Source organism: Phyllobates terribilis, unplaced genomic scaffold (assembly GCF_046119375.1).
Source record: "Phyllobates terribilis strain yellow unplaced genomic scaffold, ASM4611937v1 Scaffold_9__5_contigs__length_417890890, whole genome shotgun sequence".
Classification (NCBI taxonomy): Eukaryota; Metazoa; Chordata; class Amphibia; order Anura; family Dendrobatidae; genus Phyllobates; species Phyllobates terribilis.
The window spans coordinates 115923259-116211616 of NW_027362769.1; the positions used below are offsets into that span (position 1 = coordinate 115923259).

At 46.4% G+C, this 288358-nt stretch overlaps 1 protein-coding gene across 1 annotated transcript; it reads right to left on the reverse strand.

Moving 5' to 3' along the window:
* Positions 1-10172: 10172 nt before the first annotated feature.
* Positions 10173-141344, reverse strand: LOC141161304 (dynein axonemal heavy chain 11-like). Its single transcript, XM_073646118.1, has 15 exons — positions 141253-141344; positions 140138-140348; positions 137426-137584; positions 101509-101649; positions 91509-91679; positions 88597-88719; positions 61106-61299; positions 60069-60217; positions 50129-50256; positions 44039-44266; positions 40817-41008; positions 40028-40147; positions 10654-10896; positions 10540-10559; positions 10173-10287 (listed from the first exon to the last, which is right to left on the reverse strand). The coding sequence occupies exons 1-15, from the start codon at positions 141342-141344 to the stop codon at positions 10173-10175; spliced, it is 2286 nt and encodes a 761-aa protein (XP_073502219.1).
* Between the last annotated feature and the right edge of the window lie 147014 nt (positions 141345-288358).

The following is a 288358-nucleotide window of genomic DNA, read 5'->3' on the forward strand; positions in this document are numbered from 1 at the left end:
ACGGACATCTTCATGGTTTTGTGCATACAGATTATTTTTCCTAATATTAAAAAAATATATACTGTATAGAATTATAGGTTTCTTTAAGATATTTTTCCATAATGGCTAATGTCCTGACTGATTTTTGGAAACTACTATTCACTGATTCTTTGTGGTACAGTGAGATACATGTAAACCATCCTCTCTGCAGCTCGTATAGACTAAGAGGTGCCTCGGGCAGCCTTCTTATGTACTTCATTTAACACCAACTACTGAACGCATGCTTTTATCACAGCGTGAATGGATTGAATTCACCACTAGTGATGAGCGAGTATGTTCTGTTAACCCTTTCGTCGAGCATGCTTGGGTGCTCGCCGAGTATCTTCAGCGTGCTCAAGTGTTATGTTTTAGTCACTCGTGCGCATGATTTGCGACTGTTTGACAGCTTTATTACATGTGAGGAATGCCTAAGAAACAGGTATTCCTCACATGTATTAAAGCTGTCAAACAGTTGCAAATCATGAGCACGGAATGACTAAAACATAACAATCGAGCACGCTGAAGATACTCGGCGAGCACCTGAGCATGCTTGTAAATCTTGAGTAACGAGCATGCTCGCTCATCACTACTCACCACAGATTCTGCATGGCTTTATTAAAAATATACATTTTTTTAATGACCTCAGATATCCTGATAATGCCTGAATATCACAATAGATCCATCAGTGGTCATACAATGCAGATATTGTTATACTATTTCCACTCCTCCACCCCCCAAAAAAATTGCATCCATTCTTATAAATGGGCAATATCCACAGTTAAGAGATTTCAATAAACATATTAAGAGTATTTTGGGGGTTGTAGCGATCATTTAACCTGTTACTTCCAGATAAATAATTGTTTCCTAAGCAACAGGTGTAAGGGTAAAATACTAGTTAGGCTAAAAATGTTTTAGTTATGATGGCTGCTACTTTTGTTAAGGGGTTTTTAGCTTGGTTTTTCTAATACTGAGCTCCTGCTTTGACATTGATTTAAAAGATAGCATCCTGCAGCCACCACTAGAGGGAGCATGAGAGTTTACTGCATTATAGTCAATAACAAAGCATGCCATAAGTGCCATCTAGTGGTGGCTGCAGGAAGTCAGAATGTTAGCAGCTTATGGGAAATTCGGGCTCTGTGTAACTATATATATATATACTGAACATGCTATGAAGTGATGTGATAAATGTGATTCAGGTAACTAGACACTTTAGCTCATAACTGTTATACTTACTCTAATGAGCTATACTGCAGAGGGGGGACCAACTCCATATTAATACCAATGGATTTAGAATGGGAGGTCAGAAAACTTCCTGTAGGTGTTCTATTCCCATACTTTCATCCATATTGTGAATATAGAGTACACACTCCGCAGAATTAATGATGAAAATTAAAAATATCTCATAAATGCATCACAATATTATCTAACATAATTTTCCCATGTAGTGAAAAAATATAAAAAAAAAATCAGATCAATCCTAATGTTGATTGAGGCAGACAATGAAATGATTATTCCTGATAGCACTCGCTGCACCTGTTGTGTTTTGTGCAATTTTTCAAAAAATTTTTTTTTTTTTTAGAAATGTTTTTCCTTTTCTTATTTATCACATGAATGAATAAGCAATATACAGACAAGACTGGACCTTTTCGCAGGTTTTGTTGAGGCGCAAGCTGAGCTGATCAAGGGTGACATTTATTGGGATATTATCACTCTGTAATGTTCTGCCAAGAGAAGGATCTCAGGAAGTTTTTACAAGAGAACTATAAATTAATTGGCTGACCTGCCAGGCTGCTGGTACTGATGTGTGACCCCTGTTTCAGCTTCTAGATCATTGAAAGAAGACGAGTCACATTGTGTTCCTTGCTTGAGGGAATAAATAGGGTTGTACTTACAAGAAGCATGAACGCATCACAGGATGAAACTGTCCAGTGTTCAAAAAAAAAAAAATGGACTAGATTCCAATTAAGCCGCGTAAACCCTTTTTGGGCATATAATGACCCTGTAGGGGATATGGACTACAACATAACTGCTTTATAACTTAAAAACCCCGAGCGTCTTATGATGTTACACAGCAGACGTAAGACTATGGCTCGATAAATGTAATGCCGGACCGCTCAAAACAAGATAGTACAAATGGCGATATCCACTCACGACCAGCGTCAGGTGTTCTTCTCATCCATCCAAGACTCTCTCATAAGATAGATGTCAGATGTTTATTGTGGCTGCCACAACCTTCGATTTTTTTTTTTTTTTGTAATCACAATTATAAGGAGTGAATTTGAGGCCAATAGGTTCACTTTTTTGTTTAATCCTTTTTAGTAATTCATTGTATTTTATTGTTACCTTGTTGTACGGTGAGGTGGGTTTTCTAAACACACTTGATTAAGTTACTATCTAGTTAGTCACTGGATACTAAGTTACGTATATTTATTAGGGCAGAGTCAGATGGCCATATAGATCGGAAAGCAGTGCACGGCCCAACTTTGTTCCGATCTCGCTCCGATTTATACGTCTGTCTGACTTTGACCTTACTGTGATATATTTGATTGGAAAACCCCTTTAAGGGGTTAATTATAAGTCGCAATCAAATATATCACAGTAAGGGCAGAGTCAGACGGCCGTATAAATCGGAGAGTGATCAGAATGAAGTGCACCGACTGGTCGGCGGTTCTCCCAAGCGGAGTGTGACGGCTTAATGTATTCCTATGCAGCTGTCGCGCTCGGGTCAGCAGAGCCACTGGCCAGTCCGTGCACTTCATTCCGATCTCGCTTCGATTCATATGGTCGTCTGACTCTGCCTATATTGTAATATATTTGATTGCAACTTATAATTAACCCCTTAAAGGGGATTTCCAGTTTCAGAAAACCCCTCTTCATTGCCTACAGTTTGTTTTAAATAAAAAAATCAGCAAACCACACATTACTTACCCTCTCGCGTTCTATCACTATAGTATTTTGGGATTCTATTTTTTTACATTTTTGCACATTTACTTTACTCTACAAGGTCAGATGCACAAAGGTTGTTTTGCAATGTTTTTCACACGTGCTGCAAAAATAGACTGTGCCCAGACATGATATGTTGGAAGAAATGGAAGAGAATGAACTGACTGCACTATTGTTATATTTCAGATATACTTATACAGTGCTGGCCAAAAGTATTGGCACCCCTGCAATTCTGTCAGATAATACTCAGTTTCTTCCTGAAAATGATGGCAATCACAAATTCTTTGGTATTATTCTCTTCATTTAATTTGCTTGCAAGGAAAAAACACAAAAGAGAATGAAACAAAAATCAAATCATTGATCATTTCACACAAAACTCCAAAAAAGGGCCGGACAAAAGTATTGGCACCCTCAGCCTAATACTTGGTTGCACAATCTTTAGCCAAAATAACTGCGAACAACCGCTTCCGGTAACCATCAATGAGTTTCTTACAATGCTCTGCTGGAATTGTAGACCATTCTTCTTTGGCAAACTGCTCCAGGTCCCTGATATTTGAAGGGTGCCTTCTCCAAACTGCCATTTTGAGATCTCTCCACAGGTGTTCTATGGGATTCAGGTCTGGACTCATTGCTGGCCACCTTAGAAGTCTCCAGTGCTTTCTCTCAAACCATTTTATAGTGCTTTTGGAAGTGTGTTTTGGGTCATTGTCCTGCTGGACGACCCATGACCTCTGAGGGAGACCCAGCTTTCTCACACTGGGCCCTACATTATCCTGCAAAATTTGTTGGTAGTCTTCAGACTTCATAATGCCATGCACACGGTCAAGCAGTCCAGTGCCAGAGGCAGCAAAGCAACCCCAAAACATCAGGGAACCTCCGCCATGTTTGACTGTAGGGACCGTGTTCTTTTCCTTGAATACCTCTTTTTTTTCCTGTACACTCTATGTTGATGCTTTTTCCCAAAAAGCTCTACTTTTGTCTCATCTGACCAGAGAACATTCTTCCAAAACGTTTTAGGCTTTCTCAGGTACATTCTGAAAACTACAGCCTGGCTTTTTTATGTCTCGGGGTAAGAAGTGGGGTCTTCCTGGGTATCCTACCATACAGTCCCTTTTCATTCAGACGCCGACGGATAGTACGGGTTGACACTGTTGTACCCTCGGACTGCAGGGCACCTTGAACTTGTTTGGATGTTAGTTGAGGTTCTTTATCCACCATCCGCACAATCTTGCGTTGAAATCTCTCGTCAATTTTTCTTTTCCGTCCACATCTAGGGAGGTTAGCCACAGTGCCATGGGCTTTAAACTTCTTGATGACACTGCGCACGGAAGACACAGGAACATTCAGGTCTTTGGAGATGGACTTGTAGCCTTGAGATTGCTCATGCTTCCTCACAATTTGGTTTCTCAAGTCCTCAGACAGTTCTTTGGTCTTCTTTCTTTTCTCCATGCTCAATGTGGTACACACAAGGACACAGGACAGAGGTTGAGTCAACTTTAATCCATGTTAACTGGCTGCAAGTGTGATTTAGTAATTGCCAACACCTGTTAGGTGCCACAGGTAAGTTACAGGTGCTGCTAATTACACGAATTAGAGAAGCATCACATGATTTTTCAAAGGGTGCCAATACTTTTGTCCACCCCCTTTTTTAGGTTTGGTGTGGAATTATATCCAATTTGGCTTTAGGACAATTCTTTTTGTGTTTTTTTCATTGAAGACAAATTAAATGAAGATAATAATACCAAAGAATTTGTGATTGCAATCATTTTCAGGAAGAAACTGAGTATTATCTTACAGAATTGCAGGGGTGCCAATACTTTTGGCCTGCACTGTATATATACAGGGTGGTCCAAAAGTAGGTGGACAGAAAGTGTAATAAGGTTATAAAGGGGGAGATTTATCAAACATGGTATAAAGTGAAACTGGCTCAGTTGCCCTTAGCAACCAATCAGATTCCACTTTTCATTCCTCACAAAGTTTATAGTCGAAAACCAAAAAGTGTCAGTGATTTGAAAAATTACATAAGAGATGCATTTCAAGAAATTAATACCCAAAGAGACTTGTGCAAAAAAGTTTGTCGAAGTGTAAGAGGCGACTTCAAAGCTGCGCAAATTGTAATGGAAAACAGTTTGAGAACCTGCGTTGATAAAATGTAAGGCCTTTTGTATTATTGTTCAGAATAAAATTTAATTGTCAATGTTATGCTTGTGTTAGTAAATATAATTTTATATATACAGTACAGACCAAAAGTTTGGACACACCTTCTCATTTAAAGATTTTTCTGTATTTTCATGACTTTGAAAATTGTACATTCACACTGAAGGCATCAAAACTATGAATTAACACATGTGGAATTATATACTTAACAAAAAAGTGTGAAACAACTGAAAATATGTCTTATATTCTAGGTTCTTCAAAGTAGCCACCTTTTGCTTTGATGACTGCTTTGCACACTCTTGGCATTCTCTTGATGAGCTTCAAGAGGTAGTCACCGGAAATGGTCTTCCAACAATCTTGAAGGAGTTCCCAGAGATGCTTAGCACTTGTTGGTCCTTTTGCCTTCACTCTGCGGTCCAGCTCACCCCAAACCATCTCGATTGGGTTCAGGTCTGGTGACTGTGGAGGCCAGGTCATCTGGCGTAGCACCCCATCACTCTCCATCTTGGTCAAATAGCCCTTACACAGCCTGGAGGTGTGTTTGGGGTCATTGTCCTGTTGAAAAATAAATGATGGTCCAACTAAACGCAAACCGGATGGAATAGCATGCCGCTGCAAGATGCTGTGGTAGCCTTGCTGGTTCAGTATGCCTTCAATTTTGAATAACTCCCCAACAGTGTCACCACCAAAGCACCCCCACACCATCACACCTCCTCCTCCATGCTTCACGGTGGGAACCAGGCATGTAGAGTCCATCCGTTCACCTTTTCTGCGTAGCACAAAGACACGGTGGTTGGAACCAAAGATCTCAAGAGAATGCCAAGAGCGTGCAAAGTAGTCATCAAAGCAAAAGGTGGCTACTTTGAAGAACCTAGAATATAAGACATATTTTCAGATGTTTCACACTTTTTTGTTAAGTATATAATTCCACATGTGTTAATTCATAGTTTTGATGCTTTCAGTGTGAATGTCCAATTTTCATAGTCATGAGAAGGTGTGTCCAAACTTGGTCTGTACTGTATATATGATTATAAATATACTGTATATTATACCTATGAATTACATCATAAATATATGTACATATATATATAAATATATGTATATAAATAGATATATATAATATACAGTATATTTATAGATATATTTTACTTTTCTTTTATTGTTTTAGCTTATTTACATTAATGGAAAGAAAACCCATTAAACTCTGGATTAGATTTCTTTTCATGTTGTTAGAATAATTAATACATCAGTGTTTAATACATCAGTCTTTAAAAAATCTTAGCAGACGGCCCTTTGCATAAAAGTATACATGGTGATGGAACAATAACGTCACAATGTTCCATGTAGGATTTTATGGAAGATCTACAATAATAACTAATGAAGACACAATGGTGTGAACATAGGTGGATTATAATGAGGGCAATCCGGGCGACCGCCCGGGGCCCCGAGCCTGCAGGGGGCCCGCGGCTCCGGGCGGGGTGTCTAATGCCGGATTGCCCTCATTATATGTCTGGGCCGCCGCGGCACATACCGGTAGCAGTGGCGGGAGGGGGGACCCCGGACCGCTCCCCCATCAGCGGCTGCCGCTACTACTTCATCGGCCGGGCCAGCACTGCAGCAGTTAACTTCCCTGTGCTGGCCCGGCCGCGTCACTGCTAGGAGACACGGCCCTGTGCGCGGCCGTGTCTCCTAGCTCTGACGTCACGCAGTGCGCCCCGGCCTGCACTGCTGCAATGGAGAAGAGAGAGAGCAGGCAGGAGGAATGGAGCCGGTGAGTGTGTATGTATGTGTGTGTGTGTGTGTGTGTGTGTGGGCAGGTGTGTGTGTGTCTGAGTGGGCAGGTGTGTGTGTGTGTCTGTGTGGGCAGGTGTGTGTGTGTGGGCAGGTGTGTGTGTGGGCAGGTGTGTGTGTGGGCAGGTGTGTGTGTGTGTGTGTGGGCAGGTGTGTGTGTGTGTGTGTGTGTGGGCAGGTGTGTGTGTGTGTGTGTGGGCAGGTGTGTGTGTGGGCAGATGTGTGTGTGTGTGTGTGTGTGTGTGTGTGTGTGGGCAGGTTAGAAAGTCTTGCCCTGTTGAACACTACACCTGACTTGAGGCCACCACTTCTTGGTTGTCCAATGTTCTGGCTTCTCTAGGGCTCTTCTCAGATATTCATTATACCAGCTCCCCAGAATACCAAGGCTAGGGTGGCTGACCGCGAGCCCTCGTGGTGGTCATAACTGCGGCCACCCAGGGGCAATACTCCATAACAACAATCCCTTGAGGTGGTGTAGGATGTAAGGACCTATTCACACTACATTCAGCGCTGCATTCAGGTCTTTACACAAGGCTTACAACTGAATCCCTGAAATTCAGGATTGTGCTGTCTGAAATGAGACATCTGAAAGCAGAGCAAATGGAGCCTAAAGATTCAGACTTTAGCCTCGGTTTGCCTTTGTTCAAATCAATGGCTATTTCAAGGCACATCTGAATGCCATTTTTCAGGGATTTAGATAGAAGCCTGGAAAGAGGAGATGAATGCATTGCAAAATTCAGTGTGAATAGGCCCTTATATCTGGAGTCTTGATATTGATGCCACATGTATTTTACTTGTTTTTAACTTAAAAAAAAATACACACACACACACATTATACACACACACACACACACACACACACTATACATACACACACACACTATACATACACACACATTATACACACACACACTATACATACACACACACACAGATGTGTGTGTGGGCATGTGTGTGTGGGCATGTGTGTGTGTGTGTGGGCAGGTGTGTATGTGTGTGCGCATGTGTGTGTGTGGGCAGGTGTGTGTGTGTGGGCAGGTGTGTTTGTGTGTTGTCTGTCTGTTTGTGTGTGTGTGTGTGTGTGTGTGTGGGCAGATGTCATTGTGTGATGTCTGTTTGTATGTATTTTTGTGTTTCAAATGTGTTTATGCGTGTCTGTATATGTTTGTGTGTGTGCATGACTGCATGCGGCCTCCTGCTGAGTATAGTTGGCGCCGTGCGGCCTCCTGATGTCTCTGGGGGGGCGCCGTGCGGCCCCCCGCTGTGTATAGATGGCTACGTGCGGCCCCCCGCTGTGTATAGATGGCTACGTGCGGCCCCCTGCTGTGTATAGACGGTGCCGTGCGGCCCCCCGCTGTGTATAGATGGCTACGTGCGCCCCCCGTTGTGTATAGATGGCTACGTGCGGCCCCCCGCTGTGTATAGATGGCTACGTGTGGCCCCCCGCTGTGTATAGATGGCTACGTGCGGCCCCCTGCTGTGTATAGACGGTGCCGTGCAGCCCCCCGCTGTGTATAGATGGCTACGTGCGCCCCCCGTTGTGTATAGATGGCTACGTGCGGCCCTCCGCTGAGTATAGATGTCGCCGTGCGGCCTCCTGCTGTGTATAGATGGCTACGTGCGGCCTCCCGCTGAGTATAGATGGCGCTGTGCGGCCTCCTGCTGTCTCTGGGGGGAGCGCCCTGCGGCATCTATACTCAGCAGGAGGCCGCACGTAGCCATCTATACACGTATACTCAGCAGGAGGCCGCACGTAGCCATCTATACACGTATACTCAGCAGGAGGCCACACGTAGCCATCTATACACGTATACTCAGCAGGAGGCCGCACGTAGCCATCTATACGGTGCCATCTATACACAGAGGAGGCCGCATGGCGCCATCTATACACAGCGGGAGGCCGCACGGCGCCATCTATACACAGCGGGAGTCTCAGTGCTTTGCAAGAGCAGTCAATAAATTCTGCTTGACTAATTCTGAACACCATAAAGTCTGGTTCGCTTCTAACCTGCTGTCTTCATTTTCAGCTTGCTGAATTCTAACTCATTTACTGTCATTCGAGACGATGCCTTTGCTAGTCTCTTTCACCTTGAATACCTGTAAGTGCTCCACTTAATGTCATATTTTTGATTCTGTTCTTCATCTTTTGGCATGTGCAATTGTATGAGCAAGTATTCATATGAATTTATGACCTACTTAAACCTTCGAGGACCTTAAATTTTATTCAATCAAATTTTTTTCCAGTTTAAAACTATGGGACATATATGTGCCTTGGTCCTCAAAGGGTTTTTAAAGGGGCTGCAAACATAAATACGAAAAAAATAATTCAATTAGTCCTTTTTGTGTTCATTTAATTTTTATTTGAAGTCCATTTTTTTATATATCTTGAAATTAAGCCCTACCCCATGGAATGAAGCCCTACCTACATGACATCTGAGAGCTACATGGATCCCGCTTGTGAGGTGCCTGTCCGTCACTACTATTCAGTTTTAGGGTCCACTCACTAAGCCATATATTCTCTCATGCAAGAGAATAGGGACAATTATGCTAATGACACTCGGCTCAAACTCTGTCCGAGCTTCAACTGAGTGTGATCCGATTCTCTCGCAGCACAGATATGGAGAAGATGGAGAACTTACTCCATCAGCAATGTGTCACTTACTGGGCTGCTTGCTGCAGTTTTGATAAAATCACTGTTTTATCTATCAGTTCTCAGAATGTTGAACTCTAGATAACCCGCGTACACCCCTGATTGGTAGCTTTCTGTGTACACTGTGCATAGGCAGTGGTGGGGATGATAGGGAGCTCATGAATATGGAGGACTACATGGTAACAAGGTTACTAGTCCTCTAGTGATAATCTCCTGCTGATAAAACAGTGATTTGATTAAAACTACAGCAAACAGCTCAATAATTGATACATCACTGGAATCAGGGTCTCTACTCCTATATGATGCTGCTCTCAGATTAGATGGCAAAAATCTGGTGACAGATTCCCTTTAAAAGCTTCCTGGCTACATTGGCAAAGCCACTGAGCTCTGTGATTGGCTGAAGCGGTCACATGCTCTGTAGTTGTAATGTCCGCACTGCAGCCTGTCCACAAAAAACGTGCAGTAACAAAGAGCCAGCGCTGGACCTGAAAAGGGTGAGAAACATCTAAGTTTATTATTTTAACCTAAGAAAGACGATGGGGAGGAAAAAGTTGCAGGTAAATTGTTTCTACATATTGATGTGGGTTTTTTTCCGCATAGAGTGCCATGGGAGTTAATATTCCACATGTGCAAATGTTGCATTTCTGATGCGTTTTACTTGCATTTCCGCACCAAAAGAAGCAGGGGTGACTTTCAATAGGAAGGTGATCTCACAGGAATAGAAAGGGCTGTCCAAAAATGTACCAAAACACATATTCACAGCAGTAAAAATGTATCAAAATCCATGATAGCGGATGTGGGAATTAATCACGCATTTTCTAATTATATATGGATAACAAAAAGCATTAAAAACGCATTGTGTGCATTGAGCCTTAAACTTTGGGAGCGGACGGACTTCCTTAAAATCATTTTCGTGAATCAGATATATGAAGTTCTTATACAAGGACCTGTCTGTAGCATGTGTTGCATTAAAAACATACCAAAAAAGTGCAAAAGATTCCTGCCCAATAAATAAACAGAAAGATATGATGATGTGACGATCACACACCAAGTCTCAGTCTTATCCAGTACATGCTCAGAATAATGACACTAACCTTCTCCTCCTCGGTCTGAGGTGCTCCTTCCCCGTTTATAGAATCTCGTGACTGTAATTCTAACAATGTACGGAAGAGATTGTCTGAAGTCACAGTTAAGAATTCAATTTCTGCGTTAGGGTGGAGGCCATAATGGACGGGGCTCTCAGGTGGCAACATCTCATCAATGTATCTATGATAGCCTTGATAGTCAAGGTTAGAGGGTATCACAAATCCAGGAGCTAAGGCGAGTTTCCTATCAAACTGGAGAAAAAAGAGAACATTGGATGTAATCATCATAACAGAAAATACTTCACACTGAATCTCCCGGGGATATTGGTAGGGACTCAGGGAAAATTACCATCAGTGACATTATTTCAAGAAAAGTGTCCAGACTGTGTTGGCAGATATCATGGGCTGCCATCGTTTCTATAGAGTTTTTATTTTCCATGTTTGTTTTTATTCTCCTCCTTCAGACCACTGGAGACCCTCAGATTTGTGATATAACAGAGTTTCATTGAATATGACAGAAAACAGAAATAATCCTTCTTAGCAGGGTGGCGACAGATCCAAGTTTCCTGTGCTTTGACCAGCGGGATCTCTGTCCTTAATTCTCTTGTCCCTGCAATTCTTTTCAGTCATTGTTACAAGAGATCAAGAGAACGTCTGGCTTGGTGCACGCTGCTTCTATTGCTCTGTGCAGCAAGTTTGACTAACTTACAGCATGAATAATATTAAGGGTCAAGTATTTTAAGGCTTAAAATATGAGGCAGGAAACATATGATGGAACATAAAGCTACAGTCTATGCGGTGCTGTAAATCTCATCAAAGGAGAAAATAGTTCTGTAGGATGATCTTCTGTCTCCGGCATGATGGCTTGGAATTGGCAGGGGGAGGGGGTGTCTGATTGCTTACACTTTTTTTTCCTCAGATCCTTAAAATAAGACTATTTTGGAAAGATGCAAGTGTAGATGAAATGAACCAAAAAGGAAAACACATGAGACTGTAGTGTATAAAATATACAAGATTCAGCTTCTTTTCAAAGGCACTAGAGGATACTCTGGTGGGTCCCATAACCATGTGAAACCCTTTACAATATAGAGATTAAATTTCTTTATCGTTGCTACATATTTCTATGTAATTTAATTATTTATCACTTATGTAACAGACTTTTAATCTGATATGACTAGTATTAAGTGTTTGTGTTGGAATCATCATGCCTTCAATAACAATGATGGTTTAGATTTATCTCCCATGCCCCATGGCCTGAGAACTGGAAAATAGAAAGTGACATCTCCATGGGTGTCACAAAATAGCACCTAGAACATACGAGTTTATGGGTGCGCAGAACATTGACAATGCCAATGTCTTGTCTGGCTGGGTTGTATTCATGCAGTACAATAACTCAGACAGCAGTCAGAAGCCTCTCATACATCCAAATCAGATTTCTTGCTTTGCACTGAGAAGGGGCAAGACCCCAAACACATGTCAGCTAGTAGAGTATCTGGTTTGGCTTTTATCCTAAGTCATTAAGGAGTCAATATTGACTTTTAGGATTGCTACTTCCAGTAGTTGGCGCTAGAATTCTAATCCTCTTCCTCTCTATAGAGGCAATTTGTATAAATAACATTTTGGGCATTTTTTAGAATCGACCTTAAAACTGCATATTTGAAAGACTGGAAAATAATTGTCAATTAAACAATTTTGCCTTATGAATTTTGCTGGGGATCAAACAGAGGATCTTGTGGCTCATTCAGATGAGCATGTTTTTGATTTGTGTATTGTCCACATTGACTAATGGTCCCCAAAAAAATTCAGGATGTATTAATCTTTTTCTATATTACATTTTATGGAACAGATTAGTGCTTGTAAATGTAGGCAGCTCCTGCACCCCCTCTGCTATAATTCCACTGACTGATACAGAATTCAAATATAGTCTAGGACAGTCTGTGATCTCAGCTGTAGGGAACACTTGTTATGACTGAGTCCTGATCAAACCAGGGGAGATGTTCAACCTGCACATCACAGGTTCCTATAAAGACTAGGCAAATCCCTAACTTGACCCTGATTTGTTCCCGCCTGACCGCGGAGGTTGGCAACCTAAAATTACGCAATGACACCTCCTCTCAATATCAGCTGACTCCGAGTGTCATTAACTGCACCCTCAACTATTCACAGAGTGTAACCCAAAATCACAACAACAGAATGTAGTGCACACAGACAGAGGGTGAGACACAGAGCTAAGGATTAGTGTTGATCGAGCACTAAAATGCTCGGGTGCTCGAAGCTCGGGCCGAGCTCACTGTGATACTCGGGTGCTCGACCCGAGCAACAAGCCCAATGTTAGTCTATGGGAGACCCGAACATTTTTGCGGCGGCACCCCCGGCAGTCTGTAGAAAGCCTAAAAAGTGCCCAAAACGATAGTGACAGTACTCAAATGACATGGGGACAGCATGGGGATCGCCCCTGGAAGCATTTCTGACCCCCAGGTCACTGCTGTCAACAACGTGGTCACAGGTATTAAGCCACTTTTACAGGCTCACAATAAAACGTTCAAAAACGAAAGTGAAAGTGCTTTCCTGTGAAATATGTTAACCCCTTAACGACCATGGGTCTTTCTGTTTTTGTGTTTTCCTTTTTTGCTCCCCTTCTTCCCAGAGCCAGAACTTTTTTTAATTTTCGTTCAATATGGCCATGTGAGGGCTTATTTTTTGCGGGACGAGTTGTACTTTTAAACACCATCACTGGTTTTACCATATCGTGTGCTGGAAAATGGGAAAAAAATTCCAAGTGCAGTGAAACTGCAAAAAAATGCAATTCCACAGTTGTTTTTTGGGTCCTTTTTTTACCACGTTCACAGATTGCTAAAACTGACCTGCCATCATTATTTTCCAGGTCGTTACGAGTTCATAGACACCAAACATGTATAGGTTCTTTTTTATTTAAGTGGTGAAAAAAAAATCCAAAGCTTGCTAAAAAAACCAAAAAAAATGACACCATTTTCCGAGACCCTTAGCTTCTCCATTTTTCGGGATCTGGGGCCAGGTGAGGGCTTATTTTTTGCGTGCCGGGCTGACGTTTTTATTGATACCATTTTGGGGTAGATCCGATGTTTTGATCGCCCGTTATTGCATTTTATTGCAAAGTTGTAGCGACCAAAAAAACTTAATTCTGGCGTTTAAAATTTTTTTCTCGTTACGCCGTTTACTGATTGTATTAATTCTTCTTTTATATTGATAGATCGGGCGATTCTGAACGCGGCGATACCAAATATGTGTATGTGTTTTTTTTTTATATATATATATATATTTTATTTTAAATGGGGCGAAAGGGGGGTGACTTAAACTTTTATATATTTTTTATTTTTTTAATTTTTTTAAAAACTTTTTTTTTACACTTTCTGCTTGCTTCTATAGTCTCCAGAGGAGACTAGAAGCAGCAGTTGTCTGATTGCTTCTACTGCATACAAGCGATGAGCAGATCGCTTGTATGCAGGAGAAATGCTCACTTGCTATGAGCGCTGACCACTAGGTGGCGCTCATAGCAATTGAGACATGACAACCACAGGCGTCTGCTGCAGACCCTGAGTTGTCATGCCCACCCATTGGTGACCCGCGATCACGTGACGGGGTCACTGATGGGCGGGGCTTAGGACTCCCGGAAGCGCGAGTTAAATGCCACTGTCAGAGATTTAACATGTTAACAGCCGCGGGTGGATTACGATTTCAATAATCAGCTGACATGTGCTCGCTTCAGTGCGGGCTCACCGCCGGAGCCCCCGCTGAACCGGCCTTCCCGACCTGGTGCGTACTATTACTGACCAGGTCGGAAAGGGGTTAAGGAACATCCTTTCCAGGGTAAAGACTTGTGTATAAGGTAAAATAAATAACCAAAAACAAAAATACTCCTCCACACCTTGGGCTATGTTCACAAGTAGCATTTTTTATGCATTTTTGCACGTTTGTATTGCTTTCAACCGTGACAAATGCATTCACCGTGAAATGGCATTTTAACATTTTACAACCTTATCTGGCCATGTGCTGTGTGACACATGCATACAGTGCTAAAAAGACATGGGAACAGCATGGGGAAGACCCCTGGAAGCATCTCTGACACCCAGGTCACTGTCTAAAAGTGTGCCCATCAGAAGTGATCCTTGCCGCATCAGAAGATGCAGACTTGCAACTATCCCCGTGCAAGTCCTTGTCCCAGGGCAGTGTTCAATTGTACCTCCCCCATAACTTGCAATACAAGCGCAAGTATGCAGCCTGCTACCCACCCACCCCCAGGCTGCAATACCATACTGCTAGCTTGCTTGCACTTGAAATTGGGCCTTTTAGGCATGTGGAGGTGGAATCTGGCCACCACGTCATGGCTGCGTCGGTAGCCTGGTATTCATACTCAGTCCCCAGCCGCGTGGGGGTGGCCGGGTGTCCATAAACGGTCCTCAGCCGCCCCTATTTGTCCCGGTGCGCCTTATACACAAGCGCGCATACCAAAACATTACCTGTGCCCTCCCCAGTGCATTTAGTGGGAAGGACAGCCTAACCACAAATACGTGGACAAGTGAATGTGGCCAGGAATGGTCCATCTCACTGACGCCTTCACACTGGGTTAATATTGTGGAAGCCGGGACACAGTTGGACACTGGGATGCAACACGTCCTCCAGACATAGAGGATTGCGGGTCCTGGGTCAATCAGGCTTCAACACAAAGTTCAGAAGGTAGACAGCAGCAGTGGTCGGCCTCCTACACAACGAGTAAATTATTCATGATCATCAGGCCATCCACCTCCTTAGCTTTCTGTTCCTTGGAATGCAAGCGCATGCATGTAGTAGCAGCTAGGCCTGAGGTGGTCAGCGTTTTGGCGCATATTCTACCTCCTTCGAGGATTGCTGGATGTTTTCCTGCTACTATCCCAGTTCTATGACTCCCGTTAAAACAAAGCTTCAGGTGATGAATGATGGATGAGGTAGTGGCAAAGGAGAAAGAGCAGGAGGAACAGGGACCATTCACATCAATATCAGGCCAGCCAACCACACATGTCTTGTAGGATATGTTTCTGTACCAAAAGGAGGGGTTCAGCTACACAGTTAAAAGGCATACAGTGAATGCAATGCCTACCAAAAATTTCGAGGCACTCCAGTGCCCCTTGGAAGTAACATGGAGGTCAGAGGGCCTTAACTAAACCGTTTTTTCCATTTATATCAACTGGGTCTCCTGTACACTGTTGGCCTAAGCAGGGAATGGATGGCTTTCCAAAAATTATTAGGCACTGCAATGCCCCTTGAAACAGACGTGGATTACAGCATATTAAAAACCTTCTACCCATTATTGGGGAGTGGGTCTCCCTTAGTGTTCGCCTATGCATTGAAAAGCAAAAGCTGACTGTAACATACCTGGCGGCGTCCTTGCATAGTGGTCCATCTCCCACTGTGCAAGAGCGCGCACTTGATCTCCAGTCCAGGGTGTCTCTCTGGCTTCCCTCCATGCTGTCTGTTTGCTTCTGTGTCTGCTGCTTAAGGGCGGCGCCCGATCACTTCCTGCTTTTTGTACCTGCTGCAGGCACACCCTTTGTGCGTCCTCAGCCTATTGCTGTCTGTCACCTGGTATTTAAACCAGCTGCCCCATTAACCCATGCCTGAGCATCTTGCCCTGTCAGTTGGCTTTTGTCTCTGACATGCCAGGTCCTGTCTATGTTACCTGTCTTGCAGTATCTGTTCCCATGTCTGTACTGTGTCCTATCTGTGTACCGTAACCTGCAGTCTGTACTCGTTCCTTGCCTGTTCGTTCCGCCTTCCTGGAGGCTGTATTTCCAGGCCAGTCTGAACACACTCCTTGCCTGTTCGTCCCGCCTCTCTGGGGGCCGTATTCCCAGACCCGCTCCTGTATCCCGCTGCAGTGTCGGTCTCCTCCGTACACTCAGTTCCAGTCTGAACTCTCTCCTATCTTTTACCTGTTTTTTCTCTATGTCCGTTCCTTTCCTTTTTCTGCAGAGTCTGAACTCGTACCTACTCCTGCTCGTTGTCACTGTACTTCCGTTTGTGAGTTTGTGGTCCACTCGCTACTTCTCTGCAAGTACCCTGTGGGTATCTGGTTCTGCCTTTCCCTTCTAGTCTGTTCCGTGTGAACAGAGCCCTGTTCCTTCCGCGTCTACGGTTTTCGCTTTGCTCAGCTCTGTCCGCCGCGTCTGCGGTTTTCGCTTTGCTCAGCTCTGTCCGCCGCGTCTGCGGTTTTCGCTTTGCTCAGCTCTGTCCGCCGCGTCTGCGGTTTTCGCCTTGCTCAGCTCTGTCCGCCGCGTCTGCGGTTTTCGCTTTGCTCAGCTCTGTCCGCCGCGTCTGCGGTTTTCGCTTTGCTCAGCTCTGTCCGCCGCGTCTGCGGTTTTCGCTTTGCTCAGCTCTGTCCGCCGCGTCTGCGGTTTTTGCTTTGCTCAGCTCTGTCCACCGCGTTGCGGTTTTCGCTTTGCTCAGCTCTGTCCACCGCGTCTGCGGTTTTCGCTTTGCTCAGCTCTGTCCACCGCGTCTGCGGTTTTCGCTTTGCTCAGCTCTGTCCACCGCGTCTGCGGTTTTCGCTTTGCTCAGCTCTGTCCACCGCGTCTTCGGTTTTCGCTTTGCTCAGCTCTGTCCACCGCGTCTGCGGTTTTCGCTTTGCTCATCTCTGTCCACCGCGTCTGCGGTTTCGAATTTGTCTCCCAGTCTGTACTGGACCCTACCCAGCCTGTGCTCTAGTCTGCCTGTTCCTGTATTCCCCGGTGTGGGTCAACAGCCATGTCCGGAGTCTGACCTGGAGTAGACCCTGGTTCCTCTGCTCGGTTCCTCCCTGGTGCACTGGCGTCGTATGCCGTCGTGCGACCTTGGTCGGATCGGGCAGATACTTAGTTACGCCCCTCCAGGCACTCTCCGGTTCATGGCACAGTGGAATCACTACATAAACACGCACACGCCAGTCAGTCCGGGCGTGTACATTACACTGACAAAAATTAGGAGGAAATGCAATGCCCGTTGCAAGAGTCGTGGAGGTTAGAGGTAATTAAAAACAACATGTCAATGCCCCTTGGAAGAGCTGTGGAGTTCAGAGTGGTTTAACAAGACGGTTTTAATGCCCCTTAGAAGAGACGTGGAGTTCAGAGTGGTTTAGCAAAACAGTTTTAATGCCCCTTGGAAGAGATGTGGAGGTCACAGTAGCTTAACAAGATGGTTTTAATGCCCCTTGGAAGAGACGTGGAGTTCAGAGTGGTTTAACAAGACAGTTTTAATGCCCCTTGGAAGAGTGGTGGAGGTTACAGTGGAATAAAAAGACAATATCAATGCCCCGTGGAAGAGACGTGGAGGTCACAGTAGCTTAACAAGACGGTTTTAATGCCCCTTGGAAGAGTGGTGGAGGTCGCAGTGGAAAAAAAAGACAATATCAATGCCCCTTGGAAGAGTGGTGGAGGTTACAGTGGAATAAAAAGACAATATCAACGCCCTGTGGAAGAGACGTGGAAGTCACAGTAGCTTAACAAGATGCTTTTAATGCCCCTTGGAAGAGTGGTGGAGGTCGCAGTGGAATAAAAACACAATATTAACGACCCTTGGAAGAGACGTGGAGGTCACAGTAGCTTAACAAGACGGTTTTAATGCCCCTTACAAGAGCCATGCAGTACAGCATATTAAAAACATTATTCCCATTATTGGGGAGTGGGTCTCCCATAGTCTTTGCCTATGCCTTCCAAGCAAAAGCTGCCAAAAATTAGGAAGTGGGAACTTGCAATGTCCCTTACAAGAGCCATGCAGTACAGCATATTAAAAACATTATTTCCATTATTGGGGAGTGGGTCTCCCATAGTCTTTGCCTATGCCTTCCAAGCAAAAGCTGCCAAAAATTAGGACAGAGGAACTTGCAATGCTGGCAACATGGACCACGGTCAGCCTGGTGGTATAGTGGTCGTGGAGGCTGAGGATAAGGAGAAGAGCAAAAAACAGCCGAAATGAGGAAGCGTATACCCATGTGTGGGTGTGAAGCGATGCATGGGAATACACCTCCCGAAATAACACAGTGGATTTGACTTTATGTTACTCTGCTGTCATTTGGTGGTGATGAGAAGTCTGGCCCAATTCAGCCCTTGTTCATTTTGATAAGGGTCATCTTGTCAGCATTGTCAGTTGACAGGCGAGTGCGCTTATCAGTTATAATTCCCCCAGCGGCACTAAAAACACGCTCCGATAACCCGCTAGCGGCAGGGCAGGCCAGGACCTCCAAGGCATACAGAGTGAGTTCATTCCAAGTGTCCAGCTTGGATACCCAATAATTAAAAGGCACAGAGGAATCACGGAGGACGCTGGTACTCCCTCACCATCTTTTGAAACTTTCCACTCCTTGTGAGAGTACGCTGCGCCTCAGGGCCTGTAAGCTGGGCAGGTCTCAGAAAACTGTCCTAGAACATTGACAGTGTTCCCCTGCCTCTGCTGGATTGGAGTTGCGTATCTCTCGCCTGTATGCCTTAGTTGGGCAGCGAACTGTGACCTCTGCCGCTACCGTGTTCAGATGGGAATTTTTTCAATAGTTCTGCAGCAAGGTCCTTCTGGTACTGCCCCATTTTTGTAGACCTCTCCAACTCTGGAATAAGAGAGTGAAAGTTCTCCTTGTAGAGGGGGTCTAAAAGTGTCATCAACCAGTAATGACTGTCACCCAACATTTTGACAATGCGAGGGTCATGGTTAAGGCAGCGTAACATAAAGTCAGCCATGGGTGCCAGACTGGTAACGGGCAAGACTTCCGTGTCCTCACCAAGATGACGACTGATAGTGTTGAGCGATCACTAAAATGCTCGGGTGCTCGAAGCTCGGGCCGAGCTTACCGTGATACTCGGGTACTCGACCCGAGCAACGAGCCCAATGTTAGTCCATGAGAGACCCGAGCATTTTTGCGGCAGCACCCCCGGCAGTCTGTAGAAAGCCTAAAAAGTGCCCAAAACGATAGTGACAGTGCTCAAAAGACATGGGGGCAGCATGGGGATCGCCCCTGGAACCATTTCTGACCCCCAGGTCACTGCTGTCAACAACGTGGTCAGAGGTATTAAGCCACTTTTGCGGGCTCACAATAAAACGTTCAAAAACGAAACTGAAACGGTTTTCCTGTATTGCTTTCAACCGTGACAAATGCGTTCACCGGGAAATGTCATTTTAACATTTTACAACCTTATCTGGCCATGTGCTGTGTGACACATGCATACAGTGCTGAAAAGACAAGGGATCAGCATGGGGAAGACCCCTGGAAGCATCTCTGACCCCCAGGTCACTGTCTAAAAGTGTGCCCATCAGAAGTGATCCTTGCCGCATCAGAAGATGCAGACTTGCAACTATCCCCGTGCAAGTCCTTGTCCCAGGGCAGTGTTCAATTGTACCTCCCCCATTCCTTGCAATGCAAGCGAAAATATGCAGCCAACCACCCACCCACCCGCAGGCTGCAATACCATACTGCTAGCTTTCACTTGAAATAGGGCCTTTTAGTTTGGAGGAGGCCGAAGCTGGCCACTACCTCATGGCCGCTTCGGCAGCGAGGTATCCATACTCTGTCCCCAGCCGCCCGGCGGCCGGGTGTCCACGCTCGGTCCCCAGCCGCCAGGTGGCGGCCAGGTGTGCATACTCGGTCCCCAGCCACCCTGATTTCTCCTGTCACCTTCCCCCACACTTTTCTTAGCCTGGCCTGCTTTAGGGCAGCATTGGACGAGCCCATCAGAGAACCAGACTCCTCCGGTGGGCCCTGGCTTCTCCATCAGGGGAGTTGAGAGTGCCTAGGTGAGGAGCATGATGATGATGATAGAAGTTAGCATCTGCTTTGTTTTCTTGGAATGCAAGTGCATGTATGTAGTAGCGGCTAGGCCTGAGGTGGTCCACGTTTTGGCGCATATCCTACCTCCTCCGAGGATTGCTGGATGTTTTCCTGCTACTATCCCAGTTCTATGACTCCCGTTAAAACAAAGCTTCAGGTGATAAATGATGGATGAGGTGGTGGCAAAGGAGAAAGAGCAGGAGGAACAGGGACCATTCACATCAATATCAGGCCAGTCAACCAGATATGTCTTGTAGGATATGTTTCTGTAACAAAAGGAGCGGTTCGGCTACACAGTTATAGGGCATACAGTGAGTGCAATGCCTACCAAAAATTTCGAGCCACTCCAATGCCCCTTGGAAATGACATGGAGGTCAGAGGGCGTTAACTAAACCTTTTTTTCGATTTATAGCAACTGGGTCTCCCGTGCACTGTTGGCCTAAGCAGTGAATGGAAGGCTTTCCAAAAATTATGAGGAACTGCAATGCCCCTTACAAGAGCCATGTGTGGCACCCCAGGGGTCTGGTCACCACAGTAATAGAGATATTACGTCGGAGAGCAAGTGGGAGGTTTCCTGGTCAGGATCCCTTAAACATGCAACATCCTCCTGCCCAAGTCCTGGGAGGGGAGAATTCTGCCCTTATAAACTGGATCTCGGGCGGGGTTGAGTGAGTCAGAGAACAGTCAGAGTCAGAGTGAGAGCAAGGGAAAGTAACAGCAAGGAGCTCTGTAGGAGCTAGGAGCTGAAGACCAGGGGCTGGAAGCTGAGCAGAGCTCGCCCTGGCAGAAGACAATAGGAACCGGACACAGGAGTCCGAAGCTGTGAGGACTTATATATCCAGCAGCAGAAACCAGCCGGCAGGGGATTTCAGGTCCTCTGGCCATAGAAGCCCGGAGGCTCAGTCACAAGCAAGGGACCAGCACCGCCGTCGTGGAGCGGAGGCTAACAGAAGGCCCCAAGTCACCAGCCATACGGGTGAGCACTACACGGTACACTCAGGGACGTGGGCTACTTCTACCCGCTTACAGCAAGGTAGCCAGGAAGAGTGCAGACAGACGGGGAGGCCTACAACTCCACCTGGCCAGGGGAACTCCTGCTTGCTCACAGACTGACCAGGCCTCTTATGCTAGCCAGTACTCCCGGGAGGGTCTACCTTATAATCATCAGTAAAGACGCTGAACTGCACTGCAAAGACTCTGAGTCATTCCTGCTGCGCTCGTGCACTATCACCCTCATCATCCACACTCACTGCCCTGAGGCTATACTCCTCCCGAGGGGAGTTATCCCATTCTATGCTGCGCACACAACACCAGCCTCAGCGGTCTGCCTCGCAGCGGTGGTACTCCCTGACCGCAATCCACGGGTGGCGCAGTCGGACAATTAACCTCAAAACCTAAGAAAGACTGCCACTGGTTTGACCAGCCTGAGCCACGGGACCGGGTCACTGCCACGGAGACTACAGACCCCAGAGACCCGGCACCGGGTATCCCACACACGTGTACACACGGCCCAGGGGGCGCGTCACATGCAGTACAGCATATTACAAACATAAGTCCCATTATTGGGGAGTGGGTGTCCCATAGTATTTGCTTATGCCTTGCAAGCAAAAGCTGCCAAAAATTAGGACGGAGCAACTTGCAATGCCCCTTACAAGAGCCATGTGTCACGGGTGTGTCACCACGAAGATCGTCACGATTACACAGCCTGACTTCTCGCAGCTGACTTTTTGGTGCTTTGTGTTTTTCGGCAGTGAGGGAGTTAATTCTCTCTCTCTCTGTGCTAGACGAGGTCCAGCCTCGCCCAGCTGCAATCAATGCTGCTGTAATGAGACTCCTTCAAATGCCTGCTGGTCTGTTAGGGAAGTGTCGGTGAAAGCATTTCATGCAGACTAACAGAGCGGATCGTGGTGTTTGGAGTTTCAGAGATAAGTGTATTTGGAGCGTTTTTTCCCTTCCTCGCTTTATCATTTATCTCCTTTCCCGTTGGTGTTCCCTCTGTTGTAGTTGTGTAGTTTTTGTATGCAAGGTGGTTTTGGTTTTTCCCTTGTACTGTCTCGTTCGTCTAAGTACTGTGTGTGGGCATATTATTACTTGTCCCCTTTTGTTGTGATCGGGGTCCTTCTCAGGACTAGATTACTCAGGTGCAGGGATCCTCAGGAGGTAGGGGTTACGCTGGCGGCCTGGACCTCTGTACCTTTAACAGTACCTCCAGGTTGAGGGATTAGTCAGGGCCCCAGCTTAGGGTCAGCTTAGGCCCCCTACCTCCAGTATACAGAGACAGCGTGACATTTTCACCGACCACTTAGTTTTTCTCCAGCTACCATGGATCCAGTAGCCGGTATAGCTCGGCAGTTGCAGAGTTTGTCCATGGAGCTGGCGGACGTTAGGTCCAAGGTTTTGTATCCTCAGGAGCAAGCCGGACCAGAACCTAAAGTAGCTCTCCCTGACAGGTTCACTGGGGGGCGGGACAAGTTTTTTGTTTTCCGGGAGGCATGCAAGTTGTACTTTCGGCTGCGGCCTCGGTCATCGGGGAGTGAAGAACAAAGGGTGGGAATTGTCATCTCGCTCCTACAAGGGGACCCACAATCTTGGGCGTTCTCTCTTCCCCCGGGCTCCCCGGCTCTCCAGTCAGTGGATAGGTTTTTCGCTGCTCTGGGACTCGTATATGATGACCCAGATCGGATCTCCCTTGCTGAGTCTAAGTTACGTAGGATCCAGCAGGGAGATCGTCCGGCGGAGGAATTCTGTTCGGAGTTCCGTAGGTGGGCCACGGACACCCAGTGGAATGACTCGGCTCTTAGGAGCCAGTTTTGTCAAGGTTTATCCGACAAATTACAGGATGTGTTGGCACAGTATGACTCTCCCGCGTCACTGGAAGCCGCTATGGCCCTTGCTATTCGCGTTGACAGACGGCTTCGGGAGAGGTGCGGGATAACTCTACCCCCTGTGATGACTCCACCTCCTACAAGGTCCCCTCATATGGTGGTTCCCCTGGTCAGTCCAGAGGAGCCTATGCAATTAGGAGGGACATCATTTCGGGGGAGGGGACCGGTGGTGCGCCATAAGACAGGAAGGTGTTTCTTCTGCGGGAGAAAGGGACATTTTATTGGAGGGTGTCCATCCCGTCCCTTGCAGAGTGAAGAGTCGTCGGAAAACTGTTGATCCCAGGTTGTGTGGTGGACGGCAATCTGGGAGTAGGTATTTCGTCCCTAGGTTCGTCTCAGTTTCTCGTACCGGCGGAGGTGGTGGTGGGTACGAGAACTGAGAGGATATCTGTTCTTCTGGATAGTGGGGCCGGGGCTAATCTGGTTGATGCTCGGTTTGCCCGGGTTCAAGGTATGCGATTGAGTGAGTTGGCTAAACCCATCCCCATATTCTCGATCGATGCCAGGCCTCTCGGTCAGGGAAGTTTTTTGCAAGCTGTGCATGACGTAAAACTTCAAGTGGGGGCGATACATAAAGAACTGTTGTCTTGCTACGTGTTGGAGGGTCTTCCCACTCCTATAGTGTTGGGCCTTCCTTGGTTAACTAAGCATAACCCGGTTATTAATTGGCAAACCAGAGAGATAAGCCAATGGAGTAAATTCTGTAATAAAAACTGCATGAACACGGTCATCGGTGCGGTTACTCCTTGGGTCTTACCTCCATTTCTGGCGGACTTTGAGGATGTATTCTTGGAGAAAGGGTGTCAGGAACTACCTCCTCATCGCGAGTATGACTGTTCTGTAAAACTGCTCCCTGAGGCCAAGTTACCTAAAGCTAGGTTGTATAACCTTTCTGGTCCTGAGAGGCAGGCCATGAAGGATTATATTTCAGAAAGTCTGGCTAAGGGGCATATTAGACCTTCATCTTCACCGGTGGCTGCAGGGTTCTTCTTTGTTAAGAAGAAAGATGGAGGCCTACGCCCTTGCCTGGATTTCCGTGAACTTAATCGGATTACAGTCCGAGATCTGTATCCGCTCCCACTTATTCCCGATCTCTTTAATCAGATCGTGGGCGCCAAATGGTTCTCTAAGTTGGATCTCAGGGGGGCGTACAATCTGATTAGGATGAAGGAGGGGGATGAGTGGAAGACGGCGTTTAACACTCCGGAGGGGCATTATGAGAACCTTGTCATGCCATTCGGTCTGACTAATGCCCGGCGGTGTTCCAACACTTTGTTAATGACATTTTTCGCCGCCTGGTGGGACAGTTTGTTGTCATATATCTGGATGATATCTTAATTTACTCGCCGGATCTGGTGTCTCATCAGGAGCACGTTAGGCAGGTGTTACAGATCTTGCGGGATAATAAACTGTATGCCAAATGGGAAAAGTGTGTGTTCGCCGTACAGGAACTCCAGTTTTTAGGCTTCCTGGTTTCAGCGTCCGGTTTTCGTATGGACCCTGGGAAAGTGCGGGCAGTTCTTGAGTGGGATCGGCCAGAGAATCTTAAGGCACTACAACGTTTCCTGGGGTTTGCTAATTATTACCGGAAGTTCATTCGGAATTTCTCGTCCATGGTTAAGCCTCTCACGGACATGACTAAAAAGGGGACGGATTTTTCTAGGTGGTCTGACAAGGCTTGTCAAGCATTCTCCTCCTTGAAAAAATGTTTTGCCTCGGCACCCATACTCATTCAACCGGATGCGTCACAGCCATTCATTGTAGAGGTAGACGCTTCCGAGGTAGGGGTGGGAGCAGTATTGTCACAAGGTTCGTCCCCTGGTAAGTGGCATCCGTGCGCCTTTTTCTCTAAAAATTGTCGTCCGCTGAGAGGAATTATGATGTCGGCAATAGGGAACTCTTGGCCATTAAGTTAACTTTTGAGGAGTGGCGCCATTTTTTGGAGGGGGCAGTCCATCCGGTCACCGTCATCACCGATCACAAGAACCTGCTATATCTGGAGTCCGCGAAACGTCTGAATCCCAGACAAGCTAGGTGGTCATTGTTTTTTACCAGGTTTAATTTTGTCGTTACATATCGTCCTGGGTCAAAAAATGTAAAGGCGGATGCCTTATCTCGTAGTTTCCCTGGGGCCGGGAATACGGACGACCCGATTCCTATCCTTCAGGAGGGGGTGGTGGTTTCGGCAGTATGCTCTGAGCTGGAGGAGGAGGTATTGGAGGCTCAGGGGGACGCCCCTGTTGGACCTCCGGGGAGACTGTTCGTTCCAGATCAGTTGCGACAAAAGGTGATCGAGGCACACCATAACTCAGTTTTTGCAGGACACCCGGGGAGTAGAGCAACTGTGGATCTCCTCTCGCGTCGGTTTTGGTGGCCTAACTTACATAAGGAGGTGGTAACTTTTGTCGCGTCCTGTGGGGTTTGTGCGCGCTCTAAGACCTCACATACCCGTCCGTCTGGGGCCCTCTTACCTTTGAAGATCCCGGAGCGTCCTTGGACTCATCTGTCTGTGGACTTTATTACGGACCTCCCTCCGTCTTCGGGTAAAACGGTCATACTCGTTGTAGTGGACAGGTTCAGCAAGATGGCACATTTTATCGCTCTTCCGTCTCTCCCTAATGCTAAAACTCTTGCGCAGGTGTTCATTGGGGAGATTGTGAGGCTTCACGGGGTACCCTCCGAGGTGGTGTCTGATCGGGGGTCTCAGTTTGTGTCCAAGTTCTGGAAGGCGTTTTGTGCACGGCCAGGTATGCATTTGTCGTTCTCATCGGCTTTTCATCCTCAGACCAATGGTCAGACGGAACGTATGAACCAGAGCTTGGAGACATATCTCCGGTGTTTTGTGTCAGAGAACCAGGAGGACTGGGCTTCTTTCTTACCTCTGGCAGAGTTTGCTCTTAATAATAGGCGGAGCGAGTCCACTGGTAAGTCCCCGTTTTTTGGGGCATATGGTTTTCACCCCCAGTTTTGTACTTTCAGTAGGGGGGGCTCTTCGGGGGTTCCTGAGGAGGAACGATTTTCCTCATCACTCGCTTCAGTATGGAGAGGGGTGCTGAAGAATCTGAATACTATGGGGAACCGATACAAACGTATGGCTGATAGGAGGAGAGTGTCTGGTCCGGACCTAAGTGTGAACGATCGGGTATGGTTGTCTACCAGGAATATAAAACTTAAGGTTCCCTCCTGGAAACTGGGTCCCAGGTTCATCGGGCCGTACAGAATCAGTTCTATTATTAATCCGGTGGCATTCCGTCTTGACCTCCCCCCTACGTTTAAAATTCACAACGTGTTCCACAGATCGTTGCTTAAGAGGTATGTGGCGCCGGTGGTACCGTCACCTTTACCTCCCCCTCCAGTGGTGGTCAATGGTAACTTGGAGTTCCAGGTATCGAGGGTCATCGATTCACGCTTTAATCGCCGGTCCCTTCAGTACCTGGTTCATTGGAAGGGGTATGGTCCTGAGGAGAGGATGTGGGTTCCTGCGTCGGATATTAACGCAGACCGATTAGTTCGGGCCTTCCACACGACTCACCCGGATAAACCTGGCCCTGAGGGTCCGGAGGCCCCTCGTAGAAGGGGGGGTACTGTCACGGGTGTGTCGCCACGAAGATCGTCACGATTACACAGCCTGACTTCTCGCAGCTGACTTTTTGGTGCTTTGTGTTTTTCGGCAGTGAGGGAGTTAATTCTCTCTCTCTCTGTGCTAGACGAGGTCCAGCCTCGCCCAGCTGCAATCAATGCTGCTGTAGTGAGACTCCTTCAAATGCCTGCTGGTCTGTTAGGGAAGTGTCGGTGAAAGCATTTCATGCAGACTAACAGAGCGGATCGTGGTGTTTGGAGTTTCAGAGATAAGTGTATTTGGAGCGTTTTTTCCCTTCCTCGCTTTATCATTTATCTCCTTTCCTGTTGGTGTTCCCTCTGTTGTAGTTGTGTAGTTTTTGTATGCAAGGTGGTTTTGGTTTTTCCCTTGTACTGTCTCGTTCGTCTAAGTACTGTGTGTAGGCATATTATTACTTGTCCCCTTTTGTTGTGATCGGGGTCCTTCTCAGGACTAGATTACTCAGGTGCAGGGATCCTCAGGAGGTAGGGGTTACGCTGGCGGCCTGGACCTCTGTACCTTTAACAGTACCTCCAGGTTGAGGGATTAGTCAGGGCCCCAGCTTAGGGTCAGCTTAGGCCCCCTACCTCCAGTATACAGAGACAGCGTGACACCATGCAGTACAGCATATTACAAACATAAGTCCCATTAGTGGGGAGTGGGTCTCCCATAGTATTTGCTTATGCTTTCCCAGCAAAAGCTGCCAAAAATTAGGATGGAGCAACTTTGCAATGCCCCTTACAAGAGCCATGCAGTACAGCATATTACAAACATAAGTCCCATTATTGGGGAATGGGTCTCCCATAGTATTTGCTTATGCTTTCCCAACAAAAGCTGCCAAAAATTAGGACGGAGCAACTTGCAATGCCCCTTACAAGAGCCATGCAGTACAGCATATTACAAACATAAGTCCCATTATTGGGGAGTGGGTGTCCCATGGTATTTGCTAATGCTTTCCCAGCAAAAGCTGCCAAAAATTAGGACGGAGCAACTTGCAATTCCCCTTACAAGAGCCATGCAGTACAGCATATTACAAACATAAGCCCCATTATTGGGGAGTGGGTGTCCCATAGTATTTGCTTATGCCTTGCAAGCAAAAGCTGCCAAAAATTAGGACGGAGCAACTTGCAATGCCCCTTACAAGAGCCATGCAGTACAGCATATTACAAACATAAGTCCCATTATTGGGGAGTGGGTGTCCCATAGTATTTGCTTATGCCTTGCAAGCAAAAGCTGCCAAAAATTAGGACGGAGCAACTTGCAATGCCCCTTACAAGAGCCATGCAGTACAGCATATTACAAACATAAGTCCCATTATTGGGGAGTGGGTCTCCCATAGTATTTGCTTATGCTTTCCCAGCAAAAGCTGCCAAAAATTAGGACGGAGCAACTTGCAATGCCCCTTACAAGAGCCATGCAGTACAGCATATTACAAACATAAGTCCCATTATTGGGGAGTGGGTGTCCCATGGTATTTGCTTATGCTTTCCCAGCAAAAGCTGCCAAAAATTAGGACGGAGGAACTTGCAATGCTGGCACCCTGGTGGTATAGTGGTGGTGGAGGCTGAGAATAAGGAGTCCTCACCAAGATGACGACTGACCATGCTCTCCTCCTCTTCCTCCTCCCCCCTGTCCTCAGGCCACCCACGCTGAACCGACGGTATGACACTTGTACAGGTACTACTGTCTACAACGCATGATAGCAGCTCCTGTTCTTCCTCCTCCTCCTCCTCCTCTCCCTCATTGTCCCCCAATGCACGTTGGGATGAGATGAGGCTGGGCTGTGTGTAATCGCCCGCTACGGCTTCTTGATCCATCTCATCATATTCTGGCTGCAATGCCTCCTCTTTAATTCTCTGCAGAGAGCGTTGCAAAAGACAGACAAGTGGGATGCTGACACTAATGATGGCGTCATCGCCACTCACCATCTTGGTGGCCTCCTCAAAGTTTGTCAGGATGGTACATATGTCAGACATCCAGGTCCACTCCTGAGGTCTTATGTGTGGAGTCTGACCTGAATATCGACGGCCTTGTTGCAGCTGGTACTCCACAACTGCTCTCTTCTGCTCACAAATCCTTTGCATCATGTGGAGGGTAGAGTTCCAACGTGTGAGGACATCACACACCAGTCGGTGTGCCGGAAGCTGCAAACGCTGCTGCAACACAGCAAGGGCGGCGGAAGCTGTAGCCGATTTGCGAAAATGAGCTGACAGGCGGCGTACTTTCACGAGCAGATCTGGCAACTCAGGGTACGATTTAAGAAACTGCTGAACCACGAGGTTAAGCACATGAGCCAGGCATGGTACGTGTGTGATCTCACCTCGCCTCAGAGCCGCCACCAGGTTACGGCCATTGTCACACACGACCATGCCGGGATGTAGGTTCAGCGGTCTCAGCCACAGATCTGCCTGCTCTTTCACAGCTGTCTACAACTCACAAGCAGTGTGAGATTTATCACCTAAGCTTATGAGTTTCAGCACAACCTGTTGCCGCTTGGCGGAGGCAGTACTGCAATGCTTCCAGCTTGTAACTGATGTGGTGATATCTGAGATGGAGGCTGAACATGAGGAGGAGGAGGAGGAGGAGGAGGAGGATGCGCAGGAGCTGTACACTGTGGGGGCAACTCTGACTGACATAGGGCCCGCAATCCTCGGTGTGGGGAAGATGTGTTCCGTCCCAAGGTCCGACTGGGTCCCGGCTTCCACTATGTTTACCCAGTGTGCCGTCAGAGAGATGTACCGTCCCTGGCCACAAGCACTTGTCCACGTGTCCGTTGTCAGGTGGACTCTCCCAGTAACTGCGTTGTTGAGGGCACGGCAGATGCTTTGGGACACGTGCTTGTGTAGTGCGGGGATGGCACACCGGGCAAAATAGTGTCGGCTGGGGACCGAGTACCGAGGGACGGCCACCGCCATAAGATTGCGGAAGGATTCCGTCTCCACCAGCCTAAAAGGCAGCATTTCCAATGCAAGCAGTCGTGAAATGTGCAAATTTAGGACTGTGGCCTGTGGGGCGTTAGCTGCGAATTTCCGCTTTCGTTCAAAGGTCTGGGATATGGACAATTGAACGCTGCGGTGGGACGTGGACGTGGACGTTGATGCTGTTTCTTGAGAAACTGCCATAACAATTGAAGACTGAGAGGAGGGGGCATCTTTACATGCAGTATGGACAGGGGATTGCCTTGCACACACAACAGGGGGTTCTATTGCACGCACAACAGTGGAAGAAGCAGTGGTGACACCCGCTGACACTGGTCGTGGACCCTGGGTTTCGCCCCACAAAGTCGGGTGCTTTGCTGCCATGTGCCTGATCATGCTGGTGGTGGTCAGGCTGGTAGTTTTGTCACCCCTGCTGATGCTGGCATGGCAGGTGGAACATATGGCCTTTTTGGGGTTATCAGCAGAGTCTTTAAAAAAATTCCAGACTCTGGAAGACCTACCGCTTGTACTGGCAACGTCCCTCGTGTTGGTGTTACGGGGAACAGTTGCCTGCCTTCTGTCTGCGGCCACCACACTGCTTCTTCCTGCCTGTTGGGGTACTCTGCCTCCCTCCCCCTGTGTGCTGCTGGCCTCACTATGCATGTCCTCCTTCCACGTTGGGTCAATTACTAGATCATCCACCACCTCCTCCTCTTCCACTTGCGCACCACGATCCTCCTCCTCACTTCCTGGCAATTGTGTCTCGTCATCGTCCACCTCTTGTGACAGATTGCCAACATCGACTTCCTGTGGCCGTGGCTGTTCAAATATTTGGGCATCGCAACATGGGATCTCCTCTTCCACCACTTCAAGCGTATCAGGCGAGGGGCCCAAATATGGAAATGGACCAGTGAACAGCTCTTCAGAGTGTCCAAGTGTGGGATCACTTGCTGTCTGACGACACTCGGCATGGTGGGAGGAAGGAGCATCAGGGTGAGGAGGAGTATGCGGTCGATACTCACGGCTACTAAGAGTTGACCGTGTGGAAGACAGACTGGAGGTGGTGGTGCCCAGGTAGCTGGAAGTATTGTCTGCTATCCAATTAATAACCTGTTCACACTGATCAGTTCTCAATACTGGTGTTGTTCTGTGCTTCCCTAGTAATTCGGTCAAGAAGTGGGAGCGAGAAGATGTGGCTGTTGGTTGTGGCACATTTTCACCTTGGCCACGGCCCCGTCCTCTGCACGAACCATCACCAGAACGTCCACTTCCACGTCCCTTGCCACGCGCCTTGCCCATTGTAAATGAAGTAAAATAGATTACACTTGCACTATCAATGGAAAAAGGGTAATAAAGAGTAGATTAGAACCATGGAAGAGGAAAACCACAGTTATTGTTTACTGGGGTATACCACACTTTTTTAAATAGAGATATATGCAGCTGAACAGTGAGCGACACACTCAAACTGCTTTTTTTTTTATACCAAAGGCCCAAAACTGGATAGTACAGCGATTTGACCCGTGGAACTGCGAAACCACACTGGGATGTCGGGCCTACACAAGACTATTTTCAACAGATATATTTTTGTGTCACAACAGTCAGGAGACACTACTGTTTTTCTTTACGGAAAAAACTACCAAAAGCTGAATAATAGAGATTTTTTACCGTGGGATGGCAAAACCACAGTTATTGTTTACTGGGGTATACCACACTTTTTTAAATAGAGATATTTGCGGCTGAACAGTGAGCGACACACTCAAACTGCTTTTTTTTTAGATACCAAAGGCCCAAAACTGGATAGTACAGCGATTTGACCCGTGGAACTGCGAAACCACACTGGGATGTCGGGCCTACACAAGACTATTTTCAACAAATATATTTTTGTGTCACAACAGTCAGGAGACACTACTGTTTTTCTTTATGGAAAAAACTACCAAAAGCTGAATAATAGAGATTTTTTACCGTGGGATGGCAAAACCACAGTTATTGTTTACTGGGGTATACCACACTTTTTTAAATAGAGATATTTGCGGCTGAACAGTGAGCGACACACTCAAACTGCTTTTTTTTCAGATACCAAAGGCCCAAAACTGGATAGTACAGCGATTTGACCCGTGGAACTGCGAAACCACACTGGGATGTCGGGCCTACACAAGACTATTTTCAACAGATATATTTTTGTGTCACAACAGTCAGGAGACACTACTGTTTTTCTTTACGGAAAAAACTACCAAAAGCTGAATAATAGAGATTTTTTACTGTGGGATGGCAAAACCACAGTTATTGTTTACTGGGGTATACCACACTTTTTTAAATAGAGATATTTGCGGCTGAACAGTGAGCGACACACTCAAACTGCTTTTTTTTTAGATACCAAAGGCCCAAAACTGGATAGTACAGCGATTTGACCCGTGGAACTGCGAAACCACACTGGGATGTCGGGCCTACACAAGACTATTTTCAACAGATATATTTTTGTGTCTCAACAGTCAGGAGACACTACTGTTTTTCTTTACGGAAAAAACTACCAAAAGCTGAATAATAGAGATTTTTTACCGTTGGGTGGCAAAACCACAGTTATTGTTTACTGGGGTATACCACACTTTTTTAAATAGAGATATTTGCGGCTGAACAGTGAGCGACACACTCAAACTGTTTTTTTTTTTAGATACAAATGGCCCAAATGGATAATACCGAGGTTTGAACCGTGGAAGTGCAAAACAACACTTCTGTTTCTCTAGCCTACACCAGACTATTTTCAACAGTTATATTTGTGTCTGAAAAATCAGAGACACGCTTTTTTTTGGGGGGGGGAGGGGGGACACACCAAAAGGTTAATAAGACGGGTATTTGTACAGTGTGAAGGAGGAAAAAAAAAGGAGGATTTAGATGGAAAAAAAAGGATTTTCCTGGCCCCCGACACCTGGTACTAAGTCCAGCAATTTGAGCAACAGGAGCACACAGGACTGTAATGCAGCATTTGCTGGTATAACCACTGTGTCTCCTATACAGCCTGCCTGCCTGGTATCTGGGATGGATATTAGTCCTGAAAATGACTGTTTGTTTGTTCTGGCAGCCTTTACAGACCCTACACTAACTATTTCGCAGTTTATATCTCTCCCTAAATCAGCAGCGCTGTCCCTACACTGTCTAATCCGGAGCGACTGTGTCCAAGATGGCGGCGCCCGGTTTTAAATACTCGAGGTGACGCTGTGCGGCCAGCCAATCACTGTAATGCCCACAACCAACATGGCTGCAGCATTACAGTGACTGGCTGGCAATCCCTGCATGTTCATTGGCTCTGTAAAGAGCACCAAACATGCAGGGCGGAGACCCGAGCTCCTGCCCGAATAACCCGGAAATGCTCGGTGCTCGCCGAACATCCCGAGTAGCGTGATGCTCGGGCGAGTACCGAGCAGTGTCGAGCATGTTCGCTCAACACTACTAAGGATGTGTTCACATAGTCATACATGAAAAACAGGAGAAAAAGAAAGGAACTCAAAAAGACCTTTGGTATATGTGGAAACTCCCAGACTCTAAATGTAACAAAATGGGAAGAGTGCTGAGAAGGGGAACATGCGAACAAACCATAGGAGAAACAATAAGGAAAACCTCAGCAAGATAATCCTTAACTGGGGAGCTGGGACTCCAAACATCCATCTGACTTGGAATATAGTCAGCAAAGACTGTACGTGCCAGGAGAGCATAAATAGCCCCTCCCAAGATGTGATAGGACAAACCACACAAGGGAGTGAAAACACCTACACAGAAGCAAAACAGGAAAGCTAAGCAAAAGAAAGACAAGAGCATTATCTACAGTTGGCCAGAGACAACACAGGCTGTGGTCCAAAAGGGAGGGAAACTGACCACATAGCCAGAAGTCACCGGATTGATCCCCAGAGTCAAGCCATGACACACTTCTGGAAATAATTGGTGCACTCATTACAAGGCCTCATTCACACGTCCATGTTTAAATACATATGTGAAAAAATGTTACTGGTGTCATCAGTGTGGCATCAGTGTACGATCTGTGTGTCCGTTTTTACCATCAGTGTTTTTCACAGATGGATAAATAAATTACAAAGCTTTTCCTAGCATTTTAAATGTTAAATACGGACAGCCATCCGTGTGCTGTACGTGTTTTTCACAGACCCATAGACTTGTATTGGCACTTTTCATCCATGATACCGGAGCAAAACTAACATGTCTTCGAGAGTTTTGCATGGACATACAGACATGAAAAAAACATTAACATGTGAATAGCCCCATAGACTACAATGGGTACGTGTTCTATCCTAGAAAAAATGGCTAGAACACGTATGTGCCACATGGACATCTGAATGAGGCTTAAGCTGTAGGTTTATTCCCGTGGTTTCTATTAGAATTAATAAAGGGGTGAAGGAAGGTCTATTTGAACTTCGCAATGTGCATCGTTAAGCCGCCACTGACTGGCAACATGTTTGTCTGTCGACGGTCATTTAATACACAGGCAAACCACGCTTCAAATGTGTACTGAACTATCAGTAATAGATTGTTCGGTGGCAATAGGCTGCCATTGTTATAGGCAGCATAAGTCCTTCAAAAATGAACGATGCGCTGCCGAGCATGCTAAAAAAATCAAAAGATCATTTTAGACTGAACGAGTGGAGCATTTTGCCTACTCATTGGTTGATCGGCTGCCTGTTTACACTGCACGATTGTCAGTAGAATTCTTAAGTATTCTCATTTCTGATAATCGTGCAGTGTAAATGCACCTTTGCTCCACATCAACATTTATCACCTATCCACCGCACAGTTGATACATGTATGATCGGAGGGGCTATGATCACTTGGATCCCAAACCAATCACAAGAAAGGAGATCCTGTATTCCCTGTGTAAATAGAGCAGTAGTGCACATGTGTGACCACCGCTTCTAAAGAAAGTGAATGGAGTAAGGGTCATTTATGCGCACGATTGGTCTATTCACATGGGAACCCCATTCTCATGATCAGTGGGGGTCTCAGTGGTCGTACCCCTGGAATTATAAACTTCTCACCTTCTCCTGTGGATAGGTGATGAATGTTGTTGTTGGGATAACTCCTTTAATTATTGTCTTGTATTATTGTTCGTTTATTCATCATATTCCAGTAGAATGCACCAGGATCTTGTTGCATCTGGGAAATATCTCTCACAAGCATTATCCCAATGAAAATCTCCACTTCCACAATGCCTGCTTGTGTACAGTGTGATTATCCCTCCGTTATGCAGGAAGTGGCGATAATGAGGAAGGTTAACACGACATGGCGTTTCTGTCGCATCATGGACATGTTTGCCTTACAATTAAACATGCCACATAGAGCTTTGATTGTCCCAGCAATATGATTGTCATTTACTTTAATTGCTTTACATGCAGGTCTGCAAGATCTCAGCTGAAATAGTTATTTACACCGTTCAGTTTTCCAACATCTCAGCATTCACAATAAAACAATTTTTTTTTTGTTTGTTGTTTGTCTGTTTTTTTTTTCTCTTTATCTTTCTTTTATACGGAAATACTAGAACATTTGGTAAAAGTTAGGGAGAATTTTCATAAAAAAAATAATAATTTAATTTGCAAATGGGCACATATGTATTTAATGAAAAACGAGTGCAGTTGTTGAACTAGTATGAACCAATCTAGTTCTACTAGTATTACATCAAGATGTAAGTCGTATTGATCTTTGTAAACAATCTTAACCCTTTGATGACTGGGCCCGTTTTGGGTCTACACGTTCAGAAGACAAGTCCACCTTATAGGATCCTGCAGCTTTAGCTGCATCATCTGCACATGGGTGATAGTGATCCAGGCGCAAACATTTCTTTGCAAATTGTTGATAAAGAAAGTAAAAGACAGATACATATTTGTAGCTGAAATTAATTACTGTATGTTTTGGGTAATGTATATTTCTTTTGATGTGAATGTATTAACGCTCAAAAAATGTATTTGTGTTTGATTGTGAGTTAGTAGAGATATGCAGGGATTTTTTCCTTTTTTTTTTTCATATTTTTTTTTATCATTGTTATTATTTGCTTTTTTATGTATTTATTTTGCAAATTACTAGTTTTATTTATTAATAATTTTTGCACCACTGGAGACCAGGTAACCAGGAAATACATGATCTGTGTCTTCCCCACATCTCAGGAAGCTACTAAAATGCATCATAGGTAACTAATAAAAGTGATATAGTGGTAATAACACATTACTGATCTTCCAATTAAATTCTGCTACCTTCATAGAAATCTGCTATAATCACAGAAATGTGCTACCTTCATAGAAATCTGCTATAATCACAGAAATGTGCTACCTTCATAGAAATCTGCTATAATCACAGAAATGTGCTACCTTCATAGAAATCTGCTATAATCACAGAAATCTGCTATTATCACAAAAATCTGCTACCTTCACAGAAATCTGCTATAATCACAGAAATCTGCTACCTTCACAGAAATCTGCTACCATCACAGAAATCTGCAGTAATCACAGAAATCTGCTACCTTCACAGAAATCTGCTATAATCACAGAAATCTGCAGTAATCACAGAAATTTGATATAATCACAGAAATCTGTTATAATCACAGAAAACTGCTATGATCACAGAAATCTGCTACCTTCACAGAAATCTGCTATAATCACAGAAATGTGCTACCTTCACAGAAATGTGCTATAATCACAGAAATCTGCTATAATCACAGAAATCTGCTACCATCACAGTAATCTGCTATAATCACAGAAATCTGTTACCTTCACAGAAATCTGCTATAATCACAGAAATCTGCTCCCTTCACAGAAATTTGATATAATCGCAGAAATCTGCTATAATCACAGAAATCTGCTACTTTCTCATACATTTGCTATAATCAAAGAAATCTGCTACCTTCACAGAAATCTGCTATGTTCATAGAAATCTGCTATAATCACAGAAATCTGCTACCATCACAGAAATTTGATATAATCACAGAAATCTGCTACCTTCACAGAAATCTGCTACCTTCACAGAAATTTTCTATAATTAAAGAAATCTGCAACCTTCATAGAAATCTGCTATAATCATAGAAATCTGCAGTAATCACAGAAATCTCCTACATTCACTCAGTGTATGTTTAGTGCAGTTTTGACTTCATATTGCATTGCTTATTTCTTCTTTGTGGGTAGTGTACTAGTAATGCTGGCCACAAGGGGTTAAAAGTGGACCAGTCACCAGATTTCATATTGCAAACTGTATGCATTGCAATATAGATCTTTTAGACCGGATGATGCTGATGTACTTGAAAACTTCATGTCAGAATGGCTGGATAATTCTGATATTAAAAAGAGAATTGTGTGAGTCCGGCTCTCAAGAGGAAAAACCTTCATAAAAGATTCTGACAGCCATTCTCACATGGATTTTCAAAGTAATTACACCAGTATCATAAGGTCTAAGAGATCAGTTTAATAGTGTATGCAGTTTTTATTGTGAAATCTGGCCCCAGATCCATTGTAATAAAAAGTGGCCGGCCACCATTAGTAGGCAGGTCAGAGCTGCAACCATATTATCCTGTAATTCAGTGCAATGACAATGGGTTGGTGGTTAGATGCTTTAAATACCCTCTTTATGGAAATCAATGTGAACATCAGCTTTATTTTCAGTGTGAGCTGTGGTATGTAATACACACCTTTCCTAGAATAATTGACCACATGTTTCCTTATGTTTAATTCTAACTTTAAAAAGATTTTAAAAAACATCTCTGTCTTTGGGGATTTTTTTTTTCATGCAATATAAAATGAAATATAGAAACTCACAATAACACTTGTAAATTCTTGTAATTAACATCATCACAGTTAATTTCATTGAATAAAAACATCTCTAATTACATGCGTAGTGCGGAGAAAAATTGGTTTTATGTAATTACCATATGTATTGCCAGTGTTCCTATGTTTTATAGCACGCAATATATCTACATTATATGTGCAGGACTAGAATTGAGATACATAGTAAAGGTTAACAGACAAGACATTACAATTCTGAATACCAATTTGCTAATATACTGTAATAATGAAGCATATGTACTACTATATATACATATATACTGTATGTAGTTTTATATATATATACACACTATATATATTCACATATATATGTGTGTGCATATATGTATACATATATTATGTATATGTATATAAATAATTTAAAAAAGTATACATTTACACAAACACACACATATATGTAGATATATTTATATATATATATATATATATATATATAAACACATACATGTACACACGGCATATACACACATACATATATATGTATATACAGTATAATATGATATATATACACATTTATACAGAGAAATATGCATGTATATATATATAACACACCCATATATTTGTGTGTATATACCATGTGTATATACATACATGTGTGTGTATATATATAACACATAATTTTATTATACATATATATGCACAAATATATATGTTTGGAGATATATATACATATATATATATAGTATATATATATATATACATTGTGTTTGTGTATATAATAAAATTGAAAGTAGTATATATCTATATCTATCAATCTATATATACCTATATATAGATATAAATATATATACTATTTTCAATTGTATGTACATATACATGTATATATAGATAGATAGATATATCTATATGTATATAGATATATCTATCTATATATGCATCTATATCTCTCTCTCTCTATATATATATAAATATATATATATACATATATATATATATATATATATATATATATATACATACATGCACGCACTTTAATCCCATTGTTTCTACTTTAATGACCATTCAGATGTACCAGAATTATATATCTAAAAACACAGACATTAGTTATTGCATGGGAATTTTTTTTTTTTTAAAAATCTATGTAATTTTACAAAAGTTAATGTATACACAGGCATACATATTGTCTATTAACTTGGGTCAAACTTTTGTATTTTCTATACACATGGCTCATAGTCTTCGACTCTGCATTACACAGTGTGAAGTCATTTAGTGTTACAGTGTGGACTGCACCTATAGGAGAAGTAATCTTTTCTTATTATTGTATATAATGTTTGTATACAATTCTCACATTCTTAAAGAGTTTTGCTTGCTGTCACTAGATACAAACTTTCCTTGTTTACTCCAAGGGGAATAATAATCTGTCGTAGTCGTACGATGGTCACACAGGTCCTCGGCTCACTACAATATTGGTTGTCCCACTTATGATACATAAAGCTCAAGTTCTTAATGAAGTTAGAAGAAAGTGCTGAAGATTTTATTCCCATCTTTCATGCAATGTTTAAAATCTGCCAGAACACACACAAGCACAGATTAGAGTTACATTACAGTAAGACAATATTTTACACGTCTGAATACGCCTTATATAAACTGTGACTTGTAATGAGCAAGATTTTAAGAACAGATTTTTATTTGCATGAATGGATTGAAACAGAGATCTGGAAAATCTCGAGAAATTTATAAAGAAAAATTTAAAAATATTTATTGGTGGAAACAATAATACCCTTAGACGTGGTGTGAATTTGCAATATACTATATCTTAAATTCTGTCCCTAGCATTATATCTCAGGGATTACTGCTGCAGACTGTGATACACACATATAATATACAGTCTATCGTGTAGGCTCTTTTCACATCTGCACTGGTCAGTTCTGCTGTGCTACCTACCCCGTCATGGGAGCAGAAAAACAAAATTAATGGGGGCGATCATTTTACAGGAAAAAATAATGCAGCAATCTACGATACTCTTTCACCTATGGCGGAATCTACATTAGAGGCTCCGACGAAGATGTGAACATAGTCTCAATATGAGACATATTTTATAATAATGCAGCGGGGTCTCTTTCATGGATAATGAGAATTTTGGGGAAAAAAAAATCTTTTCACCAGTCTATAAAACTCAATGGATGCTTTATGTTTCATTCTGCTTTGAATGCAATAAAATCAATGAAGATCAGACATACAAGTCATCACGTTAAGTTTTTAATTTCCACAGATATCAGCAGTATGAATCTAAATAGAGCACGAAGAACGTGTTGGTAATAGTGCTTGTTTCATAAATAAGAAAAACATCAACCTGAGTGATCCAGATCCCAGAAGAGGGAGCTCTGACTCTGTATTTTAATGGGACTCGCGGTTACCTGATTGGGCTGCATGTACTCCTCCAAGTACGTTCGGCAGAGTCTTCTGTCCCAGTCATCAGTGATGTGACCGCCGTACATTATCTCTCCAAACAGGTATCGGAGATCTTCCCACGGAACCTGATATTAAAACCCAACAACATTTATTAAATATTTACACTTGTTTGTTTCTTACCAGCATTCTATGTGAACACATTGTCAATGGAGATTCCTATATTAAAGATCAATGTGCAGCACACATACATATATGATTTATCAGAACATCCGGCTGACGTGACGATCAAAACACATTCTAGAATCCTATTAAAGCTTCTCAGCGCAGGTATTTATCAGCCAGAGAAAGGGGCAGATAAAACCATCAGCCTGCAAATGTGTAAGATTTCTATCATTTCTACATCTTAATTGAACATAAATTGTTTTTATAATATACAGAGATGTAGAAGAGCTGGATATGTCATTTAACTCTTTGGTGGCAGCATCTTCTGTACATCGTCATAACTCAAAGATCATATAATATAAGCTACCTGTAGCCCAACAAAAGTGCACAATATCACACTGAGCGGTGCCAGATAGCAAACACAGCTCTGCTGCTTCTTTCTAAGGAAATCTAAGAAAAGATATTGGAGAAATGAAGTGTTATCTTATAATTTATCTATCTATCTCTACAGTAAAAAACAACAACAAAGTAATATATATATATGTAGCAAATGCATAAAGGATTTTCCATCAGCTTTATACTACAGCATAAAAGCCCTACACAATAGACTTCATCTATATGAGGCACCATACCTGTGAGTTCGCTTCCAGATAGTTGTATAGAACATTCACTGATATTTTGAGGTCTCCAATGTTAAACGCATACTTTCTATTCCACCCCTGGGGGCCAAATTTACGCCGCTCAGCAACACAAGCATGAAAATAGCACAAAGAAAAGAAAATGCTCTTAAACTCTTGTTCACGGGTGCACTGGTCAAGGATGTTCTGCAAGAGATCAGTCAGTGTTGATTTCTTAATTAATCTGTCAATGACATATCAATTTCCCCCCCGGCATTATAATACTGTGGGCATTTAAGATAACATTGTATTGTATGGTTAATGGCTGTATAATTTTTCTAAGTGGTCATATTGTTCTGTCAATTAGGCAAATCGATAATCTGTCTGTGCTTCTCCCCTCTTACCAAGTGAAAATCAATTGTCAGCTACAATCATAGATATTAATTTTGATGATTCTTCATTATGGGATAATACATGTAAATTTCAATTTCAGTAGCATTTTACTTGCAGTTTCCAAATATGTTATCATGTACATTATCTATCTATCTATCTATCTATCTATCTATCTATCTATCTATCTATCTATCTATCTATCTATCTATCTATCTATCTATCTATCAATCTATCCAATATCTATCTCTCCATCTATCTAACTAATATCTATCAAGCTAATATCTATCTAATATTTATCTATCTAATATCTATCTATCTATCTATCTATCTATCTAATATCTATCTATCTATCCAATATCTCTCTATCTATCTGTCTACCTCTGAAAATAATGTGACAAAAGGGACATGTTAAATCAAGTTCTGTCCGCTAATTAGCATCATAGGTGTCTACAATCTTGTAATCAGTCAGTGGACCTGTATATAGGGCTGCAGATACTCACTGTGCTGTTTGGTGACATGGTGTGTATCACACTCAACATGGACCAGAGGAAGCAAAGGAAAGAGTTATCTCACTCATGAGATTAGAAAGAAAATTATAGACAAGCATGTTAAAGGTAAAAGTTATAAGACCATCTCCAAGCAGCTTGATATTCCTGTGACTACAGTTGCACATATTATTCAGAAATGTAAGATCCATGGGACTGTAGCCAACCTCCCTGAATGTGGCCGCCGGAGGAAAATTGATGACAAATCAAAGAGACGGATAATACGAATGGTAACAAAAGAGAACAGGATAACTTCTAAAGAGATTAAAGGTGAACTTCAAGCTCAAGGAACATCAGTGTCAGATCGCACCATCCACCGTTGTTTGATCCAAAGTGGACGACCAAGGAGAACACCATTGTTGGAAAAAAATCATAAAAAAGCCAAATTCGAATTTGCCAAACTACATGTTGACAAGCCACAAAGCTTCTGGGAGAATATCCTATGGACAGATGAGACAAAAATTGACGTTTTTGGCAAGGCACATCAGCTCTATGTTCACAGACGGAAAAATTAAGCATATCAAGAAAAGAACACTGTCCCTACTGTGAAACATGGAGGAGGCTCTGTTATGTTCTGGGGCTCCTTTGCTGCATCTGGCATAGGGTGTCTTGAATCTGTGCAGGGTACAATGAAATCTCAAGACTATCAAGGGATTCTAGAGAGAAATGTGCTGCCCAGTGTCAGAAATCTTGGTCACAATCGGTCATGGGTCTTGCAACAGGATAATGACCCAAAACACACAACTAAAAACACCCAAGAATGGCTAAGAGGAAAACATTGAACTAGTCTGAAGTGGCCTTCTATGAGCCCTGACCTACATCCTATTGAGCATCTTTGGAAAGAGCTAAAACATGCCGTCTGGAAAAGGCAACCTTCAAACACGAGACAACTGGAGCAGTTTGCTCATGAGGAGTGGGCCAAAATACCTGTCGAGAGGCGCAGAAGTCTCATTGACAGTTACAGGAATCGTTTGATTGCAGTGATTGCCTCAAAAGGTTGTTCAACAAAATATTAAGTTAAGAGAACCATCATTTCTGTCCAGGCCTATTTCATGAGTTTCATTTTTTTTTTAATTCTGTGGAAGCAGGGTGGAAAAGCAATGTCTGACTTTCATTTGTTCATTTTCATAGATTTTTAATTTATGATTACTTTTGTCAGATTCAAGTTATTTCTGTGACCATTGTGGGTTTTTCTTCCATTAAACGAGGGGTACCAACAATTTTGACTGCGTGTGTAAGTGTGAATATTGTAGAAAAATGTCATAGGTTATATTTGAAAAGAGAATCAGAAATAATTTGGAAAAAAAAAAAAATGAGATCTTCAAAAAAAAATTCAGGTATACAATTTTACTTTTCTTTCTCCAGAATCGCTATTACCCTATATCTTACTATACTCTCCGATCCTGTTATTAGAAACTGAGGTCGATAGTTAGGGACACCAATCAAGAGATATGAAACAACTCTATTAGATAATATTTTGGAGAGAGTGACAAAAATGAAAATGCTATTGGACAAAAACAACATTTCTTGGGATTTTGGAAACAAAATAGAGTAAGTCTGGCATTGAACATTACTAAAAAATATACTATACTGTATATCGCCACAACAGTATCTCGGAGCTGCCTGGTGTGTTCCTTGGTCTTCATGATGCTCTCTGCACTTGAAACAGAACCCTGAGACTATCACAGAGCAGGTGCATTTATACGGAGACTTGATTACACACAGGTGGATTCTACTTATCATTACCAGTCATTTAGGGCAACATTGGATCATTCAGAGATCCTAACTGAACTTCTGGAGTGAGTTTGCTGCACTGAAAGTTTTTAATTTGTTAAAAAAGTTTAAAATATCCAATAAATTTGGTTCCACTTCACGATTGTGTCCCACTTGTTGTTGATTCTTCCCCAAAAATTAGAATTTTATATCTTTATGTTTGAAGCCAGAAATGTGGCAAAAGGTAGAAAAGTTCAAGGGGGCCAAATACTTTCATAATGCACTGTAATTTAACATGTCCCTTTTGTCACATTATTTTCAGGGGTACCATCATTTCTGTCCAGGCCTATTTGATGAGTTTAATTTTTTTAAAAATTCTGTGGAAGCAGAAAAGCAATGTCTGACTTTCATTCGTTCATTTTCACAGATTTTTAGTTTATTATTACTTTTGTCAGATTCAAGTTATTTCTGTGACCATTGTGGGTTTTTCTTTCATTAAATGAGGGGTACCAGCAATTTTGACCACATGTGTATATAGGGAATCTAATCTTTCAGACCTGTCTACATTATGTGAGGTTTTGCTGACCTGATCAAAGTTATCCAGAGCAGCGTGCAGATTTGCCAGCATCCCAGTTGGAGGTTCGTTGGTAATTTTGATGGCATTTTCCAAGATCCCTTGAGGGATGATGTGTTCCTTAAGTGTTGGGGCTGGCTCAGCACTCATAAACACGCGGTAATCAGGGTGACTTCCATCGCTGTACTTTTCTAATAGTTTTTCTAAAGTGCTTAGCCATTTGGCTACTAGGTGAATATTCTGTGAACAGACACAAGATCATTTGGATTTTTGCATTCATGGTTCAATCCCTTCTGTTTTATATTGCCATGATACATATATATGAAACTAATATCCCAAGACTAAACTGCCCACATTTTTTAGTGTTCATTTATTTGCAAGGTGTGATATGTGACATGTGAAGAAGAACGTATGTCACAGCTGAACAATTTAAAAACTAAAAGGGATTTAGAGATCATGAATAGTTTGAACAATGGAAGGTAATGTCATAAAATAAGTTTATTACCTATACTACTCACCTGTTCTATCTCTCCAGCACTGCCGATCCCAATGCTACCCCCAGGCTGCAGTCTTCACATGACTGTTTATATATTTCACCGCTGCCGTCAATCCCTGGCTTCAGCGGTCTTGTGCCATATAAGCTTAGGGCAGTGATTGGCTGCAGCCAAGTAAAGAAGGACCAGAGGGTAGTACTCAAGAGGCAGCACTGGGTCTTTGGGTATATAATGGGTGAGTATGTAGCACCCTGAGGATTCGGCTGCTACAGGGGTATTGCACCTCAACCCAGAGGTGTGGTATTCCACTCCCGGGTAAGGATGGAGTGTGGAACTGAGCTCAGTAGGCTGCATGCACTACATACATCCCATTTCCGGGGGACAGACCAATGGTACTCCCACTAGAGAAATGTGCAGGTACGACAGTGTCTGTTCCTGGCTGGAGTGGGAGGGGGGTGGAACATCCCAGTAGTGTAGGGGCAGATAGGGGGAGCAGTCTGGGTAATGCTAGGAGCTCATTGGGTGCTGGTCACCTGAGCTCACACATAGAGGGAGTATATAAGGTGGGAACCATCTTAGATCAGGGTCAGTCAGTCAGTCTGTGAGACGTCAGTCTTTTGTAGAGGTTTGGTCAGTCTGAGAGAGCCTGAGAAGCAGAGAGAGAGGAGAAAGAAGGACCCAGAGGGGGAGAAGAGAGAACTCCAAGAACCCAAAATTAGATCAGAGGGTGAAGAGTTGGCAACAGGGTACCGGATCCCAAGCTGGTGGAGGCTACAGCACACCTTAGCCAGAGACCGGAGGTCGTGGGCAGGATCTGCCACGACCACCCACTAAATCCACCCGGAAGGCAAACCTAGAATAGGGTCAGGGAACCCAGAGACAAGGGTTTACCAACAAGAGGCCCGAGGGAGCCGGACTTAGGTGGATCCCTGGTGGGGAAGGCCAGAGAGAAGGACAAGTCAGAAAGGGAGCTCAGGACCACGCTCCAGAATCACCTGGGGGTTGGCCGAGTCCAAGACCTGGTGGACGCAGCACGGCTCGGGCGGTCACTTAAGGCCAGAGTGACCACAAGAACAGCAGTAAGTAAAAACCCTGAACTGCACAGCCCGGCTCGGAGTCTTCTTAACATCCACACTGCACCACCACTACCACCATCCTCTACACCTGACCCCCTGAGGCTATACCCCTCCCGTTGGGGGTTATACTACCCGAAGCTGCACACATACCACCAGCTTCAGCGGACCCTGCTGCAGCGGCGGCCGTATTGACCGCAAATCAACGGGTGGCGTAGTCGACACAAAGAACACTAATAACATCTGTAAGGACTGCCACACACTGAGCTTGACACCCTGGGCACGGACCGGGTCACCGCCACTCGGAGACTACAACCCCCATCTGATCCGGCTCCGGGTATCCCCCAAACAACACTGGCCCAGGGGGCGCGTCAACTTTGGCGTAGTCGGCAGGATAACGTGCCCGCAACAACCGGGTACTGCGTGCCTGAAGAAAAGTTCACCGTTACCTCAAAAAGAAGTCTCCCGCCGGTTCCGGAGGGTCCCCGCCAACGGACCCCATCACAGGTCGTTTCCCGCCGGTTGTCCGCCATTTGCAGCTTTTTCCCGCCATCCATGGAGTTTCCCGCCACTGGGAGACGATTCCCGCCATTTCCAAGGATTTCCCGCCTTGGAAGAGCGGACGCCATTATGGGCGTGCCAGAGGGTGGCAAGAGGCCACCTCCCATCGTGGGCCAGGTCGAAGAATGGCGCCAAAAGCGGAAACCGCGCCCACCAACAGAGACTGTGATGCTGGAAGTGTCCATCAGCGTGAGAGAACTGCCCCTGGAACTGACAATCACAAAGTTGCCCCGGGACCACCCTCAATGTGGGCGGAGACAGAACAAGAGAACGAAGATGGGTGCAGCCTGGAGGAGTCTGGAGAGAGCGCACCCGGAGACAAGAAGTCTGGAGGGGAGTCCAGAGAAAGCCTACCCGGAGTTGGAGGGAGAGTCAGGCAGCACCGACCCAGTGGTCAGGAGCCTGCTGCAAGCAACGACCCCACTAGGCTTAGTGGAGGTCCTGGCACAGCTCCCCCGAGACCGGGAGTGTGCACAGACTGCGCTGGAGAGCCTCGCACGGAGGATGGCCCGGGTGCAGCGAGAGACGTTGGCGGAGTGGAGCCGAGAGATGGCCCAGCGGACCGAAACCCGTCAGCGGAGCACGCCACCCGAGACGAGGAGACAGACCGCCTCTGAGGATGGTGCAGGAGGACTCAAGGCCGGAGACGGCGCCGAGAAGGGAGCTGAACGAATGGAGGCAGGTAAAGGGGACGTCTCTACCCCGAGCCGGGAAACCGCGTGCCTGCCCCAGCTCCCCGTCGCAGAGCCCGAAATTCCCCCTGCCGTGCCCGTCGCTGCATCGTCACCGCCGCAGACTAGGCCTCAACCGGAAACCGCGGCCGCGACCCCTGTGACGTCACGCGCTTCGACCCTGAGCGCGGCAAAGCAGGAAATACCATCGGCCTGGTCGCAAGGCCTAGTACACCCGGGCGCCGCCATTCCAACAGCGCCCCCTACCTCCGCGGAGCCACCAGCCTGGTCGCAGGGCCGAGTAACCACGGGCGCCGCCGTTCTTACGGTGCCCTTTTCCTTTAGCGTGCCCCAAGCCTGGTCGCAAGGCCTGGTCAACCCGGGCGCCGCTACCACCACAGCGCCCATAACACCTAAAGTACCGCACCTGGGTGAGGACCTGTTCGCTCAGCATACGTGCCCGGATGGGCAGCCCTTCATATGGCCCCAGGAGTACTACCAACTGGAACTCCAAAGGGCGAGGCCCCTGTGTGAGCCCCTGATTCCGGCTCCGAAGCCCGTCAGGAGGACCCAGCCCCCGCTAGAGGAGGCACAGTTTGAGTGGGACCCCACCGGAGGAGACCTCATGGGGTTCACTCAGGAGACTCGGGCGGCCGCAGCGGAGCGTGCAGAGTGCTGCCGCCAGCAGCTCGAGGTCTTCGAGAAAGAGCGGAGAGAGAGGCGGGTCCGGGAACAGCAAGCACAGATAAGGAGCGCGGAGCAGAAGAGCCGGACCAGGAGAGATCCCCGTGCAGCTCATGGTCCCCGTACCACCGGGACTGTGATTAAATTCAACCTGCAGCATGGGTGGGGCTTCATAAGAGACCATCATACCCCCGGCGACGTCTTTGTCACCCGCAGAGACGTAGAAAGCCATATGCCGGAGGGACACAGAGGTCGTGACCTGTATGTAGGGGACGAGGTCACCTTCACCCGGCACAAGTGTGCCAAAGGACCCTACGCCCTTCATGTACATCGTCTGACGGAGGAGGAGCTGCGGTGTGAGGAGGAGCAAGAGGGCCCGGACGGGTCTGAAGAATCTAAAGAAGGAGCAGGAGGACGCCGTCGTTGAAGTACGGTAGAGAGAGACTGTACATAGTTACCCGTCAGGGTATAAGAACTGTTCTAGTTAAAATATAGTCCCCGTTGGGACCAGCCAATTGAACTGAATCCCGTGTGTCCCTATTCCCACTGACCGAGGACTGAGAGCGGTCAATCCTCCCTAATACCTGGCCGAGGACTGAGAGCGGCCATATTCCCCTTGTATATAGTTGCGCTTTTTAAGGCGCCCCCTACCGGTTTTATAGGAAACTGTTTTCTTCCAAGAGAGACTGTCGCACCTTACCCGGTCACAAGTTGCACCGTGGCCGGAGGAACAAGAATGTTATTTATGAAAAGTTTTATATGAAAAGTTTATTGCTGATGATATCTATATGATGTTTTCTATGTTTATGTTTTATGAAAAAAAATTGTATGTTTATGATGTTTATTCTCTTACAGCCCGAGGACGTGCTGTGATTTACCAGGGGGGAATGTAGCACCCTGAGGATTCGGCTGCTACAGGGGTATTGCACCTCAACCCAGAGGTGTGGTATTCCACTCCCGGGTAAGGATGGAGTGTGGAACTGAGCTCAGTAGGCTGCATGCACTACATACATCCCATTTCCGGGGGACAGACCAATGGTACTCCCACTAGAGAAATGTGCAGGTACGACAGTGTCTGTTCCTGGCTGGAGTGGGAGGGGGGTGGAACATCCCAGTAGTGTAGGGGCAGATAGGGGGAGCAGTCTGGGTAATGCTAGGAGCTCATTGGGTGCTGGTCACCTGAGCTCACACATAGAGGGAGTATATAAGGTGGGAACCATCTTAGATCAGGGTCAGTCAGTCAGTCTGTGAGACGTCAGTCTTTTGTAGAGGTTTGGTCAGCCTGAGAGAGCCTGAGAAGCAGAGAGAGAGGAGAAAGAAGGACCCAGAGGGGGAGAAGAGAGAACTCCAAGAACCCAAAATTAGATCAGAGGGTGAAGAGTTGGCAACAGGGTACCGGATCCCAAGCTGGTGGAGGCTACAGCACACCTTAGCCAGAGACCGGAGGTCGTGGGCAGGATCTGCCACGACCACCCACTAAATCCACCCGGAAGGCAAACCAAGAATAGGGTCAGGGAACCCAGAGACAAGGGTTTACCAACAAGAGGCCCGAGGGAGCCGGACTTAGGTGGATCCCTGGTGGGGAAGGCCAGAGAGAAGGACAAGTCAGAAAGGGAGCTCAGGACCACGCTCCAGAATCACCTGGGGGTTGGCCGAGTCCAAGACCTGGTGGACGCAGCACGGCTCGGGCGGTCACTTAAGGCCAGAGTGACCACAAGAACAGCAGTAAGTAAAAACCCTGAACTGCACAGCCCGGCTCGGAGTCTTCTTAACATCCACACTGCACCACCACTACCACCATCCTCTACACCTGACCCCCTGAGGCTATACCCCTCCCGTTGGGGGTTATACTACCCGAAGCTGCACACATACCACCAGCCTCAGCGGACCCTGCTGCAGCGGCGGCCGTATTGACCGCAAATCAACGGGTGGCGTAGTCGACACAAAGAACACTAATAACATCTGTAAGGACTGCCACACACTGAGCTTGACACCCTGGGCACGGACCGGGTCACCGCCACTCGGAGACTACAACCCCCATCTGATCCGGCTCCGGGTATCCCCCAAACAACACTGGCCCAGGGGGCGCGTCAAGTATAGGTTTTTTATTTTATGACATCTCTGAAATTACTGTTTGCAACGTAAAGCAGCAACTCAAGACATGATGAGGACAATAACTCAATAATCGCGTAAAAAAATATAATAATAAAAATATAGGTTTAAAAAAGTAGGTAGACATAAGTACGGTAATACATTGTACGATATGTCTGTTGAGATGCATTTAATGCATTTTGTTTATTGTATCCACAATGTTAATTAAAATGTGATATTATACTGGCTGCTAAAAGAAAGAAATTGTTCTTAACCTAAATTGATCTTGTCTGCGACACCAGAGCGCAATCTAGGCCCATTATCACTAGCAAAAAAAATAAATAAAAAAAATTCCTCTTTTCAATCAGAAGAAAATAACCAGAGAATGTCATTCAAGAAAACATATTTGGACATACACCCAATTTCACTCCACAAAAGCATCTCATAGAGGCACAGATTATTTTTCGTAAAAGTGCAGTTTCATAGCTTGGCAATGAAGCACTTCTATAACACACTGAATCGGCTTACTAGAAGTATAACCCAATGGCCTTCTTTTGATGACTTTTCCATTGCTATTTCTGCTATAACTTTCTGCCCTTGACCCAGTGAGATATTGTGAAGTTTTCCTGCGTCAATGGTAAATCCAAGTCTGCCACCTATACAGAGTAGGCAACAAGGTCCGCCACGTCAAGTGACACGCAAGATTGGGAAAGAAATGGGACAACACATTTACCAGAATTATTGATTGCAGAATTCTAAACAAAAGCAACTATAATATACAGTATATGTACAATGTATATCCATCTTTTAATAGCGTATTTTTTAAGTCCAAAAACTTTATTTTCTCAATAATTTTTAATAGTTGTTGGAGCTTTGTTTTCATTATACAGAGCCCCAAATTCTCTGCATAGATATAAGACAATGTGTTGGCTGACTGTACCCACAATTAAAAGTGGCTTACTGTAAACTTTATACATTGAGCTCAATGATAACACAGTATGCAGGAAGCTTCTGAGCTCCCACTACAGGTGTCTGCATGAAGCCAGGATTTTATCTATAAATCAGCGAGAAGAAAAAAGAGCTCATCTTAAATTGGGTTATTATTAATATAACTTGTTGAGTGCACTGGTCTATAAATCCCGTGTATCTACAGCTGTATGTACTCCGGACTTCCTTTCCTCAATGATTTGCATTTTTTATTTATCTATCTATCTATCTATCTATCTATCTATCTATCTATCTATCTATCTATCTATCTATCTATCTATCTGTCTGTCTGTCTCTCTGTCAATGAACATATGAGCATCTTCCTATATGTATGTACAGTGGAGAAAATAAGTATTTGATATACTGCCAATTTTGCATGTTTTCCCACCTACAAAGAATGGAGAGGTCTGTAATTTTTATCGTAGGTACACTTCACCTGTGAGAGACCGAATCGTAAAAAAAAATCCATAAAATCACATTCTATGATTTTTACATAATTAATTTGCATTTTATTGTATGAAATAAGTATTTGATACAATAGAAAAACTGAACTTAATATTTGGTACAGAAACCTTTGTTTGCAATTACAGAGGTCTGACGTTTCCTCTAGTTCTTGACCAACTTTGCACACACTGCAGCAGGGATTTTGGCCCTCCTCCTCCAACATTGAGTTTCAGCTCCCTCCAAAGATTTTCTATTGGGTTCAGGGCTGGAGCCTGGCTAGGTCACTTCAGGACCTTGAAATGCTTCTTATGGAGCCACTCCTTAGTTGCCCTGGCTGTGTGTTTCTGGTCATTGTCATGCTGGAAGACCCAGCCATGACCCATCTTCAATGCTGTTACTGAGGGAAGGAGGTTGTAGGCCAAAATCTTACGATACATCCATCTTCCCTTGAATACGGTGCAGTCGTCCTCTCCCCTTTGCAGAAAAGCACCCCCAAAGTATGATGCTTTTTCCAGCATGCTTCATGGTTGGGACGGTGTTCTTGGGGTTGTACTCATCCTTCTTCTTCCTCCAAACCAAGGCGAGTGGAGTTGATACCAAAAAGTTCTATTTTGGTCTCATCTGACCACATGACCATCTTCCATGCCTCCTCTGAATCATAAAGATGATCATTGGTGAACTTCAAACATGCCTGGACATGTGCTGGCGTTAGCAGGGGGACTTTGCGTGCCCTGCAGGATTTTACTCCATGACGGTGCAGTGTGTTACTAACAGTAATGTTTGAGACTGTGGTCCCAGCTCTCTTCAGGACATTGACAAGGTCCTCCCGTGTAGTTCTGGGCTGATTCCAGACCTTTCTCAAAATCATCCTTACCTCACGAGGCGAGATCTTGCATTGAGCCCCAGACCTATGAAGATTGATAGTCATCATGTGTTTTTTCCATTTTCTAATAATTGTGCGAACAGTTGTTGCCTTTTCACCAAGATGCTTGTCTATTGCCATGTAGTCCATCCCAGCCTTGTGCAGGTCTACAATTTTGTCCCTGGTGTCTTTAGACAGCTCTTTGATTGGTCATTGTGGAGCGGTTGGTGTGTGATTGATTGAGTGTGTGGACAGGTGTCTTTTATACAGGTAATGAGTTCAAACAAGTGCAATTAATACAGGTAATGAGTGCAGAGTAGGAGGGCTTCTTAAAGAAAAACTAACAGGTCTGTGAGAGCCAGAATACTTGCTGGTTGGTAGGTGATCACATACTTTATTTCATGCAATAAAATGCAATTCAATTATGTAAAAATCATACAATGTGATTTTTTGTTTTTTATTTTTAGATTCTGTCTTTCACAGGTGAAGTGTACCTACGATAAAAATTACAGACCTCTCCATTCTCTGTAGGTGGGAAAACTTCCAAAATTGGCAGTGTACCAAATACTTATTTTCTCCATTGTATGTATGTATGTATCTATGACTATCATGTATATGTAACACCCTGAGGATTCGGCTGCTACAGGGGTATTGCACCTCAACCCAGAGGTGTGATATTCCACTCCCGGGTAAGGATGGAGTGTGGATCTGAGCTCGGTAGGCTGCATGCACTACATACATCCCATTTCCGAGGAGCAGACCGACGGTACTCCCACTTAGAAATGTGCAGGTACGACCGAGTCTGTTCCTGGCTGGAGTGGGAGGGGGGTGGTACATCCCAAGTAGTGTAGGGGCAGATAGGGGGAGCAGCCTGGGTAAAGATAGGAGCTCATTGGGTGCTGGTCACCTGAGCTCACACATAGAGGGTGTATATAAGGTGGGCACCATCAAAGAACAGGGTCAGTCTGTCAGAGCAGAGCAGAGGAAGAGGAGCAGAGCAGCCCCAGAGAGAGAGAGAGGAGAAAGCAAGAGAGACCCAGAGGGGGAAACAGAAGAGAGGACTCTGAGACCCCAAATCCAATCCACGGGTGAAGAGTCGGCATCAGGGTACCGGAACCCAAGCTGGTGGGGGCAAAAACACACCCCAGCCAGAGACCGGAGGCCGTGGGCAGCGTCTGCCACGGCCACCCACCATATCCACCACGAAGGCATACCACGTGGAGGGTCAGGGAACCCAAGGCCAAGGGTCTCCCAACAGAAGGCCCGAGGGAGCTGGACCTGGGTGGATCAATAGTGGGGACGGCCAGAGAAAGGACAGAAGGAGAGCTCAGGGTCACGCTCCGGACTCGCTTGGGGGTTGGCTGGATCCAGGACCTGGTGGATGCAGCACGGCTCGGGAGGTCACTTGAAGCTGGAGTGACCGGAACATCAGCAGTGAGTAAATACCCTAAACTGCATAACCCGACTCTGTCTTCCTTTAACATCTACGCTGCACCACCACAACCCCCATCCTCTGCACCTGACCCCCTGAGGCTATACCCCACCCGTTGGGGGTTATACCATCACAAGCTGCACCTACACCATCAGCCTCAGCGGACCCTGCTGCAGCGGCGGCCATAGTGACCGCAATACAACGGGTGGCGTAGTCGACAATAAAGAACTTAATAACATCTGTAGGACTGCCACATACAACTGAGTTTGACACCCTGGGCACGGACCGGGTCACAGCCACTCGGAAGACTACAACTCCCATCTGATCCGGCTCCGGATATTCCCCCTAAAAGAATATGGCCCAGGGGGCGCGTCAACTTTGGCGTAGTCGGCAGGATTACGTGCCCACAACAACCGGGTACTGCGTGCCTGAAGAAAAGTGCAAGTTTACCTCAAAAAGAAGTCTCCTGCCGGTTCCGGAGGGTCCCCGCCATCGGACTCCATCACAGGTCGATTCCCGCCGGTTGTCCGCCATTAACAGCTTTTTCCCGCCATCTGCAGAGTTTCCCGCCACTGGGAGACGATTCCCGCCATTTCCAAAGGTTTCCCGCCTTGGAAGAGCGGACGCCATTATGGGCGTGCTAGAGGGTGGCAAGAGGCCGCCTCCCATCGTGGGCCAGGACCGAAAATGGCGCCAAAAGTGGAAACCGCCCCCACCAACAGAGACTGTGATGCTAGAGGTGTCTGTCAGCGTGAAAGAACTGCCCCTGGAGCTGACAATCACCAAGTGGCCCCGGGACCGCCCTCGAAGGGGGAGGAGACGAAAGGAGAGAACAAAGATGGGTGCCGCCTGGAGCAGTCTAGAGCGAGCGCACCCGGAGGCAAGAAGCCTGGAGAAGAATATCGGAGGAGCTTACCCGGAGATGGCGAGAAAGCAGAGCAGCACCGGCCCGTTGGCCAGGAGCCTGCTAGAAACCGAGGAGGGAGAGCAGAGCAGCACCGGCCCGTTGGCCAGGAGCCTGCTGGAGACAACAGTAGGAGAGCAGAGCAGCACCGACCCGTTGGTCAGGAGCCTGCTGGAAACAACGACCCCACTAGGACTAGTGGAGGTCCTAGCACAGCTCCCCCGAGACCGGGAGTGTGCACAGACCGCTCTGGAGGGCCTCGCAAGGAGGATGGCCCGGGTGCAGCGAGAGACGTTGGCGGAGTGGAGCCGTGAGATGGCCCAGCAGACCGAGACCTGTCAGCGGAGCACGCCACCCGAGACGAGGAAACAGACCGCCTCTGAGGATGGCGCGGGAGGACTGAAGGCCGGAGACGGCGCCGAGAAGGGAGCCGAACGAGTGGAGGCAGGTAAAGGGGACGTCTATACCCCAAACCGGGAAACCGCGTACCTGCCCCAGCTCCCCGTCGCAGAGCCCGAAGTCTATCCTGCCGTGCCCGTCGCTGCAACGTCACCGCCGCAGACTAGGCCTCAAACGGGAGCCGCGACCCCTGTGACGTCACACGCCTCGACCCCGAGCGTGACCAAGCAGGAAGTACCACCAGCCTGGTCGCAAGGCCTAGTACCCCCGGGCGCCGCAATACCAACAGCGCCCCCTACCTCCGCGGAGCCCCCGGCCTGGTCGCAGGGCCAAGTAGCCCAGGGCGCCGCCGTCCTTACGGTGCCCTTTACCTTCCAGATACCCCAGGCCTGGCCGCAAGGCCAGGGCAACCCGGGCGCTAACACCACCGCGCCCATAAGACCAAAAGTGCCGCATCTGGGAGAGGACCTGTACGCCCAGCACACGTGCCCGGATGGGCAGCCATTTATATGGCCACCGGAGTTCCACCATCCCCGACTCCGGAGAGAGAGACCCCTGGATGAACCCCTGATCCCGGCTCCAAAGCCCGTAAAGAGGATCTCGCCCCCGCTAGCGGAAGCGCAGTTTGAGTGGGACCCCACCGGAGAAGATCTTATGGGGTTCACTCAAGAGACTCGGGCAGCTGCAGCGGAGCGTGCTGAGTGCTGCCGCCAACAGCTCGAGGACTTCGAGAGGGAGCGGAGGGAGAGGCGGGTCCGGGAACAGCAAGCTCAAATAAGGAGCGCGGAGCAGAAAAGCCGGGCCAGGAGAGACCCCCGTGCAGCGCATAGTCCCCGCACCACTGTGATAAAGTTTAACTTGCAGCATGGGTGGGGCTTCATCCGAGACCACCACACCGTAGGCGACGTCTTCGTAACCAGGAGAGACGTTGAGTCCCACCTACCGGAGGGACACAGAGGTCGTGACCTTTACATCGGGGACGAGGTCACCTTCACCCGGCACAAGTGTGCCAAAGGTCCCTACGCCCTCCATGTGCATCGCCTGACGGAGGAAGAGCTGCGGTGTGAGGAGGAAGAACAAGAGGACCCGGACGGGTCTGAAACTAGAGCCAAAGGTAACCAAAAAGCAAGAGCAGGAGGACGCCGTCGCTAAGGACAGCGAAGCAGAAGCTGTATATAGTTGCCCGTCGGGGCACCGTAAACTGAAACTGAAACTGAAACCGTAAACTGAAACTGAAACTGTTACTGTTGATAAAATAGTCCCCGTTGGGACCAGCAAGTGTGAACTGTTACCCGTTTTTCCCTTAATCCCACTGACCGAGGACTGAGAGCGGTCATTCCTCCCTAATACCTGGCCGAGGACTGAGAGCGGCCATATCCCCTGTATATAGTTGCGCGTCCTAAAGCGCCCCCTACCGGTTTTATAGGAAAACCAGTTTTCCAGAGAGACTGTCGCACTTTACCCGGTCACACGTTGCACAGTGACCGGAGGAGGAGCCAGAGGCGACGAGAATGTTTTATATGAAAAGTTTTATGCTAATATATGTTGTTTTATATGTTTTATATGTTTATGAAAAAAATTTGTATGTTTTGGTGTTGTTTTATGTCTTACAGCCCGAGGACGTGCTGTGATTTACCAGGGGGGAATGTAGCACCCTGAGGATTCGGCTGCTACAGGGGTATTGCACCTCAACCCAGAGGTGTGATATTCCACTCCCGGGTAAGGATGGAGTGTGGATCTGAGCTCGGTAGGCTGCATGCACTACATACATCCCATTTCCGAGGAGCAGACCGACGGTACTCCCACTTAGAAATGTGCAGGTACGACCGAGTCTGTTCCTGGCTGGAGTGGGAGGGGGGTGGTACATCCCAAGTAGTGTAGGGGCAGATAGGGGGAGCAGCCTGGGTAAAGATAGGGGCTCATTGGGTGCTGGTCACCTGAGCTCACACATAGAGGGTGTATATAAGGTGGGCACCATCAAAGAACAGGGTCAGTCTGTCAGAGCAGAGCAGAGGAAGAGGAGCAGAGCAGCCCCAGAGAGAGAGAGAGGAGAAAGCAAGAGAGACCCAGAGGGGGAAACAGAAGAGAGGACTCTGAGACCCCAAATCCAATCCACGGGTGAAGAGTCGGCATCAGGGTACCGGAACCCAAGCTGGTGGGGGCAAAAACACACCCCAGCCAGAGACCGGAGGCCGTGGGCAGCGTCTGCCACGGCCACCCACCATATCCACCACGAAGGCATACCACGTGGAGGGTCAGGGAACCCAAGGCCAAGGGTCTCCCAACAGAAGGCCCGAGGGAGCTGGACCTGGGTGGATCAATAGTGGGGACGGCCAGAGAAAGGACAGAAGGAGAGCTCAGGGTCACGCTCCGGACTCGCTTGGGGGTTGGCTGGATCCAGGACCTGGTGGATGCAGCACGGCTCGGGAGGTCACTTGAAGCTGGAGTGACCGGAACATCAGCAGTGAGTAAATACCCTAAACTGCATAACCCGACTCTGTCTTCCTTTAACATCTACGCTGCACCACCACAACCCCCATCCTCTGCACCTGACCCCCTGAGGCTATACCCCACCCGTTGGGGGTTATACCATCACAAGCTGCACCTACACCATCAGCCTCAGCGGACCCTGCTGCAGCGGCGGCCATAGTGACCGCAATACAACGGGTGGCGTAGTCGACAATAAAGAACTTAATAACATCTGTAGGACTGCCACATACAACTGAGTTTGACACCCTGGGCACGGACCGGGTCACAGCCACTCGGAAGACTACAACTCCCATCTGATCCGGCTCCGGATATTCCCCCTAAAAGAATATGGCCCAGGGGGCGCGTCATATACAGACACCATATACACATGATAACTTGAATGCAAATCAGTGGGAAAGCCGGATTACAATGGCTGTCGAGGAGTAAGCTTAGCTGTGACTCAGTTTTATTTTTTTGTAATAAAAAAATTCACCACTCGGACAATGCCTGGGATCAGCACCTTTAATTAAACATAACTATTATCTAGAAAATACACATCAACATGTATTATGGAGACAAGCTAGCCACAGATCTACAAATAATGATTAGCAGTTCACATGGGTGATTTGGGAAACAGTAAGCCATTGTTTGTTTCAAAGACTTTTTGCTGAAAAGAGCAAAGTACAATATTCTATTCACAGTATTCCGCCCACTAATAATAATGTACTCATGGTATCATTAAAGAAGCACTCTTCCCATCAAAGTTTTTATCCTCTTAATATATTGCAGCCATCATACTATACAGTTATATGAAAAAGTTTGGGCACCCCTATTAATCTTAAGCTTAATGTTTTATAAAAATTGGTGTTTTTGCAACAGCTATTTCAGTTTGATATATGTAATAACTGTTGGACACAGTAATGTTTCTGCCTTGAAATGAGGCTTATTGTACTAACAGAAAATGTGCAATCTGCATTCAAACAAAATTTGACAGGTGCATAAGTATGGCCACCCTTATCATTTTCTTGTTTTAAATACTCCTACCTACTTTTTACTGACTTACTAGAGCACTTTTTTTGGTTTTGTAACCTCATTGAGCTTTGAACTTCATAGCCAGGTGTATGCAATCATGAGAAAAGCTACTTAAAGTGGCCACTTGCAAGTTGTTCTCCTGTTTGAATCTCCTCTGAAGAGTGGCATCATGGGCCCCTCCAAACAACTGTCAAATGATCTGAAAACAAAGATTATTCAACATAGTTGTTCAGGGGAAGGATACAAAAAGCTGTCTCAGAGATTTAACCTGTCAGTTTCCACTGTGAGGAACATAGTAAGGAAATGGAAGAACACAGGGACAGTTCTTGTTAAGGCCAGAAGTGGCAGGCCAAGAAAAACATCAGAAAGGCAGAGAAGAAGAATGGTGAGATCAGTCAAGGACAATCCTCAGACCACCTCCAGAGAGCTGCAGCATCAACTTGCAGCAGATGGTGTCACTGTGCATCGGTCAACTATACAACGCACTTTGCACAAGGAGAAGCTGTATGGGAGAGTGATGCGAAAGAAGCCGTTTCTGCAAGCACGCCACAAACAGAGTCGGCTGAGGTATGCAAAAGCACATTTGGAGAAGCCAATTTATTTTTGAAAGAAGGTCCTGTGGACTGATGAAACCAAGATTGAGTTGTTTGGTCATACAAAAAGGCGTTATGCATGGTGGCAAAAAAACACAGCATTCCAAGAAAAACACTTGCTACCCACAGTAATATTTGGTGGAGGTTCCATCATGCTTTGGGGCTGTGTGGCCAATGCCGGCACCGGGAATCTTGTTAAAGTTGAGGGACGCATGGATTCCACTCAGTATCAGCAGATTCTTGACAATAATGTTCAAGAATCAGTGATAAAGTTGAAGTTACGCAGGGGATGGATCTTTCAGCAAGACAATGATCCAAAACACCGCTCCAAATCTACTCAGGCATTCATGCAGAGGAACAATTACAATGTTCTGGAATGGCCATCCCAGTCCCCAGACCTGAATATCATTGAACATCTGTGGGATCATTTGAAGAGGGCTGTCCATGCTCGGCGACCATCAAACTTAACTGAACTGGAATTGTTTTGTAAGGAGGAATGGTCAAAAATACCTTCATCCAGGATCCAGGAACTCATTAAAAGCTACAGGAAGCGACTAGAGGCTGTTATTTTTGCAAAATGAGGATCTACTAAATATTAATGTCACTTTTCTGGTGAGGTGCCCATACTTATGCACCTGTCAAATTTTGTTTGAATGCAGATTGCACATTTTCTGTTAGTACAATAAACCTCATTTCAAGGCAGAAACATTACTGTGTCCAACAGTTATTACATATATCAAACTGAAATAGCTGTTGCAAAAACACCAATTTTTATAAAACATTAAGCTTAAGATTAATAGGGGTGCCCAAACTTTTTCATATAACTGTATAGCACTGTGTACTTACAATTGCTCATTTTGCCTTTTTACCCAGCTAATTCTTCTCTTTTCCATTAGGTCTATGACATCACATGATTAAAAACTGACTAGCTGAAAATTTCTCAGCTCTATGTAGAACTGCATGAGTCATCCCCTTCTTCAATTCCTGACCCAGCTGCTCCCTCTTCCCCCTGCCAGGGACTTTTAAGGTGACTTATGACTTATGCAGGGAAAATTGACCTCCAGTTTCTATATAGAGCTGAGAAGGATTCAGCTAGTCAGTTTTTAATCACGTGATGTCATAGACCTAATGGAAAGAGAAGAATTAACTGGGTAGAAAGGCAAAGTGAGCAATTGTAAGTGCACAGGGCTATATAATATGATGACTGCAGTATATTAAGAGGATAACAATTTTTATGGGAGGAGGAGTGCTTTTTTAACATATAGACATGCACAATATAACTTGTGCGTCATAGCTATTTAAAACAATAGCGATGTCTATTATAATAACACATTGTTTTGTCCTACCTAGTGTCTCTACATCTTTCAGTGGATCGACTCCTGGAGACAAGATGAAGACTATCGCAGTAGATGGTCCACTCTCCTGGAAGGATTTAGCAAAGTCTGTTTTACGTCGTTCCACATACATGGATCCAAGCTTCTCTTCAACAAAGTTTCTGTATCGTTAAAAATGAATTATATATTGTATTATGATAGTTGTCCCGATTACTAGGACAAGAAGTCTTAACAGTAAGCATCAGTCTTAAATCATAAGAGTGTGTTGATGAGGATGGTCATTATATAAAACAAATAAAGAAGACATTTTTAGAGAAACCAACAATAGACTCATAGTATTTATTAACATTTTACTTAACATTTATCAAAAATGTATAAGCGCTTAAATAGTAGCTAAATAAAAAGGAGAGGGAAAGATTAACTCACATCTAGCATAATATCATTGCACATGGTCAAAATAAAAAGGTGAAGTTATTGAGATGCTGCTATCACATTTTTGTTTCATGTGGTTAAGGGCAAATCATGAAAAGAGAATATCAAAAAGAAAGTAAAGAATTCGGGATATTGGAGTTTAAAAATGAGAATTATCTGTTCAAAATTTAGATGTTTAGCTAACCTGTCCTGAACTGCTAGTTTTTCTAACTTGTCACCCAATAGCCAAGTGATCAAACAGCACTTTACTTCTCTACTGATTCCTCCCTATTTTCCAGGTACAGTGGTCCATTATATTTTTTAAGTAACGCCAAAACCATGTAAACTACATAGCAAAGAACATAAAATAGACAAATTTGAATATCAAGGACCTGTGTACACAAAAAAACACATGACTATGGCTAGGAGACACCCTGAGGGCCCAGAAAGGTTCATGTTGATTTCTGGATGGCTTTTTGAAGATTTCTTCTTACCCATTTAAATCCACTAACTCTCATTTATTTTTTTCCCAAAATACAGGGCAGAAAAGTTTTAAGTAAAAAAATCTGAACTGGTGAAAATTTGCAACAATTTTTATTATGTACGACGAGAATCCAAGGATGATTGTGTTATTATACCTGACAGCATATGTCATCCGGTCAGGTCTCAGCGCTCGCATCACTATCATTTTCTGGAGGGAGCTCTTGTTTTTCCATTCTTGTGGTAAACGTTCTCTTTCTGGGCATTCAGATTCAATCACTCTTTTCCACCGTTTTGGAGATCCTTCAATGTCTCGGTCCAGTCCACGAAATTCATCCATGAAGCTCATTGTCTGTATAGCACAGTATAAACATGGGCTAGGTCTTTTTGTATCCTCCATACCTAAATTCCAGTTACAAAGAAAGCAGATACAAAGTATTTGTTGTAGACTCTAAGGGGCACTTAAGATAACGGGTGGTCGGCCAAGCATTTATTTGTCTGACAGATCTCTACAGACTTCCCTAGACATATGCAAAGTTGGCTTATCTCCCGAAAGAACAAAATGATGGGGCAAGTAAATTCAATCTGGCTGATCCTACATCCCCTGATATCATCTGGAAGGTACCACCGAAATCAGTGGGTCTATCTGACTCCGACTTTAAGCTAGTGTATGGTGGCCTTTATGTTATACGCCTGTCTAAAGAAAAACTGTTACTTATTCTTCGACTGTTCATAAACTTTTGGTGGCTATCTTCTTCAGCAAACTTGGGTTATAATAATATGTGAACTAGATAACTACAAAGGGGTTGTAGATAGACATAAGGCAAGTTGAATATTTTTAGGTGACTTCAGTAGCTTTCCTTGAGGTAAACTGGTGTTAGATCCTTCAATTTGTGTTTTTCTTTTTCCCTTTAAAGTTCTGAGAGTTTATATATAAAATTAATCCGCATCTTTTAAAACTATTTTAAGTGCAACAATCTGTACTAATTTATTTCTTAAAGGGGTGCTCCCATATGGGATATTAATGGCGCTCAAACTTTAAACAATTTTTGGAACTCCCATAGAAATTAATGAAGACTCTCCATTGCTCACAGCTTGTGCTGAGGTTGCATTCTTGAGATGGATGTGGATCCCAGTGGTGGTACTGCATCTATCGGACATTTATAGTATACCCCAGATGGGAACACCTCTTTCATATATCTTTATAAATATTGGAGCTCCAAACCTTGGCATAACAATAGGGGTAAATAATGCAATCCTGGTTACCTGCAACCACCACTAAAAAGGGCTCAAGAGTTTATTGCATTCTGCTTTATTATTGAGTTGAGTTGTACAACTTTTTAATATGCGCCTAAATTCCCTCTCTAATTGTGGCTTCATCCTTAAGATGTATTATAAAAATGTTTATTTCCCTGAAGTCAATAATAGAATATCTTGATACATGGTTGATGAAAAGACCTCCTGAAACCCACTTGGGTATGCGCACACGTTGCAGTTTTTCTGCACAATTTTGCCACAAAACCTGAAGGATTTCTTAATACCAGCAAACTGAATGAGATCCCTGAAGTCTCATGCACACGTTGCTTATTATTTCCTTGCAGGTTTTCAGTAGATTTAAATCTGCAGCATGTCAATTTAGCATTTTTGCTGCAGATTCTACCCATACTAATGAGTGGAGAAAAATCTGCAACAAAAACGCATGTAAAAAAATGAGAGCAAAATGCAACAAAAATGCACGTATTTTACACAGCAATTTTCCTGGATTTGCAGCAGAATTTTCTGCTGCAAATCCTGAATGTGTGTGTGACACCCCAGGGGTCTGGTTGCTACAGTAATAGAGATATTATGTCTGAGAGCAAGTGGGAGGTTTCTCTGGTCAGGATTCCTAAACATGCAACACGGCCCACCCAGACCTGGGAGGGGAGGAATCTGCCCTTATAAACTGGGTCTGGGGCGGGATTAGTGAGTGAAGCTGCAGACAGAGTCAGAGTCTGGAGAGGGAAAGTGAGATCAGGAGCTCTGGAGGAGCAGTAGCTGAAGTCCAGGGGCTGGAGCTGAGCAGAGCTCGCCCTGGACGAAGACACTAAAACCGGACACAGGAGTCCGAGGCTGTGGGGACTGATATACACCCAGCAGCAGAAACCAGCCGGCAGGGGATTCCAGGTCCTCTGGCCATAGAAGCCCGGAGGCTCAGTCACAAAGAAGGGACCAGCGCCGCCATCCAGGAGCGGAGGCTAACAGAAGGCCCCAAGTCACCAGCCATACGGGTGAGCACCACACGGTATACTCAGGAACGTGGGCTACTTGTAACCGCTGACAGCAAGGTAGCCAGGAAGAGTGCAGATAAACGGGGAGGCCTACAACTCCACCTGGCCAGGGGAACTCCTGCTTGCTCGCAGACTGACCAGGCCCCTTATACTAGCCAGTACTCCCGGGAGGGTCTGCCTTGTACCATCAGTAAAGACCCTGAACTGCACCACACGTCTCTGTGATTCCTTGCCGCTCCTGCACCATTAGCACTGGGACCCTCACACCATCACTCCCATCATCTTCCACATTAGCTGCCCTGAGGCAATACTTCTCCCGTGGGGAGTCATCCCATACTCGGCTGCGCGAACAACATCAGCCTCAGCGGTCTGCAGCGCAGCGGCGGTCCCCACTGACCGCAATCCATGGGTGGCGTAGTCGGACACTTATTCCAATACAAATAGACTGCCACTGGTTTGACCACCCTGGGCATGGACCGGGTCACCGCCACACGGAGACTACAACCCCCAGCATTCTACAACAGGTCCGGTTCCGGGTTCCCCTGCACAACACAGGCCCAGGGGGCGCGTCAACTTTGGCGTAGTCGGCAGGATTTCGTGCCCGCAACCACCGGGTACTGCGTGCCTGAAAAAGACTGTTAAACTTACCTGTGGTGAAGATTCCCGCCATCCGACGCCATCTTTTGCCTTCTTCCCGCCATCCGTGGAGTTTTCCCGCCATCCGACGCCATCTTCTGCCTTCTTCCCGCCATCCGTGGAGTTTTCCCGCCATTGGACGCCATCTCGAGGACACCGCGCGGGAAGAAGAGGGGCGTGGACTCCGAAAGCGCGCGAGAACTGAAGCCCCGCCTCACGTCCAGACGTTGCATAAGGTCCTGGAAGGAGCCCAGCAGACGCCGACGTCACAGGAGCGCGACGGAAGGCCCTCAACCCTGACGATCCACTGCGGACCCGCGGCCTACGGAAGAGGATCATCGCAAGGTAGGCCACGGTCCACTAGGGGGGAGGAGGATGTCGGATACGGAGGAGAGCTTCACTGCTGCAGCCACCGCCAGCACCACCGCTGCTGCGGTCATGCCTTTCACCATGCCCTACATCCCGGGGGCAGCCTGGCTACCCCGGTACTCAGGGGAGTCCCATACCCTAAATGACTTCAGAGAAAGGCTGGATAGCCTCTTCCAGGTGTACCCCCTCACAGAAGAGCAAAAAAGTGAGCATCCTGGTGGCTCAATTAACAGGGGCAGCCCAAAGGGAGGTAAAGTCCTGGCCACTTGGGAGGAGGAGGACTGTCGCAGAGATACTAGCCCGGCTGAAGGACACCTTTGATACCCGTACCTCAGCCGAGATCAAGCTTAGATTCTACGGGTGCAAGCAGCGAGCACATGAGAATATAAGGGACTATGCACTAAACCTACAAGAGGCCCTGAGAGCCATTAAGCAGGCCGACCCTGACGGCGTGGGAAACGAAGACAAGCTGTTGACTGAACAATTTATAGAGGGTCTACATTGCAATGCCCACCGAACCCAGTTGCGGGCAATGGCCTTACAGGACCCTCATCTGGACTTTGCACAGTTCAAGGACAGAGCCATCCGGGTGCTCCGAGAACCGGCACCAGGTGGCGCTGTGACCCACAAACGCCCTGCTACCACTTACCACCAGGAGGCGGCGCCCTTGTCGGCAGGGCCTGTGGGAGCTGATGCGCAGGCTTTAAACAATGACCCGGCTACAGACCTGCACCATCAGGTCCAAGAGCTGACTAAGAGCGTGGCTGCGCTAACCAGAACTGTGCAGTCTTTACAGGTCTCTTCTCCAGGAAAGATCCAGCTGGCATCCGGACCGGAGGACGTCCCGTGGCGCCGACTGAGGAGGACCCCACCGGCCAGAGGAAGACCCAGCGACAGATACAACGAGGACGGACGACCCATCTGCCGCCGCTGCAATCAACCCGGACATGTGGCAAGGTACTGTCATTTAAACGGGCACAACCTGGGGTAGAGGGCCAACCCCCAGGCATAAGACCATCAGGCCCATCAAACTGGCGTGATAAATACGTAGGGGGACGTCCAATCTTGCCTGTGGTACTGGATGGCATTCCTATGAGTGCCCTACTAGACACTGGGTCACAGGTGACCACCATCCCGTACGTGCTTTTTAAACAGTACTGGAATGACTCGGACATAACCCGCTACCCAGGTGATGACCTGAGTATCATCGCCAGCAGTGGTCAGCCCGTGCCGCAGGTGGGATTCAAAGAGGTGACCATTAAGATCGGTAAAGTCGAACTGGCGGCACAAGGACTGATTATAGTGGACATAGACCGTCATGAGAGTCACCCTAGAATAACCTTGGGAACTAATGTGATTGAAAATTGTCTTGCAGAGGTGATTCTCATTTTACAGCAGGTTGCCAAGAACGCCAGTTCCGGCCAGCAGCGTGTGCTCCAAAAAGAGATCCGGGCACTGATGAAGCGGCAACAGGTGGAACTATCTGGTGGTGAGATAGGTAGCGTGAGAATGTGTGACCCGTTCCCTATTGCCATGCCCCCAAAAAGTGAGATGATGATTTGGTGCCGGGCAGCTATTGGTCTAAGAGGTAGAGACTACCAAGCAATGGTAGAACCCGTCTACTCAGACAGTAGGCCCACCATTTTGACAGCACGGGGGGTGGTCGATGTACGCCATGGGAGGGTGCCCGTTCGCATCATAAATATCGGGGAGAGAGAAGTATACCTGCCCCGGTATGCCACGCTAGCCAAATTGTTCACCATAAACCAGAATTCTGTACAGGCCGTGGAACCCTTGCCTCCATCTCAACCAGAGGAAGGTAACGGCTCTAAGAAACCAATGGAGGACTGGTGTCAGCAACTGCATTTGGGTACTGACTCCACTCCCTCACACCAGAAACAGGGAGTCTATCGGGTGGTTCGAGAGTACGAGAGAGTGTTTAGTAAACACCCGCTAGACTTCGGGCGAGTAAAGGGGGTAGAACACCACATCCCCACGGGAGACCATCCTCCCATAAAGGAGAGATACCGACCCGTACCCCCGGCACACTACCAACACGCCAAGGGGATGCTTAGAGACATGAAGGAGGCTGGGGTAATCGGGGGCAGCTGTAGCCCCTGGGCAGCTCCACTAGTCTTAGTGAAAAAGAAAGACAACACCATGAGAATGTGTGTAGACTACAGGAAGGTCAACCGTATCACACACAAAGATGCGTACCCGTTACCAAGGATAGAAGAGTCCTTAGCTGCATTAAAATCTGCTAACTTCTTCTCTACTTTGGATCTCACTAGCGGGTACTGGCAGGTTCCTGTAGCAGAGGCGGACCGGGAGAAGACCGCATTCACCACCCCGATGGGTCTCAGTGAATTTAACTGCATGCCGTTCGGGCTCTGCAACGCACCAGGAACCTTCCAACGGTTGATGGAATGCTGTCTGGGACACCGGAACTTCGAGACGGTCCTGTTATACCTGGACGATGTCATCGTCTATTCCAAGACCTACGAGGACCACCTGAAACACCTGGCAGAAGTGTTTGAAGCTCTGGCAAACTACGGCCTAAAGGTGAAACCCTCCAAGTGTCACCTCCTGAAACCAAAGGTGCAATAACTGGGACACGTGGTGAGTGCTGACGGAGTGGCTCCTGACCCTGATAAGATCACCGTGATTAAGGACTGGCCAAGACCCTCCAGCATAAAGGAAGTGTGGCAGTTCCTCGGGTTGGTAGGCTACTACCGAAGATTCATTCCCGGTTTCACCAAAATGGCAGCCCCTATGCAGGACCTCCTGATAGGTCAATCTCGGAAAGCCAAAAACCAGAAGCCACCCTTCAGGTGGGAAAAGCTGGAAGAGCAGTCCTTCTGCCAGCTGAAGATGGCCCTCACGGGGGATGAAATCCTGGCATATCCAGACTACAGCCAGCCCTTTATCCTCCACACGGACACAAGCAACATCGGGCTAGGAGCCGTACTGTCCCAGATCCAGCAAGGGAAAGAACGGGTAATCGCTTACGCCAGCCGAAAGCTACAGCCCACGGAGAGGAACCCTGAGAATTATAGCTCATTCAAGCTGGAGTTCCTGGCAGTAGTGTGGGCAGTGACCGAACGTTTCAAGCATTACCTTGCCTCCTCCAAATTCACCGTGTACACGGATAACAACCCGTTGACACACCTGGACACTGCAAGGCTCGGTGCCCTGGAACAGAGATGGATGGCCCCCCTGTCCAACTTTGAATTCACCATCAAATACCGGGCAGGACGATCAAATGCCAACGCGGATACCCTGTCTAGAATGCCGAACTTACCGGACGTAGGGGAAGATCCAGAAGATCTGGAAGAAGTTGAGCTCCCTGCGTTCCACCGTCATGGGATTACCCTGTATTCCCACCGTGTGAAGGACAGGCGCTCCGTGACGTTCAATCCCTTGCCCCACTACAACTGGGCGGAGACGCAAGACAGTGATCCCGCAGTCCATTTGGTGAAGGAAATGCTGACCCAGGCCGATGCCCGTCTTGACCCAGATGCTCCGGAGGAGACCAAGCAACTGTGGAAGGAGAAAAGTAAGCTGTTACTCTACAGGGAGAAGCTGTGCCGGAGAATGGTTAACTCTCGAACGCATGAGTTGACCTGGCAGGTAGTGGTCCCAAGACGAGACGCGGCTATGGTTCTGGAGGCATACCACAACGGAGCAGGGCATTTCGGATGGAAGAAGCTGGAGTTCTTGTTGCGTGAACGGTTCTACTGGGTAGGCATGAGAGGAGCCATCGAGAGGTGGTGCAGAGACTGTGGCCCATGCCACCTGAGAAGAAAAGACCGTGCCAGCCAGAAGACTCCCCTGCAGCCCATCATCACCAGACAGCCACTGGAACTGGTAGCCCTGGACCATGTGAAACTGGCTCCAAGCAGATCTGGGTATGTCTACGCCCTCACAATCGTAGATCATTACTCCCGGTTCCTGGTGGTGGTCCCGGTCAAGGACTTAACGGCTCAAACAGCAGCTAGAGCCTTCCAGCAGCACTTCTGCCGTCCACACGGGTACCCGGACCAAGTGTTGACAGACCAAGGACCAGCCTTCGAAGCGGAGGTCTTCCAGGAGTTCTGCAACCTGTATGGCTGCAAGAAGATAAGAACAACGCCCTATCACCCTCAAACCAATGGACTCTGCGAGAAGATGAACCAGGTGGTTATAGATCTGCTAAAAACACTGCCCCTGGAAGAACGCAGTCTGTGGCCTGAGAAACTGCCCGATCTGGTGGACCTGTATAACCACATCCCTGTAGGTTCCACCAACTGTACCCCGGCTTACCTAATGAGAGCAAGACCTGGTAAGCTGCCTATTGACCTGGATATGGGAATCCTGACGCCTGAGGACACCTCGCCAGAGGCAGACTGGGATACAGAATGGCAGCAGCAGTATCGGAAAGTACAGGAGAGCGTCGAGCGAAGTCTGTCTCAAGCTAGAGAAAGGCAAGAGAAGGCTTATAACCAGTATGCTCCCGCTGTTCCCCTGGTACCTGGAGAGCAGGTCTTGAAGAGGAAGAGGCGGCTCCACAAGTTGGACGACCAGTGGGAGAAGGACCCGTACACCGTACTGCCATCATGCCATGAGAACCCAAAAATCTGCGTAATCAGTAAGGATGGAGGAGAAACCACAGCCATTGTCTCCAGAGACCACCTGAAGAAGTGTCCCGAGCAGCTGCAAAGCCCTGAAGAAGATCAAGAAAACCCTCAACCCGCAGAGGAAAGGGAAGAAATGATCAGTACCATACTCAGAGACTTCCCCCGGTCTTGGACACAAGTAAACGGCGCTGTCGTGGTACCCGTCCTCACCTTTCTCCAGCCAGCCCCGCAAGTGCCTACAGAGGAACCGGTAGAGCTGGAAGAGCAGCCGGCCCAAGAGGCAGAAGAGTCCACACCAGCAGTACAGGAGGATCAACCCTCTGCTAGTAGTGAGCCTGCTGTGCCCCTAGTGAGCCAAAGAGTGCGCAGAAAGCTGCCCAGCTTGCCCATAACACCTCCTACACCCTGTAGTGCAGAACCAGTTAGTGAGCTCCGTAGGTCCACTAGAATCACTAAAGGTCAGATGCCCGCTCGCTGGAGAATCTAAACCAATGCACTGTAAAGTTGACTGTTTATTGAAAAATGTTTATGGTTTATGTTTGTTGCCTGTTACTAATTATGTTTTTCAGTTACCCTGCAGATTTATTTGGACTAACAGGTTATGGACACTGGATAACCGGAACAGTATTGTAGATAGTTGCACCTTGGTGCCTCTTGCGAAGACGGCCGCGGAAGAGAAAACCTGTCTGGCGTGGCCTCCTTGCGGCCCAAAGTAGTTAGTCTACCCTTGCAGCCACGCCCAAGGACAACGCAAGGGGTTTGCTTTGGACAGGTCCCCTATTCTGTGCCAAGACTTCGCCTTGTTGGGTGACATGGACACCCCCTTTGTTTCATAAACTGCACCTTGGGTGATATGGACACCCGGTCACGGAAACGCCGTGACCTCTACAGACTAAAGTTTCTTGTGAATATGTTATTGTATTATTGTTATACCTTGTATTTATGTTTCTTTAAAAAAAAATGTGTTTAGTCCCGGAGTACTAAAATTTACTAGGGGGGAATGTGACACCCCAGGGGTCTGGTTGCCACAGTAATAGAGATATTATGTCTGAGAGCAAGTGGGAGGTTTCTCTGGTCAGGATTCCTAAACATGCAACACGGCCCACCCAGACCTGGGAGGGGAGGAATCTGCCCTTATAAACTGGGTCTGGGGCGGGATTAGTGAGTGAAGCTGCAGACAGAGTCAGAGTCTGGAGAGGGAAAGTGAGATCAGGAGCTCTGGAGGAGCAGTAGCTGAAGTCCAGGGGCTGGAGCTGAGCAGAGCTCGCCCTGGATGAAGACACTAAAACCGGACACAGGAGTCCGAGGCTGTGGGGACTGATATACACCCAGCAGCAGAAACCAGCCTGCAGGGGATTCCAGGTCCTCTGGCCATAGAAGCCCGGAGGCTCAGTCACAAAGAAGGGACCAGCGCCGCCATCCAGGAGCGGAGGCTAACAGAAGGCCCCAAGTCACCAGCCATACGGGTGAGCACCACACGGTATACTCAGGAACGTGGGCTACTTGTAACCGCTGACAGCAAGGTAGCCAGGAAGAGTGCAGATAAACGGGGAGGCCTACAACTCCACCTGGCCAGGGGAACTCCTGCTTGCTCGCAGACTGACCAGGCCCCTTATACTAGCCAGTACTCCCGGGAGGGTCTGCCTTGTACCATCAGTAAAGACCCTGAACTGCACCACACGTCTCTGTGATTCCTTGCCGCTCCTGCACCATTAGCACTGGGACCCTCACACCATCACTCCCATCATCTTCCACATTAGCTGCCCTGAGGCAATACTTCTCCCGTGGGGAGTCATCCCATACTCGGCTGCGCGAACAACATCAGCCTCAGCGGTCTGCAGCGCAGCGGCGGTCCCCACTGACCGCAATCCACGGGTGGCGTAGTCGGACACTTATTCCAATACAAATAGACTGCCACTGGTTTGACCACCCTGGGCACGGACCGGGTCACCGCCACACGGAGACTACAACCCCCAGCATTCTACAACAGGTCCGGTTCCGGGTTCCCCTGCACAACACAGGCCCAGGGGGCGCGTCATGTGCACATACCCTAATGCAGGTTAAAAAATGTTTGCAAAATGTTAGGAATATGTCAAAAAAGATTTCTGAAATTTTTCAGTATTCATTTGATTTTTGCTCCAGCTGCAAAACTGACAATGTTGTAGTTCTTCTTCCTCAACACAGAGGAAAACAGCTTTAACTTATTGTGTCGAGTTGTCACTGGAAGATGTTGACAATCCTTCTCAAAGTATGACCTTTTGTTGTTGCCCCCTCAGTAGGGGAACAATTAAAAGGGGGCAGCACAAACTGCCTTTGGTGATAAGGAATGGGTTCTCGTCTATGTGTCTAGAATGCTGTGGTCATGTGGTTGCGTGAAGCAGCAGAAAGGGCAGCACTAGAATAATGTGGGGTCTATTGCCTTTCCACGATCATTAGAACTGTATGGGTGGGGGTGATAAGAACTTGGCAGCCTGTGGAAAAGTTGATCTTGCTAAGGAGGCCGAACTGAAGGAGTGCAGCTTTAAGTAAGTCACTAGAATGCCACGCCCCTTAAATCAAATCCTCCAATGAGATGCTTCTTTGTGTTGTAGTGAGCTGGCAAGCTCTGGCTGTTCTGTGATCATTGAAATAGAGTCTGTTACAGAAATGATTACGCAGGATGATGTTGCCACCTTGTGGCCAGAGGTTGCACCTGCGCAGGGTGTGATGACAGAGAAAAAGACTGAGCCTCCTGTGTCCGGCCCTAGAGAGTCACGTGACCAAAAGTGGGAAGCAGAAAAAAGCGCGAAGAGAGTTTGCTGTGGTCTGTGAAAAGAGCCAGGACGGTGTGCAGGCCCTCGTGCGTGGCGCAGGAGAGACTCTCAACGGGATTTCTTTTACCTGACACCATATCCTCGGGGCCTTCCCCAGCTTCTTCACTGCTGAGGGATACAGCTATTACACTCCCTGCTACTGGAGTGTGGACTACATAAGGGATCCACCAAAGCTGCTGTCCGGATCAGACAGACTGTAAGCGGGTCCTCTGGTGAGAGGCCGAAGTATTCCCTCCTTTCAGCGTAATTTGTTGTTCCTGTTTTTTTCTCCGGCTGGGACCCCTTCCTGCAAAGACAGACAGGCCTGCGACGGGGGACACATCCTTCTGGAGTAAAGGACTGGTAACGTGTGAGTAGGGACAGTGAGGGTCAGCTTATCAGTACACGTTATTACTGTGCATATTTACTGTTGTCATTTATTGTTTTTCTTTGCTGTTAAAAATGTATATGAGTAAAGATACGGTTATCAAGATGGAGTCTGTGTGTGGGGATCTTGCTGGGCCAGATCATAGATACCAATGCGCGGCCTTGCCCGCGGTCACTTCATCTGGCGTAGTCGGCAGGATCTGTGACCAACAAGATTCCCACCCAGGCCATGTGTACAGTCAGAAACCCCCGCCGGTGTCTATTGTGAATCAGGTCAGGAAATTTGGCGGACGAAACTACCCTGTACCAGAGTGGGCGGAACAAGTCCGGATACTGGGGGAAATGTATAATATTGACCCTAAGACCTTGGCAGAAATGGCGGTACTGACGCTAGAGGGGGAGGCATGGACGACAGTCAAACTGGAGACGGTCAGGGGCCTGCGTACAGTAGATGATTTGGTGCGGGTGCTGGAGAACACTTATGGGCCGACCACATACCAGGGAACACTGCGACACATGTTCTTTAGACGGACGCAGCTTGAATGGGAGGATATTCCCCAATATGCGAACGCCCTTCAGGTACTCCTTGAACAAACCTGTGGAAAAGGGGAGCAACTAGCTGGTATGGCTCCTCGTGACCTGGTACTGAGAGACCAATTTGTAATAGGACTGAGAGACTAGTATCTTAACTGCACGTTACAGGACTTGATCCGGATGATGCCGGCTCTTACTTTTGCTGAAGTCAAACAGGAAGCCATAGAACGTTCAAGGGGACCCGTCATGGATGTGGGGATTCAAGGTGCTGCGTGCAGATCCATATCTGACATTAAAAATCCGAACAGTGACACGGAAGACCTGAAACAGATGGTAGCAGACTTACAGAGACAGATATTACAGTTAACATTAGACCGACAGGGAGACCAGCGAAGACAGCCTAGTCGTCCCATGGGACAGTGTTGGTCATGCGGTGATCCTCGCCATAGGGTAAATCGTTGTCCTCAACACTTCCCTCCGCAACAACCTCCGTCGCACCAACGAACAAACCCTCAGTCACCCCAGCGAAGGGAATTTCGATCAGACCAGCGAATTGAACCCCAGCCATATCCACAAGCAGAGCTACCACGCCGGGCCTCACCACAATGGCCGCCGTTAAACTAGACACCCCTGCAGCTGAGGCTCGCGCAGCAGGGGAGGCCAAGGAGAGGGGTGTGGAAAAACAGAGCCGATGGCGGAGTGCTCTTGCCGCGAATAGCCCGACACTTGAAGTTATCCTGGAAGGAATTGCCGTGCAGGGACTGATGGACACCGGGTCACAAGTGACCACGATCTCTGAACAGTTTTACGAAAATTACCTCAAACCAAGAACTGCTCGTGACCCAGACACCACCATTAAGATTATTGCGGCTAATAATCTACCCATTCCAGTGACCGGAGTTGCTTGGATGGACACAAAGGCCTGCGGACAGGACTTAGGGAAACGAGGGATCGTCATCGTCAAGGAAGGTATCGGCTCCGAGACCCCAGTGATAGTTGGAATGAACATCTTGAAAGACCTGGACCTTATGCTGTTGACAAGAAAAGGACCCAAATACTGGCAGAAAGTCACCAAACATAAGCCGACTCGTCTGGCGTTCCAGCGCGTAATCCGGACCGTTGGACTTCAACAGATGGCAGAGGAACAACTACCCCTAGCCGCCATTACGGTGCCACGCCGTACCCGGATTACTTTGCCCGCTGAAAAAGAGACAGTCATTTCCTTACCCCTTAACACCCACCGACAACTTGAGGGGGTTGAAGTGTTGATCGAGCCGAGGACCCCAAGTGGGGGTAAGCTAAACCCACTAGTTGCTCGCACTCTAGCTGTCGTGAGGAACGGGAGAGTCCCTGTCAGGCTAAACAACACCGCAGACGTAGGCCTAGCCCTTGAAGCCGGCACTCAACTTGCCCGGGTATATGCTCTACCCACGGAAGTGAATCCCATTGGACCCCTAGAATTCACCCCGTCTACAGAAGGCGACTGGACGGTAACCGTCTCAGCCATAAATGCTCAAGTAGACGATGAAGACATTGGGCGAAAACTACGGGAAAAAGTGCAGCTAGACACGTCTCAGTACACCAAACAAGAAGTGTTTCAAGTGGAGGAACTCCTGCGGGAACACCAAGACTCCTTTGCAAAGCATGACACAGACTTTGGGTGTACCACCAGTATCCAGCACGAGATACCCACGGGCGATACCCCCCCTATCCGCGAGAGGTACCGGCAGATACCACCTCAGCAATACCAGGAGGTGAAAAGCCTGTTAGAATCCATGCTACACGCCGGTGTGGTACGTGAAAGCCAGAGCCCGTGGGCTGCCCCCGTGGTGATAGTGAAAAAGAAAGATGGTTCCCTAAGGTTTTGCGTGGACTACCGTAGGCTGAACGCTTGCACTATCCGGGACTCATATCCACTTCCCCGGATCGAAAAGTCACTGACCGCCCTGAAGAAGGCCAAATATTTTTCGTCCCTAGACCTGGCCAGTGGATATTGGCAGGTTCCAATGAGCGAGAAGGACAGGGAAAAGACCGCCTTCATCCTTCCCATGGGCCTGTATGAGTTCGACCGGATGCCGTTCGGCTTGAATAACGCACCGGGGACCTTTCAGAGACTAATGGAACGCTGTCTGGGAGACTTTAACTTTGAGTTTACGCTGATATACCTTGACGACATCGTGGTATACTCTGCCACCTTTGCAGATCATCTTCACAAGCTTGGCCAAGTGTTCCAGCGCTTGAGTCGACACGGCTTGAAGTTGAAGCCCAGCAAGTGCCGTCTGTTCCAACAGGAAATCGACTACTTGGGTCACCGGATCTCGGCCGAAGGCGTCCAGCCCTCTCCGGAGAAGATAGCAGCCGTTCAAGAGTGGCCGCAGCCAACTACCGTCAAGGAAGTCCGGGCTTTTCTGGGGCTAGCAGGCTACTACCGTCGGTTTGTCAAGGACTTTGCTCGACTTGCTGAACCATTGCATGAGGTTCTCCGAGGGACCGCGAACAGCCCCAGAGGACGACGCATCAGTTGGGGGCCTGACCGAGAAAAATCCTTTCAGGCACTTAAGGCTGCTCTAACATCACCCCCTGTTCTGGCGTATGCAGACTACACATTACCGTTTCAGTTGCACACCGACGCCAGCCTTCAAGGTCTAGGGGCGGTCCTCTCTCAAGTTCAAGATAATAAAGAACGCGTGATAGCCTATGCCAGTAGGTCTCTCCGTGACACCGAAAAGAATCCCGTCAACTACAGCTCCTTCCGCTTGGAACTCCTGGCTCTGACTTGGGCTATGACGGAGAAATTTGCTGGCTATCTGACAGGAGCGGAAGTGCTGGTCATGACGGACAACAATCCTCTTGCCCACCTAGAGAATGCCAAACTAGGGGCAGTGGAACAGCGCTGGATGGCCAGGCTCTCTAGATTCCAGTAAAAGATTAAATACAGAGCGGGGAATGAGAATCAGAATGCTGACAGCCTGTCTAGAGTGACATCATCCCCGCCAGTGGGGGACCGGGATGAAGAGTTGGAGGAAGATGAGATGCCTGACTTTGCCCGGCTCGCAAAGCAAATAGAAGATAGCCGCCAGTATGCGGTAGGAGGGATTGAAGCCGTAGTGGGATCTCCCCTGTCCCAGCAAGAATGGGCCAAGCTTCAAGATCGAGATCCCGAGCACGTCTTACTGAAACAGTATGTGAATAAACAAGAGAAACCGCCCTCCGAAGTGAGAGCCCGACTATCGACCGGAGCCTTGGCTCTGCTTGCCCAGTGGGATCGGCTGATCGTGAAAGATGGAGTCCTGTGTCGCAGGGCCCTTTTATCCCATATGCTGGAGGAGTGTTTGCAGATTGTCGTCCCGGTGCAGTTGGCCCATGAGATGGTGGGCGAAGCTCACAAGAGGAACGGCCACTTCGGCATAGACAAGACCCTCCGGTGGACCCAGCAGTTCATTTTTTGTCCGGGGCTCCGTAAGTTGGTTGAAAACATCTGTCAAGCATGCCGTACCTGTGAATTCCACAAGTCCGCGGAGCAGCGTGCCCCCGTCCAGACTATTAAGACGTCGAGGCCCCTCGAGCTGTTGATGGTGGACTATCTGTTGATCGGAACGGCGAATAGTGGCTACCAATACTGTCTGGTGATGGTGGACCACTTCACGAAATTCGCCGTCGCTGTTGCTACCAAGGATCAGACTGCTGAATCAGCTGCACAGGCCATCTGTCAGCAATTCGTTCGGGTCTACGGGTGTCCGGAGCGGCTACACTCTGATCAGGGGGCTTGTTTCGAAGGGCGAGTCATTGAAGAACTCCAACGGATGTATGGAATCAAGAAGTCCAGGACCACCCCTTACCATCCACAAGGGAATGGCGCGTGTGAACGCTTTAACCGGACCCTCTTACAACTGATCCGGACTTTGGCTGAAGACAAAAAGCCCGACTGGCCTTGATTCCTCCCGGAACTGCTGTGGGCCTATAATAATCAGGTCCATTCTGTCACCGGATACACCCCATACACCCTTCTCTTTGGCCGTCCAGGCAAAGACATCCATGAGTTGCAACTGTCTAGCTCCGAAGAAGATACCTGTGGTACCTATCCTTCCTGGCTACAAACACACCGCCAGAGAATGGAGACTGTCTACCGGCTAGTAGGCCGACAAATTCAGGATCAAGTGCATGCTGACCCACTTCCGGTATAAGAAGACCCACTGAATGTAGGTCAACTGGTCCTAGTCAGAATAAAGAAGCCGCAAGGGAAACTCCGGCCCAAGTGGGAGACCGAAGTCTATCGAGTAATTGGACAGCCGTACCCCGGTGGCCCCGTCTATCGAGTGCAGGGCGAAGACAGCGGCAGCATCCGAACTTTGCACCGTAATATGTTGCGCCCCTGCCGTTCCCAGCCTGACTCCCCTACTGTGATACCTAGAGAGATGGATATCACTAATACTGTCGGAGACACTGACCCCGGGGATGTAGAGACTGAATGCATGCCTCCCCCTGTCCGTCCGACTGACGCACTTGAACCAACTACCTCCTCTACTGACATGTTGACTGGGAAAGAGAGTGGGGTGACTGATAGGAGAGAGGGGATCCAACCCGTTAGGCGGACAACGAGGACCACTGCAGGGGTACCTCCAGGACAGTCCTACAGAGACCAATATGTGTGGCCCTCTTCCCAGCCACCCCCTGTCACATCCACAGCCATCGCCGCCCTGGAGCCGGTCGTTGACAGGGACTGCCAACCTTTGAGTGGGGGGGCGTGTAGTGAGCTGGCAGGCTCTGGCTGTTCTGTGATCATTGAAATAGAGTCTGTTACAGAAATGATTACGCAGGATGATGTTGCCACCTTGTGGCCAGAGGTTGCACCTGCGCAGGGTGTGATGACAGAGAAAAAGACTGAGCCTCCTGTGTCCGGCCCTAGAGAGTCACGTGACCAAAAGTGGGAAGCAGAAAAAAGCGCGAAGAGAGTTTGCTGTGGTCTGTGAAAAGAGCCAGGACGGTGTGCAGGCCCTCGTGCGTGGCGCAGGAGAGACTCTCAACGGGATTTCTTTTACCTGACACCATATCCTCGGGGCCTTCCCCAGCTTCTTCACTGCTGAGGGATACAGCTATTACACTCCCTGCTACTGGAGTGTGGACTACATAAGGGATCCACCAAAGCTGCTATCCGGATCAGAGAGACTGTAAGCGGGTCCTCTGGTGAGAGGCCGAAGTATTCCCTCCTTTCAGCGTAATTTGTTGTTCCTGTTTTTTTCTCCGGTTGGGACGCCCTCCTGCAAAGACAGACAGGCCTGCGACGGGGGACACATCCTTCTGGAGTAAAGGACTGGTAACGTGTGAGTAGGGACAGTGAGGGTCAGCTTATCAGCACACGTTATTACTGTGCATATTTACGGTTGTCATTTATTGTTTTTCTTTGCTGTGTTAAAAATGTATATGAGTAAAGATACGGTTATCAAGATGGAGTCTGTGTGTGGGGATCTTGCTGGGCCAGATCATAGATACCAATGCGCGGCCTTGCCCGCGGTCACTTCATCTGGCGTAGTCGGCAGGATCTGTGACCAACAAGATTCCCACCCAGGCCATGTGTACAGTCAGAAACCCCCGCCGGTGTCTATTGTGAATCAGGTCAGGAAATTTGGCGGACGAAACTACCCTGTACCAGAGTGGGCGGAACAAGTCCGGATACTGAGGGAAATGTATAATATTGACCCTAAGACCTTGGCAGAAATGGCGGTACTGACGCTAGAGGGGGAGGCATGGACGACAGTCAGACTGGAGACGGTCAGGGGCCTGCGTACAGTAGATGATTTGGTGCGGGTGCTGGAGAACACTTATGGGCCGACCACATACCAGGGAACACTGCGACACATGTTCTTTAGACGGACGCAGCTTGAATGGGAGGATATTCCCCAATATGCGAACGCCCTTCAGGTACTCCTTGAACAAACCTGTGGAAAAGGGGAGCAACTAGCTGGTATGGCTCCTCGTGACCTGGTACTGAGAGACCAATTTGTAATAGGACTGAGAGACTAGTATCTTAACCGCACGTTACAGGACTTGATCCGGATGATGCCGGCTCTTACTTTTGCTGAAGTCAAACAGGAAGCCATAGAACGTTCAAGGGGACCCGTCATGGATGTGGGGATTCAAGGTGCTGCGTGCAGATCCATATCTGACATTAAAAATCCGAACAGTGACACGGAAGACCTGAAACAGATGGTAGCAGACTTACAGAGACAAATATTACAGTTAACATTAGACCGACAGGGAGACTAGCGAAGACAGCCTAGTCGTCCCGTGGGACAGTGTTGGTCATGCGGTGATCCTCGCCATAGGGCAAATCGTTGTCCTCAACACTTCCCTCCGCAACAACCTCCGTCGCACCAACGAACAAACCCTCAGTCACCCCAGCGAAGGGAATTTCGATCAGACCAGCGAATTGAACCTCAGCCATATCCACAAGCAGAGCTACCACGCCGGGCCTCACCACAATGGCCGCCGTTAAACTAGACACCCCTGCAGCTGAGGCTCGCGCAGCAGGGGAGGCCAAGGAGAGGGGTGTGGAAAAACAGAGCCGATGGCGGAGTGCTCTTGCCGCGAATAGCCCGACACTTGAAGTTATCCTGGAAGGAATTGCCGTGCAGGGACTGATGGACACCGGGTCACAAGTGACCACGATCTCTGAACAGTTTTACGAAAATTACCTCAAACCAAGAACTGCTCGTGACCCAGACACCACCATTAAGATTATTGCGGCTAATTATCTACCCATTCCAGTGACCGGAGTTGCTTGGATGGACACAAAGGCCTGCGGACAGGACTTAGGGAAACGAGGGATCGTCATCGTCAAGGAAGGTTTCGGCTCCGAGACCCCAGTGATAGTTGGAATGAACATCTTGAAAGACCTGGACCTTATGCTGTTGACAAGAAAAGGACCCAAATACTGGCAGAAAGTCACCAAACATAAGCCGACTCGTCTGGCGTTCCAGCGCGTAATCCGGACCGTTGGACTTCAACAGATGGCAGAGGAACAACTACCCCTAGCCGCCATTACGGTGCCACGCCGTACCCGGATTACTTTGCCCGCTGAAAAAGAGACAGTCATTTCCTTACCCCTTAACACCCACCGACAACTTGAGGGGGTTGAAGTGTTGATCGAGCCGAGGACCCCAAGTGGGGGTAAGCTAAACCCACTAGTTGCTTGCACTCTAGCTGTCGTGAGGAACGGGAGAGTCCCTGTCAGGCTAAACAACACCGCAGACGTAGGCCTAGCCCTTGAAGCCGGCACTCAACTTGCCCGGGTATATGCTCTACCCACGGAAGTGAATCCCATTGGACCCCTAGAATTCACCCCGTCTACAGAAGGCGACTGGACGGTAACCGTCTCAGCCATAAATGCTCAAGTAGACGATGAAGACATTGGGCGAAAACTACGGGAAAAAGTGCAGCTAGACACGTCTCAGTACACCAAACAAGAAGTGTTTCAAGTGGAGGAACTCCTGCGGGAACACCAAGACTCCTTTGCAAAGCATGACACAGACTTTGGGTGTACCACCAGTATCCAGCACGAGATACCCACGGGCGATACCCCCCCTATCCGCGAGAGGTACCGGCAGATACCACCTCAGCAATACCAGGAGGTGAAAAGCCTGTTAGAATCCATGCTACACGCCGGTGTGGTACGTGAAAGCCAGAGCCCGTGGGCTGCCCCCGTGGTGATAGTGAAAAAGAAAGATGGTTCCCTAAGGTTTTGCGTGGACTACCGTAGGCTGAACGCTTGCACTATCCGGGACTCATATCCACTTCCCCGGATCGAAGAGTCACTGACCGCCCTGAAGAAGGCCAAATATTTTTCGTCCCTAGACCTGGCCAGTGGATATTGGCAGGTTCCAATGAGCGAGAAGGACAGGGAAAAGACCGCCTTCATCCTTCCCATGGGCCTGTATGAGTTCGACCGGATGCCGTTCGGCTTGAATAACGCACCGGGGACCTTTCAGAGACTAATGGAACGCTGTCTGGGAGACTTTAACTTTGAGTTTACGCTGATATACCTTGACGACATCGTGGTATACTCCGCCACCTTTGCAGATCATCTTCACAAGCTTGGCCAAGTGTTCCAGCGCTTGAGGCGACACGGCTTGAAGTTGAAGCCCAGCAAGTGCCGTCTGTTCCAACAGGAAATCGACTACTTGGGTCACCGGATCTCGGCCGAAGGCGTCCAGCCCTCTCCGGAGAAGATAGCAGCCGTTCAAGAGTGGCCGCAGCCAACTACCGTCAAGGAAGTCCTGGCTTTTCTGGGGCTAGCAGGCTACTACCGTCGGTTTGTCAAGGACTTTGCTCGACTTGCTGAACCATTGCATGAGGTTCTCCGAGGGACCTCGAACAGCCCCAGAGGACGACGCATCAGTTGGGGGCCTGACCGAGAAAAATCCTTTCAGGCACTTAAGGCTGCTCTAACATCACCCCCTGTTCTGGCGTATGCAGACTACACATTACCGTTTCAGTTGCACACCGACGCCAGCCTTCAAGGTCTAGGGGCGGTCCTCTCTCAAGTTCAAGATAATAAAGAACGCGTGATAGCCTATGCCAGTAGGTCTCTCCGTGACACCGAAAAGAATCCCGTCAACTACAGCTCCTTCTGCTTGGAACTCCTGGCTCTGACTTGGGCTATGACGGAGAAATTTGCTGGCTATCTGACAGGAGCGGAAGTGCTGGTCATGACGGACAACAATCCTCTTGCCCACCTAGAGAATGCCAAACTAGGGGCAGTGGAACAGCGCTGGATGGCCAGGCTCTCTAGATTCCAGTAAAAGATTAAATACAGAGCGGGGAATGAGAATCAGAATGCTGACAGCCTGTCTAGAGTGACATCATCCCCGCCAGTGGGGGACCGGGATGAAGAGTTGGAGGAAGATGAGATGCCTGACTTTGCCCGGCTCGCAAAGCAAATAGAAGATAGCCGCCAGTATGCGGTAGGAGGGATTGAAGCCGTAGTGGGATCTCCCCTGTCCCAGCAAGAATGGGCCAAGCTTCAAGATCGAGATCCCGAGCACGTCTTACTGAAACAGTATGTGAATAAACAAGAGAAACCGCCCTCCGAAGTGAGAGCCCGACTATCGACTGGAGCCTTGGCTCTGCTTGCCCAGTGGGATCGGCTGATCGTGAAAGATGGAGTCCTGTGTCGCAGGGCCCTTTTATCCCATATGCTGGAGGAGTGTTTGCAGATTGTCGTCCCGGTGCAGTTGGCCCATGAGATGGTGGGCGAAGCTCACAAGAGGAACGGCCACTTCGGCATAGACAAGACCCTCCGGTGGACCCAGCAGTTCATTTTTTGTCCGGGGCTCCGTAAGTTGGTGGAAAACGTCTGTCAAGCATGCCGTACCTGTGAATTCCACAAGTCCGCGGAGCAGCGTGCCCCCGTCCAGACTATTAAGACGTCGAGGCCCCTCGAGCTGTTGATGGTGGACTATCTGTTGATCGGAACGGCGAATAGTGGCTACCAATACTGTCTGGTGATGGTGGACCACTTCACGAAATTCGCCGTCGCTGTTGCTACCAAGGATCAGACTGCTGAATCAGCTGCACAGGCCATCTGTCAGCAATTCGTTCGGGTCTACGGGTGTCCGGAGCGGCTACACTCTGATCAGGGGGCTTGTTTCGAAGGGCGAGTCATTGAAGAACTCCAACGGATGTATGGAATCAAGAAGTCCAGGACCACCCCTTACCATCCACAAGGGAATGGCGCGTGTGAACGCTTTAACCGGACCCTCTTACAACTGATCCGGACTTTTGCTGAAGACAAAAAGCCCGACTGGCCTCGATTCCTCCCGGAACTGCTGTGGGCCTATAATAATCAGGTCCATTCTGTCACCGGATACACCCCATACACCCTTCTCTTTGGCCGTCCAGGCAAAGACATCCATGAGTTGCAACTGTCTAGCTCCGAAGAAGATACCTGTGGTACCTATCCTTCCTGGCTACAAACACACCGCCAGAGAATGGAGACTGTCTACCGGCTAGTAGGCCGACAAATTCAGGATCAAGTGCACGCTGACCCACTTCCGGTACAAGAAGACCCACTGAATGTAGGTCAACTGGTCCTAGTCAGAATAAAGAAGCCGCAAGGGAAACTCCGGCCCAAGTGGGAGACCGAAGTCTATCGAGTAATTGGACAGCCGTACCCCGGTGGCCCCGTCTATCGAGTGCAGGGCGAAGACAGCGGCAGCATCCGAACTTTGCACCGTAATATGTTGCGCCCCTGCCGTTCCCAGCCTGACTCCCCTACTGTGATACCTAGAGAGATGGATATCACTAATACTGTCGGAGACACTGACCCCGGGGATGTAGAGACTGAATGCATGCCTCCCCCTGTCCGTCCGACTGACGCACTTGAACCAACTACCTCCTCTACTGACATGTTGACTGGGAAAGAGAGTGGGGTGACTGATAGGAGAGAGGGGATCCTACCCGTTAGGCGGACAACGAGGACCACTGCAGGGGTACCTCCAGGACAGTCCTACAGAGACCAATATGTGTGGCCCTCTTCCCAGCCACCCCCTGTCACATCCACAGCCATCGCCGCCCTGGAGCTGGTCGTTGACAGGGACTGCCAACCTTTGAGTGGGGGGGCGTGTAGTGAGCTGGCAGGCTCTGGCTGTTCTGTGATCATTGAAATAGAGTCTGTTACAGAAATGATTACGCAGGATGATGTTGCCACCTTGTGGCCAGAGGTTGCAACTGCGCAGGGTGTGATGACAGAGAAAAAGACTGAGCCTCCTGTGTCCGGCCCTAGAGAGTCACGTGACCAAAAGTGGGAAGCAGAAAAAAGCGCGAAGAGAGTTTGCTGTGGTCTGTGAAAAGAGCCAGGACGGTGTGCAGGCCCTCGTGCGTGGCGCAGGAGAGACTCTCAACGGGATTTCTTTTACCTGACACCATATCCTCGGGGCCTTCCCCAGCTTCTTCACTGCTGAGGGATACAGCTATTACACTCCCTGCTACTGGAGTGTGGACTACATAAGGGATCCACCAAAGCTGCTGTCCGGATCAGACAGACTGTAAGCGGGTCCTCTGGTGAGAGGCCGAAGTATTCCCTCCTTTCAGCGTAATTTGTTGTTCCTGTTTTTTTCTCCGGCTGGGACGCCCTCCTGCAAAGACAGACAGGCCTGCGACGGGGGACACATCCTTCTGGAGTAAAGGACTGGTAACGTGTGAGTAGGGTCAGCTTATCAGTACACGTTATTACTGTGCATATTTACGGTTGTCATTTATTGTTTTTCTTTGCTGTGTTAAAAATGTATATGAGTAAAGATACGGTTATCAAGATGGAGTCTGTGTGTGGGGATCTTGCTGGGCCAGATCATAGATACCAATGCGCGGCCTTGCCCGCGGTCACTTCATCGTCACAACAGAATAACTACAATATAGGGTCAAAAGTTATAAAAGCCATGACTTTTTACAAAAGAATTTTTTTCCACTCATTGTTAACATTTTAAAACAATTTAAATTCAAATTTAAAAACAATTTTATTAGCTGGAAAACCTCTTTAAAGAAAAACCTGTCATCAGGATTATCCATGTTAAACTAAAAGTATGGGCATAATGGCGCTGTCATACTGGTTTAATAGATATCTTCAGAGTAGAAATCTGCAGCCTGGTTTTTGTTAAATCATCATTAGAAGGTTCGGATTCCTAAATTCTTTGTGCATCGGGGCTGGACTGTAGGTAGGGTCTTTGGCTCAGCCACGGCCCCTCCGCTGCCTCTGATGTCTTTATCTTAACATGGATAATCCTGATGACAGGTTCTCTTTAACTCGCTCATGCATCTACTGTGTCAATTTTACCGCTTGATCTTTTTAATTCGTAACTTGAACTTTAAAACAAATAAATAAAATTGTTTTTCAAGATCTTTCCTAAAATTTAATATGGATAAAACTGAATTCATCATGTTTCCACCATCTCGCTCAACCCCCAAGCTTGACCTATCTATCAAAGTCAATGGCTGTCCACGTTCCTCAGTCCCGCAAGCTCGCTGCCTCGGGGTAACACTTGACTCTGATCTCTCCTTCAAACCTCATATCCAAGCCCTTTCCTCTTCCTGCCGACTCCAACTCAAAAATATTTCCCGGATCTGCCCATTCCTCAACCATGAATCTGCAAAAACACTAGTGCACTCCCTCATCATCTCTGACCTGGACTACTGCAACCTCCTGCTCTGTGGCCTCTCCTCTAACACTCTCGCACCCCTGCAATCTATCCTAAACTCTGCTGCCCGACTAATCCACCTGTGCCCCCGCTATTCCCCAGCTTCTCTCTGTCAATCCCTTCACTGGCTCCCCATTGCCCAGAGATTCCAGTTCAAAACCCTAACCATGGCATATAAAACCATCCACAATCTGTCTCCTCCATTCATCTGTTAACTAGTCTCCTGGTACTTACCTGCACGCAACCTCCAATCCTCACAAGATCTCCTGCTCTACTCCCCTCTTCCCACAATCACATAAAATATTTCTCCCATGCATCCCCCCTACTATGGAACACTCTACCCCAACACATCAGACTCTCGCCTATCGTGGAAACCTTCAAAAGGAACCTGAAGACCCACCTCTTCCAACAAGCCTACAGCCTGCAGTAACCCTCGCTTAACCACACAGCAGCACAAACAGCTCTACCCTCACCTACTGTATCCTCACCCATCCCGCGTAGATTGTGAGCCCTCGCGGGCAGGGTCCTCTCTCCTCCTGTACCAGTCAGTGACTCGTTTTTGTTCAAATTATTGTACTTGTTGTTTGCTATGTATACCCCTTTTAAACATGTAAAGAGCCATGGAATTAATGGCGCTATAATAATAAATAATAATAATAATCTTTCAGAGAGAAGACATTCTGGCAATTGGAATATTCGACCACAGGTTTACGTTCATAGTCAGCTTTACCCTCCTATAGTCAACCACCAGTCTTTTTGCAGGCCTGTATCCAGATCCCTTCTCACAGTAGGCAATTTGCAGAATAAGATGTTCTTAGTTATTCAACAAATCACTATGTATTACAGTTGTGGGCTGGAAACAAAATGTTGAAAAGGACCTGTCACTAGGTCAAAAGTGGCCAGCGTTGGCACTTAATTTATTCCAGCTATTCCCTTGAGTATTCAACTTTTTTCTTTTTTTCAATCCGCCATATAATTCCAGTGATATAGGCCTTTTTGTTTAGAGCTTTTCTTTCTGATCTTTTTCACGGGGGCGGTGCTCACAGGGCAATAATACAGAGCAGCCTAAAGACATGCCCCCGATAATTTGTGAGCCACGCCCCTTTGATAAAGACCATAAAGATTAGCACTAAATAAAAAGGCTCATATCTCTGAAATTGTATGGTGGATTGAAAAACAGAGAAAAGTGAAATACTCAAGGGAGCAGCGAGAATAAAAGAAGGTAAAAAACTGGACACTTTTGATTTGGTGAGAGTTCTCCTTTAAGCATTTCCCTTAGGAACATAAAGACTGGATGCAACTTGACCGCAATCATTGGAAAAACTAATCTGAATAGTTATATATTTTTCCATAAATACTAAACATAACAAAATGCTTGATTAGCTTTTGATTTGTGTTGTACATCAGTCTCCTTGATATGTGGAACCATTGTCAAGGGGGTAGACGGCTATATGAGTGTGGCAATGTTATTGTTTTGATTAAGGTTGGTTCAGGTCACTGGGCAAAAAAAATTAAGGGGTACCACCATTCAACTTCTAGGACATCCTATTGGAATCAAATATAGGAAAGGGGCTGGAGCTGACATACTATTGGTGCAACATGTGCAGGCGCACAGGTTCCCAAAAGAAAAGAGGGCTACTTCCACATCTAAAGAAGGTGGAATTGTGCATTATGATGAGCTATTGGACTGCAAAGGATCCATATGTTGCTATTGCACAGGAGCCCTCTTCTGTCTTTGTCCGCTCTTGGAAAGATGCATGCATGTAGCTATTCCTTCCCAATGGAGTCTATGGGATTTGCATAGACTGGTGAGCCAACAAGTGCATTGGATACCATTGGAGAGAGTCACTTACATGCACCACTCCTAGATGACCAGTATATATTAAAAATATATAAAAAGCTTGCACCCGGTTCTCCAATGCCTGTAGTGTTTTTAGTAAATGTACTGTATCTAAATGAAGACGGCTATATGAGTGTGGCAATGTTATTGTCTTGATTAAGGTTGGTTCAGGTCACTGGGCAAAAAAAATTAAGTGGTACCACCATTCAACTTCTAGGACCCCGTGACATTCTATTAAAATCAAATATAGGAAAGGTGCAGGAGCTGACATACTATTGGTGCAACATGTGCAGGTGCAAAGGCACCTTGGCATGTCTGGCTTGACATGTCACTCTCTGCAAATGTGGTGCCCCTGAGGGTTCGACCGCCACAGGAATGCTGAACTTCTTTAATGGAGTGTGGTGTTCCTCCTCTGAGGTAAGGCCAGTGTGATGGTAGTGACCTAGCCTTTTGCATCCAACACCACATTCCACCAGAGGGAGCTAGTATGCACTAGTGCTGCTCCCCTGGTTACAGGGAGACTGGGGAACACAAAGTGGTAGGAACCAGTTAGTGGGTGTGGGTGGAGGAACAGTTAGTTAGTGACACTTCTAATTTCATATTTAATAAAATGCCATCTTTGATCTTGGGTCTTCTGCTGGTCCTTCGTTGGTTTTTCGGTCTGTTCTCTGGTCTCTGACAGTGTGTCTGTCAGGTGGTCGTACTGTGCTGTCAAAATACTGTGTGTAATGTGACTTCCCTCCGGGAGCGCAGATCCTGTGTGGGCCTGCACCGGCATGGGACACAACCCTCGTACCCCGATCTATGGGATGAGAGGAAGGTTGCAGACAAGGAATGTCTCAACCCGGCCAAGGACCAGGATCAAGAAGGCCCGGGAGCTTTAGAGTGTGGCTCCCTAGCAAATGGGTACCGGGGAGGATGCAGACAGAGCGGAGCACGCCACCTGTCCTCGCCTACCTGATCTATTCAGAGGGATTCCGGCTGCGAGAGGGGTACCGGCCCCCAACACCCGACCTCGTACTTTATGTCCAGGACGGGAAAGCCCGGTTAGGCCCTGAGGATCCCGCCGGGCCTCGGATGGAGAGGAATTGCCACCAGAGCCCTACACCTGAGAGGAGCTCAGAGGGAGACCCAGCCTATCTACACACGCACAGACGGGAAAGGGTAAAGTCTGTAGTGCAGGAACACTCTGGTGTAGGGATGCTACCGCACACTGGACTTCCTCGGAGGTAGTCGGACCCCTGTCCCTGGTGGCCGCAGAACTCCGCGAGGAGCAGGGAGAAGCCTTGCGCTGCTTATGAGAACTGTGAGTAAAGCCTTGGAAATTCATCCCTATGGCATCCGGACTGTTCATTACGCTCCATACCATGCGACGCGGTGCCCGCACTCCCCGCGCTACTGCTACGGCCCCCCTTCATCCTGCCTTGCCTGCCCTGAGGCCGCGCTCCGCCTGTGGGGAGCAGCGAGAACTTTAGCCGCCATGACATCGGGCCTCAGCGGACTGTAGCGGCGCTGATGGCGCATCACCAGACACCACAGGTGGCGTAGTCGACAATTACCACTCAACCCGGAAAGCCCTAACATTATTTTTAATGTGACGGCCCTGGGCACGGAACGGGTCGAGGCCACGACTGCATCCCCGTTCTCAACATCTGACCCGGCTCCGAGTACCCCCATCTTCCCAGGGCAGGGCTTGAGAGCGTCACACAAGGAGAAATGTTACCCCTTGGATCCTAGTAAATGTATCAGAAGATCTGGTAGGGATTCCCTAGGTGCCCACAGTGATGGATCACCCAAGGCACATGCCTTTTTTATCCTTCCTATTATCTGGCCCACAGTTTATGATAGAGAGGTATTGGTGCGATTTCCCATTTTTAAAAGGTAGTTTTATAAAAGTATGCCAATATTTAAACTCTGCAATATTGCCATAACTTTTTTCTTCTTTAGACGAGCTTGTAAAGGAAGCTTAGATTTTTTGAACTATGAATAAGTGTACTGCTCCCAAACTAAGAAAACTTACCTTAATAGCGCTCCATGCTGAATTTGAAAGAAAGTCCAATGGACTATTATAGATATGGTCAATGTTAAAGCGAAGTAAGAAGTCAAGTTCTTGAATAGAAATTTCTTTAATCATTATCAAAAGCTGAAAAAAAGGTAAAAAAAAAAAGTAAAGAAAAACCCAGTTCAGTAACCAGAATGCAAAGTGTAAAGACTGTCACAAGTTCATGTCAGAAATGACGCACTTATAGACATTAAAGCCAACCTCTTTTCTATTTTATTGGATCAGCTAATGCATCAGCTGAAGGGCAAGGAAAGAGTTCACGATGTCTGAGCTGAGGAGCTGTCAGCAATGATGAAACATGAGGATGTGATGTCTACTCTTTGGAAAAAGTACTGATTTTCAGTGTCACAACTAGATATTGGATAATAGAGTTTACATAGGAACAGATTTAAATCACTGATATCTAACAAGGAGGAATATATTTTTTCATAGGTAGCACTGTATAGCATGTTCTATCTACCCCAAAATATATCATAATGAACAGAAGGGGACCATTTGTTAAGCCGTGTAAACTGTGTGCACATAGGCAATTTGTATTTTTAATGATTAATTTTATTACTGAAAAACTACAGTACTGCTGGTCAATACAAAAGGTTAATAAACCTGAATATTTAAGAAAGTAAAAGCGAGGTTTTGTCTTAGAAGAATATCTCTGTGTGCAGAATTATTGGGCGACTATTATTGTGCAGAATTAATGGGCAATTAAATGAAAAACATAAATTTTCTATCTCAATCGTCTATTTTCATCTGGTAAAGTGAGAATAATAACCAAACAACTCGAAATGTACAAAAATACATTTTTGACATAAAAAAAAATATCAGTGACCAATATAGCCGCCCTTCTTTTCAATAGCAGCCAAAAGCTCCATTCATGGAGTATGTCAGTTTCTTAAGCTGTTGATGTTCAACTTTTTGGGCAGCACCAACCACAGCTTCCCAGACACTGATCAGAGAGGTGACTGTTTTCCTTCACCGTTAATCTCCATAAGTTCTCAATAGGGTTTGGGTCAGGTGAGGAAGAGGCCGTGCCATTATCCATTTATCTGTAAGGCCCTTACTGGCACCGAGCAGAGGAGACTTCGATGCTGCGATGGAGCAATGTCCTGCATAACAATCATGGTTTTCTTGAAAGATGCAGACTTTTTCCTGTACTACTGCTGGAAGAAAGTAACTTCTAAACTGGCAGTAGGTTTGGGAGCTGATTTTGAATCAATCTTCAACTTGAAAAGATCCAACAAGCTCCTCTTTAATAATCCCAGCCCATAGCAGTACCCCACCTAAACCACGCTGGTGTCTGAGTGGAAGTGGAGGTCTGCGCCCATTACTGATCCAACCACGGACCCATCCATCTGGTCCATTAGGAGTCGCTCTCATCTCATCAGTCCATGAGTCTCATCAGCCTCATTTTCCATAAAACGTTTGAAAAATCTGACTCAGATAATTCTTGGCCCAGTCTTGACGTTTGTGTGTCTTGTTCAGTGGTGGTCGGGTTTCAGCCTGCCTTATCTCGGCCATGTCTCTGAGCATTGAACACCCTGTACTTCTGTGTCTTGCTCAGTGGTGGTCGGGTTCAGGGTCCCTTACCTCGGCCATGTCTCTGCGCTCTGAACACCTTGTACCTCTGGGCCTCCAGGGAGGCTGCATTTCTGGAATATGACAGCACTGGAGGATAATGGCTTCCTGGTTGCTTCACATTTGATTCTTCTCACATCTTTGGCACTAAATGGGCATCTTTTTATCTCAACACTCTTTTATGACCCTGTTGACTATTTGCATCAAAACTTATGATGGTTCTGTGATTGCCCCAATATCCAATCCATTTCAAGAGTGCTGCCTCCTTCTATAAGACTTGTAACAATTTTTGACTTTTCAGAGTCAGTTAAATCTTTTTTTTTTGCCCATTTTGCCTGAGGAAAACAAGCTTTCTAATAATTCTGCATACCTAGATAAAGGGTGCTGTACCTTTATCCTCCCTCATTAGACAAATACACATCACCTGATCTGCCTTATCCAATAAGCATCCACATTTATACAGCTCAGATGCATAAAAGTTGTGATAAGGTAAAAATACTCTCTTGCCTAATATTATAGGCATACACTGTGTGCAAAATTAAATCCCATCTACGATAATGCATTCTACAAGCACGGAAAAAACGTGCAGCCTGTCTGTGATGTAGGAGCCAGTACCTAATACTATACAAGAGATAGTGTTTGTGTAATATGATTATTACATTTTGTTGTTCCTGTAATGTGTTATTCAGTTAAGGCCCCATACACATTAGATAATAGTTGACTGAACCCAATCTTTTCGGAGGGATCAGCTTATCATTTACTGTGTATGGGGGCCTCCAGACTGTCCCGGGTGTCCCCCAACAGATTAAGTTGGGGACATAAAAATTGGGAGGTTGGAATCCAATTGCCTAATCCTTGTAGTTAGTGGAAAGACAAGCTTTTGTCAGATTATGTTGACAATGGCTCTCTCATGGAGAACACACGAACACACTGTGCATGGTTGAGTTGGGAGAAACTCTAATGGCACTTTCTGTACAGGTCATATATTGTAGTGCCACTTTGCGCTATGAAAATAATAAAGTAAAAAGCCAGCTTTTTTTTGTAGCTTCCTTAATACCATATAAAAGTATCAATATAGAAAAATGTCTGCAAGTAATGCAGGAAAAAAGTTAAAAATAGTTTTAGCAATAATAGAAACCACCTGTATAAAGCATGGACACCTACTAGCAGTAATACTATACTTGCATTTGCGTCTTTAATTTTTTCAGTCTTACCTATATTACTAACCCAAAACAAACCCGATAGTCCCTATTGCTGGAAGGCACATGATGTAGAATTAAAAGTACCACACTCCATACCTGGAAAGCTAACTGGGCCGTGAAGGTTATTTTATCTCTTTCAAACAGTCCTCTGCTGATGTATATAAATGTGGAGAATGTCACACAGTCAATGAGGTTATTCACTCTCAATCGGACATCATCAGATGGTTCTGCTTGCTGCACAGCCTTGTGAAACACGATATTAAAAGCCTGCACATGAGAAATTAATTCAGATTATGTCAATTAACAGTGAAGACCGGAGCAAGGCAACTCTTAATGGCTCTACAATTAACTCTCCAGTGACAACACAAGGCTCTGCTGATGAACAATTGACGCGCCCCCTGGGCCTGTGTTGTGCAGGGGAACCCGGAACCGGGCCTGTTGTAGAATGCTGGGGGTTGTAGTCTCCGTGTGGCGGTGACCCGGTCCGTGCCCAGGGTGGTCAAATCAGTGGCAGTCTTAATGTATAGCAAATGTCCGACTACGCCACCCGTGGATTGCGGTCAGTGGGGACCGCCGCTGCGCTGCCGACCGCTGAGACTGATGTTGTTTGCGCAGCTGAGTATGGGATAACTCCCCACGGGAGAAGTATTTATTGCCTCAGGGCAGCTAATCTGAGAGATGATGGGAGTGATGGTGTGAGGGTCCCAGTGCTAATGGTGCTGGTGCGGCAAGGAATCACAGAGACGTGAGGTGCAGTTCAGGGTCTTTACTGATGGTACAAGGCAGACTCTCCCGGGAGTACTGGCTAGTATAAGGGGCCTGGTCAGTCTGCGAGCAAGCAGGAGTTCCCCTGGCCAGGTGGAGTTGTAGGCCTCCCCGTTTATCTGCACTCTTCCTGGCTACCTTGCTGTCAGCGGTTACAAGTATCCCACGTCCCTGAGTATACCGTGTGGTGCTCACCCGTATGGCTGGTGACTTGGGGCCTTCTGTTAGCCTCCGCTCCTGGATGGCGGCGCTGGTCCCTTCTTTGTGACTGAGCCTCTGGGCTTCTATGGCCAGAGGACCTGGAATCCCCTGCCGGTTGGTTTCTGCTGCTGGGTATATATCAGTCCCCACAGCCTCGGACTCCTGTGTCCGGTTTTAGTAACTTCAGCCAGGGCGAGCTATATCTCTGCTCACAGCCCCTGGCCTTCAGCTGCTGCTCCTACAGAGCTCCTGTTCTCACTTTCCCTCTCCAGGCTCTGACTGCTCTGCTTGTTCTGCAGGCTCTGTCTCCAGCTTCACTCACTAATCCCGCCCCAGACCCAGTTTATAAGGGCAGATTCCTCCCCTCCCAGGTCTGGGCGGACCGTGTTGCATGCTTAGGGCTCCTGACCAGAGAAACCTCCCACTTGCTCTCAGACATAATATCTCTATTACTGTGGCAACCAGACCCCTGGGGTGTCACATTCCCCCCTAGTAAATTTTAGTACTCCGGGACTAAACACATTTTTAAAACATAGTAACAGGGTATAAACAATAATACGATAACATATTTACAAGAAGCTTTAGTTCTTTAAAGGTCACGGCGTGTCCGCAACCGGGTGTCCATATCACCCAAGGTGAAGCTTTAAGCGGAGTAGGGGACCTGTCCAAAGCAAACCCCTTGCGTTGTCCTTGGGCGTGGCTGCAAGGGTAGACTAACTACTTTGGGCCGCAAGGAGGCCACGCCAGACAGGTTTTCTCTTCCGCGGCCGTCTTCGCAAGAGGCACCAAGGTGCAACTATCTACAAAACTGTTCCGGTTATCCAGTGTCCATAACCTGTTAGTCCAAATAAATCTGCAGGGTAACTGAGAAACATAATTAATAACAGGCAACAAACATAAACCATAAACAGTTAACAGATAAATTCACAGTGCATTAGTTTAGATTCTCCAGCGAGCGGGCATCTGACCTCTAGTGACTCTAGTGGACCTACGGAGCTCACTAACTGGTTCTGCACTACAGGGTGTAGGGGAGGTTGTAGGTAAACTGGGCAGCTGTCTGGGCACTCTTTGGCTCACTAGGGGCATGGCAGGCTCACTACTAGCAGAGGGTTGATCCTCCTGTACTGCTGGTGTGGACTCTTCTGCCTCTTGGGCCGGCTGCTCTTCCAGCTCTACCGGTTCCTCTGTAGGCACTTGCGGGGCTGGCTGGAGAAAGGTGAGGACGGGTACCACGACAGCGCCGTTTACTTGTGTCCAAGACCGGGGGAAGTCTCCGAGTACGGTATTGATCATTTCTTCCCTTTCCTCTGCGGGTTGAGGGTTTCCTTGATCTTCTTCAGGGCTTTGCAGCTGCTCGGGACACTTCTTCAGGTGGTCTCTGGAGACAATGGCTGTGGTTTCTCCTCCATCCTTACTGATTACGCAGATTTTTGGGTTCTCATGGCTTGATGGCAGTACGGTGTACGGGTCCTTCTCCCACTGGTCGTCCAACTTGTGGAGCCGCCTCTTCCTCTTCAAGACCTGCTCTCCAGGTACCAGGGGAACAGCGGGAGCATACTGGTTATAAGCCTTCTCTTGCCTTTCTCAAGCTTGAGACAGACTTCGCTCGACGCTCTCCTGTACTTTCCGATACTGCTGCTGCCGTTCTGTATCCCAGTCTGCCTCTGGCGAGGTGTCCTCAGGCGTCAGGACTCCCATATCCAGGTCAATAGGCAGCTTACCAGGTCTTGCTCTCATTAGGTAAGCCTGGGTACAGTTGGTGGAACCTACAGGGATGTGGTTATACAGGTCCACCAGATCGGGCAGTTTCTCAGGCCACAGACTGCGTTCTTCCAGGGGCAATGTTTTTAGCAGATCTATCACCACCTGGTTCATCTTCTCGCAGAGTCCATTGGTTTGAGGGTGATAGGGCGTTGTTCTTATCTTCTTGCAGCCATACAGGTTGCAGAACTCCTGGAAGACCTCCGCTTCGAAGGCTGGTCCTTGGTCTGTCAACATTTGGTCCGGGTACCCGTGTGGACGGCAGAAGTGCTGCTGGAAGGCTCTAGCTGCTGTTTGAGCCGTTAAGTCCTTGACCGGGACCACCACCAGGAACCGGGAGTAATGATCTACGATTGTGAGGGCGTAGACATACCCAGATCTGCTTGGAGCCAGTTTCACATGGTCCAGGGCTACCAGTTCCAGTGGCTGTCTGGTGATGATGGGCTGCAGGGGAGTCTTCTGGCTGGCTCGGTCTTTTCTTCTCAGGTGGCACGGGCCACAGTCTCTGCACCACCTCTCGATGGCTCCTCTCATGCTTACCCAGTAGAACCGTTCACGCAACAAGAACTCCAGCTTCTTCCATCCGAAATGCCCTGCTCCGTTGTGGTATGCCTCCAGAACCATAGCCGCGTCTCGTCTTGGGACCACTACCTGCCAGGTCAACTCATGTGTTCGAGAGTTAACCATTCTCCGGCACAGCTTCTCCCTGTAGAGGAACAGCTTACTTTTCTCCTTCCACAGTTGCTTGGTCTCCTCCGGAGCATCTGGGTCAAGACGGGCATCGGCCTGGGTCAGCATTTCCTTCACCAAATGGACTGCGGGATCACTGTCTTGCGTCTCTGCCCAGTTGTAGTGGGGCAAGGGATTGAACGTCACGGAGCGCCTGTCCTTCACACGGTGGGAATACAGGGTAATCCCATGACGGTGGAACGCAGGGAGCTCAACTTCTTCCAGATCTTCTGGATCTTCCCCTACGTCCGGTAAGTTCGGCATTCTAGACAGGGCATCCGCGTTGGCATTTGAGGGTCCTGCCCGGTATTTGATGGTGAATTCAAAGTTGGACAGGCGGGCCATCCATCTCTGTTCCAGGGCACCGAGCCTTGCAGTGTCTAGGTGTGTCAACGGGTTGTTATCCGTGTACACGGTGAATTTGGAGGAGGCAAGGTAATGCTTGAAACGTTCGGTCACTGCCCACACTACTGCCAGGAACTCCAGCTTGAATGAGCTATAATTCTCAGGGCTCCTCTCCGTGGGCCGTAGCTTTCGGCTGGCGTAAGCGATCACCCGTTCTTTCCCTTTCTGGATCTGGGACAGTACGGCTCCTAGCCCGATGTTGCTTGCGTCCGTGTGGAGGATAAAGGGCTGGCTGTAGTCTGGATATGCCAGGATTTCATCCCCCGTGAGGACCATCTTCAGCTGGCAGAAGGACTCCTCTTCCAGCTTTTCCCACCTAAAGGGCGGCTTCTGGTTTTTGGCTTTCCGAGATTGACCTATCAGGAGGTCCTGCATAGGGGCTGCCATTTTGGTGAAACCGTGAATGAATCTTCGGTAGTAGCCTACCAACCCGAGGAACTGCCGCACTTCCTTTATGCTGGAGGGTCTTGGCCAGTCCTTAATCACGGTGATCTTATCAGGGTCGGGAGCCACTCCGTCAGCACTCACCACGTGTCCCAGGTACTGCACCTTTGGTTTCAGGAGGTGACACTTGGAGGGTTTCACCTTTAGGCCGTAGTTTGCCAGAGCTTCAAACACTTCTGCCAGGTGTTTCAGGTGGTCCTCGTAGGTCTTGGAATAGACGATGACATCGTCCAGGTATAACAGGACCGTCTCGAAGTTCCGGTGTCCCAGACAGCATTCCATCAACCGTTGGAAGGTTCCTGGTGCGTTGCAGAGCCCGAACGGCATGCAGTTAAATTCGCTGAGACCCATCGGGGTGGTGAATGCGGTCTTCTCCCGGTCCGCCTCTGCTACAGGAACCTGCCAGTACCCGCTAGTGAGATCCAAAGTAGAGAAGAAGTTAGCAGATTTTAATGCAGCTAAGGACTCTTCTATCCTTGGTAACGGGTACGCATCTTTGTGTGTGATACGGTTGACCTTCCTGTAGTCTACACACATTCTCATGGTGTTGTCTTTCTTTTTCACTAAGACTAGTGGAGCTGCCCAGGGGCTACAGCTGTCCCTGATTGCCCCAGCCTCCTTCATGTCTCTAAGCATCCCCTTGTCGTGTTGGTAGTGTGCCGGGGGTACGGGTCGGTATCTCTCCTTTATGGGAGGATGGTCTCCCGTGGGGATGTGGTGTTCTACCCCCTTTACTCGCCCGAAGTCTAGCGGGTGTTTACTAAACACTCTCTCGTACTCTCGAACCACCCGATAGACTCCCTGTTTCTGGTGTGAGGGAGTGGAGTCAGTACCCAAATGCAGTTGCTGACACCAGTCCTCCATTGGTTTCTTAGAGCCGTTACCTTCCTCTGGTTGAGATGGAGGCAAGGGTTCCACGGCCTGTACAGAGTTCTGGTTGATGGTGAACAATTTGGCTAGCGTGGCATACCGGGGCAGGTGCACTTCTCTCTCCCCGATATTTATGATGCGAACGGGCACCCTCCCATGGCGTACATCGACCACCCCCCGTGCTGTCAAAATGGTGGGCCTACTGTCTGAGTAGACGGGTTCTACCATTGCTTGGTAGTCTCTACCTCTTAGACCAATAGCTGCCCGGCACCAAATCATCATCTCACTTTTTGGGGGCATGGCAATAGGGAACGGGTCACACATTCTCACGCTACCTATCTCACCACCAGATAGTTCCACCTGTTGCCGCTTCATCAGTGCCCGGATCTCTTTTTGGAGCACACGCTGCTGGCCGGAACTGGCGTTCTTGGCAACCTGCTGTAAAATGAGAATCACCTCTGCAAGACAATTTTCAATCACATTAGTTCCCAAGGTTATTCTAGGGTGACTCTCATGACGGTCTATGTCCACTATAATCAGTCCTTGTGCTGCCAGTTCGACTTTACCGATCTTAATGGTCACCTCTTTGAATCCCACCTGCGGCACGGGCTGACCATTGCTGGCGATGATACTCAGGTCGTCATCTGGGTAGCGGGTTATGTCCGAGTAATTCCAGTACTGTTTAAAGAGCACGTACGGGATGGTGGTCACCTGTGACCCAGTGTCTAGTAGGGCACTCATAGGAATGCCATCCAGTACCACAGGCAAGATTGGACGTCCCCCTACATATTTATCACGCCAGTTTGATGGACCTGATGGTCTTATGCCTGGGGGTTGGCCCTCTACCCCACGTTGTGCCCGTTTAAATGACAGTACCTTGCCATGCAGCGGCGGCAGATGGGTCTTCCGTCCTCGTTGTATCTGTCGCTGGGTCTTCCTCTGGCCGGTGGGGTCCTCCTCAGTCGGCGCCACGGGACGTCCTCTGGTCCGGATGCCAGCTGGATCTTTTCTGGAGAAGAGACCTGTAAAGACTGCACAGTTCTGGTTAGCGCGGCAACGCTCTTAGTCAGCTCTTGGACCTGATGGTGCAGGTCTGTAGCCGGGTCACTGTTTAAAGCCTGCGCATCAGCTCCCACAGGCCCTGCAGACAAGGGCGCCGTCTCCTGGTGGTAAGTGATAGCAGGGCACCTGTGGGTCACAGCGCCACCTGGTGCCGGTTCTCGGAGCACTCGGATGGCTCTGTCCTTGAACTGTGCAAAGTCCAGGTCAGGGTCCTGTAAGGCCATTGCCCGCAACTGGGTTCGGTGGGCATTGCACAGTAGACCCTCAATAAATTGTTCAGTCAACAGCTTATCTTCATTTCCCACGCTGTCAGGGTCTGCCTGCTTAATGGCTCTCAGGGCCTCTTGTAGGTTTAGAGCATAGTCTCTTATACTCTCATGTGCCCGCTGTTTACACCCGTAAAATCTGAGCTTCATTTCGGCTGAGGTGCGGGTATCAAATGTGTCTTTCAGCCGGGCTAGTATTTCTCTGACAGTCCTCTTCCTCCCAGGTGGCCAGGACTTTACCTCCCTTTGGGCTGCCCCGATTAATTGGGCCACCAGGATGCTCACTTTTTGCTCTTCTGTGAGGGGGTACACCTGGAAGAGGCTATCCAGTCTTTCTCTAAAGTCATTTAGAGTATGTGACTCCCCTGAGTACTGGGGTAGCCAGGGTGTCCCCGGGATATAGGGCATGGTGAATGGCATGACTGCTGCAGTGGTTGCGCTGGCGGTGGCTGTGGCAGTTGAGCTCCCCTCGGTATCCGGCATCCTCCTCCCCCCTAGTGGACCGTGGCCTACCTTGCGATGCTCTTCTTCTGTAGGCCGCGGCTCCGCAGTCGATCGTCGGGGTAGAGGACCTGGCGTCGCGCTCCGATGACGTCAGCATCGCTCTTCCTCCCTTCCAGGACCTTGCGCAGCGTCAGAGCGTGGGGCGGAGCGTGGGGCGGAGCTTCTGATCTCGCGCGCTTTCGGCGTCCACGCCCCTCTTCTTCTCGTGCGGCGTCCCGAAGATGGCGTCCGAAGGCGGGAAGCAACTGCGGATGGCGGGAAGAAGGCAGAAGACGACGGGAAATGGTCCAAGATGTCGTCTGATGGCGGGAATCGGCTCCGGATGGCGGGAAACGACTCCGGACGGCGGGAAACTTCACCACAGGTAAGCATAAAAGTCTCTTTTTCAGGCACGCAGTACCCGGTGGTTGCGGGCACGAAATCCTGCCGACTACGCCAAAGTTGATGCGCCCCCTGGGCCTGTGTTGTGCAGGGGAACCCGGAACCGGGCCTGTTGTAGAATGCTGGGGGTTGTAGTCTCCGTGTGGCGGTGACCCGGTCCGTGCCCAGGGTGGTCAAACCAGTTGCAGTCTTAATGTATAGCAAATGTCCGACTACGCCACCCGTGGATTGCGGTCAGTGGGGACCGCCGCTGCGCTACCGACCGCTGAGGCTGATGTTGTTTGCGCAGCCGAGTATGGGATAACTCCCCACGGGAGAAGTATTGCCTCAGGGCAGCTAATCTGAGAGATGATGGGAGTGATGGTGTGAGGGTCCCAGTGCTAATGGTGCTGGTGCGGCAAGGAATCACAGAGACATGAGGTGCAGTTCAGGGTCTTTACTGATGGTACAAGGCAGACCCTCCTGGGAGTACTGGCTAGTATAAGGGGCCTGGTCAGTCTGCGAGCAAGCAGGAGTTCCCCTGGCCAGGTGGAGTTGTAGGCCTCCCCGTTTATCTGCACTCTTCCTGGCTACCTTGCTGTCAGCGGTTACAAGTAGCCCACGTCCCTGAGTATACCGTGTGGTGCTCACCCGTATGGCTGGTGACTTGGGGCCTTCTGTTAGCCTCCGCTCCTGGATGGCGGCGCTGGTCCCTTCTTTGTGACTGAGCCTCCGGGCTTCTATGGCCAGAGGACCTGGAATCCCCTGCCGGTTGGTTTATGCTGCTGGGTATATATCAGTCCCCACAGCCTCGGACTCCTGTGTCCGGTTTTAGTAACTTCAGCCAGGGCGAGCTATATCTCTGCTCACAGCCCCTGGCCTTCAGCTGCTGCTCCTACAGAGCTCCTGTTCTCACTTTCCCTCTCCAGGCTCTGACTGCTCTGCTTGTTCTGCAGGCTCTGTCTCCAGCTTCACTCACTAATCCCGCCCCAGACCCAGTTTATAAGGGCAGATTCCTCCCCTCCCAGGTCTGGGCGGACCGTGTTACATGCTTAGGGCTCCTGACCAGAGAAACCTCCCACTTGCTCTCAGACATAATATCTCTATTACTGTGGCAACCAGACCCCTGGGGTGTCACACAATGAAAGCCACAAACTAAAACCACTGTGAAATTCTGTCAAATTAGGAGACTGCCAAAGCTAAAAATAATGCCATATTATCAAATAATAAAAATATTTGCAGTTGACGCCATATTTTAGCAAATATTTCTGGTAAAATATCTGAGGAACCATTAGTAGTCCTTGCAAAACATGTATAACGTGACTACATGTATTCATTTTGTGCCATATTCAACACTGTCAGTGCATAAATACAATGCTGGATATGAGTAATTTCTTGTCAAATGTAGGAGGTTCTAAGGAACCACAATATCCTCCACAGACATGATTATCCTCACTCGATATTTATCAATGCTGATATTTCACTGCATACACATTTTTTTATGGTGTCTATTCCATACTTGACAACTTTTGAAGGCAAGCAGCCGGATGGAATATCCATTTACTGGGCACTATGTTTCAGCTGTTGACGTGCTCCTTTTATAACACCACGTCCTTCACATCCAACTCTTACCTATCTTTCCATGTCTACATCCCTGTCTCCATAAATGAAGAAACCTCATGAATAGTTAGTTTTCAGGAGGTTTCTGGTGGGTTCAGCTAAGCCTGGGAGTTAGCTGACTTTTCATGGAGCCTGGGAGTTCTCTTTTTCTAGGAGCCTACCGGACATTCCAAGATAGTTGGCAAGAAGGCTTTATTCCTCAACCTTCTCCAACATCTTAGTATTTGCACAAAGTCTCTAATATACTCTTATTACACAAGTCACTCCCTTAGGAACAGAATTAGGTAAAAGAGAAGGAATAAATTGGTTGTCACTCGTTGAATGCCACCAAAGGCAGAGAGGTGTCATGTGTGGCTCTTGTATTCTGCCATTAGAAAAAGGCAAAAGTTTACTGTACTGACCTGGCACAACTCTCTTTTCTCCGAATAGCACATAGTACCATGATGGTACATACCATGGAGAAAAACCATATGCAATATTTTTTTTGCAATTACTCATTATCACTTAAGGTACCAGTAAAAAGTAAAACTTTCTGAAACCTTAATACTTGTGTACTGTAATTATAATTCCAGTTCGGAGCCTAAATGAAAGCAACAGCTACCTTAAAGGGATAGCATAGGTGATAATTTTCTAACCGGTAGGTGTCTCATTGCTGTGACCCACACAGATCAGCAGATCTGGGAACTTTTATCTCTGTTACAAGATGGCATGTCACATCAGATACGCAACATAGGAAAGGAATGAAGCAAAGGTCGCACAGTCTAACCGAGATAAATGTTCCATGTTCTGCCGATCGGTGTGGGTCAAAGTGGTTGAACCCCAACCAATAAACAAGTTATCACCTATCCTGCAGATAAAAAATAACTTGTTTTAACTGGACAGTCCCTTTAACATTCTTTAAGGGTAAATAAATGCCCAAGTGTACAAGAACTGCTCCAATTTGCACCCAGAAATCTGGCACATAAATCAATTTTCAATTAGCATTTTACCCTTTAAGTGGGTTTCTTGGCAGCAAGTCCGCCTACCCTTAGAAAAAGAGAACTCATCATTTTTAAAAATAATATTACATATATATTTTAAAAATAAATATTAAATTTACTGGCTACTACCTTAAGAGAGAACTGATACATTGGGCTGATTTTCTTCAGATCATTTATGATGAAGTACAGGAGGGAGGCTCTTGATGCCACAGGACGATAGTGTTCCCGAGCTTCGTTGATCTTCACCTCATTGACTTTGGCTTCTAATACCTGCGTGCACAAGGCAAACATATTCCTAAAGTGTATTACTGGAGCATGGGGTTCATAGATACAATAACTCGTGATCTCATGCTGTGCTGGGTAATCCGATAATGTTATACATGGATGTTTTCAACTCTTTGTCTATCCTCCGCTATGTCAGTGCATTGCCTTCCATTTATCCATGTCCTTCTCTCTCTATTTTTTTTTTTATTAACAAATAATTTTTAATTGTTTTGATAATGGAGAAATATAAAATTTTGTAATAAATTTTGTTGGCAATTTTAAGGTGAAGAGTTTACAGTTTATGTTGGATTGCATTCTACATTTCTACTGTAATGCACTAGAACCAGAGGAAAAATTACAGCACTTTTTTTTTACATATGGAAATAGTTGTATAGAGATCTGATATGATGAGAAATATAACATACATGTAAGTTGCCCCAGAGAGGTAGTCATGGGCGAGCTGTGGCCCCTGCTCGCTCTGGCACCCTACAGACAATGTGTGTCCTCCCTCTGATGTGCTGCGGTGTATGTGGTGCTCTCCACTTACTTCGGACCATCCGGTCGCGGCTGTCTCCAGGCATTTCTCTTCTGGGACTAGGGCAGCAATAAATTCAGAGGACACGAGGTTCTTAACCATAACTGGGACTTTACTTGGGGAAGAGGAATATGTACAATATTTACAGGCAGATATAATGGATAAAGCCTAACGGGTTGTCATCTTTCCCACAGGTACTGGGAAAAACTTCAGCCCTGGTTCCCTCTTTAAGTGAAGCATCTCTGTTGCTCTATTCTCTAGCCTTAGAGAATCTTCCTCACCAGTGACAGTATATCCGGATCCTAGTTATCCCCACGTCCCAGCCTTGAGTCCTAGCTTCCTCTGCAGCCTGCAGACAGAATGTGCCCCCAGGTCCTCAATACCTCTGTTGAGTTTCTCCGGCCGGCTAAGAGGACTCTTGTGGAGGAAATCTTAACTCTGCTGTCTGGGGTATGGGGCCCATGTCTGCCCTAGCAGCCAGTTATACGAAGCCTGTCTGGCCTGTCCCAGGCACTACGCAACACTGACTGTTCACTTCCTGCTTCTGGAAACTAAGCAGATATTTTCCTAATGTGCCCACCCTCTATGGGCTGTCCTCACACACAATTAACCCCTTCACTGTCTGCAATACTACTGGCAGACTTAACCTGACATCTGCACCCGGGACAGTGGCATCTTGTGGCTGGTTACCAATACTACAGCCCACAAGGAAATATATCAGAAACAAAGCTTTATTCACATTCTATGCTCAATCATGGCACTAGGTTCCCCCTCTATTCTACTGGCTAGATTATCACAGCTAACCCCTTAACTGGACCTAACTGCAGTCCAGAGAGCTTTAACTACCGGGAACATTCTCTTTTAACTCTTTCAATGCCATAGGGAAGCTACGTCCTTCCCCACTACTACTTACAAGTTGATAGGCCGGTACACAGGAGAAGGGTTTTCTTGCGGCACCTGGCCGGGCTCTCTCCTGCTGGTCAGTAATTGTCTGAATTTAGGTTCTGTTCTAGGGATTCCAAGTGTGGTTTCTGCTCATATGCCGCTAAGCAACGCCAACTTGCGCTCATGTGCCGCTAAGCCACGCCCCCTGCTGTTTGGTAGAGCGTGGTTGGTTGTCTTGGGGGGGCTGGGGCCATCTCTAGTGTATTTCAGGGCTCCGTGGGCTCCGCCCCGGTGCCTAGTCTATCTCTTGCTAACCTGGGGTGAGGTCTCTGGCAGTAAATGCAGTGTGTGAGAGTCGTTGTCAAGGGTTCCTGCTGTGTGCTCCCTAGTCATCCTAGTCATCAATTAGGGCTAGGGGAATGCTGTGAGCAGCACGCTCTACCGTGTCGGTTCACCGGTTGGTGTCCACGCCACGGAGGCGTCCTTGCCACCGATCCAGCATTCCAGGGTCCGCCATTGTATGTGTGGTCACACTGCTGCTTTTACACTTATGTGTTGGGTGCTGCAGAGATTCTCCTCCTCTTTAGGAACTTAGGTTCCAGGCCTTTCCTGGCCTGCAGCTATCTGCAGCTCTATACGCCGCTATCTAGTGCTCAGGCGTTTCATGCTGCCAAATCCTTCCTGCTCTGCACAGCGGTGTCTGGCAGTGCAGAAGTTTATTAGTTTCGTTTCTGGAGTGTTGTTAACTCCCAGCATTGAACCTTGTTTAGTTACTACTAGTGTGTGCACTTAATACACTAGTTCATTTCTTTCTCTGTGCTTAGCTGAACATTCCTCTGGGACTCAGCTGCTGCAGCTCCTCTGCAGTCCGGTGGACCCCGACGTGTCCTTTAAGTTTTATTTTATTTTATTAAAGGACACGCCAGCATAACACAAGTCATATGCAAATCAGGCTGGAACTGCACTGGGGGAGTGTCAAAGCACATGGCCTGTTTATAAATTGTATTGGCACATCCCCAGTGCACATCCAGCATGATTTGCATTTGATTTCTCAAGATTGCCATATTGGATTACTATAAAAATAATTTATATTGGGGGACAAGCGCTTATGACGCGCCCCTGGGCCTGTGTCGCGCTGCGTTGCGCACGCGGGAGCTTACCCGGAGCCGGATCTCTTGAGGGTTGTAGTCTCGTGGCGGCGACCCGGTCCGTGCCCAGGGAGTCAAACTGAGCGGCGATGTACTAGCAGTAGATGGTTGGTGACTACGCCACCCGTTGAATGCAGCTATGGAGCTGCCGCTGCGGGGCAGACCGCTGAGGCCGGTGGAAGGGTGGTGCAGCGTGGATGGTATAACCCCCAACGGGAGGGGTATGGCCTCAGGGCAGCCGACGTGGATGATGGGGGTAGCAGGAACCACTCAGAGACGGTGCGGTGTAGTTCAGGGTCTTTACTGGTGACAAAGATAGACCCTCCCGGAGTACTTGCTAGTGATAGGGGCCTGGTCAGTCCTTGAGCAGATGGGATTTCCCCTGGCCAGGCGGAGTTGTAGGCCTTCCCAACTAACTGTACTCTTCTGGCTACCTTGCTAGAGGCGGGAATAAGTAGCCCACGTCCCTGAGTGTACCGTGTGGTGCTCACCCGTATGGCCGGTGATTCGGGGCCTTCTAATGGCTTTCGCTCCACGATGGCGGTGCTGGTCCCACGCGTGTGACCGTGCCTTCGGGCTTCTGGGCCAGAGGACCTGAAATCCTCTGCCGGATGGTTTCTGCTGCTGGGTAGGAGTTAGTCCCCACAGCCTCGGACTCCGGGTCCGGTTAGAAATCTTCTCAGTCAGGGCGAGCTCTGTAGCTGCCAGCCCCTGACTCGTTGTAACACTGCTCCCCACAGAGCTCCTGATGTTTCTTGCTATGCTGCTTCTCTTCTCTACTCTTGTTCTGTCTTCTTTCTCACTCCTTGACTCCAGGCTCAGGCCCCTGGACAGGGCCTGCCTGTGGAGCAGAGCCCATAGAGCAGCTCTGCTCCCTGTCTTCTCCTCACAGAACTCCCTACCCTGCCTCAGCCCCAGGTTTATATAGGGGAAGTCCTTCCCCTCCAAGACTGGGCAGGAGGTGTGGCATGCACAGGATCCCTGACCAAAGGACCTCCCACCTGCTCTCAGACGTAATATCTCTATCACTGTGGCAACCAGACCCCTGGGGTGTCACATTCCCCCCTAGTGAAATTTAGTACTCCGGGACTAAACATATTTTTTTTTTAGAAAAACATAACAAGGTATAACAATAACAATACAATAAGAAAAACACATAAGATGGTTACGGCGTGTCCGCAACCGGGTGCAGTTTTGAAAAGCAAGGTGTCCATTTCACCAAAACAGGGAGACGTAACCAGGTAGGGGTCTGTCCTACCCCGAGTCCTTAACAGTCTTTTAGTCCATCCTGGGTTACGCTCCACTAACTGTACAAAGGATTCCCGGTAAATCCACCAAGGACTCCTATAAATAACTGGAAACACATAATATTTACAAGATATGGCCGCTCTCAGTCCTCGGCCAGTGGGGATAATGATTGGCTGCTCACAGTCCTCAGCCTGTGGGGAGATGGGATGGCTGCTCACAGTCCTCAGCCTGGTTAAGGATAGGGGACACACGGGAACAGTTCACACTTGTCCCAACGGGGACCATATTTTAATTAGCAACACAAGTACCCCTACGGGTAACTATGTACAGTTCCACTTTACCGTACTTCAGTAACGGCATCCTCCTGCTCCTTCTTGTGTGTAGGCTTCAGACCCGTCCGGGTCCTCTTGGCTTTCCTCGTATTGGTAGTACTGCAGCTCCTCCTTGGTTAACGTGGAGGGCGTACAGTCCTTTTGCACCTGGGGAGTTCAGGCCTTGCGACCAGGCATGGAGAGGGTCGCCGTTGATGACGCCCGGGGTCAGAGGGTGCAACTTTGGGCCTGGGCGCGGGCTGGTGGTGGTAGTGCCCAGGGCTGGAGAGCTTGGCCGCAGGGCTTGTTGCGGGGGCTGGAGCAGGTCGGTGTCTGCAGCGCCCGGAATCGGCGGCTCCACCAGGGGGCCCGGGAGCAGGCTGACGCTGGCAGCGTCCGGGACAGGGAAACTCCTCTTACCTGCTCCCGCGACCGCTCCTGCGTCACGCGTCTTCTCCCGGCGCTGGTCGGGGCCGGCGACGACTGGGGCACTGCCGATGCTGGGCAGCTTAGTCTGCTGCCGGTCCGCCATCTTGCTGTCCGTTCCTGGTGTCCTCCTCCCCCCTAGTGGACCGTGGCCTACCTTGCGATGATCCTGTTCCGTAGGCCGCGGCTCCGCAGTGGATCGTCAGGGTTGAGGACCTTCCGTCGCGCTCCGGTGACGTCGGCGTCTGCTGGGCTCCTTCCAGGACCTTACGCAACGTCCGGACGTGAGGCGGGGCTTCAGTTCTCGCGCGCTTTCGGAGTCCACGCCCCTCTTCTTCCCGCGCGGCGTCCTCAAGATGGCGTCCAATGGCGGGAAAACTCCACGGATGGCGGGAAGAAGGTCGAAGATGGCGCCGGATGGCGGGAAAACTTCGCGGATGGCGGGAAGAAGGTAGAAGATGGCGCCGGATGGCGGGAAACCTCCACGGATAGCGGGAATCTTCACCACTGGTAAGTTTGAACAGTCTTTGCTTTTCAGGCACGCAGTACCCGGTGGTTGCGGGCACGAGATCCTGCCGACTACGCCAAAGTTGACGCGCCCCTGGGCCTGTGTCGCGCTGCGTTGCGCACGCGGGAGCTTACCCGGAGCCGGATCTCTTGAGGGTTGTAGTCTCGTGGCGGCGACCCGGTCCGTGCCCAGGGAGTCAAACTGAGCGGCGATGTACTAGCAGTAGATGGTTGGTGACTACGCCACCCGTTGAATGCAGCTATGGAGCTGCCGCTGCGGGGCAGACCGCTGAGGCCGGTGGAAGGGTGGTGCAGCGTGGATGGTATAACCCCCAACGGGAGGGGTATGGCCTCAGGGCAGCCGACGTGGATGATGGGGGTAGCAGGAACCACTCAGAGACGGTGCGGTGTAGTTCAGGGTCTTTACTGGTGACAAAGATAGACCCTCCCGGAGTACTTGCTAGTGATAGGGGCCTGGTCAGTCCTTGAGCAGATGAGATTTCCCCTGGCCAGGCGGAGTTGTAGGCCTTCCCAACTAACTGTACTCTTCTGGCTACCTTGCTAGAGGCGGGAATAAGTAGCCCACGTCCCTGAGTGTACCGTGTGGTGCTCACCCGTATGGCCGGTGATTCGGGGCCTTCTAATGGCTTTCGCTCCACGATGGCGGTGCTGGTCCCACGCGTGTGACCGTGCCTTCGGGCTTCTGGGCCAGAGGACCTGAAATCCTCTGCCGGACGGTTTCTGCTGCTGGGTAGGAGTTAGTCCCCACAGCCTCGGACTCCGGGTCCGGTTAGAAATCTTCTCAGTCAGGGCGAGCTCTGTAGCTGCCAGCCCCTGACTCGTTGTAACACTGCTCCCCACAGAGCTCCTGATGTTTCTTGCTATGCTGCTTCTCTTCTCTACTCTTGTTCTGTCTTCTTTCTCACTCCTTGACTCCAGGCTCAGGCCCCTGGACAGGGCCTGCCTGTGGAGCAGAGCCCATAGAGCAGCTCTGCTCCCTGTCTTCTCCTCACAGAACTCCCTACCCTGCCTCAGCCCCAGGTTTATATAGGGGAAGTCCTTCCCCTCCAAGACTGGGCAGGAGGTGTGGCATGCACAGGATCCCTGACCAAAGGACCTCCCACCTGCTCTCAGATGTAATATCTCTATCACTGTGGCAACCAGACCCCTGGGGTGTCACACTTATACAGCCATACCACTACTTCCATATGTAAACATTTACTGACAGGTTCCCTTTAAGTATCAATATATTATATCTTAACAGTTTCTTCTTTGTATGCATTTAAAGGCAACCCTTGAATTCATTTGAGAAAACCCTTTCAGAGTAGATCCGACAAGATGATCAGTTGCCCACTACACATCAGTTGGGCGTCTGGCACCTCCAGCAAACAGCTGATTTTTCCAGGGGAATTCAGCTATTTCATATAATTAGCCATCCGTGTAATACATGAACAGCTGGAGCCTACCAAAGCACAAATTACTTGTACAGAGTAAATCTCATTTTGGATAATAGGGAAGGTGCCAAGCAGGAGATCCCTCTATGATGTCCATATTCTCTCAGCTGAATATGGACAGGGGTTGTCTTCAATGCACAACTCCTTTAAGGTTTCTAAAAAAAGGAATTGGATCTCAAGGTGGTAGACTATGCAATCTTGTAGTAGCACAACTATTACACTATTAAAACTTACCTGCAATGGCAAAGGACAGGGTAGTATAAAAAGGAAAGAAAACAAAACATACCACGCATAAGAATGTTGGAGCCACTAGCAGCAGCCAAATCACTACCACCACCACCATTGGCACCAGCCATATAGGAAGTAGTACTACAAAACAATTGGCCTCATTTGCTTCCTGCAAGCTTATTAATGGGCTGGAAACAGAGGGCATTATGGAATATAAGGAACTTCACTTGTCTCAGTCGCAGCAGAATAATGTTACCTCTGACAGCGACCCCATCAGATTGAGTCAGTGTTTCACACAGAACTCTGATCACAAATGATTAAAAGGGATAATTTTTGGACTATTATTTATTTTTAGAGCACCATTAATTCCATGGTGCTGTACATGAGAGAGGGTTACATACAAAGTACAAATATAAATTACAGTGAAGAAAATAACAATGACAAACTGGTATAGAGGGGCAAGGGCCCTGCCTTTGTGGGCCTACAGTCTACAGGATAATGGGGAAGGAGAGATAAAGGGGGTTATTGCAGGCTGTGGTGAGGTGGCAGGGGTTATTGCAGGTTGTAGTGACGTGGCAGTGGGGTCAGTGCAGGCTCTAAGCTTGATTGAAGAGATGTGTTTTCAAGTTCCGTCTGAAAGTTCTGAAACTGGCGGATAATCGGACGTGTTGGGGCACAGAATTCCAGAGTATGGGGAATGCTCAGGAGAAGTCTTGGAGGCGATTGTGTGAGGAACGTATAAATGTAGAGGAGAGAAGAAGGTCTTGAGAGGACTGGAAATTACATGTTGGAAGGTAATAGGAGATTAGTTCGGAGATATATGGAGGAGACAGATTATGGACGACTTTGTAGGTCAATGTTAATAGTTTGAACTGGATACGTTGGGGAATTAGGAGCCAATGAAGGGATTTTTAGAGGGGAGAAGTGGAGTAATAGCGAGGCGAGAGATGGATTAGTCATGCAGCTGAGTTAAGGACAGACTGGAGAGGTGCGAGAGTGTTTGCAGGGAGACCACAGAGGAGGATATTGCAGTAGTCGGGTCAGGAGATGATGAGAGCATGCACTAACATTTTAGTAGATTATTATTATTATTATTATTATTAATTTATATAGCGCCATTGATTCCATGGCGCTGTACATAAGGGGTTACATACAAAATGAGAATATCACTACAGTAGACAAACTAACAAAGATAGACTGGTACGGGGGGGAAGAGGACCCTGCCCTTGCGGGCTTACATTCTACGGGGATAGGGAGGAGACAGTAGGTTGTTGGGTTGCATTAGTAGAAGCTTCGGCGTTGTTGAGGAGGCAGCGGGGTCATTGCAGGCTGTAAGCTTTCTTGAAGAGATGGGTTTTCAGGTTCCGTCTGAAGGATCCGGATGTGGTGGATAATCGGATGTATTGAGGCACAGAGTTCCATAGGATGGGGGATATTCGGGAGAAATCTTGGAGGCGATTGCGTGAAGAACGGATAAGTGTGGAGGAGAGAAGGAGGTCTTGGGAGGACCGGAGGTTACGTGAGGGAATATATGGGGAGATTAGTTCAGAGATGTACAGAGGAGAGAGGTTATGGATGGCTTTGTAGGTCAGTGTTAGTAGTTTGAACTGGATGCGCTGGGCAATTGGGAGCCAGTGAAGCGATTTGCAAAGGGGGGTAGCAGAGGAGTAGCGAGGTGAGAGATGAACGAGTCGTGCTGCAGAGTTGAGGATGGACTGGAGGGGTGCAAGAGTGTTAGCAGGGAGGTCACAGAGGAGGATGTTGCAATAGTCGAGGCGGGAGATGATGAGGGCATGCACAAGCAGTTTAGTAGAGTTAGGGTTGAGGAAAGGGCGGATTCTGGAAATGTTTTTGAGCTGAAGGCGACAGGAGGTGGCGAGAGCTTGGATGTGGGGTTTGAAGGACAGGGCAGAGTCAGGGGTTACTCCGAGGCAGCGGATTGTCAGTACAGCAGAAAGAGTGATGTTGTTTATTGTGATAGATAGATCAGGTGGGGAAGATATGTGAGATGGGGGAAAGATAATGAGTTCAGTTTTGTCCACATTGAGCTTGAGGTAGCGGGAGGAGAAGAAGGAGGATATGGCTGCTAGACATGCTGGGATTCTGGACAGCAGAGAGGTGACATCTGGGCCAGAGAGGTAGATCTGGGTGTCATCAGCGTACAGATGGTACTGGAAGCCATGGGATTTTATGAGCTGTCCCAGGCCAAGGGTGTAGATTGAGAAGAGTAGGGGTCCTAGGACAGAGCCTTGAGGGACTCCAACAGAGAGGGGGATGGGTGAGGAGGTGATGTGGGAGTGGGAGACGCTAAATGTGCGGTTAGAAAGGTATGAGGAAATCCAGGATAGAGCAAGGTCTTTGACGCCAAAGGAAGAGAGGATCTGCAGTAAGAGGCAGTGGTCAACTGTATCGAAAGCAGAAGACAGGTCGAGTAGGAGGAGTACAGAGAATTGTCTGTTAGCTTTGGCTGTAAGTAGGTCGTTGGTGATTTTGGTAAGGGCAGTTTCGGTGGAATGGTGGGGGCGGAAGCCGGATTGTCGGTTGTCGAAGAGAAAGTTAGATGAAAAGTGGGAGGAAAGTTCAGCGTGAACGTGTTGCTCAAGGAGTTTGGAGGCAAATGGGAGCAGCGATATGGGGCGATAGCTGGACAGGGCGGTTTGGTCGAGGGATGGCTTTTTGAGGATGGGTGTGATTGTGGCATGTTTGAAGGCAGCAGGGAAGGTACCAGAGGATAGTGATAGGTTGAAGAGATGGGTTAGGGATGGGACGAGTGTGGGGGTGATGTTAGGGAGGAGGTGGGATGGGATGGGGTCGAGTGCACATGTGGTGAGGTGTGATTTGGAGAGGAGACGAGTAAGTTCTCTTTCCGTGATGTTGGGAAGGGAGGTTATAGGGGTGGGGAAGTAGTGTTGAAGACAGAGGGGTTGTGGTGGTCGGACGGTAAAGACTTGCCGTGTTTGGTCAATCTTGTTTTTGAAGTGTGTTGCAAACTCCTCAGCGGAGATGATGGAGGTTGGAGGGGGCAGTGGAGGGCGGAGGAGAGAGTTGAAAGTGTTGAATAGTTGTTTGGGGTTATAGGATAGGGAAGATATGAGGGTTGTGAAGTAGGCCTATTTAGCAGAGATGAGTGCTGATTTGAATGCGAGCGTTGCTTGTTTGAATGCAGTGAAGTCATCTTGAGTATGTGTTTTCTTCCAACGCCGCTCCGCAACCCTGGACGCTTGTCGAAGCTGTTTAGTGATGTTGTTGTGCCAGGGTTGCCTGTTGACTCGTCGTGCTCTGCCATGCAGAAGAGGGGCGACCGAGTCGATAGCTGATGCGAGAGTGGCATTGTAGAAAGTAGTGGCGCGGTCTGTGTCATGGAGTGAGGATATGGATGTCAGTGGTAGAACAGAGTCAGAGAGTGTGTGAGTGTCTAGCTGTGCAAGGTTTCTGCGGGGGTGTGCTAGTTGCTGGACATGGGTGACAGAAGAGGAGGACAGGGATGAGAATGTGAGTAGGTGGTGGTCAGATAGGGGTAGGGGGGAGGTTGTGAGGTGAGATAGGGAGCAGAGTCGGGTGAAGATGAGGTCTAGTGTGTGTCCGTCTATGTGGGTGGCTGAGGAGGACCACTGAGTAAGTCCAAAGGATGAAGTAAGCGACAAGAGTTTTGCTGCTGCCGACTGGCGAGTGTCAGTGGGGATGTTGAAATCGCCCATGATGATTGTGGGAATGTCAGCCGAGAGAAAGTAAAGAAGCCAGGTGGAGAATTGGTCAATAAAGGCAGTGATTGGGCCCGGGGGTCGGTATATGACAGCCACTTGGAGGTTGAAGGGAGAGTAAATGCGGACAGAGTGGACTTCAAAAGAAGGGAGAATAAGGGAGGGAAGAGGAGGAGTAGGGTTAAAGATGCAGTTGTTAGAGAGGAGAAGACCCACTCCTCCACCATGTCTGTTTCCAGGGCGAGGAGTGTGGGTGAAGTGGAGGCCACCGTAACACAGCGCAGCAGGGGAGGCAGTGTCAGAGGGTGTTAGTCATGTCTCTGTGATGGCCAGGAAGGAGAGATGACGAGAGGTAAAGAGGTCGTGGACAAAATGGAGCTTGTTGCAGACAGAGCGTGCATTCCAGAGTGCTCCAGAGAGAGGGAGCAGCAGGGTGGGCGTCAGGGGGACAGGTTTTGAGCAAGAGAGGTTGTGGTAGTTTGCAGTTGGTTTGGTGCGACAGGTGGGAGAATTGGTGGGAGGTGCAATCTGTGGGGGTCCAGGATTGGGAGATATGTCGCCAGCAGTGAGGAGAAGCAGAGAGAGGGACAGCAGGTGGGAGAAAGAGAGTGAACGGCTTGTTTTATGCTTTGGGAGGATTGATCTGAGGTTGAGTAGCAGGTCTGTAGATGAGGTTAGGTGGGGAGGAAGGAGGGAAGGAGAGATGATGATTTGGTTAGAGAGTGCTGGGGTGTGGGGATAGCGAAGGAGAGTGAGGATTAGTGGGGCAAAAACAGTAAGGGCATATGTGAGCATGATGAAAGGGTAAGGGATGATGAGAAAGAGAATCTAAGAACAAGTAGTAAATAGTTCTTTGTACCTTCTGGTCACTTCTGGCCCATTTCTGGCATATTTGATTCTAGCCCCTTAAAAGCGACCCTTTAAAGCCAGACCGTCTGTAGATTCAGGTTTGAGGAAAGGATGGATTCTGGAAATATTTTTGCGTTGGACTGTTTTAAACTTACAAAAACACATAAAAAATTTGTTGGTGCAGTGTGTTATTAAATGGGCTGTTAACTACCATGGTTGGGTCACTGTTCATTTCTATGATGAGGTCACTTTGACAGTACTAAGGCTGTGTTTGTGTTAAACAGCTTGATAGGGGATGGATACAGTCCTAGGAGACCACAGAGTGTTACAGTTGTTACACCTGCCTTTTCAGGACAAATTCATGCTTTGCAGTATTGTGATTTGCTGCAAATCGATATGCTGCTGATCAATTTTTTTGGGGGAAATATTTGTTGAACATGGCAAATTCGAATTTCAAAAGAGTTGATCATCTCTTGTCACTGCTATTAAGAAATACCACTGAGATAAGGTTGGGTGTACTTGTCTGTAACAAAGTTTAGGTAGGTGGTACATATCAGAGTAACATCCACGTGAATAACATTAGCCAGAGCATCACACATACATTTGCCATCATGCCTTCCATCCTGGTGTCATCCTTTCTCTAGATAGCGCACAACCAATACATGCACATGATGTAAAAAAATAGGATTAATCAGATCAGGCCATCTTGTTTCATTAATCCATCTTTCAGTTTTGATGCTCATGTGCCTATTTGTTGGAAGCCAACCTGGGCGATATCAAGCAATGAACCTCTGCTCTTCTCTGAACTCGCTCCAGTTTCTTCATGTCTGTTTTAAGATGTGGTACCCACAACTGGACACAATATTGCAGATAAGGCCTGACCAAGGAGAAGTAGAGGGGGATAATTACTTCACGTGATCTAGACTCTATGCTTCTCTTAATACATCCCAGAACTGCTTGCCTTTTTTTGCTGCTGCATCACACTGTTGACTCATGTTCAGTCTGTGATCTATTAGTATACCCAAGTCTTTTTCACATGTGCTGTTGCTTAGCCCTATTCCTCCCATTCTGTATATGCTTTTTTCATTTTTCTCGCCCAGATGTAGGACTTTGCATTTCTCCTTGTTAAAAATGATTTTGTTAGTTGTTGCCCACAGTTTTAGTTTGTTTAGATCTTTTTGAATCCCCTCACTCTGTTCTCTAGTATTAGCTATCCCTCCTAGCTTTGTGTCATCAGCAGTTTCGTGTTTGGATGTTACAGGGATGGGCAATGCATGGGCTATGCTTGATTGTGTGGCTGATATAAAGGTAGGACACAGAGCTAGTTAGGCACTTCCCATCTTTCGCCACCCTCTCCTATTACCTTTTCCCTTTCATTGTACCCTTGTGTTTTAGTTAGGTTTCCCTTATGTATGTCATTGTAAATATCCTATTTGTAATAAATCCCCCTTTGAAGGGAATCTGCCACCAATTTTTTGCTACCTAACCTGCGCATGACCTAGGCAAAGAGACCCTGAATCCAACGATGTATCACTTAGATTACTGGGTGCAGCAGCTCTGACACTATCAGAGATTTTAGATTTAGGAATGCAGCAGAGCAGAGAAAGCTGCCCCCCACCTACACCAGGCTCTATATGTACTATTATCACAGGAGGGGGCATAGATGGACTATCATGCAAGCTTGCAGTTGTAGCTGTTGTAGTCTGGGCAATGATAATCACCAGGTGGTAAAACCTTCATTGTAAGTAAACAACAGCACACAGTCTAACATGTGACACATTGTTAAAATCTGTGTTTTAACCCCTACCTCATGCTGTCCTCGGGTTTTATAGCAAAAACATGCTGACAGATTCCTTTTAAAGATCCAGTAGCTCTTGTTATTTATTCTTAACTCAGTAAATTATACACTACTAGCTATTGAGCCTGTTCTACGCCCGGGTGGCGAGCATTTGTATTGGTATATGGTCTCCCATGCTGGTATGTTCTGCCCCTATCCTGGTATTTGTGCTGCCCCCATCCTGGTATTTGTGCTCCCCAATCCTGTTCCCCCATCCTGTTATGTGCTGCCCTCATCCCTATCCTGGTATGCATGGTACGCCTCATCCCTATCCTGGTATGCATGGCATCCCTCACCCCAAATCCTGGTATGCATGGCACCCCTCACCCTCAATCCTTGTACGCATGACACCCCTCACCCTCAATCCTGGTACGCATGGCACCCCTCACCCTCAATCCTGGTACACATGACACCCCTCACCCCAACCCTGGTGTGTATGGTACCCCTCATCCCTATCCTGATATACATGGTACCCCTCATCCCTATCCTGGTATACATGGTACCACTCATCCCCCAATCCTGGTATGCATGGTACCCCTCACCCCTCAATCCTGGTATTCATGGCATCCCTCTTCCCCCAATCCTGGTATGCATTGTACCCCTCATCCCCAATCCTAGTATGCATGGCACCCCACCATCCCCAATCCAGTTATGCATGGCACCCCCCATCCCCAATCCTGGTATGCATGGCACCCCTCATTTCAAATCTGGTATACATGGCACCCCCATCCCCCAATCCTGGTATGTATGGTACCCAATCCCTCATCCTGGTATGCATGGCTTTCTCATCCCCAATCCTGTATGTATGGCCCCCTCATCCCTATCTTGGTATGCATGGCACTCCTCATCCCCTAATCCTGGTATGCATAGTACCCCTCCTCCCCAATCCTAGTATGCATGGTACCCCTCATCCCCCAATCCTGGTATGCATGGTACCCCTCATTCCTCAATCCTGGTATGCGTGGTACCCCTCATCCCCCAATCCTGGTATGTATGGTACTCTCACCCCCAATCCTGGTATGCATGGTCCCCTCACCCCCAATCCTGGTATACATGGTCCCCTCAACCCCAATACTGGTATGCATGGTCCCCTCATCCCCAATCCTGGTATGTATGGTACCCCTCATCCCCCAATCCTGGTATGTATGGTACCCCTCATCCCCCAATTATGGTATGCATGGTCCCCTCATCCCCCAATCCTGGTATGCATGGTCCCCTCATCCCCCCAATCCTGGTATGTGTGGCCCCCTCATCCCTTAATTCTGGTATGTATGGTACCCCTCATCCCCCAATCCTGGTATGTGTAGCCCCGTCATCCCCCAATCCTGGTATGTGTGGCCCCTTGATCCCCCAATCCTGGTATGTATGGCCCTCTCATCCCCCAATCCTGGTATGTGTGGCCCCCTCATTCCTTTCACGCTGCACACATACAAAAAAAATAAACACTTATACTCACCTTTCTTCCCTGTGCTCCAGCGCTGCTGTGTCCTGTTCTGCCGGAGGCCGGGGGAGGTGTGCGGCGCCAGAGCACTGCGCTGACCGGCGCCATTTTGCTGAAGACACACCGCAAATGTGTCTTCAGTAAAATGGCGCCGGATAGCGCCATGCGCATGCACCGATTCCGACGCCTTCACTCCGCCCCCGGTCTCCGGCCAGAAAAGAGGCGCCGTGGCAACGCTCCTCCTGGTCAGGTAAGTATGTAAGTATGCTGCCAGAGATCACGGTATGCGTTCAGTGTCTATGTATACAGCGATCTCCGGCGCCATACACTCCTCTTACCTGTAACGGCTCCATGCGTTCTTCTGTCTGGAGGCTTCAGACAGAGACACGCATCCCCGGTTATATTATAGATTGTAGGCACTTTCTGCAATGGACCAAGATCAGCACAGTCCTCTTAAGTGGTCATTGGCTACATTATCCCATGTTCAGCAATCTGCAATGCATTACCTATCATAGACAGTGCTACATTTTTCAGCAATGTTTTGTACTATTGTCCTTTCTTTGGGATCAGCCAAGGTGGGCCAGCTTTCACACCCTACAGCCAACAGTGGGCCTTAGGCATCTATGGCCTACATGCCAATTCACTGGTTGTCCATTTGTAGGGATGTGGACTGTGTTACACTGCCCCTGAAGACAAGTCATGTGAATATTGTTGCGTGGTTTTATATGTAAAAGTAATGTGCTTCCTATGTAATGTATTATGGTGTTGTACAGTATGTAAAATGGTAGTGCATAATGTAAGTACAGCATATGATAAGCTTAGGATAGCATTAAATATAGAATAAGGATAATAGGCTTAGGGAATGGTAAGGATAGAACTAGCCCAGTGGGTGGGAACTAATGTCAATAAAAGGGGGGCACTTCCTGGTTAGACAGTTCAGTGTCAGTTAGTGAAGTGCTCAATGAAGCCAAGTTCATGCAGTGGGAGGCCGAATAGAGTTCCCTGATGGATATTCCAACAACGTCTGGAGCCTAGGGCTTGGGCCAGGTACCAAGGAATGGGCCTGGTCTTCTGACATCATGAGGTCGGTAGATGTGAAATTACGTGGGGGACCAGTGGCCCGTTCTGAGTGCACTGCCGGAGTGGACCATGAATTCCTGATGCTGAGGGATTCAGTGGGCTTGGGGGTAGTCCAGGACAAATGGGTAGCTGGACTGAAGAGGAGTTCTACTAAAGAGGAAGGAAGTGTGAATTGCTGTGCCCTGTCCCACTTGTACCCACCTGATGAACTTGGACTGTATAGTAAATGTTTAACTGTTACAAGGAACTTGGTGTTCCATGCACTGTGTGCAGCGGCTCCAGAGAATGGAAGCCTGGAGGCAGCGGAGGCCTGCGGCCTACAAGTGAGTATGATGCACCCCAAACCCTACAGCACACTGGGACTGGGACACCCCTTGTCTGTAAAGTGCCAGAGCGAAACTGGACAGTACCCCGGTCGTGACTACTGCTCTGCCCAACTTTACACATACAATATTCAAACCTTTTTTGGTAGACATTAACCATTGCACACCGGGAACATCCCAGAAGAGCCGCTGTTTTGGAGATACTCTAACCCTGTCATCATCTAGCTATTACAGTTTGACCTTTGTTAAAGTCACTCAGATTCTTACACTTGCTAATTTTTCTTGGTTCAAATAAATCAAACTTCCAGAACCAACTGTGCACTTACTGTCCAATATATCCCATGTCTTTACAGGTGAAAAGTGGTGAGATAATCAATGATAGTCACTTAATCTATAAATGGTGCTAGTGTTACTGCTGATCTGAGTATAAGAGCTCACTCGTAGTGGTCGCCATGCGCCAAGAAAATTAGTGTAAAACAAATGCTAATTGTATTTGATTTTTTGCACAATTGCACAGCCATCAACAATATGGAATACATTTAAACTTATTTTCTTATAATCCATTTGACTCGGCAGCACACTGGGCGCATGGTGACCATTATGAGTATTCCTATCCTACTAAGTATAAAAATGTGCATTCATTTTATTTTTGGAACATGATACCAGCCTGTACAGAGTTAAAAATAATAAAAAAGATAATCATAATTTTTAATCGCTCCTCATCCCATTTGGAAATGGGTGTGTTTGTGGGAAGCGATAATAATTTTCTTTGATGAGCACGGATTTGAATTTAGTTCCGTTCTGTACAAAACGCTAACTTGTGTTCAGAAAGCCAGATAAAAATATTCATTGCGATGTTATGAATATTAGAAACCATATTTCACGCTCATAAGTCTATAGGAATGTGCATAATTGACTCCAAAAATATCCTGAAACAGTATAAATGGTGTTAATTTACCTCCTTCATCGCTCGGCAACCTCTGCAAATAAATGTACTGCGACTATTAACAGTCTATGGAAGTGAAGGTCAAGCAGAAAACACTGACTCTCTACATAATAAACAGCAGGTAACTTTCTGTTCTACTAAATGTTAAAATGAAAATTAAAGAAAGGTCGGAGTCACTAACATTTCTATACTATTTTTAGAGAGTTACTTGACATCAGATATTAGTGCCTAAATATATATTTTCTTGAATTTCCAAGAAAGGGCTGCTAACTAAGCACTGGTTGGTTTGGGGCCCTTGTTCAGAAACCCAGTGTGTGAGTCTCTTTTTACCATTATAGCGATCCTTATATTCTCATATTTAAAAAAAAAAAAAAAACACTATAAAAATAGTTTAACTATTATCAATCTGGTAAGATAGCCTTTATTTCCTGCATACTTGGGAACATTACTGCTCCTAGAGCAGTGAAGGAATGAAAAATTATGTCCGTGGTGGGCTAGAGCAGTAAAGAAATAAGGATAACAAAAGTGGATTCCAGCAGGGAAGTAATTCACAATCACATTCCTGGTGACCTATAGGAGTGAAGGAATGAAAAATAACATCCATGTAGGCCCAGAGAAGTGGAGGGAATCAATGATGGAATACGACACTGAAGTGATTAATGATAAAATTCCTGGTGGGCTAGAGCAGTGTAGGAAAGGAAAAATAACATCTTTGATGGGCTACAGCTGTATAGGGATAAAGAATGACACCACTGGTGGGTTATGACAGTGAAGTGATTAATGATACCGTTCCTGGAAGTCTAGAGTAGTGGAGGAATGAAAAATAATGTCCATGGTGGGCAAGAGCAGTAAAGAAATAAGGATGGTGTAATGCAGCGACTTGCTGGCATTACGATAATGGTCCAGGATGTGTTTTACCTGACCATGTACCTTCCCCCTCAGGTGACTGGTCACATGACTGTGACATAGCACAGGTCCTGCGCGCACAGAATGTCTGTCTGATCACATGACTGTGACATCAGCAAGGTCCTGTCTGTGTGTGTGTGTGTGTGTGTGTGTGTGTGTGCACGGGATGGATATATAAACCCTGCTTGATGGGAGACAGGTGTGTTCGGTGTGTTGGGCGTGAGGCCTGTTCCTGTGTGTGTGGGACACCGTGATACAGTGAAGCCTGGCAGCCTGAAAGGTCGAGGCTGGATCTTGTGTAGATGCCAGTGGCCTTGGAAGGCAGCGGCTTTGGAGGATAAGCGTCCTGAAAGGCGCAGACTGAATGTGAGTGAAAACATACCAGTAGCCTTCGAAGGTACGAGGGCTTGAGACCCCCACCTGGGAAGCCTAAAAGCGGAAGTGGTGACAAACTAAACCTGGAACCATTAAGACCCTGCAAAAGGTAAAAGCGGTACGTTATATGGACATTGTGATATATGGACATTGTTATAGTTTGCTGAAGCCAAGTGTTATAGTTTACCTGGAGCCAAGTGGGCATAGCTGCCACTGGAAAGGCTCGTGGACTTTATATGTGTGAACTGCGGTTTATGAAGTGCAATAATAAACTGCAGCATTGAGAAATACCGGAAAGACCTTGCTGGTGTGCATTAATTGACCCGGTGCAGCGAGTATCCCCCATTATGATGACTAGTGCTGCCTTACAATGGTAACAGAAGTGGATCCCAGCAGGGAAGTAATTCACGATCACATTCCTGGTGGCCTGGAGCAGTGAAGGAATGAAAAATAACATCCATGTAGGCCCAGAGAAGTGGAGGGAATCAATGATGGAATACAGCACTGAAGTGATTAATGATAAAATTCCTGGTGGGCTAGAGCAGTGTAGGAATGGAAAAATAACATCTTTGATGGGCTACAGCTGTATAGGGATAAAGAATAATATCACTGCTGGGTTATGACAGTGAAGTGATTAATGATACCGTTTCTGGAAGTCTAGAGTAATGGAGGAATGAAAAATAACATCACTGGAGGGCAAGAGTAGTGAATGGATGAAGGATAACACCACTGGTAGGTTCATAACATTCATGATAGTCAACAGCAATGAAGGAATGAAAAGTAATATCCCTGGTGGGCTAGAATAGTAGAATGATAAAAGATGACATTACAAGTGGGTTAAGTCAATGACAAAGTGATTACTGATTGACTACAGCAGTGAGGGGAAAATTCATATAATTGTGAATGGATTTATAACATTTCTAGTCTGATGTTCTGGAGTAATGAAGTAGTTAAAGATTACATCCCTGGTGGTCTATGGTTTTAGTGTTAGTGGTTATCTACGTCTAGAACTGGTTAAATACCTTTTCCATCTCTTGCTGTAGATTGCTAGGACACAGCTACTGCATCCTGAGCGATCACAGCTTAGACAGTAAAAGATTCTCTGCGATTGCCTGGCTGAGATCATCTAGTGTCTGTGTCATCTTGAGAGACCCACACAGACTTTGAGAAGGAGGAAGAGACAAGAGACACATGATACTTATTTTAAAACCTCCTTTTATAACATTTTTTTTTTACTAGAACAGTGAACTTATGGAATTTTATAGAACTTTTTATTTGTAGCGCAAAAATAATTTTTACTTTGTCAAATGTTGATTACAACTGAAATAACATTGAGCAGCAGCCAAATCCTTTATGTTCCATTAATCGCAGGGAATTCAATTTAAGAGTAAAACATATTCTGGTTTAGGAGATTTCCATGTGATTTCAAATGTAATTAGTACCCTACTTACATAAAGCATCAGTGGCTTACTGATTAATATTTTAATAGTTTATATATTAAAAAATATATTTTGGAATACATTAAGAACTAAATCTCCACTACGAATATAGATTTTTTCTCTACCACTGAGTTGCTTTACGCTTCATTTATCCACATAAATATTTTACATTTGTTCATCGTATTGTATATTAAGTAGAAGATATATTCAATGAGCTGTGATTTCTCATTTCTTCCATTTCTGCATGGAAAATATAAACAATGCTCAAGTTTTTAAAAATGTTGGAAAATATACTGGTGACTAAAGAGGAGCGAATCGATTCACAGGACTCGGGTCCACCGGCAATGTCAGAGATCCATGGCCACCAAACGGGATGTCTGTGAACTGCCTCCTACTTGCCAGCATTTTGTGTTCCTCTTCTGATTTGTAGGCCTGGCACAATTTCATCTTTGTGGCTTGATGCACGCCTACCAATCAGAAGAGAAACGAGGATGCCGGTAGGTAGAAGGCTACCGTCTGGCAACCACAGAACTCTGACATAGCCACTGGACGAGGGTCTTGCAAATTGATTCTCTCATCTCTACTAGTGACCCAAATTTTCTGACTGCTGACCTATCCACCGGACCCTGAAGTCTAAACACCCTGCTTAGATAGAGCAGCATCCAGTTCTTCAGGCATATGAATCTGCAGCCTCCACCAATTATGCTTCTGCCTTTTGTTTAAGACACAAACCAAACCCACTAAGGGTCAATGGCATCTGAACTTAAAGTGGTTGTCTGGTCTTAAGCTACAAGTCTGCAGTCACTCTATGTGATTGTAGACTTGTGAATCCTGACATTGCGCTCACTGCGCGCTCTTAGGAATCTATGATGCCAGCGTCTTAAGCGGTGGCAGTGTGACAGCAAGTATGCAATTTGCAAACATGTGGTCACGTACCAACTGGATGAGCGTGTCCTCGCTCAATACACTTGTATTGAGCAAGGCCGGATACAGTCTAGTTGGAATGTGGGTCGAAGTATGCAAATTGCATGCTTGTGGCCACATGACCACCTGCTCCCGGCGCCGAAGAATCCTAACTCGTGCAGTGCACATGATGTGAGGATTAAAAAGTCTGCAGTCACATAGAGTAACTGCAGACTTGTAGCTTAAGACCGGACAACCCCTTTAAGAGACACTCTATGGCTGGCATAATGATAGAAATTTTTGTTTCCTAAATCTTGTATATTATTGTATACTGTTACTATATCTTGCTTCCATCTCAATATTTCAAGATATCAAAACTCTATTTCAAACATGTATTCTAAGTTTTAACAATTTAGTGCGGTAATCAGTAGTGTTGAGCGAATTTGTTCAGGATTTGAAATTCGGGTTCGTGTTCGGGGTTCCAACTTGTTCGCACCAAAAAAATCGGCTCCGCCCATGAACATCCCTGATTTGCCACGCAGTCACGCAGATAACATCAGGCAAATCAGGGATGTTAATGGGCGGAGCCGATTTTTTTGGTGCGAACAAGTTGGAACCCCGAACACGAATTTGAAATGCCGAACAAATTCGCTCAACACTAGTAATTGGCTCTGTAGTTGCTTTCATGTCAATTAAAGAAGTTGTGCAGGTTTAACATGAAAGTCTGCAGTCACTCTATGTGACTGAAAACTTGTGAATTTTCACAGTGTGCACAATGTGTGCTGTTAGGATTCTGCAGTGACTGCAGACTTTCATGCCAAACCTGGACAACCCCTTTAAAGTTCTGTTGATATGTCCAGTTGTCATCCAATAGATTTACAGTATTTGCAAATAAAGCAAAAACGGTTGAAAAATGGAAACCATTTTTTCTGTCTTTAAAAAAATTCACACTTTGGTTTTTTGTTTTGCATCCATTTTTGTTCTGATGGTAACAGATCCATTTTTACTGGATGTATTTTTGCTGGGCATGCACAGCCCTAAAAACAAATCACTTAACATATTACATAATGGATGACCATCTATTATTATCCATTTGCCATAAGCTTAAATATTAAATAAAGGAACCGATTGATATTTGTTTCATTTTTTTCATCAAAAAATTGTGAAGACTATTTTTTTTTTTCACCTGCAAAAAAAATGGATAGCGGACCGAACGGAGGTAAATAGAAGACATCTTATGCCACATCTGTTCCCATTCACATGAACCGATCCCGTACTGGAGTGTTTTATTTCGGTTTTTATCATCCGAAAACAAAAATAAATACAAAAATAACTACTGGACATGTGAGCAGTGCCTAAAATAGGCAATTGTTAAAATGTGTGCTAAAAAATCGTTTTAATAATATGAATATATCTCAGCATGTAAGGCATCATCATTAGTGTTGAGCGAGTATGTTCTGTCAGAGTATGCCCGGGCCGAGCTCCGAGTATTTACAGCTGCTCGGTGATATCGTTGAATCGCTACCGTGTGCATGATTTGCAACTGTTTGACAGTTTTATTACATGTGAGGAATGTGTAAGAAATAGACATTCCTCACCTGTAATAAAACTGTCAAACAGTCGCAAATCATTCACACGGGAGCGATTCAACCATATCACCGAGCAGCTATAAATACTCGGAGCTCGGCCCGAGCATACTCGGCGAAAGGGTTAATAGAACATACTCGCTCAACACTAATCATCATCACACTACATCCAATATTAAAAAATACTGAAGGGTTTTTTCATCTATGCTTACTATGTAAATTCGACTACTAACCTACCAGGCCAAAAATTAAAAGCAAAGAACAAATCTCATGAACATCAGAAAACTTTTACATATATTCAATCTATAGATCCAATTTCTATGGGGAGATACAGACTTTTTTAGAGCAGTTCCATATGGCAGGTAAATGGGATAGATACATTTCTCCGACTGTAGACATAGAAAACATATTGGTAGGTTAAATCAACATAATTATTGTAACTTAAAATTGTTAACAAGGTTTGTGGTGATTTAACATCATAACTAAGGGGACCCCGATGTGTGATTTTAATCAGTGATGATTGTGTATGTTTCTATGCCTCCTAATTTTTGATAATACAGTTCTTTCAAGTTACATGTTACTTTTTCCTCATGGTGAAGATTATTCTAATTAACCCGAGAATATAATTAGGCTCATGCATTAAAATTAGTCCTATTCGAGGTCCAAAAATAACACTAATGTAACTGTAAGATTCTAGGTATTCATCATCATCATGAAAAAAAAAAAATATCATGCACTTTCCACTTGTAAAAAGTTAAAGTAAATGTGATGATTCCTCCAGGCACATGCTAAAAGACTGATTTCCAATTCTGTTTTGCAAAAGTTTACCAAATCAAAAACCTCACAAACAGAGATGAGCGGATTAGGCAAAAATTCTAATTCGACTGCATTTTCTGGGAAATTCGGTTTGCGGAGAAGCTATTTTTCACAAATTTAATGTCCCTTATTATGTTCTAGGGTCTCTCCAGACACCAGAACATAATAACTGTAGCATGTAAAAAAAACCAAAAAACTTATACTCACCATATCGCTGACCTCTCTGGCCCCTCCGCTACTCACCCCCACTCGTCCGGTTCTCGTCGCATTTTCTGATTCAGTCCTTGCATTGCAATATAAACAAAAGCCTCAATAGAGATGTAAAAAAATCCTAAAACTGTCCCTAAGGGTCCATTTAGATTCACAGATTTTCATCTGTTAACGAATGCTGATCTACTGTATGCAATCCAACTGGCGCTCATTTACTGGCGTATTTACACACTCTAATAAGTACTGATGGCAACAGTGATTCATAGTACAATCATTCTGTCCCCATGCAGAATCATGTTAACAGCAGGAGAATGTGCTGCCGATAACATGTTGCCGATAACGTGTTGCCGATAACATGTTGCCGATAACGTGCTGCTGATAATGTTTATTGGGTATGAGAGTTCTTACGAATTCTTGTTTGCCAATTGTCAGCTTGTCCAAATGCACGTTATGATGGAGTTAATTACTTGGGGAGAAGGCTGGAGAACATTGGTTTGAGACTTTCATTAAAGAATCACTCCCATTACATTTTCTATAGAGATGAGCGTTGTTCTACTCGAACTGTTCGCCAATCTCAAATTCGAGCTGTTTTGGGCGGTGTTCGAGCCGTTCGGCGAACACGAACAATTTGAGAAAAATTCGGCTGTTCGAGGTTATGTTCGATAACTGTTCGTGCACCAAAATCATAACTGGATTTTTTCTCAGTAATGATGAAAATTAATGTTAATACGCAGTTTGAGTGTACAGCGGGGTGGGGGGAGGGGCAGGGGATGGATCTCTGCAGGAACAATGAAGATCTCCATTTTTTTTTCTCTTTCCCGCATTTGCAGTGGGGAGGTGCAATCTGTCAGCCTATCAGCAGCGCACACATGGAGCGAAGTGCTTTTTTTCACACAAGCAAGGGCATGTGTCATTGGCAGTGTATGTCACATGTCCTTGCCCTATAACAGGGTTCCCCAACTCCAGTCCTCAAGGCCCACCAACAGGTCATGTTTTCAGGATTTCCTTAGTATTGCACAGGTGATAATTCCATCATCAGCACAGGCAATAGTTACATCACCTGTGCAATACTAAGGAAATCCTGAAAACATGACCTGTTGGTGGGCCTTGAGGACTGGAGTTGGGGAACCCTGCCCTATAAGACCAAGCCATTTTCCCCGTCGCCACCATTTTCTCACTGCTGCAGCTGCGTGTTAGACGGCACCGCTGTTGCTGTGTGCGCTATACCTTGTTAATTTCAAGCCAATTTTCGCACAAATATACAGATAGCTTGGGAGTAGGGAATAGTTGTGATTGCAGTCCTTTTAAGGACTAGGTTACAGCATTTCCTACGACTTTTATCAGGGAGGTCTGTGCTCTTAAATAGATAGGTTGTGGGAGTAAAGACTAATTGTAATTGGAGTCCTTTTCAGGACTAGGTTACATGAGTTCCTATCAGTTTTTGCCAGGCAGGTCTGTGCCAGTGCTGTGCAAGTTTTTTTCACAGCATTTGGCTGAATCTAGCAAAGCTAATCCTTTTTTGGCCTATTGCAGAGTGTGTTAGTCAGTGGAGTAGCCTATCTGTGTTGCAAGATATAACACCTGTGTATAGAATACCAATTTTTTTACTGCACCTAGTGAAGTAAAATCTTTTGGGCATAGCATCATTCTATTAGTCCATCTATACTGACCTCCATCAGGTTGCAAACTGAATATAATTTTTTTCTGCATCTAGCTCTGAAAAAATATTTGGGCTTCTAGCAGTGTGTGGGACTTGGTCTATTAGTCCATCTATACTGACCTCCATCAGGTTGCAAATTAAAAATAATTTTTTTCTTCATTTAGCTCTGAAAAAATATTTGGGCTTCTAGCAGTGTGTTGGACTTGTTCTATTAGTCCTTCTATACTGACCTTCAGCAGGTTGCAAATTGAATATAATTTTTTTCTGCATCTAGCTCTGAAAAAATAGTTGGGCTTCTAGCGGTGTGTGGGACTTGGTCTATTAGTCCATCTATACTGACCTCCATCAGGTTGCAAATTAAAAATATTTTTTTTCTGCATCTAGCTCTGAAAAAATATTTGGGCTTCTAGCAGTGTGTGGGACTTGGTCTATTAGTCCATCTATACTGACCTCCATCAGGTTGCAAATTAAAAATAATTTTTTTCTGCATGTAGCTCTGAAAAAATATTTGGGCTTCTAGCAGTGTGTGGGACTTGGTCTATTAGTCCATCTATACTGACCTCCATCAGGTTGCAAATTAAAAATAATTTTTTTCTGCATCTAGCTCTGAAAAAATATTTGGGCTTCTAGCAGTGTGTGGGACTTGGTCTATTAGTCCATCTATACTGACCTCCATCAGGTTGCAAATTAAAAATAATTTTTTTCTTCATTTAGCTCTGAAAAAATGTTTGGGCTTCTAGCAGTGTGTGGGACTTGTTCTATTAGTCCTTCTATACTGACCTCCAGCAGGTTGCAAATTGAATATAATTTTTTTCTGCATCTAGCTCTGAAAAAATAGTTGGGCTTCTAGCGGTGTGTGGGACTTGGTCTATTAGTCCATCTATACTGACCTCCATCAGGTTGCAAATTAAAAATAATTTTTTTCTGCATCTAGCTCTGAAAAAATATTTGGGCTTCTAGCAGTGTGTGGGACTTGGTCTATTAGTCCATCTATACTGACCTCCATCAGGTTGCAAATTAAAAATAATTTTTTTCTGCATCTAGCTCTGAAAAAATATTTGGGCTTCTAGCAGTGTGTGGGACTTGGTCTATTAGTCCATCTATACTGACCTCCATCAGGTTGCAAATTAAAAATAATTTTTTTCTGCATCTAGCTCTGAAAAAATATTTGGGCTTCTAGCGGTGTGTGGGACTTGGTCTATTAGTCCATCTATACTGACCTCCATCAGGTTGCAAATTAAAAATAATTTTTTTCTGCATCTAGCTCTGAAAAAATATTTGGGCTTCTAGCAGTGTGTGGGACTTGGTCTATTAGTCCATCTATACTGACCTCCATCAGGTAGCAAATTAAAAATAATTTTTTTCTTCATTTAGCTCTGAAAAAATATTTGGGCTTCTAGCAGTGTGTGGGACTTGTTCTATTAGTCCTTCTATACTGACCTCCAGCAGGTTGCAAATTGAATATAATTTTTTTCTGCATCTAGCTCTGAAAAAATAGTTGGGCTTCTAGCGGTGTGTGGGACTTGGTCTATTAGTCCATCTATACTGACCTCCATCGGGTTGCAAATTAAAAATAATTTTTTTCTGCATCTAGCTCTGAAAAAATATTTGGGCTTCTAGCAGTGTGTGGGACTTGGTCTATTAGTCCATCTATACTGACCTCCATCAGGTTGCAAATTAAAAATAATTTTTATCTGCATCTACAGTACCTCTGAAAAAATATTTGGGCTTCTAGCAGTGTGTGGGACTATTTGTATTAGTCCATCTATACTGACCTCCATCAGGTTGCAAATTCAAAATAATTTTTTTCTGCATCTAACCCAGCCAATAGTTTTGGCCTAATACCACAGTTTGGCCACTCAGCTCTGCTCGGTTACCATCCATTGTTTTTTTGTGCAAACAATTCCAGAGTTGTGAATTAGTTAACCACCAAAATGAGTGGAAAAAGGCCTGCTGCTGGTGGAAAGGGGAATAGGCGTGTTGGGAAGGGGAAAAAAGGTTGTGTCCGTGGGGTAGGTGTTAAAGCAACAGTAACATCTGCAGAAGAAAGACCATCTTCCAGCCAAACTAAAATGTCTACTTCTTTTAGCGGACAATGTGATAAGATCCCTTTCTTACGGCCACGCCAATCGCTACAAATTCCAGATGAGGCACAAAAACAGCAGGTGCTTCAACGGATATCAAGTGCTCCTTTAAGTGGGCTCTCCTCCACATCAACTTCAACATCACAAATACTCCAGTCCTCAAAGGTGTCACCCAAATCGCACTTGCTTCCTCACAGCTCCCAAATCTCCAGCTGCCCGTCTGAGTATGAGGTAGAACAGATGGTTGAGTCTGCAGAGCTGTTTACTCATACTATAGCCTGGGAATCAGAGGTCGACTCCAGCGCTTGTGTGAATCCAGACGAGGAAATGATCTGCACTGATGCCCAGAATCTTTATGAGTCGGATCCAGGACCAGACGCAGAAGGTTCTGACCATAATGTAGACCCTCATTCCCAAACTGTAACTCCTGTTGGTGGAGACAATGAGGAAGACGATGATAAGACTCAAATACCTGATTGGAGCGACAACTTTAGTTTTTTGTCAGGGCAGGAACAGGTTGGCTCTGAGGACGACGGGTGTGATAACGCACAGGGTGATGATGATGAGGTCGGAGATCCCACTTACTGTCAACCCACAGTCAGCCAAGAGATGAGGTCAGCAGAGGAGGTGGAGGAAGATGCTAGTGACGACGAGGTCAGGTTGCGCCTTCCTGGACAGAGACGTAGTACTGGAAGCACGTCAACAACTGCATCCTCAAACACAACTCTGCCTCTCACCACAAGTCGTGGTGGCTCTTCAGGTCGCATGGGTGCTAAGACTTGCATAGCCTGGGCATTTTTTCAGATCGATAAAGATGACCCAACTCGTGTTATCTGTAACATTTGTCAGCAAAAGCTAAGTAGAGGCCAAAAAATACATAGTTTGAGTACTTCATGCATGAACCGGCACATGGACATGAAGCATAAGTTGCAGTGGGAAGCTCAGTGTGCTACAATGCGGCCTAGCCGGCCGGGCCAATCACCGTCTGCCATATCTTGTGCATCCGCAGCCTCTTCATCCTCTGTGACTGGGGGGACAGCAGTCACACCTGTTTTGGGGCGCAGACCTGCCACCTCTTTACCCGCAACAGCCAGCGTGATTGGCAGGTCATCATTTTCTTTGGAGGTGGTAACACCAGCTGGTGTTGAGCGCTGTCCGACATCGATAGCACCACCTTTGGATCAAGGCAACCTAACATGTCCGCCTGCATCTTCCTCACAGACCGGCAGTTTGCCGGGGACACCCTTATCAACCCCGTCTAAGCACAATAGCCAGCCCTCGGTCCCTCAGATGTGGACAAGTAAAAGACCATTTCCTCCTAGCCATGAGAAAGCTAAGAGGTTGAATTTCACCATCTGCAAGCTCTTGGCTACAGAAATGCTGCCTTTCCGCCTGGTGGACACAGAGGATTTTCGAGACCTTATGTCCGTCGCAGTGCCCCAGTACCAGATGCCCAGTCGGCACTACTTCTCAAAGAAAGGTGTGCCTGCGCTCCACCAGCATGTCGCACACAACATCACCGCTTCTTTGAGAAACTCTGTGTGTGACAGGGTGCATTTCACCACAGACACTTGGACGAGTAGGCATGGACAGGGGCGTTACATGTCGCTGACTGGGCACTGGGTAACTATGGTGACAGCAGGACAAGGGGCTGCTGTCCAAGTCTTGCCGTCCCCACGAGTTGTGCGTCAATCCTCTTTATGTCAAAGTTCCTCCACTGCTTCTGCCTCCTCAACCTCCTCTCGGTCTTCCACCTGCACCCAAAGCCTGTCTGGTCATGCCACAAGCTTTCTAACTGCGCAGAAGGGATCCTGCACACCTCCTTACTATGCTGGCAGTAGGGCTCAACGTCATCAGGCGGTTTTTACATTGAAATGTCTGGGAAATGTGAGTCACACAGCTGAGGAGTTGTGGTCAGCTCTGGAGAACCAATTTCATGAATGGTTGTCTCCACTGGACCTGAAACCAGGGAAGGCCGTGTGCGACAATGCTGCAAACCTGGGTGCGGCCCTTCGCCGGGGCAATGTCACACACGTGCCTTGTATGGCTCACGTGTTGAACCTGGTTGTCCAGCAATTTTTAGCCCACTATCCCAGACTAGATGGCCTTCTGCAGAGGGCACGGTCGCTGTGTGCTCACTTCCGCCGTTCGCATCCCGCAGCTCAGCGACTTACATCTCTACAGAAGTCGTTGGGCCTGCCACTTCACCGGCTAAAATGCGATGTGCCTACCCGGTGGAATTCAACTCTGCACATGTTGCAGCGACTGTGGCAGCACCGACAAGCCCTGGTGCAATACGTTCTGACGTATAGCCTGGGCCAACGAGATTCAGAGGTGGGGCAAATCACGCTGGAGGAGTGGTCTCAGATCAGGGACCTATGCACCCTTCTGCACAGTTTTGAAATGGCGACGAAGATGTTTAGTGCTGACGATGCCATTATCAGCATGACTATTCCGGTGATTTACATGCTGGAGCACATGTTAAACAGAATTCGGAGTCAGGTGGTGGCACAAGAGGAGGTGGAGGAAGTAGAGGAGGAGGAGTTGTATGCGGAAGGGCTAACATCTGCAAGGTCCAGACGGTCGGCAGCACCAAGGCGGCAGGCATGTGAGGGTGGGGGAGATGGTTTTACCAGGGCGCATGGTAGCAGCCAAACTAGTGAGGAAGGTGCAGGAGCCCAGGAAGAAGTGGAGGACGAACTGATGGAAGACTCATCAGATGAGGGAGACCTTGATCACATTTCTGTTGTGCGAGGTTGGGGGGAGAGGACAGAGGAAGGAAGCATGATTGTTACCTCGCCACCAACACAACAGGGACTTGGTGCTCCTGGATGCGCAACACACATGAGTGCCTTCTTGCTGCACTACCTGCAACATGACCCTCGAATTGTGAGAATTAGAAATAATCCTGACTACTGGGTTGCCACACTGTTAGATCCCCGGTACAAAAGTAAATTTGCAGAAATTATTCCTGCCATAGAAAGGGATGCACGCATGCAGGAGTATCAGCAGAGACTGTTGCAGAATCTTACATGTGCTTTTCCACAAAATACCAGTGGTGCACGTAGTGAATCTCACAGTTCCAACTTGCCAACCGTGGGACCGTCAAGTGTTCAGCACTCAAACCGTAACAGAACCACAGTATCTGCTGGTAACATCAATTTTGCGGAATCATTTCACCACTTTTTTAGCCCATCCTTTGCAAGGCCACAGGAGACAAGAAGTCTGACACATAGTCAACGCCTAGAGACGATGGTACAGGAGTATCTCCAAGTAAACATTGAAGCCACGACTGTGTCACTGGACCCTTGCTCTTTTTGGGCTTCCAATCTGGATAAATGGCCGGAGCTAGCCACTTACGCCTTGGAGATCTTGTCATGCCCCGCAGCCAGCGTTCTGTCTGAACGTGTGTTCAGCGCTGCTGGTGGTGTGCTGACAGATAAGCGCACGCGGCTCTCCACTGATAATGTAGACAGACTCACGTTCATAAAGATGAACAAATCATGGATCCGAAACGACTTTTCTACCCCTGTGTCATCCTGGGGAGAGTAAAAGCTTGATGATTGGTTAAAATCACCCTACCAACCGTTTTAAGCTTTCAAATTACTAATCATGTTTATCTGTATCTTGACTGGAAAATAATTTGGGCTTTGTAGCAGTGTGCAGCACTGATCCTATTAGGCCATCTATACTAAAGCTTCACCAGATTTAAAATTAAAAATAATTTTTAGCTGCATCTAGCCCGGAAAATAATTTTGGGGCTCCGAGATGCGCAAGGCACATAAGTGCCTTCTTGCTGCACTACCTGCAGCATGACCCTCATATTGTCAGAATTCGAAGTAATCATGACTACTGGGTTGCCACACTCTTAGATCCCCCAAACTTTTCGATCAACCTTTTCATTTTAATAAAGACCAAAAAAATGGTCATTTTTGAAATTATAAGCATTAGCAGGTTGTTAGAAACTGAAATCAAACAGTTTTCAACTCAAAACTTTATTCTAGGTGATGTTACATTTTCACATAGGACCCCTTGTTCGAAAGGAGCTTCTGAACTCTCTCGTCCATTGAATTTGTCAGGTTTTGGATGGTTTCTGCTTCAATTGTTTTGCATGAGGACAGAATACCCTCCCAGAGCTGTTGCTTAGATGTGAACTGCCTCCCGCCATCATAGACACTCCTTTTAATGATGCTCCAAAGGTTCTGAATGGGGTAGAGGTCAGGGGAGCATGGGGGTCACACCATAAGTTTGTCCCCTTTTATGCCCATATCAGCCAGAGATGCAGATGTTTTATGTGCAGCATGAGATGGTGCATTATCATGCAGAAAAATGATCTTGCTGTGAAATACACGGTTCTTCTTCTTGAACCATGGCAGGAAGTGCTGTTTGAGAAAATCCACATACATTATGGAGTTCATCTTTAGCGCCTTCAGGGATCCTAAAGGGGCCGACAATCTCTCTCCCCATGATTCCAGCCCAAAACATTACTCCACCTCCTCCTTGTTGGCGCTGTAGCCGTGTTTGCGTGGGGTGTCCATCAACCAGCCATCCTCCACTCCATCCATCTGGACCATCGAGCGCTGCACGGCACTCATCCGTGAACAAAACAGTTTTGAAATCAGTCTTCATGTAATGTTTGGCCCACTGGAGCCGTTTCTGCTTGTGTGAAGTGGATAGAGGAGGTCGACAGGATGGCGTATGCACAGCTGCAAACCTCTGAAGGACCCTGCATCTTGTTGTTCGGGGGACGTTGGAGGCACAAGCAGCTTCAAAAACTTGTCTGCTGCTATGACAAGGCTTTTTTGCCGCTGCTCTTTCAACCTGACGTAATTGCCTGTAGGAAAGAGTCCTCAATTTGCCCTTATCAGCACGCACACGTGTGTACTGTGAATCAGCTACATACTTCTTGATTGCCAAGACACTTCATCCTGATCATCGCACAATGTTGATTGTAGTCATGCCTTGACCTAAACACTCCACAATTTGTTGCTTCTCAGCAGCCGACACATCCTTTTTCTTTCCCATTTTGGCAGAAAATGTAGGCTGCTTAATAATGTGAGAGAGCCTTCTTAAGTAGTCTTGCCTTTCATTGGACACACCTGCCAAACTAATTAGCACAGGTGTCTGCAATTGCTTACAGTGATATAAAGAGCCCTGACACACATCACCATCAATGAGTTTAACTGACAAACAAACAAATTCTTCCCTTATCACTCCTAAACACTTTTTGTATAATAATTTGGAACGCAGTGTACATGTGCTTTTCCACAAAACACCAGTGGTTCACGTAGTGAATCTTACAGTTCTAACTTGCCAACCGTGGTCTGTATGGAGTTGTTCAATAAAGGGCCCAAAATTAAGATAACATAGATGGGAGAGGTCTCTATGAATAGGAATTCCTAAGTATTTGATACCCTGTGAGGGCCAGGCAAAGGGAAAGTTGGACTGGATGGAATCCTATATGGATTTGGGGAGGGAGACATCGAGGGCCTCAGACTTCGCTGCATTAATTTTAAAATTTTACCATGTAACAAAGTGATCTATTTCAGCCATAACAGCATGGATGGATATATGTGATTGAGTGATATATACTAGGACATCATCAGCAAATAGAGAGCACTTGTACTCGGTGCCTCCCACCTCAATCCACCTAATATTGGGGTTATGGCGAATTGATGAGAGCAGGTGCTCCGTCACTAGGATGTATAAGAGAGGGGACAGAGGACATCACTGCCTTGTCCCATTGGTGATTGTGAAAGGTGATGAAAATGTTCTGACGCACCCCCTGGGCCTTGGGACACCCGGAGCCGGACCCTTTTTGGTGGATGCTGGTGGTTGTAGTCTTCGTGGCGGCGACCCAGTTCCGTGGCTCAGGGCGGTCAAACCAGTGGCGGAACTATTTATGTGGTTTTCATGTTTAAATGTCCGACTACGCCACCCGTGGATTGCGGTCAGAGTGAACCGCCGCTACAGGGCAGACCACTGAGGCTGGTGTTGTGGGTGCAGCAGAGCGTAGCATAACTCCCCACGGGAGGAGTATAGCCTCAGGGCAGTGTATGCGGAGGATGGGGGTGATGGTGCAGGGCAGCAGCAGTAACGACACGGAGTCAGTGATGCAGTTCAGGGCCTTTACTCCCAGTTCTTATTATCCAGACCACGTCTGCAGGTAACGGCTGCCCACGTCGTACTGTGCTCACCAGGTGAGGGGCTCAGACAACTCCCAGATAACTTTGGAGCACTTCACAGGACCCCCTTTGTGTGTCCTTTGTCTGGCCTTTCTTACCAACACTTCTGTCCGGCTGCCTCGGGCCTCCTCTTGGTAAACTTGGCGCCAGTTTCCCTGACCCTATGTGGTGCCTTCCTAGCGGGTGTAGCGAGGGGATGCGCCACATAAAATGTCAGAGCCTCCGGTTTCTAGCTGAGGGTCGTTTCCTGCCTCCACTAGTTCGGGGACCGGTCTCCCCCTTTGGCCTGACCCCTCCACGCAGGTGGATTCGGGCGTGCGGTGGCGACTCGCCCGTCCGCACCCCTGGGATCCCTTCATTCCTCGTTCCTGGAGCCTTCTCCGCTCCTCTTCCTTCCTTCTCCCTCTTCCAGGCCTGGGCCTCTGTTACTAGGCCCGCCTCCGGAGCAGAGCTCATGCAGAGCCCCTGCTCCCTGCCACTTCTGCTCAGACTTCTCTGCACTGAACTAAGATGGTGCCCACCTTTTATACTCCCTTCTCAATGCACCCAGGAACTGCTTCCTCCCTGCTCCTGCACTACAGGGTTCCCCTTCCTCAGTGTTCCCTCCCCCCACTCCAGCCAGGGACAGGGACTGTCGTGCCCATCTCAGGGGCATATTGGTCGCCCTGCCCCACGGCAATGTGGTGTAATGCATGCAGGTGTCGGGTCCTGATCCACACTCCATCCTTACCTGAGAGTGAGATATCACACCTCTGGGTGAGGTGCAATACGTCTGTAGCAACCGAGCCCTCAGGGTGCTACAGTTCCATTTATCTTCAGCCTAGGTGACGTATTGCGATACAGGGCCGTGATTTTGGCTATAAAAGGGTCCCCTAGACCCCTACCCCAAGCTTTTTAAGAGAATCATATATGGCGTGCCAGGAGACTCTATGGAATGCTTTCTCAGCATCCAACGAGAGTATCTAATTACAAATTTTTAACTGCATCTAGCCCAGGAAATACTTTGTGCCTAGTAGCAGTGTCTGCTAGTGAGCGGATTATCCCGGCTGTTAAGCAAGCTGCACCACCTGTAGTTTAGATACTTAATTTTTTCAAAGGAAATGCTTCGGGACCATGGGATACTTAGTGAAGAGCATCAGGAGGCACCCCAAGGCATAGGGGCTGGGACTGGCAGTAGGATGCCTTGCGGTGGACAGCTGAGCTCGATCCTTATAAAAGCTTTTTAACTGCAGCAGCTTTAGTGGACGCTACTGGAGCTGGAATTACCGCGGCTGCTGGCATGAGACTTGCCCTCCAATAGATCCTTGTAAATGGATTTAAAGTGTATTCATTCAAATTAGAGAGACAATTTAAATTAAAAAGCTTAGAGCTGCCTCCACCACAGGGGGGCTCGCTCGACCCACCAGCGGACAGGCACCAGTATTGGGAGAGGGGGGCTGGCCGTCAGGGTTCACCGCGGCTCTGGCACAAACCCGGCGACACGGAGGTGGCACGGGCAGGAGCGGACTGGCCGTGTCGGCTTCTCACTTTTTGGATTTTAGAAGGGCATGACATGCCTATATCTGTGTCTCCCCCTCCTTTTACTCCTCCACCTCTTTTATTTTCGCATGACTATATGTACTTGTCACTTTTCCATGTGTTAGTTATGTCTTCTGAGCAGTTTGTCAGCTTTTGGACACCTTTGAAGGTGTTTTCTATGTGTTTCTATGTGTTTTTGTTTGCCTGCCATTGGTTTTAACGGTGTTCGAAGGTGTTCGACGAACAGTTCGACGAACAGTTCGGCGAACACACGGGTGTTCGACGAACCGAACCGAACTCGAACACTACGGGGGTGGCTCAACACTAATTTTCTATCCTCTTAATATATTGCAGTCATCATATTATATAGCACCGACTACTTACAATTGCTCATTTTGCCGTTCTACCCAGTTAATTCTTCCTTTTTCTGTTAGGTCTATTGGCATCACGTGATTAAAAACTGACTAGCTGAGTCCTTCTAAGATCTATGTAGAAACAGGAAGTGTCTTTCCCCTGTATGAGTCATAAGTCACTGCAAAAGTTCCTGGCAGAAAGGAGGAGGAAGAGTTGAAGAGGGGAATGAGTCATACAGGGAGAAGAGATTTCCTGTTTTTGCATAGAGCAGAGAAAAGAGAAGAATTAGCTGGGTAGAAAGGCAAAATGAGCAATTGTAAGTACACAGTGCTATATAATATGATGACTGCAATATAGTAAGAGGATAAAAACTTTGATGGGAGGAGGAGTGCTTCTTTAAAGGGTTCAATTGAAAGCTGTTTTTGTAGAATTTACCCAACACATTAAATAGGTATTCTTTTTGCATGCCAGGCAGGTGACAGCAACTTTTCTGCAAAATCAGCCAAGTTGCTATTGGGGGGAAAAATTAAACAAATAACATGCAGTCACTTGTCGATTGATCCTGATTTGCTGAAAAGTCATTATAGCTGGAAATTTGATGAGGTACAATGGACATATTGTATAAATGTATACCAGCCATGTAAGCAAAATGGTTTGTTACACAGTCAAGGACAGCATGCAAAAATAAGTAGGGCCCAGTAAATCAGGGATGACCAACAATTAGCTTTTTACTAGGAAATATCCTCATTCTACTCCTTTTCTTACTGGACGACATCTTACTGTACAATTTTCCAGCAGCCCTAAGCTGGGGATAAAGCTTCCGTTACCTTCATTTCGATCTCGGCTGCCGTGTGTTTTGTTGTTTCCAGTTTTTCCACCAGGAGTGTGTCCCCCAGGAAATTACTTTCTGCTGCTGATAGGCGTGTCAGTAATTCATCCTCAAGCATTTTCAACTCAAGTTTGAAATAATTTTGATGCTTTTTGAGCTCAGACTGAAAAGAAAATGGTAAGTTTTAGACCTGTAATTGTACCGATGCGAACAATGGGAATACACTTTGCTACCTTTTAATTTTCCTGATTATTCAACATTTTACAATAGTTCTAAAGCATTTAAGGTCAGAACTAATATCCAGAAAGGAAAAGGAGTATAATTTGGGGCTTTATCAGGTACATTCAAATGACCATTTTATTCCTTATTCATTCCATTTACTCACAAATTACTAACTTAAAATGGCTCTTTTGTTATTGGGCTTTTTTGTTTTTAAGTAGCATTTAGAGCTGTATGTTCTTTAATGTATAAAATATTTAATTTGAAATATTCCATTAAATATCTAAATGTTGCAATATATGCAATCTGCATTCCATTCACATTCCTAAAGTCGTACACTATATTGATATACAACTGTTAGAATCAGCATGGTACCCTTAATAAAGGCAGTTTTCAGTATGAACTGATCGTAATGCTTTTATTTTTTCATGTTTCTTTGCTAGCTGTCAGTTCAGGATTAAAAAAAAAAAGGTATTTTTTTCTCAGTCTTTTATCTATAGGATGTGTCTAGTATTTCATCACAAATCCATTGACTTGAATAAACATAAGCTGCAATACCAGATACAGTCCATAGAAAAAGAGTGGCGCTGTTTCTGGAAAAAAAAAAAACAACAACTTTTTTTTTATTTCACACAACCTTAAGGTAATAGGGAAAAAAGGAAAGAAAGAAAATGTCACAATAAATAAATTTCTATACACCTAAAATAACATTTGAATTGTCTAGGAAGATAATCACAATCACTAGTACATTAAAAAAATGACAATACCTATTTACATAAAAAATACAAAAAAACTAACAGAAACCTTGCAATTCTCCACTAGAAACAATGCCTTATACTAGCCTCTTACTTCCTGTTCTGTCCAGATGGCTTTTCAACAGTCTTATTATCATTACAGACAGAATTACAATGAAGGGTAATACCTCTACATAGAGTAAATAACACTGGATCCACCATTCTCAATAGACAATGTCACAGCTCACTTCCTCCCCCTCACTTCACAATCACCCTTTTCCTTGATCTAAGCAGTCCCTTTTAAATTCTTTAAGACAAGTCAGCAGGATCTGCATCTGTTTATTGTTGCTAATGTACATGTGTCCAACAGGAAGTAGGAGTCTAATATTAGGTCTATTGGTCAGTGTAAAAATTGCTAGTATTTTTTTCTATTTATTTAAAGGGAATCTGTCAGCAGGATTTCACCCAACGAAATATTTAAATGCGCATGTAGTTCTTTCAAAGACAAGTCCAGCAATACCTTTACATGACAGTACAATCCTCCATTACTGAAAAATAGGAATTTGGCTGAAGCACTATAGTAGATCTGAAGCCTCTGTCACTCCAGCTCTATTCCCTGGCCAGAACATCCTCCTCCTGCTTGACTGACACCCTCTATTAAGCGTGACTTCAGGCAAAGGAGTCCTTAGTCAATCAAGAGGAGGCGGCACTCGGTGGGAAATAGAGCTATGATAGAGTTAAAGGGAACCTGTCAGCTGTCTTTTCCCACATAATATATGGCCATCATCTTTCAGCTCTGTGTTACAGCATTCTGGAATGCTGTATATAAGTCTCCAAGCCGCCCTGCAAAACACAACACAGATCTTTTATTAAACTCACCTACGGGGCTGTCCGGTCTGATGGGTGTTGCTGGTCTAGGTCCAGCGCCGACCCTCTTCCTGCGATGCCGTCCTCTTTCTCTGCTTCGTGTGGATGATGCATCCTACGTCATCTACATAGTGTAACAAATCACACTCCTGCGCAGGCACACTTCTCTTTGCCCTGCTGAGGACAGAGCAAAGTACTGCAGTGCACATGCGCCAGCGCTCTACGGCCTTTCCCTGCGCATTCACAGAAGAATACTTTGCTCTGCCCTGAGCAGGGCAGAGAGAGGTACTCCTGCGCAGGAGTGCGATGTGGAACACTGTGTGGATAACGTAGGACATGTCATCCGCACAAAGCAAAGAAGGAGGACGGCATCGCAAGAAGAGGGGAGAAGCCAGACCAAGACCAGTGATGCTCATCGGACCGTACCGCCCCGTAGGTGGGTATAATAAAAGATCTTTTTTTTGTTTTGGAGGCTTATATACAGCATTCCAGAACCCTGTAACACAGGGCTGAAAGGTGGTGGCCAAAGGTTATATGGGAAAAAGCTGGTGACAGGTTCCCTTTAACTGCAGACTTCTAATTATCGGCAGATCACACCAAATTTAGTTGGATTTGCCAATAAATCTTACAAGTATATTGTCAGCTTTACATATAAAAACTTTAATGAGAAAACTAAAGAAAATACTTCTATGACTTCAGGGCTGGGTTTAAACTACTGAACAAGTTGATTATTAGAGGAAAAAATGTATACAAAATATATACAAAGTAATATCTGAAGTAGTGTATAGCAAAAACTATTTAATGCAAATTTAATGTATCGCAAAAACAATTTATAGTAAGATATTATATAGTTAGGAAGAAATGAATCATTGTCAATTTGTAAAAAAAACTGTTACCTTGAAATGTTCCAAGTCGGGTCTCTCCAGATTCACCACATCAGCCAGGAGCTGGTCTTCCAAGCCATCTCTTGTTACAGTGAAGTTGATTAGTGTTGTCTGGGCCTGTATTTCTGGTTTGTAATGGGGATTTGCAAGCTTTGTATGAAGAATAAGTCTAAATTTTGGATGGAATTTACATTCTTTATCCCCGATTCGAATGTATCTGAAAATTATGAACATAAAATGATTAACAAAAAACCTATGTAGTCTAAATGGATCTTTTGTATTTATATAAATATTATAACAATGTTAATTTAATAATTTATAGACAGAAATATGTAAAATCATGATATAAAGTGAATTTCTCAAACATTTTGGTCCCACATAAATAAAAACAACACAATATTAACCAGTTCAGGACCGAGACATTTTATCTTGTTCCTAACCAGGCACATTTTCAGATTTTATTGTACATACGATTTTGACGGGTCTAAAAAAAAATTCACTTGAATATTCAGATAATGTTTTCCTCTTTTTTTGAGATACAAGGGGCTTCATTTTTATGTCATTTTTACATTACTTTTTTGCTGATATCAGGGATAAATGTAAGGAAAAGTAGGGTCTATTTTTCACATTTTTTTATTTTTTTTTATGACCTCAAATAACCGCTAAAAAGCATTTAATATATTGGACATATTTTTTTCTGACAGGGCTGGGGCTCTAAACACTGTTTCTTTTTAGTTTAGTTTTGTGTATTTTTTTTGCCTGATTTTTTTATTTGATTTTTTTTCCCATTTATTTTACACACTGTGCGCCCATCCCCTCCAATGAGGTCTTAAAAAACCTTTGGGGGGAATTTGAATATATCAATGCATTACTGTTATTGCTGATTTCCCCTGTTGCTGGGACTGGTATATCAGCCCTAATTATAGGTGAAATTCCGCTTCCAGGCTACATAGCAGAGCTGACTGGGTCTCCTGCTCCCTCCCTACACCTAGAGATCCCATGATTACTGGGTCTGGAGGAGGATACACTGTCAGTGCTTAATAATACTTATACACAAGCAATTGTTCAGCTTTGTGTACACAGTGATCAGGAAGGTAAACATGATAATAAATCATATTTACCTTTTGTGCGCGGAGTCTGGCTGTGTCTGACAGCTGCTCCCCACCTCCGTAGATGCAGAATGTCCTGCAAACTGTTTACCATGCAGTGACATTTTAGACCATCAGTACAGAGTAAAGTATGGTCCGCCCAGACATTTATAACCTATGGGCAGTCCAGAAGTAGTTAAGTTAAAAATCTATCCATCTGGCACCCTTTTTTACACCTGTCCTATGAACATATGAAATATACTATGGCCCTGAAACTTCAAAACCAGTGTTGTTCATGCCGGTCTTGATGAGGGGGCATACTGGAATCATAGGCACCTGATTCATTAAGACACATATGCCATCTAATGAATCAATGAATCAGGCTTGTCTGAAAACTGGCGTGCGCCTCACCACAATTCTTACTCAAGTCAGGGCAAGGACAGTAAGGAACACCACAGCTCGATATACATTAGATGAGCTTTGGTGTCACACCCCCATCCTGTCCCAACTCTGCCCACTTTCATGGAGCTGAAACTGGCACGAAAAGGCCAAAAGCCACAAACTCGAGTTGTGCAAAAATGTTGCTATTTATAAAAGTTTGTGTTTTATTGTTAATTTGCCATCTTTCCATTTTCAAATTGATCATTATTTCCTCTGGAGCTAAAAGGGAGTTATGATACATAGTGCAGTGTAACCTTCCTAGAACACAACCTCGTGGAAAGACTACCGCTTATTCAGACCAGATTTCTTGTGACAGATTTTCTGTTTGACTAAGGCTGCGGCCCCACTATCAGTATTCGGTCAGTATTTTTTCTCAGGAGTGGGAGCCAAAACCAGGTGAGGGACAATCAGAGAAAAGGTATAATAGAAACTAGTCACCAATTCTGCATTTATCACCCACTCCTGGTTTTGGCTCCCACTCCTGAGAAAAAATACTGACCGAATACTGACCAAATACTGAGAGTGGGGCCGTAGCCTAAATATTACTGGATACTGGCCATGTTCGTTCCAAAGACAACCTCTAAAAGACCACTTTTCAATGCAAATTTGGGTGGTTTCACAGCACTGTGAATTCTACCTCACAGGTGAATACAAACCATCTAGAAATAAAATATTATAAGTTGCACTTAAACATCTAATATGTAGGTATACAATGATAGCATCTAAAGTAATGATCTCAATAAAAGAGTCATGCATATTTAAATATCAAATATTCTAAAATTGTAATTTAATTAAAACGCAAACATCATCACAATTTCCAGAAAATGTAATTTACAGACAGCCTTTTACTAAATTCTACAAAGGAATATTTTATAGGCATAGTATATTTTAAAATAAAGAATAATGTTTTATTAATATGCAATGTTGCTTTAAGAGAACTGTTTGTATTTGTGTTTTTTACTTAAAACCATGATTGGCTAAAAACATCTATGAACTCAGCTATTTATTATCTCAATAATGTACCTATCTCAGAATGAATTGCGTCTATATTGTAAAGATTATCCCTTCGTATTGTTGCATTCAATAAAAGTAAAATATAAATCAAAATCATAAATTTAAGCTCTAATTTAGTATTATTTTAAAATGTCTTGTAAATTGTCATATTTTTCGTATTATCTTATATTTTGAAATTGCATAATTAGCAATTCCATCATGTAATTTATGATCAGAATTGATATCCTTAGGATTACATAGAGTCAATAGTCTCCAGAATACAGGCAGGTTCTATATCGAAGTTTTGGAAACTCTAAAATTCATATTATTATCACAGTCCTGAAAAGAACAATTCTTAAAATACCATTAAATTATTTAATAGCAATAAGTCCATAATATATTATTTACATTTGATCCATGCTTGAGCTTTACTTAATCTTTAGAAATACTTTCTTTTCCTACTGATCCTGTTCATACTGCAAATTTTGTAAGTTTTCGTGTCACCTGTCTGCCAAAGTGTTTGTTTTGAAGTCAACAGTCATTGAAATTCAGAATGTCAACCAAAATGTTATAAGTAGTAGTCATTTTCTGAGTCACAACGCTCCACGAAATCACTCCTTGAATCAAATACCCCCAAGAGAGTGAGAAATTAAACATACCTTTCAGAGTAGTGTTGAACTGTGGTATCGTCACGTTTAGGGGGGATTCTGACTTAGAGGCGTTCAGTCATAATCCCACAGATGGTAGCTTCGCCCCATTGGCTCCTCAGCCAAGCACACGCACCAAATGTCTGAACCTGCGGTTCCTCTCGTACTGAGCAGGATTGCTATTGCGACAACTCAGGGGCCCCCGGCTATCCCTGGCCGGGATGGGCTCCTCGGCACTGCGGTATCGTCACGTTTAGGGGGGATTCTGACTTAGTGTTGAACTGTGCAAGTGCGTTCAGCTGGATCAATACTCAGCATGTGGAGGACTCTGCTACAGTTATGATCTGGGGGTGTCTGATAGGGCATTTGTGCAAGGAAGCCAAATATTTTGCAAAGTACAGAAAAAAAATATATATACAACGCTCGCAAATCCACTGTCACACACACACACAAAGATACATGCACTGTATCAGCAGGTAATTAAGGAGAAGACTGCCTGAGTTACCTGCAATGTGCTATCAAAATAAATGACTGTAATTGATAAGCATAATTAGACATTGGGAAAAATGAAGTGACCCTAATCAGTGATGAAATACTGATTGTGTGCAATAAAAACATCACCTATTTATAGGCTGAAAACCTCATGTTATAATTAGAAGAAAATACATTTACAGTGATTAGAGAAGTTGCAGATCCAGGATAAGGAGATTGACAACTTATTATAAGTAAAAATATATGACAACTTCTAATAGACAATGAATGTGGGAGAATTCTTAAAATAATATTTATGGAGGATTTGAGGATTTTTCAGAGCATTTTTATTACTGATAGGACTGCAAAAAAAAGATTATATGTGGGGTAATTGATGGAATGTACATGTTTGGTTTGAGTTCACATATAAGAAAATATTTTATCTTGGCTTAAAAAACATAATAAAAGTTATTTGTTTTTTTTACATAGGTCTTTTTTTTTATATATATTTTTTGGCATGTGTTTCATTTATGCGTTTTTGACATCCTAAATAAAGGCCTACGGAAGAAAACATATAATAAGTACTACACAAAGAGCATGCTGCAAGAAAACAAAAAAAAAACATTGATCCCAAACAAATGCTTTAAGGCTATGTGCCCACGATGCAGAAATGCTCCCGATTTTTCCTGAGCGTTTCTGCATCTCCCTGGCAGAAAGAATGCATGCGGATTGTACATGCGGATTGTACATGCGGATTGTACATGCGGATTGTACATGCGGATTGTACATGCGTTTTTCCTGCCAGGGACAAGCGGATGTGAAGCGTTCTTCACATGCATTTCCGCATGCGGGTTGACAAACGCTTTCCAAGCGATTTTAGCATTACTTGGAAAGTGCTTGACAGCTTGGTCACACTATATAAATCCATGCAACCGGCATGGATTTATATACTGTGACCGAAAGAATGGTAAAAAATAAAAAAATAAATATATACTTACCCTCTGATGGCCCCCGCTGTCTTGCTTCCCTCCGTCCTGGCTGCCGGCAGCGTTACACTGAAGGACCTGCCGACGTCAGCGTTGCGTGACCCGTCACATGATTATGACGTCAGCGCAGGTCCTTCAGTCCATCGCGAGCTGCCGACATGGGAGGAGGAGCGCACCGGGGGCCGCCAGAAGGTAAGTATAATCTTTATTTTTTATTTTACTCTTTTTTTTACAGTTTCTATGGTACCCGGGTCCAGAGGAGAGTCTCCTCTCCTCCAGACCTGTGTACCATCCGCACATTGGAACGCATGCATTCCGCATGTGCTTAGCAAGTGAAGCGAAATACATGCGTTCTAATGCAAGTCAATGGCGGCGAAAAAGCAGCACTTCCGCAAAATAATTGGTAGCACTGCGTTTTTTTCCGCAATGATAATCCGCAGCGGAAATTTCCGCAGCATGTGCACAGCACATGCGGATTATCATTGGGGAACATGGCAGACCTTCTACCATGCGTTTTTAAAGCGTTTTTGCAGCGTTTTTGCCGCTGCGAAAATGCTTAAAAAACACATCGTGGGCACACAGCCTAAAAGTGAGTAACTATGCCAGAAAAAAATGCAGTTTGCAAGGTGCTTCAAACTTACTAACTGACTTTCAGCAAAAAAAATAAAAAATTCAGGAAAAAAAAGTCACAAAAAAAGTTTATTTTTTCTTTGCCAAAATTTGGCTCTCTCAAGAACCCATTTTGCTCTATTTTACTTCATTAAGAAAATAAGTTTGAACGTAATAAAAATAGTAATTTGACTTTTTTTCACACAATAAAAGACTAATATTACTAAAAAAAGGGAAAAAATGCAAATTGATAGGAAAAAAAGAATGTCCTATTTGTCAGATAAAAAGACCAAACAAAGCTCTTTAATTACCTATAAAATAATATCTGTTTGACTTGCGCATGCAAAAACAAAAAGAAAAAAAAGAAATTGGTCATTAGGACTGGGTGAAGAAAGCTCTTTTAGGCTATGTTCAAAGTGCCGAAAGGGTCTCTATTCAGCGCTACTTCTTCCATTAGGCCACGATTTTGACTCCCACTCCTGAGAAAAAATACTGACCTAATACTGACCAAATACTGATAGTGGGGCCGTGGCGTAAGTGTTGTATCTGCTTTTTATAATGATAAGGATGTATCTTTCTTCATTTATGCCGTGTACCAGCAAAATCCATTACATATTTGTCATATTGGTAGGTAGATTTGTAAGTTCATCTTAAAGCACCACTCCATCCCTGACGATGGTCATATTCCAACATGAATCCTGTGTAATGTTTTATTCTGATCAATGATCTAGATACAAAACTAGATGGTTGAAGCTGCTTCACCTTTAGTGGTTACAGGTATCTGAGCCATTGTGACATCACTCGTGTTCCGCTCCTCGTGATGTCACATTGAGATCTCCATTGTGACATCATTGACTGTGAGGCTTTGTCTGGAGAGGCTCACTGTGTATTACACAATAAGCGATTTTCCTCTAGGCTAAAATGCTGTTTCGATTTCTTCTAATCGTGACTGTGCTATTAACATTTGTGCAAGGCGCTCCTATAAACATCCGCCGCCATGATTCAGGCGCTCCTATCAACATCCGCCGCCATGATTCCGAGGCTTTGACCCGTGCAGGTAAGTGATTTACCAGATATTCATCCAATATGGGGTTATATTTAATAAGTCACATGATACATTTCTTGGAGTATTCTTCATGTGTTACTTGTAATTCCAGGGGTCGTCTTCCATAATGTATTCCCTTTTCCAGGCTCAAACAAATTGTAAGCTTGAATGGAGATCCCCTGTAAGCTAAAAATAAGTCACGTGTGTCTCTGATCTTCATATGTGTGACTTCATCAATACTTTTGGGGGAAATAATTACAAATTTATGGTGATTGGGGAATTTCTCCAACTTGTTGGGATTTAGTGTTAGGCTGTGTGCCCACGATGCGGATTTAATGCGTTTCGGTGCCACTATTTCCGCAGCGAAAATGCATTAAAAACGCAGGTTAAGTTGTCTGCCATGTTTCCCAATTATAATCCGCATGTGCTGTGCACATGCTGCGGAAATTTCCGCTGCGGATTATCATTGCGGAAAAATCCGCAGTACAACCATTTCTTGTGCGTAATCGCGGCGAAATCGCCGCCATTGACTTGGATTGAACCGCATAACATCCGCATGTATACATGTATGCATGCGGATGTTATGCGGTTCAATACGCGTATGGTACCTGGGTCGGGAGAAGAGAAGACTCTCATCCGACCCGGGTACCATTAGTAAAAAACAAAAACGTAAAAATAAAACGTAAAAGATAAAGTAAAACATTATACTTGCCCCCGGTCTCCTCTCCAGTGGGGTGCTCTGTCCTCGGCGTCCCGCGGTGCGGTGTTCTGAAAGGACCTGCGGAGACGTCATTTAGTCATGTGATGGTCACGTGACTGCTGAAGTCGGCAGTCGCATGACCTGTCAGCTGACTAAAGAACATGTCCTTTCTGAACACCATGGGACGCTGAGGACAGAGCACACCACTGGAGAGGAGACCGGGGGCCGCCGGAGAGGTAAGTATAATGTTTTTTTTATTTTTTACGTTTTAATTCTTTTTTTTTTACTATTGATGCTGAATTTAAAGCAGCATAAGTTGGTCACACAATATAAATTGTAACATACCTGGCGGCGTCCTTGCATAGTGGTCCATCTCCCACTATGCAAGAGCGCGCACTTGATCCAGTCCAGTCTGCTAGCCTGGCTTCCCTCCATGCTGTCTGCTTGCCTCTGTTTCTGCTGCTTAAGGGCGGCGCCCGATCACTTCCTGCTTCTTGTAGCTGCTGCGGGCACACCCCTTGTGCGTCCTCAGCCTATTGCTGTCTGTCACCTGGTATTTAACCCAGTTCCTCCCTGGAATCCATGCCTGAGCATTGTCATATCCCTCATCCTGGTATGCATGGTACCCCACTTCCCTATTCTGGTATGTATGGTACCAAACATCCTAGTATACATGGCACCCCTCATCCCAATTCTGGTATGTATGGCAGCCCTTATCCCTTTCACACTGCACTCATACAAAAAAAAACACTTATACCTTTCTTCCCTGTGCTCCAGCGCTGCTGCGTCCTGTTCTGCCGGCCGGAGGAGGAGTGCGGCGCCGGAGTACGCTCTTGCCCATACTGCACTGTCCGGCGCTATTTTGCTGAAGGCACACTGCAAATGTGTCTTCAGTAAAATAGCGCCGGATAGCGCTATGCGCATGCGCCGACTCCGACGCCTTCCCTCCTGCCCCGGTCTCCGGCGAGAAGAGAGGAGCAGCGGCAATGCTCCTCCCGGTCAAGTAAGTATGGCGCCGGAGATCGCGGTATGCATTCAGTGTCTACGCATACCACGATCTCCGGCGCCATACACTCCTCTTACCTGTAACTGCTCCATAAGTTCTTCTGTCTGGAGCCAGACTGCGCAGGTGTGTCGCGCTTGCACAGCCTATAGAGGCTTCAGACAGAGGGACGCTTGTAGCGTTATATTATAGATTTTGTAGATCCTGGAAATTTGTTACTTGACAGCTCGTAATATATATGGCATGTATATTTCAGCTTATGGCTACAGATAACTCAACACGAATGATAGAATTATTTATCATGGTCTCTGCACCATTTTTAAAAAGCAGAAACATTTTATGCAGAATTTAAACATTCAGGTAGGGACAGATTGGGACTGAAATTCAGCCCTGGCATTTGAAAGCACACAGGTCCACGCTGTCCCCGCCACCAAAGCCCTGATCGGGATATCTATTAGTAATATTACCCTGCCTGAAGGAAATCAAGATTTACTACATGATCAATATTTCTAATAATACTGCTATATAAAGGTGTAATAATAATAATTATAGCAATACCACAATAATAATATTGCAGTATAACAGGTACATACCACCAGACCATAACCAAGTATTACCAGCATATACTGTATTGATAATACCACCATACTGATAATTAAAGGGGTCGTCCACTACTAGGACAACTAATCTTAATCTGAATGTTTGCCCCCATTAAAATAAAAACACTTATACTCAGCTCCAGTGCCAATGCTAATCCAGCGGTGTTGGCACTTGCGTTCCTGGGGCGCCTTAGCTGGGCAGCTCAGGAGATGGGCACTGTTTGCAGCCGAGATAGCCGCAAGCATAGCAGTAAAGATGGACGCCTGAGTCTCTTATTGCCTGGGGCTTTAGTATTTGTGGTGTGTAAGTGTCGTTCTCTGACACACTTTAGGAAAAAAATGTCAACCCGCAGTGGATGAGTAAAAAAAGTTATACAAAAATAAATGTTAATGCAGTAAATTTTATTTTGCTTTAAAAATGAATGTTTATACAATTAATAATTATTATTAGTGATGAGTGTATTTGTTCGAAATTCAATCTTACAACTTAAAGTCGACACTAGTGTTGAGCGATACCTTCCGATATCGGGAAATATCGGATCGGATTGGATCGGACCGATACCGAAAAAGTATCGGATATCGCCGATTCCGATACCGGAAACCAATGCAAGTCAATGGGACATAAATATCGGAATTAAAATAAACCCTTTCTTTCCTTGTAGGTTATTTCTACATGAAGGAAAACAACTAAGAATAATGTAGAATGTATTGGGGGAGGTGGGGGAGACAATAAAGGCATAGAGGTTTAGCCCAGTCAAATGGAATAGCAGGAATTAATATTTTTTTATTATGTTCTGAGTTACGGAAATATTAACTATGTTAAGTATTTTTATATTTTGTCAGATATTTATGTTTCACTACTTCCATGCTCTTCACCTTCTTTTTTACTTCTCCCACACTTTCTCCTTCATCATCCTCAGCATCTTTTTCATCCACTTCTTCTTCACCTTCTTCTTCTTCACCTTCTTCGTATTATTCTTTTTTTTACATTCTTCATATTCTACTTCTTCATCTTCTTCATATTCTTCTTCTTCATCATATTCTTATTTGTGACAGGCATTCCTGTAGTTGTTATCTATAAAAGGTTGGACATTACACCTTTCGTTCTGCCCGTCACAAAAGATTTACAACAGGATTTGTCCGCGTTCAGTTTGGCCTGCAGCAGCAGGTCTTTTCCAGGGGCACCACGAGGAGGAACGGACTCACCCCCATACACTGCTTAGTCATCTTCTGCTTATAATTTAGATATTATCTTTTGCTCTGATTTTTAGTCTTATGCTTAATGTTCTTCCGCTTTTTGTTCTGCAGCTTCTTGTATTTCTGCTTCTTGGTTTTCTGTCTCTTGTTTTTCTGTATCTTGGTGCTTGTCTTCTCTTCTTTGTCTTCTTGGTCAACTTCTTCAGGGTCATCTTCTTGGTCTTCTTCGGGGTGGTCTTCAGGGTCGTCGTCTTCGGGGGTCCTCGTCTTCGGGGTCCTCGTCTTCTTCGGGTTGGTCTTCTGGGTCCTCGTCTTCGGGGTCCTCGTCTTCTTCGGGGTGGTCTTCAGGGTCCTCGTCTTCTTCGGGGTGGTCTTCAGGGTCCTCGTCTTCTTCGGGGTGGTCTTCAGGGTCCTCGTCTTCAGGGTCATTGTCTTCGGGGTCCTCGTCTTCTTAGGGTTGGTCTTCAGGGTCCTCGTCTTCAGGGTCCTCGTCAGGGAGATCCAGAGTGATTACCAAGAACCATTTCAAAAAGCTTGAACTTGGAAATGTAGCAGAAGGTACAAGAAAGCTGAGGAACTACCGAGGACCAGCTGACGGTACTGGAACCCGGATGGATAGCAGAAGGTACAAGAGCCAATGGAACTACCGAGGACCAGCTGATGTTACTGGAACTCGGTTACTAAGCAGGAGGTACCTGTGCCAGAAAGCACTACCAAGGACCAGCAGACGTTGGTGGAACTTGGATACCGAGAAGGAGGCACCTAATCCAAAGGCACTGCCGAGAACCAGCTGACGGTACTGGAACCCGGATGGGTAGCAGAAGGTACAAGAGCCAATGGAACTACCGAGGACCAGCTGATGTTACTGGAACCCGGATGGGTAGCAGAAGGTACAAGAGCCAATGGAACTACCGAGGACCAGCTGATGTTACTGGAACTCGGTTACTAAGCAGGAGGTACCTGTGCCAGAAAGCACTACCAAGGACCAGCAGACGTTGGTGGAACTTGGATACCGAGAAGGAGGCACCTAATCCAAAGGCACTGCCGAGAACCAGCTGACGGTACTGGAACCCGGATGGGTAGCAGAAGATACAAGAGCAAATGGAACTACCGAGGACCAGCTGACGGTACTGGAACCCGGATGGGTAGCAGAAGGTACAAGAGCCAATGGAACTACCGAGGACCAGCTGATGTTACTGGAACTCGGTTACTAAGCAGGAGGTACCTGTGCCAGAAAGCACTACCAAGGACCAGCAGACGTTGGTGGAACTTGGATACCGAGAAGGAGGCACCTAATCCAAAGGCACTGCCGAGAACCAGCTGACGGTACTGGAACCCGGATGGGTAGCAGAAGATACAAGAGCAAATGGAACTACCGAGGACCAGCTGACGGTACTGGAACCCGGATGGGTAGCAGAAGATACAAGAGCAAATGGAACTACCGAGGACCAGCTGACGGTACTGGAACCCGGATGGGTAGCAGAAGGTACAAGAGCCAATGGAACTACCGAGGACCAGCTGATGTTACTGGAACTCGGTTACTAAGCAGGAGGTACCTGTGCCAGAAAGCACTACCAAGGACCAGCAGACGTTGGTGGAACTTGGATACCGAGAAGGAGGCACCTAATCCAAAGGCACTGCCGAGAACCAGCTGACGGTACTGGAACCCGGATGGGTAGCAGAAGGTACCCATGTAAAAAAAAAGTTCAAGGCCGCGAGCCGGCCGCAGTTACCAAAACCCACAGTCCTACAGAGGGTGCTTGTCCTATTGGCACTATGGAACCAGCCTTCATTGCCAGATCCCGCAGCCCACATAGGAGTCACCTAAACTGCAGGCACCATAGAGTCGGCTAACCCGACCGCAACACGACAGGACAACGCATTGGAGGCAAAGTGACGTTGACACTACCCGGAAACAGCTGGCGTGCTGGAACCAGGCTGGGCAGGAGGGAGTACCCGTGCCAAAGACACTGCCGAGAACCAGCTGACGGTACTGGAACCCGGATGGGTAGCAGAAGGTACAAGAGCCAATGGAACTGCCGAGAACCAGCTGGCGGTGCTGGAGCCCAGGGTAAATACTAAAAACAGAAGAGCCAGAGGTGTATTTGGAGGAGGTTTTAAATCCGTACTACAGTGGATGTGGACAAAGCAGGAGAATTTGCCGGACACACAGCTGGGGATCAGCTGACGTTACTGAATCCCAATAACACTGGAGCAAGCGTTGACTGTGCAGACGGCACTTCTGAGCAGCAACTAGCGGTATTGGAGCCCAGGGTAAATACTAAAAACGGAGGAGCCAGAGGTGTAATTGGAGCAAGTTTTAAATAAGTAGCACAGTGAATATGGACAGAGCAGGAGAAATTGCCGTGAACACAGCAGGGGAACAGCTGACGTTACCGAACCCCAATAACACCGCAGCAAGTGTTGACTGTGCAGACGGCACTTCCGAGCGCCAACTGGCGGTGCTGGAGCCCAGGGATAAGAATGAAAACAGAGGAGCCAGAGGTGTAATTCGAGCAACTTTAAAATGTGTAGTACAGTGGATGTGGACAAAGCAGGAGAAATTGCCGTCCGCACAGCAGGAGAACAGCTGACGTTACTGAACCCCAATAACACGGCAGCAAGTGTTGACTGTGCAGACAGCACTTCCGAGCGCCAACTGGCGGTGTTGGAGCCCAGGGTAAATACTAAAAACGGAGGAGCCAGAGGTGTAATTGGAGCAAGTTTTAAATAAGTAGCACAGTGAATATGGACAGAGCAGGAGAAATTGCCGTGAACACAGCAGGGGAACAGCTGACGTTACCGAACCCCAATAACACCGCAGCAAGTGTTGACTGTGCAGACGGCACTTCCGAGCGCCAACTGGCGGTGCTGGAGCCCAGGGATAAGAATGAAAACAGAGGAGCCAGAGGTGTAATTGGAGCAACTTTAAAATCTGTAGTAGTGAGAATGTGGACAGAGCAGGAGAAATTGCCGTCCGCACAGCAGGGGAACAGCTGACGTTACTGAACCCCAATAACATGGTAGCAAGTGTTGACTGTGCAGACAGCACTTCCGAGCGCCAACTGGCGGTGCTGGAGCCCAGGGATAAGAATGAAAACAGAGGAGCCAGAGGTGTAATTGGAGCAACTTTAAAATCTGTAGTAGTGAGAATGTGGACAGAGCAGGAGAAATTGCCGTCCGCACAGCAGGGGAACAGCTGACGTTACTGAACCCCAATAACATGGTAGCAAGTGTTGACTGTGCAGACAGCACTTCCGAGCGCCAACTGGCGGTGCTGGAGCCCAGGGATAAGAATGAAAACAGAGGAGCCAGAGGAGTAATTGGAGCAACTTTAAAATGTGTAGTACAGTGGATGTGGACAAATCAGGAGAAATTGCCGTCCGCACAGCAGGAGAACAGCTGACGTTACTGAACCCCAATAACACGGCAGCAAGTGTTGACTGTGCAGACGGCACTTCCGAGCGCCAACTGGCGGTGCTGGAGCCCAGGGATAAGAATGAAAACAGAGGAGCCAGAGGTGTAATTGGAGCAACTTTAAAATCTGTAGTAGTGAGAATGTGGACAGAGCAGGAGAAATTGCCGTCCGCACAGCAGGGGAACAGCTGACGTTACTGAACCCCAATAACATGGTAGCAAGTGTTGACTGTGCAGACAGCACTTCCGAGCGCCAACTGGCGGTGCTGGAGCCCAGGGATAAGAATGAAAACAGAGGAGCCAGAGGTGTAATTGGAGCAACTTTAAAATCTGTAGTAGTGAGAATGTGGACAGAGCAGGAGAAATTGCCGTCCGCACAGCAGGGGAACAGCTGACGTTACTGAACCCCAATAACACGGCAGCAAGTGTTGACTGTGCAGACAGCACTTCCGAGCGCCAACTGGCGGTGTTGGAGCCCAGGGTAAATACTAAAAACGGAGGAGCCAGAGGTGTAATTGGAGCAAGTTTTAAATAAGTAGCACAGTGAATATGGACAGAGCAGGAGAAATTGCCGTGAACACAGCAGGGGAACAGCTGACGTTACTGAACCCCAATAACATGGTAGCAAGTGTTGACTGTGCAGACGGCACTTCCGAGCGCCAACTGGCGGTGCTGGAGCCCAGGGATAAGAATGAAAACAGAGGAGCCAGAGGTGTAATTCGAGCAACTTTAAAATGTGTAGTACAGTGGATGTGGACAAAGCAGGAGAAATTGCCGTCCGCACAGCAGGAGAACAGCTGACGTTACTGAACCCCAATAACACGGCAGCAAGTGTTGACTGTGCAGACGGCACTTCCGAGCGCCAACTGGCGGTGCTGGAGCCCAGGGATAAGAATGAAAACAGAGGAGCCAGAGGTGTAATTCGAGCAACTTTAAAATGTGTAGTACAGTGGATGTGGACAAAGCAGGAGAAATTGCCGTCCGCACAGCAGGAGAACAGCTGACGTTACTGAACCCCAATAACACGGCAGCAAGTGTTGACTGTGCAGACAGCACTTCCGAGCGCCAACTGGCGGTGTTGGAGCCCAGGGTAAATACTAAAAACGGAGGAGCCAGAGGTGTAATTGGAGCAAGTTTTAAATAAGTAGCACAGTGAATATGGACAGAGCAGGAGAAATTGCCGTGAACACAGCAGGGGAACAGCTGACGTTACCGAACCCCAATAACACCGCAGCAAGTGTTGACTGTGCAGACGGCACTTCCGAGCGCCAACTGGCGGTGCTGGAGCCCAGGGATAAGAATGAAAACAGAGGAGCCAGAGGTGTAATTGGAGCAACTTTAAAATCTGTAGTAGTGAGAATGTGGACAGAGCAGGAGAAATTGCCGTCCGCACAGCAGGGGAACAGCTGACGTTACTGAACCCCAATAACATGGTAGCAAGTGTTGACTGTGCAGACAGCACTTCCGAGCGCCAACTGGCGGTGCTGGAGCCCAGGGATAAGAATGAAAACAGAGGAGCCAGAGGAGTAATTGGAGCAACTTTAAAATGTGTAGTACAGTGGATGTGGACAAATCAGGAGAAATTGCCGTCCGCACAGCAGGAGAACAGCTGACGTTACTGAACCCCAATAACACGGCAGCAAGTGTTGACTGTGCAGACGGCACTTCCGAGCGCCAACTGGCGGTGTTGGAGCTCAGGGATTACAGTTCAGGTGGTAGAAACATGAACAGAACAGGAGACCTGGATACTGTTGCCAACCAATTATTTATTCTGGAAGAGGACTGGCAAATTCATGAGAGATCCAGGCCTTGTTCATTTTGAGAAAAGTAAGCCGGTCAACGTTATCGGAGGATAGTCGCATGCGACGGTCTGTTAGTACACCACCTGCGGCACTAAAGACGCGTTCCGATAATACACTAGCAGCAGGGCAAGCTAGCACCTCCAGTGCATACTGACTAAGCTCTGGCCATGTATCCAGCTTACAGACCCAAAACTTGAAGGGAGAAGAGCCGTCTGGGAGTACACTAAGAGGGCAAGACATGTAGTCTGTCACCATCTGACGGAAACGTTGCCTCCTGCTGACTGGAGCTGTCTGTGATGGTGTAGACATTTGTGGCGGCGGGGACACAAAACTTTGCCACATTTCGGCCATACTGGTCTTGCCTTGTGCTGAGGCGCTGCTTCTGCTCCCTCTTTGTGCAGAGCTTCCTCCACTGCCTCGACGCACTGAGCTGCTTTGTAAAGCACTAGCAGCACTGCTCTCGGTTGGAATGGAGAACATGATGGAATGCACCAGTGCGTCTTGGTACTCCCGCATTTTACGCTCCCGGTTCAATGGTGTTATGAGGCTTTGTAAGTTGTCCCGGTAGCGAGGATCTAGGAGGGTGGACACCCAATAATCAGCCGTGTTGAGAATGTGGGCGATGCGGCGGTCGTTTCTGAGGCACTGCAGCATGAAATCAACCATGTGCTGCAGACTGCCAACTGGCCAAGAAACGCTGTCCCCTGCTTGAGGCGTGATCTCTGCCTGCTCTGCATCACCCCACCCTCGCTCTAGATACTGACTACTAGAGCATTGTGTACCTCCCTCCTCTGGACAGATGTCTTCCTCATCCATTGACTCCTCCTCATCCTCCTCACAAAGTGTCCCCTGCCTAGGCCTTTGTGAGGAACCACGTTGCGCAGACTGTAGAGAAGCAGATGGCATTTGTGACTCCTCATCCTCCACCTCTTCCAAAACCTCGTCCCTTAGTGCTTGCAGTGTTTTTTCAAGCAGGCAGATAAGGGGGATAGTCATGCTGACTAGTGCATCATCTGCACTCGCCATCCGCGTGGAATAATCGAAGGCACGCAAAACGTGGCAAATGTCCTTCATAGAGGCCCACTCAGTGGTGGTGAAGTGTGAACGGCGCGCACTGCGACTTGTTTGCGCCTGCTGCAGCTGGTACTCCATTACTGCTGCCTGCTGCTCACACAACCTCTCCAACATATGTAACGTTGAATTCCACCTGGTGGGTAGGTCACATATGATGCGATGTTCCGGAAGACATAATCGGCGCTGCAGAGCTGCAATGCGTGATCTTGCATTGCTGGAACGCCGCAAGTGAGCGCACTCTATGCGGACCTTGTGAAGCAGTGCATCAAGATCCGGATAGTCCCTCAAAAAACTCTGCACGACCAAGTTGAGCACATGTGCCAGACATGGGATGTGAGTGAGGTTGCCTAGGCCCAGAGCTGCCACCAGATTTCGGCCATTGTCACACACTACCATGCCTGGCTGGAGATTCGCTGGCACAAACCACACGTCACTCTGCTGCTTGATGGCATTCCAGAGCTCCTGCGCTGTGTGGCTTCGATTCCCCAAAGAAATTAATTTTAATACGGCCTGTTGACGTTTGGCCACGGCTGTGCTCATATCGGTCATCATAACAGGTAACCGTTCACGGGTCGATGTGGAGGTAGACCGTGACGGCTCCTGCAGCGCTGATTCAGAGGAACTGGAGTATGAGGAGGAGTCAATGTGTACAGACTGGATTCCTGCAATCCTTGGAGTTGGCAGAACACGTACAGCGCCACTCTCAAGATCTGTACCCGGCTCCACAACATTTACCCAATGGGCAGTGAGGGAAAGGTATCGTCCCTGTCCATGCTTACTGGTCCACGCATCAGTGGTCAGGTGGACCTTGCTACTGACGGCGTTTTGTAGCGCATGTTTAATTTTTCCCTCCACATGATGTTGCAGGGCAGGGACGGCTTGCCTGCTGAAATAAAAGCGGCTGGGCACGTTGTATTGTGGGACTGCCAATGCCATAAAGTTACGGAATGTGTCAGTCTCCACCAGCCTGAATGATAGCATTTCAAGGGCCAGTAGTTTAGCAATGCCAGCATTCAGAGCCTGTGCTCGGGGGTGGTTTGCCGAGTATGGGCGCCTTTTCTCCCATGCCTGTGCTAACGATGGCTGTAGACTGGCCTGGGAGTGTGAGGATGACTGGGAAAGTGGTGCTGTGGGTGGAATTACACTGTGTCTCTGTACAACAGTGCCAGAGATTCTTCCATGGCGATCCTGTGAGGAAGCCGAACCAGCTGTGTGTGAGCTGGAGGAAGAGGCTACAACACGAGCTGAAGAGGTGGTAGGTGGCGCTGTAGGTTGGCCTAGGTCTTCAGTGTGTTTGTGTAACTCCACCACGTGCTTGGTCCGCACATGTTTCCACATATTTGTGGTATTGAGGTTGCTGACACTTTTCCCTCTTTTCACCTTCTGATTACACAGCTTGCATTTGACAAAGCAAATGTCATCTGCAACTGTGTCAAAAAAGGACCAGGCACTGCAAGTCTTGGGAGCGCCCGCTTTGGATTTTGGAAGAGCCATGCTCCTAATGGGTGCCGAAGTGGAGGCTACAGGCAACCAAGTCTGCCCCCTCCCTCTCCCTCCTTTTTGGGCCGTTCGGGGAATCTCTTCCTCAGAGCTGCTCCCACCACCTTCCTGTCCCTCACGCCATGATGGGTCAAGGACCTCATCATCTACACCACACTCTTCAAACAACTGCTTCTCCTGGGTAGTCTCGACAGCACAGTACGCACCAGAAAGTGGCACCTGAGTCTCATCATCAGATGCGTACTGAGGTGTGCTGCTGACCATAGGCACTGGCCCACCCGCCTCTTCAGATTCAGAGAGACAAAACGGTTGCGCATCACTGCATACTACCTCTTCTTCAAATTCTCGAATTCTGCTTGGCTGGCCCCCTCTTTCCAAGCCAAGAGATTCAGAGAACAGAAGTAGAGATGGCTCCTGTCCAGGGCTCTCTGACTGCCTGGGCAATTTGGCAGGTGGTGAAGAGACAGATGGGTGCTCTTCAGTGCTCAGGACCTGAGAGGATCTGGAACTAATTGAAGTCGATGCGTTAGCTGCCATCCATCCGACAACGGCTTCAATTTGGTCCTCGCGCAGCAGTGGGGTACGGCTAGCTCCTACAAAGCTGCGCATAAAGGACTGTTCCCTGGTAAAACTGGGGGATGCTGAGTCACTGGTGCCCGCAGCAGGCACAGAATCCCCACGTCCTCTCCCTGCAGGCACAGAATCCTCACGTCCTCTCCCTGCAGAAACTCCACGCCCACGCCCACGACCACGACCACATGCCTTACTCCCTGCCTTCTTCATCTTGGTAGACTGATAAAGATAGGCAGAAAAGTACTAAGGGCTTAGTGTGCTTATTCCTGAACAGCTGCTAACAGGTATAAGAAACACTAATTTTATAAAGTGTGGACTAGACTTTAATATGAGCTAATGTGGCCTACACAACTGTAAAGTGGAGTGTTTGGTGAACTTTATTTAGGTTTTTTTTGTCACAAAAAGACACTGGATGTGCCTAAAGATGTAATAACGATAGTATCACAAACTTTTTGTAGCTATTACAATGTAGGAAGGTAACCTACAATGCAATAGATGAGGCTGCAAAAAATAGGCTAATACTAATCTGGCTGGGGCTGCAGGGCCCAATGCTGCAGAAAGGCTCCTCTATCTACTCCTATATAGTGTGTTTGGAATCAATTTAGCTGAATATGGATGGAACCACCACACTAATAGGAGATATCAGGAAAAATTATGAATTGGCAATAAAGGACAATGTATGAGGCAGTGACACACACTGAGTGCACTACAACCAGACGGGGTTGAAGCACACACTACAGGGTGAGCTGCACTCACACACCAGACCTTGCAGACAGCGGTGAACAGTACAGATGCAGAGCACTGTGCACTAGTGCTGCAAGACGGAAAAAAATTCTCTATCTACTCCTATATAGTGTGTTTGGAACCAATTTAGCTGAATACAGATGGAACCACCACACTAATAGGAGATATCAGGAAAAATTATGAATTGGCAATAAAGGACAATGTATGAGGCAGTGACACACACTGAGTGCACTACAACCAGACGGGGTTGAAGCACACACTACAGGGTGAGCTGCACTCACACACCAGACCTTGCAGACAGCGGTGAACAGTACAGATGCAGAGCACTGTGCACTAGTGCTGCAAGACGGAAAAAAATTTCTCTATCTACTCCTATATAGTGTGTTTGGAACCAATTTAGCTGAATACAGATGGAACCACCACACTAATAGGAGATATCAGGAAAAATTATGAATTGGCAAAAAAGGACAATGTATGAGGCAGTGACACACACTGAGTGCACTACAACCAGACTTGGCTGAAGCACACACTACAGGGTGAGCTGCACTCACACACACAGACCTTGCAGATAGCGGTGAACAGCACAGGGAACTGTGCACTAGCACTGCAAGGCACAGTGATTTAGAAAGTAGCTTGGGTAAAGCAGTATAGAGCAAATAGGTAGCTAAAACTGTCCCTCAGAACAACAGCATCCTATCCCTAACTGAATTCACAGCAGAGTGAGCTCAAAATGGCGGCGGTGGCTTTTATAGTGCATCATGACATCATTTCAGCAGCCAATCACAGCCATGCCATTAGTTAAGATGCCTACATGCCTAACAGGATGTGCCCACACTTCTTAGGATCCTCATTGGCTGAATAAAATGAAAATGTCTCATTGCATTATGGGAACTTCCGATTCCGGTATACGATATTGCAATAGTATCGGAATTAAGTATCGGAATTCCGATACCGCGAATATCGGCCGATACCCGATATTTCAGTATCGGAATGCTCAACACTAGTCGACACGAATATGGCACATTCGGATTCGTGAAAAGAAGAGCAAATTTTCTTAAATTCGGCAAAAATCTGCAACGTTCAATGAATAAATGCAGGAACGTGATTGCGGGGCAAATACGGAGTTTGGAACAGTTTGGCTAGTTTGCCTGTTTATGTTGAGCGTGGGGGCGTGTTAGATGAGTGGAGGGGCTAGGGAAAGCTCAGAACAGGTCAGGTCAGCAGCGCGGTTGTAATCTTTCTTTCCTGTAGGCTGTAACTTTAAGTCAGGAAAGCGCGGCTAGCCAATCAGAGCAGAGGAAGCATTCACACTGTCCAGACACAAGGGCTTCTGCCATTGGCTGCTGAAATCAGATGTCCTCTTTATATAAAAAGCAGACATGTTCCCTCAGCGCCATTTTATCAGTGTTACTGCCGGTGACAGATGCTGCTGAGTGTGCTCCTGTGTAATGAGAGATGTTAGCTAGATAGAAGGGCGCTTGTGGTGTGGAAGTCAGATAGTGTAGATAAGTCCTGTGCTGTGTACCTATAATTTTTTTTCTTGTACAATTACTGAGATTCTGACAGAAAGAACAGGGCCCATGCCATAGAAGTGTGTTGTGCACCGGTTGTATTGTGCTCCATGCACGAGTATGCCTTAAATCTATTTTTTCACGTGCTAATGTGATAAAACAAGCAAACAAGCCCTTGTAGGCCACGTTTTGATTTTGTGTGGTTGAAATTGAGCTGTATGCAGACTCTGCAGAGCTTCTCAATGCAGAGCACAAAAAAAACTTTTTTTTTGATTTGCTAATGTGATAGTGCAAGCTATAGTAGCCCACTTTGTCATTTTTGGTGGGTGAAATTCAGCTGTATACACAGTAAAAAAGATATATATTTTTCTCTTCCTACCACAGTCCACCAAAGATTTTTTTTGTCGCAAACATGATACACTCTGCTAAAAGCCACCTACTATTTTAGTGGCGTTGAAGTTCAGCTGTTTTCAGAGTAAAAAAATAGATTTTTTTCTCTTGCTAGGCAGAGTCCAAAAAACAATTTTTTCTGTGGCAAACGTGATACACTCTGCTATAAGTCAGCTATGTTAGTGGCAGTGAACTTCAGCTATTTTCAGAGTAAAAAAAAAAATATTTTTCTGTTGCTAGCCACAGTCAACCAAAGATTGTTTTGTGTCGCAAACGTGATATACTCTGCTAAAAGCCACCTACTATTTTAGTGGTGTTGAAGTTCGGTTGTTTTCAGAGTAAAAAAAAAAAGATTTTTTTCTGTTGCTAGGCAGAGTCCAAAAATGATTTTTTTCTATCGCAAACGTGTTAAACTCTGCTATGAGCCACCTAGTCCATTAGTGGTGGTGAAATTCAGCTGTATTCAGAGATTATGTAGAGTAAAAACTTTATTTTTTGCTGTTCCTAATGTGATACAACAGGGTAGATCTGAGTTTGAAATAGTTTGGAGAATATCTTGTATGTTATACACGCATCATCTACACTAAAAAAATACTTTGTTTGATTCCTAACGTTATGCATCAGGGACATCTCAGTTTGAAATCGTTTGTAGAATATCTCCTATGTTATACAGACTTCATCCATACTAATAAAATACTTTCTTCTGTTAGCCATATCTTCCCTTGTCATTTAGTGCGGCTGAAATTCTGGTGCGTGCAGAGCTGTTGCAGAGGAAAAAAATCTAATTTTGTTTTGCTAATAAGTGCTCCTACAACAGTATCTGAGCAACATGAGTGAGAAAAAGAGAGGTCGTGGTGAAAGGGGGAATAGGCTTGGTGTTTAAGGTCTACGTGGGCTAGGTGGTAATGTTAGTGAAATCACTAATGAACCAACACTGTCATATCCTATCCAACAACTGACTACTTCTGTTACTGGACGGGCAACTCCACTCCCTTTCTTTGGCAGCCACACAGCGATACGCCTTGAGGATAAGGGCCAGAAAGAGCAGGTGCTCCAGTGGATGGCAAGCGCTGCTTCAAGTGGCCTCTCTTCTTCTTCCTCCACCTCAACATCACACACAGTACAGTCCACAGAGGTGGCACCCCAATTACCCTTGCTTCCCCCCAAAGTCACAACTGTCCAACTGCCCAACTGACTCTGAGTCTGTATAACTGTTCACCCATTCTATACCATGGGTATCAGAAGTGTACTCCAAACATTCACAGAGTCAAGAGGAGGAAAGCATCTTCACCGATGCCCAAAATTTTTTTGGGTTGGATTCGGGGCTGAACGAAGTAGGGTCTGAGCAGGTTCCTGACCCTCATCACCAGATGTTAACCACTGGGGAGGGAGGTGATCCTGATGAGACTCCGATATCTGAGGCTCATGTGGACTGTACTGTGCTGTCAGGGCAACAAGAGGAGAAGGGTCACTCTGAGGGCGAGGAATGGGATAACACATTGGATGATGACAAGGTTGAAGATTCTACAGCCGAGTAGCTCATCTGAGGAGGTGGAGAAGGAAGACGAGGAGGTTACGTTTCGCCCTACGGTGCAGACACGGAGTGATGCAAGCACGAGGAGCACAACATCCTTAACCACAACTGTGGCTGTGGCCAGCAGCGGTCACGGGTCTGCAGCTCGCAGGGGCGGCAAGGGTTACCTAGTCTGGGCCTTTCATGTCACCGCAAAGGATGAGCCAACTCACATTATCTGCAAACTTTGAGATAAAAAACTCAAAGGGAAAGGGAAAAACTGCAATATTTTGACTACTACATGCATGAACGTTCACATGCGCAATCAACATGCATTACGCTGGGAATCTCACCGCGCTGAAATGCGGACCAGCGGACCTCAACAACAATCAGCTGCCCCTTTAACCGCATCCGCTGCTTCTTCCTCTTCCTCTGTTACCATGCCAAGTATTGTAACACAGGCCTCCCACTGCAGAACCTCTGGTTCTCTACCCGCTCCAGTCAGGCTGAGTGAGAGCCCGTCAGCTGTAGCTGAAGCAGATATGCCTGCTGTGTTTGTTTCACCGAGCACACCACATGCTTCAATCCACCGTAACATCTGCGCCTGCACCTCAATCACAGTCCAGCAGTTTGTCCGTTTCACCGTACTCCGCCCTCTCTCAGACCACAGCCAGCCCTCGGTCCCGCAGTTGTAGTCACATAAAAGATTGTTTCATTCTATACATGACAAAGCTAAGAGATTGAACTCTGCCATCTCCAATCCGTTGGCCGCGGAAATACTGCCTTTCCGCTTGGTAGATACTGACGGTTTCTGAAAGCTGATGGCCATCGCAGTCCCCCAGTACCAGTTGCCCAGTCGCAATTACTTCTCTAAGAAAGCTGTGCCTGCGCTACACAAGCATGTCGCAGACAACATCACCTGTTCCTTGACTAAATCTATGTCTGTCAGGGTGCATTTCACCACAGACACCTGGATGAGTAAGCATGGCCAAGGGCGTTACATCTCGCTGACTGGGCACTGGGTGACTCTGATGGCTGCGGGGGCAGCTGAGGAAAAGGCTACTTCACAAATCTTGGAATCCCCAAGGCTTGCAGAACAAACCTCTGTATTTCCCACTTCCTCCACTGCTGCTGCCTCCTCTACCTTCTCTAGGGCCTCCACCTGCGCACTCAACCTCTGCCTTAGCGAGACATGTGTTCCAACAGTGCAGAGCGAATCCACACCACCTCCATTCTGTGCAGCCAGGGCTCACCACAATCAGGCAGTCTTCAAATTAATATACCTTGGAGATCGCAGTCATACAGCTGAAGAGTTGTGAACAACTCTCCAGGCTCAGTTTGAGAAATGGCTGTTTCCGCTAAACTTTGAACCAGGGAAGGCCGTGTGCGATAACAGTGCAAACCTGTTGGTGGCCCTACGCCGAGACGAGCTCAAACACGTGCCTTGCATGGCTCACATCCTCAACCTGGTGGTACAGTGATTTCTCTGCCACTATCCCGGCCTGGATGAGCTGCTTCAGAAAGTATGGAAGCTGTGTGCTCACTTCCGCCGTTCGCAACCCTCATGTCATTGACTTGCATCGATACAGAGGTCTTTCTCCATGCCAGTTAACAGGTTGATATGCGATGTGCCGACATGGTGGAATTCCACTCTGCACATGTTGCAGCGACTCTGTCAGCAGCAACGAGCCCTGATGCAGTATGTCACGTCGTGTAGCCTGGGCCAATGCAGTATAGACGTGGGGCATATCACGTTTATGGAGTAGGAACAGATTAAAGACCTCTGCACCCTTCTGCACAGTTTTGAAATGGCTACTTAAATAGTTAGCGCTGATGATGCCATCATCAGCATCACTATTCCGGTCATCTACATGCTGGAGCAGACTTTGAATAGCTTGGGGCACGAGGTTATTGTTCCAGAAGAAGAGGAGAATGCGGAAGGGATAAGAATGTCTGAAAGTTCCAGACTGTCGTCACACAGGCGGATGCCAAGTGACGGTGGATTCCTGCAAACGAGGGTGATTTTTGATACCAGACGTACTGTTGGTGAAGGTGCAAGAGCCGAGGAACAAATGGAGGAGGAAGAGGTGATTGGCGAGCAGCAGTCAGAATATGAAGAGGATAATCATTCGCTCTCTGTTGAACGTGGTTGGCAGGAGGGGACGGAGGAAACAAGCATCAGTGTTACGCAACCAACAATAGAGCCTGGCTTTGGACCTCCTGGAAGAGCCTGACATATGAGTGCTTTCTTGATGCACTATCTGCAACATGATCCCCGTATAGTTAGGATTCAAAATAATGCTGACTCCTGGGTTGCCACTCTGTTAGATCCATGTTATAGGAGTAAATTTTGCCAGATGCTTCCCGTCCTGGAAAGGAACCCGCTAATGTTGGAGTATCGAAGCAAGCTTTTAAGCAACCTTAATAGAGCTTTTCCCCAAGATAGGAGTGAGGCACACAGTGTGCATCGCAGCTGTAGTCTTTCAACCTCCGGCACGTCAGTTCGTCAATGCCAAAACATTATCAGCAGCAGCAGAGTAAGTGGCAGAAGCAATTTCTGTGAGTTCTTTCACACATTTTTTAGACCAGCTCGTGCACCAGCACAACAGAGTACAAGTCTGACACGTTGTGAATGACTGGAGAGGATGGTGGAGGAGTATCTAGAGCTCAATATCAATACCATCAGGGAGGATTTGGACCCTTTTACATTTTGGTCTTCAAAAATGGATGAATGGTCTGAGCTCGCCTGTCACGCCTTGGAGGTTTTATCATGCCCGGCAGCCAGCGTTCTCTCAGGGTGTGTCTTCAGCACTGTACAGACTAGGTGATGTTGTAGTTTTTAGTGTGCTGCATTGATCTTGCGGAATTGCAGTCTGTTATATGGCTTGTGTGCCTGCTCTTGCTGCTGCAGGTTTTAGGCCCTATTTTTTTAAAATGTGGGGAATCCTGGTTGGGTCTCCATCTATTGGGTTGGCTGTAGGGGAAGAGGTGTCGTTCCTAATTCTACATTTTCTACTGTACTGAAATTGATGCCACTTTGCAGGTGTTAGACCCTAATTTAGGGAAACATGAACACTCCAGGTTAGGTGTCCATCTCCTGGGTTGGCTGTAGTGGAAGAGGTGTCGTTCCTAATTCTTCAATTTCTACTGAACTGAAATTGATGCCACTTTGCTGGTGTCTTCCACTATTTTTTTTGAAATGTGGAGAATCCTGATTGGTTCTCCATCTATTGGGTTGGCTATAGTGGAAGAGGTGTGATTCCTAATTTTACAATTTCTATAATAGTGAAATTGATGCCACTTAGCTGTTGTCTGCCACTAATTTTTGGAAATGTGGGGAATGGTGTCCATCTACTGGGCTGGCTGTAGGGGAAGAGGTGTCATTCCTAATTCTACAATTTCTACTATACTGAAATTGATGGCACTTTGCTGGTGTTAGGCCGTTATTTAGGGAAACATGAACACTCCAGGTTAGATCTCCATCTCCTGGGTTGGCTGTGGTGAAAGCGTTGTCGTTCCTAATTCTACAATTTCTACTGTACTGAAATTGATGCCACTTTGCTGGTGTCTGCCACTAATTTTTGGAAATGTGGGGAATCCTGATTGGGTCTCCATCTACTGGGTTGGCTGTAGTGGAACAGGTGTCGGTCCCCATTATACTACTTATACTCTAGTTAAATTGATGCCACTTTGGTGGTTTTAGGCCCAAATGTTTTCAAATGAGAACATTCCTGATTGGGTCTCCATCTACTGGGTTGGCTGTAGAGGAAGAGGTGTCAGTCCTAATTGTACAATTTCTACTGTAGTGAAATTGATGCCACTTTGTTGGTGTCTGCCACTAATTTTTGGAAATGTGGGGAATCCTGATTGGGTCTCCATCTACTGGGTTGGCTGTAGGGGAAAAAGTGTTGGTCCTAATTATACTATTTCTATTGTAGTGAAATTGATGCCCCTTCGGTGGTGTTAGGCCATAATTTAGAGAAATGTGAACACTCCTAATTGAGTCTCCATCTGCTGGGTTGGCTGTGGTGGAAGAGGTTTTGGTCTCCTTTAAAATAGTTATACTCTAGTGAAATTAATTTTTTGGGGCAAATATTCTTCTCCACACAGGGGTACATAGACCTGATAAACTCAAAATTGGTATATAAAGCAGGCGACATCTCCGCTTAAAATTGTTTGGGGCAGAGATTCTTCTCCACACAGGGGTACACAGACAAGGTAAACTCAAAATTGGTATCCGAGCAGCTTCCTGACCCTCAACTATACTGTGCTGCCAGGGCAAGAAGAGGAGGAGAGTGATTCTGAAGGTGAAGAATGGGATAACACATTGGATGATGATGAGGTTGTACATCCAACTTGGTGTGAACCCAGAGGAATGCAGCTGAGTAGCTCATCTGAGAAGGTGGAGGAGGAGGAAATCAAGGTTACGTTGTGTCCAATGGCACAGACATGGAATGATGCAAGCACGAGGAGCACTGCATCCTTACCCACAACCGTGGCAGAGACCTGCAGCAGTCATGGGTTTGCAGCTCGCAGGCGCGGCAAGGGTTGCCTAGCATGAGCCTTTTTTGAGACCGCAAAGGATGAGCCAGCTCACGTTATCTGCAAACTTTGCGATAAAAAAACTCAGTAGAGGGAAAGAGTGCAATAATTTGACTACTACGTGCATGAACCTTCACATGCGCATTCAACATGCGTTACTCTGGCAATCTCACTGCGATAAAATGCGGACCTCAACAACCATCATCTGCCCCATCAGTCGCATCCGCTGCTTCTTCCTCCTCCTCTCTTATCGTGCCAAGTATTGTCACACAGGTCTCTCAACGCAGAACTTCTGGTTCTTTACCCGCTCCAGACAGGCTGAGTGAGAGCCAGTCAGCTGTAACGGAAGCGGACATGCCTGCTGTGTTTGTTTCACCGAGCATGCCACATGTTTCTCAATCCATCGTAACATCTGCACCTGCACCTCACTCACGGTCCAGCAGTTTGTCTGTTTCACCATACTCCGCCCTCTCTCAGCACTGCAGCCAGCCCTCGGTCCCACATTTGTGGTCACGTAAAAGATTGTTTCATCCTACACGTGACAAAGCTAAGACGTCGAACTTCACCATCTCCAATCTGTTGGCCACGGAAATGGTGGTGTCAGGCCCTAATTCTTTGAACTGTGAACACTGCTGTATGACTGCTTTTTTTACTGAGGAGGAAACCAGAGAACCTGGGGGAAATCCCGCAAACACGGGGAGAACATTTAAACTACTTGCATATGTTGTCCTTTATCGTCATAAAGGAGTTAGCTTGTTGTCTAGGAGACCGGCCACCGCTGCCGTCTACCTTGTGAACATTGTGTTAAAGCTTGCAAGGTGTCATGGATTTACCGTCACAGAGAGGAGCCAGAAGCGTCTGATTCCTTCCACTCCTACAGTCATTAGAAGCCTTTCACCTTCATATTAATCGGTGCAGGGGTTAATCTGCTGAGTTGTGAGCTCCTGGAAGATTACCGTGATTTAGGCTCTCAGCAGATTTGTCCCGTGCATCTCCTGTACTGTGATAACGCTGTACCCCAACACATCAGACTGTCGCCTACCATGGAAACCTTGAAAAGGAAGCTGAAGATCCACTTCTTCTGACAAGCGTACAATCTGCAGTAACCCTCGCTTCAGCACACCGCTGCACGACTAGCTGTACCCTGACCTACTGTATCTTCACCCATCCCTTGTAGATTGTTTGTGCGCCCTCGCAGGCAGGGTCCTCTCTCCTCTTGTGTCAGTCGGTGACCCCTTTACACATGTAAAGTGCCACAGAATAAATGTCGTTGTAATAGTAATAATAATTATAGTACTTGTACTCTGGGCCAATTGATGGCACTTTCCTGGTGTCTACCCCTAATCTGATGTGTTTTGGCAGCTTTTGGGCCCGTGTTGTATATGCTTTTTTTTGTCCCCCCATTGAATCCTATGGTGTTCTGCAATGTTCGACAAACATTGGACGAATAAATTTGGTGAATATCTAATTATTCTGTGAACATTTCTGAACCGAACATTGAAATGTTCGCTCATCTCTAATTATTATCACAAAAATAAAAATGTTGAATTGCAACATATATTAGGCTACATCATATAAAATGAATAACAGTTCATGTGTTACCCGTAATGGAAACAATCAAAAAAGGGGCACAGATAATAATGTATGTTCATACATTCCAAAATACAGAGAATAGTACTGAGTAAGGTACAATTGAAAGTAACAATGATTGATAGAAAGCATCAATGCATGTCTGTGGCATTGTAACTAATGAACTATTATGAAATGGCAAACAGTAGAACATGTGGAAAACTTGCCCATAGTGTGAAATATAAATGCAAAGCCCAGGGCAGTCCCCTAATAACTAGTGAACAGGGATAAGGCAAAAAGCATAGACGTAAATCATATGGACAGCTTACCCATGATAACAAAGTGCCAGTGCAAAGTCCATGCAGGGTCCTCAATGTATGTATTACTTTCAAATCCCTCATTCAAATGAGAGCACACATCAGGGAAAAATCTCTCATTGGCGTTACGGACATGCGCAACTCCGTATTAGAAGCCGTCGATGAAATAATGAGGGATCGCAGTCACAAAGTGCATGTGCATCCCGGCGGCCATTTTTAAGAAGTCCAGTGAGCGGTGCCACCTTGGAAGTTAGCGATTAATAACAGGGCCGAAAAGGAGATGAATGATGATGAATGGTGTAATTCACACTCTTGAAACAGATATAAATTAAGGTAAGTATCCAGTGGAGCAAAAAAAATGGCGAAAAGATAAAAAAGAGTTAGTGGAAAATAATGAATAGAATGAATGATAAATATAACGTATGTGCCAAAATATTTGAACATAATGTAACGAAGTGAAGCAAAAAAGTGAAACACGCAAAAAAATGTGGGTGAAAAAAGTGTTAAAGCAAATGTGTTAAGTGTAGTTTTGCTGCAGGTTTGATGCTGATTTCACCCTTTCCATTGTGAGGGGTGAAATCCACCCAAAAATTAACATGCTATGTATTTAAAAATCTGCTTAATTTTAGGGCTCATTCAGACAAGTGTTCTATATGGACGTGTGAAGTCTGAGTTAACATTGGATAGCACATTATCAACACACTGACCAATATAATTCAATAGGGCTGTTCTGATGACATTTGGAAAAAATCGCAGCATGTTCATTCTCTTCTGTATCTTGGATGAGACTCACCTGTTCAAGTCTATGAAAAAAAATGCAAAAAAAATTAGATCCCATACAGATCATCTGTTTTGCATCTGATTTATTCTGACCGATTACCATTATTAACATAGGAAACTGTATTTGAGCATGTACATTTTATGGCACACATATGGAATATTGTCCAAGTTTTCTGTATGAAAATCGTACTATTTTTCTTACGCTTCTCTTAACCTGGCTTTATGCTCAGAAAGTATTACAAATGTGTTGATGAGATTTAATGAAATTTACTCTACATAACTTGTACTCCTTTATGCTGTGGCTTTTCTTCACTAGAGATGAGCGTTGTTCTACTCGAACTGTTCGCCAATCTCAAATTCGAGCTGTTTTGGGCGGTGTTCGAGCCGGTCGGCGAACACGAACAATTTGAGAAAAATTCGGCTGTTCGAGGTTATGTTCGATAACTGTTCGTGCACCAAAATCATAACTGGATTTTTTCTCAGTAATGATGAAAATTAATGTTAATACGCAGTTTGAGTGTACAGCGGGGCGGGGGGAGGGGCAGGGGATGGATCTCTGCAGGAACAATGAAGATCTCCATTTTTTTTTCTCTTTCCCGCATTTGCAGTGGGGAGGTGCAATCTGTCAGCCTATCAGCAGCGCACACACGGAGCGAAGTGCTTTTTTTCACACAAGCAAGGGCATGTGTGATTGGCAGTGTATGTCACATGTCCTTGCCCTATAAGACCAAGCCATTTTCCCCGTCGCCACCATTTTCTCACTGCTGCAGCTGCGTGTTAGACGGCACCGCTGTTGCTGTGTGTGCTATACCTTGTTAATTTCAAGCCAATTTTCGCACAAATATACAGATAGCTTGGGAGTAGGAAATAGTTGTGATTGCAGTCCTTTTAAGGACTAGGTTACAGCATTTCCTACGACTTTTATCAGGGAGGTCTGTGCTCTTAAATAGATAGGTTGTGGGAGTAAAGACTAATTGTAATTGGAGTCCTTTTCAGGACTAGGTTACATGAGTTCCTATCAGTTTTTGCCAGGCAGGTCTGTGCCACTGCTGTGCAAGTTTTTTTCACAGCATTTGGCTGAATCTAGCAAAGCTAATCCTTTTTGGCCTATTGCAGAGTGTGTTAGTCAGTGGAGTAGCCTATCTGTGTTGCAAGATATAACACCTGTGTATAGAATACCAATTTTTTTACTGCACCTAGTGAAGTAAAATCTTTTGGGCATAGCATCATTCTATTAGTCCATCTATACTGACCTCCATCAGGTTGCAAACTGAATATAATTTTTTTCTGCATCTAGCTCTGAAAAAATATTTGGGCTTCTAGCGGTGTGTGGGACTTGGTCTATTAGTCCATCTATACTGACCTCCATCAGGTTGCAAATTAAAAATAATTTTTTTCTGCATCTAGCTCTGAAAAAATATTTGGGCTTCTAGCGGTGTGTGGGACTTGGTCTATTAGTCCATCTATACTGACCTCCATCAGGTTGCAAATTAAAAATAATTTTTTTCTGCATCTAGCTCTGAAAAAATATTTGGGCTTCTAGCAGTCTGTGGGACTTGGTCTATTAGTCCATCTATACTGACCTACATCAGGTTGCAAATTAAAAATAATTTTTTTCTGCATCTAGCTCTGAAAAAATATTTGGGCTTCTAGCGGTGTGTGGGACTTGGTCTATTAGTCCATCTATACTGACCTCCATCAGGTTGCAAATTAAAAATAATTTTTTTCTGCATCTAGCTCTGAAAAAATATTTGGGCTTCTAGCAGTGTGTGGGACTTGGTCTATTAGTCCATCTATACTGACCTCCATCAGGTTGCAAATTAAAAATAATTTTTTTCTGCATCTAGCTCTGAAAAAATATTTGGGCTTCTAGCGGTGTGTGGGACTTGGTCTATTAGTCCATCTATACTGACCTCCATCAGGTTGCAAATTAAAAATAATTTTTTTCTTCATTTATCTCTGAAAAAATATTTGGGCTTCTAGCAGCGTGTGGGACTTGTTCTATTAGTCCATCTATACTGACCTCCATCAGGTTGCAAATTAAAAATAATTTTTTTCTGCATCTAGCTCTGAAAAAATATTTGGGCTTCTAGCAGTGTGTGGGACTTGGTCTATTAGTCCATCTATACTGACCTCCATCAGGTTGCAAATTGAATAAAAAAAATTTCTGCATCTAGCTCTGAAAATATATTTGGGCTTCTAGCGGTGTGTGGGACTTGGTCTATTAGTCCATCTATACTGACCTCCATCAGGTTGCAAATTAAAAATAATTTTTTTCTTCATTTAGCTCTGAAAAAATATTTGGGCTTCTAGCAGTGTGTGGGACTTGTTCTATTAGTCCTTCTATACTGACCTCCAGCAGGTTGCAAATTGAATATAATTTTTTTCTGCATCTAGCTCTGAAAAAATATTTGGGCTTCTAGCGGTGTGTGGGACTTGGTCTATTAGTCCATCTATACTGACCTCCATCAGGTTGCAAATTAAAAATAATTTTTTTCTGCATCTAGCTCTGAAAAAATATTTGGGCTTCTAGCGGTGTGTGGGACTTGGTCTATTAGTCCATCTATACTGACCTCCATCAGGTTGCAAATTAAAAATAATTTTTTTCTGCATCTAACCCAGCCAATAGTTTTGGCCTAATACCACAGTTTGGCCACTCAGCTCTGCTCGGTTACCATCCATTGTTTTTTTGTGCAAACAACTCCAGAGTTGTGAATTAGTTAACCACCAAAATGAGTGGAAAAAGGCCTGCTGCTGGTGGAAAGGGGAATAGGCGTGTTGGGAAGGGTAAAAAAGGTTGTGTCCGTGGGGTAGGTGCAGAAGAAAGACCATCTTCCAGCCAAACTAAAATGTCTACTTCTTTTAGCGGACAATGTGATAAGATCCCTTTCTTACGGCCACGCCAATCGCTACAAATTCCAGATGAGGCACAAAAACAGCAGGTGCTTCAACGGATATCAAGTGCTCCTTTAAGTGGGCTCTCCTCCACATCAACTTCAACATCACAAATACTCCAGTCCTCAAAGGTGTCACCCAAATCGCACTTGCTTCCTCACAGCTCCCAAATCTCCAGCTGCCCGTCTGAGTATGAGGTAGAACAGATGGTTGAGTCTGCAGAGCTGTTTACTCATACTATAGCCTGGGAATCAGAGGTCGACTCCAGCGCTTGTGTGAATCCAGACGAGGAAATGATCTGCACTGATGCCCAGAATCTTTATGAGTCGGATCCAGGACCAGACGCAGAAGGTTCTGACCATAATGTAGACCCTCATTCCCAAACTGTAACTCCTGTTGGTGGAGACAATGAGGAAGACGATGATAAGACTCAAATACCTGATTGGAGCGACAACTTTAGTTTTTTGTCAGGGCAGGAACAGGTTGGCTCTGAGGACGACGGGTGTGATAACGCACAGGGTGATGATGATGAGGTCGGAGATCCCACTTACTGTCAACCCACAGTCAGCCAAGAGATGAGGTCAGCAGAGGAGGTGGAGGAAGATGCTAGTGACGACGAGGTCAGGTTGCGCCTTCCTGGACAGAGACGTAGTACTGGAAGCACGTCAACAACTGCATCCTCAAACACAACTCTGCCTCTCACCACAAGTCGTGGTGGCTCTTCAGGTCGCATGGGTGCTAAGCCTTGCATAGCCTGGGCATTTTTTCAGATCGATAAAGATGACCCAACTCGTGTTATCTGTAACATTTGTCAGCAAAAGCTAAGTAGAGGCCAAAAAATACATAGTTTGAGTACTTCATGCATGAACCGGCACATGGACATGAAGCATAAGTTGCAGTGGGAAGCTCAGTGTGCTACAATGCGGTCTAGCCGGCCGGGCCAACCACCGTCTGCCATATCTTGTGCATCCGCGGCCTCTTCATCCTCTGTGACTGGGGGGACAGCAGTCACACCTGTTTTGGGGCGCAGACCTGCCACCTCTTTACCCGCAACAGCCAGCGTGATTGGCAGGTCATCATTTTCTTTGGAGGTGGTAACACCAGCTGGTCTTGAGCGCTGTCCGACATCGATAGCACCACCTTTGGATCAAGGCAACCTAACATGTCCGCCTGCATCTTCCTCACAGACCAGCAGTTTGCCGGGGACACCCTTATCAACCCCGTCTAAGCACAATAGCCAGCCCTCGGTCCCTCAGATGTGGACAAGTAAAAGACCATTTCCTCCTAGCCATGAGAAAGCTAAGAGGTTGAATTTCACATGTCCGCCTGCATCTTCCTCACAGACCGGCAGTTTGCCGGGGACACCCTTATCAACCCCGTCTAAGCACAATAGCCAGCCCTCGGTCCCTCAGATGTGGACAAGTAAAAGACCATTTCCTCCTAGCCATGAGAAAGCTAAGAGTTTGAATTTCACCATCTGCAAGCTCTTGGCTACAGAAATGCTGCCTTTCCGCCTGGTGGACACAGAGGATTTTCGAGACCTTATGTCCGTCGCAGTGCCCCAGTACCAGATGCCCAGTCGGCACTACTTCTCAAAGAAAGGTGTGCCTGCGCTCCACCAGCATGTCGCACACAACATCACCGCTTCTTTGAGAAACTCTGTGTGTGACAGGGTGCATTTCACCACAGACACTTGGACGAGTAGGCATGGACAGGGGCGTTACATGTCGCTGACTGGGCACTGGGTAACTATGGTGACAGCAGGACAAGGGGCTGCTGTCCAAGTCTTGCCGTCCCCACGAGTTGTGCGTCAATCCTCTTTATGTCATTTTTCCACCACTGCTTCTGCCTCCTCAACCTCCTCTCGGTCTTCCACCTGCACCCAAAGCCTGTCTGGTCATGCCACAAGCTTTCTAACTGCGCAGAAGGGATCCTGCACACCTCCTTACTATGCTGGCAGTAGGGCTCAACGTCATCAGGCGGTTTTTACATTGAAATGTCTGGGAAATGTGAGTCACACAGCTGAGGAGTTGTGATCAGCTCTGGAGAACCAATTTCATGAATGGTTGTCTCCACTGGACCTGAAACCAGGGAAGGCCGTGTGCGACAATGCTGCAAACCTGGGTGCGGCCCTTCGCCGGGGCAATGTCACACACGTGCATTGTATGGCTCACGTGTTGAACCTGGTTGTCCAGCAATTTTTAGCCCACTATCCCAGACTAGATGGCCTTCTGCAGAGGGCACGGTCGCTGTGTGCTCACTTCCGCCGTTCGCATCCCGCAGCTCAGCGACTTACATCTCTACAGAAGTCGTTGGGCCTGCCACTTCACCGGCTAAAATGCGATGTGCCTACCCGGTGGAATTCAACTCTGCACATGTTGCAGCGACTGTGGCAGCACCGACAAGCCCTGGTGCAATACGTTCTGACGTATAGCCTGGGCCAACGAGATTCAGAGGTGGGGCAAATCACGCTGGAGGAGTGGTCTCAGATCAGGGACCTATGCACCCTTCTGCACAGTTTTGAAATGGCGACGAAGATGTTTAGTGCTGACGATGCCATTATCAGCATGACTATTCCGGTGATTTACATGCTGGAGCACATGTTAAACAGAATTCGGAGTCAGGTGGTGGCACAAGAGGAGGTGGAGGAAGTAGAGGAGGAGGAGTTGTATGCGGAAGGGCTAACATCTGCAAGGTCCAGACGGTCGGCAGCACCAAGGCGGCAGGCATGTGAGGGTGGGGGAGATGGTTTTACCAGGGCGCATGGTAGCAGCCAAACTAGTGAGGAAGGTGCAGGAGCCCAGGAAGAAGTGGAGGACGAACTGATGGAAGACTCATCAGATGAGGGAGACCTTGATCACATTTCTGTTGTGCGAGGTTGGGGGGAGAGGACAGAGGAAGGAAGCATGATTGTTACCTCGCCACCAACACAACAGGGACTTGGTGCTCCTGGATGCGCAACACACATGAGTGCCTTCTTGCTGCACTACCTGCAACATGACCCTCGAATTGTGAGAATTAGAAATAATCCTGACTACTGGGTTGCCACACTGTTAGATCCCCGGTACAAAAGTAAATTTGCAGAAATTATTCCTGCCATAGAAAGGGATGCACGCATGCAGGAGTATCAGCAGAGACTGTTGCAGAATCTTACATGTGCTTTTCCACAAAATACCAGTGGTGCACGTAGTGAATCTCACAGTTCCAACTTGCCAACCGTGGGACCGTCAAGTGTTCAGCACTCAAACCGTGACAGAACCACAGTATCTGCTGGTAACATCAATTTTGCGGAATCATTTCACCACTTTTTTAGCCCATCCTTTGCAAGGCCACAGGAGACAAGAAGTCTGACACATAGTCAACGCCTAGAGACGATGGTACAGGAGTATCTCCAAGTAAACATTGAAGCCACGACTGTGTCACTGGACCCTTGCTCTTTTTGGTCTTCCAATCTGGATAAATGGCCGGAGCTAGCCACTTACGCCTTGGAGATCTTGTCATGCCCCGCAGCCAGCGTTCTGTCTGAACGTGTGTTCAGCGCTGCTGGTGGTGTGCTGACAGATAAGCGCACGCGGCTCTCCACTGATAATGTAGACAGACTCACGTTCATAAAGATGAACAAATCATGGATCCGAAACGACTTTTCTACCCCTGTGTCATCCTGGGGAGAGTAAAAGCTTGATGATTGGTTAAAATCACCCTACCAACCGTTTTAAGCTTTCAAATTACTAATCATGTTTATCTGTATCTTGACTGGAAAATAATTTGGGCTTTGTAGCAGTGTGCAGCACTGATCCTATTAGGCCATCTATACTAAAGCTTCACCAGATTTAAAATTAAAAATAATTTTTAGCTGCATCTAGCCCGGAAAATAATTTTGGGGCTCCGAGATGCGCAAGGCACATAAGTGCCTTCTTGCTGCACTACCTGCAGCATGACCCTCATATTGTCAGAATTCGAAGTAATCATGACTACTGGGTTGCCACACTCTTAGATCCCCCAAACTTTTCGATCAACCTTTTCATTTTAATAAAGACCAAAAAAATGGTCATTTTTGAAATTATAAGCATTAGCAGGTTGTTAGAAACTGAAATCAAACAGTTTTCAACTCAAAACTTTATTCTAGGTGATGTTACATTTTCACATAGGACCCCTTGTTCGAAAGGAGCTTCTGAACTCTCTCGTCCATTGAATTTGTCAGGTTTTGGATGGTTTCTGCTTCAATTGTTTTGCATGAGGACAGAATACCCTCCCAGAGCTGTTGCTTAGATGTGAACTGCCTCCCGCCATCATAGACACTCCTTTTAATGATGCTCCAAAGGTTCTGAATGGGGTAGAGGTCAGGGGAGCATGGGGGTCACACCATAAGTTTGTCCCCTTTTATGCCCATATCAGCCAGAGATGCAGATGTTTTATGTGCAGCATGAGATGGTGCATTATCATGCAGAAAAATGATCTTGCTGTGAAATACACGGTTCTTCTTCTTGAACCATGGCAGGAAGTGCTGTTTGAGAAAATCCACATACATTATGGAGTTCATCTTTAGCGCCTTCAGGGATCCTAAAGGGGCCGACAATCTCTCTCCCCATGATTCCAGCCCAAAACATTACTCCACCTCCTCCTTGTTGGCGCTGTAGCCGTGTTTGCGTGGGGTGTCCATCAACCAGCCATCCTCCACTCCATCCATCTGGACCATCGAGCGCTGCACGGCACTCATCCGTGAACAAAACAGTTTTGAAATCAGTCTTCATGTAATGTTTGGCCCACTGGAGCCGTTTCTGCTTGTGTGAAGTGGATAGAGGAGGTCGACAGGATGGCGTATGCACAGCTGCAAACCTCTGAAGGACCCTGCATCTTGTTGTTCGGGGGACGTTGGAGGCACAAGCAGCTTCAAAAACTTGTCTGCTGCTATGACAAGGCTTTTTTGCCGCTGCTCTTTCAACCTGACGTAATTGCCTGTTGGAAAGAGTCCTCAATTTGCCCTTATCAGCACGCACACGTGTGTACTGTGAATCAGCTACATACTTCTTGATTGCCAAGACACTTCATCCTGATCATCGCACAATGTTGATTGTAGTCATGCCTTGACCTAAACACTCCACAATTTGTTGCTTCTCAGCAGCCGACACATCCTTTTTCTTTCCCATTTTGGCAGAAAATGTAGGCTGCTTAATAATGTGAGAGAGCCTTCTTAAGTAGTCTTGCCTTTCATTGGACACACCTGCCAAACTAATTAGCACAGGTGTCTGCAATTGCTTACAGTGATATAAAGAGCCCTGACACACATCACCATCAATGAGTTTAACTGACAAACAAACAAATTCTTCCCTTATCACTCCTAAACACTTTTTGTATAATAATTTGGAACGCAGTGTACATGTGCTTTTCCACAAAACACCAGTGGTTCACGTAGTGAATCTTACAGTTCTAACTTGCCAACCGTGGTCTGTATGGAGTTGTTCAATAAAGGGCCCAAAATTAAGATAACATAGATGGGAGAGGTCTCTATGAATAGGAATTCCTAAGTATTTGATACCCTGTGAGGGCCAGGCAAAGGGAAAGTTGGACTGGATGGAATCCTATATGGATTTGGGGAGGGAGACATCGAGGGCCTCAGACTTCGCTGCATTGATTTTAAAATTTTACCATGTAACAAAGTGATCTATTTCAGCCATAACAGCATGGATGGATATATGTGATTGAGTGATATATACTAGGACATCATCAGCAAATAGAGAGCACTTGTACTCGGTGCCTCCCACCTCAATCCACCTAATATTGGGGTTATGGCGAATTGATGAGAGCAGGTGCTCCGTCACTAGGATGTATAAGAGAGGGGACAGAGGACATCACTGCCTTGTCCCATTGGTGATTGTGAAAGGTGATGAAAATGTTCTGACGCACCCCCTGGGCCTTGGGACACCCGGAGCCGGACCCTTTTTGGTGGATGCTGGTGGTTGTAGTCTTCGTGGCGGCGACCCAGTTCCGTGGCTCAGGGCGGTCAAACCAGTGGCGGAACTATTTATGTGGTTTTCATGTTTAAATGTCCGACTACGCCACCCGTGGATTGCGGTCAGAGTGAACCGCCGCTACAGGGCAGACCACTGAGGTTGGTGTTGTGGGTGCAGCAGAGCGTAGCATAACTCCCCACGGGAGGAGTATAGCCTCAGGGCAGTGTATGCGGAGGATGGGGGTGATGGTGCAGGGCAGCAGCAGTAACGACACGGAGTCAGTGATGCAGTTCAGGGCCTTTACTCACAGTTCTTATTATCCAGACCACGTCTGCAGGTAACGGCTGCCCACGTCGTACTGTGCTCACCAGGTGAGGGGCTCAGACAACTCCCAGATAACTTTGGAGCACTTCACAGGACCCCCTTTGTGTGTCCTTTGTCTGGCCTTTCTTACCAACACTTCTGTCCGGCTGCCTCGGGCCTCCTCTTGGTAAACTTGGCGCCAGTTTCCCTGACCCTATGTGGTGCCTTCCTAGCGGGTGTAGCGAGGGGATGCGCCACATAAAATGTCAGAGCCTCCGATTTCTAGCTGAGGGTCGTTTCCTGCCTCCACTAGTTCGAGGACCGGTCTCCCCCTTTGGCCTGACCCCTCCACGCAGGTGGATTCGGGCGTGCGGTGGCGACTCGCCCGTCCGCACCCCTGGGATCCCTTCATTCCTTGTTCCTGGAGCCTTCTCCGCTCCTCTTCCTTCCTTCTCCCTCTTCCAGGCCTGGGCCTCTGTTACTAGGCCCGCCTCCGGAGCAGAGCTCATGCAGAGCCCCTGCTCCCTGCCACTTCTGCTCAGACTTCTCTGCACTGAACTAAGATGGTGCCCACCTTTTATACTCCCTTCTCAATGCACCCAGGAACTGCTTCCTCCCTGCTCCTGCACTACAGGGTTCCCCTTCCTCAGTGTTCCCTCCCCCCACTCCAGCCAGGGACAGGGACTGTCGTGCCCATCTCAGGGGCATATTGGTCGCCCTGCCCCACGGCAATGTGGTGTAATGCATGCAGGTGTCGGGTCCTGATCCACACTCCATCCTTACCTGAGAGTGAGATATCACACCTCTGGGTGAGGTGCAATACGTCTTTAGCAACCGAGCCCTCGGGGTGCTACAGTTCCATTTATCTTCAGCCTAGGTGACGTATTGCGATACAGGGCCGTGATTTTGGCTATAAAAGGGTCCCCTAGACCCCTACCCCAAGCTTTTTAAGAGAATCATATATGGCGTGCCAGGAGACTCTATGGAATGCTTTCTCAGCATCCAACGAGAGTATCTAATTACAAATTTTTAACTGCATCTAGCCCAGGAAATACTTTGTGCCTAGTAGCAGTGTCTGCTAGTAAGCGGATTATCCCGGCTGTTAAGCAAGCTGCACCACCTGTAGTTTAGACACTTAATTTTTTCAAAGGAAATGCTTCGGGACCATGGGATACTTAGTGAAGAGCATCAGGAGGCACCCCAAGGCATAGGGGCTGGGACTGGCAGTAGGATGCCTTGCGGTGGACAGCCGAGCTCGATCCTTATAAAAGCTTTTTAACTGCAGCAGCTTTAGTGGACGCTACTGGAGCTGGAATTACCGCGGCTGCTGGCATGAGACTTGCCCTCCAATAGATCCTTGTAAATGGATTTAAAGTGTATTCATTCAAATTAGAGAGACAATTTAAATTAAAAAGCTTAGAGCTGCCTCCACCTCAAGGGGGCTCGCTCGACCCACCAGCGGACAGGCACCAGTATTGGGAGAGGGGGGCTGGCCGTCAGGGTTCACCGCGGCTCTGGCACAAACCCGGCGACACGGAGGTGGCACGGGCAGGAGCGGACTGGCCGTGTCTGCTTCTCACTTTTTGGATTTTAGAAGGGCATGACATGCCTATATCTGTGTCTCCCCCTCCTTTTACTCCTCCACCTCTTTTATTTTCGCATGACTATATGTACTTGTCACTTTTCCATGTGTTAGTTATGTCTTCTGAGCAGTTTGTCAGCTTTTGGACACCTTTGAAGGTGTTTTCTATGTGTTTCTATGTGTTTTTGTTTGCCTGCCATTGGTTTTAACGGTGTTCGAAGGTGTTCGACGAACAGTTCGACGAACAGTTCGGCGAACACACGGGTGTTCGACGAACCGAACCGAACTCGAACACTACGGGGGTGGCTCAACACTATTCTTCACCCAAATCCACACCATAGCAATGTGTGAATTTAGCCTACAAGGTGTATCCTCCATGCTCCAGTGCCTTGCATCTAAGGCCCAATTCACACATCCATTTTTTCTTGTATGTGCTGTTTTTTTCCAAGGACAACACACATGCATATTATATTCTATCGGGCTAGTCACATGTCAAGTTTTTTTTCACTGACCCATGATCTGCATAAAAAATGCAGAAATGTCCTCCTTGAATCCAATTTGAGGACCAAACTTCAAGTGATTAGGTCCGCCAAATTAACACACAGAGCATGGATGCTTGGGAAAACTGTTTTCTTTGAGGGGATGGGGGAGTAATAATAAAAATATATGACACGTTGATGGTAAAAACAACCTCACAGAACAATATTAGATGAAAAACAGTGCATTTTTTGTGGACTTAAAATCATGGACATGTGAATAAGTTGACATTTGAGGCAGAATTTTGAGTGGACGAAGCCATTTTTTTAAGCAGCGTCCAATCTATATGAACAATAAAGTCAGCCAATAATAGCATGACTTTTCTAAGGTCAAACTTTAGATAAAGTTTAAAAGCCCAATTCATCAAAGCTTTTAAGCCAGAATTTTGGCATAAAAAGCTTTGAATATTCTCAAAGTTTTGGTGCAACATGAGGCTGTGCTAAAATTTTGTGACTTATGTCGTTCTCACGGCAGTTTTGTCCAGCTCCGACAAAGTGGGTGAAGATGAGGTGGGACGAGGGAGTGTCAACCCCGGCTTGTCAAATTCAGGACAATCGGCAGCATTTTTTACAGCACAAATCTTACACCAGTCTTTGCCTGGAGCAAGATTTGTGGCGAGATGCACATGGAGCCATTCATCCTATGTGGCTGATTTATTAAGAGATGTGTACATCTTAATGACTCCAGCACAGAGCCAGGACAAGGTATTTTGGTGCCCTAGGCAGATGAAGCCAATGGTGTCCCCTCATCCCCAATGAACCCTCAGCCCCAAAGGAAAGCAATGGGTCAGAGACTAAGGTAACAGGATGCATCCTCCCTTTTATGGGTCAGACTCAGGTAACAAGCTCTGATGACCACTTCCACTAGAATTTTCACCAATAAGTCCCAGCAAAAGCAAATAAAGCGGTGTTCTTTAGGGGTGAGGCTCCACAGGGAGTGCAGTTTTAAAGTTAGATATAGAATTATTAACTGCGGACCATGTACACAATACAAGGGATAAATAGCTATATTTATCCTTGCCATCCTATATTATAAATGTCAGACCCAAGGATAGTCATGGAAACTAATATAGCTTAACTGTGATGGGGGCCATTTTGTTTCAATTAATGTGTCCAGCATTTGGTGATGAGCGAGTGTGCTTGCTACTGCTCGGTACTTGCCTGAGCTTCTCACCGTTCGAGGTGCTCGGCGAGTGCTTCCGGGATGCTTGGGCGGGAGCGAATAAACGAATAAACATGTGGGGATTACCTTCCACTCACTGTAATGCCGTAGCCATGTTGGTTGTGGCATTACAGTGATTGGCTGGCTGCATAGCATTATCAGGTCCCTATGCACGTCATGTTGGTTGTGGCGGCATAGCGTCATCGGGTCTATATCAGACCCAGTGACCCTAAGCTCATCTCAGTCTATATCTCTACTAAATTTCCCAAGCATCACAATGTAAGTGTTGGATCTGCTTTTTATAGTGATACGGATGTATCCTAGGATTTATTTGTATGTGACGCGCCCCCTGGGCCATATTCTTTTAGGGGGAATATCCGGAGCCGGATCAGATGGGGGTTGTAGTCTTCCGAGTGGCTGTGACCCGGTCCGTGCCCAGGGTGTCAAACTGAGTTGTATGTGGCAGTCCTACAGATGTTATTAAGTTCTTTATTGTCTACTACGCCACCCGTTGTATTGCGGTCACTATGGCCGCCGCTGCAGCAGGGTCCGCTGAGGCTGATGGTGTAGGTGCAGCTGGTGATGGTATAACCCCCAACGGGTGGGGTATAGCCTCAGGGGATCAGGTGCAGAGGATGGGAGTTGTGGTGGTACAGTGTAGACGGCAATCAGAGACAGAGTCGGGTTCTGCAGTTTAGGATGTTTTACTCACTGCTGATGTTCTGGTCACTCCAGCTTCGAGTGACCTCCCGAGCCGTGCTGCGTCCACCAGGTTCTGGATCCGGCCAACTCCCAAATAAGTCCGGAGCGTGACCCTGAGCTCTCCTTCAGTCCTTTCTCTGGCCGTCCCCACTATTGATCCACCCAGGTCCAGCTCCCTCGGGCCTTCTGTTGGGACACCCTTGGCCTTGGGTTCCCTGACCCTCCTCGTGGTATGCCTTCGTGGTGGATGTGGTGGGTGACCGTGGCAAACGCTGCCCACGGTCTCCGGTCTCTGGCTGGGGAATGTTTTTACCCCCACCAGCTTGGGTTCCGGTACCCTGATGCCGACTCTTCACCCGGGGATTTAGTTTGGGGTCTTAGAGTCCTTTTCTTCTGTGCCTCTGAGTCTCTCTCTCTCTCCTCTCTCACTCTGGGTCTCTCTTCTCCTCTGCTCCTGACTTTCTCTCTGCAACTGACCCTGTTCTTAGTTGGTGCCCACCTTATATACACCCTCTATGTGTGAGCTCAGGTGACCAGCACCCAATGAGCTCCTATCTTTACTCAGGCTGCTCCCCCTATCTGCCCCTACACTACTTGGGATGTACCACCCCCCTCCCACTCCAGCCAGGAACAGACTCGGTCGTACCTGCACATTTCTAAGTGGGAGTACCGTCGGTCTGCTCCTCGGAAATGGGATGTGTGTAGTGCATGCAGCCTACCGAGCTCAGATCCACACTCCTTCCTTACCCGGGAGTGGAATATCACACCTCTGGGTTGAGGTGCAATACCCCTGTAGCAGCCGAATCCTCAGGGTGCTACATTCCCCCCTGGTAAATCACAGCACGTCCTCGGGCTGTAAGACATAAACACCAAAACATACAAATTTTTTTTTTTTTCATAAACATATAAAACATATAAAACAACATATATTAGCATAAAACTTTTCAGATAAAACATTCTCGTCGCCTCTGGCTCCTCCTCCGGTCACTGTGCAACGCGTGACCGGGTAAAGTGCGACAGTCTCTCTGGAAAACTGGTTTTCCTGTAAAACCGGTAGGGGGCGCTTTAGGACGCGCAACTATATACAGGGGTAGTGGCCGCTCTCAGTCCTCGGCCAGGTATTGGGGAGGAATGACCGCTCTCAGTCCTCGGTCAGTGGGATTTAGGGGTTAAACGGGTAACAGTTCACACATGCTGGTCCCAACGGGGACTATATTAACAGCAGTAACAGTTTCAGTTTCAGTTTATGATGCCCCGACGGGCAACTATATACAGCTCCTGCTTTGCTGTACTTAACGACGGCGTCCTCCTGCTCTTTCTTTGTGGACAGTTTCAGTTTCAGACCCGCCCGGGCACGTATGCTGGGCGAACAGGTCCTCTCCCAGATGCGGCACTTTAGGTCTTATGGGTGCGGGCGCGCTGGTGGTGGCGCCCGGGTTGCCCAGGCCTTGTGGCCAGGCCTGGGGCACCTGGAAGGTGAAGGGCACCGTTAGGACAGCGGCACCCTGGGCTACCTGGCCTTGCGGCCAGGCCGGAGGCTCCGCGGAGGTAGGGGGCGCTGTTGGTATTGCGGCGCCCGGGGGTACTAGGCCTTGCGACCAGGCTGGAGGTACTTCCTGCTTGGTCACGCTCGGGGTCGAGGCGTGTGACGTCACAGGGGTCGCGGCGGCGGCTTCCGGTTGGGGCCTAGTCTGCATCGGTGACATGGCGTTTTCGGGCACAGCAGGGGGACTTTCGGGCTCTGCGACGGGGAGCTGGGGCAGGTAAGCGGTGTCCCGGCTTGGGGTATAGACGTCCCCTTTACCTGCCTCCATGCGTTCGGCTCCCTTCTCGGCGCCGTCTCCGGCCTTGGGTCCTCCCGCGCCATCCTCAGAGGCGGTCTGTCTCCTCATCTTGGCTGGCGTGCTCCGGGTCTTGGTTTGCTGGGCCATCTCTCGGCTCCACTCCGCCAATGTCTCTCGCTGTACCCGGGCCATCCTCCGTGCGAGGCCCTCCAGGGCAGTTTGTGCACACTCCCGGTCTCGGGGGAGCTGTGCAAGGACCTCCACTAGGCCTAGTGGGGTCGCGGTTTCCAGCAGGCTCCTGACCAACGGGTCGGTGCTGCTCTGCTCTTCTTCCAGCAGGCTCCTGGCCAGCGGGCCGGTGCTGCTCTGCTCTCTGGCCATCTCCGGGTGAGCTTCTCTGCTACTCCTCTCCAGGCTTCTTGCCTCCGGGTGCGCTCGCTCTAGACTGCTCCAGGCGGCACCCATCTTCGTTCTCTCCTTCTCAGTCCTCCCACTTCGAGGGCGGTCCCGGGGCCACTTGGTGATTGTCAGCTCCAGGGGCAGTTCTTTCACGCTGACAGACACCTCTAGCATCACAGTCTCTGTTGGTGGGGGCGGTTTCCACTTTTGGCGCCATTTTCGGTCCTGGCCCACGATGGGAGGTGGCCTCTTGCCACCCTCTGGCACGCCCATAATGGCGTCCGCTCTTCCAAGGCGGGAAACCTTTGGAAATGGCGGGAATCGTCTCCCAGTGGCGGGAAACTCTGCAGATGGCGGGAAAAAGCTGTTAATGGCGGACAACCGGCGGGAATCGATCTGTGACGGAGTCCGATGGCGGGGACCCTCCGGAACCGGCAGGAGACTTCTTTTTGAGGTAAACTTGTTCTTTTCTTCAGGCACGCAGTACCCGGGTGTTGCGGGCACGTAATCCTGCCGACTACGCCAAAGTTGACGCGCCCCCTGGGCCATATTCTTTTAGGGGGAATATCCGGAGCCGGATCAGATGGGGGTTGTAGTCTTCCGAGTGGCTGTGACCCGGTCCGTGCCCAGGGTGTCAAACTGAGTTGTATGTGGCAGTCCTACAGATGTTATTAAGTTCTTTATTGTCGACTACGCCACCCGTTGTATTGCGGTCACTATGGCCGCCGCTGCAGCAGGGTCCGCTGAGGCTGATGGTGTAGGTGCAGCTGGTGATGGTATAACCCCCAACGGGTGGGGTATAGCCTCAGGGGATCAGGTGCAGAGGATGGGAGTTGTGGTGGTACAGTGTAGACGGCAATCAGAGACAGAGTCGGGTTCTGCAGTTTAGGATGTTTTACTCACTGCTGATGTTCTGGTCACTCCAGCTTCGAGTGACCTCCCGAGCCGTGCTGCGTCCACCAGGTTCTGGATCCGGCCAACTCCCAAATAAGTCCGGAGCGTGACCCTGAGCTCTCCTTCAGTCCTTTCTCTGGCTGTCCCCACTATTGATCCACCCAGGTCCAGCTCCCTCGGGCCTTCTGTTGGGACACCCTTGGCCTTGGGTTCCCTGACCCTCCTCGTGGTATGCCTTCGTGGTGGATGTGGTGGGTGACCGTGGCAAACGCTGCCCACGGTCTCCGGTCTCTGGCTGGGGAATGTTTTTACCCCCACCAGCTTGGGTTCCGGTACCCTGATGCCGACTCTTCACCCGGGGATTTAGTTTGGGGTCTTAGAGTCCTTTTCTTCTGTGCCTCTGAGTCTCTCTCTCTCTCCTCTCTCACTCTGGGTCTCTCTTCTCCTCTGCTCCTGACTTTCTCTCTGCAACTGACCCTGTTCTTAGTTGGTGCCCACCTTATATACACCCTCTATGTGTGAGCTCAGGTGACCAGCACCCAATTAGCTCCTATCTTTACTCAGGCTGCTCCCCCTATCTGCCCCTACACTACTTGGGATGTACCACCCCCCTCCCACTCCAGCCAGGAACAGACTCGGTCGTACCTGCACATTTCTAAGTGGGAGTACCGTCGGTCTGCTCCTCGGAAATGGGATGTGTGTAGTGCATGCAGCCTACCGAGCTCAGATCCACACTCCTTCCTTACCCGGGAGTGGAATATCACACCTCTGGGTTGAGGTGCAATACCCCTGTAGCAGCCGAATCCTCAGGGTGCTACATATGTATTTATAGGATACGGATGTATCCTTCTTCATTTATGCCGTGTACCAGCAAAATCCATTACATATTTGTCATATTGGTAGGTAGATTTGTAAGTTCATCTTAAAGCATCACTCCATCCCTGACGATGGTCATATTCCAACATGAATCCTGTGTAATGCTTTATTCTGATCAATGATCTAGATACAAAACTAGTAATATTAAGAAACACATAAAAAATGGTTGAATGGTTGAAGCTGCTTCACCTTTAGTGGTTACAGGTATCTGAGCCATTGTGACATCACTCGTGTTCCGCTCCTCGTGATGTCACATTGAGATCTCCATTGTGACATCACTGACTGTGTGGTTATATGGAATGACACTGCAGGAAGAGGCTTTGTCTGGAGAGGCTCACTGTGTATTACACAATAAGCGATTTTCCTCTAGGCTAAAATGCTGTTTCGATTTCTTCTAATCGTGACTGTGCTATTAACATTTGTGCAAGGCGCTCCTATAAACATCCGCCGCCATGATTCAGGCGCTCCTATCAACATCCGCCGCCGTGATTCCGGGGCTTTGACCCGTGCAGGTAAGTGGTTTACCAGATATTCATCCAATATGGGGTTATTTTTAATAAGTCACATGATACATTTCTTGGAGTATTCTTCATGTGTTACTTGTAATTCCAGGGGTCTTCTCCCATCATGTATTCCCTATTCCAGGCTCAAACAAATTGTAAGCTTGAATGGAGATCTCCTGTAAGCTAAAAATAAGTCACGTGTGTCTCTGATCTTCATATGTGTGACTTCATTAATACTTTTGGGGGAAATAATTACAAATTTACGGTAATTGGGGAATTTCTCCAACTTGTTGGGATTTAGTGTTATCCTGATCTGTTCAGTCCTGGAGTTCAGGCCCCCATACACATGAGACTAACGACAGCTCTGCCTACAATTCAATGTACAAGTTCCAAGTGTTGATCCTTTTGTTCTCAGCCAAATAAGCCACTGCCAGAGGAATCTGCCAGCGGCTTTTTTTTACAGAGAACACAGGTGCGATCGGCAGAGTTAGCGCTCAAGCGTATGGAGGAGTCAGGAGAAATATCTGAACAGATCATCTGAACCATGGGCCGACAGCTATGTATTGTGTATGTGTCCCCTTCCTCATGGGAATGGTCCTAGGTCTGGTAAATGATGTGCAAAATTTTCTTTCAACAGAATACTACATTATGCATCTTCTACCTCCTGCGTCCTACTTCTTTGTAATCTTCTTCGGTGTCATCTGTGCCATCATATATGGGTAAGCCTTATAATGATTTATGGGCTACACGGGAGTCTGTATAAGAAATATCACATCTTCAGGTTATCACACGATTCAGTAAAGGGTATAATCCAGTGTAGAAGTTTAGTGGTTCATAAACTGGGTCTGACTATAATGGGCTTTTCTGCACAATATGAAAAAAATTCTGATTGTAATAGATAATAAATATTTACTGCAGATAGAGATAGAAAAAATAGATGAAGAAAAATAAATGCCTTTATAACATTCTGCAGAACACAGATATAGTTTATAATTTGCAACTTGACTTCTGTTTTATCATTTTAAAGATATCTGAAGAAGAATAAATCCCAGAAGGATGTTACAAGACAAGATCCCATGGATGCAGATATAGAGAATAAGGCCAATCCTAACGGTACGTACAGCCCAGCCAATCTGACACTAATCTCTATGTACATACAAATACTTCTTGGCGGCTTGTATATTACATGGACAGAGTCCACATTGTAAAGCTGAATAATTATTCTAGTGACATTCTGATTTGTCTCTTTCAATATAAAAAATCTATTTAAAAGAAAAAAACAAACTAGAAATAATCTCTTAATAGATCGCGCCAGTGAATTTACAGCAGACAGAATAAACAATCTAGAAGAAACACAGAATATTTTCCTTTTAATATGCTGATTTCAATGTTGTGTGTTACAGGAGAACATGAGGATGAAATATCGATTGTAAATCAGGATGCTCCTCATGAACCCATGGCTGAAGAGAGAGGTGTCCTCGAAGACACCAACATCTCTACGCCTGGCCACCAATATGACATAAATATTATGGATCCACATGAAGATATGATCATCTCCTCTGACAGTAAGTTCTCAGACTTTTATAGCATGTAGTATAACATGTAGTTAACAGGAAAAAACTTCCTAATAACAAAAAATCTCTAAAAGGAGCATGTCGGTGAATAACCCTATACACGAATGTTACTCTTTAGATTTGGTCTGTCTATTTTCATAATTAATTGTTCCATTTAGATATTATGATACCTGTAGAATTTTAATATTTGTAACAAACATATAGAAGCTTTTATTTTATTAATGCTAATGTCAATATTCTATGTTACAGAAGAACAAGAGGATGAAATCACTCATGTAAATGATGATGCTCCTCATGGACCGATGGCCATAAAGAGAGATGTCCTCAAAAACACCGATATCTCCACATTTGGCCCTGGTTATGTAGTCATCGATATAAATCCAGATGAGAATGTGATCATCTCCTCTAACAGTAAGTTTTCATGTTTTTATGAAGCGTTTAACAGGAAACAACCTCCCTAATACCAAAAAAATCTCTAAAAGAAGCATGTAGGTGATCAATGTGAGACTGAAGAACTTTGGGCCCACCAGAGGAATTGATTCTGAAAGTCCATCTTTCTCCCACACTCAAGAACCCCATAGCAGCTGCAAGGTTTGCACTATGGACTCTCCTGAAGGAGAAACCAGGACCCACCGGAGGATTCTCCGGTTCTCTGGTGGGCCAGTCCAACCCAGTAGTTGATTGCACCCTATACATAGAGGTAACTCTTGTGGTTAGGTTCCTCTATTTTCATACTGTACTGTACCATCAGCCTTTTTTCTTTTATCACACTCATCTTCATGATGCCCTATGCATGTCCGCAAGACAAAAAACGATTTGATTTTCTTACATTTTTAATAGACTTTGATGCTTTTAGATATTTTTTTCTATATTTATTTATTTGCGTCAAAGACAGTGAGGCCTAAGAAAATGTTAAGTGGACTAACGGCTGCGAGAGGTCATTATATTGGGACCTCTGGACAGTGCTGGATTTATCTGGATTACCCCAGCGAGCTTATATGTGAAACAGAGTGTGACCGGTTAGATATGGTAATGGACTTAAAGGGGAAATCAACACCACAAGACCTACAGATAAAAAGGCCACACTATCTGTGTAATTAGGACTGATCAGAAAATCCTCTGATCCTTCAGTTCTTCAGTAATTCCCTGCCTATTGCATTTATTACTTGCTCCCTGATGATGGTCATATTCCAGCATGAATCCTGTGTAATGCTTTATTCTGATCAGTGATCTAGTAATATTAAGAAATACATTTAAATGGATGGAGCTGCTTTATCTTTAGTGGTTACAGATATCTGGTCCTTTCTGACATCACTTGTGTGGACGTATGATGCTCTCTGTAATAACATGAGGTCACAATTGTGATATCACTGGTGATCGATATTGTGTAGGCGAAAAAAAAAAGTCACGTGTGTCTCTGATATTCATGTGTGATTTCATCAGTACTGTTATGGGAAATAATTACAAATTTATGATAATTGGGGATTTTATGCAACTCTTAACCCATGGCTCAAAAGAGAGATATATTAAAAAAACACTAACATCTCTACACCTGGCCCCGGTTATGTAATTATCAATATCGACCTACATGAGGATGTGGTCATCTCCTTTTACAGTAAGTTCTAGGCTATTATAACATATGTTTAAAAAAATGTTTAATTAAAAAGTCTCTAAAATGAGATAACTAGTTGTTTGATCCTTCTATTCTCATACTTTAGAATTTAGTTGTTATAAAACCTGTATAATGTTAAAGGGAATCTGTCTCAAGGTTTCTGCTACCTCATCTGAGAGCAGCATGATGTGGGCAAAGAGAAGATGAATCCAACGATGTATCACTTAGATTAATGGGTGCAGCCGTTCTTATGCAATCCAAGCGTTTAGATTTAGCAATGAAGCAGAGCTGAGAAAGCTAACCTCACCCACACCAGGCTCTGTATATACAATGTCAATAGACAGTGAGCTGCCTATCATAGAAGGGGCGGAGTCCGACCAGGAGGCTTGTGCTCCTGAGTCACAGCAATGATAAGCTTCTGGTGCTAAAACAATCATTGAAGCCAAACAACAGGACAGAGCTTGATAAGAGCGTCATCTCCCAAATCTGTGTTTTAACTCTTACAGCAAGCTGTCTGCAGCTTACATATCAAAAACCTGCTGACAGATTTCCTTTAATATTCTTTAGCAAACTTAGAATCTTTTATTGTAATAACGTTCATTTCAATGTTACACCTTACAGGAGAAAATTTGGATAACATAAAAATTGTAAATAACGATGGACCTATTGCTGAAAACAACAACATTTCTGTTTCTGGTCCCAGATATTTAGTCATCAATATGGACCCAGATGAGGATGTGGTCATCTCCTCTAACAGTAAGTTCTCAGGCTTTTGTAACATATGTTTATTAGAAGAAAAGCAGCATATTAAAAAAATCTCTAAAAGGAGATAACTGGCTGATGGATCCGTCTATTTTCATACTTTACAATTTAGCGGTTATAAAACCTGTATAATGTTAATAATCTTTAACAAACTTAGAAGCTTTTATATTAATAACGTTAATTTCAATGTTACATCTTTCAGGAGAAAATTTGGATAAAATAAAAATTGTAAACAATGATGGATCCATTGCCGAAAACAGAGATGTCATTAAAAACACCAACATCTCTACGCCTGGATCCGGTTATGTAACCATCAGTATTCCAGATTAGGATGTGATCATCGCTTCTGTCTGTAAGTTCCTTTTTATTTCATGCTGATAAAACGAATGTTTACTACCATAAATATAATCTGTTCTAATTTCCATAACTTATATAAATTAAAAATCTGCCATTTTAAGCAATATATTATTGAATTGCAGTTAAAGCAATTTCCTAGTATTTCATGACTCTCAAACTCAGACTCAGAGTAAAGTAGAATCAATGTCCATTAATGAACAAATAATCTTATAAACACTGTCATTTAAAAAACAAGAGGACAGAGAACGTATTCCACCTCCTCTGAATCCTCCTCTGTCTACTGCTCCTCCTCCTCAATATTTTGATAACCATCTTGGCCCGGACAAAGACATCGAGAAATATAAAGTCGTCATGAAGTTTGTCTTTCAGGAACTTCTGTTCCATGCCAGCGAAAACCAAATGTAAGGTCTTAGCGCTTTATATGTATTAGAATTAACAGGTAATAGGCTAAATTAGTAAGTGGCCACTAGCGACCTAAACGTTGATTGCATTATTTTTCATTATTCAAGCTAAATCATTATTCTGTAAGCCAAGATTTTCTGGACTACAGGAGAATGGGTGTTGTCATTCTTGAATCACAAATATGATAAAGAACAATCTAAATTATCTTTAATAAATCACAATACATAACAAAATTGGCTGAGCAGATGACTAACAAATTAAACATGGCAAAAACAAATCGATGAATATTTAATCATGATCACATTTCATATATAGCAATACTGGCTTAAAGTGCAAATGTAAAAAAAAATCAAAAGAGCCGATATAAGGATAAAATGTGCTCAATATCAAATTTACTACCAGATGCCATAAGCAAGCGATTGTACTAATACTAAGCCTTATTAACACAGAAAACTAATAACAAAAAGTCATGTCAGTGCCAAGTACATTTAAGCATGCTGTAGTACCAGAAATGTCAGGCCATCACTTAACCCTGACAGTTGTTTCACCATCACAGCTTTTTCAAGGGGTTATAAGAAATGGGGTGGAGTGCTGTATACAGTATGCACCATGAGGCAGAGATTGCTAGAAAGCTGTAATCTAATCATAGAAGATCAAAAAATAATAGGTAGGATACTATTCATATCACAGCACTGATAGGATATGCCACATACCTGAACATTAAATAATGGCCACTGTATATTACATAGTGCTGTATTATAATCTAGAGATAATGGATGACATGTAAATTTCTTCTATTGCCCCACTCATTATAATCATTATAATATCTCTTCATGTACATATATTAATCTTTACTGATTTGCTGATTTTGGAACATATATATTGCAGGTGAGGCAGAGCGGTGTATCGCTGTGAATCCACAATAACATGGGATCCAGCTGGAGATGACAACTTCACATCAAGAAAAAGAGGCAGATTCCGGGCTCGGTCTCTGCTCTCAACAACCGGACATGACATTTACTACACTTTCAGCAGCTAGATGCACTCACAGACAATCTGAGTTTCCTAGTGCACAACGAGGCAGATTCCGGGCTCGGTCTCTGTTCTCAACCATTGAATACGACATTACTGGACTTTCCGCAGCTAGACGCACTCACAAGACAAGTGAGGTTCCTTCTGCACAATGAGGCAGATTCCTGACTCGGTCTCTGTTCTCGTTATTGGATATGACATTTACAGGACTTTCTCTGCAGCTAGACGCACTCACAGAATATGTGAGTTTCCTACTGCACAACGAGGCAGATTCCAGGCTTGGTCTCTGTTCTCCACCACTGGATACATTCACTGGACTTTCCGCAGCTAGAAGCACTTATGGATAAAGTGAGATACCTGCTGCACACGAGACAGATTTCGGGCTCGGTCTCTGTTCTCATCAGTGGATAAAACATTTGATGGACATTTTGCAGCTAGATATTATCATGAATCGAGTGAGTTACCTGCTGCATCATGAGACAGATTCCGGGCTCGGTCTCTGTTCTCATCAATGAACATCCACAGCCTAAGGAAAGGGCAGTCCTTCAGCCATGGTTCCCTAGAGGTTTCCTCCACTGGGGTTTTTTCCTCTCCTGAGTGCTGAAGGTACTTTTTTAAAACTATTATTACCCTGACTTCCATTGGAACTTCCATATTACCCGCCTTGAATGAAGTTAATAAAGTCAGTGAATAATATGTAGCAGTGTATCTGAGCTTCTATGAATCTTTACAATATAGCAGAATATATAGTCATTAAACACATGGTGGCTTATATTCGTGTTTTCTCATAATCAAGCATATTTGTAACAAATATAATGTTCCTCTTTAATAGTGAACATCTTCTTTGGCCTGTTTTACAATGGGCCTGGGACTTCCAGCTTAACCAGGAGTTTAACGTCATTGTACATCTTACTGTTATGACGCACATGATGACATCAGAACATCATGACGTGTGCCACCCAAAGTCTAGTTATTGCCTCTGGTGACGCATGCTAGTGACAATCTGCACGGCGACGGCTTGCAGTAACGTCGGAGGCCTGGTTGAGCTGGAAGTTCCAACTCAGGGTGAAATAGACACAAGAAGATGTTTGCAACCAGAGATGGCAAAAGAAAGTTTTGCCTGCTATGGTTCAGCAAAATGGTGGATGTTGCCATATTGCTCCATTTGCAAGAAGCAAATTGCAAAAAAATCTGTGTTATGGAGAATGCAAATTTTTGCAGAATATGAGTTGAATTATCTCATCTCTATTAAATATTCTTTAGGATACAATGATTATGACTCACACTCAAAGCACATCACTCCACTGGTAAGTATGGGTGCAGAAAATCGATATAAATGAGCATGTTCTTGGAAAAATATACAGTGCATCCAATCTTTTACATTAAGAGAGAGGCATCTGTGATTTTCCACCTAACTTAGCAATACCCCATATATTCTGAGCTGCTAGAATACATTTTAGGTAAATTATACCTGTGGATTAAATTTATATTACTTCTAAGTACACATATTACATGTGTTGAGCATGTTTTGGAAAATGTCTATTTTGTCTTGCTGCAGCTTCTTAAATTCATAGTTTCTAAAGTTACAAAAGTTTGTGTGCTATTTATAGCTAACTAGCTATTGAGCCCGTTCTACGCCCGGGTGGCGAGCATTTTTATTGGTATATGGTCCCCCATTCTGGTATTTGTGCTGCCCTCATCCTGGTATTTGCGCTCCCCAATCCTGTTCCTCCATCCTGTTATGTGCTGCCCTCATCCCTATCCTGGTATGCATGGCACCTCTCACCACTAATCCTGGTATGCATGGCACTCCTCACCCCCAATCCTGGTATTCATGGCACCCCTCACCCCCAATCCTGGTATGCATGGCACCCCTCACCCCCAATCCTGGTATGCAAGGCACCCCTCACCCCCAATCCTGATATGCATGGCACCCCTCATCCCCAATGCTGGTATGCATGGCACCGCTCATCCCCAATCCTGGCATGCATGGCGCCCCTCATCCTGGTATGCATGGCTCCCTCATACCCAATCCTGGTATGCATGGTACCCCATCCCTCATCCTTATCCTGGTATGCATGGTACCCTTCATCTTGGTATGCATGATACCCCTCATCCCTATCCTGGTATGCATGGCACCCCATCCCTCATACTGATATACATGGTACCACTCATCCCTATCCTTGTATACATGGCCCCTCATCCAAATCCTGGTATGCATGGCCCCCCAGATCTCTATCCTGGTATGCATGGTACCCCTCATCCCTATCCTGGTATGCATGGCACACCTCATCCCAAACCCTGGTATGCATGGCACCCCTCATCCCCAATCCTGGTATGAATGGCACCCCTCATCCCCAATCCTGGTATGCATGACACCCCTCTTCCCCAAATCCTGGTATGCATGATACCCCTCATCCCCAATCCTAGTTTGCATGGCACCCCTCATCCCCAATCCTGAAATGAATGGCACCCCTCATCCCCAATCTTGGTATGCATGGCCCACCTCATCCCCAATCCTGGCATGCATGGCACTCCTCATCCCTATCCTGGTATGTATGGTACCCCTCATCCTGGTATGCATGGCACCCCATCTCTCATCCTGGTATGCATGCCCCCCTCATCCCAAATTTGATATACACGGCACCCCTCATCCCAATCTTGGTATGTATGGCACCCCTCATCCCCCAATCCTAGTATGTATCGTACCCAATCCCTCATCCTGGTATGCATGGCTTCCTCATCCCCAATTCTGGTATGCATGGCACTCCTCATCACTATCCTGGTATTTATGGTACCCCTCATCCTGGTATGCATGGCACCCCATCCCTCATCCTGGTATGCATAGTACCCCGCATCCCTATCCATGTACAGTACAGACCAAAAGTTTGGACACACCTTCTCATTTAAAGATTTTTCTGTATTTTCATGACTATGAAAATTGTACATTCACACTGAAGGCATCAAAACTATGAATTAACACATGTGGAATTATATACTTAACAAAAAAGTGTGAAACAACTGAAAATATGTCTTATATTCTAGGTTCTTCAAAGTAGCCACCTTTTGCTTTGATGACTGCTTTGCACACTCTTGGCATTCTCTTGATGAGCTTCAAGAGGTAATCACGGGAAATGGTCTTCCAACAATCTTGAAGGAGTTCCCAGAGATGCTTAGCACTTGTTGGCCCTTTTGCCTTCACTCTGCGGTCCAGCTCACCCCAAACCATCTCGATTGGGTTCAGGTCTGGTGACTGTGGAGGCCAGGTCATCTGGCGTAGCACCCCATCACTCTCCTTCTTGGTCAAATAGCCCTTACACAGCCTGGAGGTGTGTTTGGGGTCATTGTCCTGTTGTAAAATAAATGATGGTCCAATTAAACGCAAACCGGATGGAATAGCATGCCACTGCAAGATGCCGTGGTAGCCATGCTGGTTCAGTATGCCTTCAATTTTGAATAAATCCCCAACAGTGTCACCAGCAAAGCACCCCCACACCATCACACCTCCTCCTCCATGCTTCACGGTGGGAACCAGGCATGTAGAGTCCATCCGTTCACCTTTTTTGCGTCGCACAAAGACACGGTGCTTGGAACCAAAGATCTCAAATTTGGACTTATCAGACCAAAGCACAGATTTCCACTGGTCTAATGTCCATTCCTTGTGTTCTTTAGCCCAAACAAGTCTCCTCTGCTTGTTGCCTGTCCTTAGCAGTGGTTTCCTAGCAGCTATTTTACTACGAAGGCCTGCTGCACAAAGTCTCCTCTTAACAGTTGTTGTAGAGATGTGTCTGCTGCTAGAACTCTGTGTGGCATTGACCTGGTCTCTAATCTGAGCTGCTGTTAACCTGCGATTTCTGAGGCTGGTGACTCGGATAAACTTCTCCTCAGAAGCAGAGGTGACTCTTGGTCTTGCTTTCCTGGGGTGGTCCTCATGTGAGCCAGTTTCTTTGTAGCGCTTGATGGTGTTTGCAACTGCACTTGGGGACACTTTCAAAGTTTTCCCAATTTTTTAGACTGACTGACCTTCATTTCTTAAAGTAATGATGGCCACTCATTTTTCTTTACTTAGCTGCTTTTTTCTTGCCATAATACAAATTCTAACAGTCTATTCAGTAGGACTTTCAGCTGTGTATCCACCTGACTTCTGCACAACACAACTGATGGTTCTTATAAGGCAAGAAATCCCACTTATTAAACCTGACAGGGTACACCTGTGAAGTGGAAACCATTTCCGGTGACTACTTCTTGAAGCTCATCAAGAGAATGCCAAGAGTGTGAAAAGCAGTCATCAAAGCAAAAGGTGGCTACTTTGAAGAACTTAGAATATAAGACATATTTTCAGTGGTTTCACACTTTTTTGTTAAGTATATAATTCCACATGTGTTAATTCATAGTTTTGATGCCTTCAGTGTGAATGTACAATTTTCATAGTCATGAAAATACAGAAAAATCTTTAAATGAGAAGGTGTGTCCAAACTTTTGGTCTGTACTGTATGCATGGTACCCCATCCCTCATCCTGGTATGCATGGTACCCTGCATCCCTATTCTGGTATGTATGGTACCCCTCATTCTGGTATACATGGCACCCCTCATCCCAATTCTGGTATGTATGGCCTCCTCATCCCTCAAACCTGGTATGCATGGCACTCCATCCCTCATCCTGGTATGCATGGTACCCCGCATTCCTATTCTGGTATGCGTGGTACCCCTCATCCTGGTATTCATGGCACCCTATCCCTCATCCTGGTATGCATGGCACCCCATCCTTCATCCTGGTATGAATGGTACCCCACATTCTTATTCTAGTATGTATGGTACCCAACATCCTGGTATACATGGCACCCCTCATCCCAATTCTGATATGTATGGCAACCCTCACTCCCCAATCCTGATATGTGTGGTCCCCTTATCCCCCAATCCTGGTATGCATGGTACCCCTCACCCCCCAATACTGGTATGCATGGTCCCCTCATCCCCCATTCCTGGTATGCATGGTCCCCTCAGCCCTCAATTCTGATATGCGTGGTACCCCTCATCCCCCAATCCTGGTATGTGTGACCCCCTCATCTCCCAATCCTGGTATGTGTGGTCCACTCATTCCCCAATTCTGGTATGTGTGGCCTGCTCATCCCCCAATCCTGGTTTGTGTGGCCCCCTCATCCCCAAATCCTGATATGTGTGGCCCCTTCATCCCCCAATCCTGGTATGTGTGGCCCCCTCATCCCCCAATCCTGGTATGTGTGGCCCCTTCATCCCCCATTCCTGGTATGTGTGGTCCCCTCATTCCCCAACTCTGGTATGTGTGGCCCCCTCATCCCCCAATCCTGGTTTGTGTGGCCCCCTCATCCCCAAATCCTGATATGTGTGGCCCCCTCATCCCCCAATCCTGGTATGTGTGGCCCCCTCATCCCCCAATCCTGGTATGTGTGGCCCCCTCATCCCCCAATCCTGGTATGTGTGGCCCCCTCATCCCCAAGCCTGGTATGTGTGGCCCCCTCATTCCCCAATCCTGGTATGTGTGGCCCCCTCATCCCCCAATCTTGGTTTGTGTGGCCCCCTCATCCCCCAATCCTGATATGTGTGGCCCCATCATCCCCCAATCCTGGTATGTGTGGCCCCCTTATCCACCAATCCTGGTATGTGTGGTCCCCTCATCCCCCAATCCTGGTATGTGTGGCCCCCTCATCCCCAAATCCTGATATGTGTGGCCCCCTCATCCCCCAATCCTGATATGTGTGGCCCCCTCATCCCCAAATCCTGGAATATGTGGCCCCCTCATCTACCAATCCTGGTATGTGTGGTCCCCTCATCCCCCAATCCTGGTTTGTGTGGCCCCCTCATCCCCAAATCCTGATATGTGTGGCCCCCTCATCCCCCAATCCTGGTATGTGTGGCCCCCTCATCCCCCAATACTGGTATGTGTGGCGCCGTCATCTCCCAATCCTGGTATGTGTGGCCCCCTCATCCCCCAAACCTGGTATGTGTGGCCCCCTCATCCCCCAATCTTGGTTTGTGTGGCCCCCTCATCTTCGAATCCTGATATGTGTGGCCCTCTCATCCCCCAATCCTGATATGTGTGGCCCCCTCATCCCCCAATCCTGGTATGTGTGGCCCCCTCATCCCCCAATCCTGGTATGTGTTGCCCCCTCATCCCCCAATCCTGGTATGTGTGGCCCCCTCATCCCTTTCACGCTGCATACATACAAAAAAACACTTATACTCACCTTTCTTCCCTGTGCTCCAGCGCTGCTGCGTCCTGTTCTGCCGGAGGCCGGGGGGGGGAGTGCGGCGCCGGAGTACGCGCTTGCCCATACCGCACTGTCCGGTGCCATTTTGCTGAAGACACACTGCAAATGTGTCTCCAGTAAAATGGCACTGGATAGCGCTATGCGCATGCGCCGACTCCGACGCCTTCACTCCTGCCCCGGTGTCCGGCGAGAAGAGAGGGGCCACGGCAACGCTTCTCCCGGTCAGGTAAGTATGTAAGTATGACACCAGGGGGTCCCGGTATGCGTTCAGTTTCTACGCATACCGCAATCTCCGGCGCCATACACTCCTCTTATCTGTAACGCTCCATACGTTCTTCTGTCTGGAGCCAGACTGCACAGGTGTGTCGCGCTTGCGCAGTCTATAGAGGCTTCAGACAGAGGGATGCTTGTAGCGTTATATTATAGATTTTGTACATCTTGTAAATTTGTTACTTGGGAGCTCGTAAAATATATGGCATGTATATTTCAGCTTATGTCTACAGATAACTCCACACGAATGATAGAATTATTTATCATGGTCTCTGTACCATTTTTAAAAAGCAGAAACATTTTATGCAGAATTTAACCATCCAGGTAGGGACAGATTGGGACTGAAATGCAGCCCTGGCATTTGAAAGCACACAGGTCCACGCTGTCCCCGCCACCAAGGTCCTGATGGGGATATCTATTACTAATATTACCCTGCCTGAAGGAAATCAAGATTTACTATACGATCAATATTTCTAATAATACTGCTATATAAAGGTGTAATAATAATAATTATAGCAATACCATAATAATAATATTGCAGTATAACAGGTACATACCACCAGACCATAGCCAAGTATTACCAGCATATACTGTATTGATAATACCACGATACTGATAATTAAAGGGGTCGTCCACTACTAGGACAACTAATCTTAATCTGAATGTTTGCCCCCATTAAAATAAAAACACTTATACTCAGCTCCGGTGCCAATGCTAATCCAGCTGTGTTGGCACTTGTGTTCCTGGGGCGCCTTAGCTGGGCAGCTCAGGAGATGTGCACTATTTGCAGCTGAGATAGTCGCAAGCATAGCAGTAGAGATGGACGCCTGAGTCTCTTATAGCCTGGGGCTTTAGTATTTGTGGTGTGTAAGTGTCGTTCTCTGACACACTTTAGCAAAAAAATGTCAATCCCCAGTGGATGAGTAAAAAAAGTTATACAAAAATAAATGTTAATGCAGTAAATTTTATTTTGCTTTAAAATTAACGTTTATTAGTGTTGAGCAAGCACTAAAATGCTCAGGCGCTCGAAGCTCGGGCTGAGCTCACCGTGATACTCGGGTGCTCGACCCGAGCAACGAGCCCAATGTTAGTCTATGGGAGACCCGATCATTTTTGCGGCGGCACTTCCGGCAGTCTGTAGAAAGCCTAAAAAGTGCCCAAAACGATAGTGACAGTGCTCAAATGACATGGTGACAGCATGGGGATCGCCCAAGGAAGCATTTCTGACCCCCAGGTCACTGCTGTCAACAACGTGGTCAGAGGTATTAAGCTACTTTTACGGGCTCACAATAAAACGTTCAAAAACTAAACTGAAACGCTGTTCCTATGAAATATGTTAAGGAACATCTTTTCTAGGGTAAAGACTTGTGTATAAGGTAAAATAAATAACCATAAACAAAAATACTCCTCCACACCTTGGGTTATGATCACAAGTAGCATTTTTTATGTGTTTTTGCACTTTTGTAGTGCTTTCAACCGTGACAAATGCATTCACCGGGAAATGTCATTTTAACATTTTACAACCTTATCTGGCCATGTGCTGTGTGACACATGCATACAGTGCTGAAAAGACATGGGGACAGCATGGGGAAGACCCCTGGAAGCATCTCTGACACCCAGGTTACTGCCTAAAAGTGTGCCCATCATAAGTGATTCTTGCCGCATCAGAAGATGCAGACTTGCAACTATCCCCGTGCAAGTCCTTGTCCCAGGGCAGTGTTCAATTGTACCTCCCCCATTCCTTGCAATGCAAGCGCAAGTATGCAGCCTGCCACCCATCCACCCCCAGGCTTCAATACCACACTGCTTGCTTGCTTGCACTTGAAATTGGGCCTTTTAGGCATGTGGAGGTGGAATCTGCCCACCACATCATGGCTGCGTCGGCGGCCTGGTATCCATACTCAGTCCCCAGCCGCCCGGCGGCTGGGTGTCCACGCTTGGTCCCCAGCCGCCAGGGGGAGGCCGGGTGTCCATACTCTGTCCCCAGCCGCCCCACAGCCGGGTGTCCACAAACGGTCCCCAGCCACCCCTATTTGAAGGACAGCCTAACCACAAACACGTGGACAAGTGAATGTGGCCAGGGATGGTCCATCTGACTGACGCCTTCACACTGGGTTAATATTGTGGAACCCGGGACACAGTTGGACACTGGGATGCAACACGTCCTCCAGACATAGAGGATTGCGGGTCCTGGGTCAATCAGGCTTCAACACAAAGTTCAGAAGGTAGACAGCAGTAGTGGTCGGCCTCCTACACAATGAGTAAATTATTCATGATCATGAGGCCATCCATCTCCTTAGCTTTCTGTTCCTTGGAATGCAAGCGCATGTATGTAGTAGTGGCTAGGCCTGAGGTGGTCAGCGTTTTGGCGCACATCCTACCTCCTCCGAGGATTGCTGGATGCTTTCCTGCTACTATCCCAGTTCTATGACTCCCATTAAAACAAAGCTTCAGGCGACGAATGATGGACAAGGTGGTGGCAAAGGAGAAAGAGCAGGAGGAACAGGGACCATTCACATCAATATCAGGCCAGTCAACCACACATGTCTTTTAGGATATGTTTCTGTACCAAAAGGAGCGGTTCGGCTACACAGTTATAGGGCATACAGTGAGTGCAATGCCTACCAAAAATGTCGAGGCACTCCAATGCCCCTTGGAAGTGACATGGAGGTCAGAGGGCCTTAACTAAACTGTTTTTTCCATTTATAGCAACTGGGTCTCCTGTACACTGTTGGCCTAAGCAGTGAATGGAAGGCTTTTCCAAAATTATGAGGAACTGCAATGCCCCTTGAAACAGACGTGGATTACAGCATACTAAAAACCTACCCATTATTGGGGAGTGGGTCTCCCTTAGTGTTCGCCTATGCATTGAAAAGCAAAAGCTGACTAAAATTAGGAGGAAATGCAATGCCCATTGGAAGAGTCGCGGAGGTTAGAGTTAATTAAAAACAACATTTCAATGCCCCTTGGAAGAGACGTGGAGGTCAAAGTGGTTTAACCCCTTTACCCCCGAGTGTGGTTTGCACGTTAATGACCGGGACAATTTTTACAATTCTGACCACTGTCATTTTATGAGGTATTTACTCTGGAACGTTTCAACGGATCCCCCTGATTCTGAGATTGTTTTTTTGTGACATATTGTACTTCATGATAGTGGTAAAGTTTCTTCGATATCACTTGCGTTTATTTGTGAAAAAAATGGAAATTTGGCGAAAATTTTGAAAATTTAGCAATTTTCAAAATTGGAATTTTTATGCCCTTAAATCAGAGAGATGTCACACAAAAAAGGTAATAAATAACATTTCCCACATGTTTACTTTACATCAGCACAATTTTGGAACCCCAATTTTTTTTTGTTAGGAAGCTATAAGGGTTAAAATTTGATCAGCGATTTCTCATTTTTCCAACAAAATTTACAAAACCATTTTTTTAGTGACCACATCACATTTGAAGTAACTTTGAGGGGTCTTTATGACATAAAATACCCAAAAGTGACACCATTCTAAAAACTGCACCCCTCAAGGTGCTCAAAACCACATTCAAGAACTTTATTAACCCTTCAGGTGCTTCACAGGAATTTTTGGAATGTGGAAGAAAAAAATTAACATTTAACTTTTTTCACAAAAATGTTACTTTAGACCCAATTTTTTTTATTTTCACAGGGGTAACAGGAAAAAATGGACCCCAAAATTTGTTTTGCAATTTCCCCTGGGCACGCCGATACCCAATATGTGGGGAAAAAGCACTGTTTGGGCGCACAACAGGGCTTGGAAGGGAAGGAGCACCATTTGTCTTTTTGATTGTAAAATTTGCTTGAATAATTAGCGGACGCCATGTTGTGTTTGGAGAGCCCCTGATATGCCTAAACAGTGGAATCCCCCCACAAGTGACCCCATTTTGGAAACTAGACCCCCCTGGGAACTTATCTAGATGGGTGGTGAGCATTTTTAACCCCAAGGTGCTTCACAAATTAATCCGTAAAAATGAAAAAGTATTTTTTTTTCATTTTTTCATTTTTACGAATCAATTTGTGATGCACCTGGGGGTTCCAAGTGCTCACTATGCATCTACATAAGTGCCTTGGGCGGTCTAGTTTCCAAAATGGGGTCACTTGTGGGGGAGCTCCAATGTTTAGACACACAGGGGCTCTCCAAACGCAACATGGTGTCCGCTAACAAATTAAATGGAAAATCCGCTCAAATTGTTAGCGGACACCATGTTGCGTTTGGAGAGCCCCTGTGTGCCTAAACATTGGAGCTCCCCCACAAGTGACCCCATTTTGGAAACTAGACCCCCCAAGGCACCTATCTAGATGCATAGTGAGCACTTGGAATCCCCAGGTGCTTCACAAATTGATTTGTAAAAATGAAAAAATGTTTTTTTTTCATTTTTACGAATCAATTTGTGAAGCACCTGGGGGTTCCAAGTGCTCACTATTGCAACTAGATAGGTGCCTTGGGGGATCTAGTTTCCAAAATGGGGTCACTTGTGCGGGAGCTCCAATGTTTAGACACACAGGGGCTCTCCAAACTCGACATGGTTCCAATTTGTTAGCGGACACCATGTCGCGTTTGGAGAGCCCCTGTGTGCTTAAACATTGGATCTCCCCCACAATTGACCCCATTTTGGAAACTAGACCCCCCAAGGCACCTATCTAGATGCATAGTGAGCACTTGGAATCCCCAGGTGCTTCACAAATTGATTCGTAAAAATGAAAAAGTGGAAAAAAAAATATTTTTCATTTTTACGAATCAATTTGTGAAGCACCTGGGGGTTCCAAGTGCTCACTATGCATCTAGATAGGTGCCTTGGGGGGTCTAGTTTCCAAAATGGGGTCACTTGTGGGGGAGCTCCAATGTTTAGACACACAGGGGCTCTCCAAACGCAACATGGTGTCCGCTAACAAATTGAATGGAAAATCCGCTCAAATTGTTAGCGGACACCATGTTGCGTTAGGAGAGCACCTGTGTGCCTAAACATTGGAGCTCCCCCACAAGTGACCCCATTTTGGAAACTAGACCCCTCAAGGATTTTATCAAGGGGTATAGTGAACATTTTAAACCCAGAGGTACGACACAGAATTTGATAACATTAGGTCATCATATTGAATAAGTTGTCATTAGTCTTGAGCGCAAGTACTCGCTACTTGAGTTTGCATCGGGTACTTGGGTATGCACCATGTACTGCATGTGCTCGAGTGACATGCTCGAGTCCCTGCCCCGCATGTTTCATGGTTATTAGACATCCAAAAAAAAACATGCGGGGATCGCTCGTGCATGGCAGGCAATCCCCGTAAAGTTTTTTGGCCGCGAAGCATATGGGGCAGAGACTCGAGCATGTCACTCAAATACCCACGATACTCAATGCATACCAGATCACCCGATGCAAACTCAAGTAGAGAGCACTTGCGCTCAACACTAGTCACCATATCGCCATCTTTTTTTCTTACTTTTGAAAAAAATCCCAACCCCATGACAACCCTAACCCCAACCCTAACCCCAACCCCAGCCCAACCCTAACCCCAGCCCAACCCTAACCCTAGCCCTAACCCTAACCTGAGAGTTTATTTTTTAAGCCGTTCTTCATGCGGTATAAGTGATTAGACGACTTTATTCTTCGGGTCGGTGCGATTACAGCGATACAAGAATCATATGGGGTTTTTATGATTGACAGCTGTCACACACTAAAAGACGCATTTTTTTGTAAAATCTAGTTTTTGCATCGCCATATTTTGAGAGCTATAATTTTTCCATATTTTGGCAGACAGTCATGTGATGGCTTGTTTTTTGCGGGATGAGTTGATGTTTTTATTTGTGCCATTTTCAGGCACGTGACATTTTTTGATCGCTTTTTATTCCGATTTTTGGGAAGCAGAATAAACAAAAAACAACAATTCAGGAACTGTTTTTTTTTAATTTTTTTTATTCTGTTCCGCGTGTTGTAAAATTGATAAGGCAGCTTTATTCTTTGGGTCAGTACGTTTACAGCGGTACCACATTTATATAGTTTTTCTATGTTTTGGCGCTTTTACACAATAAAAGCTATTTTATAGAAAAAATTATTTTTTAGCATCGCTTTATTCTGAGAGCTATAACTTTTTTATTTTTCGGCTGATGGAGCTGTATGTTGGCTTGTTTTTTGCGGGATGAGATGACGTTTTCAGCGGTACCATTTTTATTTATATTTGTCTTTTTGATCGCGTGTTATTCCATTTTTTGTTTGGTGGTATGGTGATAAAGCATTGTTTTTTGCTTGTTTTTTTTTTTTTTACCGTGTTCACTGAAGGGGTTAACTAGTGGAATAGTTTAATAGGTCAGGTCGTTCCGGACGTGGTGATACCAAATATGTGTACTTTTATTGTTTTTTTGTTTTTTTTTTCATAATATTTATTGATGGGTACATTATATTTTTATTTTTGGTGGATTATTATTTTTTTTTTTTTTAAATATTTTTACAATTTTTTTTAATTTTTTTTTCACTTTCTGACAGTTTTTTAACTTGTTTACTTTGTCCCACTCTGGGACTTTAACTTTTTTTTCTCTGATCGCCTGCATGGCACAGGAATGGAGCACCATCCCTGTGCCTTGCAGGCTGTCAGCGCTGGACAGGGAGAAGATAATTTGGAAATGCACTGCGCATGTCCAAAAAATCTTCCTGCTGTCTGGTGACCCGGATGTTGTCATGACGACATCGGGTCGTCATGGCAACATCCTGGAAGCCGCGGCAGACAGCGCTGGAGGCCGGAAGAGGAGGTGAGTATACCGATCACCTCCCCTTAGCCACCGCAATGCTGCGATCGACTTCGATCGCAGCATTGCGGGGTTAATGTGCCGGGAGCGGTGCGGGACCGCTCCCTGCACATACCACCCGACGACGATCGCGCCCGCACAGCCTGTGTGCGGGCGCGATGACGTACTAATATGGCACAGGTTTTTAAAGCCCAGTGCACAAACGCGTATTAGTACGTCATAGGTTGTAAAGGGGTTAACAAGACAGTTTTAATGCCCCTTGGAAGAGATGTGGAGGTCACAGTAGCTTAACAAGACGGTTTTAATGCCCCTTGGAAGAGTGGTGGAGGTCACAGTAGCTTAACAAGACGGTTTTAATGCCCCTTGGAAGAGACGTGGAGGTCAGAGTGGTTTAACAAGACTGTTTTAATGCCCCTTGGAAGAGTGGTGGAGGTCAAAGTAGCTTAACAAGACAGTTTTAATGCCCCTTTGAAGAGTGGTGGAGGTCACAGTAGCTTAACAAGACAGTTTTAATGCCCCTTGGAAGAGACGTGGAGGTCACAGTAGCTTAACAAGACTGTTTTAATACCCCTTGTAAGAGTGGTGGAGGTCACAGTAGCTTAACAAGACAGTTTTAATGCCCCTTGGAAGAGACGTGGAGGTCACAGTAGCTTAACAAGACGGTTTAATGCCCCTTGGAAGAGTGGTGGAGGTCACTGTAGCTTAACAAGATGGTTTTAATGCCCATTACAAGAGCCATGCAGTACAGCATATTAAAAACATTATTCCCATTATTGGGGAGTGGGTCTCCCATAGTCTTTGCCTATGCCTTCCAAGCAAAAGCTGCCAAAAATTAGGACGGAGGAACTTGCAATGCTGGCAACACGGACCACGGTCACCCTGGTGGTATAGTGGTGGTGGAGGCTGAGGATAAGAAGAGCAAAAAACAGCCGAAATGAGGAAGTGTATACCCATGTGTGGGTGTGAAGCGGTGCATGGGAATACACCTCCCGCAATAACACAGTGGATTTGACTTTATGTTACTCTGCTGTCATTTGGTGGTGATGAGACGTCTGGCCTAATCCAGCCCTTGTTCATTTTGATAAGGGTCAGCTTGTCAGCATTGTCAGTTGACAGGCGAGTGCGCTTATCAGTTATAATTCCCCAGCTGCACTAAAAACACACTCCGATAACACGCTAGCGGCAGGGCAGGGTAGGACCTCCAAGGCGTACAGAGCGAGTTCATTCCAAGTGTCCAGCTTGGATACCCAATAATTAAAAGGCACAGAGGAATCATGGAGGATGCTGGTACGGTAGGCAAGGTACTCCCTCACCATGTTTTGAAACTTTCTACTTCTTGTGAGAGTACCCCGCGCCTCAGGACCTGTAAGCTGGGCGGGTCTCAGAAAACTGCCCCAGAATGTTGACAGTGTTCCCCTGCCTCTGCTGGATTGGAGTTGCGTCTCTCTCGCCTGTACTCCTTGGTTGGTCAACGAACTGTGACCTCTACCGCTAGCGTGTTCAGATGGGAATTTTTTTAACAGTTCTGCAGCAAGGGCCTTCTGGTACTGCCACATTTTTGTAGACCTCTCCACCTCAGGAATAAGAGAGTGAAAGTTCTCCTTGTAGAGGGGGTCTAAAAAGTGTCACCAACCAGTAATAACTGTCACTCAACATTTTGACAACGCAAGGGTCACGGTTAAGGCAGCATAACATAAAGTCAGCCATGCATGCCAGACTGGTAATGGGCAAGACTTCCGTGTCCTTACCAAGATGACGACTGACCATGCTCTCCTCCTCCTCCTCCCCCTGTCCTCAGGCCCCCCCACGCTGAACCAACGGTATGACAGTTGTACAGGTACTACCGTCTACAGCGCATGATACCAGCTCCTGTTCCTCCTCCTCCTCCTCTCCCTCATTGTCCCCCAATGCACGTTGGGATGAGATGAGTCTGGGCTGTGTGTAATCGCCATTACGGCTTCTTGATCCATCTTATCATACTCTGGCTGCAATGCCTCCTCTTTAATTCTCTGCAGAGAGCGTTGCAAAAGACAGACAAGTGGGATGCTGACGCTAATGATGGCGTTATCGCCACTCACCATCTTGGAGACTCCTCAAAGTTTGTCAGGATGGTTCATATGTCAGACATCCAGGTCCACTCCTGAGGTCTTATGTGTGGAGTCTGACCTGAATATTGACGGCCTTGTTGCAGCTGGTACTCCACAACTGCTCTCTTCTGCTCACAAATCCTTTGCAACATGTGGAGGGTAGAGTTCCAACGTGTGGGGACATCACACACCAGTCGGTGTGCCGGAAGCTGCAAACGCTGCTGCAACACAGCAAGGGTGGCGGAAGCTGTAGCCGACTTGCGAAAATGAGCTGACAGATGGCGTATTTGACAAGCAGATCTGGCAACTCGGGGTACGATTTAAGAAAAAGCTGAACCACGAGGTTAAGCACATGAGCCAGGTATGGTACGTGTGTGTTCTCGCCTCGACTCAGAGCCGCCACCAGGTTACGGCCATTGTCACACACGACCATGCCTGGATGTAGGTTCAGCGGTCTCAGCCACAGATCTGCCCGCTCTTTCACAGCTGTCCACAACTCACAAGCAGTGTGAGGTTTATCACCTAAGCTTATGAGTTTCAGCACAGCCTGTTGCCGCTTGGTGGAGGCAGTACTGCAGTGCTTCCAGCTTGTAACTGATGTGGTGATATCTGAGATGGAGGCTGAACATGAAGAGGAGAAGGAGGATGATGCGCAGGAGCTGTACACTGTGGGGGCAACTCTGACTGACATAGGGCCCTCAATCCTCAGTGTGGGGAGGATGTGTTCCGTCCCAAGGTCCGACTGGGTCCCGGCTTCCACTATGTTTACCCAGTGTGCCGTCAGGGAGATGTACCGTCCCTGGCCACAAGCACTTGTTCACGTGTCCGTTGTCAGGTGGACTATCCCAGTAACTGCGTTGTTGAGGACACGGCAGATGTTTTGGGACACGTGCTTGTGTAGTGCGGGGATGGCACACCGGGCAAAATAGTGTCGACTGGGGACCGAGTACCGAGGGACGGCCACCGTCATAAGGTTGCGGAAGGATTCCGTCTCCACCAGCCTAAAAGGCAGCATTTCCAATGCAAGCAGTCGTGAAATGTGCGAATTTAGGACTGTGGCCTGTGGGGCGTTGGCTGCGAATTTGCGCTTTCCTTCAAAGCTCTGGGATATGGACAACTGAACGCTGCGGTGGGACGTGGATGTTGATGCTGCCATAACAAGTGAAGACTGAGAGGAGGGGGCATCTTTGCATGCAGTATGGACAGGGGATTGCCTTGCACGCACAACAGGGGGTTCTATTACACGCACAATAGCGGAAGAAGCAGTGGTGACACCAGCTGACACTGGCCGTGGACCCTGGGGTTCGCCCCACAAAGTTGGGTGCTTTGCTGACATGTGCCTGATCATGCTGGTGGTGGTCAGGCTGGTAGTTTTGTCACCCCTGCTGATGCTGCCATGGCAGATGGTACAAATGGCCTTTTTGGGGTTATCAGCAGAGTCTTTAAAAAAATTCCAGACTCTGGAAGACCTACCAGTTGTACTGGCAACGTCCCTCGTGTTGGTTTTACGGGGAACTGTTGCCCGCCTTCTGTGTGCGGCCACCACACTGCTTCTTCCTGCCTGTTGGGGTACTCAGCCTCCCTCCCCCTGTGTGCTGCTGGCCTCGCTCTGCGTCTCCTCCTGCCAATTGGGTCAGTTACTAGATCATCCACCACCTGCTCCTCTTCCACTTGCGCACCACGATCCCCATCCTCACTTCGTGGCAATTGTGTCTCGTCATCGTCCACCTCTTGTGACAAATTGCCAGCGTCTACTTCCTGTGGCCGTGGCTGTTCAAATATTTGGGCATCGCTACATGGGATCTCCTCTTCCACCACTTCAAGCGGAGCAGGCGAGGGGCACAAATATGGAAATGGACCAGTGAACAGCTCTTCAGAGTGTTCAAAGGTGGGATCAGTTGCTGTCTGACGACACTCGGCATGGTGGGAGGAAGGAACATCAGGGTGAAGAGGAGTATGCGGTCGAGACTCACGGCTACTAAGAGTTGACCGTGTGGAAGACAGACCGGAGGTGGTGGTGCCCAGGTAACTGGAAGTATTATCTGCTATCCAATTAATAACCTGTTCATACTGATCAGTTCGCAATACTGGTGTTGTAGTGTGCTTCCCTAGTAATTCGGTCAAGAAGTGGGAGCGAGAAGCTGTGGCTGTTGGTTGTGGCACATTTTCACCTTGGCCACGGCCCCGTCCTCTACACGCGCCATCACCAGAAAATCCAGTTCCACGTCCCTTGCCACGCGCCTTGCCCATTGTAAATTAAGTAAAATAGCTTACACTCGCACTATCAATGGAAATAGGGTAATATAAAGGAGATTAGAACCGTGGAAGATGAAAACCACAGTTCTATTTCTCTGGCCTACACCAGAATCTTTTAAACAGATATATTTGTGTCTGAACACTGAGCGAGACACTCAATTTTTTTATTTTTTATGTAAAAAAGGCAAAAAGGTGGATAATACAGCGATTTGAACCATGGAACAGCAAAACCATAGTTCTAGTTATCTTGCCCACACCAGACTCTTTTAAACAGATATATTTGTGTCTGAACAGTCAGGGAGACACTATTACTGTTTTTTTTCCGGAAAAAAAATGCCAAAAGCAGGATAATACAGAGATTTGAACAATGGAACTGCAAAACCACAGTTCTAGTTATCTGGTCTACACCAGACTCTTTTAAACAGATATACATGAGTCTGAACTGTCAGGGAGACACTATTACTGTTTTTGTTTACGGAAAAAATGCCAAAAGCAGGATAATACAGAGATTTAAACCATGGAACTGCAAAACCACAGTTCTAGTTATCTGGCCTACACCAGACTCTTTTAAACAGATATATTTGTGTCTGAACAGTCAGGGAGAAACTATTACTGTTTTTTTTTACAGAAAAAATGCCAAAAGCATGATAATACAGAGATTTGAACCGTGGAACTGCAAAACCACAGTTCTAGTTATCTGGCCTACACCAGACTCTTTTAAACAGATATATTTGTTTCTGAACAGTCAGGGAGACACTATTACTGTTTTTTTATGGAAAAAATGCCAAAAGCAGGATAATACAGAGATTTGAACCGTGGAACTTCAAAGCCACAGTTCTAGCTATCCGGCCTACACCAGACTCTTTTAAACAGATATATTTGTGTCTGAACAGTCAGGGAGACACTATTACTGTTTTTTTTATGGAAAAAATGCCAAGAGCAGGATAATACAGAGATTTGAACCGTGGAACTGCAAAACCACAGTTTTAGTTATCTAGCCTACACCAGACTCTTTTAAACAGATATATTTGTGTCTGAACAGTCAGGGAGACACTATTACTGTTTTTTTTACGGAAAAAAAATGCCAAAAGCAGGATAATACAGAGATTTGAACCGTGGAACTGCAAAACCACAGTTTTAGTTATCTGGTCTACACCAGACTCTTTTAAACAGATATACTTGAGTCTGAACTGTCAGGGAGACACTATTACTGTTTTTGTTTACGGAAAAAATGCCAAAAGCAGGATAATACAGAGATTTAAACCATGGAACTGCAAAACCACAGTTCTAGTTATCTGGCCTACACCAGACTCTTTTAAACAGATATACTTGAGTCTGAACTGTCAGGGAGACACTATTACTGTTTTTTTTTACGGAAAAAATGCCAAAAGCAGGATAATACAGAGATTTAAACCGTGGAACTGCAAAACCACAGTTCTAGTTATGTGGCCTACACCAGACTCTTTTAAACAGATATATTTGTGTTTGAACAGTCAGGGAGACACTATTACTGTTTTTTTTACGGAAAAAAATGCCAAAGGCAGGATAATACAGAGATTTGAACCGTGGAACTGCAAAACCACAGTTTTAGTTATCTGGCCTACACCAGACTCTTTTAAACAGATATATTTGTGTCTGAAAAGTCAGGGAGACACTATTACTGTTTTTTTTACGGAAAAAATGCCAAAAGCAGGATAATACAGAGATTTGAACCGTGGAACTGCAAAAGCACATTTCTAGTTATCTGGCCTACACCAGACTCTTTTAAACAGATATACTGGTGTCTGAACAGTCACAGACACACTCAATTTTTTTTTTTGGGGGGGGGTGGGGATACCAAAAGGTTAATAAGACGAGTATTTGTACAGTCTGACTGAAGAAAAAAAAATACAGGATTTAGATGAAAAAAAAAAGATTTTTCCTGGCCCCTGAGCCGGGGAATAAGTCTAGCAATTTGACCAGCAGGAGCACACAGGACTGTAATGCAGCGTTTGTTGGTATAACCACTGCGTCTCCTATACAGCCTGCCTGCCTGCCTGCCTGATATCTGGAATGGATATTAGTCCTGAGAAGGACTGTTTGTTTGATTTGGCAGGCTTTAGAGACCCTACACTAACTATTTCGGAGTATAAATCTCTCCCTAGCTCAGCAGTACTGACCCTACACTGGCTGTGTCCAAGATGGCGGCACCCGGTTTTAAATACTCGAGGTGACGCTGTGCGGCCAGCCAATCACTGTAATACCCACAAACAACATGGCTGTGGCATTACAGTGACTGGCTGGCACTCCCTGCATGTTCATTGGCTCTGTAAAGAGCGCCAAACGTGTAGGGCGGAGACCTGAGCTCCCGCCCGAGTAACCAGGAAATGCTCGGTGCTCGCCGAACATCCCGAGTAGTGAAATGATCTGGCGAGTACCGAGCAATGTCGAGCATGCTCGCTCAACACTAATGTTTATACAATTAATAATTATTATTAGTGATGAGCGTATTTGTTCGAAATCCGATCTTACAACTTAAAGTCGACACGAATATGGCACATTCGGATTCGTGATCGGAAAGAAGAGCAAATTTTCTTAGATTCGGGAAAAATCTGTGACGTTCAATGAATAAATGCAGGAACGTGATTGCGGGGCAACTACAGCATTTTGAACAGTTTGGCTAGTTTGCCTATTTATGATGAGCAGGGGGACGTGTTAGATGAGTGGAGGGGCTGGGGAAAGCTCAGAACAGGTCAGATCAATGGCGCGCTTGTAATTTTTTTTTTTTTCCTGTAGGCTGTAACTTTAAGTCAGGAAAGCGCGGCTAGCCAATCAAAGCACAGTAAGCATCCACACTGTCCAGACACAAGGGCTTCTGCCATTGGCTGCTGAAATCACATGTCCTCTTTATATAAAATGCGGCCATGTTCCCTCAGCGCCATTTTATCCATGTTGCTGCCGGTGACAGAAGCTGCTGAGTGTGCTCCTGTGTAATGAGAGATGTTAGCTAGATAGAAAAGATGGTGTGGAAGTCAGATAGTATAGATAAGTCCTGTGCTGTGTACCTGTCAAATCGATGTTGCAGCACATTTTTTTTTCTTGTACAATTACTGAGATTCTGACAGAAAGAACAGGGCCCATGCCATAGAAGTGTGTTGTGCATCGGTTGTATTGTGCTCCATGCACGAGTATGCCTTAAATCTATTTTTTCAAAAGCTAATGTGATAAACCAAGCAGGCAAACCCTTGTAGCCCACCTTTTGATTTTGTGGGGTTGAAATTGAGCTGTATGCAGACTCTGCTGAGCTTCTTAGTGCAGAGCACAAAAACCTTTTTTTTTATTTGCTAATGTGATAGTGCAAGCTATAGCAGCCCACTATGTCATTTTTGGTGGGTGACATTCAGATGTATACACAGTAAAAAAAAAAATGTTTTCTCTTCCTACCACAGTCCACCAAAGATTTTTTTTTTTGTGTCGCAAACTTGATACACTCTGCTAAAAGCCACCTACTATTTTAGTGGCGTTGAAGTTCAGCTGTTTTCAGAGTAAAAAACTTTTTTTTTATCTTTTGCTAGGTAGAGTCCAAAAAACATTTTTTTCTGTGGCAAATGTGATACACTGTGCTATAAGTCAGCTACTACATTAGTGGTGGTGAACTTCAACTGTTTTCAGAGTAAAAAAATATATTTTTTCTGTTGCTAGGCACAGTCCACCAAAGATTGTTTAGTGTGGCAAATGTGATACACTCTGCTAAAAGCCACCTACTATGTTAGTGGCGTTGAAGTTCAGCTGTTTTCAGAGTAAAAAAATGATTTTTTTTCTATTTGCTAGGCAGGGTCCAAAAAATAATTATTTTCTGTGGCAAACGTGATACACTCTGCTATAAGTCAGCTACTACATTAGTGGCGGTGAACTTCAACTGTTTCCAGAGTAAAAAAGTATATATTTTTGCTAGCCACAGTCCAACAAAGATTGTTTTGTGTCGCAAACGTGGTACAATCTGCTAAAAGCCACCTACTATTTTAGTGGCGTTGAAGTTCAGCTGCTTTCAGAATAAAAAACTTTTTTTTTATCTTTTGCTAGGTAGAGTCCAAAAAACATTTTTTCTATTGCAAATGTGATACACTCTGCTATAAGTCACCTACTACATTAGTGGCGGTGAACTTCACCTGTTTTCAGAGTAAAAATATATTTTTTTTTCTGTTGCTAGCCACAGTCCACCAAAGATTGTTTTGTGTGGCAAATGTGATACACTCTGCTAAAAGCCACCTACTATGTTAGTGGCGTTGAAGTTCAGCTGTTTTCAGAGTAAAAAAATGATTTTTTCTCTTGCTAGGCAGGGTCCAAAAAAGAATTATTTTCTGTGGCAAACGTGATACATTCTGCTATAAGTCAGCTACTACATTAGTGGAGGTGAACTTCAACTGTTTCCAGAGTAAAAAAGTATATATTTTTGCTAGCCACAGTCCAACAAAGATTGTTTTGTTTCGCAATCATGGTACAATCTGCTAAAAGCCACCTACTATTTTAGTAACGTTGAAGTTCAGCTGTTTTCAGAGTTAAAAAAATGATTTTTTTCTCTTGCTAGGCAGAGTCCAAAAAATATTTTTTTTCTGTGGCAAACTTGATACACTGTGCTATAAGTCAGCTACTACATTAGTGGAGGTGAACTTCAACTGTTTTCAGAGTAAAAAAATATATTTTTTCTGTTGCTAGCCACAGTCCACCAAAGATTGTTTTGTGTGGCAAACGTGATACACTCTGCTAAAAGCCACCTACTATGTTAGTGGCATTGAAGTTCAGCTGTTTTCAGAGTAAAAAAACATTTTTTTCTCTTGCTAGGCAGGGTCCAAAAAATAATTATTTTCTGTGACAAACATGATACACTCTGCTATAAGTCAGCTACTACGTTAGTGGTGGTGAACTTCAACTGTTTTCAGAGTAAAAAAATATATATTTTTGCTAGCCACAGTCCAACAAAGATTGTTTTGTGTCGCAAACGTGGTACACTCTGCTAAAAGCCACCTACTATTTTAGTGGTGTTGAAGTTCGGTTGTTTTCAGAGTAAAAAAAAAATATTTTTTTCTGTTGCTAGGCAGAGTCCAAAAAATATTTTTTTCTATCGCAAACGTGTTAAACTCTGCTATGAGCCACCTAGTCCTTTAGTGGTGGTGAAATTCAGCTGTATTCAGAGATTATGTAGAGTAAAAACTATACTTTTTGCTGTTCCTAATGTGATACAACAGGGTAGATCTGAGTTTGAAATAGTTGGGAGAATATCTTGTATGTTATACACGCGTCATCCACACTAAAAAATACTTTGTTCGGTTCCTAACGTTATACATCAGGGACATCTCAGTTTGAAATCGTTTGGAGAATATCTCCTATGTTATACAAGCCTCATCCACACTAAAAAAATACTTTGTTCGGTTCCTAACGTTATACAGCAGGGATATCTCAGTTTGAAATCGTTTGGAGAATATCTCCTATGTTATACAGGCCTCATCCACACTAAAAGATACTTTCTTCTGTTAGCCATATCTTCCCTTGTCATTAGTGCCGCTGAAATTCAGGTGTGTGCAGAGCTGTTGCAGAGGAAAAGATCTAAGTTAGTTTTGCTAATAGAGTGCTCCTACCACAGTATCTGAGCAACATGAGTGAGAAAAAGAGAGGTTGTGGTGAAAGGGGGAATAGGCTTGGTGTTCAAGGTCTACGTGGGCTAGGTGGTAATGTTAGTGAAAGCACTAGTGGACCAACACTGTCATGTCCTATCCCACAACTGACTACTTCTGTTTCTGGACGGGTTACTCCACTCCCTTTTTTTGGCAGCCACACAGTGATACACCTTGAGGATAAGGGCCACAAAGAGCAGGTGCTCCAGTGGATGGAAGCGCTGCTTCAAGTGGCCTCTCCTCTTCTTCCTCCACCTCAACATCACACACAGTACAGTCCACAGAGGTGGCACCCCAATTACCCTTGCTTCCCCCCAAGTCACAACTGTCCAACTGCCCAACTGACTGTAGGGAACCACAGATGAGCAAGTCTGTAGAACTGTTCACCCATTCTATACAATGGGCATCAGAAGTGTACTCCAAACATTCACAGAGTCAAGAGGAAGAAAGCATCTGCACCGATGGCCAAAATTTTTTTCGGTTGGATTCGGGGCAGAACGAAGTAGGGTCCAAGCAGGTTCCTGACCGTCATCACCAGATGTTAACCACCGGGGAGCGTGGTGATCCTGATGAGACTCCGATACCTGAGGCTCATGTGGACTGTACTGTGCTGTCAGGGCAACAAGAGAAGGGTCACTCTGAGGGCGAGGAATGGGATAACACATTGGATGATGACGAGGTTGAAGATCCTACAGCCGAGTAGCTCATCTGAGGAGGTGGAGAAGGAAGAAGAGGAGGTTACGTTTCGCCCTACGGCGCAGACAGGGAGTGATGCAAGCACAAGGAGCACTGCATCCTTAGCCACAACTGTGGCTGTGGCCAGCAGTGGTCATGGGTCTGCAGCTCGCAGGGGCGGCAAGGGTTACCTAGTCTGGGCCTTTTTTGTCACCGCAAAGGATGAGCCAACTCACGTTATCTGCAAACTTTGCGATAAAGAACTTAGTAGAGGGAAAAACTGCAATATTTTGTCTACTACGTGCATGAACATTCACATGTGCAAACAACATGCATTACGCTGGGAATCTCACCGCGCTGAAATGCGGACCAGCGGACCTCAACAACAATCAGCTGCCCCATCAACAGCATCCGCTGCTTCTTACTCCTCTGTTACCGTGCGAAGTATTGTAACACAGGTCTCCCACTGCAGAACCTCTGGTTCTCTACCCGCTCTAGTCAGGCTGAGTGAGAGCACGTCAGCTGTAGCTGAAGCAGATATGCCTGCTTTCTCAATCCACCGTAACATCTGCGCCTGCACCTCACTCACAGTCCAGCAGTTTGTCCGTTTCACTGTGCTCCGCTCTCTCAGACCACAGCCAGCCCTCGGTCCCGCAGTTGTAGTCACATGAAAGATTGTTTCATCCAACACATGACAAAGCTAAGAGGTTGAACTCTGCCATCTCCAATTCTTTGGCCACGGAAATACTGCCTTTCCGCTTGGTAGATACAGACGGTTTCCGAAAGCTGATGGCAGTCGCAGTCCCCCAGTATCAGTTGCCCAGTCACCATTACTTCTCTAAAAAAGCTGTGCCTGCGCTACACAAGCATGTCACAGACAACATCACCTGTTCCTTGACTAAATCTATGTCTGCCAGGGTGCATTTCACCACAGACACCTGGACGAGTAAGCATTGCCAAGGGCGTTACATCTCGCTGACTGGGCACTGGGTGACTCTGGTGGCTGTGGGGGCAGCCAAGGAAGGGGCTGCTCCACAAATCTTGGAGTCCCCAAAGCTTTCAGAACAAACCTCTGTATTTCCCAATTCCTCCACTGCTGCTTCCTCCTCCACCTTCTCTAGGGCCTCCACCTGCGCACTCAACCTCTGCTTTAACGAGACATGTGTTGATGCCACAAAGGATGAGCCAGCTCACGTTATCTGCAAACTTTGCGATAAAAACCTCAGTAGAGGGAAAAAGTGCAATAATTTGACTATTACATGCATGAACCTTTACATGCGCAATCAACATGCGTTACTCTGGCAATCTCCCTGTGATAAAATGCGGACCTCAACAACCATCATCTGCCCCATCAACCACATCTGCTGCTTCTTCCTCTTCCTCTGTTATCGTGCCAAGTATTGTCACACAGGTAGGTCAACGCAGAACTTCTGGTTCTTTACCCACTCCAGACAGGCTGAGTGAGAGCCAGTCAGCTGTAATGTAAGCGGACATGCCTGCTGTGTTTGTTTCACCGAGCACACCACATGTTTCTTAATCCATCGTAACATCTGCGCCTGCACCTCACTCACGATCCAGCAGTTTGTTCGTTTCATCATACTCCGCCCTCTCTCAGTACTGCAGCCTGCCCTCAGTCCCGCAGTTGTGATCACGTAAAAGATTGTTTCATCCTACACGTGACAAAGCTAAGAGTTCGAACTTCACCATCTCCAATCTGTTGGCCACGGAAATGGTGGTGTCAGGCCCTAATTTTTGAACTGTGAACACTCCTATATGGCTGCTTTTTTACTGAGGAGGAAACCGAAGAACCTGGGGGAAATACATTTAAACTACTTGCAGATGTTGTCCTTTATCATCATAAAGGAGTTAGCTCGTTGTCTAGGAGACCGGCCACCGCTGCCGTCTACTTTGTGAACATTGTGTTGAAGCTTGCAGGGTTTCACGGGTTTACCATGACAGAGAGGAGCCAGAAGACTGCAGCTTCTGATTCCTTCCACTCCTGCAGTCATTACAAGCCTTTCGCCTTCATATTAATCAGTGCAGGCGTTAATCTGCTCAGTTGTGAGCTCCTGGAAGCTTACTGTGATTTAGGCTCTCAGCAGATTTGCCCGTCAGGAAAATATTAATGTCAGGGACATATTAACAGAATATTAGCCCCTTCTCCCATGCGCTCTGCTGTAGTGTTTGTCCAGAGATGACAATTACACAGTGTCTTACTGCAAATTATCACCACTTGTCAGCATCTAGCTGTCCCATTTTCCTCAGCACAAAAGCCACAATTAGCACACGCCTGGGAATAGCTTATGCAAACGATGCCAGGCAAGGAGTGTTATAACTTTGTTAGGAAGCAAGCATCTTGTCTCTGAAAGACGCAGGAGGTAATTAAAATGCAGGCTTGCACTAATTTGTGTGTAACCGTGAGGCTGTTTCCCGAGCCTCAAAGGGAAATTTTCAGACGAACTGACTCCGATATGAAATGTAGCGCAAAAACACCAGAATAGCAGACTGCAGCTATGTGATGTTTGGTCTCTAAATAAAGATAAAATCATAAGGGAAAAAATGGCATAGTTTTCAAGGTTCTGCGATCAACAAGCGATGAGTTATTGCAGAAGTTAGCGTTTTTAATAAAAATGTACAGGCTGGAGACAGGCCCACATGGTGTCACCACAAGGGGCGTGTGGGCAGATCTCCCCTTAGGTATAAGAGAACTCATGGACAGTACAGATTCACTCATTGCCAGGGGGGAATAAGAATAGTGTTGAGCCACCCCCGTAGTGTTCGAGTTCGGTTCGGTTCGTCGAACACCCGTGTGTTCGCCGAACTGTTCGTCGAACTGTTCGTCGAACACCTTCGAACACCGTTAAAACCAATGGCAGGCAAACAAAAACACATAGAAACACATAGAAAACACCTTCAAAGGTGTCCAAAAGCTGACAAACTGCTCAGAAGACATAACTAACACATGGAAAAGTGACAAGTACATATAGTCATGCGAAAATAAAAGAGGTGGAGGAGTAAAAGGAGGGGGAGACACAGATATAGGCATGTCATGCCCTTCTAAAATCCAAAAAGTGAGAAGCCGACACGGCCAGTTCGTTCCTGCCCGTGCCACCTCCGTGTCGCCGGGTTTGTGCCAGAGCCGCGGTGGACCCTGACGGCCAGCCCCCCTCTCCCAATACTGGTGCCTGTCCGCTGGTGGGTCGAGCCCCCCCGCAGTGGGGGGGGTAACATCTGCAGAAGAAAGATCATCTTCCAGCCAAGCTAAGATGTCGACTTCTTTTCGTGGACAATGTGATACGATCCCTTTCTTACGGACACGCCCATCGCTACAAATTCCAGATGAGGCACAAAAACAGCAGGTGCTTCAGCGGATATCAAGTGCTCCTTCAAGTGGGCTCTCCTCCACCTCAATTTCAACATCACAAATATTCCAGTCCTCAGAGGTGTCACCCCAATCGCACTTGCTTCCTCACAGCTCCCAAGTCTCCAGCTGCCCGTCTGAGTATGGGGTAACACAGATGGTTGAGTCTGCAGAGCTGTTTACTCATACTATAGCCTGGGAAACGTAAGTCTGCTCCAGAGCTTCTGTTAATCCAGACGAGGAAATGATCTGCACTGATGCCCAGAATCTTTATAAGTCGGATCCAGGACCAGATGAAGAAGGTTCTGAGCATAATGTAGACCCTCGTTCCCAAACTGTCACTCCTGTTGGTGGAGACAATGATGAAGACGATGATGAGACTCAAATACCTGATTGGAGCGACAACTTGACTTTTCGGTCAGGGCAGGAAGAGGTTGGCTTTGAGGACGACGGGTGTGATAACACACAGGGTGATGATGACGAGGTTGGAGATCCCACTTACTGTCAACCCACAGTCAGCCAGTCGATGAGGTCAACGGAGGAAGTGGAGGAGGATGTGACTAGCCCAGGGGATGGGGATGACTCGGTACCCGGGCCTTTGCCTGGCCTTGGGGATGTCGCGGTGGTCGGCTCCCTGGCCCGTACCCTGGGGTCATTCTTTAAAAGAGTGGATTATTGTTAATTTTATAAGAGTTTGTGACGCCACCTGTGGCATCTGGTGAGAAGCACCAGCGCTGCAGCAGTCCACTGAGACCCGTGATAAGGCTGCTCGATGGTATAGCTCCCCACAGGTGGAGCTAGGTCTCAGGGCAGCGTATGCAGGGGGAATGCAGGACAGGCGAGACCCAGCTGGGTCAGAGCAAGAACGGGAACGGACACTGTAGTCACTTCAGTACCTTTTACTGGAGGAAATTCAGGCACATCCCGGAGCACTGTAGGGTGAAGGGTGAATATCAGGATCCTCCCCAATGAGCGGGTATAGGGCCTCCTGTTTCTTGCCTCTGCGTAGTAAGTTTCTGACCTGCCTGGAGCTAGGCCTAACTTTGTCTCTGTCCTGCGCTGGCTGACCTTGTGGTAGGGCCTTCTCTTGGAGTTCACGCTCCCACTATGCGGGGCCTAAGCGTCTCCTGGCTCTGTTACGTATCAGCACCTTAGCCATCCTGGGACTTGTAGTTCTCCAGGGATTCCGGTTATGCCTTACTGAATCTAGGTAGCAGGAGCCTCGTGCTCCACTGCTGAACTATTAACTGAGTTCTCTAGACTAGACTGAGCTCCACTGCAGACTGACCTCTCTTAGGCTTCTCTACTGCAGGAACTCTTCAGAGGAACTGAACTGCCTAGCTCCACCTTCCCTATTTATATCCCTAACGGGCTCCCTCTGCTGGTCTGAGGTGGAAGGTGGAGATGTGTGAATGTTTATGGGGGCCTCTTGTGGAGGATTCCATCCATACACTCTTCTAGGATATGTGATACCAAGCACAGCGGGGCGTCACAGATGCTATTGACGACGAGGTTAGGTTGCACCTTCCTGGACACAGATGGAGTACTGGAAGCACGTCAACAACTGCATCCTCAACCACAACTCTGCCTCTGACCACAAGTCGTAGTGGCTCTTCAGGTCGCATGGGCTCTAAGCCTTGCATAGCCTGGGCATTTATTCAGAATGATAAGGATGACCCAACTCGTGTTATCTGTAATATTTGTAACCAAAACATAAGTAGAGGCCAAAAAATCCATAGTTTGAGTACTTCATGCATGAACCGGCACATGGATATGAAGCATAAGTTGCAGTGGGAAGCTCACTGTGCTACAATGCGGCCTAGCAGGCTGGGCCAACCACCGTCTGCCCCATCTTGTGCATCCACGGCCTCTTCATCCTCTGTGACTGGGGGGACAGCAGTCACACATGTTTTTGGACGCAGACCTGCCACCTCTTTACCTGCAACAGCCAGTGTGATTGGCAGGTCATCAGTTCATTGGGAAGTGGAAACACCTGCTGGTGTTGAGCGCTCTCTGACATCGAGAGCACCAGCTTTGGATCAAGGCAATCTAACATGTCCGCCTGCATCTTCCTCACAGACCGGCAGTTTGCCGGGGACATCCTACTCAACCCCGTCTAAGCACAACAGCCAGCCCTCGGTCCCTCAGATGTGGAAAAGTAAAAGACCATTTCCTCCTAGCCATGAGAAAGCTAAGAGGTTGAATTTCACCATCTGCAAGCTCTTGGCTACAGAAATGCTGCCTTTCCGCCTGGAGGACACAGTGGATTTTCGAGACCTTATGTCCGTCTCAGTGCCCCAGTACCAGATGCTCAGTCGGCACTACTTCTCAAAGAAAGGTGTGCCTGCGCTCCACCAGCATGTCGCACACAACATCACCGCTTCTTTGAGAAACTCTGTGTGTGACAGGGTGCATTTCACCACAGACACTTGGACGAGTAGGCATGGACAGGGGCGTTACATGTCGCTGACTGGGCACTGGGTAACTATGGTGACAGCAGGACAAGGGGCTGCTGTCCAAGTCTTACCGTCCCCACGAGTTGTGCGTCAATCCTCTTTATCTCGAAGTTCCTCCACTGCTTCTGCCTCCTCAACCTCCTCTCGGTCCTCCACCTGCACCCAAAGCCTGTCTGGTAATGCCACCTGCATTCTAACTGCGCAGAAGGAATCCTGCACACCTCCTTACTATGCTGGCAGCAGGACTCAAGGCATCAGTGTTTACTTTGAAATGTCTGGGAAATGTGAGTCACACAGCTGAGGAGTTGTGGTCAGCTCTGGAGACCCAGTTTCATGAATGGTTGTCTCCACTGGACCTGCAACCAGGGAAGGCCGTGTGCGACAATGCTGCATCGCCGGGGCAATGTCACACACGTGCCTTATATGGCTCACGTGTTGAACCTGGTTGTCCATAAATTGTTAGCCCACTATCCCAGACTAGATGGCTTTCTGCAGGGGGCACGGTCGCTGTGTGCTCACTTCCGCCGTTCGCATCCCGCAGCTCAATGACTTACATCTCTACAGAAGTCGTTGGGCCTGCCAGTTCACCGGCTGAAATGCGATGTGCCGACACGGTGGAATTCAACTCTGACCATGTTGCAGCGACTGTGGCAGCACCGACAAGCCCTGGTGCAATACGTTCTGACGTATATCCTGGGCCAACGAGATCCAGAGGTGGGGCAAATCACGCTGCAGGAGTGGTCTCAGATCAGGGACCTATGAAGTTGACGCGCCCCCTGGGCCGTGGGGTACCCTGAGCCGGGCCGGTAGACGCTGGAGGTTGTAGTCACTGTGGCGGTGACCCGGTCCGTGATCCAGGGCGGTCAATCCAAGGGTAATTTGTATATATGGGTTTTATAATGTCCAACTACGCCACCTCTGGAGTGGGGCAAAAGGGGCCGCCGCTGCGGAACAGTCCTCTGAAGCTTGTGGTTTTGCAGCAATGGTATTATTACTCACCACAGGAAGAGTGTAGCTTGAGGGCAGTGTGGGTGGATGATGGTGGTTGTAGTGCAGGGAGTCAGTAATGAACACAGAGTCCGTGTGATGCAGTCCCAAGATCTTTACTCACAGTTGTTGCAGTCCCTTCGGTTCCTGGAGCCTTCCTGCTCCCACTCCTCTCTTCTCTCCTTCAGTCCTGGGCCTCCCAGGCTAGGCCCGCCTCTGGAGCAGAGCTCATGCCGAGCCTCTGCTCCTGTCACTTTTCCTCCTCTGACTGGCTTGCTCTTTCTAAGATAGCTTCCTATTTATACTCTCCCTGTCATGTGCTCCGCTAAGCTGCTCCCCTAAGCACCCACTACATAGGACCCTTCCACCAGCTAGGGACCTGGGACTGTGCTCTCCCTTAGGAGCAATCTTGCCCTACCCCCACTGCGGGTATGTGTTGGATGCAGGTGTTAGGGTCCCGAGCCATATGCCTTCCTTACCTGAGGGTGAGATACCACACCTCTGGGTGAGATGCAGTAACTCTGTGGCGACTGAACCCTCAGGGGCGCCACACACCCTTCTGCACAGTTTTGAAATGGCGACGAAGATGTTTAGTGCTGACGACGATGCCATTATCAGCATGACTATTCCGGTGATTTACATGCTGGAGCACACACTAAACAGAATTCAGAGTCAGGTGGTGGGACAAGAGGAGGTGGAGGAAGTAGAGGAGGAGTCGTATGCGGAAGGGATAACATCTCCAAGGTCCAGACGGTTGGCAGCACCAAGGCGGCAGGCATGGGAGGGTGGGGGAGAGGGATTAACCAGGGCGCAAGGTAGCAGCCAAACTGTTGAGGAAGGTGCAGGAGCCGAGGAAGAAGTGGAGGACGAACTGGCGATGGGCATGGAAGACTCATCAGATGAGGGAGACCTTGATCACATTTCTGTTGTGCGAGGTTGGGGGGAGAGGGCAGAGGAAGGAAGCATGATTCTTACCTTGCTACCAACACAACAAGGACTTGGCCCTCCTGGATGCGCAAGACACATGAGTGCCTTCTTGCTGCACTACCTGCAACATGACCCTCAGATTGTCAGAATTCGAAGTAATCCCGACTACTGGGTTGCCACACTCTTAGATCCCCGGTACAAAAGTAAATTTGCCGAAATAATTCCTGCCATAAAAAGGGATTGACACATGCAGGAGTATCTGCAGACGCTGTTGCAGAATCTTACATGTGCTTTTCCACAAAACACCAGTGGTGCACGTAGTGAATCTCACAGTTCTAACTTGCCAACCGTGGGACTGTCGAGTCTTCATCACTCAAACCGTAACAGTAACACAGTATCTGCTGGTAACAGCAATTTTGTGGAATCGTTTCACCACTTTTTTAGACCATCCTTTGCAAGGCCACAGGAGACAAGAAGTCTGACACATAGTCAACGCCTAGAGAGGATGGTGCAGGAGTATCTCCAAGTGAACATCGAAGCCATGACTGTGTCACTGGACCCTTGCTCATTTTGGTATTCCAATCTGGAAAAATGGCCGGAGCTCGCCACTCACGCCTTGGAGATCTTGTCATGCCCTGCAGCCAGTGTTCTCTCTGAACGTGTGTTCAGCGCTGCTGGTGGTGTGCTGACAGATAAGCGCACGCGTCTGTCCACTGAGAATGTAGACAGACTCACGTTCATAAAGATGAACAAATCATGGATTCGCAAGGACTTTTCTACCCCTGTGTTATCCTTGGGAGACTAAAACCTTGAGGATTTGGTAAAATCACCTCACCAACCGTTTTAAGCAACTGTGGGGCAATTGATGCCACTTAACCCTAGAACGCATGACCATAAAAATCTACACTTTCATATACCTGGGGCCTTTTAGGCTCGTGTGCAAATAACATGGAATAACTCAAACTCAAATGACAAACAACTATATACATGAAGAATACCTAGAGTTTCAAAATTCTAACTAAAGTAATCTTGCAGAAAATAGAAAACAATTAACAGGGCGGGCCTGCGAGGCCCCAGGTATGCATTCTAGGGTTAAGTGGTGTCTGTGCCACAATTTTGGGAAAACATGGAGACACTTTTTGGAGTCCCCTTGCTGTGTCATACGTGACGTTGGCATCGTCAATTCCAGGTGGGTTGGGTCGCTCCCCCCCCTTTTTAACTGTAAGAAACTAGATACACTATGGCTTGGGGTAACACAGATGGTTGAGTCTGAAGAGCTCAGAGGTCTGCTCCAAATCTTCAGTGTCTGCTAGTCAGCGTAGAATTTTTAACTGCATCTAGCCTAGGCAATACTTTGGGCGTAGTAGCCCAGCTGCGAAGCAAGCTGCACCGCCTGTGTATCTAATAAGAATTTTTAAATGCATCTAGCCTAGGCAGACTGTGGGGACCCCCAACCAAACCCAGACGCTCAGCCCCCCTACCGCCCCCCTTTCCTTGACAATACAATAATGTAACTCTTACAACTGAATGGGTGAGGATCGGTCACAGCTTTATTAACTCTTTATACTCATTCCATTAGAAAGGCATTTTATTTCTAAAATAATTCAGCTTGTTGCAGCATGCCCTGGGTCTCCACTCCGGCAAGTTGGCCATCAAGTGTAACTCTCCAACATGTCCTTTCTATTTCCAGGCCACGGAGGATCCTGCGTACTCGTATGCAGGACTCTGACCCCCACCCATCACTCTTAACGCTTGTTCCACTCCGTCCTGGAGTCCTGACAGGAATATGTCCAGTTCAATATTCATTAAGTGAACAACGTCGGGCTGTATGAGGCCTGCTTTATCTCCTTCCAGTTGTCGGTGTCGTACCACTACACCGCCTCTGTCTCTTCTAAATTTTGCCATCCGAATATTTATTACCCGCCTTGTCCGTTCGATGGCCGTGATGTCTCGCGCACCTTGCCATACCGCTATCGGCACAATCTCTGACCATACTATCGCTAGTTTTGTGAAAAATTCTCTGAAGCGCTCAGTGTCTAGTTTCATTATTGCCATTAGTTATGCGCTGTTATGATGACCTAGGTTGTTTCCCCCGGCCTGTATAACTAAGATGACCGGACATCTTGCCTCTCTCCCTACCTTGATTACCTCCATTAGTACCTGTGGCCATAGCAGGCCTCTAATACCTCTCTAGTTGAAATATGTGTTATGAAACTCTAATTTCCTCCCGCCTGGGCAGACTTTCGCCCTTTTTTCTGCCCAATACATATACGAGTGGCCTATCACCCACACTGTTGGCTTAGCGTCACCTGTAAAAGAAACAAACCACGTTAGGATAACAAGTCCGGTCTTATGTATCTTGCCAAACACGTGGATCGCCATCTCCCTATCCTCTGAACTTCCGTTTCTGACAGTCCTGCTCTTGCTGCTTCCGTGGCCGCGCCTATGCGGAATGAGTGTGTCCCGTAATCTTTGGGGTGGTTCCCTGCCGATGTTATGCATTTATTAAATATAGCTTGGAACTGGTATCTTGATAATGGCATTCCATCAATGTGTGATAGGAAGAAATTACTTTGTGATCTGATGGTTAGATATGTTTTTACTATTGTTACCCAACTCAGTGTACCGTTTGTGGGTTGTAGAAGTACCCAAGTGCCCCTGCCCGCTGGAACCGTTTTCGATTTGTGTATGCGTAGACGTATTGCATTATTGGCTATGACTACGTCCTGGTGTAATAAGCCTCCACTGGTGGTAATTTTGGATTGAGGGACTAATTCGCTTATGCATAGCACCCCGAAGAAGGCGATCACAAATGCAGTAGACAGTAGTGTTGCTTCAAATTGTGAGTGTCATGTTAATGGTGTTAGGGATATGATGTGAGAAATCAGTTTTAGTGACACGAGATGGGACGTCTACACTCCTGACTTGGCTGACCTCTTTTCCACCCTTTTATGGATTGTCTGATGATGAACCTTTGTCATATCTCCCCAATTCAGTAGTTGGAAGTGAAATGCTACTCCGGTCAGACACCGCTGCGCTGACGCCCCTGATATGCCCCTCATAATTAGCTGGTGGAGAAATTCTATGGTGACTTGTGATCTGGCTTGTTCACATTGGTCAACCCGTCTGCCTGCTACTAGTCGTGTCCACTCTTCCCATGCCTTACCGTATGCTTGCCACGTCGACGGGGCAACTGACGCTCTGATTAATGGCATCAACAATTCGCCACTAGATCCCATAGGGAAGGTGGGCAACTGTTGCCCGATGGGTGGGCATTGTGGAAGAGCTCTGTGAAAATCTGCCAATTGAATTGTTATAAAGCGTTAGCAGCAGCTTTAGACCCCTCAGCATAGTGGCTAGCGTGGACCCATACATTGTGTTTTAGGCACAGGAATGCTAGCCTGGGTAGTAGGCCTAGCACTGGGGGAGACGATGATGCCATCTTATTAATGCAGTGCGCTAGGCTGGTGTTTTTTGTTATGAAGAGTATATTTTTGTAAGCCAGGCGCGCGCCCCATATTTCTATTTCTACCACTATTGGGAAGAAAAATTATTTTCAGGGCTAGATGCAGCTAAAAATAATTATTAATTTAAAAGCTGGTGGAGCTTGGTATGGATGGACTAATACAATGAGTCCCACACACTGCTAGAAGGACAAATATTTTTTCAGAGCTAGATGCAGATAAAAATTATTTTTCATTTGCAACCTGATGGAGGTCAATATAGATGGACTAATAGACCAAGTCCCACACACAGCTAGAAGTCCAAATATTTTTCAGAGCTAGATGCAGATAAAAATTATTTTTAATTTGCAACCTGATGGAGGTCAGTATAGATGGAGTAATAGAGAAAGTCCCACACACTGCTAGAAGGCCAAATATTTTTTCAGAGCTAGATGCAGACAAAAAATTATTTTGAATTTGCAACCTGATGGAGGTCAGTATAGATTGACTAATAGAGAAAGTCCCACACACTGCTAGAACGCCAAATATTTTTTCAGAGCTGGATGCAGATAAAAATTATTTTTAATTTGCAACCTGATGGAGGTCAGTATATATGGACTAATAGAGAAAGTCCCACACACTGCTAGAAGGCCAAATATTTTTTCAAAGCTAGATGCAGAAAAAAATTATATTCAGTTTGCAACCTGATGGAGGTCAGTATAGATGGACTAATAGAACAAGTCCCACACACAGCTAGAAGCCCAGATATTTTTTCAGAGGTAGATGCAGATAAAAATTATTTTTAATTTGCAACCTGATGGAGGTCAGTATAGATGGACTAATAGAGAAAGTCCCACACACTGCTAGAAGGCCAAATATTTTTTCAGAGCTAGATGCAGACAAAAAATTATTTTCAGTTTGCAACCTGATGGAGGTCAGTATAGATGGACTAATAGAACAAGTCCCACACACAGCTAGAAGCCCAAATATTTTTTCAGAGGTAGATGCAGAAAAAAATTATATTCAGTTTGCAACCTGATGGAGGTCTGTATAGATGGATTAATAGAACAAGTCCCACACACAGCTAGAAGCCCAATATTTTTTCAGAGGTAGATGCAGAAAAAAAATATATTCAGTTTGCAACCTGATGGAGGTCAGTATAGATGGACTAATAGAGAAAGTCCCAAACACTGCTAGAAGGCCAAATATTTTTTCAGAGCTAGATGCAGACAAAAAAATATTTTTAATTTGCAACCTGATGGAGGTCAGTATAGATGGACTAATAGAGAAAGTCCCACACACAGCTAGAAGCCCAAATATTTTTTCAGAGGTAGATGCAGAAAAAAATTATATTCAGTTTGCAACCTGATGGAGGTCTGTATAGATGGATTAATAGAACAAGTCCCACACACTGCTAGAAGGCCAAATATTTTTTCAGAGCTAGATGCAGAAAAAAATTATATTCAGTTTGCAACCTGATGGAGGTCAGTATAGATGGACTAATAGAACAAGTCCCACACACTGCTAGAAGGCCAAATATTTTTTCAGAGCTAGATGCAGATAAAAATTATTTTTAATTTGCAACCTGATGGAGGTCAGTATAGATGGAGTAATAGAGAAAGTCCCACACACTGCTAGAAGGCCAAATATTTTTTCAGAGCTAGATGCAGACAAAATATTATTTTGAATTTGCAACCTGATGGAGGTCAGTATAGATGGACTAATAGAGAAAGTCCCAAACACTGCTAGAAGGCCAAATATTTTTTCAGAGCTGGATGCAGATAAAAATTATTTTTAATTTGCAACCTGATGGAGGTCAGTATAGATGGAGTAATAGAGAAAGTCCCACACACTGCTAGAAGGCCAAATATTTTTTCAGAGCTAGATGCAGACAAAAAATTATTTTCAGTTTGCAACCTGATGGAGGTCAGTATAGATGGACTAATAGAACAAGTCCCACACACAGCTAGAAGCCCAAATATTTTTTCAGAGGTAGATGCAGAAAAAAATTATATACAGTTTGCAACCTGATGGAGGTCTGTATAGATGGATTAATAGAACAAGTCCCACACACAGCTAGAAGCCCAGTATTTTTTCAGAGGTAGATGCAGAAAAAAATATATTCAGTTTGCAACCTGATGGAGGTCAGTATAGATGGACTAATAGAGAAAGTCCCACACACAGCTAGAAGCCCAAATATTTTTTCAGAGGTAGATGCAGAAAAAAATTATATTCAGTTTGCAACCTGATGGAGGTCTGTATAGATGGATTAATAGAACAAGTCCCACACACTGCTAGAAGGCCAAATATTTTTTCAGAGCTAGATGCAGAAAAAAATTATATTCAGTTTGCAACCTGATGGAGGTCAGTATAGATGGACTAATAGAACAAGTCCCACACACAGCTAGAAGCCTAAATATTTTTTCAGAGGTAGATGCAGATAAAAATTATTTTTAATTTTGCAACCTGATGGAGGTCAGTATAGATGGACTAATAGAACAAGTCCCACACACAGCTAGAAGCCCAATATTTTTTCAGAGGTAGATGCAGAAAAAAATTATATTCAGTTTTCAACCTGATGGATGTCTGTATAGATGGATTAATAGAACAAGTCCCACACACAGCTAGAAGCCCAATATTTTTTCAGAGGTAGATGCAGAAAAAAATATATTCAGTTTGCAACCTGATGGAGGTCAGTATAGATGGACTAATAGAGAAAGTCCCAAACACTGCTAGAAGGCCAAATATTTTTTCAGAGCTAGATGCAGACAAAAAAATATTTTTAATTTGCAACCTGATGGAGGTCAGTATAGATGGACTAATAGAGAAAGTCCCACACACAGCTAGAAGCCCAAATATTTTTTCAGAGGTAGATGCAGAAAAAAATTATATTCAGTTTGCAACCTGATGGAGGTCTGTATAGATGGATTAATAGAACAAGTCCCACACACTGCTAGAAGGCCAAATATTTTTTCAGAGCTAGATGCAGAAAAAAATTATATTCAGTTTGCAACCTGATGGAGGTCAGTATAGATGGACTAATAGAACAAGTCCCACACACTGCTAGAAGGCCAAATATTTTTTCAGAGCTAGATGCAGATAAAAATTATTTTTAATTTGCAACCTGATGGAGGTCAGTATAGATGGAGTAATAGAGAAAGTCCCACACACTGCTAGAAGGCCAAATATTTTTTCAGAGCTAGATGCAGACAAAAAATTATTTTGAATTTGCAACCTGATGGAGGTCAGTATAGATGGACTAATAGAGAAAGTCCCAAACACTGCTAGAAGGCCAAATGTTTTTTCAGAGCTGGATGCAGATAAAAATTATTTTTAATTTGCAACCTGATGGAGGTCAGTATAGATGGAGTAATAGAGAAAGTCCCACACACTGCTAGAAGGCCAAATATTTTTTCAGAGCTAGATGCAGACAAAAAATTATTTTCAGTTTGCAACCTGATGGAGGTCAGTATAGATGGACTAATAGAACAAGTCCCACACACAGCTAGAAGCCCAAATATTTTTTCAGAGGTAGATGCAGAAAAAAATTATATACAGTTTGCAACCTGATGGAGGTCTGTATAGATGGATTAATAGAACAAGTCCCACACACAGCTAGAAGCCCAGTATTTTTTCAGAGGTAGATGCAGAAAAAAATATATTCAGTTTGCAACCTGATGGAGGTCAGTATAGATGGACTAATAGAGAAAGTCCCACACACAGCTAGAAGCCCAAATATTTTTTCAGAGGTAGATGCAGAAAAAAATTATATTCAGTTTGCAACCTGATGGAGGTCTGTATAGATGGATTAATAGAACAAGTCCCACACACTGCTAGAAGGCCAAATATTTTTTCAGAGCTAGATGCAGAAAAAAATTATATTCAGTTTGCAACCTGATGGAGGTCAGTATAGATGGACTAATAGAACAAGTCCCACACACAGCTAGAAGCCCAAATATTTTTTCAGAGGTAGATGCAGATAAAAATTATTTTTAATTTTGCAACCTGATGGAGGTCAGTATAGATGGACTAATAGAACAAGTCCCACACACAGCTAGAAGCCCAATATTTTTTCAGAGGTAGATGCAGAAAAAAATTATATTCAGTTTTCAACCTGATGGATGTCTGTATAGATGGATTAATAGAACAAGTCCCACACACAGCTAGAAGCCCAATATTTTTTCAGATGTAGATGCAGAAAAAAATATATTCAGTTTGCAACCTGATGGAGGTCAGTATAGATGGACTAATAGAGAAAGTCCCACACACTGCTAGAAGGCCAAATATTTTTTCAGAGCTAGATGCAGAAAAAAATTATATTCAGTTTGCAACCTGATGGAGGTCAGTATAGATGGACTAATAGAAAAAGTCCCACACACTGCTAGAAGCCCAAATATTTTTTCAGAGCTAGATGCAGAAAAAAATTATTTTCTATTTGCAACCTGATGGAAGTCAGTATAGATGGACTAATAGAATGATGCTATGCCCAAAAGATTTTACTTCACTAGGTGCAGTAAAAAAATTGGTATTCTATACACAGGTGGTATATCTTGCAACACAGATAGGCTACTCCACTGACTAACACACTCTGCAATAGGCCAAAAAGGATTAGCTTTGCTAGATTCAGCCAAATGCTGTGAAAAAAACTTGCACAGCACTGGCACAGACCTGCCTGGCAAAAACTGATAGGAACTGATGTAACCTAGTCCTGAAAAGAACTGCAATTACAATTAGTCTTTACTCCCACAATCTATCTATTTAATAGCACAGACCTGCCTGATAAAAGTCGTAGGAAATGCTGTAACCTAGTCCTTAAAAGGACTGCAATCACAAGTATTCCCTACTCCCAAGCTATCTGTAGATTTGTGCGAAAATTGGCTTGAAATTAACAAGGTATAGCGCACACAGCAACAGCGGTGCCGTCTAACACGCAGCTGCAGCAGTGAGAAAATGGTGGCGACGGGGAAAATGGCTTGGTCTTATAGGGCAAGGACATGTGACATACACTGCCAATGACACATGCCGTTGCTTGTGTGAAAAAAGCACTTCGCTCCGTGTGTGCGCTGCTGATAGGCTGACAGATTGCACCTCCCCACTGTAAATGCGGGAAAGAGAAAAAAAAATGGAGATCTTCATTATTCCTGCAGAGATCCATCCCCTGCCCCTCCCCCCACCCCGCTGTACACTCAAACTGTGTATTAACATTAATTTTCATCATTACTGAGAAAAAATCCAGTTATGATTTTGGTGCACGAACAGTTATCGAACATAACCTCGAAGAGCCGAATTTTTCTCAAATCGTTCGTGTTCGCCGAACGGCTCGAACACCGCCCAAAACAGCTCGAATTTGAGATTGGCGAACAGTTCGAGTAGAACAACGCTCATCTCTAAATAAGAATTATAAGCAATGGGTCCTGTTCAATAACAGCATAATCCGACTGGAGATCCCCTCCACCTATATTGAATCGCCTCCGCAATCGTATACACTGTGTGCAGAATTATTAGGCAAGTTGTATTTTAGAGGATTAATTTTATTATTGATCAACAACTATGTTCTCGATCAACCCAAAAGACTCATAAATATCCAAGCTTAATAATTTTGGAAGTTGGAGTTGTTGTTTTTTTAGATTTGGCTATCTTAGGAGGATATCTGTATGTGCAGGTAACTATTACTGTGCCGAATTATTAGGCAACTTAATAAAAACTAAATATAATCCCATCTCAATTGTTTCTTTTCACCAGGTAAACCAATATCAGTGCACAAAATTTAGAAATAAACATTTCTGACATGCAAAAACAAAAAACAAAAAAAATAGTGATCAATATAGCCACCTTTCTTTATGATGACACTCAACAGCCTTCCATCCATAGATTCTGTCAGTTGCTTGATCAATTTCGATCAACATTGCATGCAGCAGCCACCACAGCCTCCCAGACACTGTTCCGAGAGGTGTACTGTTTTCCCTCCCTGTAGATCTCACATTTTATGATGGACCACAGGTTCTCTATGGGGTCCAGATCAGGTGAACAAGGGGGCCATGTCATTATTTTTTATTCTTTGAGACCTTTACTGGCCAGCCACGCTGTGGAGTATATGGATGCATGTGATGGAGCATTGTCCTGCATGAAAATCATGTTTTTCTTGAACGATACCGACTTCTTCCTGTACCACTGCTTGAAGAAGTTGTCTTCCAGAAACGGGCAGTAGGTCTGGGAGTTGAGCTTCACTCCACCCTCAACCCGAAAAGGTCCCACAAGTTCATCTTTGATGATACCAGCCCATACCAGTATCCCACATCCACCATGCTGGCGTCTGAGTTGGAGTGGAGCTCTCTGCCCTTTAATGATCCAGCCTCTGGCCCATCCATCTGGCCCATCAAGAGTCACTCTCATTTCATCAGTCCATAAAACCTTTGAAAAATCAGTCTTAAGATATTTTTTGGCCCTTTCTTGACATTTTATCTTATGTTTCTTATTCAAAGGTGGTCGTTTTTCAGCTTTCCTTACCTTGGCCATGTCCCTGAGTATCACACACCTTGTGCTTTTTGATACTCCAGTAACATTGCAGCTCTGAAATATGGCAAAACTGGTGGTGAATGGCATCTTGGCAGCTTCACGCTTGATTTTACTCAATTCGTGGGCAGTTATTTTGCTCCTTTTTTGGTCAACATGTTTCTTGCGACCCTGTTGGCTATATGCCATGAAACGCTTGATTGTTCAGTGATCATGCTTCAAAAGTTTGTAAATTTCAAGACTGCTGCATCCCTCTGCAAGACATCTCACAATTTTGGACTTTTCAGAACCCGTCAAATCTCTCTTCTGACCCATTTTGCCAAAGGAAAGGAAGTTGCCTAATAATTAAGCACACCTTATATAGGGTGTTGATGTGATTAGTCAACACCCCTCCTCATTACAGAGATGTGACGCGCCCCTGGGCCTGTGTCGCGCTGCGTTGCGCACGCGGGAGCTTACCCGGAGCCGGATCTCTTGAGGGTTGTAGTCTCGTGGCGGTGACCCGGTCCGTGCCCAGGGAGTCAAACTGAGCGGCGATGTAACAGCGGTAGATGCAGGACGACTACGCCACCCGTTGAATGCAGCTATGGAGCTGCCGCTGCAGAACAGTCCGCTGAGGCCGGTGGATGGATGGTGCAGCGTAGATGGTATAACCCCCAACGGGAGGGGTATGGCCTCAGGGCAGCAGATGTGGATGATGGGGGTAGCAGGAACCACTCAGAGACGGTGCGGTGTAATTCAGGGTCTTTACTGGTAACAACGATAGACCCTCCCGGAGTACTTGCTAGTGAACGGGGCCTGGTCAGTCCTTGAGCAGATGGGATCTCCCCTGGCCAGGCGGAGTTGTAGGCCTCCCAAACTGACTGTACTCTTCTGGCTACCTTGCTAGAAGCGGATATAAGTAGCCCACGTCCCTGAGTGTACCGTGTGGTGCTCACCCGTATGGCCGGTGACTCGGGGCCTTCTAATGGCTTCCGCTCCACGATGGCGGTGCTGGTCCCACGCGTGTGACCGTGCCTTCGGGTTTCTGGGCCTGAGGACCTGAAATCCCCTGCCGGTCGGCTTCTGCTGCTGGGTAAGAGTTAGTCCCCACAGCCTCGGACGCCGGGTCCGGTAAGAAAGCTTCTCAGTCAGGGCGAGCTCTGCAGCTGCCAGCCCCTGACTCGTAGTAGTATTGCTTCTGCTGTTTCTTGTCTCTACTCTCCTTGACTCCAGGCTCAGGCCCCTGGACAGGGCCTGCCTGTGGAGCAGAGCCCATAGAGCAGCTCTGCTCCCTGTCTTCTCCTCTCAGAACTCCCTACCCTGCCTCAGCCCCAGGTTTATATAGGGGAAGTCCTTCCCCTCCCAAGACTGGGCAGGAGGTGTGGCATGCACAGGATCCCTGACCAAAGGACCTCCCACCTGCTCTCAGACGTAATATCTCTATCACTGTGGCAACCAGACCCCTGGGGTGTCACAGATGCACATCACCAGATTTACTTAATTGGTAGTTGGCTCTCAAGCCTATGCAGCTTGGAGTAGGACAACATGTATAAAAAGTATCATGTGATCAAAATACTCATTTGCCTAATAATTCGGCACACAGTGTAGTGTAAGTTATCTTCTTTTTTACCCTGTTTATTTTATGTAACTGGTTATGTATTTTAATGTCTCCTTTGTAACACCCTTGTATATATTTTCCTAAACACTGCCTCCCTTTTGGATTACATATAAAATTTAATAGTCCTGTTTCTTTTGTTCTGTAATCGTTCCCTAGCCATATACGCTACCAAAACGCAGGCGTCCGGCCAGGTCTGTATTATATTTCAAACTCGGCCGGTGGTGGCAGAGAAAAATAATAATTGGGCTATCGTGAAGCTGACAGTGACCGTACGGAGGGGGTTAAACACGGATTCCAGGTTTTGGAATCCCCAGGGTGTGGCGGCATTCGCTCACTGGTCGCTTACCGATACCTACGTAGAGAGTAGTCTGGATCGCATGCTCGCGCCTGCAGACGAAATACGGACAGCGTGACGGCACGGTGAGATATCGCGTGATCTCCCCGGTGTCGTCCCTCTGTGTGTGGTGGAATTCCTGACAGTCCCGTGCATCTCCTGTACTGTGATAATGCTGTACCCCAACACATTAGACTGTTGACCAACCATGGAAACGTTGAAAAGGAAGCTGAAGATCCACTTCTTCTGACAAGTGTACAATCTGCAGTAACCCTCGCTCCAGCATACCGCTGCACGACTAGCTGTACCCTGACCTACTGTATCCTCACCCATCCCTTGTAGATTGTTTGTGCGCTCTCGCAGGCAGGGTCCTCTCTCCTCTTGTGTCAGTCGGTGACCCCTTTTCACATGTAAAGTGCCACAGAATAAATGTCGCTGTAATTGTAATAATAATTATAGTACTTGTACTCTGGGCCAATTGATGGCACTTTCCTCGTGTCTACCCATAATTTGATGTGTTTTGGTAGCTTTTGGGCCCGTGTTGTACATGCTTTTTTTTGTCCCCCCATTGAATCCTATGGTGTTCTGCAATGTTAGACAAACATTGGACAAATAAATTTGGTGAATATCTAAATATTCTGCGAACATTTCTGAACCAAACATTGAAATGTTCGCTCATCTCTAATTATTATCACAAAAAATAAAAATGTTGAATTGCAACATATATTAGGCTACATCATATAAAATGAATAACAGTTCATGTGTTACCCGTAATGGAAACAATCAAAAAAGGGGCACAGATAATAATGTATGTTCATACAGTCCAAAATACAGAGAATAGTACTGAGTAAGGTATAATTGAACGTAACAATGATTGAGAGAAAGCATCAAAGCATGTCTGTGGCATTGTAACTAATGAACTATTATGAAATGGCAAACAGTAGAACATGTGGAAAACTTCCCCATAGTGTGAAATATAAATGCGGAGCCCAGGGGAAATCCCCTAATAACTAGTGAACAGTGATAAGTAATGTTGAGCGAGCACTAAAATGCTCGGGCGCTTGAAGCTCGGGCCGAGCTCGCCGTGATACTCGGGTCCTCGACCAGAGCAACGAGCCCAATGTTAGTCTATGGGAGACCCGAGCATTTTTGCGGCGGCACCCCCGGCAGTCTTTTAAAAGCCTAATGAGTGCCCAAAACGATAGTGACAGTGCTCAAATGACATGGGTACAGCATGGGGATCGCCCCAGGAAGCATTTCTGACCCCCAGGTCACTGTTGTCAACAATGTGGTCAAAGGTATTAAGCCACTTTTAAGGGCTCACAATAAAACGTTCAAAAACTAAACTGAAACTGCTTTCCTGTGAAATATGTTAAGGAAGTTCCTTTCCAGGGTAAAGACTTGTGTATAAGGTAAAATAAATAACCCCCCCAAAAAATACTCCTCCACAACTTGCGCTATGTTCACAAGTAGCATTTTTTATGCGTTTTTGCACTTTTGTATTGCTTTCAACTGTGACAAATGCATTCACCGGGAAATGTCATTTTAACATTTTACAACCTTATCTGGCCATGTGCTGTGTGACACATGCATACAGTGCGGAAAAGACATGGGAACAGCATGGGGAAGACCTCTGGAAGCATCTCAGACACCCAGGTCACTGCCTAAAAGTGTGCCCATCAGAAGTCATCCTTGCCGCATCAGAAGATGCAGACTTGCAACTATCCCCGTGCAAGTCCTTGTCCCAGGGCAGTGTTCAATTGTACCTCCCCCATTCCTTGCAATGCAAGCGCAAATATGCAGCCAACCACCCGCCCACCCGCCCGCAGGCTGCAATACTATACTTCTAGCTTGCACTTGAAATGGGGCCTTTTAGTTTGGAGGAGGCCGAGCTGGCCACTACCTCATGGCTGCTTCGGCAGCGAGGTATCCATACTCAGTCCCCAGCCGCCCGGGGGCCGGGTGTCCACGCTCGGTCCCCAGCCGCCAGGGGGCGGCCGGGTGTCCATACTCGGTCCCCAGCTGCCCTGCGGCCGGGTGTCCACACACGGTCCCCAGCTGCCTGGGGGCGGCCGGGTGTCCATACTCGGTCCCCAGCCACCCCACAGCCGGGTGTCCACACACGGTCCCCAGCCGCCTGGGGGCAGCCGGGTGTCCATAAACGGTCCCCAGCCGCCCCTATTTCTCCTATCAACTTCCCCCAACACACTTTTCTTAGTCCGGCCTGCTTTAGGGTAGCGTTGGATGAGCCCCCCAGAGAACCATACTCCTCCGGTGGGCCCTGGCTTCTCCATCAGGGGAGTTGAGAGTGCCAAGGTGAGGAGCATGATGTTGATGATAGAAGTTAGCATCTGCTTTGTTTTCTTGGAATGCAAGTGCATGTATGTAGTAGCGGCTAGGCCTGAGCTGGTCAGCGTTTTGGCACATATCCTACCTCCTCCGAGGATTGCTGGATGTTTTCCTGCTATTATCCCAGTTCTATGACTCCCGTTAAAACAAAGCTTCAGGTGATAAATGATGGATGAGGTAGTGGCAAAGGAGAAAGAGCAGGAGGAACAGGGACCATTCACATCAATATCAGGCCAGTCAACCACATATGTCTTGTAGGATATGTTTCTGTAACAAAAGGAGCGATTCGGCTACACAGTTATAGGGCATACAGTGAGTGCAATGCCTACCAAAAATTTTGAGGCACTCCAATGCCCCTTGGAAATGACATGGAGGTCAGAGGGCCTTAACTAAACCGTTTTTTCCATTTATAGCAACTGGGTCTCCTGTACACTGTTGGCCTAAGCAGTGAATGGAAGGCTTTCCAAAAATTATGAAGAACTGCAATGTCCCTTGAAACAGACGTGGATTACAGCGTACTAAATACCTTCTACCCATTATTGGGGAGTGGGTCTCCCTTAGTTTTCGCATTTGCATTGAAAAGCAAAAGCTGACTAAAATTAGGAGGAAATGCAATGCCCGTTGGAAGAGTCGCGGAGGTTGGAGGTAATTAAAAACAACATTTCAATGCCCCTTGGAAGAGCTGTGGAGTTCAGAGTGGCTTAAGAAGACGTTTTTAATGATCCTCGGAAGAGACGTGGAGGTCCCAGTAGCTTAACAAGACGGTTTTAATGCCTATCGGAAAAGTGGTGGAGGTCGCAGTAGCTTAACAAGACGGTTTTAATGCCCCTTGGAAAAGTGGTGGAGGTCGCTGTAGCTTAACAAGATGGTTTTAATGCCCCTTGGAAAAGTGGTGGAGGTTGCAGTAGCTTAGCAAGACGGTTTTAATGCGCCTCGGAAGAGACGTGGAAATCCCAGTAGCTTAACTAGACGGTTTTAATGCCCCTCGGAAGAGACGTGGAGGTCCCAGTAGCTTAACAAGATGGTTTTAATGCCCCTCGGAAAAGTGGTGGAGGTCGCAGTATCTTAACAAGACGGTTTTAATGCTCCTTGGAAAAGTGGTGGAGGTCACAGTAGCTTAAGAAGACGGTTTTAATGCCCCTTGGATAAGTGGTGGAGGTCGCAGTAGCTTAACAAGACGGTTTGAACGCCCCTTGGAAAAGACGTGGAGGCCCAGTAGCTTAACAAGACGGTTTTAATGCCCCTCAAAAGAGACGTGGAGGTCACAGTAGCTTAACAAGACGGTTTTAATGCCCCTCGGAAAAGTGGTGGATGTCGCAGTAGCTTAACAAGATGGTTTTAATGCCCCTTACAAGAGCCATGCAGTACAGCATCTTAAAAACATTATTCCCATGATTGGGGAGTGGGTCTCCCATAGTCTTTGCTTATGCCTTCCAAGCAAAAGCTGCCAAAAATTAGGACGGAGGAACTTGCAATGCCCCTTACAAGAGCCATGCAGTACAGCATATTACAAACATTATTCCCATTATTGGGGAGTGGGTCTCCCATAGTCTTTGCTTATGCCTTCCAAGCAAAAGCTGCCAAAAATTAGGACGGAGGAACTTGCAATGCCCCTTACAAGAGCCATGCAGTATAGCATATTACAAACATTATTCCCATTATTGGGGAGTGGCTCTCCCATAGTTTTCGCTTATGCCTTCCAAGCAAAAGCTGCCAAAAATTAGGAGGAAATGCAATGCCCGTTCGAAGAGTCGTGGAGGTTAGAGTTAATTAAAAACAACATATCAATGCCCCTTGGAAGAGCTGTGGAGTTCAGAGTGGTTTAACAAGATGCTTTTAATGTCCCTCAGAAGAGACGTGGAGGTCCCAGTAGCTTAACAAAACGGTTTTAATGCCCCCTCAGAAAAATTCCCCTCAGGGTCTGTCCGAAGGGAGTGTCTGAGAAAACTGTCCCAGAACGTTGACAGTGTTCCCCTGCCTCTGCTGGATTGGAGTTGCGTCTCTCTCGCATGTACGCCTTGGTTGGGCAACGAACTGTGACCTCTACCGCTAGCATGTTCAGATTGGAATTTTTTTAACAGTTCTGCAGCAAGGGCCTTCTGGTACTGCCACATTTTTGTAGACCTCTCCACCTCAGGAATAAGAGAGTGAAAGTTCTCCTTGTAGCGGGGGGTCTAAAAGTGTCACCAACCAGTAATGACTGTCACCCAACATTTTGACAACGCGAGGGTCACGGTTAAGGCAGTGTGACATAAAGTCAGCCATGCGTGCCAGACTGGTAACGGGCAAGACGCCGTGTCCTCACCAAGATGATGACTGCCCATGCCCTCCTCCTCCTCCTCCTCCCCCCTGTCCTCAGGCCACCCACGCTGAACCAACGGTATGACAGTTGTACAGGTACTACCGTCTACAGCGCATGATACAAGCTCCTGTTCTTCCTCTTCCTCCTCTCCCTCATTGTCCCCCAATGCACGTTGGGATGAGATGAGGCTGGGCTGTGTGTAATCGACCGCTATGGCTTCTTGATCCATCTCATCATACTCTGGCTGCAATGCCTCCTCTTTAATTCTCTGCAGAGAGCGTTGCAAAAGACAGACAAGTGGGATGCTGACGCTAATGATGGCATCATCGCCACTCACCATCTTGGTGGACTCCTCAAAGTTTTTCAAGATGGTACATATGTCAGACATCCAGGTCCACTCCTGAGGTCTTATGTGTGGAGTCTGACCTGAATATCGACGGCCTTGTTGCAGCTGGTACTCCACAACTGCTCTCTTCTGCTCACAAATCCTTTGCAACATGTGGAGGGTAGAGTTCCAACGTGTGGGGACATCACACACCAGTCGGTGTGCCGGAAGCTGCAAACGCTGCTGCAACACAGCAAGGGCGGCGGAAGCTGTAGCCGACTTGCGAAAATGAGCTGACAGGCGGCGTACTTTGACGAGCCGATCTGGCAACTCGGGGTACGATTTAAGAAACTGATGAACCACGAGGTTAAGCACATGAGCCAGGCATGGTACTTGTGTGATCTCGCCTCAGAGCCGCCACCAGGTTACGGCTATTGTCACACACGACCATGCCTGGATGTAGGTTCAGCGGTGTCAGCCACAGATCTGCCTGCTCTTTCACAGCTGTCCACAACTCACAAGCAGTGTGAGGTTTCTCACCTAAGCTTATGAGTTTCAGCACAGCCTGTTGCCCCTTGGCGGAGGCAGTACTGCAGTGCTTCCAGCTTGTAACTGATGTGGTGATATCTGAGATGGAGGCTGAACATGAGGAGGAAGAGGAGGATGATGCGCAGGAGCTGTACACTGTGGGGGCAACTCTGACTGACATAGGGCCCGCAATCCTCGGTGTGGGGAGGATGTGTTCCGTCCCAAGGTCTGACTGGGTCCCGGCTTCCACTATGTTTACCCAGTGTGCCGTCAGGGAGATGTACCGTCCCTGGCCACAAGCACTTGTCCACGTGTCCGTTGTCAGGTGGACTCTCCAAGTAACTGCGTTGTTGAGGGCACGGCAGATGTTTTGGGACACGTGCTTGTGTAGTGCGGGGATGGCACACCGGGCAAAATAGTGTTGGCTGGGGACCGAGTACCGAGGGACAGCCACTGCCATAAGGTTGCGGAAGGATTCGGTCTCCACCAGCCTAAAAGGCAGCATTTCCAACGCAAGCAGTCGTGAAATGTGCAAATTTAGGACTGTGGCCTGTGGGGCGTTAGCTGCGAATTTCCGCTTTCGTTCAAAGGTCTGGGATATGGACAATTGAACGCTGCGGTGGGACGTGGACGTTGATGCTGTTTCTTGAGAAACTGCCATAACAAGTGAAGACTGAGAGGAGGGGGCATCTTTGCATGCAGTATGGACAGGGGATTGCCTTGCACACACAACAGGGGGTTCTATTGCACGCACAACAGCGGAAGAAGCAGTGGTGACACCCGCTGACACTGGTCGTGGACCCTGGGGTTCGCCCCACAAAGTCAGGTGCTTTGCTGCTATGTGCCTGATCATGCTGGTGGTGGTCAGGCTGGTAGTTTTGTCACCCCTGCTGATGCTGGCATGGCAGATGGTACAAATGGCCTTTCTGGGGTTATCAGCAGAGTCTTTAGAAAAATTCCAGACTCTGGAAGACCTACCGGTTGTACTGGCAACGTCCATCGTGTTGGTGTTATGGGGAACTGTTGCCCGCCATCTGTGTGCGGCCACCACACTGCTTCTTCCTGCCTGTTGGGGTACTCTGCCTCCCTCACCCTGTGTGCTGCTGGCCTCGCTCTGCGTGTCCTCCTGCCACGTTGGGTCAGTTACTAGATCATCCACCACCTCCTCCTCTTCCACTTGCGCACCACGATCCTCCTACTCACTTCCTGGCAATTGTGTCTCGTCATCGTCCACCTCTTGTGAAAAATTGCCATTGTCAACTTCCTGTGGCCATGGCTGTTCAAATATTTGGGCATCGCTACATGGGATCTTCTCTTCCACCACTTCAAGCGGAGCAGGCGAGGGGCACAAATATGGAAATGGACCATTTAACAGCTCTTCAGAGTGTCCAAGTGTGGGATCAGTTGCTGTCCGACGACACTCGGCATGGTGGGAGGAAGGAGCATCAGGGTGAGGAGGAGTATGCGGTCGAGACTCACGGCTACTAAGAGTTGACCGTGTGGAAGACAGACCGGAGGTGGTGGTGCCCAGGTAACTGGAAGTATTATCTGCTATCCAATTAATAACCTGTTCACACTGATCAGTTCGCAATACTGGTGTTGTTCTGTGCTACCCTAGTAATTCGGTCAAGAAGTGGGAGCGAGAAGATGTGGTTGTTGGTTGTGGCACATTTTCACCTTGGCCACGGCCCCGTCCTCTGCACACACCATCACCAGAACGTCCTGTTCCATGTCCCTTGCCACGCGCCTTGCCCATTGTAAAGGAAGTAAAATAGCTTACACTCGCCCTATCAATGGAAAAAGGGTAATAAAAAGTAGATTAGAACCGTGGAAGAGGAAAACCACAGTTCTATTTCTCTGGCCTACACCTGACTCTTTTAAACAATCTGAACAATCAGGGAGAAACTATTACTGTTTTTCATTATGGAAAAAATACCAAAAGCTGAATTAAAGAGATTTTTTACCATTGTAATGCAGCGACTTGCTGACATTACGGTAATGGTCCAGGATGTGTTTTACCTGACCATGTACCTTCCCCCTCAGGTGACTGGTCACATGACTGCGACATAGCACAGGTCCTGCGTGCACAGAATGTCTGTCTGATCACATGACTGTGACATCAGCCATGTCCTGTCTGTGTGTGTGTGTGCACGGGATGGATATATAAACCCTGCTTGATGGGAGACAGGTGTGTTCTGTGAGAGGCGTGAGGCCTGTTCCCCATGTGTGTGGGACACCATTCGTGTGAGGCCTAGTGAGGCTGAGTGAAGCCTGGCAGCCTGAAAGGCCGAGACTGGATCCTGTGAGTGGATGCTAGTGGCCTTGGAAGGCAGAGGCTTGCTTGAAGAGTCCTGAAAGGCGCAGGCTGGATGTGAGTGAAAACATACCAGTAGCCTTCGAAGGTACGAGGGCTGGAGACCCCCACCTGGGAAGCCTAAAAGCTGAAGTGGTAGCAAACTAAACCTGAAACCGTTAAGACCCTGCAAAAGGTAAAAGCGGTACGTTATATGGACATTGTGATATATGGACATTGTTATAGTTTGCTGAAGCCAAGTGTTATAGTTTACCTGGAGCCAAGTGGGCATAGCTGCCACTGGAAAGGCTCGTGGACATTATGTGTGTGAACAGCGGTTTATGATAACATAATAAACTGCTGAATTGTGAAATACCGGAAGGACATTGCACGTGTGCTTAATTTAACCGGTGCAGCGAGTATCCCCTGTAGCATCGGCGTCTCTGCCCCGTACTAGGCAGAGACGCCGTCCCTCTCACCTCCCAGCTCCTGGCACGGCGTCCTCCAGTGCTTCTCTCCCCGCTGCTTCCGTCACGCGCTCCTTCCCTGGCAGTGTGCTTAGGGCTCATTTCCCGGCATTACTGGTGGTCTACCCTGCGTAAGGATGTGGTAGACTTCGTCTCTGCCTGTTCATCTTGTGGCCGCAACAAAATTCCCAGACACTTATCAGCTGGTCATCTCCTGCCGCTTCCCATACCTGTTGCCCCGTGGCAACACATCGCTATGGACTTCATTACCGATCTTCCTGTCTCTGCCGGGTGTACTGTCATTTGGGTGGTCGCGGACCGCTTCTCTAAAATGGCCCACTTCATTCCCCTGCCTGGTCTTCCGTCTGCACCTGAGCTGGCTAAGGACTTTATTCGCCATATTTTCCGTCTCCATGGCCTACCCCTCCACATCGTGTCGGATCGAGGGGTTCAGTTTACCTCACGCTTCTGGAGAGCCACATGTAAACTGCTGGACATCACCCTGGACTTCTCCTCCGCTTACCACCCTCAGTCCAGTGGAGCGGATCAATCAGATCCTTACCAGCTATCTCCGGCACTTTGTTAATGCCCACCATTCTGATTGGGTGGACCTCCTTCCTTGGGCAGAGTTCTCTTATAATAACCACGAGAGTGAATCCTCTTCCAAGTCCCCGTTCTTTATTGTCTATGACCAGCACCTCCGGATTCCGCTCCCTGTCTCCATTTCTGTGGACAACCCTGCTGCGGAGTCTCTTGTCAGCGAATTTTCTACTATTTGGGAGAGTACCAGGTCTGCTCTTCTTCTGTCCTCTGAGTGGATGAAGAGATATGCTGATAAGAGACGTCTGGATCCGCCTCAATTCCGTCCGGGAGACAAGGTTTGGCTCTCGTCCAAACATGTGCGGCTCAAAGTACCCTCCTTCAAGTTGGGCCCTCGATTCATCGGTCCCTTCGAAGTCCTCAGGCAAATTAACCATGTGGCCTACAAATTAAAACTCCCGGCCACCCTACGGATTCCCAACTCCTTCCACGTATCTCTCCTCAAACCCGTTGTCTTTAACTCTTTTTCCAATAATCCAGGTGCCCCTCCTGCTCCGGTTTCCGCTGATGACGTCTTTGAGGTAGAGAGTATTCTGGCCTCCAAGAGGGTAAGAGGAAAGACCTTTTTTCTGGTAGATTGGAGGGGGTTTGGTCCTGAGGAGAGAACTTGGGAACCCAGGGAGAACATCAACGCCCCGCTTCTCCCTGAAAAATTTCTTTCTGGCCAAAAAAAGAGGGGGCCTAAAGGGGGGGTACTGTAGCATCGGCGTCTCTGCCCCGTACTAGGCAGAGACGCCGTCCCTCTCACCTCCCCGCTCCTGGCGCGGCGTCCTCCAGCGCTTCTCTCCCCGCTGCTTCCGGCACGCGCTCCTTCCCCGGCAGTGTGCTTAGGGCACGCGCGCGTGCTCCCCCTCTCTTAAAGGGACCGCGCGCGCCGTGCTAAGGAGTCCCCGGCCAATTGCCGGAGGACCTCCCATATTTAAGGCACCTCCTCCAAAATGGAGGTGCCCGAGCAATGTTGTTGCAAAGCCTTCACTCTGCTTCAGCCCTCAGGTCCCGTTACCAGTTACCAGCCAGTCACTAGAGATGAGCGTTGTTCTACTCGAACTGTTCGCCAATCTCAAATTCGAGCTGTTTTGGGCGGTGTTCGAGCCGTTCGGCGAACACGAACAATTTGAGAAAAATTCGGCTGTTCGAGGTTATGTTCGATAACTGTTCGTGCACCAAAATCATAACTGGATTTTTTCTCAGTAATGATGAAAATTAATGTTAATACGCAGTTTGAGTGTACAGCGGGGTGGGGGGAGGGGCAGGGGATGGATCTCTGCAGGAACAATGAAGATCTCCATTTTTTTTTCTCTTTCCCGCATTTACAGTGGGGAGGTGCAATCTGTCAGCCTATCAGCAGCGCACACACGGAGCGAAGTGCTTTTTTTCACACAAGCAAGGGCATGTGTCATTGGCAGTGTATGTCACATGTCCTTGCCCTATAAGACCAAGCCATTTTCCCCGTCGCCACCATTTTCTCACTGCTGCAGCTGCGTGTTAGACGGCACCGCTGTTGCTGTGTGCGCTATACCTTGTTAATTTCAAGCCAATTTTCGCACAAATATACAGATAGCTTGGGAGTAGGGAATAGTTGTGATTGCAGTCCTTTTAAGGACTAGGTTACAGCATTTCCTACGACTTTTATCAGGGAGGTCTGTGCTCTTAAATAGATAGGTTGTGGGAGTAAAGACTAATTGTAATTGGAGTCCTTTTCAGGACTAGGTTACATGAGTTCCTATCAGTTTTTGCCAGGCAGGTCTGTGCCAGTGCTGTGCAAGTTTTTTTCACAGCATTTGGCTGAATCTAGCAAAGCTAATCCTTTTTGGCCTATTGCAGAGTGTGTTAGTCAGTGGAGTAGCCTATCTGTGTTGCAAGATATACCACCTGTGTATAGAATACCAATTTTTTTACTGCACCTAGTGAAGTAAAATCTTTTGGGCATAGAATCATTCTATTAGTCCATCTATACTGACCTCCATCAGGTTGCAAATTAAAACTAATTTTTATCTGCATCTACAGTACCTCTGAAAAAATATTTGGGCTTCTAGCAGTGTGTGGGACTTGTTCTATTAGTCCATCTATACTGACCTCCATCAGGTTGCAAACTGAATATATTTTTTTCTGCATCTACCTCTGAAAAAATATTGGGCTTCTAGCTGTGTGTGGGTCTTGTTCTATTAATCCATCTATACTGACCTCCATCAGGTTGCAAACTGAATATAATTTTTTTCTGCATCTAGCTCTGAAAAAATATTTGGCCTTCTAGTAGTGTGTCGGACTTTCTCTATTAGTCCATCTATACTGACCTCCATCAGGTTGCAAATTAAAACTAATTTTTATCTGCATCTACAGTACCTCTGAAAAAATATTTGGGCTTCTAGCTGTGTGTGGGACTTGTTGTATTAGTCCATCTATACTGACCTCCATCAGGTTGCAAACTGAATACATTTTTTTCTGCATCTACCTCTGAAAAAATATTTGGCCTTCTAGTAGTGTGTCGGACTTTCTCTATTAGTCCATCTATACTGACCTCCATCAGGTTGCAAATTAAAAATAATTTTTATCTGCATCTACAGTACCTCTAAAAAAATATTTGGGCTTCTTGCTGTGTGCGGGACTTGTTGTATTAGTCCATCTATACTGACCTCCATCAGGTTGCAAACTGAATATATTTTTTTCTGCATCTACCTCTGAAAAAATATTTGGCCTTCTAGTAGTGTGTCGGACTTTCTCTATTAGTCCATCTATACTGACCTCCATCAGGTTGCAAATTAAAACTAATTTTTATCTGCATCTACAGTACCTCTGAAAAAATATTTGGGCTTCTAGCAGTGTGTGGGACTTGTTATATTAGTCCATCTATACTGACCTCCATCAGGTTGCAAACTGAATATATTTTTTTCTGCATCTACCTCTGAAAAAATATTTGGCCTTCTAGTAGTGTGTCGGACTTTCTCTATTAGTCCATCTATACTGACCTCCATCAGGTTGCAAATTAAAACTAATTTTTATCTGCATCTACAGTACCTCTGAAAAAATATTTGGGCTTCTAGTAGTGTGTCGGATTTTCTCTATTAGTCCATCTATACTGACCTCCATCAGGTTGCAAACTGAATATAATTTTTTTCTGCATCTAGCTCTGAAAAAATATTTGGCCTTCTAGTAGTGTGTCGGACTTTCTCTATTAGTCCATCTATACTGACCTCCATCAGGTTGCAAATTAAAACTAATTTTTATCTGCATCTACAGTACCTCTGAAAAAATATTTGGGCTTCTAGCAGTGTGTGGGACTTGTTCTATTAGTCCATCTATACTGACCTCCATCAGGTTGCAAACTGAATATATTTTTTTCTGCATCTACCTCTGAAAAAATATTGGGCTTCTAGCTGTGTGTGGGTCTTGTTCTATTAATCCATCTATACTGACCTCCATCAGGTTGCAAACTGAATATATTTTTTTCTGCATCTACCTCTGAAAAAATATTTGGCCTTCTAGTAGTGTGTCGGACTTTCTCTATTAGTCCATCTATACTGACCTCCATCAGGTTGCAAATTAAAACTAATTTTTATCTGCATCTACAGTACCTCTGAAAAAATATTTGGGCTTCTAGCAGTGTGTGGGACTTGTTCTATTAGTCCATCTATACTGACCTCCATCAGGTTGCAAACTGAATATATTTTTTTCTGCATCTACCTCTGAAAAAATATTGGGCTTCTAGCTGTGTGTGGGTCTTGTTCTATTAATCCATCTATACTGACCTCCATCAGGTTGCAAACTGAATATATTTTTTTCTGCATCTACCTCTGAAAAAATATTTGGCCTTCTAGTAGTGTGTCGGACTTTCTCTATTAGTCCATCTATACTGACCTCCATCAGGTTGCAAATTAAAACTAATTTTTATCTGCATCTACAGTACCTCTGAAAAAATATTTGGGCTTCTAGCAGTGTGTGGGACTTGTTCTATTAGTCCATCTATACTGACCTCCATCAGGTTGCAAACTGAATATAGTTTTTTCTGCATCTACCTCTGAAAAAATATTGGGCTTCTAGCTGTGTGTGGGTCTTGTTCTATTAATCCATCTATACTGACCTCCATCAGGTTGCAAACTGAATATATTTTTTTCTGCATCTACCTCTGAATAAATATTTGGCCTTCTAGTAGTGTGTCGGACTTTCTCTATTAGTCCATCTATACTGACCTCCATCAGGTTGCAAATTAAAACTAATTTTTATCTGCATCTACAGTACCTCTGAAAAAATATTTGGGCTTCTAGCTGTGTGTGGGACTTGTTGTATTAGTTCATCTATACTGACCTCCATCAGGTTGCAAACTGAATATATTTTTTTCTGCATCTACCTCTGAAAAAATATTTGGCCTTCTAGTAGTGTGTCGGACTTTCTCTATTAGTCCATCTATACTGACCTCCATCAGGTTGCAAATTAAAACTAATTTTTATCTGCATCTACAGTACCTCTGAAAAAATATTTGGGCTTCTAGCTGTGTGTGGGACTTGTTGTATTAGTTCATCTATACTGACCTCCATCAGGTTGCAAACTGAATATATTTTTTTCTGCATCTACCTCTGAAAAAATATTTGGCCTTCTAGTAGTGTGTCGGACTTTCTCTATTAGTTCATCTATACTGACCTCCATCAGGTTGCAAATTCAAAATAATTTTTTTCTGCATCTAACCCAGCCAATAGTTTTGGCCTAATACCACAGTTTGGCCACTCAGCTCTGCTCGGTTACCATCCATTGTTTTTTTGTGCAAACAACTCCAGAGTTGTGAATTAGTTAACCACCAAAATGAGTGGAAAAAGGCCTGCTGCTGGTGGAAAGGGGAATAGGCGTGTTGGGAAGGGGAAAAAGGTTGTGTCCGTGGGGTAGGTGTTAAAGCAACAGTAACATCTGCAGAAGAAAGACCATCTTCCAGCCAAACTAAAATGTCTACTTCTTTGTGTCTGTGTGTGTGTGTGCACGGGATGGATATATAAACCCTGCTTGATGGGAGACAGGTGTGTTCTGTGAGAGGCGTGAGGCCTGTTCCCCATGTGTGTGGGACACCGTTCGTGTGAGGCCTAGTGAGGCTGAGTGAAGCCTGGCAGCCTGAAAGGCCGAGACTGGATCCTGTGAGTGGATGCTAGTGGCCTTGGAAGGCAGAGGCTTGCTTGAAGAGTCCTGAAAGGCGCAGGCTGGATGTGAGTGAAAACATACCAGTAGCCTTCGAAGGTACGAGGGCTGGAGACCCCCACCTGGGAAGCCTAAAAGCTGAAGTGGTAGCAAACTAAACCTGAAACCGTTAAGACCCTGCAAAAGGTAAAAGCGGTACGTTATATGGACATTGTGATATATGGACATTGTTATAGTTTGCTGAAGCCAAGTGTTATAGTTTACCTGGAGCCAAGTGGGCATAGCTGCCACTGGAAAGGCTCGTGGACATTATGTGTGTGAACAGCGGTTTATGATAACATAATAAACTGCTGAATTGTGAAATACCGGAAGGACATTGCACGTGTGCTTAATTTAACCGGTGCAGCGAGTATCCCCTGTAGCATCGGCGTCTCTGCCCCGTACTAGGCAGAGACGCCGTCCCTCTCACCTCCCAGCTCCTGGCACGGCGTCCTCCAGTGCTTCTCTCCCCGCTGCTTCCGTCACGCGCTCCTTCCCTGGCAGTGTGCTTAGGGCTCATTTCCCGGCATTACTGGTGGTCTACCCTGCGTAAGGATGTGGTAGACTTCGTCTCTGCCTGTTCATCTTGTGGCCGCAACAAAATTCCCAGACACTTATCAGCTGGTCATCTCCTGCCGCTTCCCATACCTGTTGCCCCGTGGCAACACATCGCTATGGACTTCATTACCGATCTTCCTGTCTCTGCCGGGTGTACTGTCATTTGGGTGGTCGCGGACCGCTTCTCTAAAATGGCCCACTTCATTCCCCTGCCTGGTCTTCCGTCTGCACCTGAGCTGGCTAAGGACTTTATTCGCCATATTTTCCGTCTCCATGGCCTACCCCTCCACATCGTGTCGGATCGAGGGGTTCAGTTTACCTCACGCTTCTGGAGAGCCACATGTAAACTGCTGGACGTCACCCTGGACTTCTCCTCCGCTTACCACCCTCAGTCCAGTGGAGCGGATCAATCAGATCCTTACCAGCTATCTCCGGCACTTTGTTAATGCCCACCATTCTGATTGGGTGGACCTCCTTCCTTTTGCAGAGTTCTCTTATAATAACCACGAGAGTGAATCCTCTTCCAAGTCCCCGTTCTTTATTGTCTATGACCAGCACCTCCGGATTCCGCTCCCTGTCTCCATTTCTGTGGACAACCCTGCTGCGGAGTCTCTTGTCAGCGAATTTTCTACTATTTGGGAGAGTACCAGGTCCGCTCTTCTTCTGTCCTCTGAGTGGATGAAGAGATATGCTGATAAGAGACGTCTGGATCCGCCTCAATTCCGTCCGGGAGACAAGGTTTGGCTCTCGTCCAAACATGTGCGGCTCAAAGTACCCTCCTTCAAGTTGGGCCCTCGATTCATCGGTCCCTTCGAAGTCCTCAGGCAAATTAACCATGTGGCCTACAAATTAAAACTCCCGGCCACCCTACGGATTCCCAACTCCTTCCACGTATCTCTCCTCAAACCCGTTGTCTTTAACTCTTTTTCCAATAATCCAGGTGCCCCTCCTGCTCCGGTTTCCGCTGATGACGTCTTTGAGGTAGAGAGTATTCTGGCCTCCAAGAGGGTAAGAGGAAAGACCTTTTTTCTGGTAGATTGGAGGGGGTTTGGTCCTGAGGAGAGAACTTGGGAACCCAGGGAGAACATCAACGCCCCGCTTCTCCCTGAAAAATTTCTTTCTGGCCAAAAAAAGAGGGGGCCTAAAGGGGGGGTACTGTAGCATCGGCGTCTCTGCCCCGTACTAGGCAGAGACGCCGTCCCTCTCACCTCCCCGCTCCTGGCGCGGCGTCCTCCAGCGCTTCTCTCCCCGCTGCTTCCGGCACGCGCTCCTTCCCCGGCAGTGTGCTTAGGGCGCGCGCGCGTGCTCCCCCTCTCTTAAAGGGACCGCGCGCGCCGTCCTAAGGAGTCCCCGGCCAATTGCCGGAGGACCTCCCATATTTAAGGCACCTCCTCCAAAATGGAGGTGCCCGAGCAATGTTGTTGCAAAGCCTTCACTCTGCTTCAGCCCTCAGGTCCCGTTACCAGTTACCAGCCAGTCACTAGAGATGAGCGTTGTTCTACTCGAACTGTTCGCCAATCTCAAATTCGAGCTGTTTTGGGCGGTGTTCGAGCCGTTCGGCGAACACGAACAATTTGAGAAAAATTCGGCTGTTCGAGGTTATGTTCGATAACTGTTCGTGCACCAAAATCATAACTGGATTTTTTCTCAGTAATGATGAAAATTAATGTTAATACGCAGTTTGAGTGTACAGCGGGGTGGGGGGAGGGGCAGGGGATGGATCTCTGCAGGAACAATGAAGATCTCCATTTTTTTTTCTCTTTCCCGCATTTACAGTGGGGAGGTGCAATCTGTCAGCCTATCAGCAGCGCACACACGGAGCGAAGTGCTTTTTTTCACACAAGCAAGGGCATGTGTCATTGGCAGTGTATGTCACATGTCCTTGCCCTATAAGACCAAGCCATTTTCCCCGTCGCCACCATTTTCTCACTGCTGCAGCTGCGTGTTAGACGGCACCGCTGTTGCTGTGTGCGCTATACCTTGTTAATTTCAAGCCAATTTTCGCACAAATATACAGATAGCTTGGGAGTAGGGAATAGTTGTGATTGCAGTCCTTTTAAGGACTAGGTTACAGCATTTCCTACGACTTTTATCAGGGAGGTCTGTGCTCTTAAATAGATAGGTTGTGGGAGTAAAGACTAATTGTAATTGGAGTCCTTTTCAGGACTAGGTTACATGAGTTCCTATCAGTTTTTGCCAGGCAGGTCTGTGCCAGTGCTGTGCAAGTTTTTTTCACAGCATTTGGCTGAATCTAGCAAAGCTAATCCTTTTTGGCCTATTGCAGAGTGTGTTAGTCAGTGGAGTAGCCTATCTGTGTTGCAAGATATACCACCTGTGTATAGAATACCAATTTTTTTACTGCACCTAGTGAAGTAAAATCTTTTGGGCATAGCATCATTCTATTAGTCCATCTATACTGACCTCCATCAGGTTGCAAATTAAAACTAATTTTTATCTGCATCTACAGTACCTCTGAAAAAATATTTGGGCTTCTAGCAGTGTGTGGGACTTGTTCTATTAGTCCATCTATACTGACCTCCATCAGGTTGCAAACTGAATATATTTTTTTCTGCATCTACCTCTGAAAAAATATTGGGCTTCTAGCTGTGTGTGGGTCTTGTTCTATTAATCCATCTATACTGACCTCCATCAGGTTGCAAACTGAATATAATTTTTTTCTGCATCTAGCTCTGAAAAAATATTTGGCCTTCTAGTAGTGTGTCGGACTTTCTCTATTAGTCCATCTATACTGACCTCCATCAGGTTGCAAATTAAAACTAATTTTTATCTGCATCTACAGTACCTCTGAAAAAATATTTGGGCTTCTAGCTGTGTGTGGGACTTGTTGTATTAGTCCATCTATACTGACCTCCATCAGGTTGCAAATTAAAAATAATTTTTATCTGCATCTACAGTACCTCTAAAAAAATATTTGGGCTTCTAGCTGTGTGCGGGACTTGTTGTATTAGTCCATCTATACTGACCTCCATCAGGTTGCAAACTGAATATATTTTTTTCTGCATCTACCTCTGAAAAAATATTTGGCCTTCTAGTAGTGTGTCGGACTTTCTCTATTAGTCCATCTATACTGACCTCCATCAGGTTGCAAATTAAAACTAATTTTTATCTGCATCTACAGTACCTCTAAAAAAATATTTGGGCTTCTAGCTGTGTGCGGGACTTGTTGTATTAGTCCATCTATACTGACCTCCATCAGGTTGCAAACTGAATATATTTTTTTCTGCATCTACCTCTGAAAAAATATTTGGCCTTCTAGTAGTGTGTCGGACTTTCTCTATTAGTCCATCTATACTGACCTCCATCAGGTTGCAAATTAAAACTAATTTGTATCTGCATCTACAGTACCTCTGAAAAAATATTTGGGCTTCTAGTAGTGTGTCGGATTTTCTCTATTAGTCCATCTATACTGACCTCCATCAGGTTGCAAACTGAATATAATTTTTTTCTGCATCTAGCTCTGAAAAAATATTTGGCCTTCTAGTAGTGTGTCGGACTTTCTCTATTAGTCCATCTATACTGACCTCCATCAGGTTGCAAATTAAAACTAATTTTTATCTGCATCTACAGTACCTCTGAAAAAATATTTGGGCTTCTAGCAGTGTGTGGGACTTGTTCTATTAGTCCATCTATACTGACCTCCATCAGGTTGCAAACTGAATATATTTTTTTCTGCATCTACCTCTGAAAAAATATTGGGCTTCTAGCTGTGTGTGGGTCTTGTTCTATTAATCCATCTATACTGACCTCCATCAGGTTGCAAACTGAATATATTTTTTTCTGCATCTACCTCTGAAAAAATATTTGGCCTTCTAGTAGTGTGTCGGACTTTCTCTATTAGTCCATCTATACTGACCTCCATCAGGTTGCAAATTAAAACTAATTTTTATCTGCATCTACAGTACCTCTGAAAAAATATTTGGGCTTCTAGCAGTGTGTGGGACTTGTTCTATTAGTCCATCTATACTGACCTCCATCAGGTTGCAAACTGAATATATTTTTTTCTGCATCTACCTCTGAAAAAATATTGGGCTTCTAGCTGTGTGTGGGTCTTGTTCTATTAATCCATCTATACTGACCTCCATCAGGTTGCAAACTGAATATATTTTTTTCTGCATCTACCTCTGAAAAAATATTTGGCCTTCTAGTAGTGTGTCGGACTTTCTCTATTAGTCCATCTATACTGACCTCCATCAGGTTGCAAATTAAAACTAATTTTTATCTGCATCTACAGTACCTCTGAAAAAATATTTGGGCTTCTAGCAGTGTGTGGGACTTGTTCTATTAGTCCATCTATACTGACCTCCATCAGGTTGCAAACTGAATATAGTTTTTTCTGCATCTACCTCTGAAAAAATATTGGGCTTCTAGCTGTGTGTGGGTCTTGTTCTATTAATCCATCTATACTGACCTCCATCAGGTTGCAAACTGAATATATTTTTTTCTGCATCTACCTCTGAAAAAATATTTGGCCTTCTAGTAGTGTGTCGGACTTTCTCTATTAGTCCATCTATACTGACCTCCATCAGGTTGCAAATTAAAACTAATTTTTATCTGCATCTACAGTACCTCTGAAAAAATATTTGGGCTTCTAGCTGTGTGTGGGACTTGTTGTATTAGTCCATCTATACTGACCTCCATCAGGTTGCAAACTGAATATATTTTTTTCTGCATCTACCTCTGAAAAAATATTTGGCCTTCTAGTAGTGTGTCGGACTTTCTCTATTAGTCCATCTATACTGACCTCCATCAGGTTGCAAATTAAAAATAATTTTTATCTGCATCTACAGTACCTCTGAAAAAATATTTGGGCTTCTAGCTGTGTGCGGGACTTGTTGTATTAGTCCATCTATACTGACCTCCATCAGGTTGCAAACTGAATATATTTTTTTCTGCATCTACCTCTGAAAAAATATTTGGCCTTCTAGTAGTGTGTCGGACTTTCTCTATTAGTCCATCTATACTGACCTCCATCAGGTTGCAAATTCAAAATAATTTTTTTCTGCATCTAACCCAGCCAATAGTATTGGCCTAATACCACAGTTTGGCCACTCAGCTCTGCTCGGTTACCATCCATTGTTTTTTTGTGCAAACAACTCCAGAGTTGTGAATTAGTTAACCACCAAAATGAGTGGAAAAAGGCCTGCTGCTGGTGGAAAGGGGAATAGGCGTGTTGGGAAGGGGAAAAAAGGTTGTGTCCGTGGGGTAGGTGTTAAAGCAACAGTAACATCTGCAGAAGAAAGACCATCTTCCAGCCAAACTAAAATGTCTACTTCTTTTAGCGGACAATGTGATAAGATCCCTTTCTTACGGCCACGCCAATCGCTACAAATTCCAGATGAGGCACAAAAACAGCAGGTGCTTCAACGGATATCAAGTGCTCCTTTAAGTGGGCTCTCCTCCACATCAACTTCAACATCACAAATACTCCAGTCCTCAAAGGTGTCACCCAAATCGCACTTGCTTCCTCACAGCTCCCAAATCTCCAGCTGCCCGTCTGAGAGAACAGATGGTTGAGTCTGCAGAGCTGTTTACTCATACTATAGCCTGGGAATCAGAGGTCGACTCCAGCGCTTCTGTGAATCCAGACGAGGAAATGATCTGCACTGATGCCCAGAATCTTTATGAGTCGGATCCAGGACCAGACGCAGAAGGTTCTGACCATAATGTAGACCCTCATTCCCAAACTGTAACTCCTGTTGGTGGAGACAATGAGGAAGACGATGATAAGACTCAAATACCTGATTGGAGCGACAACTTTAGTTTTTTGTCAGGGCAGGAACAGGTTGGCTCTGAGGACGACGGGTGTGATAACGCACAGGGTGATGATGATGAGGTCGGAGATCCCACTTACTGTCAACCCACAGTCAGCCAAGAGATGAGGTCAGCAGAGGAGGTGGAGGAAGATGCTAGTGACGACGAGGTCAGGTTGCGCCTTCCTGGACAGAGATGTAGTACTGGAAGCACGTCAACAACTGCATCCTCAAACACAACTCTGCCTCTCACCACAAGTCTTGGTGGCTCTTCAGGTCGCATGGGTGCTAAGCCTTGCATAGCCTGGGCATTTTTTCAGATCGATAAAGATGACCCAACTCGTGTTATCTGTAACATTTGTCAGCAAAAGCTAAGTAGAGGCCAAAAAATACATAGTTTGAGTACTTCATGCATGAACCGGCACATGGACATGAAGCATAAGTTGCAGTGGGAAGCTCAGTGTGCTACAATGCGGCCTAGCCGGCCGGGCCAACCACCGTCTGCCATATCTTGTGCATCCGCGGCCTCTTCATCCTCTGTGACTGGGGGGACAGCAGTCACACCTGTTTTGGGGCGCAGACCTGCCACCTCTTTACCTGCAACAGCCAGCGTGATTGGCAGGTCATCATTTTCTTTGGAGGTGGTAACACCAGCTGGTGTTGAGCGCTGTCCGACATCGATAGCACCACCTTTGGATGAAGGCAACCTAACATGTCCACCTGCATCTTCCTCACAGACCGGCAGTTTGCCGGGGACACCCTTATCAACCCCGTCTAAGCACAATAGCCAGCCCTCGGTCCCTCAGATGTGGACAAGTAAAAGACCATTTCCTCCTAGCCATGAGAAAGCTAAGAGGTTGAATTTCACCATCTGCAAGCTCTTGGCTACAGAAATGCTGCCTTTCCGCCTGGTGGACACAGAGGATTTTCGAGACCTTATGTCCGTCGCAGTGCCCCAGTACCAGATGCCCAGTCGGCACTACTTCTCAAAGAAAGGTGTGCCTGCGCTCCACCAGCATGTCGCACACAACATCACCGCTTCTTTGAGAAACTCTGTGTGTGACAGGGTGCATTTCACCACAGACACTTGGACGAGTAGGCATGGACAGGGGCGTTACATGTCGCTGACTGGGCACTACGTAACTATGGTGACAGCAGGACAAGGGGCTGCTGTCCAAGTCTTGCCGTCCCCACGAGTTGTGCGTCAATCCTCTTTATGTCAAAGTTCCTCCACTGCTTCTGCCTCCTCAACCTCCTCTCGGTCTTCCACCTGCACCCAAAGCCTGTCTGGTCATGCCACAAGCTTTCTAACTGCGCAGAAGGGATCCTGCACACCTCCTTACTATGCTGGCAGTAGGGCTCAACGTCATCAGGCGGTTTTTACATTGAAATGTCTGGGAAATGTGAGTCACACAGCTGAGGAGTTGTGGTCAGCTCTGGAGAACCAATTTCATGAATGGTTGTCTCCACTGGACCTGAAACCAGGGAAGGCCGTGTGCGACAATGCTGCAAACCTGGGTGCGGCCCTTCGCCGGGGCAATGTCACACACGTGCCTTGTATGGCTCACGTGTTGAACCTGGTTGTCCAGCAATTTTTAGCCCACTATCCCAGACTAGATGGCCTTCTGCAGAGGGCACGGTCGCTGTGTGCTCACTTCCGCCGTTCGCATCCCGCAGCTCAGCGACTTACATCTCTACAGAAGTCGTTGGGCCTGCCACTTCACCGGCTAAAATGCGATGTGCCTACCCGGTGGAATTCAACTCTGCACATGTTGCAGCGACTGTGGCAGCACCGACAAGCCCTGGTGCAATACGTTCTGACGTATAGCCTGGGCCAACGAGATTCAGAGGTGGGGCAAATCACGCTTGAGGAGTGGTCTCAGATCAGGGACCTATGCACCCTTCTGCACAGTTTTGAAATGGCGACGAAGATGTTTAGTGCTGACGATGCCATTATCAGCATGACTATTCCGGTGATTTACATGCTGGAGCACATGTTAAACAGAATTCGGAGTCAGGTGGTGGCACAAGAGGAGGTGGAGGAAGTAGAGGAGGAGGAGTTGTATGCGGAAGGGCTAACATCTGCAAGGTCCAGAAGGTCGGCAGCACCAAGGCGGCAGGCATGTGAGGGTGGGGGAGATGGTTTTACCAGGGCGCATGGTAGCAGCCAAACTAGTGAGGAAGGTGCAGGAGCCAAGGAAGAAGTGGAGGACGAACTGATGGAAGACTCATCAGATGAGGGAGACCTTGATCACATTTCTGTTGTGCGAGGTTGGGGGGAGAGGACAGAGGAAGGAAGCATGATTGTTACCTCGCCACCAACACAACAGGGACTTGGTGCTCCTGGATGCGCAACACACATGAGTGCCTTCTTGCTGCACTACCTGCAACATGACCCTCGAATTGTGAGAATTAGAAATAATCCTGACTACTGGGTTGCCACACTGTTAGATCCCCGGTACAAAAGTAAATTTGCAGAAATTATTCCTGCCATAGAAAGGGATGCACGCATGCAGGAGTATCAGCAGAGACTGTTGCAGAATCTTACATGTGCTTTTCCACAAAATACCAGTGGTGCACGTAGTGAATCTCACAGTTCCAACTTGCCAACCGTGGGACCGTCAAGTGTTCAGCACTCAAACCGTAACAGAACCACAGTATCTGCTGGTAACATCAATTTTGCGGAATCATTTCACCACTTTTTTAGCCCATCCTTTGCAAGGCCACAGGAGACAAGAAGTCTGACACATAGTCAACGCCTAGAGACGATGGTACAGGAGTATCTCCAAGTAAACATTGAAGCCACGACTGTGTCACTGGACCCTTGCTCTTTTTGGGCTTCCAATCTGGATAAATGGCCGGAGCTAGCCACTTACGCCTTGGAGATCTTGTCATGCCCCGCAGCCAGCGTTCTGTCTGAACGTGTGTTCAGCGCTGCTGGTGGTGTGCTGACAGATAAGCGCACGCGGCTCTCCACTGATAATGTAGACAGACTCACGTTCATAAAGATGAACAAATCATGGATCCGAAACGACTTTTCTACCCCTGTGTCATCCTGGGGAGAGTAAAAGCTTGATGATTGGTTAAAATCACCCTACCAAACGTTTTAAGCTTTCAAATTACTAATCATGTTTATCTGTATCTTGACTGGAAAATAATTTGGGCTTTGTAGCAGTGTGCAGCACTGATCCTATTAGGCCATCTATAATAAGCTCCACCAGATTTAAAATTAAAAATAATTTTTAGCTCCATCTAGCCCGGAAAATAATTTTGGGGCTCCGAGATGCGCAAGACACATAAGTGCCTTCTTGCTGCACTACCTGCAGCATGACCCTCATATTGTCAGAATTCGAAGTAATCATGACTACTGGGTTGCCACACTCTTAGATCCCCCAAACTTTTCGATCAACCTTTTCATTTTAATAAAGACCAAAAAAATGGTCATTTTTGAAATTATAAGCATTAGCAGGTTGTTAGAAACTGAAATCAAACAGTTTTCAACTCAAAACTTTATTCTAGGTGATGTTACATTTTCACATAGGACCCCTTGTTCGAAAGGAGCTTCTGAACTCTCTCGTCCATTGAATTTGTCAGGTTTTGGATGGTTTCTGCTTCAATTGTTTTGCATGAGGACAGAATACCCTCCCAGAGCTGTTGCTTAGATGTGAACTGCCTCCTGCCATCATAGACACTCCTTTTAATGATGCTCCAAAGGTTCTGAATGGGGTAGAGGTCAGGGGAGCATGGGGGTCACACCATAAGTTTGTCCCCTTTTATGCCCATATCAGCCAGAGATGCAGATGTTTTATGTGCAGCATGAGATGGTGCATTATCATGCAGAAAAATGATCTTGCTGTGAAATACACGGTTCTTCTTCTTGAACCATGGCAGGAAGTGCTGTTTGAGAAAATCCACATACATTATGGAGTTCATCTTTAGCGCCTTCAGGGATCCTAAAGGGGCCGACAATCTCTCTCCCCATGATTCCAGCCCAAAACATTACTCCACCTCCTCCTTGTTGGCGCTGTAGCCGTGTTTGCGTGGGGTGTCCATCAACCAGCCATCCTCCACTCCATCCATCTGGACCATCGAGCACTGCACGGCACTCATCCGTGAACAAAACAGTTTTGAAATCAGTCTTCATGTAATGTTTGGCCCACTGGAGCCGTTTCTGCTTGTGTGAAGTGGATAGAGGAGGTTGACAGGATGGCGTATGCACAGCTGCAAACCTCTGAAGGACCCTGCATCTTGTTGTTCGGGGGACGTTGGAGGCACAAGCAGCTTCAAAAACTTGTCTGCTGCTATGACAAGGCTTTTTTGCCGCTGCTCTTTCAACCTGACGTAATTGCCTGTAGGAAAGAGTCCTCAATTTGCCCTTATCAGCATGCACACGTGTGTACTGTGAATCAGCTACATACTTCTTGATTGCCAAGACACTTCATCCTGATCATCGCACAATGTTGATTGTAGTCATGCCTTGACCTAAACACTCCACAATTTGTTGCTTCTCAGCAGCCGACACATCCTTTTTCTTTCCCATTTTGGCAGAAAATGTAGGCTGCTTAATAATGTGAGAGAGCCTTCTTAAGTAGTCTTGCCTTTCATTGGACACACCTGCCAAACTAATTAGCACAGGTGTCTGCAATTGCTTACAGTGATATAAAGAGCCCTGACACACATCACCATCAATGATTTTAACTGACAAAAACAAATTCTTCCCTTATCACTCCTAAACACTTTTTGCATAATAATTTGGAACGCGGTGTTCATGTGCTTTTCCACAAAACACCAGCGGTTCACGTAGTGAATCTTACAGTTCTAACTTGCCAACCGTGGTCTGTATGGAATTGTTCAATAAAGGGCCCAAAATTGAGATAACATAGATGGGAGAGGTCTCTATGAATAGGAATTCCTAAGTATTTGATACCCTGTGAGGGCCAGGCAAAGGGAAAGTTGGACTGGATGGAATCCTATATGGATTTGGGGAGGGAGACATCGAGGGCCTCAGACTTCGCTGCATTGATTTTAAAATTTTACCATGTAACAAAGTGATCTATTTCAGCCATAACAGCATGGATGGATATATGTGATTGAGTGATATATACTAGGACATCATCAGCAAATAGAGAGCACTTGTACTCGGTGCCTCCCACCTCAATCCACCTAATATTGGGTTTATGGCGAATTGATGAGAGCAGGTGCTCCGTCACTAGGATGTATAAGAGAGGGGACAGAGGACATCCCTGCCTTGTCCCATTGGTGATTGTGAAAGGTGATGAAAATGTTCTGACGCACCCCCTGGGCCTTGGGACACCCGGAGCCGGACCCTTTTTGGTGGATGCTGGTGGTTGTAGTCTTCGTGGCGGCGACCCGGTTCCGTGGCTCAGGGCGGTCAAACCAGTGGCGGAACTATTTATGTGGTTTTGATGTTTAAATGTCCGACTACGCCACCCGTGGATTGCGGTCAGAGTGAACCGCCGCTACAGGGCAGACCGCTGAGGCTGGTGTTGTGGGTGCAGCAGAGCGTAGCATAACTCCCCACGGGAGGAGTATAGCCTCAGGGCAGTGTATGCGGAGGATGGGGGTGATGGTGCAGGGCAGCAGCAGTAACGACACGGAGTCAGTGATGCAGTCCAGGGCCTTTACTCACAGTTCTTATTATCCAGACCACGTCTGCAGGTAACGGCTGCCCACGTCGTACTGTGCTCACCAGGTGAGGGGCTCAGACAACTCCCAGATAACTTTGGAGCACTTCACACGACCCCCTTTGTGTGTCCTTTGTCTGGCCTTTCTTACCAACACTTCTGTCCGGCTGCCTCGGACCTCCTCTTGGTAAACTTAGCGCCAGTTTCCCTGACCCTATGTGGTGCCTTCCTAGCGGGTGTAGCGAGGGGCTGCGCCACATAAAATGTCAGAGCCTCCGGTTTCTAGCTGAGGGTCGTTTCCTGCCTCCACTAGTTCGGGGACCGGTCTCCCCCTTTGGCCTGACCCCTCCACGCAGGTGGATTCGGGCGTGCGGTGGCGACTCGCCCGTCCGCACCCCTGGGATCCCTTCATTCCTTGTTCCTGGAGCCTTCTCCGCTCCTCTTCCTTCCTTCTCCCTCTTCCAGGCCTGGGCCTCTGTTACTAGGCCCGCCTCCGGAGCAGAGCTCATGCAGAGCCCCTGCTCCCTGCCACTTCTGCTCAGACTTCTCTGCACTGAACTAAGATGGTGCCCACCTTTTATACTCCCTTCTCAATGCACCCAGGAACTGCTTCCTCCCTGCTCCTGCACTACAGGGTTCCCCTTCCTCAGTGTTCCCTCCCCCCACTCCAGCCAGGGACAGGGACTGTCGTGCCCATCTCAGGGGCATATTGGTCGCCCTGCCCCACGGCAATGTGGTGTAATGCATGCAGGTGTCGGGTCCTGATCCACACTCCATCCTTACCTGAGAGTGAGATATCACACCTCTGGGTGAGGTGCAATACGTCTGTAGCAACCGAGCCCTCAGGGTGCTACAGTTCCATTTATCTTCAGCCTAGGTGACGTATTGCGATACAGGGCCGTGATTTTGGCTATAAAAGGGTCCCCTAGACCCCTACCCCAAGCTTTTTAAGAGAATCATATATGGCGTGCCAGGAGACTCTATGGAATGCTTTCTCAGCATCCAACGAGAGTATCTAATTACAAATTTTTAACTGCATCTAGCCCAGGAAATACTTTGTGCCTAGTAGCAGTGTCTGCTAGTCAGCGGATTATCCCGGCTGTTAAGCAAGCTACACCACCTGTAGTTTAGACACTTAATTTTTTCAAAGGAAATGCTTCGGGACCATGGGATACTCAGTGAAGAGCATCAGGAGGCACCCCAAGGCATAGGGGCTGGGACTGGCAGTAGGATGCCTTGCGGTGGACAGCCGAGCTCGATCCTTATAAAAGCTTTTTAACTGCAGCAGCTTTAGTGGACGCTACTGGAGCTGGAATTACGCGGCTGCTGGCATGAGACTTGCCCTCCAATAGATCCTTGTAAATGGATTTAAAGTGTATTCATTCAAATTAGAGAGACAATTTAAATTAAAAAGCTTAGAGCTGCCTCCACCACAGGGGGGCTCGCTCGACCCACCAGCGGACAGGCACCAGTATTGGGAGAGGGGGGCTGGCCATCAGGGTTCACCGCGGCTCTGGCACAAACCCGGCGACACGGAGGTGGCACGGGCAGGAGCGGACTGGCCGTGTCGGCTTCTCACTTTTTGGATTTTAGAAGGGCATGACATGCCTATATCTGTGTCTCCCCCTCCTTTTACTCCTCCACCTCTTTTATTTTCGCATGACTATATGTACTTGTCACTTTTCCATGTGTTAGTTGTGTCTTCTGAGCAGTTTGTCAGCTTTTGGACACCTTTGAAGGTGTTTTCTATGTGTTTCTATGTGTTTTTGTTTGCCTGCCATTGGTTTTAACGGTGTTCGAAGGTGTTCGACGAACAGTTCGACGAACAGTTCGGCGAACACACGGGTGTTCGACGAACCGAACAGAACTCGAACACTACGGGGGTGGCTCAACACTACCAGTCACCTGCCAGATTCCTGCTTGTTACCTGCCAGTCACCTGCCGGATTCCTGCCTGTTACCTGCCAGTTACCTGCCAGATTCCTGCTTGATACCTGCCTGATATCCGTTTACCTGCTTGCAAGCCTGCGGTCCGACTGTCTGCTTTCCGACACCTGTCAGTCTGTCTATGGACCAGCCTGCCCGCTCACCTGGGAGCGCTCACCTGCTACCTGCCTGCTAGCCTACCTGGAGGCTCCGCCGTCACTTGCCGTGACCACCTGCCTGTCCAGAGACTCTTGCCTGCTCACCTGGGAGCGCTCACCTGCTACCTGCCTGCTAGCCTACCTGGAGGCTCTGCCGTCACTTGCCGTGACCACCTGCCCGTCCAGAGACTCTCGCCCGCCAACCTGGGAGCGCTCACCAGCCACCTGCCTGCTGTCCTTCTACCCAGAGACTGTCCCTGTCACTTGCCGTGAGTAAACCGTCCTTTCACCCAGAGACTGTCCCTGTCACTTGCCGTGACTACCTGCCCCTCTACCCAGAGACTGTCCCTGTCACTTGCCGTGACTACCTGCCCCTCTACCCAGAGACTGTCCCTGTCACTTGCCGTGACTACCTGCCCGTCTTCCCTGGGAGCCACCCGCTTCCTTACAAGGACTGCCCCCTTGTATAGTTGCACAGAGGTTCCACCTCCCAGACCCGTTACAGTTTGCTCGGGCCATGGAACCCGGTGGCCCCCAGATCTCCGATCTGCACCAGGAAGTCTTACGTCAGAAAACTCAGCAGGAGATGGTACTGTCCTATCTACGGTCCGTTAACTCTCGTCTAGGCGCATTGTATTACTTGTCTATGTCTACCTCTGGTCCAGCCGTGCCCATTCCTGCGGTACCGCAATCCAGTCCCTTCATGGGACCCGACTATGGACCTCGGCTTCTTGCACCTCCACGCTTTGCCGGCGAACCTACTTTAGCTCGGGGTTTCATAAACCAGTGCACCCTGCACTTTGAGCTATTGGCATACCAGTTCATCTCCGACCGGGCCAAGGTGGCCTTCATCATGTCCCATCTTGCTGGGGAGGCACTGGCATGGCTAAATCCCCTGTGGGAGAGAGGGGATCCCATGGTGTCCGACCTGCCGTCTTTCCTCGCTGCTTTCCGGAAAGTCTTCGATGAACCTGGACGGAAAACCTCTTCTGCCTCCTCACTGCTACGTCTCCGCCAAGGGAGTCTCACCGTGGGCCAATATGCCATACGGTTCCGCACCCTCGCTTCTGAGCTTGCCTGGGAAAATGAGGCTCTAGTGTCCGTCTTCTAGGAGGGTCTTTCCGGTCGGATTAAGGACGAGTTAGCTGGTCGGGACATTCCTACCACTCTGGATGACCTGGTGTCACTAGCTACCCGGATTGGCATCCGGTTCCAAGAACGTGGCAAAGAGACTACCTGGGAGAAAGACTTTTCTTGCTCTGCTCCTACTTCCCTGAGACCTGCCTCTCAATCAGTCACTCCGCGGGCGCCCTCGCCTGAACCTATGCAGATCGACCAGACCAAGATGGTCAAATCTCGCCAAGAATCTCGCCGAGCCGAGGGAAGCTGTTTCTATTGTGGCAGTATGGAGCACTTCATCCGTTCCTGCCCGGAGAAGCCGGGAAACGCCAGTGTCTAGGACCGCTCGGAGAGGTCGTCCTAGACAAAAGTAAGCCCTCTCCGTCTCTGACTTTACCGGTCTCTATTGCTTGGGGAGAAAACCGTCACTTTGAACTTGCCCACCTGGATTCTGGAGCTGCTGGAAACCTCATCTCCCAGTCTCTGGTAGAGAGATACCGTATTCCCACCAAGTCCCTGGCTGAACCATTATCAGTCGCCTCCGTGGATGGAAGACTTCTCTCGGAGCCCATCCTGCTCGTCACTGAACCCATAACCCTGCAGGTGGGAATGCTGCACTCTGAGGAAATCTCATTCCATGTGTTGTCCGGACTTTTTCACTCCCTGTTGCTAGGTCTACCTTGGCTCCAGACACACGAACCCGTATTGAACTGGCGATCCGGTGAAGTACTCCGATGGGGTCCAGACTGCCATAGGACCTGCCTGGATCCGGTCCGCCCAGTTCGCCCTCCGCCTACTCCAGCTAATTTACCAGGTCTCCCGGCTCCTTACTGGCCCTATGCGGACGTCTTTGGTAAGAAGGAAGCAGAGACGTTGCCACCCTATAGGCCATATGACTGCCCGATCGACCTGGTACCTGGCACCACTCCTCCCCGTGGGCGTATCTACCCGTTGTCTGCAGCCGAGACCCGGGCCATGTCTGAGTACATTGAAGAGAATCTGGCTAGGGGATTTATCCGGAAATCTACCTCCCCGGCTGGAGCCGGATTCTTCTTTGTCAAAAAGAAAGATGGCTCGCTACGCCCCTGTATTGACTATAGAGGACTCAGTCAGATCACGGTTAAAAATAAATACCCCCTTCCGCTCATCTCTGAGTTATTTGGTCATCTTAAAGGCGCCAGGATCTTCCCCAAGCTGGATCTACGTGGAGCGTATAACCTGGTCCGTATCCGTCAGGGAGACGAGTGGAAAACAGCATTTAATACCCGGGACGGACACTATGAGTACCGTGTGATGCCCTTCGGTCTCTGCAATTCTCCCGCTGTCTTCCAAGAACTGGTCAACGACATCTTCCGTGACCTTCTTTACTCCTGCGTGGTGGTATACCTGGACGACATCTTGGTCTTCTCTCCGGATCTTCCCACACACCGGAGGGATGTTCGTCAGGTCCTGCTTAGGCTCAGGCAGAACCACCTCTATGCTAAATACGAGAAGTGCCTTTTTGAGCAGACCTCTCTTCCTTTCCTGGGCTATGTTATCTCCCAGACAGGCTTGCGAATGGATCCCGAGAAGCTCTCTGCTGTCCTAAAGTGGCCCCATCCGGAGGGCTTGAAGGCGATACAGCGATTCCTGGGCTTCGCTAATTACTATCGTCTCTTCATTCCTCACTTCTCGTCACGGACTGCGCCCATATCTGCGCTCACCCGTAAGGGAGCATATCCCAAGGTATGGTCATTCGAAGCTGAGGAGGCCTTCCTTTCCCTGAAACAAGCCTTCTCCTCTGCCCCTGTGCTGCACCATCCGGACTGCAACAAACAGTTCTACCTGGAGGTTGATGCCTACTCCTCTGGAGCCGGAGCGGTGCTCACCCAGAAGTCTTCCTCCGGGAGAATGGTAACCTGCGGCTTTTTCTCTAAAATCTTCTCCTCCTCTGAGCGCAATTATTCCATAGGAGACCGATAACTGCTTGCTGTTAAATTAGCGCTGGAGGAGTGGCGTTACCTGCTTGAAGGGGCCCTATACCCGGTGATCATCTATACGGATCACAAGAACCTGGCATATCTCCAAAATGCCCAGAGACTTAATCCACGTCAAGCCCGGTGGTCTTTGTTCTTTGCCCGCTTCGATTTCATCCTTCATTTCCGCCAGGCGGACAAAAATGTCAAAGCTGATGCCTTGTCCCGATCCTTCCTGTCCTCCGATCAAGAGGAGGAGCCTATGCACATTATCGACCCCTCCAAGGTGATGAATGTGGCCCCCTTGGATTTGACTCGTCTTCCACCCGGCAAGACGTTCGTGGCGCCTCCAGACCGTGAGAGGGTTCTTCGCTGGGGTCATTCTTCTAAACTAGCTGGCCATGCCGGCCAAAAGAAGACCTTCCTACTCATTTCCCGGCATTACTGGTGGTCTACCCTGCGTAAGGATGTGGTAGACTTCGTCTCTGCCTGTTCATCTTGTGGCCGCAACAAAATTCCCAGTCACTTATCAGCTGGTCATCTCCTGCCGCTTCCCATACCTGTTGCCCCGTGGCAACACATCGCTATGGACTTCATTACCGATCTTCCTGTCTCTGCCGGGTGTACTGTCATTTGGGTGGTCGTGGACCGCTTCTCTAAAATGGCCCACTTCATTCCCCTGCCTGGTCTTCCGTCTGCACCTGAGCTGGCTAAGGACTTTATTCGCCATATCTTCCGTCTCCATGACCTACCCCTCCACATCGTGTCGGATCGAGGGGTTCAGTTTACCTCACGCTTCTGGAGAGCCACATGTAAACTGCTGGACGTCACCCTGGGCTTCTCCTCCGCTTACCACCCTCAGTCCAGTGGAGAGGATCAATCAGATCCTTACCAGCTATCTCCGGCACTTTGTTAATGCCCACCATTCTGATTGGGTGGACCTCCTTCCTTGGGCCGAGTTCTCTTATAATAACCACGAGAGTGAATCCTCTTCCAAGTCCCCGTTCTTTATTGTCTATGGCCAGCACCTCCGGATTCCGCTCTCTGTCTCCGTTTCTGTGGACAACCATGCTGCGGAGTCTCTTGTCAGCGAATTTTCTACTATTTGGGAGAGTACCAGGTCCGCTCTTCTTCTGTCCTCTGAGCGGATGAAGAGATATGCTGATAAGAGACGTCTGGATCCGCCTCAATTCCGTCCGGGAGACAAGGTTTGGCTCTCGTCCAAACATGTGCGGCTCAAAGTACCCTCCTTCAAGTTGGGCCCTCGATTCATCGGTCCCTTCGAAGTCCTCAGGCAAATTAACCATGTGGCCTACAAATTAAAACTCCCGGCCACCCTACGGATTCCCAACTCCTTCCACGTATCTCTCCTCAAACCCGTTGTCTTTAACTCTTTTTCCAATAATCCAGGTGCCCCTCCTGCTCCGGTTTCCGCTGATGATGTCTTTGAGGTAGAGAGTATTCTGGCCTCCAAGAGGGTAAGAGGAAAGACCTTTTTTCTCGTAGATTGGAGGGGGTTTGGTCCTGAGGAGAGAACTTGGGAACCCAGGGAGAACATCAACGCCCCGCTTCTCCTTGAAAAATTTCTTTCTGGCCAAAAAAAGAGGGGGCCTAAAGGGGGGGGTACTGTAGCATCGGCGTCTCTGCCCCGTACTAGGCAGAGACGCCGTCCCTCTCACCTCCCCGCTCCTGGCGCGGTGTCCTCCAGCGCTTCTCTCCCCGCTGCTTCCGGCACGCGCTCCTTCCCCGGCAGTGTGCTTAGGGCGCGCGCGCGCGCTCCCCCTCTCTTAAAGGGACCGCGCGCGCCGTCCTAAGGAGTCCCCGGCCAATTGCCGGAGGACCTCCCATATTTAAGGCACCTCCTCCAAAATGGAGGTGCCCAAGCAATGTTGTTGCAAAGCCTTCACTCTGCTTCAGCCCTCAGGTCCCGTTACCAGTTACCAGCCAGTCACCTGCCAGATTCCTGCTTGTTACCTGCCAGTCACCTGCCGGATTCCTGCCTGTTACCTGCCAGTTACCTGCCAGATTCCTGCTTGATACCTGCCTGATATCCGTTTACCTGCTTGCAAGCCTGCGGTCCGACGGTCTGCTTTCCGACACCTGTCAGTCTGTCTATGGACCAGCCTGCCCGCTCACCTGGGAGCGCTCACCTGCTACCTGCCTGCTAGCCTACCTGGAGGCTCCGCCGTCACTTGCCGTGACCACCTGCCTGTCCAGAGACTCTTGCCTGCTCACCTGGGAGCGCTCACCTGCTACCTGCCTGCTAGACTACCTGGAGGCTCTGCCGTCACTTGCCGTGACCACCTGCCCGTCCAGAGACTCTCGCCCGCTCACCTGGGAGCGCTCACCAGCCACCTGCCTGCTGTCCTTCTACCCAGAGACTGTCCCTGTCACTTGCCGTGAGTACCCGTCCTTTTACCCAGAGACTGTCCCTGTCACTTGCCGTGACTACCTGCCCCTCTACCCAGAGACTGTCCCTGTCACTTGCCGTGACTACCTGCCCCTCTACCCAGAGACTGTCCCTGTCATTTGCCGTGACTACCTGCCCGTCTTCCCTGGGAGCCACCCGCTTCCTTACAAGGACTGCCCCCTTGTATAGTTGCACAGAGGTTCCACCTCCCAGACCCGTTACATCCCCCAGTATGATGACTAGCGCTGCCTTACATATGGTTCGAGAATGCGGGCAACGACAACCCGGTTGCTAGGGGCAACAGCACAAGACGACGAGTGTGGATTAAAGCAACTGGCTGCAACTCGGCAGGGTTGCGAAGATTGTCGTCGCACTCAAATCCGGTTGTTTCCTGCAACTCGGCGGGGTTGCGAAGATTGTCGTCGCACTCAAATCCGGTTGTTTGCTGCAACTCGGCGGGGTTGCGAAGATTGTCGTCGCACTCAAATCCGGTTTTACTGCAACTCGGCGGGGTTGCGAAGATTGTCGTCGCACTCAAATCCGCTTTTGCTGCAACTCGGCGGGGTTGCGAAGATTGTCCACGCACGCAAAACCTGGTTTGCGGTGGCTCGGCGGGGCCACGAAAATTTTTCCGGGGAGAGCGGTGTGTGAATAGTGTACTGAGGAAATGCAGGAGCAGATAAAAATGGCTGTGAAGGGAGCAGCAACTGAGTCTGAAGCTATTGAGCGATTAGAGCGATTAAAATGCCTGTTAAAACCACAGCAGGAATTTGAGAAATGTCTACTGGACATGGTGCTGGAACCGCTGGAGCCGTGGGCACCGTATAGAATGGCGGCAGCGGACCATTCCTTGAACTCTCCGGGGGCGCCCTTGTTGTCCCAAAGTGCCCGGGAAGGTGGTAAGAGCTGTTGTGAACTGAGTCCTAAGACTATTGTTGATTTTTCTTGTAAAAATTCCCCTGCCGGTGTGGTTGTTAAAAAGGGAGCGGAGTCAAAAAAGGGGCGGTTGTTCAAAACAGCGTGGAGGATATAAAATCAAAAAAAATTACTGGTGGTGGGTTGGTACCTCCTAAAAATGACAATGTGACCGTTGATAACGGGTAGCTCCAGTAGAAGTGGGTGACGTCAAAGTGGGGGGTGATCTGTTAGTCCACAACACCATGGGGAGTGACACAGACCCCGTAGCTGACGGTGACACTACGAAAGTAGAAGGAGAGGTCAGTTAGGAGGGGCTAGATGAGGTGAGAAAGTCCCCATCTCGTCGACGTCGCAAGGGCCACAAAAAGGTTGCTCCTGTAGTCCTTGCTGAAAATGAAAATAAAGAAAATGTAGTACTATGTGCCTTTGTTTCAAGGGTAGATCCTCCTTTAGAGGCAGAAGAGGAGGTGACGTTGCCAGTAGCAACCTCCAGTAAAGTATCAGACAACTATAAAGAGGAAGTGGCCAGTCAAGACCAAGAGCTGGAGCCTGTCAGGCAGCAGTATCAGAGTGATGTACAGCAACTAAGGAAAAACATGGAGAACGTGTCCTCAGACCAGCTGAGCCTGGAGTCTGAACGGCAGAAAATAAACCAGGTTGTGAGGAACTTGCAGCGAGAACTGGAGGAAAACAGCAAGGAAGTCAACAATTGGAAGGAAAAGTTCCAGAGAAATAAAGAGGAGGTTTTTCAGTTGGAGCTTGACAAAGCGGAGTTTGAAGATGAGCTGTGCGAGTTGAAAGTTCTCCCTGGTACACGTAGAGCTGATACAAGTGAAGCAAAAGCTGGATGAGGGACTACACCAGAGGGATAGAGAGCTGTCTGCCTTAAAAGAGGCGCTGCAGGTTGAAGTTTCCGGACGTGACCAAAACCTAAAACGACTGCACGAACAGTTCAACCGGGAGCTATGTGACTCCAAGAAGGAATATGGTGAACTCATGAGGGAACTGCAACAAATCAAGAGAGACTATGAGGATCTCTTCAGGGTTAAAGGAAAACTAGAGGATGATAAGGTGGATGCAGAGCACATGCGCCAAGTGGTTGAGACCACTCTGCAGGACACCCGTAATGAAAATGGTGATCTGAGCAGAAGGATCTTAGGTCTGGAAGCTCAGGTGAAGGAGCTGCAGACATTCTGTGATAATCTCCAGAGGGCAGAGACGTGCCTTAAGGAAAGGCTCAGCATGATGGAAGCTGAGTGGAAAAAGATGTAGGAGTCCATCGGAGAAGCCACAGACCAGGGCCAGGAGTTGGTCACTGGAGATGGGAGGTGTGAAGCAGATACTTCCTCGAGTGATGTGAGCTAGGATGATTCGGTGGATGTAGGAGCCGAGATCAAGGTGCTCAAGGAGTTTCTACAAGCCCAGTGGACGCAAGAGAAGCTTGAGAGACTGGCTGTTGAGAGCCAAGTGGGCGCATTGGAGATAGAGAGGTCTGAAAGAACTCTACTGTTAAAAGAGCAGTTGAAGCAGGAAGAGCTTCAGAGACGGGCCGCTGAGAGGCGAGTGGCGGAACTAGAGGAAGGAGTTTCCTGGCTCAAAAGTCGCCTGACAAAGTATCACTCAGTGAACGAGGCCTCCTTGGAGAAGGAAAAGGGCAAACACGTGGCGCCCTCTCCCTTATACCATGAAAAGGTGGACCTGAGGAGAGCTAAGAGTATGGTAACAGAAGATAAATATGACGTGGAAGTGGTAAACACGAAAATTTGTGAATTTGTAGCTGTGAATCAGCTCAGGGGAAGCGTAAAGGGGGAAGAAGCTGAAAGTCAGTTGTCCCTGAACCCTGAGCTGGTTGATCGTATGGAAACCACTCATGAGATCGAAACGTCTCGGTACAAGTGCCTCGTAGATGTGCCCGAGGATTTGAGGGAAGAATGCACCAGTGAGTCCGTGCATGAACAGTTTAAGAAGGCCGTGGGAGCCTGTAAGGTGTACTCGACCTCAGAAGCTAAACAGCTGGTGGTCCTGTCCATGACCGAAGTCACAGTGAAGAGGGTGGCGATCCTAAGTGACATGCACTGGCGATGTATTCGCACGAAGCGGTTTCTCCGGTTGAAGACGGAACAAGCCGTTAGACAACTGGAGTTGATGAGGAAAGCTCACAGTATGCGTGAAGAGGTCATCCGGGTGCCTCATGTTCTGGTGAGGAAGCTCGTTGGGAAAAATGGTCAAGCCATGCAGATGATGGTCAAGAAGTCTGGTGTGGTGAAAGTAAGCAGTCCACGTGATCGTCAGGACTGGATACCAGACGAAGACGGCATGGTATCATTCTCCGCTGTAGGAACAGAAGAAAGCCTGGAATATATGCGCATGCTGTTGGAGTACCGAGTGACCTACCTGCGAGAGGTAGAACAGTTGAATCTCTCTAGACTGCGAGTGGATAGACAGCATCATCTGAGTAGCAGAAGATGGCAGCAGTCTAGAAATTATGAGACCAGACAGAGAAAGGGCCCCTTAAATAACAGAACAGCTATACCTGGAGTTAGGGACCTTTCAAGATGTCCTGAGAGTAGTGGGCGTGAGTTTAGAGGTAGTGAGACCTCCAGTAACTCAGGTTTGAGCAGCCCACAAGTTTGAATAGAGGGTGGGATATGTAATGCAGCGACTTGCTGGCATTACGGTAATGGTCCAGGATGTGTTTTACCTGACCATGTACCTTCCCCCTCAGGTGACTGGTCACATGACTGTGACATAGCACAGGTCCTGCGTGCACAGAATGTCTGTCTGATCACATGACTGTGACATCAGCAAGGTCCTCTCTGTGTGTGTGTGTGTGTGCAAAGGATGGATATATAAACCCTGCTTGATGGGAGACAGGTGTGTTCTGTGAGAGGCGTGAGGCCTGTTCCCCATGTGTGTGGGACACCGTTCGTGTGAGGCCTAGTGAGGCTGAGTGAAGCCTGGCAGCCTGAAAGGCCGAGACTGGATCCTGTGAGTGGATGCTAGTGGCCTTGGAAGGCAGAGGCTTGCTTGAAGAGTCCTGAAAGGAGCAGGCTGGATGTGAGTGAAAACATACCAGTAGCCTTCGAAGGTACGAGGGCTGGAGACCCCCACCTGGGAAGCCTAAAAGCTGAAGTGGTAGCAAACTAAACCTGAAACCGTTAAGACCCTGCAAAAGGTAAAAGCGGTACGTTATATGGACATTGTGATATATGGACATTGTTATAGTTTGCTGAAGCCAAGTGTTATAGTTTACCTGGAGCCAAGTGGGCATAGCTGCCACTGGAAAGGCTCGTGGACATTATGTGTGTGAACAGCGGTTTATGATAACATAATAAACTGCTGAATTGTGAAATACCGGAAGGACATTGCACGTGTGCTTAATTTACCCGGTGCAGCGAGTATCCCCCAGTATGATGACTAGCGCTGCCTTACACCGTGGAATGGCAAAACCACAGTTATTGCTTACTGGGGTATGCCAGACAATTTTAAATAGATATGTTTGCGGCTGAACAGTGAGCGACACACTCAAACTGGTTGTTTTTTTTAGGTAAAAATGGCCCAAAAGTGGATAATACAGAGGTTTGAACCGTGGAACTGCAAAACCACACTTCTATTTCTCTGGCCTTCACCGGAGTATTTTCAACAGATATATTTGTGTCTGAACAATCAGGAGACAGTATTACTGTTTTTCTTTACGGCAAAAAATGCCAAAAGCAGGATCATACAGAGATTTGACCAGTGGAACTGCAAAACCACACTTCTATTTCTCGGGCCTACACCAGACTATTTTCAACAGATATATTTGTGTCTGAACAATCAGGAGACACTACTGTTTTTCTTTACGGCAAAAAATGGCAAAAGCAGGATAATACAGAGATTTGACCCTTGGAACTGCAAAACCACACTTCTATTTCTCGGGCCTACACCAGACTATTTTCAACAGATATATTTGTGTCTGAACAATCAGGAGACACTATTAGTTTTTTTTTTACGGCAAAAAATGCCAAAAGCAGGATAATAGAGATTTTTTACCGTGGAACAGCAAAACCACAGTTATAATTTACTGGTGTATACCAGACTTTTTTAAATATATATATTTGCGGCTGAACAGTGAGCGACACACTCAAACTGTTTTTTTTTTAGATACAAATGGCCCAAAAGTGGATAATACAGAGATTTGACCCGTGGAAAAGCAAAACCACACTTCTATTTCTCGTGTCTACACTAGACTATTTTCAACAGATATATTTGTGTCTGAACAATCAGGAGACACTATTACTGTTTTTCTTTACGGCAAAAAATGCCAAAATCAGGATAATACAGAGATTTGACCCGTGGAACTGCAAAACCACACTTCTATTTCTCGGGCCTACACCAGACTATTTTCAACAGATAAATTTGTGTTTGAACAATCAGGAGACACTACTGTTTTTCTTTACGGGAAAAAATGCCAAAAGCAGGATAATACAGAGATTTGACCCGTGGAACTGCAAAACCACACTTCTATTTCTCGGGCCTACACCAGACTATTTTCAACAGATAAATTTGTGTCTGAACAATCAGGAGACACTATTATTTTTTTTTTTACGGCAAAAAATGCCAGAAGCAGGATAATAGTGATTTTTTACCGTGGAACAGCAAAACCACAGTGATAATTTACTGGTGTATACCAGACTTTTTAAAATATATATATTTGCGGCTGAACAGTGAGCGACACACTCAAACTGTTTTTTTTTTTAGATACAAATGGCCCAAAAGTGGATAATACAGAGATTTGACCCGTGGAACTGCAAAACCACACTTCTATTTCTCGGGCCTACACCAGACTATTTTCAACAGATATATTTGTGTCTGAGAAATCAGAGACACACTCTTTTTTTTTGGGGGGGGACACCAAAAGGTTAATAAGACGGGTATTTGTACAGTGTGAAGGAGGAAAAAAAAAGAGGATTTAGATGAAAAAAAAAGGATTTTTCCTGGCCCCCGAGACCTGGAGCTAAGTCCAGCAATTTCAGCAACAGTAGCACACAGGACTGTAATGCAGCGTTTGCTGGTATAACCACTGTGTCTCCTATACAGCCTGCCTGCCTGCCTGCTTGATATCTGGGATGGATATTAGCCCTGAGAAGGACTGTTTGTTTGTTCTGGCAGCCTTTACAGACCCTACACTAACTATTTCTCAGTATATATATCTCCCTAAATCAGCAGCGCTGTCCCTACACTGTCTGATCCGGAGCGACTGTGTCCAAGATGGCGGCGCCCGGTTTTAAATACTCGAGGTGACACTGTGCGGCCAGCCAATCACTGTAATGCCCACAAACAACATGGCTGCGGCATTACAGTGACTGGCTGGCAATCCCTGCATGTTCATTGGCTCTGTAAAGAGCGCCAAACATGCAGGGCGGAGACCCGAGCTCCCGCCCGAGTAACCCGGAAATGCTCAGTTCGTTCAACACTAGTGATCAGGCAAAAAGCAAAGACGTAAATCATATGGACAGCTTACCCATGATAATAAAGTGCCAGTGCAAAGTCCATGCAGGGTCCTCAATGTATGTATTACTTTCAAATCCCTCATTCAAATGAGAGCACACATCAGGGAAAAATCTCTCAGTGGCGTCACGGATATGCGCAACTTCGTATTAGAAGCCGTCGATGAAATAATGAGTGATCGCAGTCACAAAGTGTATGTGCATCCCGGCGGCTATTTTTAAGAAGTCCAGTGAGCGGTGCTACCTTGGAAGATAGAGATGGATAACAGGTTTGAAGGGGAGATGAATGATGATGAAAAGTGTAATTCACACCCTTGAAACAGATATAAATTAAGGTAAGTATCCAATGAAGCAAAAAAAAAAAATGTCGAAAAGATAAAAAACAAATAGTGGAAAATAATGAATATAAGGAATGATAAATATAACGTATGTGCCGAAATATTTGAATATAATGTAACGAAGTGAAGCAAAAAAGTGAAACTCACAAAAAAAGTGGGTGAAAAAAGTGTTAAAGCAAATGTGTTAAGTGTGGTTTTGCTGCAGATTTGATGCTGATTTTACCCTTTCCATTGTGAGGGGTGAAATCCACACTGAATCCACCCAAAAATTGACATGCTATGTATTTAAAAATCTGCTTCATTTTAGGGCTCATTTAGACAAGTATCCTTTATGGACGTGAGATGTCTGAGTTAAAATTGGATAGCACATTATCAACACACTGACCAATATAATTCAATAGGACTGTTCTGATGACATTTGGAAAAAATCGCAGCATGTTCATTCTCTTCTGTATCTTACGCTTCTCTTAACCTGGCCTTATGCTCAGAAAGTATTACAAATGTGTTGATGAGATTTAATGAAATTTACTCTACATAACTTGTACTCCTTTATGTTGTGGCTTTTCTACACCCGATTCCACACCATAGCAATGTGTGAATTTAGCCTACAAGGTGTATCCTCCATGCTCCAGTGCCTTGCATCTAAGGCCCAATTCACACATCCATTTTTTCTTGTATGTTCTGTTTTTTTCCAAGGACAAAACACATGCATATTATATTCTATGGGGTTAGTCATATGTCAAGTTTTTTTTCACTGACCTATGACCTGCATAAAAAATGGAGAAATGTCCTCCTTGAATACAATTTGAGGACCAAACTTCAAGTGATTAGGTCCGCCAAAATAACACACAGAACATGGATGCTTGGAAAAACTGTTGTCTTTGGGGGGATGGGGGAGTAATAATAAAAATAGATGACACGTTGATGGCAAAAACAACCTCACAGAACAATATTCGATGAAAAACAGTGCATTTTTTGTGGACTCAAAATCATGGACATGTGAATAAGTTGACATTTGAGGCAGAATTTTGAGTGGACGAAGCCATTTTTTTAAGCAGCGTCCAATCTATATGAACAATAAAGTCAGCCAATAATAACATGACTTTTCTAAGGTCAATCTTTAGATAAAGTTTAAAAGCCCAATTCATCAAAGCTTTTAAGCCAGAATTTTGGCATAAAAAACTTTGAATATTCGCAAAGTTTTGGTGCAAAATGAGGCTGTGCTAAAATTTTGTGACTTATGTCGTTCTCACGGCAGTTTTGTCCAGCTCTGACAAAGTGGGTGAAGATGAAGTGGGACGAGGGAGTGTCAACCCCGGCTTATCAAATTCAGGACAATTGGCAGCATTTTTTACAGCAGAAATCTTACACCAGTCTTTGCCTGGAGCAAGATTTGTGGCGAGGTGCACATGGAGCCATTGGTCCTATGTGGCTGATTCATTAACAGATGTGTACATCTTAATGACTCCAGCACAGAGCCAGGACAAGGTATTTTGGTGCCCTAGGCAGATGAAGCCAATGGCGTCCCCTTAACCCAATGAACCCTCAGCCCCAAAGGAAAGGTCAGAGACTAAGGTAACAGGATGCATCCTCCCTTTTATGGGTCAGACTCAGGTAACAAGCTCTGATGACCACTTCTACTAGAATTTTCACCAACCCCCCCCCCAGCAAAAGCTCCACAGGGAGTGCAGTTTTAAAGTTAGATATAGAATTATTAACTGCGGACCATGTACGCAATACCAGGGATAAATAGCTATATTCATCCTTGCCATTGTATAATATAAATATCAGACCCAAGGATAGTCATGGAAACTAATATAGCTTAACTGTGATGGGGGCCATTTTGTTTCAATTAACGTGTCCAGCATTTGGTGATGAGCGAGTGTGCTTGCTACTGCTCGGTACTTGCCTGAGCATCTCAACGTTCGAGGTGCTCGGCGAGTACATCCGGGATGCTTCGGCGGGAGCGAATAAACGAATAAACATGTGGGGATTACCTTCCACTCACTGTAATGCCGTAGCCATGTTGGTTGTAGCATTACAGTGATTGGCTGGCTGCATGGCATCATCGGGTCCCTATGCACGTCATGTTGGTTGTGGCGGCATAGCTTCATCAGGTCTATATCAGACCCAGTAACCCTATGCTCATCACAGTCTATATCTCTACTGAATTTCCTCAGCATCTCAATGTAAGTGTTGGATATGCTTTTTATAGTGATACGGATGTATCCTAGGATTTATTTCTATGTATTTATAGGATACGGATGAATCCTTCTTCATTTATGCTGTGTACCAGCAAAATCCATTACATATTTGTCATATTGGTAGGTAGATTTGTAAGTTCATCTTAAAGCACCACTCCATCCCTGACGATGGTTATATTCCAACATGAATCCTGTGTAATGCTTTATTCTGATCAATGATCTAGATACAAAACTAGTAATATTAAGAAACACATAAAAAATGGTTGAATGGTTGAAGCTGCTTCACCTTTAGTGGTTACAGGTATCTGAGCCATTGTGACATAACTCGTGTTCCGCTCCTCGTGATGTCACATTGAGATCTCCATTGTGACATCACTGACTGTGGGGTTATATGGAATGACACTGCAGGAAGAGGCTTTGTCTGGAGAGGCTCACTGTGTATTACACAATAAGCGATTTCCTCTAGGCTAAAATGCTGTTTCGATTTCTTCTAATCGTGACTGTGCTATTAACCTTTGTGCAAGGCGCTCCTATAAACATCCGCCGCCATGATTCAGGTGCTCCTTTCAACATCCGCCGCCATGATTCCGGGGCTTTGACCCGTGCAGGTAAGTGGTTTACCAGATATTCATCCAATATGGGGTTATTTTTAATAAGTCACATGATACATTTCTTGGAGTATTCTTCATGTGTTACTTGTAATTCCAGGGGTCTTCTCCCATCATGTATTCCCTATTCCAGGCTCAAACAAATTGTAAGCTTGAATGGAGATCCCCTGTAAGCTAAAAATAAGTCACGTGTGTCTCTGATCTTCATATGTGTGACTTCATTAATACTTTTGGGGGAACTAATTATAAATTTATGGTAATTGGGGAATTTCTCCAACTTGTTGGGATTTAGTGTTATCCTGATCTGTTCAGTCCTGGAGTTCAGACCCCCATACACATGAGACTAACGACAGCTCTGTCCACAGTTCAATGTACAATTTCCAAGTGATGATCCTTTTGTTCTCAGCCAAATAAGCCACAGCCAGAGGAATCTGCCAGCGGCTTTCTTACAGAGAACACAGGTGCGATCGGCAGAGTTAGCGCTCCAGTGTATGGAGGAGTCAGGAGAAATATCTTCCGGCTGAACAGATCAGCTGAACTATGGGCCGACAGCTATGTATTGTGTATGTGTCCCCTTCCTCATGGGAATGGTCCTAGGTCTGGTAAATGATGTGCAAAATTTTGTTCCAACAGAATACTACATTATGCATCTTCTACCTCCTGCGTCCTACTTCTTTGTAACCTTCTTCGGTGTCATCTGTATATATGGGTAAGTCTTATAATGATTTATGGGCTACACGGGAGTCTGTATAAGAAATATCACATCTTCAGGTTATCACACGATTCAGTAAAGGGTATAATCCAGTGTAGAAGTTTAGTGGTTCATAAACTGGGTCTGACCATAATGGGCTTTTCTGCACAATATGAGAAAATTTCTGATTGTAATAGATAATAAATATTTACTGCAGATAGAGATAGAAAAAATAGATGGAGAAAAATAAATGCCTTTATAAAATTCTTTATAATTTGCAACTTGACTTCTGTTTTATCATTTTAAAGATATCTGAAGAAGAATAAATCCCAGAAGGATGTTACAAGACAAGATCCCGTGGACGCAGATATAGAGAATAAGGCCAATCCTAACGGTACATACAGCCCAGCCAATCTGACACTAATCTCTATGTACATACAAATACTTCTTGGCGGCTTGTATATTACATGGACGGAGTCCACATTGTAAAGCTGAATAATTACTCTAGTGACATTCTGATTCGTCTCTTTCAATATATAAAATCTATTTAAAAGAAAAAAACAAACTAGAAATAATCTCTTAATAGATCGCGCCAGTGAATTTACAGCAGACAGAGGAAACAATCTAGAAGAAACACAGAATATTTTCCTTTCAATATGCTGATTTCAATGTTGTGTGTTACAGGAGAACATGAGGATGAAATATCGATTGTAAATCAGGATGCTCCTCATGAACCCATGGCTGAAGAGAGAGGTGTCCTCGAAGACACCAACATCTCTACGCCTGGCCACCAATATGACATAAATATTATGGACCCACATGAAGATATGATCATCTCCTCTGACAGTAAGTTCTCAGACTTTTATAGCATGTAGTATAACATGTAGTTAACAGGAAAAAACTTCCTAATAACAAAAAATCTCTAAAAGGAGCATGTCGGTGAATAACCCTATACATGAACTCTTTAGATTTGGTCTGTCTTTTTTCATAATTAATTGTTCCATTTAGATATTATAATACCTGTAGAATTTTAATATTTGTAACAAACATATAGACGTTTTTATTTTATTAATGCTAATGTCAATGTTCTATGTTACAGAAGAACAAGAGGATGAAATCACTCATGTAAATGATGATGCTCCTCATGCACCGATGGCCATAAAGAGAGATGTCCTCAAAAACACCGATATCTCCACATTTGGCCATGGTTATGTAGTCATCGATATAAATCCAAATGAGAATGTGATCATCTCCTCTAACAGTAAGTTTTCAAGTTTTTATGATGCATTTAACAGAAAAAAACCTGCCTAACACAAAAAATCTCTAAAAGAAGCATGTAGGTAATCAGTGTGAGACTGAAGAACTTTGGGCCCCCCAGAGGAATTGATTCTGAGGGTCCATCTTTCTCCCCCACTCAAGAACCCCATAGCAGCTGCAAGGTTTGCACTATAGACTCTCCTGAAGGAGAAACCAGGGCCCACCGGAGGATTCTCCGGTTCTCTGGTGGGCCAGTCCAACCCTGTAGTTTGATTGCACTCTATACATAGAGGTAACTCTTGTGGTTTGGTTCCTCTATTTTCATACTGTACTGTACCATCAGCCTTTTTTCTTTTATCACACACATCTTCATGATGCCCTATGCATGTCCGCAAGACAAAAAATGATTTGATTTTCTTACATTTTTTAATAGACTTTGATGCTTTTAGATATTTTTTTCTATATTTATTTATTTGCATCAAAGACAGTGAGGCCTAAGAAAATGTTAAGTGGACTAACGGCTGCGAGAGGTCATTATATTGGGACCTCTGGACAGTGCTGAATTTATCTGGATTACCCCAGTGAGCTTATATGTGAAACAGAGTGTGACCGGTTAGATATGGTAATGGACTTAAAGGGGAAATCAACACCACAAGACCTACAGATAAAAAGGCCACACTATCTGTGTAATTAGGACTGATCAGAAAATCCTCTGATCCTTCAGTTCTTCAGTAATTCCCTGCCTATTGCATTTATTACTTGCTCCCTGATGATGGTCATATTCCAGCATGAATCCTGTGTAATGCTTTATTCTAATCAGTGATCTAGTAATATTAAGAAATACATAAAAATGGATGGAGCTGCTTTATCTTTAGTGGTAACAGATATCTGGTCCATTGTGACATCACTTGTGTGGTTGTATGATGCTCCCTGTAATGACATGAGGTCACAATTGTGATATCACTGGTGATCGATATTGTGTAGGCGAAAAAAAAAAAGTCACGTGTGTCTCTGGTATTCATGTGTGATTTCATTAGTAATTTTATGGGAAATTATAACAAATTTATGATAATTGGGGATTTTATGCAACTCTTAACCCATGGCTCAAAAGAGAGATATATTAAAAAAACACTAACATCTCTACACCTGGCCCCGGTTATGTAATTATCAATATCGACCTAGATGAGGATGTGGTCATCTCCTTTGACAGTAAGTTCTAGGATATTATAACATATGTTTAAAAAAATGTTTAATTAAAAAATCTCTAAAATGAGATAACTAGTTGTTTGATCCTTCTATTCTCATACTTTAGCATTTAGTTGTTATAAAACCTGTATAATGTTAAAGGGAATCTGTCTCAAGGTTTCTGCTACCTCATCTGAGAGCAGCATGATGTGGGCAAAGAGAAGATGAATCCAACGATGTATCACTTAGATTAATGGGTGCAGCCTTTCTTATACAATCCAAGCTTTTAGATTTAGCAATGAAGCAGAGCTGAGAAAGCTAACCCCACCCACACCAGGCTCTGTATATACAATGTCAATAGACAGTGAGCTGCCTATCATAGAAGGGGCGGAGTCCAACCAGGAGGCTTGTGCTCCTGAGTCACAGCAATGATAAGCTCCTGGTGCTAAAACAATCATTGAAGGCAAACAACAGGACAGAGCTTGATAAGAGCGTCATCTCCCAAATCTGTGTTTTAACTCTTACAGCATGCTGTCTGCAGCTTACATATCAAAAACCTGCTGACAGATTTCCTTTAATATTCTTTAGCAAACTTAGAATCTTTTATTGTAATAACGTTCATTTCAATGTTACACGTTACAGGAGAAAATTTGGATAACCTAAAAATTGTAAATAACGATGGACCTATTGCCGAAAACAACAACATTTCTGTTTCTGGTCCCGGATATTTAGTCATCAATATGGACCCAGATGAGGATGTGGTCATCTCCTCTAACAGTAAGTTCTCAGGCTTTTGTAACATATGTTTAATAGAAGAAAAGCAGCCTAAGAAAAAAATCTCTAAAGGGAGATAACTGGCTGATGGATCTGTCTATTTTCATACTTTACAATTTAGCGGTTATAAAACCTGTATAATGTTAATAATCTTTAACAAACTTAGAAGCTTTTATATTAATAACGTTAATTTCAATGTTACATCTTACAGGAGAAAATTTGGATAAAATAAAAATTGTAAACAACGACCGATCCATTGCCGAAAACAGAGATGTCATTAAAAACACCAACATCTCTACGCCTGGATCCGGTTATGTAACCATCAGTATTCCAGATTAGGATGTGATCATCGCTTCTGTCTGTAAGTTCCTTTTTATTTCATGCTGATAAAACGAATGTTTACTACCATAAATATAATCTGCTCTAATTTCCAGAATTTATATAAGTGAAAAATCTGCCATTTTAAGCAATATATTATTGAATTGCAGTTAAAGCAATTTCCTAGTATTTCATGACCCTCAAACTCAGACTCAGAGTAGAGTAGAATCAATGTCCATTAATGAACAAATAATCTTATAAACACTATCAGTTAAAAAACAAGAGGACAGAGAACTTATTCCTCCTCCTCTGAATCCTCCTCTGTCTACTGCTCCTCCTCCTCAATATTTTAATAAACATCTTGGCCTGGACAAAGACATCGAGAAATATAAAGTCGTCATGAAGTTTGTCTTTCAGGAACTTCTGTTCCATGCCAGCGAAACCCAAATGTAAGGTTTTAGTGCTTTATATGTATTAGAATTAACAGGTAATAGGCTAAATAATTAGAAATTGGGCACTAACGACCTAAACGTTGATTGCATTATTTTTCTTTATTCAAGCTAAATCATTAGTCTGTGAGCCAAGATTTTCTGGACTACAGGAGAATGGGTGTTGTCATTCTTGAATCACAAATATGATAAAAAAACAATCTAAATTATCTTTAATAAATCACAATACATAACAAAATTGGCTGAGCACATGACTAACAAATTTAAAACCCAAACAAGAGTGGGTGGTCATGGCAAAAACAAATCGATGAATATTTAATCATGATCACATTTCATATATAGCAATACTGGCTTAAAGTGCAAATGTAAAAAAAAATCAAAAGAGCCGATATAAGGATAAAATGTGCTCAATATCAAATTTACTACCAGATGCCATAAGCAAGCGATTGTACTCATACTAAGCCTTATCAACACAGAAAAGTAATAACAAAACGTCATGTCAGTGCCAAGTACATTTAAGCATGCTGTAGTACCAGAAATTCCAGACCACCACTTAACCCTGACAGTTGTTTCACCATCACAGCTTTTTCAAGGGGTTATAAGAAATGGGGTGGAGTGCTGTATACAGTATGCACCATGAGGGAGAGATTGCTAGAAAGCTGTAATCTAATCATAGAAGATCAAAAAATAATAGGCAAGGTACTATTCATATCACAGCACTGATAGGATGTGCCACATACCTGAAAATTAAATAATGGCCACTGTATATTACATGGTGCTGTATTATAATCTAGAGATAGTGGATGACATGTAAATTTCTTCTATTGCCCCACTCATTATAATCATTATAATATCTCTCCATGTACATATATTAATCTTTACTGATTTGCTGATTTTGTAACATATGTATTGCAGGTGAGGCAGAGTGGTGTGTCGCTGTGAACCCACAATAACATGGGATCCAGCTGGAGATGACAACTTCATATCAAGAAAAAGAGGCAGATTCCGGGCTCGGTCTCTGTTCTCAACACAACCGGACATGACATTTACTGGACTTTCCGCAGCTAGATGCACTCACAGACAATCTGAGTTTCCTAGTGCACAACGAGGCAGATTCCGGGCTCGGTCTCTGTTCTCAACCATAGAATACGACATTACTGGACTTACCACAGCTAGACGCACTCACCGAATATGTGAGTTTCCTACTGCACAACGAGGCAGATTCCGGGCTCGGTCTCTGTTCTCCACCACTGGATACATTCACTGGACATGCCACAGCTAGACGCACTCACAGATAAAGTGAGATACCTGTTGCCTACGAGACAGATTCCGGGCTCGGTCTCTGTTCTCATCAGTGGATAAAACATTTGATTTTGCAGCTAGATATAATCACGAATCAAGTGCGTTACCTGCTGCACCATGAGACAGATTCCGGGCTCAGTCTCTCTTCTCATTAATGAACATCTACAGCCTAAGGGAAGGGCAGTCCTTCAGCCATGGTTCTCTAGAGGTTTCCTCCACTGGGGTTTTTTCCTCTCCTGAGTGCTGAAGGTACTTTTTAAAACTATTACCCTGACTTCCATTGGAACTTCCACATTACCTGTCTTGAATGAAGTTAATAAAGTCAGTGAATAATATGTAGCAGTGTATCTGAGCTTCTATGGATCTTTACAATACAGCAGAATATATAGTCATTAAACACATGGTGGCTTATATTCGTGTTTTTTCATAATCAAACTTATTTGTAACAAATAAAATGTTCCTCGTTAACCGTGCACATCTTCTTTGGCCTGTTTTACAATGGGCCTGCGACTTCGAGCTTAACCAGGACTTTAACGTCATTGTACATCTTACCGTCATGACAATATGATGACATCAGAACATTACGACGTGCGTCACCCAAGGTCTACTTATTGCCTCTAATGAAGCATGCTAGTGACAATGTACATGGCGAAGGCTCGCAGTAACGTCAGAGGCCTGGTTGACCTGGAAGTTCCAACTCAGGGTGAAATAGACAGAAAAAGATACTGGTAACAAGAGATAGCGAAAGAAACTTTTGCCTTCTATGGTTTAGCAAAATGGAGGATGTTGCCATATTGCTCCATTTGCAAGAAGCAAATTGCAAAAAAATCTGTATTATGGAGAATGCAAATTTTTGCAGAATATGAGTTGAATTATCTCATCTCTGTTTAATAGTCTTTAGGATACAATGATTATGACTCACACTCAAAGCACATCACTCCACCGGTAAGTATGGGTCCAGAAAATCAATATAAATGAGTATGTTCTTGGAAAAATATACAGTGCATCCAGTCTTTTACATTAGGAGAGAGGCATTTGTGATTTTCCACCTAACTTAGCAATACCCCATATATTCTGAGCTGCTAGAATAAATTTTAGCTAAATTATACCTGTGGATTAAATTTATTTTACTTCTAAGTACACATATTACATGTGTTGAGCATGTTTTGGAAAATGTCTATTTTGTCTTGCTGCAGCTTCTTAAATTCATAGTTTCTAAAGTTACAAAAGTTTGTGTGCTATTTATAGCTAGCTAGCTATTGAGCCCGTTCTACGCCCGGGTGTCGAGCATTTTTATTGGAATATGGTCTCCCATGCTGGTATGTGCTGCCCCCATCCTGGTATTTGTGCTGCCTCATCCTGGTATTTGTGCTCCCCAATTCTGTTCCTCCATCCTGTTATGTGCTGCCCTCATCCCTATCCTGGTATGCATGGCACCCCTCATCCCTATCCTGGTATGCATGGCACCCCTCACCACTAATCCTGGTATGCATGGCACCCACCACCCCCAATCCTGGTATGCATGGCACCCCTCACCCCCAATCCTGGTATGCATGACACCCCTCACCCCCAATCCTGGTATGAATGACACCCCTCATTCCCAATCCTGGCATGCATAACGCCCATCATCCTGGTATGCATGGCTCCCTGATACCCAATCCTGGTATGCATGGTGCTCCTCCCCTCATCCTGATATACATTGTACCCCTCATCCCTATCCTGTTATACATGGCCCCTCATCCGAATTCTGGTATGCATGGCCCCCCCAGATCCCTATCCTGGTATGCATGGGTCCCTGATACCCAATCCCGGTATGCATGGTGCTCCTTCCCCCATCCTGATATACATTGTACCCCTCATCCCTATCCTGGTATACATGGCCCCTCATCCGAATTCTGGTATGCATGACCCCCCAGATCCCTATCCTGGTATGCATGGTACCCCTCATCCCTATCTTGGTATGCATGGCACCCCTCATCCCCAATCCTGGTATGCATGGCACCCCTCATCCACAATCCTGGCATGCATGGCACACCTCATCTTCAATTCTTGCTTGCATGGCTCCCCTCATCCTGGTATGCATGGCTCCCTCATACCCAATCCTGGTATGCTTGGTACCCCATCCCTCACCCCTCATCCTGGTATGCATGGTACCCCTCATCCCTATCCTGGTATACATGGCTCCTCATTCGAATCCTGGTATGCATGGCCCCCCAGATCCCTATCCTGGTATGCATGGTACCCCTCAACCCTATCCTGGTATGCATGGCACCCCTCATCCCAAATCCAGGTATGCATGGCACCCCTCATCCCCAATCTTGGTATGCATGGAACCCCTCTTCCCCAATCCTGGTATTTATTGCACCCCTCACCCCCAATCGTGGTATGCATGGCACCCCTCATCCCCAATCCTGGTATGCAAGGCACCCCTCATCCCCAATCTTGGTATGTATGGCACCCCTCATCCCCAATCCTGGTTTGCATGGCACCCCTCATCCCCAATCCTGGTATGTATGCCACCCCTCTTCCCCAAATCCTGGTATGCATGGCACCCCTCATCCCCAATCCTGGTTTGCATGGCACCCCTCATCCCCAATCCTGGTGTGCATGGCACTCGTCATCCCTGTCCTGGTATGTATGGTACCCCTCATCCTGGTATGCATGGCACCCTATCCCTCATCCTGGTATGCATGGTACCCCGCATCCCTATCCTGGTATGTATGGTACCCCTCATCCT

Excerpts from the sequence above, each read along its gene's own strand:
- LOC141161304 (XM_073646118.1), bottom strand. The coding sequence starts at position 141,344 with ATGTCACTGCATGGTAAACAGTTTGCAGGACATTCTGCATCTACGGAG. Across the intron at positions 101,650-137,425 it reads CAGCCGAGATCGAAATGAAG|GTATTAGAAGCCAAAGTCAA; the intron begins GTAACGGAAGCT and ends TTGTGCACGCAG. Across the intron at positions 10,897-40,027 it reads AGTACATGCAGCCCAATCAG|TTTGATAGGAAACTCGCCTT; the intron begins GTAACCGCGAGT and ends TTTTTTCTCCAG.